This window comes from Nelumbo nucifera, chromosome 1 (assembly GCF_055504915.1).
Source record: "Nelumbo nucifera cultivar China Antique chromosome 1, China Antique-T2T, whole genome shotgun sequence".
NCBI classification, from domain to species: domain Eukaryota; kingdom Viridiplantae; phylum Streptophyta; class Magnoliopsida; order Proteales; family Nelumbonaceae; genus Nelumbo; species Nelumbo nucifera.
In genome coordinates, this window is record NC_142649.1 from 203,425,123 (window position 1) to 203,669,264 (window position 244,142).

Below are 244,142 nucleotides of genomic sequence, written 5' to 3' on the forward strand. Positions count from 1 at the left end.
CATGTGTCCTTCCACTCCAAGTAAGCCCTTTTAATCCCAAGTAGGTAAAGTTTTACCAAATTGGCATATAGGGTCCTTTGTTGGCAAATAACCATTTAGGAAGGGTAAGATTAGAATAATCGACAATATTGTGTCATTGTCTATGGGTTAATTCATATATGAAATAGATGATCTAATTGCAGATGGTATGCCCTCACCAATAAACTTAGCCAACACCTCAAACCTAATTTGGTAAATCCATACAAAGATAGAAATTTAGGCAATATATGCCCATTATGGGAGGGAAATCAAAGTGCAACTAGTTGTATTATATTTAATATATCTTTAATTCATTATTAAAGAAAATTAAACACTTGCATTGGTTACTATGTTCTTGCACTTCAAATAAGTCCCTTAATCCCAACCTAGTAATGTTTTACCAAGTTGATAAAGTTATGTCAAGATAGGTCTAAAGTGTGGGTGAAGTTCAATGAGGCGGATATAGCTATCCTCATTTGGATAATATGTTTTATATATCAATTAACAATGACATAATACTTTCAATTGTTCTCCTTAATAGTCATTTGGCAATAAGAGCCATATTATCCAACTTAGTGAGAATTTACTAGGATGGGCTTATGATATTTATTTTAAAATTAAATACACATGACAACCATCACAAATGTGTAATATTGTTCGATAATGAGTGAAATGTATATTAAGTATGGGGGTATTAGTTTTGTTTAGTTGTCATCCCATAGGGGTGTTGCTTGCCCTAATTGCCAACTTGGTAAAATATTATGAAGATGGATAAGAGGTGCTGGTTAATTTCATTGTGGAGGACGTGACAAACTTTATTTGGATAGCATGATTCATTGCCAATTAATCTTATGAAAAATTAATCAAAATGGTCTATTATTATGTCATCATGCTCTCCATAATGGCCATTTGGAAATATAAAGCAATATTAACCAATGTGATAAACATTTACCAAGATAGGATAAAGAACTAATTTGGAACTTGGAGGCATGTGGTAGGTATCACAAAATCTTAATATTGTTTGGTAATGAATGAAAGATATACTATGCATGGTTTGTAGAGATAATCTCGTGGAAAATTACTCAAAAGGGTCTAATAACAATCTCTTCATGGGCCCTATTATCCACCTGGTAAAAATTTACTAGGGTAGGACTAAATAGTTAATTTATAGTTTGGGGGTCATAAGTCATTTCAAATTAGCCCTTTAATCCCAACTAGATAATGTAGTACCAAGTTGGCAAATAGGGCCCTTTGTTTTCAAATGGTCATTTAGGAGAGGGTAAGCACAAAATAATCGACATTATTACATCATTTTTTATGAGTTAATTCGTATATGAAACAAATGATCTAATTATGGTCGATATGTCCTCCCCAATAAACTTAACCAACACCTTAAACCCATCTTGATAAATCTTTATAAAGGTAACATTTAAAGCATACATGGCCATTATGAGAGGAAAATCAAGTGTAACTAACACTATTATATTTAATATATCTTTTATTTATTATTAAAGAAAATTAAACATTTGCAATGGTTGCCTTGTGTCTTTGTACTTCAAATAAGCCCCTTAATCCCAACCTGGTAATGTCTTACCAAGTTGGCAAATAAGGCTCCTTATTTGATAAATGGCTATTTAGGAGAGGGTGGGCATGGTCTCGTCTTACTTTTGTATTCAATGCCTCACATCCATCTTGAAAGGTATATATATCAAGTTGGGCATTATAGCATGTCAATCCAATATGGAAGTGTTGGCACACAATAATCAACACTATAATGATATTGTCTAAATCATCATAAATGAGTGGTAATTATATCATCTAATAAATTTAACCAACCCCATGATATTCTTTATGGCATAATATTTTGGATAGGTAAAAGTTTAACTAATTACTTTACATAGGAATTTAGCAAAAAAAAAAAAAAAAAGAGCTCAAATCATCCCTAATAAATACAATATTCTTATATAAAAAAACAAAGAATAGAATTTTGTCCACCATTAAGAGAGTCCAAAATAATTGCTACAGCTGAAAGTATGATATTATTTTTCATCAACCTTCATCGGGGAGAAAACAAGTTTTGCAGCTAGGCTGAAGCTTTGTTTTCGAAAAACTTGAATCCTTCCCCAAAACATCACCTGTGACATATAAGAATTGATTAGCATAAGTAGAAGAGCAAATGACAAAAGTTCTCAATCTTCCTTTTATAACTCATATGTAGAAATAAATTAGTACATAATTCCATTGGAGCGAATTTCATTCGATAAGTCGTTATGAATTTTATGACTATTATAATTTTCATTGCTTATATTTCCAAGAATTCATTTCCACGGTATATTGTATTGAGGAATGAAAGTCGCCCTCAACAAAGATGGATATATAAACTTGGTCATCGTATGCATATATTCTGGGGTTATTGATCTAATAGACAATTGATACTAAGCAAGTTAAGGGCAATTGCATCTACATAACACAAAAGTGTGGTGCTAATTCTCTGCACTATACTAGGCTGAAGAAGCAAAAAGTTAAAAACCATTTTTGGGTTTTTACAATTTCTTTAGAATTTTGGATCACCTAAATAGTGTTTTCTTATGTAATTTTTCCCATTTATCTAGAAACTTTATTAGATTAGAACTACTTTTGATGCTTCAATGTATAAAGCTTCTGTTGGATTGTTTCATAAGCATAAGTGGTTCATGGATTCTCAAGCATCATACTGTTGAGTATCGAGATAAAAAATGATCTTACCTATATTCAACTAGGTGAATGGTTGAGAGAGAACTTTATTTGGGAGGTGGGAGGCCTGGTGCCCAACAATGACTGGGAGTAGACTTGTTCATGCGTTGGGCTTCATGCCCAACTTTACACTGTTTTGGGCTTGGGCTTTAGGTTGAACCCATTAGAAATTTGACAAAATCCACGCCCGAGCCTGGCCCATGAATAGGTCTAACTTGGAGAGAATTTTCTCTCTTCATATTCTTATATAATTTGGCTTAGATCACACAACATGGTGTATTTGTTCAAGTTTTCCCCTATCACACATTTAGTGATAGTAGGAAATTTGTTTGTTGAAAATAAATGAACTAGTAGCCATTGCTATTTATTTGTTTTAACGGTTTTGATCAGTTTGGCTTTCAAACTACAAATTAACCTTCCGAGTAATCAAATGTTTCTAACTTCTCAGATAAATCAAACAGTAACGAGAATGATAGAATGTGGTTTAATGGTTTAATGGAAGGTTTTAAAAACCAGATCGGACAAGGAACTGTTTTGGGGACTGGATCCTGGGTCAAACGGTCTGACTGTCTGGTTCAAATGGACGGCCTGTTCTGATTTAAAAAATAAAAATAAAAATAATTAAAGTAAAAAACAGTCAAAAGCCATTGTTCAGGTTGATGAGTCTACATTTCGATCTTTAGGTAGATGGCTGACCAAATCAACGATTTTTATCTCAGAAGCAGTTTTAGGGTGAAATAGAACCAATCACCTTACCGGTTTTAGGGTGAAACAGTCAATCCATGCGCATGGTGAATTTTTTTTGTTTGATATTATCAATATATAATATTAAACAGATCACATTATTTTTGAAAAAGATTTATATTTTTTATATTTTTGTTTAATACGAAACATCTATTTTAATATTGTTATTATATGACTCAAAAGTCTCATATTAATTGACCCATTTGACCCATAAAGCCATAGCCCATAACATTAAATTAATGACCCATTACTTTGATGAAAACTAATATAAAGTTTGCTGACTCCGACCGTTTTTCTAGTGAGGCTATACAATAGAGGTATTCCATCTCCCAACCCATGACTCCCTAACTGTGGAGTAGGCGAGTCTGGACCACCTACCAATACTTTTATGATAGGTTCCAGTTTCATGATGAGATGTATGGTGTCAAATCAAGTTGATAGAGGGTTAGAATATGTTTTATTGGCAGAAAATCTCAATTCGGATTTTCCTGGTCCCAAGTCAATCATACCCTCAATCTGGAAATAAGGCTATCTGTCAAAATCAATATCTCACAACTTGTGCTTTCTATAGGTTGTCTTTGCATCTATGGAACATGAATTAAAAAAAAAAAAAAAACAATCAACTTTCTTTATTGCTTTTTCATTGAAAGAAATAAAATGGAAAAAATCAATGCTCAAGGTGATATTTTATCATAAAGGTTATGCTCCTCACAACGACTTCACAGGCATTTTTCACCGTGCATTGAGAACATTTCCCGTATATAATAACACATAAATACGAGAGATGTTTCTATAGGTCGGTGTGAGGCACCATGTATGAGAGAAGATTCGGTCTCATCATAAACAGGAAAAGGACCCGCCACTACATAAAGGGAGAAATTTTGGCACAAAATATCATCTCGACTTTTAGAGGCCACCTTGATACGGTAACCCTTTTTTTTCTTAAAAGTAACTTTATATAAGCTTTTGAATTATAAAGTAGAAAGGATGCTTTTCTTTTCTGCTTTTCTCTTAAGAATAATTTAGTGTTACTACGTACAGAATTCGTCGGAAGTTCTCTCTTTTAAAACCTACATGATCTAAATGGCTTTTGCTTATTCTCGAGAGTTCTACTTCTACCCACAGGGGGTGTTTGGGCAACATGATTGATTTTGTTTTTTTCAAAACGAAAACAGCTGCCACATCAGCAAAATCAACATGTTTTTTGATGACATGGCAGCTGCTTTTGTTTAAAAAATAAAAATACGTTCATATTCAGCGCTAATAGGCCCAGTGGCGCGTGCCCAACTTGTTTATGGCCAGGCCCAGATTGTGTAATGCTGGCTCACCTAACGAGCCAAGACGAGCCCCAGCCTCATTTTCTGTACCTAATAGCTGTGGTTGGCCCAGCCCATACTCCACCCCTACTAATAAGCATCCCCCCAGTTACCTACAACTGGTTATCTTGGTTATAATCTTTAGATCCTTAATGGTCTCGCGTAATTCAAAGGAAATTGAACTATGCCAAAAAGCCAAAAAGCAAAAGGATTGTTGAATTCTATTGAAATGTGGCTTTTTTTGGGGCCATTTACTAAAACACTTCTATAGTTTTATGGATTTACTAAAATCCACCTTATAGTTTAGTTAATCATCATTCCATTAGATGACAGTGGAAAATGATAGTTTTGATCCTAATGTTCATTTGAATAAATTTAAGGGATAAGTAGACTGCACTCTTTCTCAAAATTCCGAATTCCACTGCAGATCTACAACAATTCAAAATTTTAAATACCTTCACCTAAATACCAATACTTGTCCGTGTATTGGCATCAATTTTGAGCTGACACCTACCCCAATCGTACAGTGAAGCTAAGACTTGTGGGGGTGGATTCGACAGTAAAATTCCCTAAATTTAATCAAAAGAAAATAAAAAAAATGAAAATACCATTTTCCCACTAATAAGATATGGACAACCACTCTATTTGGTTTTATTTGGTTGATTTTATTTTCTTTACAAAGTGTTAGGCATACCTTTAGAATAAACAATCATGGGCCCCATGTCCTTAAACACTTTCCACTCAGTTTAGGTGATCATGTTACTATTTTCATATGTCAAAATAAACACTTCTTAATGAAAAGTAGATCAAGTAAATAGGTTGCAAACTATAGGGAGTGTTTTAGTAAAATGAAAATAATAGGTAGGTTTTAGTAAATCCATGAAACTATAGGGGGTGTTCTAGTAAGTGGTGGCCTATATTTGGTTTAGTTTGGGTTGGTCTCTTTCAGATTATTGTTGTTTTCTTTTTAAACCATTCAAGCACACTCATTTTGAAAACAAAGGGGAAATGATAGGGGTGCAAGTTGGGCCGGGTTTATGATCAACCCGGGCCCGACCCTAAAATTTGGGCTTAAGGTCCGAGACCAAGGTCAAGCCCGATCTTTCCAACCCGAGCCCAGCCCGTACTATAATTTGATGCACTTGGGTTGGGTTCGGGCCTGGGCCAGGCTTGGGTTGGTCAATGAACAAACTCTAAAATTATATATATATAGGGAGACTATTCAGCCCACCCCATAATTCTTAGCCCCACCGTACAGGTGGGATGAAATTACAGCCCCCCATAGTCTACTAGTAGCCCCCTCCCCTATAAACTGCATCCTGCCCGAGGATTTGGAATCGATCCACAGTGGAGTGCAATGCATACATATGTATGCATGAATATGTATAGTTGGGTTGGGCTTGGGCCAGGTTCGGACTACTTAAGGGCTAGGCCTGTGCCCAGCCCAAATAATACAAAAGCCCAACTTCTTGGCCCAGGCCTGGCCTGAGAATTGAAAATCCAAGCCCAGCCTGTGTAAAATTTTGAGCTGGACTGGTTCGGGCTGTCTGGCCCGCCCAAATTGCACCCCTAGGAAATGAAGGCAAAGCTTGAGGACTGTTGAAACCACTGCTTGGTTGCAGAACCAATTTTCTGTTAAACATATTGAAACTTCTTGGGGGTTGGAAATTCCTTTCATGGCTTCTAATTAAGAGAATTGTTTTGCTTAAAATTTAAATCATTGATCAGCTTCCAAGCTAGTGGAATTTTTCTTATTGACTCATTACGTGCTATGAATTCAGCCAAGCCAAAAATTTGGGTAAACCTGGGATTGGTAGATCAAATGAAATTTATCTGGATCCTTTTCATTAAGGTTGATATATTTGGGTTGAAGTAGTGAGAAACAATGGACATAGCACTGAACAGAGCAAAATGGTGGAAGAGGGTTCATGTCTCTGACCCCAAGTATAATTCTTTAAGTTAAATTTTTACAGGGAATACATGTATTCATTCACGGTTAAACTGGTCCAACCAACTAAACTAAAAAACACTAAAAACAGTTCATTTCATTACAGCAACTGAAGACAATGGCCAAAGCCAAGAGCTTACACTTAGATTGATCATGAGGCATGTACAGAATTCGAGGCACTTAGATCAAGCTTTCAGCACAACAAACACAACCTTCTGGTCTGCAAAATATCCCAATTTTATCTATTCTTGTTTAAAACATATAAATGCCACTGGGCGAGTGGGCATCACATAGGATATGGAAATATAAACACTCTCTTGAGTTGAAAACATCAAAACATTTTCCTCCAAAAGTCATTTTTTACATAAAGTATGAAGTTTAGGTGTAATACAAAATGTTGTAATTAAATCCATTCAACTAAGCATCATTTCGGTTAGGTAAAATAAAAATTGCCTACATAACACTGGTAACATAACACGATTTCAAACATACCCTAAATTATGTTACCAATAAAAACCCCTAAATTGCAGCCAGATCAGAGATCACAGAATGAAACTCAGTTTAGTTTAGTAATTGATTTAAGTGGGTGCCTTGGATTGGATGTGTTGGGTATGAAAAAAAAATCTCGAAGGACAAGAACGCATGCATCCCATCCATGCACACAACCGGAATTTAGCCAGCACTGTATTAAAACTAGAACCCTTTTCTTTTCAGGCAGACATCCAACCTGATTACGTATCCATCAATAGACTGCATTTCGAGGAGCGAAAATGAACTCGTTGGGTATCAAAGGGTTGCTCGCCAATAACACAACAATTCACATTAGTGATACACTGATACCAAGGTTCAAAATATCGATAGAGGCTCGCTTCTCCATTTTTTTTGTAGTTTTTTTTTTCAATCTGATTCAGAAGAATCGGTTTAAAGCCCGTTTACTCCCAGAACAATGGTCTGACCCAAAACATCCACTGTAAGGGTGTATGAGAAAGCCCAATATGTACGGAAACTTTGAACCTTGGGTGATAACCCCTAGTTAGTTAGTTGGTGGTTAATGTATTGTAATCAGCATCTAACCCACCCAATTGCTAACCTTTGTTACGAGCATTTTGTCCATGTTGAAGGATGTCCTACGACCATGTTCTCCAAATAGAAAATCAGAGCCCGGATCAGCTGCTCGCCATGCGGTGCTTAAAAGACTACATGATTTATCACAAATGAACATGCCGGTGTGGATCCCATGTATACACGCCACCCACATCGTGTTATTGGTTACAGAACCTTTTACACAGCATGGCCGGCGGCAGATCCTGAGTGAGAAAAATGTGGAGAAGATCCGGATCAATTATCATTGCCTTCTTCAGGAAACTATCCATAACACATTGCTTCGGTACACAAAGTGTGGGGAAATAAGAAGAAGAATCTACAACGTGAACAAGAAAAACCCTTGCATCTTACTGGTTAACATGGACCGGTAGCAATCTCCAGATCCCTTTTTCTATAGCTTCCAGATTCTGGGTTCCAAAAAATGAGGCAGAATTTCTTGCCCAACTTAAAATATAGCAAACGATCAAATTAAAAAAAAAAAAGAAAAAAAAAGAAGTCCAAGTTTGATATTCTGATTATATAGCTTTGATCAGAGACTAATTCCTTATAGTCCAGGGATGGATTCAAGATTATACTTTTCAGAGGCTGAAGTTTCAGTTCCTCGGCTCTCTTGCAATTTTGGTTTCTTTATCACATCAAAAGTTTGTAGGTATGAATAGGATGCATTTCGGTTGGAGGATGGACCTGGATTGCTTATCCTACTAGCAAGGAAGCGACGTATCAAGCCCCTGAGGAATGGGGCCATTGTGTCTGGCTCATGTTCCAAATAATACATAATTCCTCCCATGCACATGCAGAAAAGAGCCACCTGTGACATTTGGTAAAATAGATTGGAGATTTCATCATACTTCAATCAAACTCTAAAAGGAAATATGCTGCTTCTGTTCAGTAAGAATTAAGTTGATTTTTGTAGCTAAAAACTCATTAATTAATTTGCACATGTGATCCACTTGAGCTGATGAAATTGCATAAACATCATAGGTAGATTTTTGTCTCGACAGCATGGCCACTCAATAAAGATTAATTTGCACATGGTAAATTTTCTACCTCAGACAGCATAATAGATTAATGGTCTAACAGTGATACCCATTCATCAATACAAAAATAGAGTACTAATGGTTCTATCATCTATTCTATTGATAATTTAAGCTTAAGACAATGCAACTTTTGATGCGAAGCAGAAACTCTAATCTATTTAATATACACAGAGAATGTTAATTGAGCTCAATCTACTTAATTTTCAGTATTTATGCTGAAATGATGTTGCAAGCCAATGCAATAAAAGAATTTGGAATGTTGCAAGTGATTTACCTCAGCATTCTTGATATCTGGAAGCAGATGACGATTCACTAATATATACCACAAAGAATCTCCAGCCCGTGGAAGAACATAAAGAGCCAGTTCTCCACGTCTGGCCTTCTTCTCCAATAGTACAGAAAGGGCAGAGAGTCCTCCAGCAACCCAATACACAAGCTTGTGATCCCTTGATGCTACCTTTCTGTGCAAACATATGACCGCCTTGCATCACCCAAAAATGCAACATTAGGAATATGGGATTGACAGATTGTCTAGAAATCAAGAATTCCAGATACAAGTAACTAGCTACCTGAAATATTCCAACAAAAGCAGACAAGAATGTTGTTGAGCGAACAGCACCTTTAACAGCATGCCAACAGGTGCGAGCAGGAGACTCCATGAACTAAGAGGACATCAAATTTTCAACTAATCAGCTTCCACAGAAAGCTAGTATTTGCATGAATGAACATAATGCATATTGTGCAAAGGTTGTTCAAAACATGTCTGTGGTTACATGGAAAAAATAATGCAAGCTCGCGTACACATCATAATTGTAGATGTTGCATAATAGATCTAACTGAAAATACTTGATGCATATATTCACAAACAACCAAATCAGTGACTTGAACATTTTAAGTAAACTCAAATTTTCTTTTCCCTGGCTAACGTAACTCCAACAAAATTCCAGACCAGACACTTCTAACAAATATATCATATACATGTTTCTAATGCCGTAGGAAAAGTCTGGCCAATCTGTGGCAGAAATGATGTACCTTTTGCAAGTGCAGGACAACAAACGGTACAAAAGTCAAAGAGAAGTAGAGTGGAAATGTTTTTCTGAATGTTGCTGATGCTGCATTTGCATTATGAACTAAACACGAATTTATGTCTGGATGAATTATTGAACACGGTATTATAGAGGGATGCTCCTCCAACTTTACAGTGCCAGGTTCTTTCCGGTTAGATAGGTAAGCAGAGAGAGCAGCAACATCTACTGAGCAACCTCTACAGCTATCCCTTACAGCCTTGTAGACAGGCTCTGCAACTGGTCCAGTCTTCTGAATGAAATCTTGATATGATTTAGGCAAGCTCTCTGGACGCATTACAAAGGAATACATAACCTGCCAAATAATCAGACAACAAGTAATAATGAATGGAGTTATAGAAGTAACTTACCCCCACAAAATCAGGTGCAAACTTATTAAACATCAAGATACGTGTGTGTGCATAGTTAGAATTTGAGCTTTCTTCACCTGGGCACATGCGAAAGCAAATAGTAACGAATCTCCATGACTCCAATGGCTACCCCAAAGATGAAATTTGTTCTTTGACTTTGCGGAATTATAAGCACACTAAATAAAATAACAGCAAGTATTAGAAAAATATTAGAAAATATGATTTAAACCATTTCTGAACTCCAGTTAAAATAGGCAATTCAAAACTTAATCATGTACCTGGGCAAGCCTAGCTAAAAGATACAAAGCAAGAGTGCGCCTCCGGCTGGAATCATCTAATGCTAAAATTGACAATCCTGCAACTGAACCTGCTAAAATTCTGCTCCATCACGCCCTTTAACAGTCATAAATATGGAATAGGAATGATCATGCATTAATGGTTATCAAAACCACTCAAAAATGTCAATCTTTAAAAACAAAACCTAAAACTAAGTAGAGATCAGTGATTCTGCACTCCATTATCTTAGCAAACATGGTGCTTCTCTTGAAAACATTAAAAACACTCCTAGGTCCCGTTCATTTTTCAGGAAGCCATTTACCTAGGTAAGTGCATTTACCTGTGTTCTTTTGATCAAAAAGTGTTTCCCAGGTAAATATTCTTTTGACCATTTTTTACCCAGAAAATGCAATTATTACAAGGGGCAATTTTGTCCCATGATGTTTTGGCAATTTTCCCCCCAGGTGGGAAAGTTACTTACCCACCTGGGAGATGGGTATCATTTACTCAGTGAAAAGCAACTACCCTGGGACCCACAGTTTACCGGAAAGTGAACATGGGATTGTTGGTCAACGGCAACCACTTCCCCATTGATCAACTCTCCCCCCCCCCTCCTTTACCGAAAAACAATGGGGCCCTAGTGTATGGCCTCAAATAATCCTATAAAATTATTCTAGTCAATAATGAGAGTAATTTTGTCCTTGCCCAACAAGATGACCCTTTCATCAAAATTAGAGATTCCAAATCACTGCCTAAAATAACAATTAAAAATGAAAGCTAAAGACAGAAGTCATGTCATAGCCAGAAACTTACACATTCAAAGGTGTCTCTTTCTTTCTAAGCTTTCTTAGTAGACACCTAAGGGCATGATAAGATCCAGTAAAACCGCCAAAAAGTAACCCAATGCGACAAGCTTCTTCTCTTACTATAAGGTCTTTCTCTGACACAAGTTGCTGCACATAGAAAGCAAATAATGTACGATATCAACGTGACAAAACATTGAATGTACAGTGCTTTAATTTTTTTTAAGTCTTATTTGAGTAATGATGGGACCTCTATCATATCCTCCAAACACCAGGCAAAAATCTAAATAGGAGACAGATGTAGAAATATTTACAAAGCCTTTAACACCATATAAGAAAATAACCAAGAGGATTTGGCTTCCTTATTTTTCTTGCAACAGCAGAACTAAATTAAAACAGCTAGTTGTGCAAGACTATGATTTCCATTAGATGAACTGATTTGTTGAACTTAGTATGTTGATTAGAAGTGATAATTATGTTATTTCTGTACTTAAGCTGCCGATAATCAGTCTCCATGCAATTATTTTTATCAAACAAGCATCCCATTCTATGTCAGAATTCCTTCTCTTTTTTCATCAATAAAATCAAAATTCCTCCTCCGTGATCAGATATTTGATTGTGAATCCTATGACATCACCTCAATCAATTTATGGTGATGAGTATGGCTAGAGGAGATCCTTTAATACATTTCTCATTTTAGTTTTTTTTTTTCGGTAAATCATTTTAGTTGAATAATACAGATAAAATAACAGAATTTTTTTCTTTCCTATTTTGCACCAATGGTCACAAGAAATGCAATAGAAGGTAAAGGAAAATGAGCACATCCTGCTTTCAAAATGGAACATAATTTAGAAGGTTTATCCAATAAAAAAAAAAGGTTTAGTCCTCAAGATAAGTCTAATAGTATCGTGAGACCGGAATGGATCATATTTTGGAAGATTTAGTCCTTGGGGCCCCGCATTTAGCTTGGGTGCCCAAGTGTGCAGTTGATTATGTCATGAACATAAGAATATGGTGTCAGCTTGGGTGTTCTTGCAGTTCCAATTTAAAGGGAGGATACAATAGAAATTAGTTCAATTTGTGGTCTGTTGGACTTGGACAATTCAGAAGGGAAGTGATTATATAAATTTTGAAGAAATACAGAGCACTGAAATATAAACCTATACTTAGCACCCAGACCCATCCATCCCTACAACTGATTCACATAGTGACATCTAAGTTTTCTCTTAATATACATCATTCCCAGTCTCTGTTCTCCCCTAACTCATATCATTACCCCTCAAAGGAGGGTACACCTCTGTCTCTTAGTAAATAGAAGTATTATAAAAGTGTAAACCAGTTGATTGAATAGTTAATTAAGGACTGCATTATTAATTAGTAGGTCAATGCTCATGATACATTCATCATCCATCTCGGGGGGAGTTCTAAACAGCTAAAATATTGGTGAGGGATCTTTTAGGTCTCTTGTACATCCCTCCCTTTTATGAATACAAGTTAACATTTCTCAAAAAAATAAATAAATAAATAAAATGTTGGTGAGGACTCAAGGGTTAGTTTTTGGAGGAACAAATTCTGTGATGACCATTAGACCCATACATGGGTTGGCAGAGCTCAAAGCAGTGTAAAAAGTTCAGTGGCCTAGCCCGAAGCATGGTCTGTGAACAGGTCTAAAGGCCATCTGCCGATGCAACTATACCCAGCCCTATTTATGGCTGAATATGAAAGGGATGTCCTAGTCAAAGAAGGTCATGCTAACTCAAACAGGGCAATTGTATGGAGCCTACGGTTTAGAAGAAATCTGAATTATTGGGAGGCTGATTCTCTGTTTGAGTTATTAAAAAATAAAATCCAAAGGGTTGTTCCTCAAATAGGAGCGGCAGATAGCAGGAGATAGGTGTGAAATAGGTTTGGTTCATTCTCAGATCAAAAAGCTCAACTCCAACGTTGCAGTGAATTTCCATGTTCCAGAATTTGCTAGACAGGTTCTCCATCCAAGATGGCCTTTTTTGTATGGACTGCAGCCTTGGAGAAACACTTGACAATGGAGTAATGGATAAGTTCATTTGTAGAGGAATGGTACTGGATAATGCCAACTTCATCTTTTGCCTGGATGAGATTGAAATGCTAATCATCTTTTGTTGCATTGCTAGGTCACTGCCAGAATTTGGTCAGTTGCTCTACATCTTTGGTTGGAAGAGATGCTTTCCACAGTTAGTTAAAAACTTTATTCTTGGCTGGAAGCTGGATGGGCTAAGTAAGAAATGAAAGGTGGGATTGGATTTTATGCCTCTAGCCATCTTTTGGTGCATTTGGATGGGGAAGAATAATCACATATTTGAGAATAAATCTATTCAGATAATATGCTGCTAGGAAGAGTCAAGGGAACTTGGTTTTCTTGGCTATCTACACAGACGAAATTCAGGGTTTTTTTCACAGGGATATTTTGCTTATAGACTGAAAGCATACCGAACCATGCTTATTACGCAACCCCATCGTACAGGTTGTCAGTGTACATGAGCTTTGAATGTAACCAGTCATTTACACAATACATTTCATTACTTTTTCAAAATAAATAAATGTTGCATCCCACAATTTAGTAATAATAGGAATGTAAATCATGATACACTTAGGATTGGAGACCAAGAGATAACTAATGTGACCATTTCCAGTATCTTGGTTCAATAATTCATAACAAGGGAGAGATTGTGGATGCCACCCAAAGAATTAGAGCAGGTTGTAAAGGTCAGCTATGTTGTATGGAGCAAAGTGTTGGGCAGGCAAGAAACAACATGTTTAGAAAATGAATGTGGCAGAAATGGGAATGCCAAGATGGATGAGTGGAAAGAAAAACTAAAAAGGATAGGATCAGGAATAAAGCCATCCGTAGAAACCTAGGAGTAGCTCCAATAAGTGATAAAATGAGAGAGTAAACTATAGACTATGATGGTTTGGTCACGTGCATAGAAGACCACCAACAACTCCAGTTAGAAGAAGTGATTTTTTACAAGTGGAAGGGGCTAGAAGAGCTAGGGGTAGACCAAAAAGGACATGGGAAGAAATATAATAAATGACTTAAACACTAATAATTTAACAGTGGCTATGACTTTAAATAGAACAGATTAGCAAAATAGGATTCATGTAGCCAACCCCATATAGTGGGGATAAAGCATGGATGATGATGATAATCCTTACTCATCCTCTGGTTAGACTATCTGCAATATATTAGCAAATCCTGATATCCATCTGAACAAGCTAATGCCAAGGCTCTGTCCTCCTTAATAAAATGATAAAGGGTTCATGGACCACCGAAAGAGGAATTGAGGAAATTATCCAGCCTAAGACCACTTAAGACTTACCTTCAATCTATTCTCACTTGAACCCTAGAGAAAAGCCTATCTTTGGACCTTATAAGCTACAAACAATACCAATATCTCAGCTCTTAATGAAATGCCTTACCAAGTAGATCCTGAGACTACCATTTACTGCACTCTCAGGTAACCCCCTTCCCTTTAATGACTCCAGAAGGCCCAAGATTGCCTGAGGAACACATACTAAATTTCCGCTACCTCATTTTGGTTGAAAGAGAAATGGTCAAAATTTAGCTCTACATTCTCCTGATTTGGAAGTTTTCATTCCTGTTGTATTTACTGTTTATATATCAACTAATAAACTAGTAACTGGGTGGCTGAAGGAGCCAGAGACTGTAGCCTGGTCCTTTAAGAGGGGTGATGAGAAGATTCAAGTGGTTAACCTCCAAGATAACAGTGAGAGTTCAGTGGGAGAGGAGATCAGCTAATGGGCTGGCAGGTTCTCTAGCTAAGAAAGGGGTGTTTAGGGACAACTTATTTTGGGCTCAATTGTAATTCTGTTTTCTCTTTGAGGCTGCAGCTTGAGCCTCTTGGAACTTCCATACTGTATCCACTGAGAGTCTCTCTTATTATTAATAAAATTTCACTTATCACTTATATCCCTCTCTACAAACTCTTCTAAAACCATTCATTCAGATGTAGACCTAGTTTAGGTGACCACTTGGAAAACACAAAGTCACATTACATCACTGGACTAGGGCCCTTCCATGTGTCCATTTTCCTGCTTGGAAAACCAGCAAAGACTTAACAATGCTGCTCACCTGATCGACATTCAGGTTCTGGGTGAAATTTGTCATTTGATATGGTTGTTGAATGTAGCTCTTCATGTCCATACTGATTTAACAAAAGAACCGTATAGGCATACAATCAGCTAAGCAAATATAACAGTCAAGTTTGTTTCTCTGTTAAGTCCTTGGCCTTCAAGCTACACAGTTCAGGTCAACCGGTTTTTCCTGCCAATCAGATTTGGAATCCAATTAGCCCCTCCAAGGCTAACTTTCTTGTTTGGACAATGGTTCTTGATAAATGTTTGACTAGAGCTAATCTGGAGAGACGTGGCATTCAGGTTCTGGACCCCTCTTGTGTGTTGTGTGGTTCTCTTTCAGAAACTACAGATCACTTGTGCATTCACTGCCCGACTTCCACAATGGGGACATTTCCTGAAGGCTCTGGGTATTAGTTGGGTTATGCGAAGATCAGTCAAGCAACTGTTGTACTGTTGAAGAGTGGACAGTCTCAACAAGAAAGGAAGATTAGTATGGAAGATCATTCCTGCAGCTGTTTTGTGGTCTATTTGGACTGAGAGAAATAATAGAATTTTCTGCAGTAGAGCTAAAAGTCCTGAAGAGTCAGTGCAGAGAACTGTGGGCAAAGTTGATCTCTTGGGTGTCGATTACTGAGGCGTTTAGGCATCAGAATTTGGCTCACTTGTTTCGTTCTCAGTCTTGGATGAGTCTGTAATCTGATCCGCACTCAGGCAGTTTTTTCCCTGGGTTTTGTTGTAATGTTCTCCTTTTCTGTTTGAATAAATTTACCTTACTTTTTTCCATATATATATATATATATAGCAGTCAAGTTTCCCTAAAACTGCTATTGGTATTTAACTGGATCCTATGATTCAAATTCAAGCAGACTCCCACGGAAAAATATCAAAACCAAGGAAACCCTAATCAAGAATTGAATAATAATATAGAAAATTTCGCTGAAAGAAAGTGATGCAGATTTCAACGCTACCATTGTTCACAACTAGTCAGCTGAGGAGAGATGGAATCAATGTTGTATATGGTTAATAATCATCGATTCCTATAGGCATGGAAACGTCTCTTCTGCGGATAACTAAAAGTTGATTATAAGAAGAAGTAAGTTGAAAATCCCAATACAAGTCAAGGGTAACAGTGGAATTAAGCCAAGAGAGGGATGACCCATTTTGGCTACTTGATGAAAGCAACAGAGTAAGAGTAAGTTGTCCAATATATAGGTCAAAATGGGAAAAAGGCTATTGTGCAAGCCATCCAATAACTACTATTCTTTCAGCTCTGATTTATCTCCAGACCGCGGTGACAGATATGATCCAATTACGCATTATTCAATTGTGCAATTACAATTCGAAATCCAGTAATGAACCAGAAGTTACGCATTATGAGCAATCAAGTGGCCAACCCTACCTTGAGATCAAGGAGGGAAGAGTAGGACTTCCGCCGAGCGAGCTTGAAAGCGCGAAGAAGGATTCCGATGCCAACTCGTACACCATAAGAAAGGAGAAAGCTCTGGCACAGATTACCAATGGCGTTGGCAACACAAGATTCGTCGGCATGTTCGCAAGGTGGGTGGAGCCCCCGGGCGCGGCGCTGCCGCCGTTGCAGCTCCTCTATGGCCTCCCGCAGCCGTTCCTCCGCCTCCTGAAGGCGGCGTTCGGCGGCTCCATCTGAGATATCGTGAGCCGGGTTTGGAGAAGGAGGGTCGGAGGAGAAAGGGAGGGAAGATTTGGAGGGGAATGTTGTCATGGTCTGGCCCTGGAGAAATAAAAAATGTTCCGCATCGGCAAAGGAAGGAAGCAGAGAAGACGAAAGCGTAAAAATAAAAAGAGAGTTTGCGGGAAACTGAGTACGTTATGCTAACGTAAGGTGCTGGTAGTCCCCCGTTATCTCTTATCGCCGTTGATCCTTGTTCTGATATTCCACCTACGACTTAGATTACAAAATTTTGCCAAAAATTGGACCAACACTTCATCACCTCGTGTTCTGTTGTTCGGGCCAGTTTTTTATGTTGGATTTTCTGTCTTTTTCGCCGGATTGTTTAAAAGACGGACCGGGTTTGGGTGATCATGGAACCATAAAACAAGTTCAAATTACTTACCAACAAAATACATTCCAACACCCTCCTAAATAAGGCTGCAACTTGGGCGGGGTTGGCCCGAACCCAATCCGAAAAAGTTGGGTTGCGTTAGATCAGGCTGATGTTCAGGTTAGGGTTAGGGTTAGCGTTGAAATTCATAAATCTGACTTTACTTCGGGTTGGGTTAGGGTTGACCCCTTAGCCAATTTGTCCCAACCCGAACCCGACTCTATAATACATGTCATATATAAATATATGTTATATGTAATATATAATATACATTGATTTGTTTAGATGTATGATATTTGTATAACCCCCACCACATAGTATTATGTATTTCTTTTAAGATAGTCACTTCACTTAATCCCAATCAGAAAGACTAAAACCTAAATAACATTATTTTATATCTTTTTTTAAATTTTATTCTTCATCTCCTCTATGTTGTTTGCTGCCCAAGAAAGATCTATCGTAAGTCAAAATCATAATAATCTATAGTAATTTCTAACACTAGTTTTTCTGAATTTTGTACTAAAAGAACCAAAAAATAACATCAACAAACAAATACTAATGAAACATAGGATTAATATATGTAGTGAAAGTTGAGTTAAGATCTAAAATCTATAAATTCTATGAGGTTTTAAAGCATGGGAAGAAGGTTGGGTTGGACCCAACCCAACTCGAAATTGACTTCGGGTTGGGTTGGGTTGGGTTAGGGTTGAAGGAATTTAGTTAGGGTTGGGTTAGGGTTAGGATTGGGGTTTCGAACTTAGGATTGGCCTCAACTCAACCTAACCCGGCCTGACTTGCATCCCTATTCCCAATATGATCTCACAGTCTTGATTTTTTTGTGGGCCCAGTCTTATTGTGAAACATGTGGTGTTAGATCATGTTGGAACATGTTTTGTTGGTAGGAGATCCCAATTCACCCTAAACATGGATACTAGCCTCAACCCATACAATGTCAAACCCTAAATCCACCAAACATAAGCCTAATGAATGACTTACCTTCTTGTTATCCAATCAATTCTGTCATTTCCTCTTAAGGCTGCGTTTGTTTGTGATGTAAGACCTTACCATCAGTTTAGTTTTGTTAGTGTTTATTTGCAATGTAGATCAAGATCAATGTAATACTCCACTCCCGATTCAGATTTATTGGCATTTGGATGGAGTGGAGTTTTACATTGTAAACCAATGTAAAATGTCACTTATAATAAGGTTTTACATTGATAATCACATGTTCCGAAAGTTCAACGGTTTGGTGTGAAACTCCATCATTGAGGTTTTACACCGCAACCTAAATCTCTATCAACCTCTTTTGGCTCTCTCTAATAAAATAGGAGTATAATTTAGATGGATTGGATCAGATTTTGGGGCCAATCTATGTTAAACCCTAAATTTACCAACCCTAACTTAACCAATTTTCTATTTAATTTTATGCATTGCATGTGTTTAATATGCATTCTTGTTTTATATAAAGCAAGGATGTGTGTGTGTATGTATATATTGTAAAATCAAAATCTGATTACATAAACATCTCATTTAAATATGTGATAATCGGATTGAATTGTGAAGTTTTAGGCATCATTGACAAGCCCACCTGCTTAGTAGGGATGCAAATGGATTTTATCGGATTCGAATCAAGGTATATCCGAATATGATCCAATACTATTAACAGCAAATCCAGTCGCATCTCATAAACATGGATTTGAATACGAATCTAATGAGGAAGTCAGATATTTGGATTTGATTTGTTCCAATTTAATTTAAAAATTAATAAAATATTAAAAGAGAATTAAAATATAACAATTTAAATAAAGAAAAACAAAAAATATAAGTATCTTTTCAACTATTTTCATCATATATACATTTTTTATAAAAAATAAATAATATAACAATTTTGCAAAAATGCAATATAAATAATATATTTATAAATAAATAAATAACATATATATGTATGTGTATGTATATATTGTATGTATGTATGTATGTATGTATGTATGTATGTATGTATGTATGTATGTATGTATGTATGTATGTATGTATGTATGTCAGATCAGATAGGGAGTGATCCAAATTGGATCCAGTTTCTAATTGGAGCATATTATCCAACCTAATCCGATCCGAAGATCCGGAGTGGGGATATCCAAATCCAACAAAAGGATCGGATTGGATCATGATCCAATCCATTTGCACCCCTACTGCTTGGTTAGATTATTCATTTTGCAAATTTTTTTGTGCATCTTTTTTTTGTTCATTTATAAAAAATGTAAGATCTAAATAGAGTGAATTGAATATGGTGAAAAGTAGTACTTCAGTTTACAATTTAAACCTCACAATTAAATAGGGAATAAATTAAAAAAATAAGTATTTTAGTCAAAAGAAATTTTCATGATCTTATTCATATTTTTAATAGTAGTGTAAATATAAAATCATAGATTTGTTCAATTTTTACTATAGTTTTTTTTTGTGTGTGTAAAACTAATTCTGATATTTTACACTTACTTTTTGTTTAATATGATAAATATATGATATTATACATGTGTCTGAATGTTTTTTTTTTTTTGCAAAATGTGTATATTTTTTATTTTTATATTTTATTACTTATTTATGACGCTAAAGTTTAATGCATTTAACCCAAAGTTGAACAATTTATTATTAATTTTTATATTTCATTTTTGGCAAGTTCTAAATTACGTATTTCATTTTCATTATCAATAAAAATAATTGGTGCTTATTGCACTTAATTTTTATTTTGATTACATAAATGTGTCTAATTTTTCTATATTTTTTTATAATTTTCTATATTTATTTCTATTTTAAAAATGTTATTACCTAAATATGACTTCGTAAACTGACCAATTTGATTCAGATGGTTGAATTGCTTAACCACTATTTGGATAAAGAATGGTTTTGTTTTTGAGTCAATTTTAAAATATATGGATTTATATTATTAAGAATATTGACATATATCTAATTAGTAGCATTTATTAGTGAGAAACAACTTAAAATATAGGATATAATAAGATAAAATGAGATTTAATACCTTAAGTATAAGACTTAATTAAAGGAGATTAAATGAGATATAAAATAATAATCGAACTTATATTTTTAATCCTTACAATTAGAAATAGATTAAACACACAAATTTCTTTTTTTTTTTCTTTTTTTTTAATTCACTAGAACCATCAGTTACTTTTTATTTCTTATTTATAGTGAGTGGGCATAAATACATTTGGAAAATCAATAAAACAATTATGAAAGAGACTGAACTCTAAAAAGTCATTTATTTAAATGCATCATTTATTAGCTTAAATGGTGGTTGCCAGTACCGTATGTTTTACGACACATGGAAAATCACTGGTCAGAACTTTTTCTCATGAAGGTCATTTTCATTTCATTTCATTTTATTTATTGTATATAATATCAAACTCAACTTTAATTTAATTTATTAATGATATATAATATTTTATACTTTTTGTTAAGTTTATTAATCATATTCAGTATCTGAATATGATTAATACTCAATTCGGATATTAAGAATTAAATTTGAATTTAGGTATCCTTTGCACTTTGCATTCCTATACAGGTCGGTTTTGGGTCAGAACCTGGTAGACCCGGTCCTGAACTGATAAGTGAAATCATGGATCCGGAACTGATTCAGACCCTATAGAATCTGTAATTTTGAACTCAGAACCGAATTGATCAGTTATTGGGACAATCGGGTCCTACCCAATGGACCCCATTATAATATGCTTATTAAGGAAGAAAAAACCCATGCTCCCTAGTATTCAGAACAATGCAAACAGAAGGGTAAAACTGCAGAATCGATCGGTTCTGTTAGAGATGGGTTGACCTGAAACTAACTTATAGACAAAATTCATAACAAAAAAAGATTGATTTTTCCAACTTAAAATGGATTGAAATTTCAAATCTTGTTTTTGCCTGAATTGTTTACATATATTCTTAAAAACAGATAAAAAAACTCAGAACAACGTTCCTAACTTCTTTGCAGGATCAACTGATAAATAACTTAGAACTGTGTAGAGATAAAAATCCTTACCTTTTTTTTGCAGATTCAACCGAAATCGATCTGGGTTTCTCGCTACTCAACTGAAATTTGAACTAAAAGTCTTCATTCAAACTAAACCGATTCGTTTTTTCAGTAATTGAATGGAAAGATAGAGGAATTAGGAACCAGAATAATTGATTCGGGATAGGGTGGACCTGGTACCGACCCGATAATAATCGAAACAAGAAATTATAAACTGGAATCGACCCATCGGTATAAATGTTGGAACCAGAACCGATCTAATCGGTTCCATCAGGTCCGTTGGATCGGACCCGACCCATTGACAGGCCTATTTTTATTTCAGTATTAAAGGAGTTCGGATCTGATGTCCACGTCCCACCTACAACACGCTACAGCCATATAGTCGTGGGGTTTGTGGCCAGCATCTTTTGGTATGTAGATCTGGACTCTGTTGATCAAATTCAAGAAAAGGCTATGCAGTCTCCCTTGAGTCCGAATTTGCTGTTAACAAGACTCTGTGTACATTGCTGCTAGTCATTTCAAGGGCTGTCAGTTTTTATTTCTTTGAATAACTTAGCTTGCGTTTGTCAATTATTTTTCAGGAAGATCTTCTCACAGTTTAGAAGGCCAAAAGTTGTAATTAGCTTTTTTTTTTCTTTAATCTAGACCGTTTGGTAAGTATTATAGTCTATCATGATGATGCTTGACATGTCAGATCCACATCAGTGTTATAGGAATTGCCATTGAAATTTTGGTGATTTTCAGGAGAATCGACTAAAAATCGATTATTGAAATCAACCATTATAAGGGATCAATTTTTTTGGTGCTTTCCTGATTTTTAGCTGATTCTGATTTTTTAAGGATGACATGGCATCGAACATGGAATTGAATAATAATTCTAATATAAAAGTAATTGGCCCTTGAGAATCAGTACCAAATAAACTAAAAGCCAATTTCTCAAAAATGATACCAAACAACAATTTTTGATGATTTTTCAATCACCAATTTCTGGATAATCGACAAGGAGGAATCGTCATAGATGCCAAACATCACCTTAAATGAAAGACTGTAGGTGCAGAAATATAGGAAGCTTCTAGATTATTTGCCATTTTGGAATTTCATGAGATTTTAGGGCATAGGCCTTTCTGGCTTCTTATCTTTTATTGTTAAATGGAGAAAGACCAAATTTTGGTCTTCCAAACTTTGAAAGGCCCAAAAGACGACACAAAAAGACTTGCCTAACACCCCTTATTTAGAGTGCATCAAAACAGATGAACCAGCTTAGCTGAGTCTTCAGCTCAACCCTCCCAAACAGGCCCTATTTGGTGCCACCGATGCACATTGATTTGATATATATCTGCAGAATGAAGTCATGGATTTAGCCCAAGAGTCCATGATCCACTGGCTGCCCATTACGAACGTCAAAGCTGGGCCCAGTCCGGACTCATAATCTCCGACAGCCCATCCAGGCCCAAGTTGCGTGAAAGGCTGGGCATGGGCTGTTTTGAACCTTTCTCCGCATGACACGTTATCATATTCGGTTCGCGCACATATGAATGATGGATGATGTGGCACATCACCAAAACGAAAAGGATATGGATTTCGTTTGACACGTGTCATAAATCTATTGAGTGGAAATTTGTCATACGAGAGCAGCATCCCTTTGAGATGGAGGCAGTAAAAAGTAAAAACTAAAAAGCGAAAATGCTTCATTTTATTATCGCCCTTGGAGCTGCTGTCAACACTAGATCTTTTATATTACTCGCGGATCTACTCACCCTCATCGCCCTTGACAAGACCATTGATCGTGGAACCCACATCAATTGAGAGACAGACCTACTCTAATACGGTGGATCGCCAAGCTTCAGATAGCTTACACAATAGTACTAGTACAGAGTACAGTACTCTTTTCTCTTCCTTGGTTATAGTTATCTCACTCTGAGCTGGAGCCTGGAGTTCCATTATTTCTTTACCAGTTTGGGATCGTAATTTCAGTTATAAATCAACCCTCATTTCTGAGGCTGAGGATAGCCCAAAGAAGAGTATGTTGTGATTACGCTGGAGAGGAAAATAGGAAATGTCCATGGCATTGTTTTCTCCTTCTCCTCCTTCTCATCTCCCTGGAGTCTCTTATAAACTTTCTTCAAGAACAACCCATTTTTCTCAGAAGTCTTGTCTTTCTCTGATATCCAAGAGAAATCCGTGTTTGTTATCTGCAAGGGCATTGGATAATGGAGCTGGACTAGTGGGTTCTGCTGCTACTGTAGAGGAGGAGAAAGTAGAAAAGGAGGAAGTTTCTCCCGCCAAACCTGAGAAGAAGTTGCAGATAGAAGAGGTCTCTGTTGGGTCTAATGGGGCGGCCTCGTCGGTGGCGAAGGCTGTGCCCAGGTTCCAAGACCCTAGATGGCTCGGAGGGACTTGGGATTTGAAGCAGTTTCAGAAAGATGGAAAGACCAACTGGGACGCCGTTATTGATGCAGGTGGGGTACTATTGTGAATTCTTCTTGTTTATTATTATTATTATTATTTTCCCATTGTGTCTGTTCTAATTTGTGATTTACTTCGTGTTATACCTTTCATGGGATTTTTTCCCTTTTTTACTTTTAATTTCCTGTAGTTATTTCTTGCAGCTTGTAAGATGTTTAATTTATGGTTTGCGTTATGGAGCTTTCTTTTAATTTCCTGTAGTTCTGGCAGTTTGTGGAGTTTTATTTCAAATGGATTTAATCACACCCAGAGATCTTTTATGTGATTTATTTTGTTTCAGAAGACCTCCCCCCAAAAAATACAGAACATTTAGTTATGGAGCTTTCTTAAGTGCTTCCTTGGAAACTAGAGGGAGCTTTGGTGTGTAAATTCTTTGGACTGTTCCATATAGAAGCTTACATATCCCTTCTGAGTTCATTCAAGTTTTCTTATTGTTTATCTTTTATTGTTCTGACAGGGGCATCTTTCCTATTATTCAAAATTAAATTTCAATGTCTGGACTGAACTGAAATAGCTTAAACTAGGAATGCTAGCTTATGAATGTTGATAAGTATATCTAGTTATTTAATGTTGTACCTCACCCTGGTAGATGGACTCAGACTTAGCATCCTCTTCCACCACTAATGGTGGGGCCTCACATCTCTGTGTATTTTAAATTCTTATTGTGGATGTTGCACATGCCAGCTGCCTAGTTACTACTGGATTTGTGAAACTTTGTTTTCACCAATGGGTATTTATGCTAATCTTTTAAGAGAAGATATGTTAAGATTGTTAATGCTATCCAGTCAGTACAAATTTTAGTCTTTGGTCCTTTAGAATGTCCATTTTTGTTTGTACCGATTTTTCGAAAGAAGCCAGTAGTTGTAAGTTCTACTTCAAGGAACAATGCATCTAAGAATTGTGTCATTAATACTCAAAAAAAGAATTGTTCCATTAATTCAACAGCTGAAAGAAATAGGAAGAACCATTTTTATGCCTTTTCCTTGGACTACATGCAGGGGGGTGTTGGTTTGCAACCATGATAGCACCAGCCAAAGTAGCCCCTTTACTTTTTGTTTATTTTGTGCTGAATGAGGTTAAACTAACCGGACCCATGCCATTTTGATTGTGCTGATTATGATTGGATAATTTATTTTTTAATGGCATGGTCAATATTCACTCACTAGAGGATGAATACAAGAAGCATGACTGCATTAACTTTATCTTATGCATATGAAAGTAGCGGACAATGCATTTTTGATTAAGGTAGGGAACTTTTGGTACTATCATATTTATTCTCTTTGATCAAAATCTAGCATATTTCGTCCAATCTTGTTTGGTTTCTCATATGCCATTTTGGCTAATTCTTTTCAGAGGTCAGGAGACGGAAATGGCTTGAAGAAAATCCAGAATCATCTAATAATGATGATCCTGTAGTCTTTGATACCTCCATTATTCCCTGGTGGGCATGGATGAAAAGATTCCATCTTCCTGAAGCTGAGCTACTCAATGGTTGGTTCTGGTCTTTGTTTATTCTGACCTGACATCTAATAGACCCTTTTATAAGCTGGTTTTGAATCAATTATTGACTTTCTGTTCTACATAGGTCGTGCTGCGATGATAGGGTTCTTCATGGCTTATTTTGTGGATAGCTTGACTGGGGTAGGTCTTGTCGATCAGATGGGGAACTTTTTCTGCAAAACTCTCTTATTTGTAGCTGTAGCTGGAGTTCTTCTAATCAGGAAGAATGAGGATTTAGAAACTTTGAAAAAACTTATAGAAGAAACAACATTCTATGATAAGCAGTGGCAAGCAACATGGCAGGATGAGAATGCCAGTGATTCCAAGAAAGACTAAGTGGGATTTCTGTGGCTCCATCCTCTCAACTTCTTATAGTTGTTTCCTTGTGGTATATTGTACAACTGCAATTTCTCTTAGGGTTTATGAAGAGAATTATGATCCGAATCTGAGATTAAGTTTTGGTTTCCTCCATTGAACTCTTAAGTATTCCTTCGACATTGTTATAGTTATCTTTTTATGAGAGATAAAGTTGGATGTTTCTTTTTTTTGTATGTAATTGAATGCAAGAGTTTCTTCGTAGGGATACCTAAGTAGTTGGTTGGAACTAAACAAAACAAAGTTGGTATTGTAAAATGATTCTTTTAAAGCTGTTATCTCATATTGATGAGGTTTACAGCAGGGACAATTTTTGATTGCAGTTGAATTAACTGTTAAAGCTGATTCATCATTTTGAAATGTTGCATGATTTACAAACTCAGGGAATTGTTAAGTGTTAAGATGTGCCGAATAGGGGTAGTTTAGTCTTCTTCTGTTTATTAAGTAACTTGCTTATGTGGCAGTGTTATTAGAGTTACTCTGCCACACACTTAAGTAAGGGCATTTCTGTCTTTGTAAACATTATTAGAATCTAATATAGATTAAGGGGGGTCGACTGGATGGGTTAACCATCAGATTTTCGACAGACCCTTCTTCTTCTTCTTCTTCTTCTTCCTGTTCGGACTACTGTAGCAACAGTCAAAACATGGTATTAGAGCCATGCTCCTGACCTACGTCAGTTGGTAAAGCACCTCAGCATTGTTCGTGACTCTTCACCTTTGTTTCCAGTCGATGGAGAGAGCTGGTTCGCCCTAGGTCAGAAACATTACAGCTTGTCTCTCTGCTGTGCATAACCTTCTTCAACAAGGAAAGTGACTTCAGCAGTGAATGGTTGATTGATATTCTAAGGTCGGTTCTCTCTTCTTCTAGTGTTACTTATATTTCTGGGTAGAAACCCTACAAGAAGCTGTTAGTATTGAGTAGAACCTAGAGAATTAGGTTCATTGTTGCCCTAGGAAGGGCAGTGTGTGCAGTAGCTGAATGGTGTAGGGCTGCTGTAAGTTGTTGAATGGTGTTAGGGCTGTTGTAAGTGGCCGAGTGGTGTAAGGTAGAATGCAATGACCTTGCCGAACTCCTTGTGGTTGTGTAATGCCCTCTTAAGTGTGTTAAACAAGTCTGAACTGGGTGCAACAGATTTGGCTGTGTTGTGGTGCTTGAGTGGTTGTAAGAGGGCCTCTACTTGTGATTAGTGAATGGTAAACTGATGCTTATGTGGGACGTAAGTATGTGAAGTCAGCAGTAGTGTGAATAAGAACAAGTGTGTGCTTCCACTGTGGTGTTTAGAGACTGCAATAGGTGCTGAAATATCAAACTGTGAACAACATCAATCAGCTTGTAGCTGAGAAGTAAAGTTAGAGACAACTGTGAAAGAGTACAATGGCAGCAATAGGAGATGGCTACAATGATCGGAAACCTAGTGTAGTAATTTCCTCTGACTACTTAGGGGTACAAATGACCTCAATTAAGCTAAATGGGGAGAACTATGTTCCATGGGCTAAATCAGTGGAAGTTTTTCTCAAGGCAAAGAAGAAAGTAAAGCATGTAAGAGATGAGAAGCCACCAGTTGACTCTTCAGGGTTTGATGATTGGGAACAAGAAGATGCTCAAATCATGACTTGGTTGTGGAATAGTATGGAACCCAAAATCAGTGCCAACTTCATGTTCCTTGATACGATTAAGGATATATGGGAGCATGCTAAGAAGCTATATTTTGGACAAGATAACACAACAAGAGTATATCAGTTGTATCAGGAGTACTTTGATTTACAACAAGGAACCAAAACGCTAGAAGAGTACTATGCCTACATGAAGAATATAAGGAATGAACTCAATGTCTATCATCCCCTTACTCCAGATATTCAAGTTCAGCAACAGCAAAGGGAGTAGTTAGATGTTACAAGATTTTTAGTGGGGCTGAAGTCGGAATATGAACTAGTTAGAGCTCAAATATTGGGGGGCTCTACTCTTCCTACACTTGAGGAAGTATTCTCAAGACTTCGTAGAATTTCTTTGGTCCAGAGAGAGAACCTCACACAGTATGATAGATCAGCACTTGTGACAACTAGAGGTGGTGGACATAGTACAAGAGGGGGAGGTCATTCCAGAGGGGGCCGTGGCAATTCCATGATTGGTCGGGGTGGTCGTGACTCGGGGGGAGGCCGTGGCAGAGGAAAAAATAACTTTACAAGGAAGTGTACTCATTGTGGTAGGGATGGACACACAGTGAATTTCTGTTATGACCTACATGGCCCTCCCTTTAAATGGGCTAATCGTGCTGTAGCAGGCGATGTTGCTATTATTGACAGTAAACTGGCAGACCGAACACCTCCCACATATACATCTACTTCTGGGAGGGAGATGGTGAGTGTTCCGCGTGATGAGTATGAACGGTTCCTTCAAACTACTTCACAGCATACCATTGCCACAACCACATATGCCCAATCAGGTATTTCTTGCATGTCATCTAAAACTCTTTCCTGGATTATTGACTCTAGAGCCTCAAATCATATGACCGGGACTGTAGGTGTGTTCTCTTCTCTTTCTAAAACCTCCACATCACAAACTGTTATACTTGCCAATGGGTTCTCATCTCCCATCTGTGGTGTTGGTAATGTTGACTTGACTTCTGTCCCCTTATCATCTGTTTTATATGTACCTAAGTTTCCATTCAATCTTATGTCTGTTAGTAAAATAACCAAAGCTCTTAATTGTTCTGTTACCTTCTTTCCTTTCACTTGTGTTTTTCAGGATCTCAAGACGGGGAAGAAGATTGGTGGGGGGCATGAAGGTGGTGGATTGTATTACCTTGACGGCGGTGGATCTTCAATTGCACTTCAGACTTCCCTTACTCCTCTACAATGGCATTTCCGACTGGGACATCCATCTCTCAAGGTTCTCAAGATGTTGGTTCCATCATTGAGTCAGTTTTACATTGTGAGTCATGTCAGTTTGGTAAACACCGTCGTGTGTCCTTCAGTCCAAGAGTTGAGAGTCGTATGTTGAGTTCTTTTTCTTTGGTTCATTCAGATGTTTGGGGTCCAATCAAAATAGAGTCTTATAATGGGTACAAGTATTTTGTCTCCTTTATTGATGATTGTTTAAGAATGACATGGATTTACTTAATGAAAGAAAGAAGTGAATTATTTTTCATTTTTCAAAAATTTCATGCTGAAATACGCACACAATTTGGTGTTCCAATCAAAGTTCTCTGTTCAGATAACGGTCGTGAATACTTTCTTATTGCATTTCAACAGTATTTAGAACAACATGGCATTATTCATCAGACCTCATGTGCTTTCACCCCTCAACAAAATGGGGTGGTTGAACGGAATCGTCATCTTCTTGAAATTGCTCGGTCTATGCTTCACCACATGAATGTTCCTAAACGGTTCTGGAGTGATGCTATACTAACTGCATGTTTTCTCATTAATCGGATGCCCTCTTTTATTCTTCATGGTCGGTCCCCCTTCTCCATCTTGTTTCCCACTTTATCTCCGTTTCCATTAACTCTTCGTGTCTTTGGTTGTGTGTGCTTTGTTCATAATCTGAGTCCTGGAATGGACAAGCTAGATGCACGCTCAATTAAATGTGTCTTCCTTGGCTATTCTCGGACTCAAAAAGGGTACAAGTGTTATAATCCCATTGCCCGAAAGTTCTATGACTGCCTTGATGTCACTTTTTTTGAGTCTGTCCCCTTCTTTTCCAGTCATGAAAAACCATTGTCCTCACCCTTACCTCTTCTTCCTCTTCCTGTCAGTGATTCAGTTCCGGAGGCTGTTGTTGGAGTAGACTCATCTCCTCATCCAGTGCAGGTCACCACTGAATGACCACCGATCCGACAAGTGTATACACGTCGAACAACACCGGCCCCTCTTCCTGCTTCTACCTCATCTACGGATCCTCTCATGGCTCCTATTGCTGAACCTTCAGATCTTGACCTACCTATTGCCTTACGGAAAGGTAAACGTAGTTCTACACTCCATCCCATTTCCAATTTTGTTTCATTATCTCGTCTTTCTACCTCACATCACCAATTTGTTTCACTTTTGTCTTTTATTTCCATACCTAACAATGTTCAAGAAGCTCTTAGTTCACCTGGATGGCGACGGGCAATGGAGGAGGAACTTTCTGCTCTTCAACATACTCAAACGTGGGAACTTACTACTCTCCCACCTAGTAAGCATGCTGTGGGCTGTAAATGGGTGTATACTGTGAAATACTTGCCAGATGGTAGTGTAGATCGTCTGAAGGCCAGACTTGTTGCTAAAGGTTACTCACAGTTGTATGGTGTGGACTACATGGAGACATTCTCTTCGGTGGCTAAAATTGGTTCCGTTCGTGCCCTAATTTCCTTGGTAGTTATGTATGATTGGCCTCTCCTTCAACTTGACATAAAGAATGCCTTCCTCCATGGTGATATAGTGGAGGAGGTATATATGGAGCAACCACCTGGGTTTGTTGCTCAGGGGGAGGGTGGTAAGGTGTGCAAGCTGAAGAAAGCAATTTATGGGTTGAAGCAATCTCCACGTGCTTGGTTTGGGAAGTTCAGCGAAGTGAAGAGTTTTGGAATGAAGCAATGCCAGGTTGATCACTCAGTGTTCAACTATGACTCAGAAGCTGGGAAGATTTTATTAGTGGTCTATGTGGATGATATTGTCATCACTAGTAGTGATAAATTGGGGATTGGCAAACTAAATATATTTCTACAAAATCATTTTCAAACAAAGGACCTTGGAACATTAAAGTATTTCTTGGGAATAGAGGTTGCTAGGTCAAAACAAGGTATGAATCTGTGCCAAAGGAAATATGTCATTGATCTATTGGAAGAAACATGACTGTTAGGTGCAAAACCGGCTGAGACCCCTATGGAACCAAATGTTAAGTTGAACAGTGATACAGGAGAAGTATTTGAAGATCCTGGAAGGTATAGACGACTAGTGGGAAAACTGAACTATCTGACTATCACGAGACCCGACATCTCCTTTGCAGTCAGTGTGGTGAGCCAATTCATGCAGAATCCTCATATACCTCACTGGGATGCAGTCCTTAGAATTGTGAGGTATCTGAAAGGAGCTCCAGGCTGTGGGCTATTGTATAAACCAGGAGGAAAACTTGAAGTAGTTGGGTATACAGATGCAGACTGGGCAGGCTCAGTAAGTGACAGAAGATCTACTACAGGCTATTGCACATTTCTAGGAGGAAATCTTGTGACATGGAAGAGTAAAAAGCAGACGGTTGTAGCCAGAAGCAGTGCTGAAGTCGAATATAGGGCCATGACTCACACTACCTGTGAATTAGTGTGGCTGAGGAATCTCCTACAAGAAATTGGGTTTCACATGGATAAACCTATGAAATTGTACCGTGACAACCAAACTGCACTCCATATCTCATCCAATCCTGTCTTTCATGAGAGAACAAAGCATATAGATGTTGATTGCCACTTTGTGAGAGAGAAGGTTCTTGCCGGAGAGATAAATACAGAACATGTGGGCTCCAATGACCAGTGGGTAGATTTGTTTATAAAAGCTCTAAGCTCAGGGAAAGTGAACTGTCTATGTAACAAGCTGGGATTATATGATATATATTCTCCAGCTTGAGGGGGAGTGTTAAGATGTGCCGAATAGGGGTAGTTTAGTATTCTTCTGTTTATTAAGTAACTTGCTTATGTGGCAGTGTTATTAGAGTTACTCTGCCCCACACTTAAGTAAGGGCATTTCTATCTTTGTAAACATTATTAGAATCTAATATAGATTAAGGGGGTTGACTGGATGGGTTAACCATCAGATTTTCGATAGACCCTTCTTCTTCTCTTCTTCTTCTTCTTCTTCTTCTTCTTCTTTCTGTTCGGACTACTGTAGCAGCAGTCAAAACATTAAGGATATCCACCCTTCTGTCCTTCATCATTATTAGCTTAAGCATAATGGTGAAATTTTACATGCACTGATGCACCTACATAAAGGAGAAAGAAACTTCTGCTATTTTGTGGTGCCACTAAATTCATTGAAATTCCCAGTTCTCACAGACACCAAATTCTCTTTCCCGTCCTTTCCATGACATCCTTTACATGCCTTCTGGTAATTGTAACAGTTGATAAACACACACACACAAACTGAGCTGTTGCGTACTTGACTAATGTGCTTGCTGCTTGCACATTCAGTTTTTGCTACAGAGGATTCCTAAAAGAAACTGAGATGTTGAAGGACAGATAAATTGCTTCCAACCCTTATACCCCCTATACCCAAAACAGGCACCAAGAATAACATGCCATTTGCTGCAATCTTCATATGAAACAGGCAATTTGCTTTAACTTTGATGCATCCAAAACAAAATGGTCCAGTCAAATCTGGATGAGCAGTTTGATTCTGATATCACGGCCTTTTGCAAATTTATCCTGTTACTTATAACTTATTAAAGGAAAAAGGTTCTCAGCCTCATTGTTATATGGTTAATGGGGCTGCTTTAATCAAGTCTTAGGAACCTTTCTTGGGTATCCAAATGAATGAGAAATATTCTTGAAAGTTCATTGTATTTCACGTAGATATCCACATGGGTCTCTGAGATGTGATTGACTATGAAATATGGAACCTAAGGCTGAGTTTGGAAGGAGTTAAATGCAAATATGTAGAGATGCAAAACCTTATATTTTGAATTATTTCGTATGTATTTACGTTGTACATATTTGCATTTGTACTCGTTCCAAACTGAGCCTAAAGAGAAATAGCTGTTCCCTTGCTTAGACTATGGAGTCAATTGCAATGTTGTCGGATTTGGCCAGACTGGATGGTTGAACCAGAGAATCAGTAAGTTGCTGAGTTCCAGATTTCCAGTTATTGATGGTTTGTTTATGAGCTGCATGATTGAACCATCAATTGAACTGATAACTACTTTGATCCAGTTAGCTTTCCAATTTTACATTCATTAGAAGGTACAAAGAAAAGATTAACTTTGCTTACATGTGGAAAAGCATGATAGTGTTTGGTAGCTCGTATTCTTGATTTTCTTTTGTACTAGTATGTGTATGTGTAACAAATTTTGTGATGATGATGATAGTATAAAATGTGTTTTTAAAATTTGTTACATTTTTTATATTTTTATGCCTATAAAAATTATATATGTGTGTTTATCTTTTTAAAATTTTATTATTTAATTATAACTTATTGAGTTGATACATTTAGCCTGAAATGCTAAATTGATCTACCACCCAATAGGAAAACAATTTCACTTTTGGGTTAGTTTTGAATTTTGTATTTTATTTATATCATCAATAAAATGATAAAAATAATTATTGTTTATCATGTCTAATTTTAAATATGATTAATATAAATTGATGAATCAATTTTTGGTCCCCTCTGACGCAGACGTGTCCTCTGGCTCCTGAGGACGAGTATCCTCCTCGCGGCCCTCGTCCACGACCACTTCGGGGCACACTGGTCGGGCCTCCTCCCTAGGGGGCTCAGTGGAGATCGACTCCACGGCCAGGACCTCAGTTGGTCCAGAGGTTGAAGGCCCGACTTCCCGGCGAGGTCTCTTCGTGGCCTTCCACTTCTTTCCCTTCTAGGAGCTTCTTAAGAGGCTCTCCGCGTCGACATCTGGCATTGTAACTGCAAAAAACGGGACAATTAGTCAAGAACTTAAAGGGCATTTTAAATAAATATCCGAAAGGAAACCTATCGGGAGGGTTCAAACCAGCTCGCACCAGCGCGTCCTCGACCAAGAAGTTTTTCATCTCGAGGCCGAGGTCCCTCCACGAGTTGATCACCGCCCTGATCTCTGCGCCCAAGCTCACCCCGGGGTCCTGAGTAGCCACCCTCCAGTGGGTTGGGAAAGACCACCCTTCCAGGTTACGGGCAATGAAATATCGCCTTTTCCAGGCCGTAATCTTGTTCGGGCAGCTGAGCAGAATTTTGAATCCGGACCTGGGAGAGATGTAGTAGCTCTGCCTGACGTCCCCACGCAGACAGGCTGAGTTTCGCTTGATCGCACAGGTCGAGCTGAAGGTATCCAAGGTTAGGGGTCGGCCGTAGGCGTGGAACAGGGAAATAGTGCCAACAATGTTCCAAATGGAATTCAGATGAAGCTGGTCAATGGTAATATTGTAAAACCTAACTATTTCTACTAGGAAAGGGTGAAGTGGGAAGCGCAGCCCTGCCGCGAGCTGCTCCTCAAAAATAGCGAGCCCATTGTGATCGTGAGCCCAAGGGTATTGACCTAAAGGTAGGCTAAAGACCAAGCTATCAGGGAGACGATAGCGGGACACTAAGTACAACAATCTGTTCGAAGATAGTGTGGAAGGACCGAAGTCATCGGGATCACGACCTCGGGAAGAAGATGGGGCCCTCGATCTGGAGGATAGACCCTCTTCCTGAGCTTCGGTTTGCCCGAGCCGAGATGGCTCGATTTCAGGGTTAGAAGTTCCCTCTAAAGGCCGGAGAGGGGAGGCACCCTGCCGCGGGGTGACTTCCCTCGCAGGAATAATAGCACCCTCCACCTCGCTAGCACTATCTAAGAGCCTATCTACACTAGGACTCGACATGGTTGAAAAGCAGGAAAAAACTAAGAAACGAGGACTCACCGAAAAGAAAGGACGAAGTGGAAAACAGAAAGAAGACTGAGCTGGAAGACTCCGATGCGACCTCGGGAGAGCTCAATCACAGAATTTGTGGCAAGAAAAATGAGTCATGGACCCCCTATTTATAGCCGCTATGTCCGAGAACTAACGGTCGAGATCGAAGCAATCCAACGGCTCCTAGGAAAACTGGCTGTGCGACCCCCGAGGATAAAACCGATTTAGCGCATTTTTTGACGTTCGTAGAGTTTACAAATCGTGTGACGTCCGCATGTAAGCCAGACGCGACCTGGGTTTTCCTGGTTGAGCCGGGTGGCCGAACAAGTCTGACTCGTGATTCATCTGACTAGATGCCTGGACCTCGGACCAAATCCACTTGGCTCGTCATGAACTCCTCACACCGGGTCAGGACCCCTGGCTCGGGGAGTGGGGGGCAATTGATGTAGTGTGATTTGGCCCGACCTAGTAATAGGGGGACATGTGGTTCCAAGGCACTTCGGAAGTCATACCAGGTCGGATCCAAAGGGCACTAGCTCGGGTAATATTGACCAACCTCTGCATGACAACCCCGAAGATCTCGCCACCAGATTCCACGCTTTACGGGATCACGCCTCGTAACAGCTAGCCTTATCTCTCCCATCCGATTCGAGCGGAAGCAATAAGCCTTATCGGCTAGCAATGTTATCTCCTGTTAATACGGAAACGGGCCTCATCATAGCGAGAATCCTGGAACCACTCCGAAAAACCCGCGAGGACTCCAATATATAAAGACCCCAACCCTCTAGGGGCGAAGGTACGCGTAATCTCTACTCACTAGCTCTCTTGCTTTCTAAGCTACCATCAGCTCGCAAGTTATTGACTTAAGCATCGGAGCGACCTCGCCGGGTAAGCACCCCCGGGTTCTTTGATTCCCCTTTGTGCAGATTAGTCAAGTCTGTCGTCTACTGGAAGCCAAGTCATCACCAGCTAGGAGCAGCCGGATTGCGTCACATCATAAAATATTAGAGATGTGCCTAAATGTTTTCTATAAAGTTTCTATCTTTTTCATTTTTGTATTTTTTAAACCTTTATATATATATGAGATGTGCCCAATTTTTCTATATTTGTTATTTATTTATATTTTAAAAGTTTTTTATATTGCTTACTCGTCACGACGATGGAAAAGTAGTAATATTTTTGGGTAAATTTTTAAAAAAGATATATATATATATATCTGTGTGTGTTTATCTTTTTAAAATTTTACTATTTAATTATAACTTCATGAGTTGACACATTTAGCTTGAAATGCTAAATTGATTTACCACCAAATAGGAAAACAATTTCACTTTTGGGTTAGTTTTGAATTTTGTATTTTATTTATATCATCAATAAAATGCTAAAAATAATTATTGTTTTCGTGTCTAATTTTAAATATGATTAATATAAAATATTAGAGATATGCCCAAATGTTTTCTATAAAGTTTCTATCTTTTTCATTTTTGTATTTTTTAACCTTTATATATATATGAGATGTGCCCAATTTTTCTATATTTGTTATTTATTTATATTTGAAAAGTTTTTTATTTAATTATGATATCAAGGATAACTCCATTTGACTCATATGGTTGAATTGCTTACTTGTCACGATGATGGAAAGGCATTTTTGGGTAAATTTTTAAAAAAGATGTATTTTATATCGTTAAAAAGTATTGGATGTAGATCTAATTGGTCAAATTTATTTGTTTTTTATTTTGTGAAAATAATATCTTAATATAGGATTTAATAAAATAATGGGAGTTAATACCCCAAGATAAGAGATAAGACTTAATGAAAGGGAATTGAATGAGGATAAATGTAATAGTTCAAATTATACTTTAGAGATGTGCCCAAATATTTTCTATAAAGTTTCTATCTTTTTCATTTTTGTGTTTTTATCTTTTTTTAACCTTTTATTATTTAATTACGAAATCAATGGTTGGAAAATATGACTCCAAAGGTTGAATTATTGACCCGCCACCAAGAAAATAATTTCATTTTTGGGTTGGTTTTAAATTTTATATTTTATTTCCAACATCAATAAAGTAACTATTATTTATTACACTTATTTTTCTTTAATATGAATATATATATATATATATATATATATATATATATATATATATATATATATATATATATGAGATATGCCCAATTTTTCCATATTTGTTATTTATTTATATTTTAAAAGTTTTTTTTATTTAATTATGATATCAAGGATAACTCCATTTGACTCATATAGTTGAATTGCTTACTCGTCATGATGATGGAAAGGCAGTTATATTTTTGGGTAAATTTAAAAAAAAAGATGTATTTTATATCGTTAAAAAGTATTGGATGTAGATCTAATTGATCAAATTTATTTGTTTTTATTTTGTGAAAATAATATCTTAATATAGGATTCAATAAAATAATGGGAGTTAATACCCCAAGATAAGAGATAAGACTGAATGAAAGGGAATTGAATGAGGATAAATGTAATAGTTCAAACTACATTTTAGAGATGTGCCCAAATGTTTTCTATAAAGTTTCTATCTTTTTCATTTTTGTGTTTTTATCTTTTTTTAACCTTTTATTATTTAATTACGAAATCAATGGTTGACACATATGACTCCAAATGTTGAATTATTGACCCGCCACCAAGAAAACAATTTCATTTTTGGGTTGGTTTTAAATTTTATATTTTATTTCCAACATCAATAAAGTAACTATTATTTATTACACTTATTTTTCTTTAAAATAATGGGAGTTAATACCCCAAGATAAGAGATAAGACTTAATGAAAGAGAATTGAATGAGGATAAATATAATACTTCAAATTACATTTTGAACCCTCATAATTATAGAGAGACCAAATTAAAAAAATAGGGGTATTATAGTCAAGAATAGGATTCGATGAATGCTAGTGGGAATTAATACTTTAAATATGAAACTTAATGAGAGGGATTTAAATGAAGAGAAAAGTGGTATTGCAAATTACATTTTTGTCCTTAAAATTAAACAAGGGTCAAAATTCAAAAATTGGGATAATTTAGCCAAACAAAAGTTCTACACCATTATATCCATTTTTAACAATAGTATAGATAAACATTAAATGAAAAATGTAAAATGACACTTTTCATATAGTTTGTTTTTCAGTTATTGAAAAAAAGAAGTACTTTTGTGTGTTCTTATCAAATAAGCAATAAATGAAGATGTTAAATAACAATCAATTTGCCTTTGCTTATTTTCCAATTCAAACTTTAGAGAGTGGGCATTTGGGGGGCATTTTTTTTTCGGATTTTTTTAGAGGGGGGGAAGTTGGTCAATGGGATTTTGGTTCCCATTGACCAAGAATCCCATGTTCTTTTTTTAGATTTATGTGGGGATTAGGGAAAGTTTATTTTCCTGGGTACCACTTATCCGGGTAAGTGATACCCATCTCCTAGGTGGGTAAATAACTTTCTCACCTAGGGGGAATGTTGCCAACACTTGAATGGGACAAAAATGCCTCTTTTAATAATAGATTTTTATGGTTGAAACGGTCATTGCCTTATTTACATGAGAAATTAAAAAACATAGGTAAATGCACTTACCCGGGTAAGTATTTCCCAGGAAAACTCACCCAGATAACTGAATTTACCTGGTTAAGTAACTTACCGAAAAGTGAAGGGGGCCTTGTTGTCATAAAAATTCTAAAAGCCAGAGACACCTATTCACACTTTTATAAATATGATAGATAGATATAGATATAGATCAGAAACGAGAAGCTACTCTATGATCTTAGGACTACTGCCATTTGATCCTAGAACTAGAGCTGTCAATGGACCGGGACCAATCTGAATCCAGTCCGATAAAATTGGATTTTGGTGTCCATTAAGTTTATCAAATCAGGTTGAACCAGTATTAGCTGGATCATTAGATTATAGGATGCCATTGGGCCTATTAGAGATCCGGTCCAATTTCAAATGTTAATCATTGGCGCTGTGGGACCGGTAATAATTAATCAGTTCGTTGATATATATGATGATGATGTGTGCGGTGTAGTTAAGTAGGAATGAAAGCCAATGAAGCTGTATTTGATGGACATAATTTTCTGTTTAATATTTTCCCATCTTGGCCTTTTGTGTAGGCTCAATTTGGAAAGAGTAGATATACAAATAGTGCAAATCCTTTTGTATTTGTATTATTCTGTATGTATTTGTATTTATATTCTTTCCAAAGGAGTATATATATATATATATATGTAAAGTGAAAAACCTTGTATAATATATGTATTTGTACTATACATATTTGTATTTGTATACCTTCCAAATCGAGCCTAATACTGTATTTGGTTGCAATGCAAATAAATTTGCACTGCTGCAAAATCATGGCAGTGCAAATGATTTAAATGTAAATTCTGACCTATTTTTGTTTCAAATTTTAGCTTAAGTAAATTACTTAATCTTTGGGTTGATTGCTTAAATATACCTTGTAGTTTCACTAAACTAGTTAAATATATTCTATAGCATGGTTTTCAAAACCAGATCGGACCAGACGTTAGACTGGAAAAACCGGGAACTGGTCAGGTGACCGGTTCTGTTTTACCCCAGAAATGTTATTTCACCAAAAACCGTTGATTTGGTCAGAAAACCGCTGACCCGGGCAGTCAAACTGTTCAAACCATCTAACAGTTTTGTCCATTTTTTATTTTTATTTTATTTTTTGTCAGAATGGGCTGTCCATTTGATTTGAACGGTTATACTGTTCGACCTGAGAACGGACCCCTGACCGGTTCGGTTTTAAAAACCTTGCTCTATAGATTCCAGAACAACTTAAATATACTCTCTTGGGTGGAAATAGGCCCTCCATTAGTGAAACATCTAGGACCGTTTACACTGCATCATACATTTTATCATAATCCTGGTTTAGTTACCCTGTGGTTGACAAGTTAACCAATCTGATGGGAAGGTTCAACTGCTAATTAAAAACATTGATATAAAACACATTGAAACTGAAGAACAGCTCAAGGACAAGTGAACGTTCAATTGTACACCCCATATGCTGATATGCTTAATGAGTAACTTTGTTGCCCAAATACTAAGTTTCTTAACCCACAGAAACTGAAAATAAACAAGACATTCTAAGGCAGAAAAAAGAAAATGAAGATTTCAATTTGTATCTAAGTGAAAAACAAAAGGCATGTCTTCTCATGTTCATGCCTCCCAACCCCTTAAGAGGGTTGCACGTGCAACCCGATTTACCCCTAATGTGAAGGCACCCATGCGGAGGTTGCAGTCATGAGTTTTACACATTGTCTTGATGTTGTGAAAAGCTTTTTCCATGTACCTCTGAAGTTCCTTGTTCACCTTCTCTTCATCCCACATGAAACCTTGTATGTTCTGTCCAAGCAAAGAACATATGCTTCATTCCAAAGTGAAAAATTCAACCTGTATTAATCACTACAAGCTATGAAGATAGCCAATTATACCTGAACCCACTCAAAATAGCTAACTGTAACACCTCCAGCGTTGGCATATATATCAGGGAGTATAACAACTCCTTTCTTGGATAAAATCTGTTACAAAATATGTGATGTTAAGAAGTTTCCATTATTACAAACTGCAATTTCCTTACTACTAATAGCACCACACAGATGTTACCTCATCTGCTTCAGGATCAGTAGGGTGATTTGCTGCTTCTATTATGAACTTGGCCTTCACATGTGCAGCATTTTCCCTATAAAGAAGAGAGCTTAATTTTTAAACACCAAAATTGAAGGTTGTGTCAAACTAAATCTTTACCCAATCAGCAGCATTGACAATTTCCTCATTATGTACCAATCTCTGTCAAGCAAACATCTGTTTAATCTGGCGAACACTTGTATGGCTGACAGACTTTCCCAACATTTCCAAAATATTACCATGTCATTACAGTAAAGTTATTATATAAAATATATGATTATTTAGATATTAGTTTGTATTAATTCTCAATATGGTAAAAAATATTATTGCATTAGATTACTAGATACAAATTGATCACACAGGTTAAGGGAAAGAAGGAAGATGGAGACAAACCTGTTGAGGACCCCTCCCAAGGCACATGGGATGAGAACGTCACAGTCATGCACAAGCAATTCATCCGCATCAATAGCATCAGCACCTTGGAAATTCTTCAAACTTCCAGTTTCGTTTTTGTGCTTAACCAACTCTCCTATATCAATCCCATTTTTGTTTTTAATGGCGCCGGTTATGTCACTCACTGCAACAACCTTACCACCTCTCTCTTGAATGAGCTTTGCTGCCCAAGAACCCACATTGCCAAAGCCCTAAAAAGATTTACAGTTTTCCTTAATAAGAGAACTTTTTCCTACTGAATGATTATCTTTCTTTGGTCAGTACCGAATGAATCAAATGCATAGAAAACATTATGAAGCACCTGGATGGCAAATGTCAAATCTGAAATGGATTTTCCATGTTCAGCAAGTAAAGCCTCTGTTGCATAAACAACACCCCGTCCAGTAGCAGCTTCCCTACCCAATGATCCACCAAGATCCTACAATGACAAACAAACCATATAACATAATGTTCTTCAGAATCCAAGGGTCATTATTTCACATTCAATGGCCAAAACTCATATACTTACTATGGGCTTCCCTGTTACAACAGCTGGTGAGTGACCATGAAACTTTGAGTACTCATCTAAAATCCATGCCATTGTCTGTCCAAATTCAAGATAAGGAATAATGGTATTAGCTCTATGAAAATAGACTGCTTCAAGAAGACCCCACTATACAGATCTATCAATAAGGCATAGGGTACCTGTGCATTAGTTCCCATATCAGGGGCAGGAACATCAGTGTGAATTCCAATGAGATCATGGATTTTCTGAGTGAAGACACGGGTAAGACGTTCCAACTCAGACACACTCAGATCCCTTGGGTTGCATCCTATCCCACCTTTTGCTCCACCATATGGAATGTCAGCTACTGCAGTCTTCCATGTCATCAATTGAGCCAGAGCATTTACCTCATCAGGGTCAACCTTGTAAATGAAATTAACACGTGTCAGTTCATGCATACAAAACAGGGACGGTTTATAAACCAGGTATCATCCTGCTGGTCTAAAAGATGAAGTTAGATCATCTCAAGAATTTGAACAAGAAATAATATCATATAAGTGGACACAAAATGGAGAGTGTGAATATGATCCATTAAATCCAATAGATCAAGCATGCATACAAGCAGTTCATGGTTTATCTGTGTGCCTATGCCCCCCAAGATAATTTCTAGAACAGCTTTAAACAAAATTATGAAGCACAGTAGCTTTAGGATAACCTTCTTGCCCTTTTCTCGTATCAGAATCAGGGTGAAAGAACAAAGTTTCAAACTTATAACATCTATATCAACAAATCAGTGTCTTCCCTTAGTTTAAAGGAAATGCATATGATACTGGTGAAATCAACAAAACTCTATCATGTAGCCTTCATGAGGAGATCCAAACAGTCCTATAGTGGTTGCCAAACTCTATGTATTAAATTCCTGCCTCACATTGAATTTTTTTTTATATCTCTGTTGTCTCGTGATCGTGCTCATGCATGTCAAGATAAGTCTCTACTACACATTTGAAGATCTTCTATAACACAACTTAGCTCAAACAGCTACAAAATCTATCAGAAAGTATTTCCTATGCAACTTTGAAACAAGCCTTCTTCAACATAGGGATGCATTTTCGAATTGATCAATGTTCTCAATCAAAATTCTGTAAGCGAGCAGACCAATCACGGTCCAAAAGAACTAGAACCCGGAACCCAAATCATTTGAGGCAACACTCTCATACAGATTGCCCCCTAAACATGGAAAACATCAACAGCAGCATGGAGATAAAAACAAATAAACAAATAGAAAAGATTAAATGTTAAACGAGAATCACCTCAGGATGGTAACGGATCCCTCCTTTCATCGGTCCACGAGAATTATCATGTTGAACCCTGAATCCGATGTATGAAACAAGAGTCCCGTCATCCTTGGGAATCGTACACTCAACCTGCAAGACGAACAACATAAGACCAAAACCAATGAAAAAAAAAGAGAAAAGACTCATTATTACTCAATTGTCGATTCATACTTTGATTTCTCTAAAAGGGATCAAAAGACTCTTCTCAAGCTTGGAATCCAAACCAAGAATACGGGCAGCATGGCGGAAATTACGATTAGTTGCAGCGAGGGCGTTCATTGTGGTAAAAAAGAAACCTCACCGAGAATCAAAGAAAACGAAAGAGAATTGCAACAGCTGCGGTGTTTGAGAAAATTGAATAAGAGGAATAGATAGAAAAGAAGGGAAGCTCAAAAGGGTATTTATAGGTAACCCGATACAGAAACAATTTAAGAATGGTGACTAAGGATTGAATAGAAAATTCGTAATTAGATAAACACTGAAGAAAGAAAGAGAGAAAAGTAAGAGAGATACAGTCAAGGTGCAGATAAGCTGCTGAAGCAATGGCAGCTCAGGTTGTGCAAAATCGTAATTAATGCTTAGGAATTTGTATCTATTTCTGTGAACCTTCCACAATTCTAAACGGTGGAAACTGAAAACTTCTCACAATCCAATTAAAAGATGGGAGACGCAGAAGAATATAAATACAAAAAACAAAAGCAAGCTCTCTCCCGCGTATTTCCCTGATCACCGTTTCTTGTTCCCCTAGGGGCATTTTGGTGAATTACAGTCACATCGTTAAGTCAAAACAGTAAACAGTAAAAATGCCGCCGGTTTTGACGTAGCTGTGACTACCGGCGGGATAATAGGAATTACTCAGAGACTTGAGAGTACAGCAGTTTGTTCACTTGTTCAGTATCCACCACTGGATTAGGATATAGCTTTTGGCAAGACTAATTCCAACGGTGACAAGCTCACAAATCAGATAATCAAAGTTAGGTAACACGTGGCGAGAAAAAAAGGTAAAGTGAGCTGGTAAAACAAAGTCTCAATGATGACGTGGGAAACGTTCTTTTTTTGTAGCTTCGCCGCGTCCCAATCTTGATGACGTGGTCTAGGTTGATTGTTTGCTAGAATTTTCATTCCAACTAACTATGCCAATGGTGAGGCCAGTGGCGGGTCGCCACGTATTACATCCTTATCCCCAAAACCCTAAAGTCTGGAATCAGGAAGCTAATCCATGTTTAGCAAACGTGAGCTGTCTACAGGAAATTCTACTAATCAATGGAACGGTCCACGTTTAGGGGAGTTAGGATGAATTCGGCTTCTATGGGGGCAGGTTGGTGTTCGCACCGTTCGAGCACTTCCTTGTAACCTTGCATTATGAAATAAAACACGTAAGTACGGATATATTCCCAACGTAAGGATGTAAAGGTTATTGGAACAGGCTTTGCTTTGATCGAAGCTGGATTCAATTGGGATCTTCTGCCGATAAAATACGTTTCAACCCTCTACTATTATGATATCATACCCCACATTTCATATATAGTAGGTCCCACTTTTAGGATGGGTTTCACTCTCATGGTGAGATGTGTGGTGTTAGATCAAGTTGGTAGAGGGTAGGAATTAATGTGTTTTGTTGGCAGATGATCTGATTTAAATCTGGAGGCACTATCCAACCCAACCTATATATCCAAATATTTCAATGTTATAATGTCATTTGGTTAGGTTTAGTATGAATCTGGATCTGCTCCTCACATCAACCTCACAGTATGTTTCAGCTGCACATCGGGAAGATTGGGTAAAACCATCACATAATTCAAAAGCATCCAAAACCCAGGACCCAAATCAGCCTTCTGTGTTCACAAGATCACTGCATTGTGCATCCCGTTCAAGTTTGGATCTGCTCCTCACATTGACCGCACAGCATGTGCCAGCTACACATCGAGAACACCTTTCATACTTGTATGTTCTTATTCATGAGAGATCGATGTTCCTAACTAATACATGGTGAGATATGACTTTAAGGTCGGTGTGAAGAGCGCTCTGTAAGTAGCAGATCCCAATTTATCCCCTCCCCACATGATGAGAACGTGTTTAAGTAGGAAATGGTTTTCTTAACTGAAAGTTAACGTAACGTAAGATATGACATTAATCCGTCAACACATTTTTCATGTTTTGAAACATGGTTAACATTTTAGAGGCTTTTAATGATGTTAGCCGCATATGTCATCAATTACAAATTAAAGCTGATTTAATTTCTTAAATTAAATTTCATAGGAAAGAGTTACAACTTACAACCATATATATATCAGGGGAATTCTGAATTAGTATTGATTAATATAGAAAATAATGATCAAATCCAACAATAGTAACAACCATAGCTAATGACCCGTATGGGGTAGTTATAATTACCGAAATATTTTTGTTTAGGTCCATTATCCGTGTGGTAAGCTTTGAAGTTTGAAGTACATTATATCTAGGCTGGTTTTTTCTATTTGATTTCTGTTCAATATTTCAAAATTTAATCAAGTTTTAATTGCTTTTCCTTTTAGATGATGGTTCGACCATTCAACTGTTGAACATAAAAGAATTTTGGGTTATATTTAAGCATCCATCATTAACAGAGATAATAGGAAGAAGAAACTATCCCACGTGATTTAAAAATTCATGATACTTTATACAATTAAATGTAATTTAAATGAAGAATTCTAATAAATAATGAGTTTATGCAACTAACTATCATGTAGACATGATGGTGCCTGTGAGAATACATTATAAGACACAGTTGGACATGTCTATTCATGGGCCATACAAAACCTTGTTTTGTATGGTAATGAAATCTTAGGAGTTGTATCATTATTGACTAGCTTGAGCCTATCCTCTTCTTAGCCCATCTATCTGATTTTTTCTCTTAGCCTTTTAAAGTTTTTTAGTAACATAAGAGGTATATGTAGGGGTAAATTATAGGAACCCCTTGTACTTTGGGGGGGTTTGGCAATTAAACACCTATGCATTTTTTCTCTAACATTTAGGCTTCATTCGCTTTTCGGTAAGTTATTTACCCGGGTAAGTGTTTCTCAATAAAGACTTATTTGGGTAAGTGCATTTACCCAATTATTAAAAGGGACATTTTGTCCCATTCAATTATTGGTAACATTCTCCAAGGTGGGAAAGTTATTTACCCACCTAGGATAAATAAACTTTCCCTCGTCCCCACGTAAATTTGAAAAAAGAACATGAGTTTTTTTGGTCAATGGGATCAAAATCCTATGGGCAAATTTCTTAAGCTGCCCCTACTGTTTAGTGAATCGACTAACTATACCCTTACTGTTTAACTATTGTCTTGCACCACCCCTATTGTTTTTAACAATTGCCACCACTTTTAAATTTTAATAGAAAGGATGAAATACCAATTTTACCCAAGGATCAAAATTTTGTCACATGGTAATATTGGGATTTTTTAAAAAAATTATACATCATGTGGTGTCATGTGTGTACGGATTTTGCTAAAACATTAATGGATGCTAACAGTAGGGGTAGAGCTAGTTGATTGTCAGAAAGAGTAGGTGTGGTGCAAGACAGTAGTTAAATAGTAAGGGTATAGTTAGTCAATTAGCTAAAGAGTAGGGGTAGTTTAAAAAATTTGCCCAAATCCCATTGACCAGTTTTCCCCCTCTCAAAATCCAAAAAAAGAACGCCCCCTTAGGGCAAAGGTTTAAAATTTCTATACAATACGCCCAATACGGTATCGAATCTTTGAAAAACATATATGGGATACACATGGAAATCAGACGTCTTGCCTTTTTTTCATGCTTATCGGACCCGTATTGGACCGTATTGGGGGTGTATCGAGGCATGTCAAGGGTGTATTGGGGGCGCATCAGGTCGTATCGGTAGCATATTGACAAAAAAGATACGACCAAAAATTGAAAAAAATAAAGGGGGAAAGTAAACTTATTTTCCTTGAAATAAGCCACTCTAAAACTCCAAATCTCATTCCTAGAATGCTAGATTTGCAAAAATTTGCAAGAAACAAGTGTGAATCGTTATTTTTTTGAAGATTTTTCAAATTTTGAAAAAGAATGGAAAAAATAGGTAAGTTTTTTTTTTTTAAAATTTTTTATAATATCTTGCGATTTCTTTATTTTCTTGAATGTTTAAATTTATGTTGATCTATATTTCTTTCATTCAAAATCACATTTTTTTTTGTGTTATCAGTAGATTTAAGGAAATTTTACGAAGATATTTGGGGAAAATATTAATTAACAAAAAATTTGAAAATGTAATTTTTTTCTCTACCTATAAAGACTAAATATTTTTTAGATCTATGGATTTATCTATCATATCCATAGAGCAATTGAATTTCTTCTTTAATATTTTTTGATTTTTTTATATTTTTAGAATTAAAAATAATAATAATTAATTATATTTTACCATTTGATCACAACAATTGAATATATTATAATTCTATAGATGATCTATCATATCCATAGACCAATTGAAATTTCTTCTTTAATAACTATTTTTTGAATATATTATATAATGTTAATTTATTTTTTATAATTTTTAGAAATAAATAATAAATAAAAAATTAATTAAATAATAAATCATTATTAATTATATTTTCACTTAGAAGTTGTGCCAATGCATGTTTTACGGTTGGATAGGGGAGTTGGGTTTTCCCATTCCATAAAATATTAAAACTTAAGAATTATAATTTATAAATTATAGTTAAGTATGAGATTTCTAATAAAATTATAATTAACTATAATATATTTCTTCATAAAACAATTAAAATATACTAATTTAATGTATATACACCGCATTAAGGTCTTATATTTAGTGTTGTTAATGCATTTTTATGATTTATAGTGTTTCCAAGCGTAACTATGCGTATATAGGGGTGGATTCGAGCCAAGCCGAGTCGAATAGTATCAGGCTCGAGCTCGAGCTCGAGCTCGGCTAGAGAATATACTACAAGGCTCAAGCTCGAGTCAAAAGTTCATAAGCTTGAGTTAGGCTCGACTCGAGCTTGATTTTGAGAAAAAAATATTTTATAAAAATAAAAATTATATATAACAAAATTTTTATTTTAAATTTTAAAAATTAAGAATTATAGTATTTTTATAATATATATATATATATATATATATATTATTTTCTATAATTTTATTATATATGATGAGGGCGGATTTGGCCCTCCAGTGAAATTGTGACACCTAGCACCTCATGCAAGCCAAGTGCAGCCTCTTGACAGCTGGGCAGCTTGGCATAGCTCGCCACAGGCAGCTTAGCATAGCTCACCACAGGCAGCTCGGTAGAGCTCGCCACAAGCAGCTCGGCATAGCTCAGGGAGCCCCCCAGGCAGCTCACCATAGGCAGCTCGCCACTTGCAGGGTAGCTCGGTACAGAAGAGCAGTTCGACATATTGCAGGAAGATCTCCTGCCTCGACCTAGCATTCTCAGGGGGGTAGAGGAGGTCGCTCCGTCGTTCAAGCAGAGCCGAGCTGGATTGATCCGCTCGCGAGCTTCCTGCTACACGGAACCCTCCCTGTAGATCGTAATGCCGCCAGGAGGGTAGAGCGTCAGGAATCCAAATACGTCATGATAGACGAATGGTTGTACCGAAGATCCTACACGCTCCCCTATCTGCGTTGCCTGCGACCCTCTGAAGCCGAGCTCGTCCTCCGCGATACTCATGAGGGCCTGTGCGGTGGACACTTGGGGGACAGGGCCCTCGCTCAGAAAGTACTACAACAGGGGTATTACTGGCCAACGATGAAGGCGGATGCGACCGAGCTCGTCAAAAAATGCGACAAGTGTCAGAAGCACGCCAACATCCACCATCGGCCTGCCGTCGACCTAAAATACCTCACTAGCCCGTGGCCATTTGCACAACGGGGGATCGACTTACTCGGGCCATTCCCACTAGCAACCGGGCAAAGAAGGGTCCTAGTGGTGGCAGTTGACTATTTCACGAAGTGGGTTGAGGTTGAACCCCTCGCAACAATCACAACCCGGAATGTGCAGAACTTCTTTTGGAAGAACATAGTGTGTCGTTTCGGACTACCTCGGGTTCTGATCTCCGACAATGGTAAGCAGTTCGAAGACATCAAATTCCAGAACTGGTGCCAAGACATGGGAATTCAGTAGAACTTCACCTCAGTGGCGCACTCTCAGGCAAACGTTCAGGCGGAAGTCACGAACAGAGCTATTCTCCGCGGACTAAAGGCATGCCTGGACCGAGCTAAGGGACTATGGGCAGACGAGCTGCCCAGCGTATTATGGGCTTATCGTACCACGGAAAAGACCGCTACAGGAGAAACCCCCTTTAACCTCACCTACGGCACCGAAGCAGTCATTCCAGCCAAGATCGAAGTTCCCTCGCTGAGACTAGAAGCGTATGATGACAAGGCAAATGAAGACAAGCTACGCACCAACCTCAACTTACTTGACGAAGTACGGGACCTCGCATACATCAGGACCGCGGCCTACTAGCAAAGAGTACTTCGGTACTATAACACCAGGGTAAAAAAGCGGACTCTCCGCGTTGGCGACCTGGTTCTCTATAAGGTTATGGTGCCTGAGCCCGGTGTTGGTAAGCTTGGTCCGAACTGGGAAGGACCCTACCGAGTAAAGCGAGTACTTGGGGAAGGAACATACGAGCTTGAAACCCTGGAAGGGAAACAAGTACCTCGGGCATGGAATATTGTCAACCTAAGGCAGTATTACCTATAAATAACTGAGTAGACCACGTGTCACTCTCAGAGCCTAAGGGCCAAAATGCCGAGCAAACAAAGACCTCGGTGCAATAAGACCCAGTCGCTTCTATGCTATGGGTGAACTCCAAGAGCAGACCACAAGTCACTCTCAGAGCCTAAGGGCCAAAATGCCGAGCTAACAAAGACCTCGGCGCAATAAGACCCAGTCGCTTCTATGCCATGGGCGAACTCCAAAATGCGGAACTAACAGACTCCAGCGTAATAACCTAGCTGCCTCTATGACACGAACAAACTCTGAGGGTGGCTGAAGCCACTCCTCCCCGGCCAAGGGGCTAAAACACCAAGCTGACCAAGGAGCTCGACACCATAGCACATAATGTGTCAAGGGTGCAAGGAGACCAGTAGATTCCGCGACGCTTAACTCACCTCGGCGAACAACCAGAAGACAGTTCGGGCATATGCCTTACTATGTCAATCACCTCAGTGTACGTCACAAGATCCACCCCCGCGAGGTACTAGGAGAGCTCGAGGCGGCAACGGTTGAGGAACCCTACTCCGTACACTTTACTACGATAGCTCGGACAAAATAGATGCTTTAGCAAGTAATAACACTTGGCAAAGAAAAAGTTGATTTCATTAACAAATAAGTTCTGTACAATGAGCTTGACAAAAAAAAGAAGGGGGGAAAAAGGAAAAAGAAACTAAAACTGAGCTCGCAAGCTCAGAGTACAAAAAACAATTACTTCGGGGACTCATCTCCGCGCGGGACCTCCTCAGAAGCTTCAGGCTGATCGGTAACATCTGCTTCTTCGTAACCGTCCTCCTCCTCGGAATCCGGATCTTCTGTGGCTTGACGGTCTATCTCATCCGTGATTCGTGAGGTGGTGATGGCGCTCGTGTCAAGCTCGGGGTATGTATGCCTTATTAGCCACCTGCTGAGCTTGAACCCCTTACAGTAGGCCTCCCCTAGAACGGCAACGAACTTGTCCGATTGGATGTACTCCGCGACAGCCTTGATCTTTGTCTCCTCTATGGCTTGAGTAAATATCTCGGTCTTCTCCTCGATGCCAGCCTTGAGGAACTCCACCTCTTGCAGAAGGGCCTTTTTGTTCTCCTTGAGGCCTTCTGCCTCTGCCCTGAGGGCGTCCAGCTCGCCCCTCAGCACGCCCTTCTCACGTGCCAGATTTTCCTTGAGGGCGTCCACCTCGCCCCTCAATGCGTCTTTCTCGCGTGCCAGCTCGTCCTTCTCCGTCATCAATGTCGTGATGACATTCTTCTGGAACGCGGCGTTGCTCTCCAGTTGGTGGATTTGGCCGCGAGCTGCCCTCAGATCGGCATGGGCTGCGTGGGATGACTCCTCGGCGTTCAGAGCCCGCTTGAGGTTCCTCTCGGACTGAAGAGTCAGGGCGTGCACAGTGGAGTTCGCCTGACGAAGAAAGTTGGTTAGCACCAAAGAGATGTATATATATATTGTAAAGAGAAGGGAGAACTTACTACCATGGTGTGGGTAGCAGCTCGGGCTCCGAGCTGAGAAGGGGTGAGCTCGGCCCAGGCCGAGACTTCCTCGGCATAAACAACCCCCTTGCTCTTCCAAAGGCTGCACTGGGGGACCAAGGTACTTCGGGCTCCATTTGGGCTTCCCAAACTGGAAATCGCCACCTTGGCTGTGCGGATAGGCTCGGCAGAGGCCTCAGCTGCTACGTTGGCAGACTTGGTGACGATCTTAAGCTCAGCTACTGCCTTCGTGGTAGGCTCAGCCGAGGTCTCGGGCTCCCGAGGTGGTACGAACTCCTCCAAGTCGATGATCAGAGGAGCGTCAGGGAGCTCGGGCTCAGAAGAGGGAGCCGGCAGAAGCTTGGACTCGGGAGTGGGGGCCGACGGTGACTCAACGCGAGCTCTCTTAGCAGCCCGCTTCTTCCTCCCCTTCATATGGTTGAAGAGCTTATCCCCCTTGAGTTTATCCGCTTCCATGGGACCTGCAACAGAGCTCAGCATTAGTACTCAAGTAAAAGAGAATGGAGAAGGTGCAAGCCAAGTGACTAAGGTACTAAGACTACCTACCCGGGCTCAAGCCGGCCTGAATGAGCTTGCTCTCTGTGATGTAATCCTTGTAACTAAACCCGACCTCAACCCACGACTGGAGCGTTTCCCTTGTCTTCTTGTCAAGGATGATGTTGGGGTCTTGGATAGCCGCTCTCCATTGAGTAGGGAAGGGCCACCCCGCGGGGCTCCGGACTACGAAGTAGTCCTACTTCCAAGCCGGGATCTTACTCGGAAGCTTGTGCAACAACTTGAAGCCCAGGCGAGGGGACAAGTTATAGGCCCTCCTGTGCTTGGGGAGAACGCATGAAGTGCTCTTCTTTATGGTGATAATGGAACAAAATATGTCCAGGTTCAGGAGGAGGACGTACTCGTAGCAAAGGGAGATGGTCCCGACCACGTTACGGACCGAGTTCGGGTGGAGCTGGTCTATTGTAACGTTGAAATGATTCAGGATCTCCACAATAAGTGGATGGAAGGGAAGACGGAGCCCGGCTATGAGCTGCTCTCAGAAGATCACAACCTCGTCAGGGCCGTGTTCCCATGGGAAGTTACCCGCAGGTAGACTGTAGGTGTACTCCCTGGGCAGGTTGTACTGCCGGATGAGGTAGCGGAGCCTCTCCAGGGTCATGGTGGAGGGTCCGAACCTGTCCGGCATTCGACGTCGGTGAGAGGTGGACGCCAAGTTACCCGAGGCTTCCTGCACCTCGGGAGATTGGACTCCAGTGGGGTCACCCTGAGCCGAGGTACCCACCTTGGGCTCATCTAATTGGCTATCAAAACTAGACATAATGAAATTGAAGGAAAAGAAGCTAGGGTGACTCACCAAAGGAAGATGACCGAACTGGGAAGAACTGACCCGAGCTGGAGGCTTTGGACGCGAGCTCAAGACTAAGGCTGAGGATTTGTGGCAAAGGAAAAATGGCCAGGACCCCCGCTATTTATAGCCGCTGTGCGCGGGCATCAACGGTTGAGATCGAAACAATCTGACTGTCCTCATGAAAACCGGTTGCGCAACCCCCGAGGCGAAATCGATTTAGCGTGTTTTTTGGCGTCTACGGAGTTCATAAGTCGCGTGACGTCCGCACGTAAACCGTACGTGACCCTGGCTGTGCCTGGTCGAGCCGAGCAGAGAACCGGTCCAACTAATGAGCTGGCGGACAAGAAGGCTTAAGCCCCGAGCCAAGTCCACCCGACAGACTGCGGACTCCCCGCGCTGGGTCAGAACCCCCAGCACGGGGAGTGGGGGGCAATTGATGTAGGGTGATTTGGCCCGACCTCGTAGCACGGGGACACGTGGACATGACCTGGCATAAGTGGCAACTCAGCATGACAGCTTAGCCACAACTCGGCGTAGCAAGCTCGCCGAAGCCCGGCCGAACGACTCGGCGGGTGTGACAACTCGCCGGGGAGCAAGGCCCAACTCACCCCAAGCCCTAAGGGTGGGGCGCCCCGAGCTCCTTCCGTGCAAAGGGACCTGAGCTACCCTTGAGACTCGAGCTCCTCCTAAGAGGTTCCGAGCTCTTCCTTCCTAAGAAGGGAGCACCCCGACTTTTGGCTAAGTGTCCTGAGGGAGAAACACCTCGGGATAGCACCGTCGACACTCATGTTCTTACTTGCTTAAAGTTCGCCTCCAGTGTGAGCACCTTGGGGTACCTCGGCACCTCGGTGCAAGGTAACTCAGCCCCAGGCGGTTCAGTGCAAAGTAGCTCGACAACCTGCAGGGAAGATCTGCCTGACATCCGTACCTGCCGGATCTGGTGGCAGCGCCTACGTCTCTCGCTAGGCGGCGTCGTGCCTGCCATCTCTGAAAAGCATGGCACGCCTGACGGATCCGTACCCTGCAGCAGCAGCTTGCACCCGCCATCTCAGCCCTGGCAGTAACGGCTAGGGCAGTGGCGGTTACGCCTGATGTGACTGAGCTCCAGTATAAGAGGACACCGACCCTCGCGAAGCAAAGGTATTGAAGCTAGAACTTTCAACACTCTTAACTCTCTGTGTGCTTTCCTTGAGTTTTCCTTAGAATTCTAACTTAGCCATCGGAGTGTTCCCGCCGGGAGAGCTCCCTGGGAATCCTTCACGTTCCTCTCCGTCTCAGGTGCTGTCTGCCACAGCTAGGAGCCAGGTTTCAGCCAACTAGGAGTGCCCAGATCGTGCAACATCAATATCTATCTATATATATATATATATATATATATATATATATATATATATATATATATATATATTAAAATTGGTCTGTCTATGTCAGCATCCTCTCCTTTGAGAGAAGCTATTTATCTATTTTCTCAATTTTTTGCATTTTTTCTTATTTTCTTTTGAATTTTTTTTAATTCCATGTCATTTTTGAAACAACCAATGAGATGCACTTTCCCAATAACGTAAATAATCTCTTCTCCTAAAATTTCTCCAAAACTACCTCCCCCACTATCCCCCACTTTCTACAAAATTATCTCTAATTCCTATTTATCCTCTCCCCAACTTTTTATCTATATCTATCTAAATAAAGTTTGGATTAAAATTTAAGAATTATTTAAATATTCTAATAAAATTATATAATAACTTTAAAATATTTATTAAAAAACACAAAATACAAATTTATATTTTTACAAAATATATCATGAAATTATGTACTAACAATTTAAATTTTGTTTTTCCGGATTATCAAATTAAATGTTTTTCAAATATTTAATTATATGTAATAGCTTTAAAATATAAAATTCAAATAACAAAAAATTTAAAATATTTTATAAATTATTTAAATATTTAAATAACTAAATATTTATCATAACAAGATTTTAAATAGTTAAAATAACGAAATAATGTAATAAATTTAAAAAATTTCTTCAAAGTAGAAATATAATTATAACATAATATTGAAATTAATAATAATTTAATATATTATAAAATTAATTATGAAATTATGTAATAATAGTATAAATTATGATTTCATGGATAATTAAATTCAATAAATATTTAATAATTAATAATTAAATATTTTACATATTATTTAAGTAGTTAAAAAACTAAATGTTTTAAATAACAAAATATTTGACATAACTAGATTTTAAATAGTTAAAATAAAGAAATTATGTAATAAATTTGAAAAATCTCTAAAAACTAGAAAATTAATTATAACATAATATTGAAATTAATAATAATTTAAATTTTTTACATAATATTGTGAATAATTAATTTCACTTGCATCAAGTAATAATTCAAGAAAATAACTTTCAAAAAAATTAATATTTATTAATAATAATTAAAAACTCTTAATCTGTATTTATTATATAATTTTATATACTAATAGTATTTATTGTATTTCAGTAATTATTTGTTGTTTTTTGTGATAAATGTATTTTCAATAATATGTATAAATTTATTTTGTTTTGTTATTTAACAAAAAATTTCAATAATTATTGGAGATTAAATTACTATTATTGGAAATTTTAAATTTAATTTATTATACTTATTATATTTATTGTATTTTTTTACAAGTTATTTTTTATTATTTATTAGAGATTAAACTATTATTTGAATTTATACTATTTATTGACTAAATTAATATATTTTTAGTACTTATATAATCATTGTATTTTTTTTATTGTCAATATATTTTCAATAATTGTGTGTTTTCGCTATAAATTTTTAATAATTATTGGAGATTAAATTATTGTTATTTATGAGTTCATGAGTTGGTTTGGTTCGGTCATAGGCTATTTGTCCAACAAAATTGACTTGGTCAGGTTAGGGAGTTGGTCAGCTGAAACTAACTAACCTTTTGTGAAAACTGACCAACTTAAGTTGTATCAGTTTGGGTCGATTTTTTGGTTTGGTCAGTCGGTTCAAAAGATTTAAACTTAAAAATTTAATTTAATTTTAAAAATTACAATGCAATTATTAAAAAAATAAATTTAAAAATTAGATTTATGATATAAAACATTTTAGACTAAGAAATATGAGAAATTTTCCACTTTTCCATATTAAAAATTATATATCCATGGTTAGGTCATTCGATTTTGGTTGATTTACAAATGGCCAAATGGAAACTGATCCAATTTGGTTGAATTGGTAAATTTTTGAACCAAAGCCAACCTAAATACTAGAAAACCGACCAACTCCGGTCGAGTTAATTGGGTTGGTCGGTTTCATCAGTTTGATGAATAAACTTAACTAAAATTAATTATTGTTATTTTTGTATTATAATTTTTTTAAAAGTAGTTTAAAAAATATGAATAATTATTAATTATTGAAAAAGTTGAACATATAAAACGATTGTATACTCTTATGTGTTTCTATTAGGGGCATTTACTAGAACACACTTTTAGGGATGGCAATTTTTCCCATCCTCGACGGGGACCTAACTTCCCCGACCCGATGGGGCCGAGGATGGGGATTGTCTTGGCGGGGCAGGGATGGGGACAGGGATTAATAGGAATCCCCGGTCGGGGTTGGGGATGGGATTGAGATCCCCACCTTGCCCTGACCCTAATTATATATATATATATATATATATACACATATTAAATGTTATTTATATTAAATATACTATTATATATATATATATATCAAAACATATTTAAAACATTACTTATAATTTAAAATTTTTATTTATTTTAAATCAAATTATTTATAAAAATATTATTTGAAAACACTTTGGGGATTCGGGTCCCCACGGGGAATCCATCCCCGTCGGGGATCGGGGATGGGGGTTAATTTAGAATCGGGGTCGGGGATGGGGAATATGATCCCTGCCCCGAACCCGCCTCGTTGCCATTCCTACACACCTTATAGTTTTACATATTTACTTAAACCAATCTTATAGTTTTCATTTTACTAAAACATCCCATATATTTTACAACTTATTTACTTAATCAACCTTTCATTAAGGAGTGTTTGTTTTGCCATTAGGCCCATGATTTTTTATTTCAAAATACCCTTAATACTTTGTTTGTATAGAAAACAAAATCGACCAAATATAGCCAATAGATTGGTTGTTCGTGTCTTATTAAGGGAAAAAATGCTTTTATTTTTATTTTCTTTTGATTAAATGTATTTAAATGAACATTAGGGTTAACATTGTCACTTTCCACTATCATCTAATGGAAGATTGATTAAACCCATTGCAAATTATAAGTGGTATTTTAGTAAAACACTAACTATAGGATAGCTTTTAATAAATCCATAAAACTATAAGGGGTGTTTTAGTAAATGACACTTTTCTATTATTTAGCTTTCCTTAATAAATCATGTGCATCACACGGATCCCCGCTAGTTATTAGGAAAAACAGTCAATTAGATGATGCTTGGCAGTTAATCATTGAAACGGGTTAGCAAAATTTGAGACCCACTTAAAAACGGGTTACCTTCTTGATGCACTTTGTAAATACCAAGGTCAGCACAGAGATCTTTAACAAAAGGGAATTTAAGTTTTAACTCAATGCTGAAACTTATACGGGTCTGATGTACGGTTTGTGTAAGCTGAACAAGCTCCAAATGGCTGAATTTTTTTTAGGGAAATGGTGGATCGTGGGTTCAATTTAATTTATAATGTTCTCTTGGATGGATTATGGAATCTATCAAAAATCATGTTTGCATCCTGAGGGTCGATTTGAGAGAACCATTCAGGCACTAAAGAACTTACTTGATGAAAAATGCCTATTAAATCACGGTTTTAAAAATTGATTCGAAAATGGAACCACTTTGGCTACCGGTTTTTGAGAAAGTGATTTAAACGTTTTAATAATTAGAAACTTAAAATTATGTATATCTTATCTTACCCATTGGATTGAAATATTAGATAAAGTAGATATAAATGTCATGAGAAGGGGGTTGAGAATGAGAGTGAGAAGAGGACTGCCGGCTGAGAAAACTTAGTAAAGAAAGAAGGCTGGGAGAAGAAGAAGAAGAAAGTGACCTGTAGCGGTGATGATGGTGGTGACCTATAGTGGCTATGACGACGGTGTTGGCGACAATGATAGTAGATCTGAGATTTCTTCATCTCTCTTTCTTGTAGATCTCAAATCTCTGAATGATTGAATCTGAGATCTCTCTTACAGATCTCAAATATCTCTATCTTTTACATATCTCTCAACTTGGATCTCTCTCTCTCTTTTTCTGATCTCATATCTAATATCGTTCCCTTTTCATTATTTTTTTTCTCTTTTGTTATTTTATTTTTTTTGAAAATTTTAAATAAGTTATATTAAACCACAAACTATTGTTCGGGTTAAACAGTTCATTCATCAATTCAATGGTTTTTGATAAAATAACGGTTCGATGTTAAAAACAAACCAGTACATTGGCCAGTTTTCGGTCCAAACAGTCCAACCGTCCAAGTCAACAACGATTTTAAAACCATGTACCAAAGCCATCTTGAATGGGAGCTTTATGGTTCTCATGAGGATTAGCTTTGTGGTTCCTTCATCTTGAATTGGGTACATTAGATTTGATATTTTTGTTTGATTGGGGCATATATTTTGAAAATTTGGAAACAATTAAAGATAAAAGTCTTTTTATCCAATTTAAAGGCAAGACATAATAAAAAGTGAATTTCCAAAAGTTCAATGGTACACTTAAAACTTTAGGGATACTTTAGGAAATTGTTAAATAATTTGGGAATACTTTAATTATTTAATTATGGGCACTTGCACATTTTATACAAAGAATTAAGTATCACAAAAAGTACCACAAATTACTAAGTGTGACATACTGTAATTTACATGCATTTGCATATATTTGTAGTAAGTTGCAGAGTTGGGGTGGGGGCTACGGTATTTGTTTTTTACATGAATAATGTGATATCAATTTAACACTATATTAAGAGTAGCAGTGATCCTATTGGGGTAATCATGGGATGGGTCGGGCCAGGCCTGGGCCCAGGTTAGGCTGGACCTACAACTACAAATGGCAATGTTCCAGCATTATAGAAATTGCCATTTTTATACATTTTTAAATCTCTAAATTATATTTTCCTTAATTTATGAAACCTTTTTGTCCTTTCTCCAACATTTTTGTTTCTTTCTTTCTTGCACTAAAGCTCAGTTTGGAAGGAGTATAAAATACAAATACAAATATGTAGAGTGTAAAACCTTGTATTTTGTATTATTTTGAATGTGGTTGCACTTACATATTTGTATTTGTAGTAATACTCCTTTCAAACTGAGCTTTAAGGCTGTATTTGGTTGTAATACAAATAAACTTGCACTGATGCAAAACTATGTCAGTGCAAATGATTTGAATGTAAATTCTCATTTATTTTTATTTCAAAATTTAACTTTTTTTTTTTGTTTGATTGCAATACAAATGAAGTAAATTATTGCACAAATCAAAATAAAGTAAAACCAAAAACAAAATTAAACGAGAATTTACATTTTTTTTTTCATTTGTACTCCCATATATTTGTACTAGTGCAAATAAAATTGCTCTGCAACCAAACACAACCTAAAGGATTTATTTGATTAGGGCTTAAAAGCAAAGTGGACGAGAAAGAGATAATGTATTTACCCTACCTGTTTTTTTTTTTTTAATATTTTGAAATATTGTCCTATCACATATATGAATATTTTAGTAAATGGACTTCCCTTAATCTATTGAAATCTGAAAATTCACAGAGAGAGGGATCTTTGTCACAAATGAAGGTTCGATTAAGGCCTTTTCTTTGGGAAAATAGGAGGGGGAAAGTTGATCAATACAATAGGAAATTCATTGATCAACTTTTCAGTGTTCTTTTTTCGGTAGGCTTTGGATTTCATGGCAAAGTTAGTTTCCTCGTCTATGAGGTGGATAATTAATTTTCCCACTCATAAAAATTTATAAATCATAATGGGACAAGTTTACCCATTCTAACATTGGATTTTTATGGGTAAAACAAATCATTATATAACTTATTTAGTAATTAAAAGAACGTGAATAAGTACAATTAACTCAAAGAGCATTCCTCACCAACCTCACAGTTACATCACCGTGTATTAGAAACATCTCCCATGAAGAATAATTTACAAGTACGGAAGATGTTCCCAATATACGACTGAAACATGGAGGTACATGTAAAGAGCGCTTTGTGAGGAGTAGATCCGACTCAGGCCTAAGTGTCAATATCCCAAAAATACGAGGTACTAATTTGCAATTTATCCTTAAAAACACATTCCAATATTCTAACATTCTACCAACATGATCTGAAACCGCACATCTCATATCCTCGTAACACTAAGAGTAGGAATGGCAATAGGGCAGGGCGGGGACGAGGAGATTCTCCCTATCCCCGTTCCCGTCCTTGTTAACGAGGACAAGGTTATTCCCATCTCCGTCCCCACAGGGATTCTCATTCCCCATGATTTTTTATAATGTTAATCATTTTTTTTGTTTTTTATTTTACTTAAAAAGAATAAAAAATAATTAAAATTTACAATCCTATTAAAAAAGATTTAAACATATTCAACCATATTTTTTAAAATATTAATATATATATATATTAGTGGAGATCCCACGGGATGGGGCCCCTAAGGGAATGAAAATACCCCGTGAAAAGGGAAATGGAAAAAATTGCCATCTCTAACTCAGATCCACCATATATGAGATGTGCGGTGTCGGATCATCATGTTGGTAGAGATCTGAAATATATTTTGTTGGCAGGAGATTGGGACTCGAGCAATCCGATTCATTTCAGTATCAATCATGGGGTTTATTACTTTATCTTACAAGGAATGAATCTCTCTCTCTCTCTCTCCTGTTTACCTTATCCACTCCGAAGTGAAGTTATAGGAATCGTCCGTGCTCACTCTCTCTCCTCAATCACGGCTTCAGTTTCGAGAAAATCAAAACTGCTTTGAGTCTGAGAAACATCTCTTCGCACAGTATCACAAATATATGCCAGAAGGATGAGCTTCATCGATATTCCAGGACGAAAAGAGTCGGTCTAGCAAGGTATGTCCTATCCTCTTCCTCGCCACGCCAAAACAGACCATTCAACAAGTTTCATTCGACTGAGTTATTGTAGTAATAACGCTTGGTTTGTTTTCATTTTTGGCTTAAAAGAAATAACTTCTTTTCTTGTACTGGGTTTGCTCGTCCCCCGTAATTCATTAGAGTTTCTTTTCTCGCCGTATAAGGCCGAGGAATTTGTTTTCGCCGGAAAAGGAGCCCAAATAAATGCAACGAAAATATTTTCTGTTCAGATCGGAAAAGTCTGCGCCCTCTTTGCATTGCCAAATGGAGATTTGCATCTCTATTTATAGAGATGTCAACGTAATGCAATTTCCATTTGAACCCTTTTGAATCTCCGAGTTCCAGGGCTAAGTAGTGCCTTTTAGCCATGAGAGTCGCTAGTCCTGCAGATAACTAATAATGTTAGGAAATCTCGAAAGCCATTGAGAAGGCAAGTATTCTTTCCCTGTTTTTTCTGTCCTTCATAATCATATATTTCTCCCACTATTGTTTGCGAAAACCAAATCTACATACCAGAAATATTAGAGATTTCTGAATTTTCATCCTCATTGATATCTGTTTCAACATTAAATCATTTGGGAGCTGGTTGTCCTCCCAAAATCAATGTTCTGTTCATGGAAACTCGTCCATATATGTCTGATGTTCCCAGAAGAAGGAAATTAGCCCTTCCATAATATGTATTTTATGGGTGGAGCAAGGTTCAAAATATCGATACTACGGCGTATCAGGCAGTATCAATAGCCTTTTTATTATGGAAATTAGCCCTTCCATAATAGGATCGTATCGGAAAGCTCCTGATACGATACATATCGGCCGATATAACCCAATACATGTCTATACTTTGAACGTTGGGGTGGAGAGGAAAGAGCCTTTTATCTGTAGGTGGAAAGAATTCATCAATCATTTGTCTTCTTCTATTTCTTTAACTTGGTTGATTTATATGGCCATCTCAAGTTGAAAAATCTTTATTTTTCTTTTTGGAAAGTTGGTTCAAGAGTCTGATATCTTGAACCAATTGGTAGATCTACTGAACTTTTATTCCTTTTCTGAACTGACACCATCAGATATGAACCCATTTTCTTATGCTTGTGAGCCTTAGATTTTGCCAATTAACCAAGCAAACTCCTAATGCCTAAATCATATAATTCTCTAGCAAATACCCAAGTGAGCAGTTGGGTCAGGAAGGCTGTATTGTGTTGGATGTCATCGATCTCAGGATGATTTTATTGCTTATAATTGTCCCCACCTCTCTCTTTCTCTCTTATCATTTGGTAGTTATGTGAATGAGTGAACAGCCCCTAAGTTTTTGTTGTTGCTTGTATATAACTATAGTCATGACCAAAGTTTTGAACTAGTTTGTACTGCTTCAAGGTGTTTGTTTTGCTTAGAATGCAATGTGCCACAGGGTTGTCTAATTGCATCAGTATACAAACTATGCCTTTCCTTTCCAATATGTACGTGTTACTATGTCTTAAAAATTAAAATGTGGCCTAACTTTATTATCTCTTTTCTCCTCCAATGTGCCACTGATAAACACTGTTTGTTTTATGTTGTGCTGTCTCTACCTTAATGTATCCAGTAATGATATGCATCTCAGTGGGTGATGATGACATTGCCTCTACACCTCTCAGAACGAGAACAAATTCCAAGCTATGGGATCTGTTCTTTGAATGGACTTGCAACTGTCTGAACCCCCATAATTGTTGATTCAATCTGTCAACTATAGAAAAAGGGAAATGAATGGTTCCAGAACTAACTTCATGCTTGCTCTGTCCTAACTCCTGATCCGCTAATCAATCTGCATGTATTCAAGACATAATCTGTTAATTTGGCTTTCTTGACCTAGGCTTTATGGGGTCTTTGGGTTTCTTGCTGTATGATTTGATGATACAGACTACAGAGGTGGTGTTTTGGACTTTTTGGGTCTTGTCCTCGTTTATGATTAATTTTTTTGGACATGTAACAATTGATCTTTCAACCTTTATTAGATTAGAAAAAAAAAAAAGAAAAGAAATACCCATTTCTTCAGATTTTATGGAAAGGATAAAGTTATATGGCATGCATCTAAGAAAGGGATTTTTTGGTGAAAGAAGCCTATTTGTTTATCTGGAATCATAGATCTTCTTTAGATGATCATATGTATAAAGTTGATACGGAATCTTGTATTCCTCCCAAGTATTAAGCTCTTTTTCTGAATTAATGAATCGAATTGAATTCTTTAGAATCTTGGTATTCCTCCTAAGGAGTTTGGTTGCATGTAAAATGGCTTTAGAGTTGAATCAATGAATTCTTTCAAACAGTGAGAACCCAGTAGTCTTCCTTGTGACAATCCACCTGTCTTCCCAATAGGGAACTACTGATTCCTACTTCATATAGGTTCATTCTTTAGTTCCCTGAAGAACTATATTAATTGCAGAAAACAGTGCTATTTGAGTGACCACAAAATTTTGATTTAATGATAGAGGTCGTTAATTGAAGAATATAAAAAGAAGAGGAAATTAAAACAAGGTCAAAATATGGAGGTTAAATGTCGAAGAAGTAGGGTTCATTCTTTGTGACAAAAACCCCCTGAACTTTTACTTTCTGGCAAATACTCTCCTTCGTTAGAGTAGATTGAAGTCTTATCGGTTGCTCTAATAGATCCTTGCACATTTCTGATTGGATTTAATATTCAAATGAAGTGGTAGAGGTTTCTTTATGATGGATATAAATTTAAGATTTGTTTGGTTTTTCTTGATTTATTTGAGAAAAGAGTGGATAAGTTTTATATTTTAAGATAAAGAGACATTTATGTCAGTGAATTGAAACAAGAGTTTAAAGAAATTTGTTTTTGTCAAGAAGAGAGCTCAATGAATCTGAGAATAGTTCAGGACCCTAAGGAACTGCTCACATAAACAGCTATAGGAACTCTAACTACATGATTCCTGCTTCCCTCCAGAACCATTTCTCCAAACGTGTATGAATTTGTTGCCTCCTTTGCTCCAAGCACAACCGTAAGTTGCCTGGATGCATTTGCACTTATCACAAAAACCTGTGGTGACACTTTCACTGACACCCCCATTGGCTCCTGTACCCTCACTTGGTACATCTCCTTCGTCCCTCCCACATTTGTCACCCGCCGGATGACCTTCCTCGACCCCACCAGATTCGAAACTGTCACACTTGCCATGTTCAAATCTGAGCACCATCTCTTCCTCCTGGTAGGGCACCCCACACCCACTGCTCGTCTAACAGACTCATCGTCCACTCCTGGCACAGCGCAAAGGAATTGTATGTAGTGCTTGAAACTGACGTTGAACACTAGGCCTGGGTCGAGTGCTTGAGCTGGGTTGATGACACCAGAGCCATAGTCGAATGGGGTTGCAGCAGCAAGCTGGTTAGACTGTTGGGCTAGAATTGCAGCACCAGAATGGTCTGTTACATTGGCAGTTGTCATCATTGCCGAGGTTATGGCAGCTGGGCTCCAGTTTGGGTATTTATGCTTGATCAGTGCTGCAACACCAGCTACATGAGGAGTGGCCATGCTTGTGCCGGATACAAGTGCAAAGCTCTGTCCTGGAGACCCAATTCGTTCAGAGAAAATACAGAAGGTTGAAGAGATAGAAACAGACAATTGGAGAAATGCTCAAACGATGGAAGAAGCCAAGTTACCTTTGATGTAGTGGTCTCCTTCACTGTTAGGACTCCATGCAGCCCAGATGGAGGAGCCTGGAGCCATGATATTGGGTTTGAGGACGTCGGCAGTCTGTAAGAGTGCGTTGTTCACATCGGGACCTCTAGATGAGTAGGATGCAACAATGGGTGCCTGCTCTGTGAAGACTGCTTGTCGTCCGTCGAGGATCCGTCCCGTCGCTGTGAAAGCCACTACGTCTCCGTTCCTGTTCCGGATAGCGTGGGAGTTGTAATACTCCCACAGAGCCTACAAAATTCATGCATGCACACAAACAGATTAGCTTGACAGGATGAATCCATGGTGGGAGCAAAATGATGACGATGAGACAGACGTACTGTTGAGGCTTGCATGTTGTTCAGTACAATGCCGGGGACTCGTAGGGTTATCGTGGTACCCTTCACTTGCTCTGAACCGAGATCTGGGTCCATTGTCATTATGAATCCAGCAGCCCCAACTTTCTCCATGGTTTCTGCAACAGAGGAAATGCTTGCTGCCTCGAACTCAAAGTCATATGTATATGTACAGATGATCAACCTTCCTCGAACCAGAGATGGGATGAAGGGCTCTGTGTGTTGACAGTTTTGAACCAGTACATAGCTTGTGTTCCTGCTGCAGACATCTGCTGCTGCGGCTATCGGAAAGTGCACTTCTCCGGCGGTTGCAGCTGCGCATACAATTACAATAAAAGGGCCGGGACTAATGAAGTATAAGCAGTACCAAGACAAATTAAACGAGAAAATGGGGATTAAGTAGTTGTACGTGCAAGGCCGGTGCCGGAGAAGCTTTGCCCATTGCCTAACTGGATGGTGTTATTATATTTGCGGTCGGTGGTCGAGGCAGCGACGCTTGTGATCCATGGGCTAAAAGAGAGAATGGAGCTGGCAGAAGGACCTCCATTGCCAGCTGCTTGAACTACCAAAACCCCAGCTTTTGTAGCAAACAACAACTCAATTTCTAGCATGTTGAGGAAAGCAGATGGACCAGGTGGTACAGAAGATGGTCCTATAGAGAGGCTCAGTATATCAACTCCATCTTCAACTGCCTAAACCAAGCAAACATTTGCTGTAATTAAGTATAAGGATTTTAGGTAAGGTGCTTGCTTCAAGTAATGAGTGTTTTTTCTAGTTAGTTTTGATAGCAGAATACCGGATTCAGCATCTCAGAAGGAAAGTTAGAGATTTTTGCATAAGAATCTCAAATTATATATATTCCTCATACCTGATCAACTGCTGCCACAACGTCAGACATATAGCCTCCAAACATATAGAGGGCTTTGTAAACCGCAATCCTATCAAAACAAGAAGTTAAAGCAGATCTCACTTTACCCATCACTGCATAATGGGGCACTGTAAGTATTAAACGATTTTAATCAACTTTCGATTTAGGTTTAGTTTAACTAGTTGCACTTGCACAGCAACCAATGCATTTTGGGTTCCAATAGATATCCCAAGCATAGAATACAAAGAACCAAAGATAACAACTTCAAAATTGTCCTGAGAAGGTGATTCGTTTACCTAGCTCCAGGAGCCATGCCGCTCGCGTATCCATAGTTGAACCCTTTAACCATCACCGGAATTTGGTGGTTTCCAGCAGCAGTTGAGGCCGTGTGGCTATCAATTGTTATTTGTAAACAATGAATATAAACAAGTTTAGAAAACAATATAATGAAGAAAAATTAATTAACAGTTTTCCTTTCTCTTTCTTTTATTTCTAACGGGTGATCTGATATTTGGCCACTGGTTTTTGGGTCAGCAGATACTCTGGTTCGAATGGATGTCCCATTTCAATTAAAAATAAAATAAAATAAAATCATAAAAATAAAAAACGGCCAAAAATGTTGTTCAAGTTGAACAAGTCGATGATTCTACTGTTTAGACCAGTGATCATTGATCAAGTCAACAGTTTTTAGCCAATATACAGGTTAAGGGTGAAATAGAACCAGTTGTCTAGATGGTTTTAGAGCCAAACGGTCCAACCGTCCAGGTCAATGATGGTTGGAAAACCATGAGGAATTACTTGCCTGCCATGGCCATCGGCATCATAAGGGGAAGTATAGTCACGGGTGGCATTAAAATCCCCAGCTGCAATTGCTCCCCGTGCGAAGTGTTGGGCTCCAACTATCTTCCCATTGCATGCTGTTTGGGGAAACCCTTTCCCGGTCGCACATTCTCCCTTGAATCTTGTCCTATTTGCACTTGTCTTAGTGCCTTCAGATGAGACCCTGGCGAAGCTAGGGTGGTTTGGATTGATCCCAGTGTCGATCATTCCTATCACCACTCCGTCACCGGAATTCTGGGCTCCACCTAGCTTTGGCCAAACACCAGTGGGGATCCCCAGAAACTCAGGCGTGTGGGTTGTCAGCTTCTCCATTTTGATGTCCTCCTCTATACGTTTAACTTCTCTTGCACCTTGAAGAGCATCGAGGGCCTGAAATCCAGCCTAATGTTCTTAGCTAGATAACCTCAGAGCTGCTAATTGCCTAATTCTAATGCAATGAAAATCATACCTCTTCAGATTTGACATGAATGGCGAACCCGTTGATCAAATGGGTATAGCTGTAGAGCTTGGTGTAGGAGCCTGTTTGGAGTAGAGACCCCAAGAAACTATCATGCTGTATAACTACATTCTCCTTGTACACCCTAGCATCTTCATCACTCCTATACATTAGACTGGCTCCATTACTTTTATCCAAGCTAAGAAAAGAAAGGAAAATGGACTTAAAAAGAAAAGGATTCCAACTAGAAGATCATGTATACAGTGATAGGACAATTACTTCTATAAGACCCAAATTGCATCTTAAAAGCAGGTCGTTGTAAATTTGTCTACATTGGTTGGAATTCAAAACAACATATCAAGATAGTTTGTTTATTCTTCAAGAGGAGAAAAACCAGAAAATTTAATTAGTGCTCAATGTTGCAAAGAATGAGACGCAAACCTCAGATGATGGTTCTGGCTGCTAGTTTTGTAGGAAAGAACAGGCTCTTCATTCATCAGAACCAGAAAGACTTTGGCTTCCCCTAAAAGGGAATCTGATGTATTGACGATAGAAATGAAAAGGATTAGGATGGAGATGGGGGGGGCCATTGACTAGTGATGTCAAAGAACTGGAAGAACCTGTGCTTTGAAATGGATTGGTTTCCTCCAGAATTTGCTAGAGAAAGTGAAATTTAGGTAAAGGGAAGAGGAGATATCTCCATTACATAAGCGTTGAAGTCCTTCTGTCTTTGTAAATTGGTACTTGATTAGGTGATAAACTAAAGGATGCAAGGCATTTCATGCATCAATCGCATCCATGCCTTTCTCATTTCCGAACCACTTCTGGAGTTTGGACCTTGTGGGTTGTATCCTCTTCCTTTCCATGAATAACTGGCACGTGTGTCATGGCCTATATGGGCAATGATAGTATCCAGCGCACAGTGTGTACACCATAGCAATTTAGGATCCATTGTCTCCTGCATTTGCATTCTGGATGAGTGTTTACTGGAATAGGAAGCCTCCACCATCTTATTCAGGCCTTTGAATTTTTAATGGCTGGCTGCAAATCACATACTGCATTTATCAACCCTAAGGCTCAGTTTGGAAGGAGTATAAATACAAATATGTACAGTGCAAATACATACAAAATAATACAATTTACAAAGTTTTGCACTCTAGAAATTTGTACTCCTTCCAAATTGAGCTTAAAGAAAAGATAACCATCAGATGGCCTTAAATGGTTTTCAAAACCGGATTGGATCGGACGGTCAAACCGGAAAACTGGGAACCGGTCACCTGGCCGGTTCCGTTTTTCCCCAAAACCGTTTTTCATTTTTTTTATTTTTTTAATTTGTTTTATTTTTTTTGTCAGAACGACCCGACCGAACCAGTAACTGGACCCCTGACCGGTTCGGTATTAAAAACCATGGTCTAAATTGCAACTCGTCCAGCTCCTATAGTTTTTGAAACTAGTTGAAACTGCACATACTTTCAGGAAATAGACTCGGACTGCCCCTATCATTTTATGTTTGATTAGGACAGACATCCTTCATCAGATACCCTAAGATAGACAAAATGCCATCACACCACACCAGAAATTTTCATAAAATCAGAAAACACTGTGCCATTGCAAATTTAAATTTTATTGAGATCAAAATTGTCCTCATCTTGTTTGGGGACAAAAAGTATTCCAAGGACTAATGGAGAGTCCATACAAGCTACAAAGAAGTCAATATCAATCTTGATGGAAAAAGGTAGCCCACAGCCAAACAGCTAAGATCGGAGATTAATTTCTATGGCAAAAGGCCAGTTTTTCTAAGAAAATTTGATTTTTAGAGTTTTGATTTAAATCATGTTTGAGAAGAGACGACAACTGGATAATCAAATCCTAGATGTAACACTTGGTAGTTTCAGAATCTATTACATAATAGTAATTTCAAAACTTAAAATTGAAAGCATTGTTTACAATTTAGTCTCCGTTCGCTTTTCGGTAAGTTACTTACCTAGGTAAATGTAATTTACTTGGGTAAATTTTTCATAGAAAACACTTACCCGAATAAGTACTTTTGCCCATGTGCTTTTATTTCCCAAGTAAATAAGGCAATGACCATTTTAGTCATAGAAATCTATTATTAAAAAGGGCATTTTTGTCCCATTCAAGTATTGGCAACTTTCCCCCCTCTCAAAATCCAAAAAATAGCCACCTTAAGGGTTTTCTTGTCATAACCTGTCCCTATTTGTATTTTAACCAAAATTCTACATACAGGATGTTAAACTTGGTTTTGAGGATTAAATTTATGATGTGGGAAAGGTAGAGAACTTTGGCCAATCAAAACCCCATGCAATTTTGATAAATATCATCTGATTGATTATACTGGTTGATTGATTACTGCTTTTATTATACTGGTTGATTGGTTATAAGTTTTTCTAGTGTTATGTTTATTTGATCCGATAGTTGAATAATTGCAACTCTTTCTGGGAAGAGTGCAAATAAGAACACTGGTTCATGAAAAATGCAAAGTTTAGTTTTACATTGATAAATTGTGTTCTTAGTTCTTACCAAATGGTTTTTAGTTGTGGGTACTAACACGAATTCAGCTCAAACGGTTCTAAACGGTTCTATTGCCGGTTAAAAATGTTACTATTTTCTTAGGGGTGTTGCTGATGTGGCAGTAGTTTTTGTTTTCAAAAAAACAAAACCAACTATGCTGTCGAACACCCCCTTAATCTCCCACTGAATTTGGTTGCTAAACGTTGTATCCAGGGATCTTGCTCCATCCTGCTTTCATTCGGTAATGCAATCTCCTCGCCTTCAGAGTCTTGAACACCTGCCAGCCATACGCCCCTAGCATGCGTTAAGTATAATACAAGTACCGTCACATCATGTATTTTTGAGAAAAAAGAAGGTTGAAAACATATAATTAAATAGTTTGACAAAAATATACATCTTTCCAATAAGAATTTATAATATGTAATTTCCAAAATTGTCCAATGAAAGAAAACCCAGAAAGTCATTAATTCAAAATCAATGAGCAGCCACAATTTGGAGGATGTCTCAAACTCTCAATCAAGATCTGTGTGAAACTTGGAACCCAATTTAGCATTGGGAGAAATAGAATCAATATCAAGAACATCAGGACTTTTGTGATCTTTGTTGTCGGGTATATTCCCAGAGAGCAATTGCACCACTGACGTGAACATTGAGCGATCTAACAACTCCTAACTGAGGAATCTCAACACAAGCATCTAGAACATGGATTATATCTACGGGTATGCCCTCCTTTTCACGACCAAGAACCAGAACCTGCAAAAGAACCAAACAGCGTTTCCACTCATTTTGACTAAACTTGAAAGTATAAGGATCCTCTTACGAAGTTGGGTTGCATTCTCTCAAAATACAAGTGAAAATTCTAAACATACAGTAGGTAATCCTCATGGTATACATTACATTGCCTTCATGCATGGTATACAATTTATATACTAAAAACTGTAATAACAACTCCATAGAAATGCCACGAGAATATAAACTATAAGAGTGTTGCAAGTATCACATTTCCTTTAATGTAGAATACTATATAGCCATTGTTAAGTATAAGAAAATTTTATGAAAGGCAACAGAGGCGAGTTTGAGAGTAAGTTGTCTGTGAAAGATCAATAAAACTTGTGTGCTTTACAGGATCTCCATTTACAAAAGGAGGAAAAGGAAATAAATATCTATGATGTCTTCCTGTTCGAATGCTTAGACACAAGTTGCATTGCATGTACATTTCTTACTTAAAAGGAGTGTTGGAATATTGGCCTGTCAAGGTAAGTCATAAGTCATAGCCTAGTTAATTGGTGTGGGAGGACAGGCTAAGCTGGTCTGTCTGTGCTTGAAGGCTGGAAAGGTGAGCAGGGAAAATCCCGATAATCTATCCTGTGATTCTGAAAAGCTCATGCTGTTTTGAAAGCAAACAGAGAGCAAAAGTGGTTATCTGTCACTTTCTTCTTCTGTCCTGTCCCTGCTATTTAAGTGGGGGGAACTTTCTGGAGATTTCCTCGTTGGTGTTACTTCATTGACTATTGTCTTTTGACTCTTTTCCTTAGTCTTAATGCTTATGGGATTGTGTGCTCCAAATTCCAAGCCAATTCCTCTTTTTCGAGTTATATCACGTGTCCTTTCTCTGTGGTAAACAGCTTTCCTTTCCTGCAGCTACACACATTCACAACTCACCTGTCTTATCGTATTTTAATTTTTGTAATCGTGTCAAATCATATTGTCAGATTAGCATCAGCCTATTTCTAAAATTCACAAAGTAGCTTACTGAATTTCAAGTGTCACTTCCGGGTTTACTGATCACTATGGCCATCCTTGAGACCCCTGTTCTTACAATTGGTAAACAAAATCATTGAGCTATTAAATCATGGATCCTAAATGACTTATGTTATATCTGTATTTGCACTAATAATCTCTCTCCTGCTCTTCCTTGGGAAAGAAAAGGGATCAGACTGTTGAATACCCTGTAAGAATAATTATTTCATTGATACCATATTATAAAACTCAATTCTATATGTAAAATATATAACTACTATACTTAATAATGGATTTTATGTCATATGTTTTGGCAGGATGGACTGTGTAAAAGATACTGGTCATAGAACCTAATGCAGTCAATAATAGTATGGTCTGAACTTGGGAAGTCAATAGGACAGGCACCATCTAGGTGATGCTTTGAATAGACACTTCCACATTTTGTACTAACAGTGAAATGAGTAAAGCCTAACAAATAAATAAACAAAAGAAACATATATATACATTTATTTATTGTGGCTTACCGTCTTTTTTGGAAAGGTGTATTGGTCAAGAGGTATACTATTTGCCGTCTGCTCTAAGCCCAGGATTGAGAAACCCTCTCGCTTCTTTCTCTCTAAGAATACTTTCACACTGCTTGGTGGGACCTCTATGATGGGGACCCACTTCTCAGCTGTCACACTAGCAAACGAAACAGCATCTTGTGAGTTTTTTTATCAGTAAAAGCAGGACATACTTATAAATGAAAATAAGATAAAAAGTTAAATGTGAGTTTTCATGATGTACTCATTTAGAAGGGGAGCTATATAAGCACACTTAAAAATGGAGCAGGTATTCGGTGCATTGTTATTAAGATTTGGTACTTCGACTCTTTTTTTTGATAATGGCACTCTGATTCATTTTTCTTTTTTTGATGGCGTACTTTGATTCTCAGCCATCAATAGATTCGATGAATCAGAATTTGAACAATATCCAATATTATAACTTTCATCTTTGATATAAACTGATGGGAAGGATAATTTGGCAGTAATTTGAATATTTTCTTTAAGAGGCAGGCAAGTGAAAACAATAATAACCATCAATTAAATAACAATTATAAGATAAATTAACCATTTAGACTAAAATGTTGCTGGCAAAATCAAAATGTATCCAATGAAAAGGTCCACCATAACAATTGTCAATTCTGGAACTACAATACCATTGATAGACATATCCCATAATATTGTATTTTTTTTGGAAATTTCTTATCAATAAATAATTAATTGATTGCAAGAATCACATTCAAATAAAATTTAATAAGAAAATCACCAGAGTGCAAGAGTACAAATAACACCGACTAACCTGATGAGTTGGAACTGCTTATCAGATATAATACTTGCGTCAGCAATGGCCAAACCTGCTGCTTTAAATACCTGCAAGGACATAATATTATATGGCATAAAGAAAAGGATGAAAAGAGACCATTCAGAGCATCAATCAATATGAACACAAGTGCTCTTGTAGGCTTTCAGTAACAGACCTCACATGTCCGTGCTAATCCAGCAAGGTTAGGTATGCGATCAAGTAGTGATGCTACAAGGATTAACTGTTGTCGACTTGATTTTATCCTTTCCATAGTTATAGTTCTTGACTGCAGTACCTGACTTAGCAGCTGATCTTCTTTCTCCATTTCTGCTGCACTCATTAGGGTCAAGATATACCAACGCCTTTAGACAACTTACAGAAATGGAATATCCAGTAGAATTTAAGTGCAATAAAATCTTTAGTTTTCTACATATTGTAAAGTATTATTTTATATTCTATGATATATTTAGTTTTATATGGAAGTGCAAATCCTCCATCAGTTGTGAATAGGAGATCTTGAGGGCCAAGTACCTAAGATTTAAAATGTTAGGCTGATGGAAATATCAATCACTTGAAAATAAGAAACATGTTTGGAATTTAAAAAAAATCATATAGATTTATTATAAAAATTTTAAAACAATGTAAATTATTGATATATGGAGATATTTGTTAATATCTTTTAAAATAATATGAAACTTTGGGAATAAATGAACAAAGGTTACAATAAATTTACAAGAATAGTTCTTTCCATATAAAATTGGTTGTTGGGCTCTTGGTTGTAAACTTTTTCTTTTTTGATAAAAGGTATAAATTCCATTACTAAACGGCCTCATCAATTAACTTACAAAAAGCAAAGGTCACCTATACAGTGACTCGGTGAGTGACTGTAAACTGAGTCTCTCCATGGACATATTAGAGTGATAATGATCAACTAACAAAAATTTGGGCAGTTAAGTAATCACAGCAAGTAACTACCTTAAAATCTGTTCGAACTGAAAGGCATCAACTGGTAAACTAGATAATAGTGCACAGAATTTCATCTTAAGATGTCTTTTTGTGGAAGATCCTAAGTTTATGTTGCTCCCACGTTGACCAAATGACTGCCATGGAAATGGAATAGCAACTAATTTACCCCTATGAATAAAATAGCTTTGCAAAGCTTCCTTAACTGTTTCTTGAAAACATCAACTTATATTGAGGTCATTTAGAAGGTAACCCAGATTCTCCTACTACTTGGGCAGTAAGAAATAGGAGCTCACCAGTTTCTAAACCATGGTGACAAGAGATGTACCTAAGCTCCTGGATTGTCATGCCTTAATGAGTTTATCCTTCATGAGACACTTTCTTCGTCTGTTCTACTATTTTTTCTCTCTAAAATGAAGCAAGAAAACAGAACTGATATCAAGCAGACTAAGGTAAGCATATTACCCAAAATTAAGAGCCTTAATTCATACCATCAAACTATATATAGAAATCCGAAAACATATTACTTCTGATTAGTTATTATTTCCCACTAATCTATATTTCTTATTATCCAAGACAAAAACCAAGGTACTTACCTAGAAGTGGTTGGCAATATTCATCACTGTCTTGACTCTCATGTTTAGGAGTAACTTTCTTTTGGAAATCCAAAGACAAATCTTTAGGAACTTGCGAAGGTAATGCTTCTTCATAACCCTTTAATAATATTTCCATGCCATTACAACTTCCTCCAATTGTCAAACTTTCATTCTTGATGGTCACAATATCCTTAGCCATATTACATCTAAGGTCTTCCCTGGCATCCTGCAGTTTCACAATGATAAGATTTGGACCACAGAACAAACAGGGCATAAGTATAGAAACATTCTTACATTTAAAAATGCAATCACTTGCTCCATGAGGGATAATGGGACGCATTCAAACTCCGATTCCTTCAACAGTATGCAGATAATGGTTTAGAAACCTTAAAAGTCAATAAAACCTTAAAAGTCAATAAATACAAGAGGAAATAGTTGAGTAGATATTACATTATTATGCTAATCTACACAATTCTAACCTCATCTCGAGCTGTAAAAATTCCAGCAGGTATAGTAGAGGCCTTGGGACTAAATACATCTAGAAATCCCTCCATTGATGCTCTTAACCTGAAAGAATGGTCAATTAATCAAATGTCAAGGGCAGTGGAGTAATGTCTAGTTGAGAAATAAACAAATGTTAGATCAAGGAAGGCTCTATCAAGGTTCATGCCTCAAAGTACAGGACAAATTCCTCACAGCTTGAGTTACCTTATGTTAAAGTTTCAGCCCCAAATGTCAGTAGAAGATATACTTGTTGAAAGATTGAATCAAGACATAGATATATTACTTTTCTAACTATTTAATTTGTCTTAGCTAACAATATCTGACACACTTGGAGATTTCTAAATTCTAAAACCCTTTTATTATTCGATTTCTCATTAAGAGTTATTCTAATATGCATTGAAGATCATATTTAGCTAATAAATTATCCATTATCGGTCAAAGAAAAAAAATGAAAGGAATACTTTATCTACTTATTCCGACACAAATAGAAAATTCTTCCTTACTAATCTAATTTTTTAATGCCTCTTCCCTTACTTTAAATCATTCTATTCAAAAGAGACAAATAAGAGATCCAAACATGCCCAAAGTCAACTCAGATACAATTGAATGATACCTCATGCAGTCAGAATTTTTCATTAAATATGATTTTAAACTCTGGAAGCACTTTTTCTCCAAAGGGACTTCAGAAACATCAGAATCCAACTCAGGTACCAACTTGCAAAGGACATGATACACTAGCAACTGCAAAAGAAAGCCATCTAGTAAATAAAAAAGAATCATGAGCATGTGCATGACATGATAAAGACAAAAATGATCATAACAAATTAAAACAAAATAAGAGCTAACCTGAGTAAACCCACGTAGACTGTGGTGGTGAGAGGTTAACAAAGGAATTATAGGAGGAAGTAAGTCATTCAAATGTCTAAACTGAAGAAGCATTTCACTCGTATGGAGGATAATATTAGTTGCTATAAAAACATACGAAGAGAGCGCCTGCATTTGAAACACAGTTTGTTATTAAAGTGGGAAAAGAATGAAGTCATTCAAACATGATATTTACCTGCGTCCTCATATTGTAGTCAAGGAAAATAGGAATTAATTGCTCCCGGACCTGTGAAAGGTGCAAAAATCAGATTTTACTGATATGCATGAATTAAAAATTTCTTTTGGAATCATAGGGCATTTTCTTCCAACAAATGCATCTTCATTTAAATAAATGTGGAATCATTTTTGATAATTTCTATGTGTTAAATTATGATTGCATGTAAAGATTATATTAGTATAAGGAGAAAGACAAAGGATACAAGGCCAGAGGTCAGAGCCCGGAAGATCTAAAAGAGACAAAACCAAGTCTGGGAATACTTTGAACCCAACAAAACAAGTGGTTCAGCTTTGTATGAAAAGGATATTACCAAATATTGATGCTGGCTATCCACAGTCTTGGGAGGAGTGGGCTGGATAAAGAACTAATCTTAAGCATTTTCCTACATGAAGTGGCTGTTCTTAGTCTTGAAGCAACGTTCTCACACTTGTCAACCTGAGATTTTACTATTGCACCAAGAAAGTGGTTTGACTTGTTGCATGAATCTTGTTTCACCATTCCGTTCTGTTCAATGCATGGTTTGCAATATTGGTGATATTTGGTAAAATTTCTCAGAAATTTCCTAATTATTGTCAATATATCAGCAACATTTCAGATTTCATTGATAGACTATACATTTAAGGTTTAAAATTTTAGAATATTATTAGAAACTTTCTGATATTTCATTTTTTTTTTATCAATAACAGATTCATTTCATTACTGAAAGATGAAAGAAAAGTACAATAGTAGGGGAGATAAACTCTCTTAACTCCCCCAAGGAGAAAGAAAGATTACAAGATAGCCCGGAACAACTGATTGGCACACCTCTTTACCCACTGCACTCTCACTGTCATATCCTGAGTCAACCTCTTGAAAGTTCTTTTTTATTCAAGTAGCTCCACATGCTCCTCTCCTTTTGTAGACAATCTATTGCTAGTTTCAAGTCTCCCTCAATTATTAACCTCTCTACATTAATCTCCTTAGCCTTTATGGCACCTTCCAAGACAGCCAAAACTTCAGCTCGAAGTGAATCTCCTTCCCCAACTGAGCCTGAAAACATAGCAATAATTTCACCCATCTCATTCCTAAAAACCCCTCCAATGCCTGAAGGGCCAGGGTTCCCTTCACTATTTCCATCAAAGTTCAGCTTTATAAAGCTGGGATCTGGAGGAGTCCATTGTGGTATACTGACCATTTTGTCAAGACCTGAACAGGCCACTTCCTTCCAGTTGTTCAACAATGCTGAAGTGGATATGTCTTCAAATAGCTTCAGAGACTTCACCCACTGTATTACCCTTGTCGTAATTACTTCAATTATTGCCTCTTTGGATCTTTCCTTATCAGCAAAAATTCTTTGATTTCTTTCTTCCCAAACTGGCCAGCAAACCGCAGCCCTTGTACACCTCCATAAAGTCTTCCCCCTTTTCTTTGTACAGCAACCCATAGCAGGACCAAAAAGGCTTTGAACTTCTGGTGGGGGAATCCATCTGCAACCAAACAAAGAGAGAAACCATACCCAAACAAAAGAGTCAAAAGGACAGGAAATTAATAAGTGAAAGCAAGACTCACCATCAGCTTTGCAAAGAACACACCAGTTAGGGGATAAGCACCGAAAATGCTTCTTTCTTTGAAGGAGATCACAAATGATAATACTTCCCAAGGAGGATTCCCAACAAAAAGCCCCAACTCTAGGTGGAATCGATTTACCCCAAACTTCTTTAAAAGGAAAGGATTGCCCAACAAAACCAGTAACTGTTAAAGCCCTAAAGAAGGAAGCACAGGAGAAAATATTGGAAGAAGAAGGGGTCCAAATACGTGAATCCTCCTTTGCAGGGTCCAAGCAGACACCTTGCATGATATGAAGAAGTGACAAAAGGTTGTTTAGATTTGAATCCATGGTTCCCCTTCTGAAACCTAGATCCCAATCAAACTCGAAACCTTCGGCAAGAGAAGAAAGGAAGTTGGAAACCTATTTGTTCTTATAATCAGACAAAGTATAGAAAGAGGGAAAACAATCTTTCAAGGGTGAGTCTGCTACCCACAAGTGCTACCAGAAATTCACCAAGTTGCCAGAGCAAAGGTCATATTATAAAGGGAAGGAAGGAAGTGTTGGACAGTTTTGTATGCCCTTAGCTTCAATCAGAATGATGTACTTTATGAGTTTATTGTAAATGAATAAAAGTGCATATTTGATTCATGTTCCCTTGGTATGTTTCTGTGTAATACCCTTAAACTGGACACTTAATGAAACTCGTGTTAGTTTAGAATGTTTGCAGCCAGTGGGTCGGTCTGGGGAGACCTATCCTGATAAGGCTGACACTGTTGTGCCACCAAGTCGGTTAGGGTGGCCTGTCTCAACTGCCAGGGTGAGACCCTAGGCACATACAGTGTAGGATTAATTGAATCTTTGAACTGGAACAGATTTCCAGTATTGCCCTGGACCTTGGAGATTAATGGGCAAAACTGGAAAGTTACACCCGACCCCTAGACTCGATTATGATACTGCACTAGGTGTTGGATTGGACTGTCTTTGATGTACCAATCAGTGAGATCCTTAGCGGGGGTCAAAACCTGGGTATGTTGGGACAGTCTGAGAATTCATCTGAGTGGGTGATCATAGTGATAGGATCAGCCCCTTTGTCGGACAAAGGTAATGATCGGGGATGCACTCTCACTGATGGAAACCAAGACTGCCGGTAGCCGATTTCAATCGTTGAGATTTGTTTTGCAAAATATATTTTATATGAGATATAAAAGTATATGTATATTATGGTTTCTAAAATGTTTGCAAAAGGTTTCAATTCCCGGGATCCATGTAAGCAGAGAGTGCAACACTGTTCCTTGCAGCCGAGGGAGAGGTCCTCTCTTGTCGGGCAGTGTTTGATCATTATGGGCTGAGAATTTAAGTGTAAGACCATTGAGGGTAATACCTGATGGGCTAATCTTGCATCTGCCCACAGTCCCTGGGTGTTGCAAGGTGGCTTGGCCCAAGGACCACTTAGTGTAAGTGTTGGGCCCATAGAGCCCATTTGATGGGTTTCAGGGGGTGCACTGTCCATGATAGTGTATTCGGTCAGGCCTTGTAACAAAGGCTGGGCCAAACCCATGTGGCTGATGTGTAGATCAATGCTTGGGTCCCACGCCATACAAGGAAGCCCAACAGGGCAGCAGTTAGGAAGGCTAAGTGAGCACATAAGCTTAATGGGCCTAAAACCCATTTCGAACTGGACTAATTTAATTAGTTAAATATGGGCGAATTCTGAGATGGATTAGCAGATAGGATAGGGTCTTAACCCCATCCACTCAGAGAGTCCAGATCTGAATATGATACAGATCTAGAAACTTCCTAATGAGATTAGGAGAAGGCTGATCTAATCTGCAGATAAGATAAGAGTTTATCCTTATCACCTAAAAGGATGTCTGATCCAAATATGATTTGGATCAGCAACTCCTAATTGGATTAGGAGCTGATCCTTTAAGGTTACAAAAGAAGGAGGGGGCGACAGCCTTTAGAAGACACATACTCACATCCTCTTTAGAGCTGAAATCACAGAAGGAAGAATTAAGCAACCCTGCAGAATTCTTTCTTGCTGCCTCTTTGTTCTTGCCGCCCAAGTTTGCCAGTTCGATCTCCAGTTGTGGGAGAAGTCAAGATTCGATCTTGACATCAGTTCTTTGTGAAAGGATTGATAAGAAGCTGTGCTCACGTGCCATCCTGCTGTTTCTTGCGAAGGATAGAGTTCTTGGAGAAGAACACTGCTGATTCTGCTCCATCCTACACTGCGCCATCTTCAGTGGGAGCAGTCTTTGGATCCTTCCTTGGGCGTGAACACATTCATTGAGAGATAATATTTCTCTGTATCAGGTATACCTCTCTCCTACTCCTTTTGGTTCAGATCTGGTTCATTTTATGGTTCAAGATTGATCCTTGAAAATATGATTTTCTAAATAGGGAATGCGATTCCCAGTTGAAGGGAGAAAAAAAAATTTTGAAATTCGCCCCTTTATTCCGCAAGATTTGGGCGTCCATAGATGGATCTCTCATTCCTTCAGGAAGGTAGGATAGCATGTATCGACTTCCAAGGAGAAGCATTGGTAGCTCAAGCCAACACTCCCGCATCCCAACCTTCAGCCATCAACCCATGAATACTCGAAATCACCTTGGCCCATAGTCTATCCTTCACTATTGGAAACCTCCACAACCACTTCCCTAGTAGGGCTGCATTTCTTTTCTGAAAGTTGCCAATTCCTAACCCTCCAAACTCCAAACCTTTGGTTACAGTTTCCCAATTGACCCTATGGTCCCTTTTTTCCTCCCTAGGTTCCCATAGGAAATCTCTAATTATCTTCTCTAGACTTTTGGAAACCCCCACTGGCATTTTCAATACCGATAGAAAATAAACAAGTTGGCCAAGGTTGTTTGACTAGGGTTTTTCTCCCACCCAAAGAAAGGTAATTCTTCTTCCAAGAAGCTAATCTCTTTGTGTCTCTCTCTCCAAAACTAGGTTCAGAAGTTGCTATTTCTCGGATTGTCCCATAGTGGAAGGCCCAAGTAATTTATAGGCCAAATTGATACTTCACAACCCAAGATAGTAACACAATCTGACATCTCCCTTGCATCCATATTCACACCTACTACACAACTTTTATCAAGATTAATCTTCAAATTTGACATTTGCTCAAAGAGTTGGACCGCTAGCTTTAGATTCCTTACCCATCTAAGGTCACCCCTTCACAAAAAAAGAATTGTGTCATTAGCAAACTGCAAATGTGTGATAGGCACACTATCCCTTCCCACTCTCCAACCTCTCACCAGGTCCCTAGAATCTGCTTTTTGTATTAACCTCCTCAACACATCAGCTACCAAAGTAAAGAGAAAAGGGGATAGAGGGCCGCCCTGTCTGATCCCTCTAATGGCGGGGAGGTGATCAACTACACTCCCATTCACCATAATTGAGTAGTGGCAAGTCCTCAAACAACAACGAATCCATTTACACCATTTCTCCCCAAAGCCAAAGTTCTTCATAACTTCCACCAGAAAGGAACAATCCACCAAATCATAGACCTTCTCCATATCTAGTTTGCAAACTACACCCATCTTTCCATTTCTTCTGAAATCCTCAACACTTTAATTTGCAATTAAGATCTGATCAATTGTCTGTTTTTCACAAAGGCTCCTTGGTTTGGGGAGATGATAGAGGGAAGCACGAATCCTATTCTTCGAGACAACACCTTTGCAATGATTTTATATATATAAACTATTCACCAAGCTAATGGGTCTAAACTCTTTTGGATGGTTTGCTTCTGCTTTTTTTGGGATCAAAGCAATAAAAGTTGAATTCAATCTAGTTAATCACTCCATTCCCAAAAACTCATTGAAAATCCTCAATAAATCCTCTTTTACAACATTCCAATAGTCTTGATTAGGGAAGTAAATGGATTAAATTCGAATCGGATTAGGCAATATCCGAATTCAAATCCGATTAGAAAATCCGATATCCGAATCCGATCCGATATCCGACAAGCAACAGATAGTGAAAATCAATATCCGAATTCGAATCCGATTAAATATTCAAATATTTGAATCGATTGGAATGTGATTAATTAATTATTTTAGATGATTAATAAATATATAACATAAATATTTTATTGATATAAAGTATATAATATATGAATTATTTATATAACTTAATTATTATATATAAATTATATAAAATATTTTATATATTATATAGAAAAATTAAATAATCGGTTGAATTCGAATATTTATCAAATTGACCAATTAGATTCGAATTATCCGAATTCGATTCGATTTGTCGAATATCGAATTCGAAATCGGATTTTCGAATACCGTTGACACCCCTAGTCTTGATAGAAAGCCATTGTAAATCCATCTAGTCCTAATGCTTTAGCTCTATCCATCGAGGAAACTGCCTCCTTTTTCTTCCAATTCAAAACTCCTTTCCAACCAAACCCTGTGCTCTTCTGTTATATCTCCTGTCCAACCAAAACTGCCTCCTTTATTTCTTCTTCTATTGCTTGCTGTCACATGGAAAAATTTTGTATTTCAATATCCTTCCTTTAACCACTTGTGTCTAGATTTTTGCCTCCAATTTATCTCTTCTTTAAACAAAATATCTTCCAAAAGTCTCCTCAGAGACCACCTCTGCTCTTTGTCACCAACCCCAAAGGTGCCCCCAGCTTCTTTGGCATCCAAGGCTACGATCCAGTTAATCAACTCTTGTTTCCTCTCCTCCAACCTCCCAAACTATTAACTGTTCCACTCCTTTATTTTCGTTTTTAGGTCCTTCAGCTTATGATGAAACTTCATTCCTTCCCAATCTACCCTTGGGTTGCTACCCTCCCACCCTCCTTGACTTTCTCAAAACGAAAAGGAGCTAGACCCCTCCCCCTCAAGTCCTCCTCAACTAGGGAAATAGGCCAATGATCGGAAGTAACCCTAGGTAGAGCTTTTAACCATTGTTTTAAAAGGCTTAAGCCTTGAGGCGTGAGGCGTACGCCTTGAGGTGAGGCACTCAGATTTTGCCTCAAGGCTTAAGCCTCACAACTTTGGTTTGAGGCTTAAGCCTTTGTCAGAATGAGACGTAAAAAAGCATAAGCCTCAAATATCAACGTTTATTTAGTGATTCCATGCAAAAAAATACATATTTTATGTATTTTTTATAGTTCAAAATGTATAGAAAAAGCACTTTAATAATTATGGGCCAAATAAAAAGAATAAAAAATGAGAAACTAATAGGGAAAATCAAGTTCTATTAGTTTATATTGGTATTTTATCTTAAGAGAGTTCAATCCAAAAAAAAGGGCCAAACAAGTTATTAGTTTCTCTTGGATAAATCAAGTAGATTTTTTTCCTTAATATTCTAATTTAACATCCCAAGTTTGTTGTTTTTATCATTTATTTTCCTAATGGATTTATTTTTTTATTGACTATAAATCTAATGCTCATTATATAGATGATGCTTCATATGAATAATTTCGTAAGATTGCATTTTGAAACATAAAATGTAAAACACTTCTATTTTACTTTGAAACATAAAATCTAACATAATTGTTAGATGATTAATTATTATTTTATTTAATGTTTAAAAGTTAAAGATTGTTGCTTATAAACTTCTACTTTATGAATATTTGTACCTTCCATTATTCTAACTTGATATGTTATATGTTAGTTTTATCATTTATAAATTTTAATTACTTTTTTAATTTTTGAGGCCTACGCCTCAACTACACCTTTAGCCTTTTAAAACATTGCTTTTGACACCAAATCCCCCCAATGATCCTCCCAATCCCCTGTGAATAGGAATCTATCAAGTTTAGAGCAAATTGGGTTAGCCTGTAAATTGGACCAGGTAAATTTGTTATGCAACAAAGGCAGCTCTTTAAATCCCATAACATTTATGAACTCATTGAAATTCCTCATACTACTAGTGACTCTCAGCCTATCTTTATTGGTATTCTCAACTAACCTGATCACATTAAAGTCCCCCCCGATACATCAAGGCCCCTCCCAAAGTCCCCTGATGTTTCATTTAATGAACATAGTCTTTTTTTTTTTCTAAATCTTTTCCTAAAAGAACAAATGAGGATTTGGTGATTGAATTATTGGTTTACCATTTTGATACGACTCACTAAGTCAGTATAATTCAAAAACAAGTAGGAGTACCACTACGAAAGAGGATTCTTAATCTAATGAAAACATATAGTGACAGAAAAGACAAAGTCAAAATGGAAAGTAAATAATATACATAATAAAGAGAAGATAGATAAAAGACTAAAAGGGAGAGAAATATTGAAGCCTCTTAATCTTTTCTATTTGATTCATATTGTTATTTGTCATGGTTTCTTAGCTTTAAATGTGCAATTATACTTCTAACATTTCCTTTAAGGTTTATTAGCAAAGTTCATTTTTCAGGAAATTTTCTTTGACTTTTTATATTTTCCAAATATCTATGAAGTTAGCAAAATGCCCCCAAAATTTCCCCACTATATGGCAAAAATGTCCATTAATATTGAAATTGCAAAAGATGCTTTAGTGCCATGTCTGTTATTAAATTATGACTCTTCATTTCTTTTTTTTTTTATCAGCAAGAAATTTTTTAAATAATAACAAAGGGTTACAATCAGTTGCTAGGGTGAGACCCGAAGCACATGTAGTGTGTCTTTCCTTGAAACACTGAACCCAGACCATTTTCCAGTTATGCCCTGGACCTTGGAGACTAGTGGACAAAACTGAAAAGTTACACCTAACCCCTAGACTCAATTATGGTACTGCACTAGGTGTCGGATTAGGCTGTCTTTGATATGCCAATCAGTGAGATCCTTCGGGGGTCAAGACTTAGGTATGTTGGGGCAATCTAAGAATTCACTCGAGTGGGTGATCATAGTGATAGGATCAGCCCCTTTGTCGGACAAAGTGAATGATCGGGCACTGTACACTCTCTGATGGAAACCAAAACTACCAGCAGTCGATTTCAACCGTGTTTGAGATTCGTTTTGCAAAATATATTTATATGAAATATATATATATATATATTATGTTTTAAGAAAAAATGTTTTAATTCTCGGGATCCATCCGAGCAGAGAGTGCAACACTATACCTTGCAGCCGAGGGAGAGGTCCTCTCTTGTCAGGCAATGTTTGATCATTAAGGACTGAGAGGTTAAGTGTAAGACCATTTAGGGTTTTTATACCTGATGGGCTAATCTCACTTAAGACCATTGTCCTTGGGCCTTCATAAGATGGCTGGACTCAAGGACCATTTAGTGTAAATGTTGGGCCCATTAAGAGTCCATATCGATGGACTCAGGGGTTCACTGTATTTTAGCAGTGAATTCGGCCAGGCTTTGTAACAGAGGTTAGGCTGAACCCATATGGCTTTTGTGAGGTCAATGTTAGGGTCCCACGCCATACAAAGAGAGCCAAGTTAGCTAGCAATTAATAAAGGGACGTGAGCTACCTGCTTAATGGGCCTAAAGCCCAAAGATTAATTGGATTAATCAGCATGGGCGAATTTGGGTATGGATATGGGTTTGGATCAGCAGATAAGGATAAGAGGATACGTCTTATCCACTTAAAGAGTCCAGATCCAAATAAAGATTTGGATTAGGAAACTCCTAATTAGATTAGGAGATCAACTCTTTAAGATCTATATAAATAGAGGTGGGCAAACTGCTCCAAGTTTACAGACTGCTCTCAGTTCTCCCTCTCTCCTGCTCTTGCCGCCCTAACCCTAATTCGACCTCCATTCTTGAACTGATAGAGATCAGTTCTGATTCTGATTTTTTGCAAGAAAATATCAGAATAAACTTGTGCTCATATCCCTTGCTTGATCCAAGCTGTTGGATTGTAGTTTTTGCTAAAGGACTGCATTACTGAACCTGCTTCATCTCAAGCTGCGCCATCTTCAGTGGAAGCGGGTTTTGGTACCCTCTTTGGGCATGAACACCTACTTTGGGAGCTACACGTGTGGATTCCATATCAGTTATTGCTCTCCCTTTCTTTTGGTTTCAGATCTGGTCCGTTTTGGTTCAAGAACGATCATTGAAAAATGCAGTTTTTCTAAAACAGGGAATACGATTCCCGAAAGGGATAAAAGAAATTTTTTGAAATTTCGCCCAGCCACCCTGCACGGTTCGGCTATCCATATGATGGATTTCCCCTTCCTTCACATACAACATAGCTTGCCTTACAATTGTTTTATAGAATTTTCATTTTAATCTAAGTGGTATTCACTTATCACACAAAAGTCTAGATGCACCCCTCCGTTTTGCCCAACCTGCTCTAATTCTTTGGGTGACATCCTCCCAATCTCTCCCTTGTTATGAATTATTGAACCAAGGTAGTGGAAATGGTCACACTGAGTTATCTCTTGGTCTCCAATCCTAAGTGTATTACACTCCTATTATTACTTAATTTTGCATTTAATCGTTCATTAGTTTCATCAATTAAAACAATGTCATCAACAAATAACATGCGCCATAAGACTTCTTCCTGAATATGCTTAATTGATTCATCTATGATCACTATAAATAGATAAGGGCTAAGTGTTGAACCTTGGTGAAGACCCATCATAATTGTAAAACCTTAAGTCTCTCCAATTGGTGTTCTAACACTAGTTGTTGCCCCCTAAAGATCCACTATATTATCTCTTTAAGAACTCTATCATAAACCTTTTCTAGATCAATGAACACCATATGAAGATCTTCTCTCTAAACTTTTCTATCATTCGTCACAAAAGAAATATAGCTTCTATGGATCTCCCTAGCATGAAGCCAAGTTGGTTCTCTAGTACACTTTTTTCAAGTTGTAATCTTTGCTCAATTATTCTCTCCCAAAGTTTCATAGTGTAGCTCATAAGTTTAATCCCCCAATAGTTATTACAACTTTGTATATCACATTTGTTCTTAAATATAGGCACCATACTGCCGGTTGACATCATTTGTTTCAATGACAATTCACATTATATTAATATTACAAGTTGGTACCAATGTGAACCCAATCTCTTCATCTATTCATGCTGATGCAAAGACAATAGTACCAGCTGATATTGACAGGCTGCAAGATGGAGTTAGCAGGTTTACAAAAGGCCTACAGTGAATAGAAAAAGGAACGCTAGAATCTAATAAATCGTAATTTTGGAGAGTTTTTCATTATAGACTCAATGGTATTAGATTCAATTTGAGATTCTTATAGTATTTACACTAAGACACAAAATACAAATCTAGATATTTTCAATGCCATGAATTCATGACAGTTCGTTCATGGATTCCCTTTGGTAGGATGAATTCTCTAAATGGAACCCAAACACCAACAACGTGCTTCCAACAAGTAATGCTGATTAGGTATAAAATAATTTCTTCAAACTTAAATGCAAAGGTTTCATACAAGCTACACCATGAAATGTCTTTTAATAAAATAACCATGAAGAAGGATGGACTAGAGTCTTCACAAAGCATAACAAAACCACTTACTAGAAAAGGAAACTTCAAGTAAATATTGATTGCAAATGTTTCCAAATATTGTCGAACAGCAGGCAAGTTGTTTCTCTGCAAGAAAAGAGAAGGCAATAGTTAAGCTTTATGAATTATTCAACTCAAATAACAAATACTAATATTATGGTCACACAACAAAAAGTACTATAAATATTTAAAGATTGCTTTCTTTCCAATTATGTCAAAGACCATAGGTAGAAATAGTAAATTCAAAATAATTTTGGTGTCAACCCTTTCATCTTCAGATAACATCATTCTAGGGCATAGCCAGAAAAGTTAAACAGAATGCAAACTCGGCAAACAATCCATGATCAAATTTGACTTTTCCAAACTCACATAAAGCATATGTTGTAGCTGTGACCAACATGAACAAAACTTGAGACCCAACAACCAATTAGTATGCGCAAGGTTTTAAACCTCAGCTATGGTATACTCCTCAGTTATCGTGGAAGAAAAATTGAATTCATGGATGGAAGAGTGCAACAACACTACATGAATTATGGAGACTGGTAACAGAATCTGACAATTTATAACAATAAATGTGAGGTCGACAACAGGTGATATGCTTCTACACATGTCCAAAACTAAAAGTTCAAAAAAAAAAAAAAATCAAACTCACAAGTTGATTATCAAAAGTAAATTTTAGGTTAACAACCCGTTAGATGTAGCATCATCACTGATCCAAAGCTCCTTCCTAATGGAGACTGTAAACAACTCTAAGGACATAATCTAGAAGGAGAATGTACCAATCACAAATGCTGACTTCCCAAGATCTGAGTCCGAATAGGTCCATATACTTGTCTCCAACCCAAGAAGAATCACATCACATCAAGATGTTTCCACTGCTACTGCTGAACCTTAATGTTAGAGGTCAAGTGTTGATACATATTAAACTCATTTTGAAGATTCCTCATGCTGGCATAATATTCTTCAAGGCTTTGACTACCTTGTTGTATGTTAAAATACTCTTGTAGTATTTATCCTATCAGAATAAACTTCTAACATGTTCACATGTCTCCATTGCAGTATCTAAGAAATAAGAATAATGCTTATCTTCAGCTCCATACTATTCCATAACCATGCTATAGTTTGAGCATTTTCTTGCTCCCACTCATTATACCCACTTGAATCAGCTTAAGTCTCATCCGTCAAATACTTTGATTTGCCTTTGGTAGGGGTGAGAAAACGGTTTATTCAGTTAAAAACTGAACCAAATAAACCAAAAAAATAAATGAAAAACCGAAATAATGAAATACTTCTATATTGTTATTCGTTTTGAGATTATAATTAAAAAATAGACATTATTAAATAAAAATATTCATTTTTTATGTTTATAAACTACTTTCTTTTTATTATTTTCTTATTTGTTAGGGTTTAATCAACAGAAAAATTGCTAACTTCTGTATTTAGGGGTGCTCACGATTTGGTTAACCGAACCGTGGGGCTTTTTTTTTAACAGAACTGGTACTACCGTCGGTTAACCGTTTTCCGGTTCGTCGGTTTTTCAGTTTTTTAATTTTTACAATATATATTATAAAATATATATAAATATATAATAAAAAATTATAAATATATATAAAATATTATATTTTGATTAATAAATAATATATCATATATTATAAATATATATTTATATATAATTCATATTTATTAATTTATAATATATAAAATATAAAATATATAATATACATAAATATATAGAAATATATGTGTATCGGTTGGTTCGGTTAACCGCCAGTTTTCTATATTGGTTAACCGATTTTTCGGTTTGGTTTTTTTTGCTCACCCCTAGCTGTATTGAACCCTCAATGACTTCAAAATCTGAACCAATAAGTAAGGGAAGAACTTAAAATTTTGTCTAATCAACACATTTCTTCTTTTCCTATAACAAAAATAATGGTTCAGCCCCTATATTTTTTGGATTTTCTTTCCTTTCTTCTTTTTCTTCTCATAAATTTGTTGATTTTCTAGACTTAAAACATCAAGTTCAGTTATTAAAGAAAGTTGGTTATGGAACCTAGGGAACTACCCTAGGATATGTGATTTTTACTTTAAAAAAAAAAAAAAACCATTGCCTAGGTGACTAGGCAACAAGGAGCCCCCCTGTCACCTAGCCTCGCCTTGGCGCCTTGAAATCTATGATTGCTGCCCTTCTTGCGTCCTTCTATATGATCCAATACCATGTTACCATAGCTGAAAGTTTGTAGACAGCAGCAATAAAGGGAAAAAACAAGAGAAAAGAGAGATGGGAGAAAAAAGAGGGAAAAGGAGAGAAATAAAGAAGGAACCGAATGGGATCAACTAGTCTTCTCCTGTCCCAGTTGACCTATGCTTAATTGCTTATAGATTGCTCAAAAAGAAGGAATGACCATTATGCCCTCAAAAGTATGGGACACTCAACTTAAGATAGGACATAATTGTCAAGTTACATAACATTATATAATATTAAAACAGACAGTAATGACTACAACTACTAACCATAGTTGTCAAGGCATCGCCTAGGTTCCCTTGGCTGGTCGCCTTGCCCAAATGCCTTGACTTATGGTAACTAGGTGCCCGCCTAGACAACAAAAATGACAAGGTGGATGCCTTATTATAATATCATTTATATTGATACATCTTATTAATATGTGTTTGAATACATTCTATTATATACTATATATCATTTATACTTTGTTTTGATGTTTTACTATTGAAATTTAAAAGATCAAAAGGTTTTGAGGAGAGAAAAAGAAAGAAAGAAATAATAGAAGTATAGAAGTTCCTTTTTTCTTTCTATTCTCCTTCTCTCTTCAATTAAATAAAACAGCAACTGCATTGTTTTTTTTTTCCTACTTTACCTTCCATCTTGAATTTTTATCATATAATGTTAAAAATCTTCTTTAGTTGCTAATTGATATGAAATTGATCTATCAAATACTCATTATATTATTTTTGAAATAACGAAATTCTTATTGCCAAGCCAAAAGTCATTTCTTTATATTATAGAATTACTAGGCAACTAGGCACCCCATGGTGCTACTCATGCTGGTATTTTACCCCTTTATACCAGAAGCCATTGCACGCATACCTCTTGTGCAAGCAAGAGAACCAAAACATAAAGAACTTAAAAAGATAAACAGAAAGATTAAGATAAGGCATCCTTACATATAAACATATGTGCAAACTAGAGGTTACTTCTTGAACTATATCTTCATCAACAAACCGTGACAATATGCATAGCATTTGCCATGCACGAACTTTACGCCTATGGATCTACAGAAAGAAAACATATATCATATATCTTGCAAACTAAACAAATAAAAATACAGTAGATGAACATAGAACTAATTTAGAGGTAACACTTACTGCACTATATTTTTTATATAGCTCCTTCGAAAGATCTTTGTCATTCACCTACATTGGAGAAATTATATCACATCAACGCAATGATGTCAAATATAAGACAATCCAGAAAAGAATTATAAATTGAAAAATAAAAATGCAGTCTAGGAGAAGAAATAAAATATGAAAGTACTTTGCAGTTTTTTTTCTAATTTTTTGAGAAAAGGCAACTATTATATTCAAAAGGAGGAGATAAATACTAAAAGGATATACAAGAAAAGGAGGGCTTTGATACAAAAAGCCAAGAGCCCACTCAAGACATATTTAAGCTGTTAGCACTATACAAAAAATTTATCTCCTGACCCGATTTAGGTAAGAAATCAACTATTTGGTTCAGATTTCTCGGAATCCATCTAAAGCAGAAGCCAAGGGATGAAAGATCATGAATTTCATGCAGGGAATGAGCCAGCCTCCATGGGCCTGTACCAAAACTGATTGCCCAACCGATCACAATCCTAGAATCCCTCTCCACAAGCAAGGAATCAGAGAGAAGATCTTTAGCAAACCTGAGACCCTAAATAAGAGATTGAACTTCAGCTTCAGAAGCATCCCTTGCAGTGACAAGACCACTAAAATCCCAAATCATAAATCCATCGGATATCAAGATAACACAACCCCTCCCCCCAAATTCCAGCCTCAACTTCCCCAGTATTTCTCAAACTTCCACCAAACTACAAGATGTAAGCAGTAGAATTTAAGGATTTCTGTAAGACTTCTATCTACATAGTTGATTACTGAGATAATTAAAGAAAGGATATTCCCTCCCAGGTTAGTCAAGGAAGTGCTTTTATTTTCAAAAATTCTTCTACTGTGTTCCCCACATCACTGCATGAATTATTACCTTCCAGTAGATCCTTCCCTTCTTTCCCATTTTACTTCCTATCCATTGGTGGATGAAATCACAGATGGTGTTAGGAAGGATCCAATGAAAGTTATCATCACACAATAAGTCTATGAAGTACTGCCATAATTCATGAGCCGCCATACAATTTATAAGGGGGTGGCCGATTGATTCACCATTCTTTAGGCAGAAAATGCAAACATGGGGTGAAAGGAAAGTCTTTCCTTTCCTTTTCCAATGGAGATTGTCCAAAGTATTGATCTGACTACAGGCAGCTTCCAACGAAAAGGAGACTCTGAGTGGTACCAAGGAGAGCCAAACTTTTCCGTCCAGAAATGAGAAGGGGGTGGGTCCAGCAACTAGGTTGCTGAAAAAAGATTTGGTTGTAAAGATGGCATTAGAGGTGAGGGACCAGATTAGCTTATTAGGAATAGAGGGAGAGATGAAGACATCTTTAAAGGGAGAAATTAAAAGAGAAACATCAGCAATATCCTGTTCATTTAGGTTCCTATGGGAATTTAAGTTAAAGGACAAGTTGTGATTTTCAAGGACTAGGACAGACGAAACCAAAGCTTGTTTATTGAGGGTGAGGCCGAACAAGTTAGGGAAGGTCTCACAGTGGGGAAGGAAGCCCCACCAAACATCAGTCCAAAAGTGGGCGAGATTGTCATTTCTCACACTAAAACGAATGGAACTAGAAAAAAAGAGGGAGGACTTGGGCAATACCCTTCCAAGGATTTGAAGCAGAAAATTTATTGAGTATTTGAGAGGAGCCCCCTCCAACATCATACCTTCTATATTTGCTGCAGATAACAGAGGCCCAAAGAGTGTTTTTATCAGTTTCCTTTCTCCAGACCACTTCCCAAGCAGCACAATGTTCCTTTCCTTAATGTGACCCAAACCCAAACTGCCTTCCTATGTTAGGGTTGCAAACAACTTTCCAACTAACCAAGTGATCTCTTTTATTTCCTTCTCCTCCATCCCACAAGAAATCACGCTGAAGCTTCTCAATGTGGTCTGTAACCTTGACAGGTACTTTGAAGATTGAGAAGAAGTAGATCGAAGATTAAAAGAGGCTTTTATTAGAGTTATTCTGCCACCTTTGAAAATGTAATTTTTCTTTCGACAAATCCAATCTCTTCTCACAGTTCTCTATTACAGACATTTAATCGGCCACTGTTCTATATTGCAGCCCATGACATCTCTAAGGCTAACCAAGGCATCCTGCAGAATATTGATTCCAGCAATGCTGTTCTTATCTAGGCCTTCAGTCCTGAGACTGCCTCAGTGTAACAAGTGTTCTCTTCGCAGCGCCATCAAGTGCCAACCACCGTGCCTACAGCCGCCACTCAAGCGTCCAAGTGTGTGTCATGGGTGGGCTATGCTTGTACTTTTGTATGGGGGATTGCCAATGGCATTATTGTAATACTGTAGTATGCTTTTTCACCTTTTTGATGTTTCTTATTGTCACTCCCCCAAAAGCTTAACGTACTCTTTGAGGGGAGGTAGGTAGTCGAGTGAGCTCATAAGCGTGTAAAGGTTAAGCACGAGATCCCCTCGACACTGTACTATGTGCTTGTGCTTACCACTGATTAATGCAATACAAACAGCCTTTTACTAATTCGTGTGCCATCTTGTTGCCTTTTGTGTGTGTTTGCTTTGTTTCGTAGGCTTACTCGCCCATTTCGAGTGCTGCACGGGGCCCCAACGATTACCCCCGTGACAGTTGGTATCAGAGCAGGTTGCTCCTCAACGCTCGTGACCCTTGCATAGCAACACTAGTGGTGGCGCAATGAAGCACAACAAGGAACTCACCGACGAGATTAGGCATGGCCTTGCCCATGCGAGGGAGACTGATGAGTCTCTAGGCGATGAAACCGCTGCAGAGAAGGCCCCAAGGGGTCGCACATCCAAGACAAGCAAGCTTGACAAGTCAGTTGACACGCTTGCTGCCTTCGACACACGCATCCTTCGCTGTGAAGTGACTGTTGGGGAGATGCGTGACCGAGTAGAAGAAATCCAATTGAATGTGGAAACAATTGAGAGCTCCATGGTGGAGCTAGAAGCCCGTTTAAATGGCATTATGAACGAGGTCCAAGACGTCCTGAATAGAACCCTCAAGGAAGTCCTTGGAACAAAATCCCAACAAGAAGGGAGCTCATCTCGATCCTTCATCCAAGACCAGGTGGATGAGATGAGAGCTGAATGGGTGGCCATGAAAGTAGCCATGGCCTCTCCCTCCGACCTCTAGACTCAACTGGATGATCTAAGAGGAGACATGACGCTCCTCAAGAGATTAGTGGCCAGCACTCCAAGCCCCTCCACAACACTGGCCCCTGATCGTGTGAAGATTCGGGAGCCCACACCTTATGCCGGCTCCCGAGATGCTAGAGAACTTGACAACTTCTTGTGGAAAATGGAACAATATTTCCATGCCGCTGGCATTGATGATGACCTAATGCAAATTCGTACAGTGATTATGTATTTGACTGACATTGCTATGCTATGGTGGCGTAGGCGATGCCAAGACATTGAACGGGGTACGTGCACCATCGAGACATGGGCTGATTTCAAGCGAGAACTAAAGCGGCAATCTACCCAGAGAACGTGGAGTACCTGGCGCGGAAGAAGTTGAAAGCACTCAAGCATGGGGACTCACTCCACGATTATGTTAAAGAGTTTTCAGCCCTTACCTTGGAGATCACGGACATGTCCGACAAGGATCTACTGTTCAACTTCATGGACGGACTGAAGCCATGGGCCGAACTAGAACTCCAATGCCGCAACGTACAGGACCTCGCCACGGCAATGGTAGTGGCGGAGCAACTCAATGAGACCAGTTTGTCAGATGAAGAAGCCCCTAAGCCAGAAAGCCCATGTTCCCCTAATTTGAGTGGGGGAGCAAGTCCCTCATGCCCTCCGTACGACAACTCCAGCTTCAACAAGCCAGCAAGACAAGATCAATGCCCTTGTCGCCAAGCTCAGTGATGACGAGCAAAGTGATGAGGAAAAGTCTGTGCAGGCGCCAAGAGTGGGCGCCCTTCAACTCTTCAACGCCATGGTGAAGAAAGAGGCCAATCATGGAAGGCCAAAGAAAGCCCAAAGGGGGCTGAAGTATGTAGACATCCTCCTCGGCGGGAAGCTGACTCAAGCCCTTGTTGATACAGGGGCCTCCCACAACTTCATTTCAGTTGCCGAGGCCAAGCGACTCAATCTGAACACTGTGAAAGAGATAGGGTGGATCAAGGCCGTGAACTCCAGGGCAAAGGCAATTGAAGGCATGGCTCGTGGGGTTGACCTCCAAGTTGGGCCGTGGACAAGCAAGATTAATCTTTCAGTGGTACCCCTGGATGACTTCCGAGTTGTCTTGGGAATGGACTTCATGAGACAAGCAGAAGCAGCACTCCTGCCTCACATCAACTCTCTGTGCATCTTGGACTAGCGCTCCCCTTGCATGGTACCAGTTACGACTTCTACTAAGGTTCATGGGAAGCAAGTTTCTGCACTACAACTTTTTCACGAAGAAGCCTTGTTCAACGCCAACATGAAAGAAGCAGAGAAGTTCCCCACTCCACTGGCGGAAGAAGCCGCCCCTCAAGCCAACAACTACAACAGCAGCAGGTCATCCAGCCACCTACACCTCTCTAGAAACAGAGTTCGTGCGTGTCGACAACCGTCAAGCAAAGCAGAAGACCCAAGGCCGTGTCCAAGTTCGCCCCCACCTGCTACCACAACCACAGGGGAAAGCGAGTGCCACCCAAGCCGCCTAGGGACCACTTTCGTACCATCCCTCAGACTGAATCACGTAGTAGCCTTGTGAGTCACTCTTGGGGAAAAGTCAATGGGAACCAACACCCTAACAATCCAAAATACCATTTTGACCCATCCTTGGCCACCAACTTTCCTACCACCATCAGGAACAAGTCAAAATCCTACCTTGAGGCAGCCAAGCAGGGACTTAACTTAGGGACAAGCCATAGGTTTTCCCACCATCAAGAACATCCACTAGCAATCTACCCAACCAACTATCTGAGGAAGAAACCCGGTTCGTGGAGCAGTCGAAGAACCTTCCTTCACCAACAACAAGTTCAAGCCTCAAGCAGAAGCTAGTCTTCGAGGACGAAGACTGAATTGAGTGGGGGAGACTGTAACAAGTGTTCTCTTCGCAGCGCCATCAAGTGCCAACCACCGTGCCTACAGCCGCCACTCTAGCGTCCAAGTGTGTGTCATGGGTGGGCTATGCTTGTACTTTTGTATGGGGGATTGCCAATGGCATTATTGTAATATTGTAGTATGCTTTTTCACCTTTTTGATGTTTCTTATTGTCACTCCCCCAAAAGCTTAACGTACTCTTTGAGGGGAGGTAGGTAGTCGAGTGAGCTCATAAGCGTGTAAAGGTTAAGCACGAGATCCCCTCGACACTGTATTGTGTGCTTGTGCTTACCACTGATTAATGCAATACAAATAGCCTTTTGCTAATTCGTGTGCCATCTTGTTGCCTTTTGTGTGTGTTTGCTTCGTTTCGTAGGCTTACTCGCCCATTTCGAGTGCCGCACGGGGCCCCAACGATTACCCCCGTGACATCAGAGCATTTTAGGATTTTTTTTAAGATTAAGTAGGTATTCAGTTTTCCCACCATCAAGAAAGAAAATAGTGTTGTCAGAATATTGCAGATGGGTAATGTCAATATTCTCACCTCCTGTCCATCTTTTCAAGAACCATTCGGCCCATCTTTTCAATGATTTGACTGGAATCCTCACCTCCTGTCCATCCACTTGACTTTTAGAAATATGATTCTTTATTCTTCTGGCATAATTATTGAACTCCCAATCTTTGCCTCCAATAGATTTCCTCCCACAAAGTCACTTTTTCCCATTCTGCCCGAGTCCTTTTCCTTTCTTCCATACCATCTCTATCCAGCTGCGCCAAAGCCTCCTTTTTATCCAGCTCCTTAAAGCTATTCCAAAATTTGCTCCTTTCTTTAGCTAAAACCTTAAATTTGACCCTTCTCCATCTTCTCAATTTTCCCTTTACATGCTATAACTTCTTAAAAAAAATTGATAGCCTGCCCAATCAACTACACAACATTCCTCCCACCAATCAGCAACTGGCCAATAGTCGGAAATACTACAAACCCGTCTCCTGAATAACTCTGGGATAATGGATAATGCTCTTCCCAATCAGGTGAAACCAAAAATCTGTCTAAACGGCATCTAATTGCTTCAGGTTTCAGATTAGACCAAGTGAAGCTGGCATTCATTCTAAAGAGGGTGATCTATCAAAGAATTCTCCCAGATAAAACAGGAGAAGTTTTTCATGCTTCTCATTAACCTACCACCATTAGACTTCTCATGAACCAACCTGGTCACATTATAATCTCCAACAACACACCAAGGTAGTTGACCATAAGTACCCATTGCCTATAACTCATTCCAAAACTGAGAATTGAGTTCTGGGATTATTAGGTCCATAGACACCCACAAGAATCCAAGTGAAGCCATCTTCTAATTCAGAGAACAGAATTGAAATGGAGAAATTGCTCCTATCCACCTCAATCCTTGACATGTCTCCCATCCTATAGATAATGAGAATGCCTCCAGAACCAGAAGCACCAATTGAAGGCAGAAAGGTCCATTTTTTGTGCCTGATTCCCAAAACAGATCTGATCACTCCCATAAAAAACTTCCTTTTTTGTTTCCTGCAGGACTACCACATTTGGATTTTCTCTTCAGGTTTTCTTTCACAAAATATCTTTTGCTTTGACCACCTAGTCTGCTCACATTCCATGAAAAAATCTTAATTGGGTACTAGTTTCTCCCTATACTATCCAACTTCTCTCCTCTCTAATTCACCTTACACTGCAACTTTTTTAATTCCCTAACAAACCAAGGATGTAACGAATCCCCTTCATGCAACAAAAAAGTTCCCGATACTCCAATTTTTACTTTCTTATCCACCCTGTCAATTCCCAAACTGCCTGCCATCTTATCAGTGTTATTTACAAAACAACTTCCCCCATTACCCCCAATCTCTATAACACTAGACCACTAATTCTGGAAAAGGTCAAACTGATAGGGATGCTCACAGTTCAGTTAACAGAACCATGGGCATATATTTGAAACCGAACCGATCTTTCGGTTTTTGAAAATACTGAACCAAATCAAGTGGTTAACCAGTTAACCAGTTTTTTCAGTTTTTTTATATTTATTATTTATATAACATATATATTATAAAAATGTGTACATGGTTCTTGAAATCTATCGGCCAGTTTCAATGCTTATGGTTTGGTTTTTGTAGAGAAAATGGGCTGAATGGCCCATAGGCTGTTTATCCTTTCTTATTTTTTATGTTCTTTACTGTAATGAGCCTTATTCTGGGCCTATTCTTTCTATGTTATGTTCTTTTAATTTCTTGCCCAACTAAGGGCCTCTTTGTAAATTATTAAAGTTTAACTTGATAAAATAGTGTTAGGGGGTAAGAGGAGAGATTAAGGTTCGAAACTCTCTTCCTCTGAACCCTTATTGCCGTCATCTTCTTATTCATCTTCACTTCCTTAGAAGAAGGATTTCTGCTGTTTTCTTTTGATTTCTGCATCTGTTCTAAACAGTCCTCTATTCTCAAGGACTATTTTTCTTCTTGGTATCAGAGCAGGCCTAAACTTGGCTTGGGCTCTCATGTAGGTGTTGCCCAGCCGACTACACGAGAGTTGTTCTAGGGCTGGAAGCTTCAGGTTGAGTCGCCTGGTTCTTGGAGGTCATTAGAGATTGAAGAAGGTGCCCAAGATTCAAATCTCTTGGAGAGCTGTCTGGTGACCAGGAAGAATTGGAGAAAACAGGTTGGTTCCTGATTTAGAGCTTAAATCAGAGATTGAGAGTGGTGCCCAATAATTTCTTGGTTGTTTTCTTTATATTTTTCTGGACTGTTAAAGTATCCAATACTTCTCTGAAATCAGTACTGCTATTCGGCTGTTCTTTTAGACTGCTTTAGCCCAGAAATTTTTGGGTTGTTTTCATATTGTTTGGACTTTCAAGTGGCTGAAATATCTCTGGAATCAGTACTGCTGGTTGGCCTTTTCTTTTGGACTGTTTAGGGCACCTGTACGGACTATTTTCTGGGCTGTATTTGTTAGGTTGAAGGGTTTTATGTATTGATGGTTCGGCTGATAAGGGTTCTTATTAGTCTGTATTTATGTTTTAAGTTGTTATGTACTGGGCCTGTGTTAATGGGCCTAAGTTTATTAGCTGTTTTAAGTAGTCTGGGTGTCCCATCACTAATCAGGGGCATTCCAGACATTTCCTATAACATTGTACTGTAATATAATATAAATAACAGTACTGTCGACTGGGTAATACAGTTCAACATTCTCAGCACCTCTTGGTCTCCTCTCTTCTATTACTTCGACTACAGCATTTCAGCTTTCATGGTATCAGAGCATTGAGCACTTTCCTGGTTGCAGCCGATGCCATCTCTTCTCTCTTGCTGTCTTTCTTTCTTTGTTTTATCTTGATTGCTGCGGTGAAACCCTAGGGTTGCAGGAGAACACACTACAAGGTTCGAACCTAGGGTTTCCCTTGGTTGTAGGGCGCAAGGGAAGTAAGACCCAGAAGTGGATGTCCTACTAGACTGTTTCTAGTAGTTAGTAGCCATTCGGCTGCTAAGAGAGGTCTGTATAGGACGGACCTAGTTTGAGGACTGATTTTAGCAGTCCTAGTATTGGCCGTAGGGGGAGGAATACTCTCTACAGTTGCAGTAATCGAAGCCCAAAGAGAAGTCAGCATAGTGCAGTGGTGTAAGCTCTCAGTTTCAGGTCGGTTTCCACCTCACAGTACACCCTATTTGCTGCTGTAACTAAGTCAGCACAGTGCAGTCTCGAGCAAATCTGAACTACTTCAGGGCTGTGTCAGTCTTGGCAAGTCTGAAGCAGTGTTGTGGGCTGTCAGAACCTTCTTCAATACTGCAACTAGTCTCTTTTCAGCACTGTTATCACTTCGGCTAGCCTCAAACAGTGTTATCTACACAGTGTCCGCAACCAAGATGTCTTCAATATCTGGAGAAGTCTATTCTAGAGATAACAGACCTGGTGGGAGGTCTTCAAATCTGGAAAATCTGAATCTGCACAGCTTGCAGATTACTTCCCGTGGTCAGTTTCTGCAATGCTTTTTATTACTTCCCGTGGTCAGTTTCTGCACAGCTTGCAGATTACTTCAGCCATGCTCTTCATCACATCCCGGGAACTCACTAGTTACTTAGACGGGCAGAAGAAGGAACCCGAAGTGGGGAGTGCTGAATATGCAACTTGGTGCAAGGAGAATGCTACAGTTATGTCTTGGCTACTTGCTTCAATGACTCCAAGAGTAGCTAGGACTGTTCATCATTTCTCCACGGTTGCCAAGATATGGGAAAAAGTGTCTAGAACCTATGGACAGAAGAAAAATAATGCTAGAATCTACAGATTGAATCAAGACATTGCTGCCTTAAGGCAAGGGGATATGACAGTTGCAACATACTTTGCAACTCTGGAAGGACTTTGGGAAGAACTTGACCAGCATTTGATTTTGGACTAGGAAAATGCCAGGGACAAGGAGAGACATGATAAGCAAGTTGAAGAGAGCAGAGCCTTTAAGTTATTGGCTGGCCTGGACCCAGTGTATGAAGGCATAAGGTCACAAATTCTAGGGAGAGATGAACTGCCCGAGTTACACCATGTTTATTATCTGGTAAGAAATGAAGAAGTGAGGCGAAAGGAGATGCAAGTTGACTCTCAGATTCAACCTGCTGAACAACTTGGAGATTATTCAGCCCTGATTTCTACTAAGGGCAACAGACATCTAGAAAAGAAGCATCTTAAGTGCACTCATTGTGGGGGTGAGTGACATGTAAAAGAAAAGTGTTGGGTCCTGTATCCACACCTGAAGCCAGCTGCATTGAGAAAGGACAAGAAGCAATAGAAGGGTCATGCGGCAAGTGGGAACCTTGTCACTAGTAACAATGGTGACAACTCACAGAGTATACCAACAATGGCTTCTTCTCCCATGGGGAAGGTTGCTGATTCCTCTGGAGCCAGTGCCTTGGGCTTCACTGCTAGTGAGTAGCCCGTCTAAGGAGTAATACTTTTGCTTCTTCTTCTCTTGCCAGATCAGGTACAGTCTCTGCCTTTAGTGCAACTAGTTCTATTGACTCTACTTCTTGGGTTATTGATTCCGGTGCAACTGACTACATGACACATATGTCCTCCTTATTCTCTTCATATCAATTGTTGTCTGGTCAGGATAAGATGAGAGTTGCTGATGGGTCTTTCTCCACCATCTCTGGAAAAGGGGTGGTTGACCTATGCAAGGACCTCTCTCTTAAATCAGTCCTACATGTTCCCAGTCTCACCTCAAATCTTTTGTTTGTTTCAAAACATACAAAAAATTTGAACTGTAGTATAACCTTTTTTCCTACTCATTGTGTCTTTCAGGACAGATTGACGAAGAGAACGATTGGGAGCGGTCATGAGTATGGAGGCCTCTACTATTTTGATGCAGACATCCGTTCAGCTTTACAAGCATCTACTGCTAGTAGTCCGGAGAGTGTGGAGTCAATAGCTAGGTTGCATTTGTGGCATGCTAGGCTAGGTCATTTACCTTTCTCTTCATTAGAAATGTTGTTTCCCAAATTGTTTAAGGGCATTTCAAGTCAGAGTTTAGTCTGTGAAGTATGTCAAATGTCAAAACAATGTAGAATTGTTTATCCAATTTCCAGTAATGAAATTCGAGCTCCTTTTGATTTGGTTCATTTTGATGTTTGGGGCCCTTCACCTATTGTTTCTATTGATGGATTTCGTTACTTTATCAGTTTTATTGACCACTACTCTCGATGCACATGGATCTACCTGTTAAAAGGCCAAGATGAAGTGCCACGGATAACTATGGCATTTTGCAAAATGATTGAAACACAATTTGATAAGAAGATTAAACAATTCCGGTCAAATAATGCTGCTGAATGTTTTGAAAAATCCTTGAACTCATTCATGGAAGATGTTGGCATGTTACATCAATCATCCTGTGCTAATACCCCTCAGCAGAATGGGGTTGCTGAGTGCAAGAATAGACATCTATTGGAGACAGCTCGAGCCCTACTATTCCAGCACAAGGTTCCCAAGCAATACTGGTCTCAAGCTGTACTTACTGCATCATATCTAATAAATCGGATGCCATCTAAGGTGTTGGGTATGAAAACCCCTTTCTCTGTTTTGTGTCCTACTCTTCCAGACTTCCCTCTTCCTCCACGGGTCTTTGGCTGTATATGTTTCATACATGTGAAGGATCCAAGGAAGACCAAGCTGGAACCTCGGGCTACAAAAGGAATATTTTTGGGGTATTCTCCTACACAAAAGGGTTACAAGTGTTATGATCCTGTATCCAGGAGAAAGTATGTCACCAAAGATGTGGTCTTCTTTGAGTCTCAACCCTATTTTCAGTCTTCTCAGAATCCTCTTCAGGGGGAGACTAGTGGGATGGAAGAGGATTCTCATTCTCCCTCCTTTTTTGTTCCCCTATCTGCCTCGGGCCTTCCATCCTCATCCTCTACTCCTAGTTGTGGCATCCCGGGTCAACCTAGTGAGGCTGAGGCTCCCACTGTGCCGATTACTTCTCCTAATACTACAGATGTCCCTAATGGCTCCAGTAGGCAACAGAAAGAGATACGAATCACCTACAACAGAAGGAAAAAGGGTCCTCAAACTCATGACAGCAACCAGTTGGATTCGGATCAATCTGTCTCTGCAATCCAAGGTAAATCCAACACTCATACTTCTGATTTGGATCTTCCTATTGCTCTCCGTAAACCTATCCGTTCTTGTACCACCCTGCATCCCATTGCTGATTTTGTTTCTTACTCACATTTATCTCCAGCCTATCACTCCTTTCTGTCTGCTCTTTCCTCTGTACATGTTCCTTCTAGGTACTCAGAGGCCGTGTCTAATCCAAGGTGGAAAGAAGCTATGAATGAAGAAATGAAATCCCTAATGAAAGCAAGAACTTGGGAATTAGTGGATCTGCCAGAGGGGAAGAGCATTGTTGGGTGCAAATGGGTGTTTACTGTAAAGCATAGGGAGGACGGGTCCATTGAAAGGTACAAGGCCAGGCTTGTGGCAAAGGGGTTTACTCAGAAAGAAGGAATTGACTACAAAGAAACCTTTGCCCCAGTAGCAAAGCTCAACACAATTCGGGTTCTATTGTCATTGGCAGTAGATTTTTCATGGGAACTTCATCAGCTGGATGTGAAGAATGCCTTCCTAAATGGTGACCTTCATGAAGAGGTATTTATGGAACCTCCACCAGGCTATGACTTTGATAGAAAGGTGTGTAAACTGAGGAAAGCATTATATGGTTTGAAGCAGTCTCCTCGTGCATGGTTTAAGAGGCTTTGTGGGGCCATGAAGAAAGTAGGGTACACTTAGAGTGGTGCAGACCATACCTTATTCATAAGGACACAGGATAGCAACCTTACAACACTCATTGTTTATGTGGATGATATGGTGATTACCGGGAATGACTTGGATGAGATCAAAAGACTGAAGGAGTTTTTAGTTTCTGAATTTGAGATCAAAGACTTGGGCCATTTAAGGTATTTTCTTGGGAATGAAGTTGCTAGGTCAAGAGAAGGGATCTACATATGTCAACGGAAGTATGCTCTTGACCTCCTTGAGGAGACAGGCATGATAGGGTGTAGACAAGCAGATACTCCGATAGAATAGAATCATGGCCTACAGGAATCAGTAGGGGAGGACTACTGTGACAGAGAGAGATACCAAAAGTTGGTAGGGAAGCTGATATATTTATCTCTCACTCGACCAGATATTGCTTATGCTGTGCATGTTGTCAGTCAGTTCATGCATTCTCCAAAGATCTCTCATATGAAAGCAGTTGAAAGGATTCTCAGGTACTTGAAGACTTGCCTAGGAAAGGGAATTCTATTCAAGAAAAACAATAAAATTGATATTGAAGCTTATACTGATGCAGATTGGGCTGGTTCTGTTGGGGACAGAAAATCAACCTCAGGGTATTGTACTTTTGTGGGAGGGAACCTGGTTACATGGCGCAGTAAGAAGTAGAGTGTTGTTGTTAGATCAAGTGCGGAAGCTGAATATCGAGCTATGGCTCACGGGGTTGCTGAACTCCTATGGCTCAGGACTCTTCTAAATGTGTTTGGCATTAAAACTAAGGGTCCTCTCAGACTGTATTGTGACAACAAGGCGGCCATCAACATTGCAAATAACCCTGTGCAACATGACAGGACAAAACATATTGAGATTGATCGACATTTTGTTAGGGAGAGAATAGTCTCGGGAGAACTCTGCATTCCTTATACTCCATCTGAGATGCAAATTGCAGATGCACTGACTAAAGGGCTGGCTGCAGCAAAATTCAAGGACCTTCTTGGCAAGCTAAACATGATGGACATCCATGCTTAGCTTGAGGGGGAGTGTTAGGTTGAAGGGTTTTATGTATTGATGGTTCGGCTGATAAGGGTTCTTATTAGTCTGTATTTATGTTTTAAGTTGTTATGTACTGGGCCTGTGTTAATGGGCCTAAGTTTATTTGCTGTTTTAAGTAGTCTGGGTGTCCCATCACTAATCAGGGGCATTCCAGACATTTCTTGTAACATTGTACTGTAATATAATATAAATAACAGTACTGTCGACTGGGTAGTACAGTTCGACATTCTCAGCACCTCTTGGTCTCCTTCTCTCTTCTACTACTTCGACTACAGCATTTCAACTTTCAGTACTAATCTTTCGATAGTGTGGTCTCCTCTACTGCCCACCTTGTGTTTGTGAAAAAGTCTCTAAAGTTTTTTTGCTTCCTTTGGATGTTGATTGGACAGTACCTAGAATTTCTGTTTAGAAAAGGAGTTTTTCTGATTTTCTTTCTTGAAGACCGAACCAAGTTGGTTGGTGTACCGTGTAGTCTACAAGGTGCAGCTTTTGTTTCTGTTTCTCATAGCTTTTTGGTGTGACTCTGATTTGTGGTTCTGCTACATTGAGTTAGGCTCAACACGGTCCTTGTTCCATCTTCATTCAGTGTCCTTTTTTTGAAGTTGGTTGAAATATTTTTGAAGTGGTTAAAGAGATGAACTCCTCAGAGATTGAAAACAAGAATGTTGCTGAATCCAGGCAGGTTCCGGGAGCCTCTGTTGACTCTTTACTGATTGTGACCACAGTCAAGCTGGATGGAACTAATTATCTGGCATGGTCACAATCGGTAAAGATCTATATCTGTAGTAGAGGAAAGTGGGGTTTTATCTCCGGGAGCAAGAAGGCTCCCTTAGAAGATGATCCATCTTATGAGAAGTGGATGCAAGAAAATTATACTGTTATTGGGTGGCTTGTGAACTCAATGCAGCCACAGATTAGCCAACACTATTTGTGGATGAATTCAGCAAAGGAAATCTGGGATAGTGTTGCTGAAACCTATTCCCAAAAATTAAATGTGGCTAGAGCTTACAAGTTGAGAAGTGATGTAAAGAATTTAAGACAGGGGGAGAAACCTTTAGTTGTATACTTCTCAACATTGAAGTTTTTGTGGCAAGAAATAGATTTGATAGAAGTTGTAACCTGGGACACCACTAATGATGCAGAGACCTATAGAAAACTGGTTGAGAGAAACAGGGTGTTTGAGTTCTGAACTGGACTAAACCCAGAGTATGATATTACAAAACATAATATTTTATCTAAGGATAGTGTCTCACTGTCACAAGCATATGCCTTGGTAAGTAGTGAAGAGAGCAGAAGGATTGTCCAGGTTCAAGGGGCTGGTCTAAATGATCACTTTGCTAATATGGGAGTGAAACCCAAAGGGGTTGCAGGGACTCCTAGTGGCTCAGGGAAGAAAGAGGTTGTCTGTGAGTACTGTAAAAGGCCAAAACACACTAAAGACAAGTGCTGGAAATTACATCCTGAGCTTCTAACTCTTCGGTTTCAGAAGAAGCATGATAATAAAAGGGCAGGGAGTGCTAATGCGGCTGCTGGTCCAGATAGTGACAAGTACCATACTGAAGAGATGATAGCTTGTGCGCAATTAGCAGCCATGAAAGCAGAATATGAGAAGTTTGGGAGGATGATCAGTCACCTAGAGGGTGTGACTTCTTCTTCCAACCCTTCAGAAAATTCAGCCTCTTCTGCATTTGCTCATTCAGGTATATGGGCTTCTGCCAATCATGCAACCATTTCAATTAATCTTAAGATACCTTGGATTATTGATTCAGGGGCTTCTGATCATATGACCAACCTTTCTACCTTGTTTGTTTCATATGATTTACTTCCTGGACGTGACAAAATCACCCTTGTCAATGGTTCTCTTGCCTCTATCTCCGACAAGGGAACCATCAAGGCTACAGATTCCTTGTTCCTACCTTCTACTCTTCATGTACCTAGACTAAATACAAACTTGTAGTCTAACTAAGTCATTAAACTATTGTGTAACCTTCTTCCCTTCCTACTGTTTTTTCAAGATCTGGAGTCTCGGAAGGTGATTGGGAGTGGCCATGAGGCGAATGGAATATACCTGCTTGATACTCCGGGACAGTGCCCTGAACAACCTGGAAAAGCTGTTTTTGGGTCTATATCTACAGAGTCTATCAGTTGAGTTATGTTATGTCATTTTCGTTTGGGTCATCTTTCTTTTTCTGCATTGAGTCATTTATTCCCTGAACTGTTTAAGGGAATTAGTTTGTCCAGTCTTCATTGTGAGTCTTGTGAGCTATCAAAGCATTGTAGAAACAATTATCCCTTAAGTAATAAAAGATCTTCTTCTCCTTTTAATATTGTGCACTCTGATGTGTGGGGGCCTTACCACTTACCCTCTATGGGTGGCTACAAATATTTTATCTTGTTCATTGATGACTTTTCTCGGTTTACTTGGATATTCCTGATGAAATCCCGTGATGAAGTTCACAGACTTGTGAGGCAATTCCATGAATTTGTCCTAACCCAGTTTGATACCAGGATTAAAATTTTCAGATCTGACAATGCAAAAGAATATTTTGAGAAGAACTTGTCCTGCTATCCCTCTGACTTGGGGGTTATTCATCAAAGCTCCTGTGTTAGGACCCCAGAACAGAATGGAGTTATTGAAAGAAAAAATAGACATATTGTTGAAGTTGCAAGAAGTATCTTGTTTGCCTCACATGTTCCTACAAAGTTTTGGGGTGATGTTGTTCTCACTGCTACCTACCTTATAAACCGTATGCCATCCAGGGTTTTGGGGTTTAAGTCTCCTTCATCCAGACAATGAGCTTTTTTCTATTCCTCTTCGTGTCTTTGGCTGCACTTGTTATGTACATATTCCTAATGTCCAAAGACATAAATTTGAACTAAAAGCCCACAAGTGTATCTTCCTTGGTTATTCCCGCACACAGAAGGGTTACTGTTGCTTTGATCCAAAGACTGGTACTCGATATGTCACAATGGATGTCACCTTTGATGAGCTTTCTTCCTTTTATGGTTCCTCTATGGAAGGACATTGTCCAAAGGGGGAGGATTTGTCACAGGTCTTTGCTCTTCCTCTTCTTGTGCCAGTTGAGTCTTTTACCGAGTCTTTTTCTTCTTGAAATGAATCAAGGGAGGATCAATCATTCAACTCTCCCTGTCCCAGTGTTCCTCCCCCTTTACCTCCTCGTCCTCTCTTTAATCCCATGATGTACCAAAGGCAAAGATCCAGAAATGAGCAGGTTGTTTCCCCTACAACACATGAGCCTCATGCACTTCCAGTTACAGATGAGACAACATGTACTGTTTCAGCCCCTTTGGAGCCATCCTTCACTGACCTTGATATTCCCATTGCTATTAGGAAAGGAAAAAGGAAGTGTACTGCACATTGCATTTCCAAACACCTTTCTTATAGTTTGCTTTCTCCTTCATATTTTGTCTACCTTTCTTATGTTGCCTCTAACCCTATTCCCAGGTCTGTGTCAAAAGCTCTTAATATTCCAGAATGGAGGGATGATATGAGATCCAAAATTGATGCCCTGTGTTAGAATGCTCGAGGCAGGGGTATTTTGGTCATTCTGGTGTATCTTATTGAAAGTGAAATGTCTATTGTACCTGAGTTTAAGTTATGTGTCCCATCTTCTATGAGGGACAAAATTGTCTTTCTTGTAACTCAAGTTTAGTTTGAGTATCAACCTACATCTCTTTTCTTCTCACCTCTTCATTCCTCACAAGGTAGTAGACATGATGTAAGTCTGGCATTTCATCCCTTCCCAGAATTTGGGACCTTATGCTCTCGTATATTGGATCTAGGCCAGCCAAAAATTTAAATGCTCTACCCTCTTCAACCTGTTTGTCATGCTTTTCCTTGTCTCTGGCATTCTCCCAATCAATAATAAGGTGATGATCTAGCTCTTCCCATAGTCCTTCTAGTGTAGCAAAATATGTTGCAACACTCATATCTCCTTGCCTCAAGGCAGCAATGTCTTGATTCAGTCTGTAAATTCTGGCATTATTTTTTTTCTGCCCATAGGTTTTAGACACTTTTTCCCATATCTTGGCAACCGTGGAGAAATGATGAACAGTCCTAGCTACTCTTGGAGTCATTGAAGCAAGTAGCCAAGACATAACTGTAGCATTCTCCTTGCACCAAGTTGCATATTCAGCACTCCCCACTTCGGGTTCCTTCTTCTGCCCGTCTAAGTAACTAGTGAGTTCCCGGGATGTGATGAAGAGCATGGCTGAAACAGACCATTCTCTGAAGTTGTACTCATCCAACAACACATTCGTGAACTGTAGGCTGTGCAGATTTGGATTCTCCAGATTAGAAGACCTCCCACAAGCCCTAACATCTCTAGAAGACACTTCCCCGGATATGGAAGACATCTTCTCCTACTTGTAAATGTCAAGACTCTAAACACAATATATAGAGAACTGTTTCAAACTTACAGAACTTGCTGCATTGTAAACTCAGTCCTGAGAACCCGTCACAGAGCTGAAACACCGAGTACTACACTGCGACACTGCCCTAATTACTGCTATCATAGACTATAATCTGTTGTGCTACCTTCTGCTGTGTTCTAATCACTGCTGCCGCAGCCTGCAACTTGCTGTGTTGGCTTCTACTGTGTGCTAATCACTGCTATCGCAGACTCTAACCTCACCCACGAACAGTTCTAGGACTGCTGAGATCAGTCCTCCCTCCTAGATCTGTTCTACACAGATCCCTCTTAGCCAAATGGCTACAGTCTATTGTACTATGTCTATTAGGGCATCACCTTCTGGGTCTAACTCCCCTTGGGCCCTACAACCAAGGGAAACCCTAGATGTAGGTTCTGCTGTGTTCTACGACCAACCCTAGGGTTTCTTTGCAGTAACCAAGATAGAAAAGAAGAAGAGAGAGAGTTAGATGCGAGTAGAAGAAGAAGCAGCTACTGTAACCAAGCGAAAGATTAGAGCTCTGATACCATGTTTGCTGGAATAAGGCTGCCGAATAAGAAGAGAAGAAGAAGAAGAAGGAGAAGATAAGAGAAGGGCGGCAATACCATCTCAGCCAGCTCTATTCTATTATATATAAGAGCATTACATAATGTTACATAAATAGACTAGAATGCCCCTGATTAGTGATGGGACACCTAGTCAAATAAAACACTAAATAAGATTAGGCCCAATAACTAATGACTTAAGACCCAACAAAGATAAACAAACAAATTAAGACAGTCGAACCAACATGAACAATGTTGATATGGCTTCTCCCTCCTAACCTAACTACGTGACTGGTGAACCTAAGAAAAGGAAGAACCAAAGGATGGGGGAGGTTGAGTCTTGGAGGCTTAGGAAATTCAACAAAAAGGAGGTTGAATAAAGCTTTCCACTCGAAACCATTTTTGCCTTCAACAATGCAAAATTCCTTTGGTTCTTCCATCCCCTTTCCAAGAAGCTAGTCTAACATATCTACTTCGGGCATTAACTCTTGATGAGGCAAAATAAAAAATAAAAATAAAAAAAGAAAAAGAAAAAAAAAGAAGAAAATTGAAAAACAAAATGTGAATGTATTCTGTTTTGCATGTTTTTGTAGTAGGATCCCAAATTGTTGTTTTTGGGTAGCTTTGTTGACAGTTTGGAACCGGGGTAATTTTGTCATTTTATAAGTCAGCTTCTAGTCAAGGGAAGTTGGGTGCATATCTATTGGGTTTTGGCCTCTTGGGCCTTTTTATAACAAAAGTTATCTTTTGGGGGTTCATTTGAAGTTAGTTTTGTTCTTAAGAAGTTGCTTGTGAGAAGGAAACATTCTAGGGGTTTATGTGTAAATATTTTAATTGGCTTCTCTAGCAAGCCATTGGGTCTTATAAAAGGGAAGGGGGGACTGTTTCTGGAGGGGTCTTTTTTGTTCCTTCTCTCTTGTTTGAGATGTAGCTCAGTCCCAGCTAGGGTTTTCAAGTATTGGGAGCTTGGGTTTTGAGGAGTCAACCCATTTTGGCACCTTCCAATCCCTCCATTGCTGCATGTCCGCACAGGAGGCCAGCTTGCTGCCATTGTTACTGTAGTGGAACTGTTCCAGGAGTTTTACTTCAGGTTTAGGTCTGAAACCCCTAAGAATCCAACTTTTTTGTTGTTTTCGTCTTGGTATTTCTTGTGCTTATTGCTGTATACTTGAAGTGTTTTTTTGTCTACATCAACTCTCAACTAAAAGAGTGTGTGATAGCCATTAAGGAAAAACTTCTTAGCTAGAGGTTGCTGGTTATTTGGGGCAGTTCAAAGGAAATGGGAATGTTCCAACTTCCAAAGTTTGTTGTTCACAAAGGAACAGTCTTGACCAAAACCCTTTTCCATGTTTGGTGATGCTGCAAAAATCATCACCTTCACTCAAGAGAAAGTCGATCTCAAAAGTTTTAGCCTCGATGGAAAGCAACTTAGGGAAGTAGTGGGATTGAGAGTTCCATGCAAGGGAACTCATTCCGACTAGGGTACCAAAGGGGGTCAAAAGAAACAATGAAAGGGCAACATGGGAAGATAGCAAAGAGGCATGATGTAAAAGGTAGGTCAGTGGTGGTAGAAGAACCTTATTTGGTCTAACTCAAGCAGGCACCAATCTAGGTGTGCTCAATGTTCCATAAGAAGTAGATAAACTGTCCTCAAAAGAAACTATTGTATCCTAAAATGCATAGAAATTACAATAAATTTTGTGGGAGGGTGGGTAATTGGTACTTGATAGATTTATTGAAGAAAAAATACACATACACAAAAAAAAGGAAAAGAAAAAAGTTGAATAGAAGAAAGAAGGGGAGAAAAGGAAGAGAAATAGAAGAGAGCAAGAAGAAGAGAAAAGTTCTTGTGTTTATAAACCCTTTACTTCTGTTTTGACCTAAAAGTGCTTATAAACCTTTCACATCTGTTTTGACTTATAAAGGCTCTCTTAACTTTACTATCCTATAGATGCAAGAGAAGTTCTTTGTATCAAAGATTCTGAAATTGATCATAAATGATGGTATATTAGATTGGAAGGTCTGAAGCTCGTCTTCTTCTATTTTCCTTCCCTAGCCCTTCCTACTTTGAATACCACTAGGTCAACTTTTTTTTCTTTATAAAAAATTTAAAAAAAAAAATATCTGCCATCTATCCAAAAGAAAGATGACCGCAAGGAACACCTACTTCAAGATTGTCAGGATATTGTAGTTGTGGAGAGATTGGGCCAAATGGGTCTTAGTTTTCTTTGGTCTAAACAGCTTTATTTGTGCTGTTAGTTCTGCTGTAGCGGGCCTGATTTTATTTTTTGTTTATGCTTTTAGTCAGCTGCCCAACTAAGAGCATTCTTGTAACATTACACATGCAAAAGCTCACTAAGATGTGATTGATGAAGTACTTAACTGTACTAATAATAGCATGCTACAATAAAGGTGAAAGCCTGAAAGCTGGAAAAGGAAGTCATGCATGCTTAAATTGACAAGATAAAAAGGGGCAAAAAAAGAAGTTATGCCATAAAAAGTTAAGCTATAAAATGTAATTGACATCATCAAGAACCCATACCACAGAATCAATGAGTTCTAATAGAAACAACTTTCCAGATTCAAGGGCAGCAGAACAATCTTCATTTCTCTTCATCAATCCCGACCCATCGGACAAGTCTGCTAGTTTTTCAAAGAGAACAGCAACACACACGCGTGCATATAATTCTGTGTTGATAAATGCCTTATAAGAAGAAAGAAAAAAGATTGTGTAGTTAGAGTCTCCGCTGGTACTAAGTCATATGAAAAATTCAAAAGAATGAAATAATATGTATATTACTAAATGGAAATATATTTATTTATGATCCTAGATGGAATTTCAATATCAAGTCACAATTTTGAGCAATCTGATTCATAACCAATAAATAAGAACAAGCAGAAGATAGATCACATAAAACAACATCAAGAAAACTATTACCAGAAAAACTAAAAAACAAACGAACACTGAGTCAAGAAACAAGAAGCAAGAAACTAGATTCACATAATTCAGCATAGAAGCCTACATCCAGAGGGGAGAGAGAGAGAGAGAGAGAGAGAGAGAGAGAGAGAAAGAGAGAGTAACATAAATCAACTATCAGAAAACGGATGATAAGTAGATCTTGGAAAAGAAAGTCACAATTCTATACACCCCATATCTCATGATTCTCCTCTCCCATCTTAACCACGGAATAACAATGGCCTAAATAAGCCCACATACCAGATGGACTCTTGGACAAGCCATACATCAGTTGGTTCACTGAACAAGGCACATGTTGGACATTCTATACACCAGTTGATTCACTGAACAATGCACGTATGCAAGTTGGCCTATTCAACGAGCCACGTAAAATGACAGAATTATGGATGGGGACCCAATGTAACCAGAAATAACACTGAGATATAAACCCGAAAAATACAAATATGTCCAATCTCTTTTTTTTTTTTGATGAATAAATATGTCCAATCTCTTCAAGCATCCAAAACTCACTAGACCTAGGAATCCACCCTAATGGTATTCCAAGGAACTTCATTGGCCACATTGTAACCTCACATCCTAGAATCAAAGTAAGGTGATCAACATCCTCTTCGTCCATATTTACACCTGCAATGTAATTTTTCTATCCATGCTTACTTTGTGTCTTGAAAACCACTCAAAAGTATCAATGAATGGTACTCTCCTTCCCTCCCTCCCTCAATTATACCAAGATTAGTTCCTCCTCCAACAAGGTGACAAGAGTATTGAAGATTACTATTTAAATCTTTAGAATCTCAGGAATGAGATGAATGTGTATCAGCTTCTCTATGGATTTGAGAGTTTAGAAGCAAAAACATGAATACTTAACTGTTGCAAGGTTCCTCTATAGATTCCAATCAGAATATGAACCAATTTATGCACAGATATTAGGGCATACTGATTTTTTGGCAATAAATAAAAAAAAAAGAAAATTTTTATTAAAGAAGAAAGGAAGAACAATGAGGTGATAAGACATCACTCAAACACAAATTAAAACCTGAGACCCAACACACCATTACCCTCCAACCCCTTTTAATACAAACTTTTCCTTCCCCACCCTTACAAACAAGAAAAGTAAACAAAGAAAACAATACTGCCAAAAACCAAAAAAAAAGAAAAAATCAAAGCCATCCATCCCCCCTAAGAACCCCAAACCAACAGTGACCCTACCAACTTTCACCAATCAGGTTTCCCCTTTAAAGCTTCCTTCATCCAAAGGATTTCTTTCTTCCAATTCCCCAAACAATCTTCTCAAAACTTCTTCCCCTCCTAAACAAGACAACTCTAGTATCTTGCTTACTTGGATTTCAGTTTCCACTATTTTTTCCAAATCCACATTTCCTTCTATTTTCCTTAATCAAAGATCATCTCATCTTTCTCTTCCCCTTCTGCAAGCTCTTCCTCTATTTCACCCTCATCCCCTTGTACCTCCCCTTCTCCTAACCAATTATCTTCTTTTTGAGCACCAGAAATTGTTTCCAAATTCCACTTAACCACTACACTTTCCAAAGAGTTCGATCTTCCTCTAGATTTGACTTTCAACCCCTTTCTCTTGTAGATCCTCTTGACCATTACTTTAGCCTTTGAATTTTTTCGAGTCCCCTACAGTGTTATCAACTTTTCTAGGTCCTTCCATTAAACATGTATTTCTCTCCCTTCCTAAGTCCACCCCAGCTTTCTAAGAAGACATACCATGGTTGCTTTTTTGCTTCCTTGCTTATTATTGGCTCAGTTTTATCAGGTTATATCAGACCTTAACAGATAAGAAACGATAAAAAGAAACTAGTATTTGAATTACAAAAATATTATAAACCAAAAAAATAAATAATTTAGTGTAAAAATAAATATTTTATTATTATAATATTTAAAAAAGTTATATATATATATATATATATATATATATATACAGCACATTTGAAGAAAAGAACACTAGGTGCTTGGGCAAGGTGGCCCTCCATGGGTGCTTTTTCACCTAGGCATCACTAGGGGTGCTCAGGGTTAGGTTAACCAAACCGTGGGCCTATTTTGCAAACTGAACCGGTAATACTGGTTTTGCAAAAACCGGTAACCGAAACTGAACCAAAGCCGACTGGTTAATCGATTGATTGGTTTAGCCAACAGCCAGTTCAGTTTGTCAGTTTTTTGGTTATTTGATTTTTATAATATATATTATAAATAAATATATAAATATATAAATATATACTAAAATATAGATAATATATATAAATATATGTATACCAGTCGGTTCGATTAATTGTCGGTTTTTTATATTGGTTAACCAAAACTGAACCGGTAATTTTGGTTTTTTGAAAATACCAAACCAAAACCAGACCGATTGGTTCAGTTAACTGGAAATTTTGATTCAGTCTCATCAGTTCGCTTCAGTTTTTTGGTTTTCGGTTTTTCATGATCACCCCTAGGCATCACCTTGACAACTATGCAATCAACTACTACTATGATCTCCATAGCCCACCTTCTAGTTGAGCCAACCATGCAGTGGTTAGTACCACAGGGAAATACATGGTCTTTATTAGTAAAGAAAATTACAAAACCTCATTTACTCTACCCCTTATCCAGTAACACAGATAGTAAGATACATTGGTTAAGAATTGCTTGTCTTGCTTCACAATTTAAGTCTTCCTCTTAGGTCATTGGTTTTGGGGCTTCAAATCATATTACTGAACCTCTAAGTGTGTTTAATTTCTAAACCCCTGTCTTCTTACCAATATGTTACACTTGTCAATGGAACTACATCCTTAGTTTCTAGTGGTTGTATTTCCTTCAATTCATCCTCATAATCATCTACGTTGTATGTTTGTAAACTTCCCTTCAGCTTGATATCAATTACTAAGAAAATTAAATCTCTTAGGCTCAGTTTGGTTATTATAATCTAACCTGCAGTTGAATTCCGTTAGAATAAGGATTGGAGAAGTAATAGAAAAGACTAGAAGAAGAAGTAGAAGAAGAAGAAGAAGAAGAAGAAGAAGAGAAGAGAATAGAGAAGAAGAAGAATTCTGGTTCGAACAAGAGAGATTAATCACCTCTCTAGTCGGTCAGGTTTAATTTATATGTTTCTATACAAAACAAAAAAAAACTCCTTTGCACCTACTTAAGTATGGGACACAACCACTAATAAAACATTACACATCAGCAGCTTTAAACATAAATATAAAGACCAAAATACCCCTACGCAGTCGACATTAACACTCCCCCTCAAGCTGGTGAGTATATATCATATAGTCCCAGCTTGTTACATATGTAGTCCACTCTCCCCTGACTCAACCCTTTGGTGAACAGGTCTGCCCATTGGTTTCTTGTGTTAACATGTGCAGTATATCACTCCACTCAGCACCTTCTCTCTCACAAAGTGACAGTCAACTTCTATATGCTTGGTTCTCTCATGAAACACTAGATTAAAAGAGATGTGGACTGCAGCCTGATTGTCACAACAGAGCTTCATTGGAGTGTCAATAGAATATCCCATCTCTTGTAGAAGGTTTCTCAGCCACACTAATTCACAAGTAGTATGTGCCATAGCTCTATATTCTGCCTCTGCACAGCTTCTTGCCACAATTGTCTGTTTCATACTTTTCCATGTCACCAGATTACCCCCAAGGAAAGTACAATAGCCTATAGTGGATCTCCTGTCAGATATAGAGTCAGCCCAATCAGCAACACTATATCCCTCTATTTCAAGTTTTCCTCCACTTCTATATATCAAGCCATGACCAGGAGCCCCCTTTAAATACCTTACAATCCTTAGAACTGCATCCCAATGTGAAACTTGAGGTTTCTGCATGAACTGACTCACCACACTAACTACAAATGAAATATCTAGTCGAGTAATGGTTAGGTAGTTTAGTTTACCCACCAACCACCTGTACCTTCCAGGATCTTCAAACACCTCACCCATATCATTGCTCAGCTTAGTATTTGATTCCATAGGTGTTTTAGCTGGTTTGGCGCCTAATAATCTTGTTTCTTCCAACAAATCAAGAACATATTTCCTCTGACACAAATTAATACCATGCTTAGACCTTGCTACTTCTATCCCCAAGAAGTACTTCAGTTTACCAAGGTCCTTTGTCTGAAAGTGTTCTTGCAGAAATATCTTCAACCTATCAATTCCTGATCTCACTCCCGATAATGACAATATCATCTACATATACCACCAATAAGATCTTTCCGGCCTAAGAGTCATGATTGAAGACTGAGTGATCAACCTGACACTATTTCATACCAAACTTCTTTACCACCTCAATAAACCTACCAAACCACGCATAGGGAGACTGTTTAAGTCCATAAATGGCCTTCTTTAGTCTACACACCTTACCATCATCCCCCTGAGCAACAAACCCCGGTGGTTGCTTCATATAGACTTCCTCAAGTAGATCACCATGTAAGAAAGCATTCTTGATGTCAAGCTGAAAGAGAGGCCAATCATACATAGCAGCTAGAGATATCACAACATGAGCTGAACCAATCTTAGCAATAGGAGAGAAGGTCTCTGTGTAGTCAATACCATATGTTTGGGAATACGCTTTGGCAACCAATCTAGCTTTTAACCGCTCTACACTACCATCAAGTAAATACTTAACAGTGTAAACACACTTACAACCGACAGCCTGCTTACCAGGATGAAGTGTGGTGAGGTCCCACGCATGATTATGAGTTAAGGCAGAGAGCTCTTCTTCCATTGTATGGCGCCAACCTGGAGAGGCAAGGGCTTCCTGGACATCCGTGGGAGCAACAATAGAAGATAACAAGGAGATAAACTGGCGATGGGAAGCAGAAAGGTTAGTGAGAGAAACATAATTAGAAATAGGATGGAGAGTGCAACTGCGTTTACCTTTCCGCAAGGCAATGGGAAGATCAAGTTCAGAAACCGGGGTTAGAGCTAGTGTTGGAACAACTGTCAGATCTATCGACGATGATGGAGCTGGAGGAGTCGGTACATGTTGGCGATGTGTATACACTTGACGAATAGGTGGTTGTTCAACAGGAGGTGGCACCGGAGGCAAAGACTTGGTCACAGTTGGAACAAGTGGAATGGGATCCGCAACTGGAACTGGAAGAGGAGGAGGTGATGAGGAAGAAGAAACATCACCTGACCCCGAGAAAAACGAAGTGGACTCAAAGAATGTAACATTAGCGCACACAAAGGACTAACGAGAGCTAGGATTATAACACTTATACCCTTTCTGGGTCCGGGAATAGCCAAGGAAGATACACTTAATGGATCGTGCATCTAACTTGTCCCTTCCCGGCCCTAGATTAGGAACAAAACAAACACACCCAAAAACCCGAGGTGAAAGGGGAAACAGAGACAATGTAGGAAACAAAGTGGTGAAAGGAGAGTGACCTTCAAGGATGGATGTGGGCATCCGATTAATCAAAAAACAAGATGTAAGTACATCATCACTCCAAAAGGGTTTGGGTACATTCAGATGATGCATAAGGGACCAAGCAGTTTCCAAAAGGTGATGGTTCTTTCTCTCAGCTACCCCATTTTGCTATGGGGTATAGGTACATTAAGTTTGATGGATAATGCCATGTTGTTCCAAATACTCCTGAAATGGTGTATAAAAGTATTCACAGCCATTATTGGAACAGAGAGTTTTAATGTGGACACCAAATTGCTTGCGAATTTCAACATAAAATTTTTGGAAAATGGTAAACAATTCACTCCTTTCTTTCATTAGGTAAAGCCACATCATCCTTGAATTATCATCAACAAAAATAACAAAGTATCTATAACCATTGTATGACATTACTTTATTTGGACCCCAAACATCTGAATGAACTAAAGAAAAAGGACTCAACATGTGATTATCAACCCTAGGACTAAAGGGAACACGATGATGCTTCCCCAACTGACATGACTCACAATCCAAAACAGAAAGATGACTCAACGACGGAACAAGAGACTTCAAAACTCTAAGTGATGGATGACCAAATCGACAGTGCCACTGGAGAGGAGAAAGAGATGTCTGAAGAGTTGTAGATGCACTTCCACCACCATCAAGGTAATACAGTCCACCAGCTTCATGCCCTCCACCAATCTTCATCCCCGTCTTGAGATCCTGAAAACACGAAGAAGGGTAAAAAGTGATAGAGCAATTAAGAGACTTGATCAACTTACTAACAGACATAAGGTTAAAAGGAAACTTGGGGACATACAAAACTGAGGATAAAGATAGAGGGTCTATGTTAACATTTCCAACACCACAAATGGAGGATGTGGAACCATTAGCAAGGGTAACAAAGTGTGATGTTGGGCACTGAGAGAGGGAGGAAAACACACCTGGAGTTTCAGTCATGTGATCGGAGGCTCCAGAGTTAATTATCCAGGGATTAGGTTTGGATGCCAGACAAGCCATACCTGAGTGTGCAAGAGTGGTTGTATTCTGTTAAGATGTGACCTGAACAAACCTCTCATACTCATCACGTGGAACACTCATCATCTCCTTCCCAAGAACATTTGTGGATATAGAGAGCATCTGATCAGCTGGATAACTCTCCTGTCTGGAACTACTATCACTGGTCACCACATGATTTGCCCAAATTGAAGGTGGACCATGCAAATCATAACAATAATTGATGGTATGTTCGTCCATAACACAATGTGTACATCTTCATGGACCAGAACTGCATCCTCTACCACAAACTCCCCCTGAATCTCGACCTCTAGTACGGCCACCACCACGACTATACATAGGTCCACCACCACCACTACGACCATATACCGGTCCACTACTACCACTATGGCCAGATTGAGCTCCCCAAGCTCCACCTCTAACACCATGGCCTCTTGATACTGCAAAGGCTGACCTATCAGAGATACTAGAATTCTCGGTAGATCCAATCGAAATCCTCCAAAGCTGAGCAAACACCTCTTCTAAGGAAGGAAGAGCTGATACTCCTAGTATCTGTGCCCGTACTGGTTTATATTCAGATTTCAGCCCTACCAAAAATCTGGTCACATGTAGTTGTTCCCTCTACTGTTGTTGAATCTTAACATCAAAGGTGAGGGGGTGACACACATTCAGCTCATTGCGAAGGTTTCTCATGCTAGCATACTACTCCTCACGACTCTAATTACCTTGTTGCAGATTAAAGTATTCCTGATAAAGCTAGTATACTCTAGTTGTGTTGTCTTGTCCCGAATACAACTTCTTAGCATGGTCCCAAACTTCCTTGGCTGTATCAAGAAACATGAAATTCAGACTAATCTTGGGTTCCATACTATTCCATAACCAAGTTATAATCTGTGCATCTTCTTGTTCCCCAATCACCATACTCATGAGAATCAGTAGAGGGTTTTTCTTCCCTTATATGCTTCACTTTCTTCTTTGCTTTAAGAAAGACTTCTACAGATTTCGCCCAAGGCACATAGTTTTCTCCATTCAACTTGAGAGAAGTCATCTAAACATTCAGGTAGTCGGTGGGAACCATCACACTAGTTTTACTTTAATTGTTGTCCCCCATGGCTGTAAAAAAAAAAAAATCCTTATTTCACCTCCCACCACACTGCACTCAGCACCACTTGTTGCTGAATTCTTCACTCTCCACAACACAACCCTACTACACGACTACCTAAAAACTTATCACACTACTCGCAACTCACTCATCCTTTGAATCACACTAAAATCTTCACAAACCCTAACACACGACAATCTGAATTTTCATCACACGACTTGGAACACATCAACCATTTGTTTCACACTGAACAACTGCACAAAATCACTTACCTAATCACCAGAAAATCAACCTGCACTCGACACTCCACTGCATCACTCGAATCAGCCCTCTTCTCTCCATCGGTTAGGGGGGGGGGGCTTCCTACAAACCACTGCAAACACCCACGAACCTGCTGACCGGAGGCATAGAAACCTCCAAGGGAAGAGGGCGATCACTCCTTTTTAGCCCTTTTCCTTATCTCCAACTAATGACGAAGAAAAAAATTAAAAAACCCTAGGCTGGATATGTGAAAATCAGAATTCTGGGCAGATTCGATTTTGTCAACCTAGCTCTGATACCATATTATAATCTAATCTGCAGTTGAATTCTGTTAGAATAAGGATTGGAGAAGTAATAGAAAGACTAAAAGAAGAAGTAGAAGAAGAAGAGAAGAGAATAGAGAAGAAGAAGAAGAATTCTGGTTCAAACAAGAGAGATTAATCACCTCTCTAGTCGGCCAGGTTTAATTTATATGTTTCTATACAAAACAAAAAAAGATTCCTTTGCCCCTACTTAAGTGTGGGACACAACCACTAATAAACCATTACATATCAGCAGCTTTAAACATAAATATAAAGACCAAAATACCCCTACACAGTTGACATTAACAGGTTCCTTTACCTACATGGCTACACCACTGGATTTAATAGCTACTCTGGGTGCACATTACCCCTTGCCACACAAGCAACCACCGAACTGTGGTACACTGGTATTACACTTGTTGCATGGAGATCCATTGAAATGGCACTCCAATATCAAGTTGCATTAAATTTTGTATTTTAGAGTGATATTGCCCACTTCTTGAGGGTATAAAGTGTAACAATGGAGCCATTGTTCTGAACCTGTCTGATCTGATTATGTCTGGAGATGAGATGACTTCCATGAGCAGCATGTCTGCACCCATGAGATAAGTAATCCTAATTCAGCTCTGGTGCATTAGAAAATATAGCTAGGCTAGGAACTAATGGCATAGAAGGGACAGATCTACTGCTTATAGTTGTCAGTCCATGATGAAATAAAAGAAAAACTTTGTAAATAAAGTGGACCAGCTTACTTCAGTGAGCTCAGGATCTGGGCTTTTAGCTAGTAATAAGACCTCTGTCCTTGCATCTTGTTCAGCCAATTCAGCTTCAAAATCCTCATCAAAAGCCACTGGTTGCAAAAGATGCAAATTAAAAACAAAATGTCAAAGTAGTTGTATACATATTAAAGAAGGAAAGACAATGAACACAAAAGAAAAACAAATAAAAGAATGAATGGATGAATGGAAGAGAGTAAATACCAGAACCATAGAGTGCAAGCAACTTAAGCTCTTTAATGTAGTACTTTATGATTCTTGGATATAAGAGCCATAAGCCTGTCAGGTGTAATGCAGCAAGACGAATGGTACGGGGACTTTTTCCACCTTCATCAAGAATTTTCTTAACAAACTGCAGCAAATTATATTTGAGGCATAAAAAAAACTAACAAAAATTATTGGATAAGCATCTATGCTAAACTGATGAAAAGAAAAGGAGAAAAGGAAAAAAAAAAAAGATAATCATGGAAAGTTAGAGAAGGAAAAAGGAAGGATACTGAAGGATTGACATTGAAAAGTTCATACTGATGTTTTTCCAACAACAATCTGAGAGGTTGCAACAAGGCAGGAAGGCCTGCAGAGGTCATGGTATGGACAGGAAGTAAGAGATGTTTGCAGGTATGGTGCTTGCTTTGGGGTTTCTTCAATGTAGTTCTGAGGCCATTTAGTTTGGTGTTACCATGGTGGGCTAGTCCTAGTTCATCTTGAGAAGCCTGCTTCTTTTGCTTATTATTGGAGCAAAGGACAGTGTATCGATTTGTTCATAGTTGTCAAAGCGTCGCCTAGGCGACTAGGTGCCCTTGGCTGGGCGCCTCGCCCAAACGCCTTAACTTTTAGCAACTAGGTGCCCTTCTAGGCAACTAGGCGCCCGCCTAGGCGACAAAAATGACAAGGCGGGCGCCATTTATAATATCATTTATATTGTTGTCTTATTAATGTATGTGTTAGTACATTTTATTATATGCTATATATATATATATATATATATATATATATATATATATATCAATTATATTTTGTTTTAATGTTTTACTATTGAAATTTAAAAGATCAAAGGGTTTTGAGAAGAGAAAAAAAAAGAAAGAAAGAAAGAAAAGAAAAGAAAAGAGAAGAAAAGAAAAGAGAAGAAAAGAAAGGGGAAAGTAACAATAGAATAATAAAGTTCTTTTTTTTCTATTCTCTCTCTAATTAAATAAAACAGAAACTCAATCCTTGTTTTTTTTTTCTATTTTACTTTCCATCTTGAATATTTATCATATAAAGTTAATAACCTTCTTTAGCTGCTAATTAATATGAAATTGCTCTGTTAAATACTTATTATAGTAGTATTATTTTTGAAAATAATGTTTTAGAGGAAATTTAATGTTCTTAATAAAGAGAAATGCTATTTTTCAATTAACATACATGCTGAATGGTATATAAAACTAGGAAGCTTGCAAAAAGTCAATTTTTCATATTATAAAATTTTTATCGCCTAGGCAACTAGCGACTAGGTGCCCCAGTGTCACCCAGAATCGCCTAGACGCCTTGAAAACTATGGATTTGTTTATAGTCGTGTTATGCTATAATCAACATGGCCTTCATAAGCCAATCATAACAACTCAGACTATTTGCAATCTTGAATAAGGTTAACCTAATTCAATGCAATTAACAAGATTTAGTCAAAGAAACATAACTGAAAGAAGGTGGCTGCTTGACTGGATTTCAATAATAGTCAATTCTAAATTTGAAGTCTATTCTGTAGCTTGAATCTCATCATCAAACCATTGGAGTTATCTGAATGTTGAAAATGGGGTGGTTCTGTGTCTCCTACCTATGTTCAAATTTCATATCAATCAGAGAATTGGAAGGGTGTTGTCATCTGGCAATCACATAGAACAGAGTTTCTACGGACAGCTTATAACATGTATTCGGGTCAAAAGTCAAAGGTTGGCCTTGTCATTTGAGCAAAGGCTCACTAGGGATTCTTGCACAATTAGAGGAGTCTATTGGTAGCATTTTCTTTAATCCAAATTGAGTTAGTATGGCAAACAAGGTCCAAGAGATGTTCTCTTGATATTATGATTAGTTTAAGAATTTCATACAAAAAAAAAATTCTAGGTTTATTTTTGATAATCAAACATTATGTCCAATCGGGTTTAGGCTATCTAATCATCCAGTTGGAGTGTTACATGTATCTTTTGTGTCTATAAAGTTCTTAAGGGTTTTATAGCCCCATCAGTAGTGAAAGGAATAATGACTCTTTCAGTAGTGATTGATTTATCATGCCTGCTACTACAACCATGTCTTTGGCTTGTCTGTGTTTTACTTTTAATGCATCTTTTGTGTCTATAGAGTTCTTAAGGGTTTTCCTTTGAAAACCATGTCTTTGGTTTTAAAGCCATGTTTGCTGAAAACCATGGAGAACCCAAAATGAATGTCTGAAAGCCAAAAACATGGCTTTCTACTGAAGCTTAGAGCCCGTTTGGGAGGACTTCTGCATTGACTTGAGTGGCTTCCAAGGAGTTACCCAAATTAGCTTCACCAGAAAGTCAACTTCTCAGTTCAACGACAGTGTTTTTCAGCTTTCCAGGGTTCTCACCAAACACAGGTTCCTGGCTTTCCATGTGGGGCGTACCTTGCAACGCCTGAAGCCACTGCAAGGAAGTCCTCCCAAGCAGTCACTTATTTTAGTACAGAAGCAAACAATAAAGCCTAACCCCATATAGTTGGGATAAGGCTTGGCTGATGATAATGATGAGATAATAAATGCTAACAATGGCAGCATTGGTATCCTAAACTATAATTCCCAGATGAAATTAAGCATACATAACCACTCACCCACTTCAGAGGACCTTGAGCATTATCAGCTGTTTCATGCATGCTCTCATCACAGAACACAGAAATATGCAAAACAGATGATAGAAGTGCAGCAATAGGTGCAACTTTACGCTTGTTGCAGCTGACATGTAGTAACCAAGAAGAATGTACTAACTGCCACATTATCTGCAGAAAAAAAAAAAAAACACAGAATAAATAACAATTGCCCACAGACTTAGCATCTGTCAATCTGAAGACACTCTTAGCTGGAAGCTGCTTGGTGCTTGCAAGTTGCAAGTTACAACCAAACTGCATGATAAATAGCAAATTTTCATAAAAGTGGGATTAGTAAATAAAAACATGATCATGAGGACCTTCTAAAATACAATTTGAAATCAAAGATTGAACTGAACTAATGACATTTTCTTCTTTATTCTATTATACTAAAAACGCTTTACAAATTGAACTTGAAAATTCAGGAAACTTGTGGTTGAAACCCTTGACCAAGATAAAGACATCTTCCTTGGATCTTCCAGGAAAAATGACTCCGTCCCATCCTCAAAAATGTCAAAAAAAATCTTTTATTATTTACTGAAAATTGTATTAAATGTAATTGGTACGATAAGTACAAAGGCCTTAACAGAAGAAAATGCCATGTGACATTTCCTCACATGTGCATTCTAATCTAATATCCTGTTAGTAATTGGTATCTGTACGTATTTCCTTACTTTGCTTGATACTAAGTTGATGCATCAGCGTATGGTCTCCCCAAGGAAAAGGGGAAGCTCTTTTAATAGTACACAAGAGCTTCCACTATTGTCAGTTTGGGAGGAGAGGAACACCAAAATTTTCCCCGACAAGGTGTGAACCCCTGAAGCATTGACTGAACTGATAACAGTTAGGTCAAAACACTAGGTTCAGACAAGGGAAGAATTCAAAGCTTTCACCACAAATGACATCATTGGATAGCAATATGGGGCTTCATTTCCAACTATAAGACTCTAAACTCCACAGGACCCATTTCAATTTCTTACCTACATTAAGCTAAAATTTAATGCCTGTAGTTTCAGCAATCCTGGGAGGTCTAGAAGTGATTGAGCATTTAGGAGCAATCAAGGCATCTTGGGGATGTACTGAAGACCAATTAGACTTGGAGACACTATAAAGGATGAACTCCTTTCCCTTTTAGAGGCCTTCATTCAAGCTCCTCTAGAAGATGCACCAATATAGAAGGGAAATGTAACTCCCAAGTGATTGTACACTAGAAGCAGGAAAGTACACAACTGCCATACCAACAACACCTTGTCTAGGAGGTGAATCTTTGATTTTTTTATATGACCAGCTCCTCCAGATGGGTAAACTCATTTACAGATTCACATTCTAGAGAAAGGGCCAATAGACAAGAATTCTATTGGGGTGCCTAACCCTCTGGAGTAGGGGTCTAGTTATATTCTGATTCAATGCCTATGTTGAATGGGGAGACTAGCATGTTGGCACTAGCTCTCTTTTTTCTTTTTGGAGAGAGTCAAGCTCTCTTTCTTTCTTTCTTTCTTTCTTTCTTTTCTTGCATCTAATCTTCTTCATTTAATAGAAGTTTTTACCAGTTATCAATCAGAGCGAGAGAGAGAGAGAGAGAGGGGGAGGGAGGGAGAGAGACAGACAGACAGAAGCAAGGAAGTTCACTTGCCCTTCCCAACCCTGTGAGAAGAATTCTTCAATACAATCCATTCCTCTCTAGACCCTCTATGGAAAGTGTATCAGCCATTGAGTTAGCTGTACCTGGATTCATCTGAACCAGGTGCAATTTTAACTTTTCTCTTCCCAACGTTTACAGAATAGGAGATGGATGTATGTATGATATGGTGTGTCAATGAGATGTATTTGGAGAGACTTTCTCAATACTATTCACTCCTCTCTAGACCCTCTATGACAGGCTTATCAGTAGGAATGTCAACGGGTTGGGTTCGATAAGGGTTTGCCTCAACCCTAACCCAACACCTCCAGTATCCCAACCCAACACAATTTAACAATATATAATTTCCGAACCTGACCCGACCTATAGGGTTCAACCCAATACCAACCCAACCTGACATGCATCCTTTAAATTGTACTTTTTCTAACACATTTTGAGAACCTAAAAGCCACTAATTTAAGTTGGAAATTTATTTACAGGTTCTAAGATGTCACCTTCTCCATCATTGAAAGAAAAGAAATAAACATGAAAAGGAATTTTGAACTTTGAGGCTATGAAGTTAAATTCAACAAATTACAAGAATACCTGTAGGGGTATCATGACCTGACGGGGCAGGTCAGCGGTTAGCCAAAACCTGAACCCAACACGAAACTGACTCAGGTCAAAGAATCAAAACCCTAACCCAACCTATACCTAAAAAGACCTGACCCTAACCCAACGGGTCAAGCCAGGTTTACCACTTAACCCAACCCATTGACATCCCTGCTTGTCATCCATTCAGTTAGCCACACTCAGATCCATCTGAACCAGGTTTTATTTTAATATTTTTCTTCCTAAGGTTTCTGGGATAGAAGATGGATCTATATGTGCTGTGGTGCTGGTGTCTCAATGAGCAACTTTTGCTTCCCATTGTTCACTGCATCCTCTTTGTATATTCTTCTTATATTCATAATAGTACTTTTTTATTAATAATCAAAAATTTATTAACTATAAAGTAATAAAGTACATATATACAAAATTACAGACATCCACTTCAGAGATAAAACCTCTTCCTTATTTTGTTAAGTATATATTTTCATGATTACGAAATGCACAATGAGATGAACATTTCTTGCATAAAATACACCTGAAGAGAACTGTACGCTCACATGAGTAAGCTCATAAACCATAAAAGTATCTCTTGACAATAAATCCGATTGAAATATGAGGAAGTAGAGAAGAGAAGGAAACAAGAGAGAAAGGAAAAGGAAGAAAGGAAGAAGAAAAAGTTTGGAGCAATAGAACAGTGCTGGCAGCACCAGCTTTTATTATATTATATAGGGCGGCAGAAATAAGAAGGGAAAAGACCCTTGTGCCCCTGCTGTAAGTGAGTACAATAACAGAAATAACAGAAATTAAAAAAAAAACGCTTTAACTAGCCAAACAGACCCTAACACAAATAACTAAAATATTTCAACAGTCCCCCTCAAGTTGGAGCATAGATGTCAATCATGCCCAACTTGTCACACAAATCATTGTGCCGCACATGATGAAGACCTTTGGTAAAGATATCTACAAGTTGTTCTTCTGAGCTGACATATGGAGCACACTTCTCCATTTTCAAGTTTCTCTCTAATAAAATGCTTGTTCACTTCAATGTGTTTCGTCCTATCATGCAGGACTGGATTAGCAACAATATTGATGGTAGCTTTATTGTCACAGTAGAGTGACATAGGATTGCTCACTACAAAACCCAGTTCACCTAACAGATTTCTTATCCACATGATTTTAGCAACCCCATGAGACATCGCTCTATATTCTACTTCAGCACCAGATCTAGCCACCACACTTTGTTTTTTACTTCTCCATGTGACCAGGTTTCCTCCTACAAAGGCACAATACCCACTGGTAGACTTTCGGTCATCGACTGCTCCTGCCCAATCAGCATCAGTATATACTTCCACCTTTAAGTGACCATGTTTCTGGAACAACAAACCTGCTCCGGGAAACTTCTTGAGGTATCTAAGGATCCTCTCTGCAGCTTCAAAGTGAGTTGTCCTAGGATTGTGCATGAACTAAGGACACCCACTGCATAAGCAATATCAGGCCTGGTCATAGACAAATACAAGAGTCTCCCTACGAGTCTCTGAAACTTCTTCACATCTTTCAAAAACTCTCCCTGACTGTCTCCCATCTGATGATTAGATTCAATTGGTGAGTCAATTGGTTTTACCCCCAACTTGCCTGTATCTTCTAGTAGATCTAGTGCATATTTCCGTTGAGAAATAAAGATGCCCTTGTGAGAGCAGGCAACTTCAATTCCAAGGAAATAACGTAAGGGGCCTAGATCTTTCACCTCAAATTGAGTGGCTAAGAATTTTTTTAGTCTCTGCATTTCAGCCTCCCAATCTCCTGTGATCACTATGTCATCCACATACACAATAAGAGTTGTAGTTTTCCCTTCACCTCTTTTCACAAATAGAGTGTGATCTGGTTGGCATTGTTTGAACCCCATCTGTTGAACTGCTAAATGGAACTTACTAAACCAAGTCCGAGATGATTGTTTCAACCCATATAAAGATTTTTTTAACCTGCACACCTTTTGTTCACTGCCTTTGGCACAGAAACCTAGAGGTTGGCTCATGTATACTTCCTCTTCAAAGTCACCACTCAAGAAAGCATTTTTTATGTCCAATTTGTGAAGTTCCCAATCAAGATTTAATGCCAATGAAAGAAGGATCCTGATAGAGTTCATCTTGGTTACTGGAGCAAAAGTCTCTGCATAGTCCACTCCATATACCTGTGTAAAACCTCTTGCTACCAGTCTAGCCTTGTACCTTCCAACAGTTCCATCAACCTTGTGCTTCACTATGAACACCCACTTGCAACCCACTGGTTCCTTCCCTTCAGGAAGGTCCACCAACTCCCAAGTGCCATTTTTGTGTAATGCATCAATTTCTTCCTGCATTGCATCTGTCCATTCAGGTTTAGATAAAGCTTCTGCCACATTCTTAGGAACGGGGACACGGTCCACAAAAGAGAGGAATGCATGGAATGAAGGTGAAACGTGATCATAGGACACAAAATTAGAGATAGGATGATTAGTGGTACAAGATCTAACACCCTTTCTCTTAGCAATAGGAATATCAAGATCATTGATGGCAGGTGAATCAACATTGAGAGGAACAGGCATATCAATAGAAGCAAGTGTACCTGGCTGATGAGACGGATCTGCCTCTAGTGAATCCGATGATGTTGGTTGCATAGTGTCAAGTACCATGGCTCTTGAACTCTAGTGGCTTTTATGGCGACGATGAAAAACCCGAAATGGAGGAGGATCAGGTAAAGGAGGTTGTTGAGTTTGAGCCGCCTGTTTCTCCTCAACCCTACTCTCCCCCTGAGGAGAAACCGAGAAGAAATGTTGATTCTCAAAGAAGGATACATCAATGGAGACATAGTACTTGCGAGAGGTAGGATCATAGCAGCGATACCCCTTTTGAGATAAAGGGTAACCAAGGAAAACACAAGGAATAGCCCAAGGATCAAGCTTACCTCGAGTAGGGGACAAGTTATGGACAAAGTAACGACACCCAAAAACACGCATCGGAATGGTGGACAACAGAGCTGTAGGAAACAGAAGCTGATGCGGGGCCTTATACTCTAGTAACCAAGATGGCATACGGTTAATGATGTATGTAGCACACAAAACTGCATCCATCCAAAAATGTTTTGGCACATTCATATGAATTAACCGGTCATGTGGTTTGAGGCTCTGGAGTCAATAACCCAAGGAGAATCAGTGGTATGAGATGACACATGGAAGGCAGTGGCAGCGTTACCTGATGTAGACGCGAAAGAGGTAGAAGGAGTAGGACCAGAATCCATCTGGCGGAGAGTCCTACCGTACAATTCCAAATGGTCACGAAAGGAGTTGATAATTTCTTCCTTAGGGTCAGAACTGGGATGCCTCTCCTGAGTTACCAATGGACTAGTCTCTATCGACGCCATATTAGCTGAGTTATACTTTTTTTGATTCTGCTGGCTTGGTTTCTTGCCCTGATCAGGTGTTGACTTCTTACCCAAATCCTGTGCCCATTTAGGTTTTCCATGGAGATCCCAACATGTATCTCTCGTGTGTCGTGTTTTCTGGCAGTGAGTGCACCAAAGTTTACTCTTATCATCTGTTCTCTTCTGAGAGTCACCTTTCTTAAAAGCACCTCCGACATTTGTATCTGAATTTCCCCGGACAGCTAGGGCAACTGACTCCCCCTCTACACAATTCATCACACTTCTTCTACTCTCTTCTGACTGCACTAAGGCATACACCTCCTGAACTGATGGCAAGTCTTTACTACCCAAGATCTGCACCCTGATGGACTCATATGAAGGATTCAGCCCTAGGAGGAAGGCAAAGACCCGTTGCTGAGATACAAATGACTTATACGCCTTTGCATCTTCATCACACTTCCAATTCACATTCTGGTAGTGATCAAGTTCCTTCCATATCGATGTCAAATCAGAATAGTACATCGAGAGACTCCTCTCCCCATGCTTGCAAGTAGAGGATTCAGCTTGTAGTTGATATATCTTGGCATAGTGTCTCAGCTTTGAATAATAGGTGGACTTTGCTTGTTCCCATATCTCACGAGCAGTTTCAGCCCACATAAAAGTCTTCCCTACCTGTGGCAGTATGGAAAGCAAGAGCCATGACATCACCATACTATTCTCTTGGTTCCACCTATCATATTCAGCACTTCAGTACTTCGGTTCCTTCACTCTCCCATTAATGTAACCTATTTTCCCCCTAGCAGTGATGTAGAGTTTTATTCCCCTAGACCACTCAAGGTAGTTCAGACCATCAAAGGGAATAACAGCCATGGGGAAACTCATATCCATTCCCCCACTCACTCCATTGTGGCTCCCTGAAATCTCTGAAGTAGCAGAATTCTCAGACGACATGGTAAGCACAAGATTTTTTTTATCTAAACTCTCAACTTAGGATCCCTCCTTATATCGACAAAAGCTCCACACACAACAATTCAGTTCTGGACTTAATCTGAGCACAAAAACAAATAGCACCAACTTCCAAAGAAGAACTATGACGAGACTGATTTTCACCACAGCACTAATCAATAATGTGTAAGTTCCACCACAGCATTAATCAATAAGAGAGATCCTAACACATGAAATCAGACTAAGAGAAAACAGGTCATCTACGACCTACAGTCACCTTTTCATAGGTATAGGATCACACGATCCAACAAATAAAAGATATAACCCTCACAAGAGTCTGTCGACATTTACAGGATCACACGATCCAACAAATAGAAGATATAACCCTCACAAAAGTCTGCCGACATTCAGTGGTTTGGATTCATTTGCTCTCCACTTGGTACACGAAAAACTTTAGGGTTGTACCAGTTGCAGATCTGATTTGATCAGCCCAGATCCAGTCCTCTGTTCCGCCCAGACTCAGCAACTTGAAGAGAAAAAACTTGGTCGCCCAGATTCAACAGCCTTGCTCTAATACCATCTTGACAATAAATCCGATTGAAATATGAGGAAGTAGAGAAGGAAAGAAGAGAGAAAGGAGAAGAAAGGAAGAAGAAAAAGTTTGGAGCAATAGAACAGTGCTGGCGGCGCTAGCTTTTATTATATTATATAGGGTGGCAGAAATAAGAAGGGAAAAGACCCTTGTGCCCCTGCTGTAAGTGAGTACAATAACAGAAATAACAGAAATAAAAAAAAAAAAAAAACGCTTTAACTAGCCAAACAGACCCTAACACAAATAACTAAAATATTTCAACAGTATCCTTGAGCACAACCAGTCAAACGAAATCTTACTCCTTGAACATTTGAACCTTTTCAATATCAACATGCCATCCATGATGCACGAACAAAGTTTTTTTATCATTTTTGGAGGTAGATTCCACAGTCTTCCAAAGATAATCCAATTAATTCCCTTCACATCCCCCAAAAAGACTGCAAAGGAGGTGATCCTCCACTGGATCAGGCCTCAATCCTCAGAGATGTTGGAATTGCTAATAACTTTGAAGATACAGATAAAGAAGTTTTTCTTGGCCATCTAGAAGTCTATAAAAACATTAGGTTACTAATAACTATCCAAGTCCAAGTAAAGGCCTCTGAAGAAATTGGAAAGAAGAAATGATTCCATTGTGACATCATGGCTGCAATCAAGTGTTCATCCTCAAGAAAACCCTACTAGAAACCTCATGTCTAAACTAAGGCAGAGAACAGGCCTATTGACAAAAGGCAGCATAAATAACTAGAATATCTTGAATCAAGAATGAATGCAGAAAATTACAGAGATACACATAAATAGTATAAATCATGTTGACAAGTAGATGAATTAAACCTGGATATCCAAACCATCACATGAGGAAACAAGCGAAGAGATCCTTTCTGATGCAGAAATTCCCAAAACAAATCTAACAGATCGAAGCATGGGAAGCACAGAATTTTCACCAGCATTCTCAAGGCTTCAAAATAATAAAGGAATAAGCTGTATGAGTAAATAAACTCAAAACCCAATTGCAGCATAGCCTTCAAAATAAATATTGTTCTGGCTTGAGAGAAATTTGCCAACAAAATGAGCAACTACAATGGAAACATTAACATGCAGAACATCATGTAACTACAAAGAGCTTGAGGCTGAAAATTCATGAATAAATTAAGTGGTTTATGGTTGCAAAAGTATATATTTGTAAATTTTTCTACATTTTTCTTTTCAAAATTAAAATGATAAAAGACCATAATGATAAGGAATAGGCCCTAATTTTTTTTCCTTTTATCAGTAATGGAAGTTATTGAAGATCATAAGAGGGTAACTGTACACGTATAAAGAGCCTCAAAGAAGGAACAAGAAGAACCCGAAAAAAAAAGAACCACCCATATATATATATATATATATATATATATATATATCAATACTCAAAATACATATACAGATAAAAATATAAAGTTTATTCTGGCATGGATGAGCCCTGATACAATTTGTATCTTCCCAGTCTGCTCTTGGCCAAGCTACCTGCTCATGAACTAACCAACCTTGGTATCCAACTGAACAAGATGCACATCCTAGAAGCTAAGACACAAGCTTGTTGATGCAACAGCATGCACTTGGTCAGATCAGTTTGAGCCTCTTTGGAAGCTAACAGAACTGAAGAGAAGGAAGCAATGGTCTGGAAAAGACTTTTGCCCTCATTCAAATCTTGAAGGAAATTTACATAAGAATTAGCAAAAACTAAAAGCGGGGTCTACTTATGATATATTTTTTATTGAACATGTAGGAGTACTTTGAAATATAATCAGATTAGATTTTTAACCAAAAAAGAAAATATGATGAAATATTAGATGAGAAACAAAAGTAGAGAGAGAGAGAGAGAAGAGAAGAGGAGGAAGAGTGACAAAAGAGTGAGGGAAAAATCTTCTTTAGGGATGCGTGTGCAGCCCCAATCTTCATTATTTATGTGATGAATACATGGCAAAAATACCCTGCTGCCTACTAATGAGTGTACAACTTGTAAGATAAAACATGTAAGAACATAGGATGACAAGGATGACACACCAGCATTCATAAAACAAAATTAAACTTCTCAACAGGAGTCTCATGAATAAACTTTTTAGAATTTTAATGTTGTCTCAAAATTGCTATTTGTTGTAACTTTTGGACTTACCAGTTATAGTAATCTTCATAATTACTATTTTGGTAAACACACATTTACTATTTTTAGTAATTTCTGGTGCTTTTAAAATCTTAGTGGGATCAGTAAAGAGTTATTAGAGTTGTTTCAACAATTAGTGTCCTCATTGGAGTGTCCTTACGGGTCATCCATGGATTTGTCTTAGTTTTAAAACAAGTATAAGTAGCTTTGAGTCAATTTCTTAGTCCAAGTTGGAGCCTGTAATGGGACATCCAAAGTTCATAATAGGAGTGTAAGTGAGTCAAGCCAACTCGCAAGCTACACGGGCTCGGCTCGCCAAATACTCAAACTCAACTAAAAGATTAGTTAGTCGAGCCAAGTTCGAGCTTCGTAATACTCAGCTCGAGTAGCTCGGCAGCCTAATTGAACTTAATATATTTTTATTTATAATATAAATAAACAATTTTATAATCAAGTTTGCTAATATATTTTTATTTGTAACATTTTATAATATTGATTTATTTATAATTTTTAATATCTAATCGATTTTTCTAATATATTTTTTATTTATAATATTTTAAATATTAATTTATTTATAATTTTAATAGAAATTTATTTATAATTAGCTCGAGCCGAGTCAAGTTCGAGTATGAAACTCAAAACTCGATCGAACTCAAGTCAAGTCTCGAGCTCCAAGTTTTTGAGTCAAGCTCAAGTTCAAGCCACGCAAAACTTGACTCGACTCAACTCGGCTTGATTACACCCCTAGTTCATAAGTTGAGACTATGAGAGACTTCTTGTGAGAACTAGGTGATGAGAAGAAAGACCACTCGGTAAAATGAGAACAAGTGTGTAAATCTAAGGAACAGAGTGGACTAGGCAATGGTAATTTGATTAAGAGGAATGCAACTCTACTAGGAAAGTGGATTTGGAGATTTCCCCTAGATGGTGAAAGGCTATGGCACAAGGTCCTTGGAAGCATTCATTATTTGTCAGAAAATGGCAGGGATGCAAAATTAGTGCCTCACACTTCATCAAGCTCCCTTTGGAATGCAAGAGTTGAGGTACTACCAACTTTTATTAATTTCACTCGTTTTGATGTGGGGTGTGGGAATAGAGTATTGTTTTGGGAGGACCTTTGGATTGGTGACTTTCCCCTTGAAATACAATTCCCTATTCTATATCCAACCATAAGTCTGAAGACTCTGAACTAGTTTATAAATTTGGTATAACCTTTGCATATGGGTTAAACAAGGATTTTGGTTTCAAGGAATTTGAGGGATAACGAGTGTGACTTCACCCTTGTTCTCTTACTGTCAAAGTTTGAAAATGTCTTTTTAGATCAAAGTTCATCTAATGGTAGAATTTGGCCTCCATCTCCTGAAGGTCTCTTCTCTTCTGCCTCCTTTTCCAACCAGAGTCCATTTGAACTCCTTGGGGGTGAACTTCAGTAGACAAATCCGGACTGTTATCAGTCCAATTCTTGATGCAGATTAAGAAGAAAAAAAAAGACTGGAGAAGAGAAGAAGAAGAAAAAGGGAGAAAGAAGAGAGAAGAGAAAGATGAGAGAAAGGAGTGATAGGCTATAGCTGCCGCCCCACTCATCTATTTATAATAACATTAAAAATAAGATGGCAATTACATTAAAGCCCCTACTGCTTACATAAGCAAATAACTAAAAAACAACTAATAAACTAGCATTGCTAACAGCAGCCTAACAACAAATATAAAAAAACTAACAGCAATAGTGGGGACCACAATAAATAAAATAACAGCACTAATTATTGCTCTACATCTCTACACTCCCCCCTCAAGATGGGAATAGATATTTATCATTCCCAACTTACGTAAATATGTTTCCAACTTAGCTTTTGAAACTGTCTTGGTGAAGAGATTAGCAAGCTGCATATCGGAGGCAATAAAGTGTCGATCCACCTCAATATGTTTAGTTTTGTCATGCTGTACCAGATTGTGGGCAATGTTAATAGCAGCCTGTTTATCATAGTATAGCATCAAGGGTTTCTCAGAAGCAATTCCCAGTTCCTCAAACAAGGACCTCAACCATAATACTTCAGCAACACCATGTGCCATAGATCTGTATTCTGCTTCAGCACTGGGACGTGCTACAACATTTTGTTTCTTACTTTTCCAAGAGACAAGGTTGCCCCCTACAAAGGCACAATACCCAAAAGTAGACCTCCTATCATCAAAACACCCTGCCCAATCAGCATCTGTGTAGACTTCTATCTTCATGTGACCATTATTTTTGAAAAGTATGCCTTTGCCTGGACATCTCTTCAGGTAAGCAAGGATCCTCTTAACTACAAGAAGATGAGTGGTTGTGGGAGAATGCATGTACTGGCTAACTACACTGACTACATAAGAAATGTCTAGTCGGGTGAGGCACATATAAAGCAGTTTCCCTACAAACCTTTGAAACATAGCCTTGTCTTCAAGGGGCTCCCCACCTTTAGTTCTAATCTTGTGGTTTTGTTCAATGGGTGTGTCAGCTGGTTTAACACCTAGTTTTCCAATTTCCTCCAGAAGATCAATAACATACTTCCTTTGAGAGACAAAAATTCCATGTTTGGACCAAACTACTTCAATACCCAAGAAATAACATAGTTCTCCGAAGTCTTTGACTTCAAATTCTTTGTGAAGCAGTTGTTTAAGAAAGTCAATCTCATGGGTATCACTCCTTGTCACCACAATATCATCCACATAAACAGCAAGTAGAGTCAAGGAGGAGTCTATCTTCTTAATGAAAAGAGTGATTGGACTTGGGCATAGTCGAATTTTCCAAGAGCTAGTCTAAATCTGTCAAACCATGCTCTTGGTGATTGCTTCAGTCCATATAAGGCTTTATTCAACCGACAGACCTTCTTCCCTACTTCTATACTATAGAATCTAGGAGGTAACTCCATGCATACCTCCCCTTGCAGATCACCATTGAGGAAGGCATTTTTAGCATCCATTTGGAACAATGGCCATGGGAAATTTGTTACAATGGACAATAACACTCTGATAGTGTTCATCTTGGCTACCGGTGCAAAGGTCTCCAAGAAGTCTATGCCATAAGTTTGTCTAAACACTTTTGCAACTAATTTGGCCTTATACCTCTCAACAGAGCCATCAGCATTATGTTTTACTGTAAACACCCATCTACACCCAACCGGTTTCTTCCCTTTCGGCTGATCAACCAATTCCCATGTATTATTTTTGAGAAGAGCATTCATTTCTACCTTCATGGCATCCTTCCACTGTGGTATTGAGAAGGCCTCTTGCACTATCCTAGGAATGGGAGTGGCAGAGATAGATGCCAAAAAGGACTTTTAGGATGGAGGCAAATGGTCATAAGTCAGATATTGAGAAATACAATGTGTTGTAGATGAAGTGCAATGGCGTTTCCCTTTACGGATAGCAATTGGAAGATCAAGATCATCCAAAGGAGGTGAAGGCTCAGTAATAGGAGGCATCTCATTAGGTTCAGTAATGGGAGATATCTCATCTAGAGTAGGATGTGAGGAAGCTGTAGTACCTAGATCCGGAGCCGCAGAGGAAACTGGAGCTAGCCTGGACTACTGAGGACCGATATCAACTTGTCTCCACCGCCTATGAAACACCCTCAACTCCCTACACTTTTGACAACCCTCCTCATTACACTCCCCTTCAGTAATTGGGACAGGTAAAGGAATTTCTGAGTGGGTAAACCCATCTCACTACTCTCCCTTTGAGAAGAAACTCTGTGATAGTAGGGAACATCCTTAAAGAAAGTCACATCCATAGAAACAAACCGTTTACCAGAAGTAGGTTCATAGCAACAATATCCCTTTTGATTTTGTGCATACCCAAGAAATATGCATTTGGAAGCTTTAGGGTCAAACCTAGAATGATGAGGTCCAAGAATCTGAACAAAACAAGTACATCCAAAGGAGGGGAATAGTGAACAAGTCTTTATCGGGACATAAGAGGATGAGTGAAATTTTCATGTCTAAGACCCGAGAATGAACCTTATTGATGAGTTACACGGCTGTATGGATAGCATCCCCTCAGAAACGTATAGGAACATTGGAGTTTAGCATAATGCTCCTAGCTACCTCCAATATATGCCTATTCTTTCTCTCAGCAACTCCATTTTGTTGAGGTGTGTGGGGACAAGTGATCTAATGAATAACCCCATGGTCAAGGAAATACGAGGTCAAGAGTTTTGCAAAATACTCTTTGGCATTATCTAATCTGAAAGTTCCGAGTCAGAGTAGGGACCATTTGATGGAAGTTCCGAGTCAGAGTAGGGACCTCATCTCGAGAGTGCAAAAGATAAACCCATGAAAATGAGTGTAGTCATCAACAAATAGTAGAAAGTCCGGTACCCCCCCCCCCCCATAGCAGTGACATGGTATGGTCCCCAAACATCAGTATGCACAACTTCAAAAGGAATAGTACTTCTTTTATTGCTCAAAGAATAGGTTGTTCTACAATGCTTTGTAAGTTCACAACTTTCACATTTTAAACTACACATCTAGACTGACTCAAATAAACTGGGAAACAAACTCCTTAAAGACTTAAAAAACAAATGACCCAATCAATTATGCCAAAGCATAATCTGACTTATAGACTGAGAAACAAAAGACCTTCTAACTTCTTGATCTTCCCATGTAGACACCCTCCAATCAAGTAGATTCCATTCGTCTCACGGCCAGTCCCAATCACCTTTTCTCCAGATCCTAAAAAATACATCGATCAGGAAAAAAAGTCACTGAACAGTTTTGATTTTTAGTGATGCTACTAACTGACAATAGGTTAGTACTAAGTTTAGGAACATGCAAAACTGAGGACAAGGAAATGGCATCTGATAATCTAATGTCTCCCTTCCCAGAGATGAGAACAGGAGATCCATCAGCAATGGATACTCTATCTCTACCAAAGGATAAGCAAAATGTAGTAAACAGAGAAGATAAGCATGTCATGTGGTCAGATGCACCTGAATCTATGACCCAACAAGGTCCATTATTACCTGGGCTTGAAACATGATATGCTGATGCCCGTGTACCTGAATGAGCAAATGTCAAAGTAGGAGTAGTAGAAGTAATCAGTGGCTGAGATGACGGAGCTGAAGTACCAACTTCACTTTCTAACTAAGCCAGAGCAGCCCAGACAACAGCTAAAGTGTCTAGGGATGTGGCTCTTGTGCTAGAAGAGGAAGCACCATCAGTAGTGACAGCCACATTGGCATTCCCTCTTTTATTTCTGATCTTTGCTGGCATTAAATGAGGATATAACTTCCAACAAGTGTCCCCGGTGTGCTTCAGCTTCTTACAGTGGTCACAAACTATGTCCTTCTTATCCTCCTCTTTGTGTCCTTTTCCTTGTCACCCCCAAATTTCGGTTTTACGGCTGTCAAGGTTGATTCCATAGGTTGAAACAGTGAAATTGCAACATAACCTTCTTCCTACTTTCCTCACTATGCACTAAAGAATAGGCCTAAGATAAGGTCACACTCTCCCTTGTTAGTAATTGTTGTCTCACAATATCATAATCTGAATTCAGACCAGCTAGGAATTCAAAAACCCTATTGGTTTCAACTTGTTTTCTATAGGTTTGTGCATCCTTGTACCTTTCCCACTCAATAGTTTCTAGATGATCAATTTCATGCCATAAGGATTTCAAAGTGGAAAAGTAAACTGAAACCGGCTTCTCCCCTTGTTTGAGATTATTTACTTCACATTTCAGTTCATAGGCCCTAGCAACATTGAGAGGCTGAGTAAGTTTCCTTCATCACTTCCCAAATCTCCTTAGTTGTTATTGCCCACAAATAATTGCGGCTAATATGAGGCTGCTTAGAGTTACACAGCCAAGTCATGACCAAATAGTTCTCTTGAACATATTTGGCATATGAAGGGTCTTCCTTGGCTGGGGTTTTTACATCTCCATTCACATAACCTAACTTCCCTCTGCCCCCAATTGCCATCATGGCTGACTGAGCCCATTCCAAGTAGTTAGAACCATCAAATTTAACATTAGTGATCTGAAAATTGTTTTCTCCCACGTTTCTAGGCCCCAAAACCCCTTCCCCTTGAGTCTTAAACTCAACTCCTGCCATTTTTGTAAAAGGTTTATCACGAGAAACCAGTTCTCAGCAAAGGAATTCCCCAAAAAAACAGGTTTGGAAGCTGAAACAGGTCTAGAATTCACTTAGAGAAGAGAGATGGAAATAAGATGAAAACCCTAGGCAACCAACCTAGGGGTGATGGCAATTAGGGGTGGCAACGAGCCGAGCTTTTTACGAGTTGCTCGAGCTCGGCTCGGCTCGGTTTCAGCTGAGCTCGAGCTCGAGCCCAATTCAGTGGCTTGATTGTTAAACTAGCCAAGCTCGAGCCTAGTAGAGCTCGACTCGTGAGGCTCGCGAGCCGGCTCGAATATATATATATATATACATATATATATATAGAGAAATAATATATATAATAAAAATATTATAATTATTAATTGTTATAATTCTTAATTTTTTAAATATAAAAAAATAAAAATTATATATAATTTTTATTTTTATAAAATACTTTTTCTAAATATTTTTATAATAAAATATTTATAAAATATAAAATGAGCCGAGCCGAGTCGAGCTCGAGCTTATGAACTCTTGATTTGAGCCGAGCTTGAGCTCAAGGTTCTAGCTCGAACCGAGATCGAGCTCGAGCTCGAGCCTTGTACAATAGTCTCGAGCCTGGTACTATTTGGCTCGGCTCGGCTCGAATCAACCCCTAATGGCAATCACACCTTGAACTTGGCAACCAAACCAAATTCTGTAGAGAAACTTTCTTGTTCATTAGCAAAAACTGTTTTCAAATGAGCCATACAAGCTTAATAAAAAGAAGCTTTCAAAGGAAGAAACTTGCCCCCCAAGTTAGCTTGCCCAACAAGCCACTTACAAAAAAGCTAGATTAGACTAAACCTGCCCCAAACAATTACAAACATAAATCCAAACAAATGGGAATTACTAGACTAAGAATTATTAACAAACATAACCCCCCCCCATGCAAAATTACAAAAGTACCCTTATTGTCTAGAAATGTAAGAAAGCCATATAAGTCCTATCCAGCAGCAAACTCAACCACACCAAAGAGCATCTTAAGGTGGATTGTCATTATCTCTCAAGATCCCTCTTATACCAAATGGACCAAGGTTACCTTGGCTACTTCCACCAAAATTCAGTTAAACAAAATCTGCATATCTACAATAATACCCTTCTTACACAAAAAGCTTCTAACCACTGCTGTGCTGACCAACTTCTCCAAAAGTCATTGAAGGTGAAAGACTAGAACATATAAGTCATTCTCAACCAATGTATTACCCTTGTCATTTATTAATCTCTTGTTCTTTTGTGTCTTGCATTTGGGAATTTTTCTGTCTTCTCTTTGCTTGCAAATGGATTAGAAACCACCAAGAAGTGGTGGTAGCTTTGTCTTCAGGACCAATTAGCTATGGAAATTCAATTAAGGCTGAAATAATGACTCTATTACAAGGGTTGAGACTAGCAATACAGCTTGGTGTTAAGGATTTGGAAATTGAAGGAGATTCAGAATTAGTCATATCCTAGACCAAGCAAGTCAATTTGGCACCTTGGAACTATAGACATGCTTTCGGGGAAATTGACCTCCTAGCAAAAAAATTAATTCTAAGTTCAGATGGGCAAGAACTGCAAATGGGATGGAAAATGTATTAGCAAAACAGGAAGTTGACAGACCTCTTTTATTCTGGGTAAAAATGTAATTTGATGTGACTATGGCCGGTTGGAATATTCCAACCAGAGTTTCTAGAAAGATTATATGGTGCATTTCAGAAAAGTAATTAGCACCAAATAGGTATTTGGGCCAGATTAAGGGCATGTATGAGAATCCAATGACAATATAAGAACATATGTGAGAGGAACATTAGAAATTTTAGTAATTATGAGACTCACCAAGGCTCGACACTTGGCCCTTACTTGTTTGCACTAATCATAGATGAATTGACTAACATATTCAATAATCCGCGACAAAGGAACAATTGAGGATGTCATGTCTGTCACCTACAGAGTTAGAGCAGAATGAGCAGAATGGAAGGGTGCACCAAAAGTCCCATGTGATAGGAGAATACCAGTTAGGCTAGCCAAAGTAGGCAATCAAGAAACATGTCAAAAAAATCAAGTATGGCAGAAATACAAATGTTTAGATGGATGAGGGGAAAACTAGAAAGGATGGGATCAGAAATGGACTTATTTGAAGGAACCTAGGAGCTGCTCTTGTGACGACAGTAGTTGATAAAAAAACATAAAATAAGGGAAAGTAGACTAAGATGGTATAGTTTGCTCACATGCAAAGAAGACCATCTACAGAACCACTGAGAAGAAGTGATCTGTTACACATTAAGGGTCCAGAAGAGCCAGAGTGGGAAACCAAAAATGCACAGGCTGTAGTGAGAAACAATTTGATGGCCCATAATTTATCAATGGTATGGCATGATGGCATGGAACAGTGTGCAAAGTTGGAACAGGACTCATGTAGTGAACCCCATGTAGTTGGCAACTTGGTACAAAGGCTTAGTTGAGTTGAATAAGTCCTCTCAAGGGTAGAATTTTTAGAATGGATAACAGAAGTGGGGACTGGGGAAATGTTAAAATAGTCAACAGCCTCCATAGGAGACATCACGTGCTCAGCTTAACCAGAGACAACTAACCATCCATTATTGCCTGGCTACCGAAGGCATCTTCCATGGAAGGTGCATGAAATGTTTGAAAAGAATAGACAGTAATATGGAATATGATGCCTTTGATATATTTTGGCCAATGTGGCAAGAAAGAAAACATTTATTTCGTTACTGATCAAAAAAAGAAAGAAAATGCTCATACGTTTTTAAGGAAATGCATTATAACTCTTATTTGTTTTTTTCTTTTTTATTTCGAGTTCTGACAGCTTGTTTACGAACTCAATTCCTGATACATAGTTTTATTTCATGCATTCCCATTGCACAACGCCTTGTTTTATTTCATGCATTCCCATTCCACCTGCACCCCAAGTTCCAGAAGTTCTCAAATTATTCACAAAGCAATTTTTTTGTCCTCTATACAATATGTGCTGAAAAAACAACCAATGCTCAAACCTTCATGCTAAGTTTCATAAAGAAGTTCAAGTTCTAGATCAGTTTATTTTAAACCTTTATCTTTACAACCTCAGGTCAACTGTGCAGTTCTTTGTAGTTTAACCCAATAACCACTCCTAATCAAATTGTTCCAATCTGTTAGCCAAACTTTTCTATATATATTTTCTCTGTATCAATACAATTATACTTCACCTCTTGAAAAAATCATCTCCTAATAGTAGATTTAGAAGCAACCTGCCACCCTCTAACAAATGATCCACCACAAAATTTATGAATCCACTCCTACTCAAAAACCTAATAAGCAAAGCTGATGGTTACCATATCAGTAATAATTGCCATGGAATTAAGGTTTATCAAAGGAAAAACATGGAATTTCTCTCCTCCAAAATGCTACACAAAGCAGTTGCTATACTCCACTTATACAAAACCATTCTCTTTCTGGATCAAAGAGGATGAAAAAAAAACTGAACTCAAAAAAAATATGTATTGGAAACTTGGAAAACATTACAAGATGGAGCTTCTCAATTCTCAACTAATCATTACAAATATTTGATGAGGAAAACACTACCTAGATGAACCGCATCCAATTAATGTGGCATGCTAATAGATACAATGGTGACAATAGTTGAGCGTATATGGTTCCTTACCTCTCAATAATATCAGAAAAAATGCATCTAAGAGCTGCATCTGAGAAAAAAGTAGCATTATTGCACAGATGAACCCCATTCTTGATGGCATGGTATGGGATTGACAATAAAGAGTCAAGACAGTGCCACTGAAACAACAGCATTATAGTTATAAGTCATCTTTTAACACCAATTATATCAGGGGCTTATTAATACTCATAAGTTGCACACCATCTTTAATTTAATGCTTAATAAAGACTTGAATGTTACCAATCAACAAAAAAAAAACAGCTGCAAGACTGGTAATGTAGATAATAGCAAGAAAAAAGAAAAATGTAAAGCAATAATTGTGACATCAGATATGCCAGTAATTATGATAGAGAAGTGAATAATTTGTTAATAAAATTTTCCTTCTATATTGATGATGCACATTTTGGCAGCTCCCAGTTGGCAGGTGACTCGGATGCCTGGCTGAATAATCCCTACCTGGAATGTGGCTTGGATGCCTAGCTTAATGGTTCCTACCAAAAAGGTGGCTTGGACGCCTAGCTGAATGGTGACGAGCTGGTGAGGTGGCTCTGATGCCTAGCTGAATGGTGACAAGCTGGAGAGGTAGCTCTGATGCCTAACTGAATGGTGATGAGCTGGAGAAGTGGCCCTGATGCCTAGCTGAATGGTGACGAGCTGGAGAAGTGGCTCTGATGCCTAACTGAGTGGTGACGAGCTGGAGAGGTGGCTCTGATGCCTAGCTGAATAGTGACGAGCTGGAGAAGTGGCTCTGATGCCTAACTGAGTGGTGTCGAGCTAGAGATGTGGCTCCGATGCCTAACTGAGTGGTGACAAGCTGGAGAGGTGGCTCTGATGCCTAGCTGAATGGTAACGAGCTGGAGAGGTGGCTCTGATGCGACTTGCAAGGAAACAGTGTCAGAGTGGCCAGGTTGCTTTACCCGGGGTGGGCACTCTGATGCTTAAGTCAGCGAATCAGAGATTTTTAAGATAGCTAAATGTGAGAGAGCTAGAAAGCTGCGAGAACTAAATCGCGCATCTCCCTGGGTCTCAGGGGTTGATGCCCTTATATAGCTGGGCTGCTGTGGGTCTCGCGAAACGCTCCCAGAATCCTCGGCCCACAACGTAGGGGTCTGTTCCACTTTAGAAGGAGGATAACGTGCCAGTTAATAAGGTTTACCATTTCCCTCCGATTAGGGTGGGATGAGGATAAGGCCTACAATTACGCGACGTGATCCCGAAAAGTTCGGAGACAACTGGCAAGCTTCTAGAGATGTAGGTCGCCAAGTTGCTAGGTCAGCAGAAGAGGTAGGCCGCTAGGTTGGCGGTAGAAGTAGGTCGCCAGGTCGGCGGCAAATGCAGGTCGCCAGGTCGGCGGCAAATGCAGGTCGCCAGGTCGGCGGCAAATGCAGGTCGCCAGGTCGGCAGCAGAAGTAGGTCACCAGGTCAGCAGCAGAAGTAGGTCGCCAGGTCGGCGGTAGAGGTAGGTCGCCAGGTCGGCAGCAAAAGTAGGTCGCCAGGTCGGCGGTAGAGGCAGGTCGCTAGCTGGACCCCATTTTGGCTAAGGCAAGTTGTCGCCTAGGTGATGCTGGGATGCAATCCAACTGTACTGATATGCCATGTGTCATGATGTCAGTGGAGGGCCAAATCTGCCCTCATCATATATCTTTAGAAATTGCAGAACTTCATAATACAGAAGTGAGCATAATAACATACCTCTAAGGATATGGCCCCTGATAGAGTGAAATGAAGACGATTCATGTACCCCCATTCATTTGAAACCATTTGAAATAAGGCTTTTACTGAGAAGAGTTAAGTTCAGAATTGTATGAACAACTTACCTTCCAGTTCATCAAAACTGCCCTTCGACTTCGTGCCAAAATTCCAACCGCAAGGAGATCATTGATGTTATTAAGAAAATTTGAAACCCAAGAATCCAGCAACGGCTTGCCCTCTAATTTAGGCAGCAAAGATTCATCATTGGTCATTATTGAATTAAAATCCCACAAAGGAAAAGCAGAACCTAGTGCTTTCAAAACAGGAACCAATGCTTCATATGATGCAAGACGAATTTCTGCTCCCATCTGCTCTGGGACATTTCAAGAAAACCAATACATGGAAGAAACGAAGAATCATGGAGTAATCAATAAGAAATTTCTGCACATTGAAAGTTCATATAAAAATTCCACCATAAAGCATACCTCTGAATCAAATGTTGGACAAGAAATAATTCTTGCAAATGAACGCCATAAGAAAGTAAAAGCATAACCAAGAAAACTGTCATTTTGGAAACGAGCACACCAAGATGAGATGGATGCAATAGTTCGAATGGACTCTATCTGTCAAAAGAAACAAGCGTCAATAAAGAATAATTACATTGAAGTTATAGACATTAAGTGGATCAGTTGTAGACTGAGAAACCATGTACTGATTAAAAGATGTAGAAAATAAATTAAGGCATATCCAACATCCAAAACTGATGAACCAGCAACGGTCAAATCACGTGGCATTACACTCAGCAGTCCACCCAAGAAGAGGCACAAGGAATTCAAGCATTCACCCTAAAGACAGAAAATATACAAATAGAAAAGTACAAGAACTTTTTTTTATCAGCAATAGAAAAGATTGTATTAAATTAGAGAAAAGCAAAGGAAAATACAACTTTGGGTAGCCTCGGCTACCCCATTACAACTTAACAATGTGCCCTATTGACCCCTTGTTTTGCTAATTGATCTGCCAGGCTGTTATCCGACCTTGGCACCCACCAAATATTCAACTGCATGTTCCTTGACAGTCTTCTAAACTTCTTGATCTCATTTTTTGAAGTACCATGGAACCTTTTCAGGCTGTTTCAGCCAACATATGACTACTTTTGAGTCTCCTTACAATTATTAGCTTGCTAGCTCCTATCTCAAAAGCTTTTTGCACCTCAAACAGCATTGCATTCCATTCAGCTGTTATGGAATCCCCAGGATTAAGTGAACCTGAGTAAAGTCCCAACATTATTCCACTTTCATTTCTTATCACCCCTCCTATTCTCAAGGGACCTGGATTACCCAAGCAACTTCCATCAAAATTCAGTTTAAAGAAGTCTCAAGTGGTGAATATTTGCCCTGATATTCCAATATAATAAAACTGACTGAACTGTTCGACCCGGACGGTTGAACCACTAACCCAGAAACTGGTGGCCACAGCAGTTCCATTTCCGGGTTGGTTTTTAGAACCTTGGTAAAAAGCCATGGCGAAACCATTAGGGCCAGGAGATTTAAATCTATCCAACAAGTACAAGAACTTTTGTTGATAAATGAATAATAACATAAGGGGGGAGCTAAACTCTGTAATAAGTTGTGTGCATATGATGAGGTCAAAAAGAATACCACGATTTAAAGAATTTTCTAGCAAAAAGCTCTGAACTTCGATATCCCGAGGAGTTCATGGCTGCATTGAATTTTCAATCAATTATGACATGGAGGTTGACAAACTGGCAAATGCAACTTTTCCTCATTTAATAGTTGATCCTCAATGTGTTTTCCTTGGGTCTACCTCAAGGCAAAGCGCAAGGCATAAACATCACATGTCTTTTAAATACTAGATGCAACTATATACTTCTTTATCCTTTCAAAAATAAATAAATAAATAAGCTAAAATCAACAGAAGTTTGGTCAGGTGTAGCCCTAGTTTGAAACAATCCTCCTAATCCTGGTCTAGACAAGCTATCAGCTAGCAAGTTTGACTGGAAATCCATCTAAACTAGTTCTTCACTCTAGACATCAAAGCCCTAGACTCTCCAATATGATGTCACAATTGAAAGGTGTTGAGTGGGCAGACTTGTGTTTAGTTTATTTCCTTTTAAATTAAGATGTTGTTGGGCCTTGGGCCCATTAGTTTTTATTTTTTAAAGAGCTGTAATTACTTAGGTTGAGTTGCCGCCCTACTAAGGGCATCTTTGTAATATCTCATACTTAAGTTAATTATAAATAGAATGAGGGGCTGGCGGCTAGGGTTAAGTCAATCTATCCTAGTCGACCATCTTCTCTTTTCTTCCCTTTCTTCTGTCTCTTGCTGAAATCCCCAACTTTCTACTCTTCCTTCACAAGAAGCTTGGCCGAAATCAGCACATAAGGTTTTCTACTTGGTATCAGAGCGGGTTGAAGGTTCTTGAAGAGATTCATTCCTGCAGCCCTAGATCGGCCGACTGCATGGAGATTTAAGAGGCTGATCGAAGCTTTCAGGTAAGCCCAGTTTTTGGATTTTCTTGGTGGATCTGTATGCCCTGTAGCTGGTCTAGGGTTTCTCATCAGAATCAGGAAAAACTGGAGAAAGGGGAAGAGTCTTGATTTTGTTGGACTCTTCAATTTTGACCTAGGTAGTGGCGCCCTATTTTTTTAGGGTTCCTCTGGGTTTTTGTAAGGGGCGATTCAAGTTCCATGTGGTTTGGAGGCCTCTAGAGAGGGTGGTTGCTTCTTCTCTCTCTTCTCCCCATCCCACCGAAAAGGAATCTTTCGTGAGAAGAAAGTCTAGGACACCAAAGGAGTGTCGTTGGTTCCAAAAGGTATTCTGTTTATTCTTGTTGCATTTTTTAGTTGTTTTTTGTACCTCTTTGAGACACATGGAGGGACACAGAGTTGAATATAAGCTTGGGAATGAAATGGGACCAGTGGGAGGAGGTGCTGGAGACCCCTTCGGAGCCGGAACCATTACTACAGTTAGGTTGGATGGTACAAATTACTTGGAATGGTCCCAATCTGCAAAGATGGCCATTGGGGCTCGGGGAAAATTGGGGTATATTACTGGTGAAGAGGTAAAACCCGAAACTGGCAACTCCCGGTGGGTGCAAGAAAATTATATGGTAATGACATGGTTGTGTAATTCTATATTGCCACATATAAGTAAAAACCTTTTATGGGCAAACACTGCTAAGGAGATATGGGATGGGATGGCAGAGACCTATTCACAGAAGGAGAATGTTGCTAGGGCTTATCAACTAAGAAATCAGATTATTGCTACTAGGCAGGGAGATAGATCTGTTGCAGCTTATTTTTCAGTCCTTAAGACCCTGTGGCAGAAGATTGATCATCTAGAGACCTTTGCTTGGGAAACCACCAAGGATGCAGCTACCTATCAAAGACACTTAGAGAAGTATAGGGTGTTTGAATTCCTTGCTAGCCTTAACCCTAAGTATGACATTGCACGACAGCATCTTCTTTCCAGGGACAGTGTCACTCTCTCCCAAGCATATGCATTCGTGTCAGGAGAGGAGTGCAGGAGGGATGTAATGATGAAGAATCTCATGACTGATCAGTCTGCTATGGTAAGTGTTGTGAAACCTAAACAGAATGGCAATGAGAACAAGAAGGAAGACAAAAGGGACTTAGTCTGTGACTACTGTAAGAAACCGAAGCATACAAGAGATACTTGCTGGAAGCTTCACCCACAACTTGTGCCGACCAGATTGAAGAATAAGAAAGGAAATGCACATATGGCAGTTACTGGTGACACTCTGGCCCCCCCTACTACAGCTGCCTTGGAGTCTGTTGCAGCTATTGCAGTAAGGGCCGAGCTTGAGAGATTTGGGTTACTTCTGAATCAGAGGGATACAGCTAGTTCCAATTCAGCCGCAACCGGACAACAAGGTACAGGTAGCACAGGTGGAACTCACTCTACCTCCCTTGCCCACACAGGTAGTCCACATGTCACTGCAAACTATGTTTCTGCTTCAGGTAAGGAGAGATCTCCTTGGATTATAGACTTTGGAGCCTCAGAGCACATGACCCATTGCTCCACCATTTTCTCCTCTTACCAGCTCAGTTCTGGCAGAGATAGGGTCTCCACAGCTGATGGATCCCATATTCCTATTGCTGGGAAGAGATTTGTCAAGATTAATGATTCCATTTGTTTACCCTCTGTCCTCCATGTTCCTAGATTGAGCACCAACTTGTTATCTGTTAGTAGTTTGACTAAGAATCTGAACTGCTCAGTAATTTTTTCTCCTGGACATTGTATTTTGCAGGATCTGGATTCAAAGAGGACGATTGGGAGTGGTCGTGAAGTGAATGGAATCTACCTCCTGGATACTCTTCCAATTCACCAAAGTCATCATGTTTGCAAGGACAGTGAGTCAAAACTTGTGGATCAGATTATACTTTGGCATAATCGTCTGGGCCATTTGTCTTTTTCTTCTTTAAGTTCTTTGTTTCCAAAACTGTTTGAGTCTGTGAATCTGTCAAGGTTGAAGTGTGAAGGTTGTGAACTTGGAAAGCATTGTAGACACTCTTTTAAACCGAGTAATAAAAGATGTTCTTCTCTTTTTGATGTTATTCATTCGGATGTGTGGGGCCCTTATCGTGTTCCCTCTATGGGCGGCTATCGTTATTTTCTCCTGTTTGTGGATGATTTCTCTCGATATTCCTGGATTTACCTGATGAAATCACGTGATGAGGTACCATCCTTGGTGAGACAATTCCAACAAATGGTATTAACACAGTTTGGAACTAGAATCAAGATGTTCAGATCTGACAATGCTAGGGAATATTTTGAGAGACATCTTGCCTCATATCTGTTGGAGTATGGTGTTGTCCATCAGAGTAGCTGCTCCTATAGTCCACAGCAGAATGGTGTTGCAGAGAGAAATAACAGACACATTGTTGAGACGGCAAGAAGCATGATGATCACAGCGACAGTTCCGGTTCGTTTTTGGGGTGATGTTCTCACGGCAGTATATCTGATTAACAGGATGCCTTCTCGTATACTTGGATTCAGCACTCCATTCAGCCTTCTTTTTCCTCAGGGGGAGATGTTTCATATTCCTCTAAGGGTGTTTGGGTGTGTCTGCTTTGCGCATATTCTTGGTCCTTACCGTTCGAAGCTTGATCCCAAGGCAAAGAAATGTGTCTTCCTTGGATATGCAGAGAATCAGAAAGGGTACCGCTGCTATGATCCAGTCTCTAGGAATCGGTTTGTTACTATGGACATCACCTTTTTCGAATCTACATACTTCTTCTCAAGGAATCCTTCTCAGGGGGAGTGTTTTGGGGAAGTAAGTCAGTAGTCTATCCCTCTCCCAGTTCCAGTTCCTGTGCCTACTACTGTGCTTGACAACCATCCGATGTCACCTACCTTGCCCCCCCCCTTTGCGTTCCGTCTCACAGTATTACTCACGGCAGAGACTTCATAAGGAGGTTGATTCCACTACAGCAGAACTCACACCACTTCCTGTCGATCCCTTGGAGACTCCAGATTCGGCTGATACAGATCCAGGTATTCCTCTTGATCCCTCTACTATTTCAGTTCCCATTGGTCCCACTAACACTGTTACAGATAACCTTGATCTCCCTATTGCTCTTAGAAAAGGGAAGAAGAAGTGCACTGCTCATTGCATATCACAATACTTATCCTACAGTGGACTTTCTCCTTCCTACCGTGCTTTTCTCTCTTCTCTTGATTCCGTGTCTATACCCAAGGGTGTTAGTGAGGCTCTCTCCAAACCTGAGTAGAAGGCAGCTATGCAAGAAGAGATGGAGGCTTTGATTAAGAATCAGACATGGAAGATTGTGGACCTACCAGAAGGCAAGGAGACGGTTGGATGCAGATGGGTTTACACAGTAAAGTATAAGGCAGATAGAAGCATAGAGAGGTACAAGGCAAGACTTGTTGCAAAAGGATACACACAGACCTATGGCATTGATTATCTAGAGACCTTTGCACCAGTTGCAAAGATGACCTCTGTTCGGATACTCCTTTCTCTTGTTGCCTCATACTCTTGGCCCTTGTTTCAACTGGATGTGAAGAATGCTTTCCTAAATGGGGATCTGCAAGAAGAGGTGTATATGGATCTTCCAGCTAGTTTTTATGACAATGCTAAAGAGGGAAAGGTATGCAAGCTGAAGAAGTCACTATATGGCTTGAAACAATCCCCTAGAGCATGCTTCGACAGATTCAGAAAGGCCCTGATTGTTTTTGGCTACACTCAAACTCAATCTGATCATACCTTGTTTGTGAAGCGCAAGGGATCCTTGGTGTCAATCCTAATTGTTTATGTGGATGATATTGTTGTCACTGGGAATGATCTGAGTGAGATTGATAGTCTGAAGAGGAACCTGCATAAGGAATTTGAGATTAAGGACCTTGGAGAACTGAGATACTTCTTAGGCATTGAAGTTGCAAGATCGAAACATGGAATTTTTATCTCTCAAAGGAAGTATGTCTTGGACCTTCTCCAAGAAACAGAGAAACTTGGAACAAAGGCAGCCAGCACCCCCATTGATCAGAACCATAGAATCAGTGCATCAGAAGGTGAACCAGTAAAGGACCTTGGGAGGTACCAAAGACTTGTGGGTCGGCTACTATACTTGTGCATGACAAGACCGGACATCTCCTATGCAGTAAGTGTAGTGAGCCAATACATGCATGCTCCACGAGACCAACACTGGAAGGCAGTTGACAGGATCCTTGCTTATCTGAAGGGACATCCAGGCAGAGGCATATTGTTTACTGATCATGGACAGCTCAAGCTAGAGACCTATACAGATGCGGACTGGGCAGGATGCCTCGATGACAGAAGATCAACTTCAGGAGTGTGCACCCTAGTTGGGGGCAACCTAGTCTCATGGAAGAGTAAAAAACAAACAGTTGTGGCAAGATCAAGTGCAGAAGCCGAATATAGGGCCATGGCACATGAAGTTTCAGAACTTCTCTGGATCCGTTCTCTATTGGAAGAAACCAGTGTTCAGGCAGAAGAACCTATGATGCTATACTGCGATAACCAGGCAGCAATTAATATTGCTCATAATCCAGTCCAGCATGACCGAACTAAGCACATTGAAGTAGATAGACATTTTATCAGAGAAAGGGTAACTTCTGGAGAAGTTTGTCTTCCATACATTTCTTCTGATCTGCAGCTTGCTGATGTCCTCACAAAAGGCGTTGCAAAGAATAAGCTGGAGCATGATCTACACAAGTTGGGGATGTATGACATCTACTCCCAACTTGAGGGAGAGTGTTGAGTGGGCAGACTTGTGTTTAGTTTATTTCCTTTTAAATTAAGATGTTGTTGGGCCTTGGGCCCATTAGTTTTTATTTTTTAAAGAGCTGTAATTACTTAGGTTGAGTTGCCGCCCTACTAAGGGCATCTTTGTAATATCTCATACTTAAGTTAATTATAAATAGAATGAGGGGCTGGCGGCTAGGGTTAAGTCAATCTATCCTAGTCGACCTTCTTCTCTTTTCTTCCCTTTCCTCTGTCTCTTGCTGAAATCCCCAACTTTCTACTCTTCCTTCACAAGAAGCTTGGCCGAAATCAGCACATAAGGTTTTCTACTAGAGGCACAATAATAGGATCCAGACATGCATCCAATTACTACCTGAGAATCCTCCTGTGTAGCTAGTGATTAGGGGTGTCAATGGACCAGTTTTGGATTGGACCCCATCCAAACCAAAATCAATTTGGGCAGATTGAATGGACCAACAAGACATATTGAATTGGACTAGTCCAAACTTAATGGTCCAAAGTATTTATTGGATTGGATTCGACCTGGTCCATCCGCAATGAATTTATATTGGATTGGGTTGGATTGAGCCAATACCATTGATAGAAGATAAGAGTATAGGTGTCAATGGACCAGGTTTGTTAGAATTAATCTAAATTTGAACAGATTGGACAGTCCAGACATTGAATAGACTGGTCCAAAGTATTCAGGATTGGATTGGACCTGTGTAATGGACTCACATTGGACAATTGAATTGGACCTGATCCATTTGTAATGGACTCACATTGGACTGGACCAGATTGAACCAAATCCAGTCCAATTGACACCCCTACCAGTGATGTAGGACTGCTTGCTCTGATACCAAATGGTGTAAGATCACCTGATATGATACCAACTTGATGTAGGGTCAGCTTCTTTAATACCAATTAATGTAGGACTTGAATGACCAAAGGATGCTATGAGGGTAAGATGGATTGAGGGGTGATTTTATAACTAAGATGAGGATTGGCTAGGTTAGAAAAGGTCTTGAGCCCTAATTATTCCTGTAGATTTGTTCCAAACTTGTGAAAAGTTTTGAATTGAGGAAATTAGGTCTAGGGTTTGAATTTTTTGCATGTAGATTCGTCCAAGATAGATGCAAGGGATAAACAAGTTCGATTAGGTTTGGATTATATCTTCTACAACAGGAAGAAAATTCCAAAGTAGGCAAAAATTAAAAAGAAAATCTATGGAATCTAGAGTTCAACAATGGAATTTTGAGTGATAATTAGCAAGATCAAAGCAATTGACCAAAGGTTTCGTACAAAAGGACAAAAACTACCACAATGGGAAATTTTTGGACCATGATGTAAACATTGAAGAAAATGCACTTGGATCAGGTTTAGACCTTTAGAGATGTTGATGATTGTAATGGTTATTTGCAGAAATAGAGACGAGAGAGAGAGAGAGAGAGACCAGAATTCATCAATAGTCACACAAGAAGAAAATAAGCTCCAAAATTAATTACCCACATATTGCAACTTTACACATATAAACACTATAGGGGTTGCCAGTCCTACTAGAACTAACGATTCCAAAGTAGAATTTTTTCCACCAAATATCCTCGCATGTTTCCATGAAGATCTTTGGGGATGGACCCCCAAATATGTCAAATACCAATATAGAATAAATCCTATAAATTAAAGTTTTTTTCTTCAAGTTATAAATAATAAAAAATAAATAAATAAATCCATGTCACTGAAAAAAAATCCACAAGATGAGTGTATCTTGCAGCATTGGTATGCAAAGAAATACTAAAAAAACGAATCTGTCACTGAAAAAATCCAGGTTACTAAACTAGGAACAAAGAAGGAAGAAGACATACAGCTTGCAACACAGCCATTGTTGTAGAAGAAGCCAAGCGTCGTTGACTAGGTCCTCCAAGCTTGCCTCTGACAGAACAAGGTAAAAGCAAATCCTCAATTATAGGACTTGACCAGAATATGGAACAAGCTGATTTGGCAAATGACACAAAATCCTCCTGCATGCCAGGCAGATACAAATCCTTTCATTCCAATAGCAAAATGAATTAATTTAAGAAGCAACAAATATGGTAGGGAAGTCTTATAAGACTGTAATATGCTCAGAGCTCCATACCAATATAAAAAGAAAAGGTGTTCTAACTTTTTCAGAAACAATGAAAGTTTCTTCTGTACTTAATTCATCATAGCTTTGGGGCATGTCAACTGCCATGTGACTTCGAACTTTCATTGTAAAATCAGTGTACTTATCCTGTACCATCTGTAACTCTTGAACTAAGCTAAAGGCAAGGATGAGAAACTTCACAGGAATCCATTCCAAATTATCTTTTTGATTGCATATATTAATGCCACAGTTCTGAAGAAACTGCAAAAAAAAAAAGAAAAGGTTAAAACCACCTTCATACTAAATGACACGCCAAGATGATACCATAAGAAGTTCAATCTTCTGCTATGTGTTGCATATAGAGTGTGAAGTGCAGTATACAATAAAATGTAAATTGACTTTGGTCCTTTCTTTTTACATATATTCATACATTGTAGAATCACTAATTTGTATTCTTGAATTAGATGAGCAGGTGATAGCACCTGGCCTCGTTTTAATGCTCCATCTTTTGTACTTTCTTTTGCCACTGTACAATATCCTTGGTATATTAACGATCCAAAAATGGATGTGGAGCATTTTGAGGCTCTCTGTTTTCTTACACCCCCCCCCCCTTTTCTTGAAGGATTTAGACTACAGTACTCCCCTTCTAATTATTAACAAAGTTTCCATTTAAATGCAAGGAAAAGGATGCAATACAAAGCATTATAAACAATTTTTCAAGCTAAGAAAACAAACCATGAATATAGGTTCGAAATGTTGTTCCTCTGTGAATACTAGAAAAAGCAACCTTGTCCATCTTTGTGCCTCCAATGCCCAAGCTTTCAAATCTTCATCATCGTAAGTATCATGGGAATAATGATGATTTATGAATCTTTTAGGGAAGTCATGAAGACTCTTCAAAACCTGCATTTTGGCACTGAAGGTACTTGAACCATTATCCTTCTTATTGCACCCAGAAAACCATTTTTGTACTTTTCCTCTAAAGGAACCTGGACTCCAGAATATCAACAGAAAAATTAAAACACCTGAATGGAAATTGTATATTTACGTGAAGGCAAAATAATTCATGTTCAATTATATGTCATTGTTAAGAATGAGTAAATAAACCAAATGAAAATAGGAGTGAGACAAAGCTTAAACACAAAATTTGTATTGTCATTCAAAATGTACATAGTTGGGATAAGGCATGGATGACAATGATGATTCAAAAGGTACATACAAGTCACTAAATAAAGAAACATCTAGTACTGGCGGTTCAGAGTGACCATCATCACAGAGACACTACCCTCCTCCAAAGCCTCAGATTGTTATTTTCTATGGGCATAAAGAAAGTAAAGACTTAAGGTAACAAACAGGTCATAATTGGTTAGATGCTCAACAGCGCTCTTGGCTAATGTTCTTTGTGCCCTCATATCAAAGAAGCTAAGGGCTTTGGTATCCAAGGGACAGTAAAAGTGTTTCCGAATAGCCCCTTGTAGTTTTCCGAATAGAAAATCACATGACCGGGACTCCAGGTGTGTTCTCATCCCTCTCTGAAACTTCCACATCTCAAGCTGTTACCCTTGCCAACGGTTCCTCTTCTCCCATCTGTGGTGTTGGTAATGTTGACACGGCTTCTCTTTCTTTATTATCTGTTCTATATGTCCCTAAGTTTCCATTCAATCTTATGTCTGTTAGTAAATTAACCAAGACTCTTAATTGCTCTATTACATTTTTCCCTTTTGTGTTTTTCAGGATCTCAAGACGGGGAAGAAGATTGGTGGGGGGCATGAGGCTGGTGGATTGTATTACCTTGACGGTGGTGGATCATCAGTTGCACTTCAGACTTCACTCACTCCTCTACAGTGGCATTGTCGACTAGGACATCCATCTCTCAAGGCACTCAAGATACTGGTTTCGTCTTTGAGCCATTTGTTGTCTTTACAATGTGAGTCGTGTCAGTATGGGAAACATCGTCGTGTTCCCTTCAGTCCTAGAGTTGAAAGTCGTATGTTGAGTCTTTTTGCTTTGGTTCATTCAGATGTTTGGGGCCCGACTAAAATAGTCTTATAATGGTTACAAGTATTTTGTCACTTTTATTGATGATTGTTCAAGGATGACATGGATTTATTTAATGAAAGAAAGGAGTGAATTATTTTCCATTTTTCAAAAATTCCATGCTGAAATACGTACACAATTTGGTGTTCCAATCAAAGTTCTTCGTTCAGATAACGGTCGTGAATACTTTCTTACTTCCTTTCAACAGTATTTAGAACAGCATGGCATCATTCATCAAACTTCATGTGCATCCACTCCTCAACAAAATGGGGTGGCTGAACGAAAGAACCGTCATCTCCTTGAAACTGCTCGGTCTATTCAGCCACTTTTTCCATGTACATCTAACTTCCATGTCCTTACTCAGCCACTTAAATTTCCTCTTTTCATTGTTGTAGTTCCAGAGCTTGGAGTTGTCCTCTTTTAACCAGTTCACTACAATTTCAGAATCACCTTCTATGATCAATTTCTTGAAATGCATGTCTTTGACCCTTTGTACTCCTTCACAGAGCTCCTAATATCTCAGCCCTCAAGGAGTCTCCCACCCCAATTGGGCCAGAATACATAGCTAACGTATTCCCTTTTTCATCTCTTACCACTCCCCCTATTCCATAGGGCCCTGGATTGCCCAAACTACTACCATCAAAGTTCAGTTTGATAAACCCGCTTGGTGGAAGGGTCCAACAAGAATTTGACGCTTTCTTACTTGAAGTTGATTCTGCAATTTCCTTCCAATTCCTTGGCATCACATCAACTGAGAACTCAGCAAACAGCTCCAAAGTTTTTAACCAATGTATCACCCTTATGTGAATAATCTCCAATATTACTTCCAAGCTTCTTTCTTTGTCTAGAAAAATCTGCGAATTTCTCTCCTCCCAAACAGTCCAACAAACTGCAGCCCTTACACATCTCCACATAACCTTTGCCCTTTTTGAATAAGCTTTGCACATAACCTTAGCCCTTTTTGTTTGAAAATTTTCCTCAACAGTAACTCTGTTTGAAACTTCTCAGCCTCACCCTGCATTTACTCCTATGAACTCAAAGATCCCCCTTGTGATACACCATTATCAAGGCACCTCTTCCTACACCTTTAGATGCCCTTTCTTTCTTTTCTCAGCCAAGCCTACAACCAACTGACCAAAACAAGTCCCTTCAACCTTTTTTTATCAGTAGAAAAATGATTTTATTAAAATTTGGAATGAAGAAATGATTAGTACAGATTTTTAATCAAAGTGTTGACCCACTTTGCCAATCCAAATCACATGGATGCCCAAAACAGTCATTGCCTCATAGCCCCTTGTTTAGCTAGAGAGCTAGCTAAACCATTTGCACATCTAATTTGACTACTATTTCTTTTGCAATTGTTTCCACTTCCCTTGGTACATATTGAAGGGAACAAGGAATATGTGCCTATTGGATTTAGTCTAGGTTAATGACTACTTATGAGTCTCCTTCCACCTCAATCATCCTAAATCCCAACTGCTTAGCTAACCTGAGACCTTGCAATAAAGCCAACAGTTCAGTCTTCAAGGAATTTCCAAACCCAACTGGTCCTGAGAAGATAGTCAATATCCTCCTCTCTAAGTTTATAATAATCCCTCCTATTCCAAACACACCCAGGTTACCAAGAGAGCTCCCATCAAATTTCAATTTCACTTTGTTGCCTTTTGGGCATTTCCAATCCATCTTGATTTTGTCCTTTACTCTTGATGAATGTGCTACTTCAGTCCATGCCCTGAAAAACTCAGTTGCTGAGAATATTTTGAAAATATCCAAAGTCTTTACCAACAATGCAATCTTTATTTTTATACCGTCTAATAACTCTTCTAGATTCCAGCTCTTTCCCAAGAAGATTCTGCTAGTCCTCTCTTCCCACACTACCCAGTAAATTTCTGCCTTTCCAAAGCATTTTCCCCCTTTCTTTGGTTGCCTCAAGAAGTTAGGGTTGGAGAGACCCTCCACATCTTGGGATGGGACACACCTGCAATCAAAATGAGAACAAAAAAATTCCCAAATTCTAAGCACAAAAGGACAGGAGAATAGTAAATGAGATAATGTCCCCTTCAACCTTGTCCATTTTATTTCGAAGTTTCTTTCTTCTAACCCTTTGAATGCCTTGTTAGCAAATTCCACCCCCCCCCCCACACCCACACAAAGTTTTGCTAACCTCAACTTCTTTAGCCACTATAACATCCAAATTGATTGACCTGTTTAATGTATGGGTATTGTCCAATATCATATGGACCTCCTGTTCTTCATCAATTTCAGGTTCTAGCAGTATGCCTGATTCTTTTTCCCCTCACCATTCAGTCCCGTTTTATGCTTCTTTTTCCTTTTGTTAAATTGCGCAAATGTTCCTTTTGGCAACCCATTATTTATCCTTTCCTCTCCCCCTTTTCAATCTCTATTACTCCATCCAACTCAACCCCACCTTGTACAGCACAGCCCCAAGAATTCTTCTGCCATGTCATTCTTTCCTTCCTCCCCAATCACTAGTTTCTCAAGAATCTCACCACACTCATCCTTCTGTAACTCTTCTTGAAACTTCCCCGTTTGATTTACCTCCCTTGATTGCCTCCTCTATATCTCTTCCTAAAACTGATCTTCACTAAAATCTCGCCCTAAAGACATATTGGTAGAAATCCATCATGAATCCCACCTTCTCTGATCAAACCACAAAACCTGGATCTTTTTCCCTTGATGCTATTGCCTCCCTGAACTCCTCTTCTTCATTGGACTTTTCCTCGAGCACCTCAGCTTCATCAGCTTGGACCAACTACTATTATTCTTCCCACCATTGCAATCTATGTACACATGTACAGTGATGCAGTCTTGCTTCAAATTTCCTTTTTTTAAACAAAGCCTTCACTCCCATCTATACGTCATTAAATGTATGGTTGGCTAAACCCAGACCTCCACCGGTAATTTCACCACGTCCACCACATCCCAAGTTCTGCTCCTACCATCAAATTTCAAGAAATTTCCACATCAATTTTCAATCTCCCTAAATATGAGCAAACAGCATGAATGAACTGGGATGCCCACTGCTCCAATCCAAACTGAGGGGTGTATTGCACAATTTTACTTGCATATCATTCTTTACACAATAGTCAATAAATCTTTGATTGTTACTAATCAAAGAGAAAAGTTACAACAAGCAAAGTCCAGATACACATCCAACCACATAAGCTGCAATAGGATCTTAGAAACATGTAAATTCACTGAATAGATAGTATGAATTACAAAGTTAAAGAAAAGAAAAGAAGAATGAAGAGAAAATGGAATTCATGGAAAGTCAAAAACATAAACATAGATTGAATTGCCCAGTTCTCACTTACCACCAAAATCCGTGAACTCTCGTGGCAGTGAAGATAAAAAATGCATGAGTATCTCAAGAGGCACATCAGAGGGACACATCATGGAACAAGCAACCTCTAGTACTTTCTCACAAACTGAGCACCATGACAAATACCAGAATTCAAGTCAATTTTACTCTAAGCAATAAACTACTGCAATACAACAGTTCAATTAAAAAGAAAACAAAATCTAACCAGCTCATATATCAGAGACCTCGAAGACGATAATTAGGATTAAAATGTTGTTTGCCGCCTTCAATAATAAGCCTCAGAGCATCTAATAAGTCTGCCTTGCAATTGCTGAGCACACATTCTTCAGAAGAATCTGAATCCACTTGCACTGTATTAAAGGAATCATTTTCACACAACTGTGCTTCCCTTTCACAAGGTGCCTCAGCTCCGCAAGCAGCTGAAGCAATGCAAACAGAAAGAGCCATTAATCCAGCCCTCCCAAAGGACTCCACTTTAGCAACAGATGCTAGATTGAACAGAAATGCAACCAATTCCCTGTAACAAAACAAAACAATTCCCATGTGTCAACTATTAGACAGTGTATGCCCTTAGCATGATGTACATTATGACATTATGACATTTATTGTAAATGAATAAAGTACATATTTGATTCATGTTATTATAGTGTGTTTCTGTGTAATACCCTTAAACTGGACATATATGAGACTCGTGTTAGTTTAGAACCTTCACAGCCATTGGATAGATCTAGGGAGATTTATCCTGCCAAGGCTAACACTAGTGTACTGCCAAGTTGGTTGGGGTGGCTTGTCTCAGCTGCCAAGGTGAGACTTGAGGTACATGCAATGTGGGTTTTCTTGAAACCCTGAACCGGACCAAAATTCCAGTATTGCCCTGGACCTTGGAGATAGATGGGCAAAACTGGAATGTTACACCTGACCCCTAGACTCGATTATGATACTGCACTAGGTGTCGGATTGGGCTGTCTTTGATGTGCCAATCAGTGAGATCCTTAGAGGGGGTCAAAACCTGGGTATGTTGGGACAGTCCGAGAATTCATCTAAGTGGGTGATCATAGTGACAGGATCAGCCCCTTTGTCGGACAAAGTGAACGATTGGGGATGCACTCTCTCTGATGGAAACCTAAACTGTCGGCAGTTGATTTCAACCGTTGAAATTTGTTTTTGCAAAATATATTTATATAGAGATATACATATATATTATGATTTCAAAATGTTTGCAAAAGGTTTTAATTCACGGGATCCATGTGAGTGGAGAGTGCAGCACTGTACCTTGTAGCCGAGGGAGAGGCCCTCTCTTGTCGGGCAGTGTTTGATCATTAAGGGCTGAGAGGTTAAGTGTAAGACCATTGAGGGTTATACCTAATGGGCTAATCTTGCATCTGCCCACAGTCCTTGGGCCTTCATAAGATGGCTGGACCCAAGGACCATTTAGTGTAAATGTTGGGCCCATTAAGAGCCCATGGTGATGGACTCAGAGGTTCACTGTATCCAACAGTGAATTTGGCCAGGCCTTGTAACAGAGGTTGGGCTGAACCCATGTGGCTGATGTGTAGATCAATGTTAGGGTCCCACGCCATACAAAGAGAGTCAAGCTAGCAAGCATTAAAAGGAAGTAAGCCTGAAAGTTTAAATGGGCCTAAAAGCCCATTTCGAACTGGATTAATTGGATTAATTAAATAGGGGCAGATCTAGGTTTGGATCAGGAAACTCCTAATTTGATTAGGAATAGTTGATTTTGAACTACATATAAGATAAGGGATTATCCTTATCACTTAAAGAGTCCAGATCCAAATAAAGATTTGGATCAGGAAACTCCTAATCAGATTAGGAGGTTGTCTCTTTAAGGTTATAAATAGAGAGCAGGGCGGACCTGAAAAAGACACCAAACACAACACAGAGAGAAGACAACTTAGTTAGACTGATCTTGCCTTTAGTTCTTTTTCTTCCTGCTCTTGCTGCCCTACCCTATTCGATCTCCAGTTCTTGGATATGATCAAGATTTGATCTTGATATTGTTTCTTGCTGGAAGAAACAATTTTAAAGTTGTGCTCACTACCCCATTCAATTCTTGTGGAAGAATCACAAGTTCTTGGTGAAGAACTACTTGCTAATCCTGCCTCATCCTAAGCTATGTCATCTTCAGTGGAGGGAGGATTTGGTAAACTCTTAGGGCGTGAACACCTACGTTGGGAGGAGCTTTTGCGTGGGTTCCGTATCAAGTATATCCCTCCCTAATCTTGGTTTCAGATTTGGTCCGGTTTGGTTACAAGAACGAACCTTGAAAATGCAATTTTCTAAATTGGGAATAGGATTCCCGGAAGGGAGTAAAGAAATTTTTGAAATTTCGCCCAACCTTCCTGCAGGGTTCGGCCATCCAAATGATGGATCTCCCATCCCTATCATCAACTACTTCTCTGTTTTCTCCATCATTATATACATGCTCTAGCAATTGAGTGGAGAAAAGTGCAAGCAGAAAACCACTTAGTGGCCCAAAAAGATATAGTAGCTAAATTAGTGTAAAAAAAAGATACCCATCCCCTATTCCAAAAGCTAGTATCTTTTATGATTAAAGAAGAAGTGTATGAGAAAAGAGGATTGCACAAGAAGAATATAAGAGCAGAGGAAGAGGAAGAGGAAGATAAGAAATCACCTGAGAGAAAACAGACTCAAACCGAAGACCACCAAGCTAACAACAAGACCAAATACTCCAAAACCTTACAACATAAAGCTTAGAGTGACCACACCATGAAGCAAACACTCAACTCAATTCAGAACCAAAGACAAGACTTAATAGAAGAAGAAGCATAAAGACCCCCAAAAGATCACCCTAATCCTCCTCTTCAAAGAGTCCCTCCTGTCTTGTATCATCCCCGTTCCAAATTTCTCCTCCTTAACCTACTATTACCTTCTTAGACCTCTCTTCCCTCCTTTTCCCAAACTCCTTAAAGGCTTCTCTGGCAAACTCCTCTCCTCCCCAAAAAAACAGCCCAAGACCCTTGCCCACTTCCTCAACCCCTCATCTCCAAAGGACAACTCCTGAAGTTCAAACTCAAGATTCAGACCCTCCCCCGTCCTTTCCCCTTCCAAAATGAGAGTCCCAAACTTGGGATTGGCTTCAATAGAAACATGAGCCTCCTCACAGTTTCACTCAGACTTCAGCACCTTTGGCTTCCTCCCTCTTATCTTAAAAATCCTCTTGTATCTATTCGTAGGCCCTGCCCCCACTAAACCATCCTTCAACCACAAGAACATGTGAAGAGACTGGGCTGAATGGGCCCTAGTATATTTTCTTGTAGTATGTTTTGTTTATTTGTTAGCTAATGGGCCTGTTATTTCTTTTGCTAGTTCTCTTTATGTTACTGCCTAGCTGGCCGCCCACTTAAGGGTATACTTGTAATTATGTTAAGATTGAAGTTTAGTAAAAGGATTAGAGAAGGGAGGGAAGAGACATTCGAACTCTTCTTCTTCTTCCTCCTCTTTTCTCCATCTTCCTTCTGTTGTACTGCTGTTCTCTTCTTTTCTTCCTCTTTTTTCTCTAATTTTTCCCAAGTTTACATCAGATTTAGAGGACTGATTTACAACTTGGTATCAGAGCAACTTTCTTTCTTCCTTCTTTTCTTCTTTCTCTTTTCCCATACACCCTTCAATTAAGAGTGTATGGAGAGATTGGTTCTCTGTAGTCTAGAGGATCTTTGGCCTAGTTGGTAGAGGGTTTGGAGAGTGTAAATCTGGTCGGATATTGCCAAGAAGTGGTGTTGTACTGTTTCTGCCCAAAACCCTAGCCGATTAGAGATTTTCGAAGTTACAAGTAAAAGTGAAGCTTTGGGTGTGGCGCTCTATGCTTGGGAAGTGTCTTTTGACTTCTAAAAGAGGGTGGTTCAGGTTTGGAAGAGATTGGGAAGCTCTGGTAGGAGCGGCTGCATCTTCTCTCTTTCTCCCCAACAGCCGGACGCAGTGAAACCCTAGTTTTCAAGCATCTGGGTATTGGTTTAACTTCAAGTAAGTTTATAAGGACCAAATTTCTGGTTTTTTTATTTTCGTTTGATTAATGGAGCAATACGGAAGTGAGTTCAAGCAGGTGTCGGTTTCTAGGCTTGGCTCGGTAGATTCCGTTTTGACTGGTGTGACCACAATCAAGCTAGATGGGACAAATTATCTTGCTTGGGCACAGTCTATAAGGATTTATGCCTGTGGTAGAGGAAAATTAGGGTACCTCACAAGCAGTAAAGTGAAACCCGAAGAGACAGACCCTGAATATGAGAAATGGATGCAGGAGAACTATATTGTCATAGGATGGTTAGTCAACTCTATGCAGCCTCATATAAGTCAGCATTATCTCTGAATGTCCTCTGCCAAGGAGATCTGGGACAGTGTTACTGAAACTTATTCACAGAAGTTGAATGTGGCTAGAGTTTACAAGCTGAAAAGTGATGTGAAGAATCTAAGACAAGGGGAGAAGAGTGTGGCAATCTACTATTCTATACTAAAATCCTTATGGCAGGAAATTGATGTTATGGAGACAGTTGCATGGGAGACTAAGAATGATTCAGAAATGTTTAGGAAGTTGGTGGAAAGAAACAGGGTGTTTGAATTTCTTACTGGACTCAACCCTAAGTTTGACATCATTAGGCAAAATATTCTGGCCAAAGATGATGTTACTCTTGCCCAGGCATATGCTATGGTGAGCAGTGAGGAGAGTAGGCGGCAAGTTCAATTATAGAGTCCACCTATAGAACACTTTGCACATGCGGGAATAAAGCCAAAGGGTCCAACTGAGAAGGAGCAGGTATGTGAATATTGCAAGAAACCGAGGCATATGAAGAACACTTGTTGGAAGCTTCATCCTGATCTTCTTCTTAACCGGTTTAAGAATAACAACAATTTTAAGAAAGGCAGTCAGACAGGAAAGCCAAAGACAGCTAATGTTGCCACAGTACCGGAAGGAGGAAGTAAGGAGAGTGAAGAGAAGTCCACCATTGAATAGTTGGCAGCAATGAAGGAGAACTTTGAAAAGTATGGTAGGCTGTTAAGTCACTTAGAGGCTACTGTTTCTACATCTCACTCTTCAGGCAACACATCATCATCATCAGCATTTGCTCACTCAGGTATTCGTGCTTCTGCAAACCATGCTTCAGTTTCAAATAATCATAGAATCCCTTGGATCATTGATTCTGGTGCATCAGACCATATGACCAGCTTGTCTAACCTTTTCTGTTCATACCACCTTCTCTCTGGTAAAGAGAAAACATCCCTTGCTGATGGGTCCCTTGCTCCCATTTCTGGCAAAGGGGATATAAAAACCTCCGACACCCTTTATTTATCCTTTGTCCTTCATGTCCCTAAACTTAATACAAGTCTTTTATCTATTAGTAGCCTGACTAAATCCATGAACTGTAGCATAACCTTCTTTCCCACTCATTGTGTTTTTCAGGACCTACAGTCTCAAAGGATGATTGGGAGTGGCCATGAGGCGAACGGAATATACTTGCTGGACACACTTGATATGCTCCTGAACCACCTCATGGAGTTGCCTTGCAGTCAGTCTTGTAAGAGTCTATTGACAAAATCATGTTATGTCACTTTCGGTTTAGTCATTTGTCTTTTTCTGCTTTGAGTCATTTATTTCCAGATGTGTTTAAGGGAGTGTCTTTATCAAGTCTTCATTGTGAATCGTGTGAACTGGCAAAGCATTGTAGACAATCTTATTCAATAAGCAATAAAAGATCTATTTCTCCTTTTCATATTGTTCACTCTGATGTGTGGGGGCCATATCATTTGCCTACTATGGGGGGTTACAGGTACTTTATCCTTTTTATTGATGATTACTCTCGTTACACTTGGATTTATCTCATGAAATCCAGGGATGAAGTACTAACTATTGTGCAAAAATTTCATGAACTCATTCTTACCCAGTTTAACACCCAGATCAAAATATTCTGTTCTGATAATACTAAAGAGTATTTTGAGAAAACCCTCTCAGCCTATTTTGAAACTTTTGGGGTTATTCATCAAAGTTCTTGTACCTACACTCCACAACAGAATGGAGTGGCGGAAAGGAAGAACCGACATGTGGTTAAAGTTGCCAGATCCCTCCTTTTTGCATCCCATGTTCCTATAAAATTTTGGGGAGATGTTGTCCTTACTGCTACCTTTTTTATTAACTGTATGCCTTCCTGAGTTCTTGGCTTCAAAACCCCCTTTAGCCTTCTCTTTTCGGATGAGGATCTCTTCTCTCTTCCTCTCCGTGTTTTTGGGTGCACTTGCTATGTGCATCTTCACAGCCATCAAAGGCACAAATTTGAACCTAAGGCTCGTAAATGTGTTTTTCTGGGATATGCCCCCACACAGAAGGGATATTGCTGTTTTAATCCAGTTAATAGCACTCATTTTGTATCTCGGGATGTCACATTTGCTGAGTCTACTCCTTTCTTTAGTATTCCTCCTGGGGGGAGAAATATGAGGAACCCTTTGCTATTCCTATTCCACCTCTCCCACTAGGCCTACCTCTAATATTCCTATTCCTCCTCCTCCACCTCATCCTCCTGTAATTCTTCCTCATCCTGTTCTTCAAAGGTGGTACCAAAGGCACAAATTCAAACATGGGCAAGTTGTTTCCCCTCCTACAGAAGAGCCTCTTGCTCCTCCCACCATTACTGAGGCAACAGGCCAGCCTTCCTCTGACGCAGCTACATCCTTCCTAGACTTTGATCTTCCTTTTGCTCTCCGCAAGGGCAAGCGGAAGTGTACAGCACATTGTATCTCCAAACACCTATCTTATAGCCTTCTATCTTCTACCTACTACTCTTTTCTTGCTTCTGTTTCTTCCCATGTGATACCCAGGTCTGTACCAGAAGCCTTATCTAAACCTGAATGGAGGGATGCTAGGATGGCTGAACTGGATGCATTGCATAAGAACCATACCTGGGATATTGTTGACTTGCCTGAAGGGAAGGAACCAGTGGGTTGTAAATGGGTATTTGCCATTAAATATCACTCTGATGGCTCTGTTGAGAGGTTAAAGGCCAGGTTGGTTGCTAAAGGCTACACTCAGATGTATGGTATTGACTATCTTGAGACATTTGCTCCTATGGCTAAGATGACCTCAGTCCGGGTTTTGTTATCTCTGGCTGCTACTTTTGATTGGCCTCTCCACCAGTTTGATGTTAAAAATGTCTTCTTGAATGGCGATCTACATGAAGAGGTCTATATGTCTTTGCCTCCGGGGGTGTATGGAAAGGAAATGTAGGGGAAGGTGTGTAAACTGCAAAAATCTCTTTACAGTCTCCTCGGGCTTGGTTTGAGAGGTTCAGGGCTGCTCTTGTCTCATTTGGTTACACACAAACTCAATCGGATCATACCTTGTTCTTGAAAAGAAGTGGCTCTCTGGTGACCTTTTTGATAGTCTATGTTGATGATATTGTGGTCACGGGTAATGACACCCAAGAGGTCAGTAAACTCAAAAGATTTCTTAACTCTGAATTTGAGATCAAGGATTTAGGAGATCTCTGATATTTTTTGGGCATTGAAGTTGCTAGATCTAAAGATGGTATCTTCATTTCTCAACGCAAATATGTCCTTGACCTCCTTGCTGAGACTGGCAAACTTGGTGTTAAACCAGCCTCCACTCTTATTGATCCTAATCACAAGCTTTCTACTACAGATGGTGAACTTTTATCTGATAAGGGAGTGTTTCAGAGACTGCTTGGGAAGTTGTTATATATTTGTAGGACTCGGCCGGACATTTCCTATTGAGTGAGTGTTATTAGTCAATTTATGCATTCTCCTAGAGATACTCATTTATCTGCTACAGAAAGAGTTCTGTGTTACTTGAAAGGTACTCCAGGGAAAGGTATTCTATTTGCCAAACATGGACACATGAAGCTGGAAGCATACACTGATGCTGATTGGGCAGGATGTATTGATGATAGGAGATCCACCTCAGGTTATTGTGCTTTAGTGGCAGGGAATATTGTTTCATGGAGGAGTAAGAAACAACCTGTAGTTGCCAGATCCTCTGTTGAAGCTGAATATAGGGCTATGGCACATGGTGTGTTAACCAAGCAGCTATCAATATTGACTATGAGAAGCCAATGATGCTCTACTGTGACAACCAAGCAGCTATCAATATTGCACATAATCCTGTTCAACATGATAGAACTAAGCATATTGAGATTGACAGACATTTTATACGGGAAAGAGTTTCCTCAGGAGAAGTTTGTTTGCCATTCATCACCTCAGAAGAGCAACTAGCTGATATTTTGACTAAGGGAGTTCCGAGAGGGAAGCTGACACACTATATAAGCAAGTTGGGCATGATTGACATCTATGCTCAGCTTGAGGGGAAGTGTAAAGAGACTGGGCTGAATGGGTCCAAGTATCTTTTCTTGTAGTATGTTTTATTTATTTGTTAGCTAATGGGCCTGTTATTTCTTCTGCTAGTTCTCTTTATGTTACTGCCTAGCTGGCCGCCCACTTAAGGGTATACTTGTAATTATGTTAAGATTGAAGTTTAGTAAAAGGATTAGAGAAGGGAGGGAAGAGACATTCGAACTCTTCTTCTTCTTCCTCCTCTTTTCTCCATCTTCCTTCTCTTGTACTGTTGTTCTCTTCTTTTCTTCCTCTTTTTTCTCTAATTTTTCCCAAGTTTACATCAGATTTAGAGGACTGATTTACAACTGAACACTTTATTTACATGCACTACATGAGAAATATTTGAATCCCAGGACTTCTTAGCTTTTGGGATAACACTATCACTGTCAGCAAGTCTCTCTCCCCTATCTCCCTCCTTCAACTCAGGTCAACTCCTACCCTACCAATCAGATTTCTCCAGAAAATTAGGGTTTCGAGCAACACACTTGAATATGTCAGGAGGATGACAAAATCAGTCCCCTTCTCTCCAAAAACCATTAACAACTGGGCGAAAACAGGTTTCTTTAACTATTCATCCGATTCAGTTCTCCATACACACTGTGTATGGGAAAAAAGAGGTGAAAAGAGAAGAAGACGAGCCTTCTCTGATACCAAGAAGAAAAACAGCCTTTTGAAATGAAAGGACTGTTTAAAATGTTGCAGAGAATCAATAGAAAGTAGCAGAAATCAGGTTTCAAGAAGAGAGAAGAGGAAGAAGAAGGTAGCGACAACTAGGGTTCAGAGAGAGATTTTCGAACATAATCTCCTCTTACACCCCTAATCCCATTTCATTAAGTTAAACTTTAGTAATTTACAGAGAGGCTCCTGGTTGGGCATAAAATTAAAAACATAACATAAGAAAAAATAAGGGCCCAGATTAAGGCCCATTACAGCAAAGAACATAAAAAGATAAAGAAGGATAAACGGCCTATGGGCCATTCGGCCCATCTTCTCTACAAACATGCAAGGTCATGTTGGGTTGTGTCACTGGCCAAGATGGGCCAAGACGAACCCACACGAACCGTGGGTTGGCATGGCCCATGGGCCAAAAACAATCAACCCAGGCTGGCCAGGGTCATGTTGTGCCTAGCACAGCCTGGCACTATAGCTAGCAAGTTGTTCCAACCTACAAGTGGTCTGACCCATTTTACACATCTATGTCGAGGGCTTAGGCAAGGCACATACTAGGCATGCCTTTCAATCACCAATCCCCATTATCCCCCATCAACTCCAAAACCTCCCTCACCTTTCTAATAGCCACCTTACAAGTTATAAGAAGGGAAAACTTCTTAAACTACCCCTAAGGTTTAGGAAATTGACTTACTATACCCCTACTATTTTGAACAATTATCGCACAACTCCCTTCCCATTAACTCCATCACAAACCGTGTACACGTACTTCACGTGTTTGATTTAATGTTACATTATACCCAAAATACCCTTTAATGGTCGAAAATTCCCTTTTCACTTACGCACAAAGAGATGAAGACCAACACCTGTTATGCTGGTTCTATCATTGGTAGTCATCAGCAAGAACACTGGGTCTGGTGTAGATAAAGACGAACCTCAGCATGCACATCAACAAGCCGTGTGAATAGATCATTCATCAATCATTGTCGTCGTCTCTCCAAATTAGAATTTAGAAATCCTTGAGAATCTTTCAGACCTGTTCTAGGGTCACAAACAACACCATCGTGAGCGGCCCTTGCCTTGATATTCTAGGGATGATCTTGTACAAGCATACAGCACCATCGGCCCCTCCGCCCTCACTATCTTCAATGCGCAATCTAACGCGTCAGAGTAAGGCGGTGGCGCCCCTACCTCCACCTTCATGTTCATCACCCTCGTCTTGATCATATCCACTGACTTCAACGCCACTGCAGCCACAAACCCCGCTGCAAAACTCGCCGTCACGTGGGTCCCAAGCCCATCCCTCATCAGACAATACCCCAAGATCAACTCCTTGATCTAATCGTATGATTCCAGTTGCAATGCAGTCACGATCATTGTGCGGTTCACTGTGAGAGACGATCCGCGCCATAAACTTGTGAGTCCCTCCTATTTTGACATTCTCGTGATGGCATCAACTACGCTCTTGTAGTTGCATCGTTGGGCAGGGGAAGGCGGCCATCGGCCTACATTCGAACCATGGCAACGTCGACTGGGTTGCTGACGGCCGCACCAATTCCGTTGGTTATCAAGCCAGCCACTATCTTGTGTACGAAGGGCATATTTGCCCGAATTAGGGTCGGATCATTTTTGCTTCATGACATTGTAGAGATCCATACGCATGGTGTAGTATAGTGTTTGTCGCAAGATGGTAGCCAAAACGCCAAAGAAGAGGGCAGCAACGCCTTTTATTTGAACAATCCGAATCCCAACAGAGATAGGGCCGTGTGAACAGACCATTCAAAGCTGGCAATATTGACGGTAGGATTTCTAAATTCTAATTTGGAGAGACGACAGTAATGACTCACCGTCGCACCGCTGGACGGATGTTGTAGCAGTTATCGTTGCAGGTGACGATATTCTTCACTCCAGCAGTGGCATATGTTCTTCTCTACTCGGGAACATCTCTATGCCTGTTGTGTTAAATATAAGGTCAAATAGTAATTTACTATTTGGCACCCTTTCTTAATGTAAGGGTACAAACGACTTTTCGTATGTCTCCTTTACGATTTAACGATGGCGAAAATTGTCAGAAATAGTAGGGGTGCTTTAAGACAATACTAAAACAGTAGGGGTATAGTTAGTCAATTTCCTGAACCTTGGGGGTAGTTTAAGAAATTTGCCCTTATAATAATTCCTCTTGGATTGGATTTTGAGCAAGTATGAAACAAGATTCACCTCCTCAACCATATTGCCACCTTTTATCACAAGAAACGGCCTTTGTTAACCAACAAGTAACCTTCTGCTTCTGCATCTAAAAAGGGATTAGACCATGTTCAATCTGAATTATCCACCATGGCTCTCATAATTGGGAGAGCCCTATTGCAATCTCTCCAACCATAGAGGGCCCAACCATAATCCGCTCCCAATTGAAATCAAAAGGTCAAGGTAACCCATGAACAACAGCAAGTCACCACACCCCATTTCAGCAAAAAATAAGGCCTTCAAGAAGCCCTCTTTAGAGGATACTGACCTCTACAATGTCAAAGCCCAGTCACACTACAAGAGGGTAACATCCAAGGACTCCACATCAATCTCTGTCATCCATTACTGTTCTGGTTCTAGCTTTTGGTTTTTCTATTGTCAAATGTCAACAAATAAAATTTATTAACGAGCAAGATAATGGGATAAAGTACATTTAAAAAGCTAGAAGGGAACTAAACCATACAACCAAGTTATCAGGCAAGACACTCAACAACCCAAGAAGAGGCATTGGTCCCATGCCTCATTAATAATAGGCCACTACTAGTATAGAAACAGCAATAAAAGGTAATTTAGAAGTGATAAACAATTATAGAAGTGTAAAATATATAAGAATCTAGAAAAAAAAAAAACATATCCAAAAACGGCCCGAGCCTAGGTCGGGGCGCAAGATGCAAGCCAATGTGCCTAAGCATGACTGAAGTGTACCTTTCAAGTTTGAAAACACTTGAGCCCCAACTAGGGTGATCATGGACCAGGCCGGGCTTCCAGGCCTATACCCTTTTTATTGGAGACAACAACTTATTACTTTCTATGAATTTATATATTACAACGTTAAGTGCCATGCACCCCTCTTTAGTAGATTAACCTTGGCTACCCCCCCCCCAAGTAATATAAGCTTCCAAGCATATGAATATATTGTCTTAAATACATATATAATATTTTACATTATATGACATATATCATACATATATGTTATACTTTATATGATAAAATATTGTATATAAAATATATTATCTGTTTCATAATATATGTATGATAAAAAAAGGGCAGCCATGTTCACGAGGCTCCCGCCAATGCAGGGTCTAGGGAGGGTCAGATGAATGCAGCCTTACCTACAAATACACAAAGACACAAAGGATGTGTCCTAATATTTATTATCTAATATAATATAAAATAACACATGTATGCATATATGAATATAGGGTACATATAATACATAAATATACTGCAAATCGGCCAGGCCCAAGTTGGATCACCAGAACAATACTAAATTGCCAAAGCATAACATGTAATTTTACATTTTCACTAGAAATCTAGGGCATTATCCAGAAATGGCAAAAAAAAGCAAATCAGAATACACAATGGCAGTATACCTCCCACAAAGATAACTGGAGAACTGACAGAAAAAACTGGCTGCACCTTCAATTGTTGTTGAAGAATAAATTCCTTTTACACCTAAAAAATAAGATGCAATATGTATATTAATGTTAAGGTAATTTCAATGTGGTTGCATGTGAATTGAATTCTTAAATAAGAATAAAAGGCAAAATAGATGATCCAAAAGCCAAGAAAAAGTCTGAAGTTCTGCACACGGCACAAGATATTCCATCAGCTTTGGAGCTGCAACATTTAGCTGCCTTCAAAAGGATTTTAGTCAATAGGAGTGGAAACACCACAGGCCAGGCTACCTTGTCACCACCAATCAGTAACTTCCTTTTTTTATAGGTTACCACAGCCACACTATGTTTATGCTAGTAGAAGTGCAAATAAAAAATCAATGTAGCAGTACAAATATTTATTTTCTAGTTGAAGATTGCAGGACAAAGAATGAACGGTTCAGTTAAGAACAAACCAAAATCCTTGTGGTGCACAGTGTCATTCAGTCCTTGTATAAAAGGACCGAGTACAAAACTTTTAGGCACTAGTTTAGCCCATTCCCCATGATTCTTCCAATCAATGCCCAAAAATGACTGCATGATCAAGCACCTAACTGCAGTGAAAAAAAATTAGAAGGAAAAAAAAAATGTCAGAAAGAAAAGGTGGAAGAAATATAATAAAATAATAATAAAGGAAAATCCTAATTTGACACCATTATGATCCCAACACCAAATGACAGTCATACCTTGAGGATTTTCATGGCAAAAGCCTCGCTCCCATAAAACTGCTAACCAGCTAAAGATTCCCTCTAAAGTTTCCATCTGGAATTGGTAAGATCCTTCAATTTTGGAGTTCAGTGAATAATCATGTGGACAAGAAAAATGAAGCAGCAATGTTATCTGGAAGAAATAATTAGATCAGTTATCAACATTTTGCAGACAACAAAAAGATAATAAAAATTAATTTAGTTATGCAATTTTAAATGGAAAAATGATACACTGGTAGTTAATTAAAGCATTATATGTCAAATCCCATCGAAATACTGCCATAAGAATGATAATAAAGAACTAAGATCTTAAACAAATGAAAGGTGCTTTTGACTGTGAAGAAGCTGGAAATTTTGCAAAATTTCTACCTCCTTTTTTTATTGGTATCAATCAATGAGATTTTATTAATTTTTGTAAGCAGGTGTACACATTTACAAGTAAATAGAACAAAGTAGACTAGCAATTTACTATATACCCCAAAACAACTGATAAATTATGACCCCCTTGGTATCACCCCCAAAACATTTCTGATTTACTAACCCCTTGCCTATCTAGTGAATCATCCATGCTGTTTGCACAACTAGGAATCCACTAGAAAGTGGCCAACAGTTCTTCAGCCAATACTCTAACTTCTCTTAATAAGCATCAATATGTCCATGTTCCCAGAGTGTTACACCTTAACCAGCCCACACAATTGAAAATTACACCTACAGTAATTCAGATAATGCAAGAAAAGAAGAAAAGAGAGAAAGAGAAAGAAGAAGAAAAGAAGTTTCAACAATAGGTTGTGGAAGAAGAAAAGAAGGGAAAAGAGAAAAGAAGAATTCGAACCTCTCTCTCTAGCCCCCTTTCATCACTTTTATAAATAGTTCTAAGTCTGAGTACAATTACTTGGATGCCCTTAATGAGGCGGCCAGCACTAAAGAGATAATTAAAGAAAATAAAAAGAGGCCCATAACTAAGAAACATAACTTTCAAACACTACTTAAAAGAAATAAAGAACACTAGGGCCGATTCGGCCCATTCTCACTACTCTCCCCCTCAAGTTGAGCATAAATGTAAATCATGACCAGCTTGCTCACATAATGTTGAAGCTTTGCCTTTGGGACTCCCTTAGTTAAAAAATCTGCTAGCTGCTCTTCTTATGCAATGAAAGGTAGGCACACCTCTCCTGGAGCCACTCTCTTCCGTATAAAGTGTCTATATGCCTCAATGTACTTAGTTCTATCATGCTGAACTGGGTTGTGAGCAATGTTTTTTTTTTTTTTTATAATTGGGTTGTAAGCAATGTTAATAACAGCTTGGTTATCACAATACAACATCAGTGGCTTGTCACATGAAACACCCATCTCGTTAAGGAGAGATATAAGTCATGACAACTCAGAAACACCATGGGCCATAGCTCTATACTTTGCTTTAGAAACACCATGGTAAATCATATTTTATGTATATCATTTATGCTTTTTTCAAGGATTTTACCATTAAAACATAAAAAGATACAAGGGTTTTATGAAGAGAAAAAGAAAGAGTTTTCTTCTTATTTCTATAACCTCAAAATGGGATTTGGCCCTTGTTCTTTTTCCCTTTTATTACTCTCTTTAAAAAGTTTTATTAGTATAAGATTGGCCGTCTTCAGTTGCTAATAATTTTTTGACATGCAATTTCTCTATTGAATTCATATTATGTTATAGTGTTGTGTTTGAAAAATATTAAAATTAATTCATTTAAAATATTAATGTCTTTTAGATATGATGATTTGGGCGGTGTTTGGTATAGCTTCCATTTATTTGATAAACGGCACCATGTCATCGCCAAATCAGCACTTGTCCCATCATGTCGATTTGTACGCATAGGTATTGATAAAAGTTGGTCTTGGTTTATGTGCGCACCAACTGCTGGGGGAAGCTTCATTTTAACGCTTCCCCCAACGGTTAAGTGTTTATTCACCGTTCCGCTGATATGGCATCTAGTTGTCAACCAATCCCAAAAATTGTTTACCAACCACTTTTTTCTCGGTTTTGAAGACAAATCAAGTACAAACATTTATTTAATAAACGGAAGCCATGCCAAACATATACTTGGTATGTTTTGGGAAGAAATTTGTTGCTACTAGTAAAGAATATTGCCATTTTTCAATTTAAATGCATGTTGATTGATATGTAAAATTATGGGAGCTACCCAAGAATTTGGTTTTTTCCTTTGCAGATTCCTATCACCTAGTTTCTTCTTCTTTTTTTCTTTCTTTCTTTCTTTCTTTCTTTCTTTTCAGATGTGTGCCTTATGTTAGAATCATATTTTTCGTTTTATTATCCCGTGTATTGCATTGAGCCATTTGTGCTTCCTCTCCATCGCTAGCAGCAATACCACCTCTGACTTATTAATCTTTTGTCGTTATGTCACTGGCATTTGAGAGTATTTTATTGATTCAGTTTGATGCTAAGTTGGTGTACCTTGCTGTTAATTAGAGCCTACTCAACTTTCTTTCTTTTCCCTGAGATCAAGAAGAAGAAAATTCATACAGATATAATAACTTTGAGCTATAATATGTGGAGAAAGGAATTATAGTCTTTTAGACAAATTACAACCCAAGAAGCATTTTACTAGCATTTGTCTCATCACCAGTTGGGAGGCAAATTAGCTTCACAATAGAAAAAAATATAAGAACATTGGCATGGATGATATGGTAATTGGTAAGGAATTGTAACATGATAGCCCCTCTTCATCCCGTACAGAGATAGTCAATAAGCAATGTTACCCCCCAAGCCCATCAGAGACAAGGATGCATTTAAAGATCATGAAGGGGCTATAGTCTTGGTATATTCAAAGCCTATTGGAGCATAGACTCAATGAGGGCTGGAATAATTCACTTCTTTGGGAGATGGAAATACCAAATTTTCATTCCATAGCAAATGGGAGACAGAGGAACTAGAAGAGCTTAATCTATGTTTTAGAGATAGATGGTAGTGAAGTTACAGATCAAAGGTAGACTACTAAGGCCTTTGCTGATCATTCTAAATCAATTATTCAATTTATAGAAGGCCACTTAATGAGAGATGGTTAGGTGATGGGCTGGATTGGGATAAGTTAGATGATCAGCAAGCTCAATTCTTGGAAAGAATGTTTGAGGAGGAAATTAAGGATGCAGTGTTTACCATGGATAGATCTAAGGCTCAAGGTCCATATGGATTCACAATGGCTTTCTAGCAGGATTGTTGGGAAATCAGTAGGGAGGATTTGGTCGAAGTGTTTGAGGAATTTCGTAGGAGAAGCAAAATACATGCAGGAATGAACTCCGCCTTCATTACTTTGGTGCCAAAGAAGTCTAATGCCAGTCAACTGAAAGACTTAAGACCAATCAGTCGGTTACTAGCATTTATAAAATCGTAGCTAAGGTATTGTGGTTGAGGATAAAAAAGGTACTACCTTCAGTTATCTCTCAATTTCGGGGAGCTTTTGTTCAGGATAGGCAAATTGTGAAGCAGATTCTTATTGCTAACAAATGTGTTAAGGCCCATAAAAGATCAAGAAAAAAGGGGAGTGGTTTTAAACAATCAACTTTTCCGATCCGATCCAATTTGTTAGGATCAAGGGAGGTATCTGAATCCAGCTCTTACCAGATCAAATTCAGATTTGAGTTGGATCCTATCTAACTTATTTGCAGCCCTAACTATTCACAGCACCCTCATCAATCTCTTGCTCATGTCAGGAAGGCCTGCCATCTACTAATAGAATCAGATTTTGGGAAGACATCTAGGTTGGGGAGTCCCCTTTGAAAGATGTGTTTACTTCTATGTTGGCTCTTTCAAACCTCCAAGGAAGGCCTGCCTTAGATTTCATTGTATACCCCTTTGGTTGGGTTAAATTGGAACTTAGGTCTAGTAATCGATCAAGACTACAATCAGTCTTGAATTCAAAAGAAAAGAAAGAAGAAATTTCATAAGAGAAGAAGAAGAGAGGGAGAAAAGAAGAAGCACACGAAGAGATTTTGAAAAGAGAGAGAGGGTTGATCAGTTGATCTGCCGACCCACTCTTAATATTTATATATGTTGACTAATTGCCCTTATTGCTTACATGGCAAATAAACTAATAATAAAGCTGAAATAACAAGCTGTAAAAACAAATTGAAATAACTACCAACTAACACTAACATAACTAACAAAAATAAACTAACAAAAAATATGCTGCCATACGAACACAGTGGGGAACACAGCAGTGGAGTCCACATCAGTGTTCTCTACATTCCCCCTCAAGTTGGGAATAGATATTTGTCATTCCCAACTTGCATAGGTCTGCCTCTAACTTCTTCCTTGGAACAGCCTTGATGAGAAGATCTGTGAGTTGCATGTTGGAGGTGATATACGGGAGACACACTTCTTGAGACGAAACCCTTTCTCTGACAAAATGTCGGTCGACTTCGATATGCTTAGTTCTGTCATGCTGTACCGGATTATGAAATATATTAATAGCAGCCTGATTATCACAATACAACATTAAGGGCTTCTCATAAGCAATACCCAACTCCTCAAATAATGACTTCAGCCATAGGATTTTAGCCACACCATTAGCCATAGATCTATATTCAGCTTTAGCACTAGAACGAGAAACAACACTTTGTTTCTTACTCCTCCAGGAGACAAGGTTACCTCCTACAAAGGCACAATATCCAGAGGTAGACCTTTTGTCATCAACACTCCTAGCCCAATCAACATCTGTATAAACCTCTATCTTCATGTGATCATTATTCTTGAATAATATACCTCTACCTGGACATCTCTTCAAGTATGCTAATATCCTCTCAACTGCAAGGAGGTGAGTAGTTCTAGGAGAGTGCATATATTGACTGACAACACTAACTGCATAACTGATGTCCGGTCGTGTGAGACAAAGATAGAGGAGTTTTCCAACTAACCGTTGGAACATAGCTTTGTCTTCAAGTGGCTCTCCACCCTCTGCACCGATCTTGTGATTTTGTTCAATAGGTGTATCTGCAGGCTTAACACCCAACTTTCCAGTTTCTTCCAATAGATCTAGAACATACTTCCTTCGAGAAATAAAAATCCCGTGTTTAGATCTAGCAACCTCAATACCCAAGAAGTATCGTAGCTCTCCCAGATCTTTCACCTTAAACTCTTGATGAAGGAGTTGTTTAAGAGACACAATCTCACTGTTATCATTCCCTGTCACTACAATATCATCCACATATACAACAAGCAAAGTCAAGGAAGAGTCCACTCTTTTAATGAACAATGTATGGTCTGACTGGGCCTGTAGATAGCCGAATTTTTCAAGGGTTTGTCTGAATCTATCAAACCAAGCTTTGGGGGACTGCTTTAGTCCATACAAGGCTTTTTTCAACCGACAAACCTTCTTTCTTGTCTCTACATCATAAAATCCAAGAAGTAACTGCATGTAGACTTCTTCTTGTAAGTCTCCATTGAGGAAGGCATTTTTAACATCCATCTGGAACAAGGGCCAAGAGTAACTGGCTGCAAGGGATAACAAAACTCTAATAGTGGTCATCTTTGCTACTGGAGCAAAAGTCTCCAAGTAATCTATACCATAAGTCTGAGTAAATCCCTTTGCAACTAACCGGGCCTTATACCTTTCAATGGAACCATCAACATTATGTTTCACAGTAAATACCCATCTACATCCAACCGGTTTCTTTCCTTTAGGCTGGTCAACTAGCTCCCAAGTATCATTCCTCAGAAGAGCATCCATTTCAACCTTCATTGCATCTTTCCACTCAGGAACTGACAAGGCTTCCTGCACTGTTTTGGGAATAGGAATATCAGCAATGGATGTGAGAAAGGACCTGTAAGAGGGGGACAGGCGATCAAAGGACAGAAATTGGGAAATGCAGTGAGTTGTGGATGTGGTGCAACGTCGTTTGCCTTTACGGACTGCAATGGGGAGGTTAAGGTCATCCAAAGGAGGTAAAGTAGCAACAGTGAAAGGTATCTCAGTGGGACCTGGATCTGATAAAGGGACTGTGGTACCTGGATCTGGATCCGCAGAAGGAACTGGGGCTAGCCTGGACTGCTGATGACCGAAATCAACCAGCCGCCACCGCCTGTGATACTCTCAAATCCTGACACCTCTGACAACCCTCCCCATTACATCCCTCATCACTCAATGGAACAGGTAAAAGAACTTCTGATGAGTTAACCCCACTCTCACTCCCACTCTCACTACTCTCCCCTTGAGGAGAAACCCTAGGGTAATAGGGTACCTCCTCAAAGAAAGTAACACCCGTCGAGACAAATCTCCTCCCAAAAGTAGGTTCATAGTAGCAATAACCCTTTTGAGTTTGGGCATAACCGAGAAAAATACATTTGGAGGCCTTAGGATCAAATTTGGGACGATGAGGTTCAAGAATCTGAACAAAGCAAGTGCAACCAAAGGTTTTAAGGGGAACAGTAAACAATTCTTTATCAGGGTATAGAAGGGTAAATGGAGGCTTCATGTCAAGAACCCGTGAAGGAACTCGATTAATGAGATACACTGCTATAAGAATAGCATCTCCCCAAAAACAAATAGGCACATTGGAGTTAAACATAATGCTTCTAGCCACCTCCAATATGTGCCTATTCTTCCTCTCAGCAACCTCATTCTGCTATGGTGTATAAGGACAAGTACTCTGGTGAATAATCCCATGATCAAGCAAATAAGAGGCTAATGGGTTGGTAAAGTATTCTTTCGCATTATCGGATCTGAAGATTTTGACTTTGACCCCAAACTGGGTTAAAATCATCCAATGAAAGATCTGGGTTAAAGCAGGAACCTCATCTCGAGAACGCATAAGGTAAACCTAAGAAAAATGGGTATAGTCATCAACAAACAACAAGAAATATCTGTATCCCCCCATAGAAGTGATGTGATACGGGCCCCAAACATTGGTATGCACAATATCAAAAGAATTACTACTTCTTTTATTACTCAAGGAATAAGATGTTCTACAATGCTTTGCAAGCTCACAACTCTCACATCCCAAATTTGACATCTGAACAGACTCAAACAAATTTGGAAACAAACTCTTCAAAGACCGAAAGGATAAATGACCCAACCGATTATGCCAAAGCATAACCTGACTAACAGACTGAGAAACAAAAGACTTCCTATCTTCACGATCTTCCTAATGAGAACTCTCTCCAAGCAGATAGATCTCATTCGTCTCACGGCCAGTCCCAATCACCTTCCTTGTCTCCAAGTCCTGAAAAACACATCGGTCAGGGAAAAAAATTACTGAACAATTCTGATGTTTTGTAATACTACTGACTAAAAGCAAGTTAGTATCAAGCTTAGGAACATGCAGAATTGAAGATAAGGAAATGGTATTAGACAACTTGAAGTCTCCCTTGCCATAAATGGGAACAAGGGAACCATCAGCAATGGACACTTTATCTCTACCAGAAGATAAGTGATAGGTAGTGAACAGTGATGGCAAGCTAGTTGTATGGTCAGATGCACCTGAGTCTATTACCCAACAATGTTCAGTGTTACCTGGAGTTGAAGCATGGTAAGCTGAGGCCCGAGTACCTAAATGAGCAAAGGCTGATGTGGGAGGAGCTGATGGTGGCTGAGATGATTGAACTGAATTCCCAACTTCCTTTTCCAACTGAGTTAGGGCAGCCCGGACAGCAGCTAGGGTGTCTAGAGGCATGCCTTTTGTGCCCGATGAGGATGCAGAATCGGTATTAACAGCCATATGAGCATTACCCCTTTTGTTCCTCAGTTTTGTTGGAACTAGATGAGGGTGCAGCTTCCAACATGTGTCTTTAGTATGCTTAGGTTTCTTGCAATGTTCACACACTAGATCCTGCTTATCTTCCTTCTTTATACCCTCTCCGTATCACCCCTAGACTTAGGTTTAACTGCTGCCAAGGCTGGTGGGAAGGGCTGATGCTGCATCATAACCTTTCTCCTAGTCTCCTCATTATGCACCAAGGAGTAGGCTTGAGATAAGGTCACACTGTCCCTTGTTAGTATTTGTTATCTCACAATATCGTAGTCAAGATTTAGACCAACTAGGAATTCAAAAACCCTATTAGTTTCAACTTGCTTTCTATGAGTTTGTGCATCCTTCTGACTTTCCCACTAAAGTGTTTCTAGGTGGTCAATTTCATGCCACAAAGATTTCAAGGTAGAAAAGTAAACCGAGGCTGGTTTCTCTCCTTGCTTAAGGTTGTAAACCTCACACTTCAATTCATAAGCCCTAGCAACATTAAGGGGTTGGGAGTAAGTCTCTTTCATGACATCCCAGATTTCCTTGGCTGTTTTTGCCCACAAATAGTTTTGCCTGATATGTGGCTGCATAGAGTTGCACAGCCATGTCATAACCAAATAGTTCTCATGAACCCATTTGGTATAAGTTTGGTACTCCTTAGTTGGTTCTTTCACATCTCCCAACAAGTAGTTGAGTTTTCCTCTACCCCCAATGGCCATCATGGCCGATTGAGCCAATTCTAAGTAGTTTGATCTATCAAACTTCACAATTGTAATCTGAAAGGCATTCTCAGACATGTTACCAGAATTGCTAGTCCCAAAAACACCTTCCCCCTGATTCTTGAACTCCATTCTTGGTCAAGAATTAATAATAAAAAACCTTTTAAACTACTATAATAGAAAACAGCACCCAAACAACTGATAACAGCCGGCCTAGGTCTTCCAAAGAACAAAGAGAACAGAATTCTGTATGAAACCAATTCAAAATCTGATCTGAAACCAACAGCAATTCTGAATTTTAGGGTTTTCTCTCAAAACCCTAAAGGAAAAAAACAGATTTTCCAGCCGCACCTCTTAGAATATACCAAGATGATTTTTTCCAAGGTTATTCTCAAGAAAAACTTACTTTATGAAAGAAAATCTCTGGCCGCCACCTTCTGTCTGATGCAAAACCCTAATCTTGAGGATCCAAAGCCTTTTCTAATTCTTCCTGACTACTGAAACTCTCCCAGCCTTCTACAATCTTCTTAGTAGTAGCCGCACACTACCAGTAACCTCCAAGAATCAACCGATCCTCCTTCTTTGTTGAAAAACTTCTAAACCTAGGAAATTCTCATGTAGTCAATCTAATTAGACTAACATAAGAGCTCCTAGGTCGGCTCTGATACCAAGTAGTCGATCAAGACTACAATCAGTCTTGAATTCAAAAGAAAAGAAAGAAGAAATTTCAAAAGAGAAGAAGAAGAGAGGGAGAAAAGGAGCACACGAAGAGATTTTGAAAAGAGAGAGGGTTGATCAGTTGATCTGCCAACCCACTCTTAATATTTATATATGTTGACTAATTGAAAAATGGCTGAATTGCCGTTATTGACTACATGGAAAATAAACTAATAATAAAGCTATAATAACAAACTGAAATAACTACCAACTGACACTGACATAACTAACAAAAAGAAAACTAACAAAAAAAATGCTGCCATACGAATGAAGGGATGAGAGATCCATCATATGGATGGCCAAACCCTACAGGAAGGTAGGGTGAAATTTCAAAAATTTCTCTCTCTCCCATCTGGGAATCGCATTCCCTGTTTTATAAAATCTGCATTTTCAAGGATCAATCTTGAACCAAGAACCGAACCAGATCTGAAACAAAAGGTAGGAGAGGGAGATACCTGATACGAAGAAACGGTATCTTCCAAAGAAGGTGTTCACACCCAAAGAAATCTCCAAAGACTGCTCCCACTGAAGATGACACGGTGTAGGGTGGAGCAGAATCAGCAGTGTTCTTCCCAAGAACCGAATCCTTCAGCAAGAATTCGATGGAGGCTGTGAGCACGACTTCAAATCAGCCTTTCTCCAAAGACTGATATCAAGAACGCTTCTTGATCACTCCTACAAGAATAGAGATCAAACTGGCAATGGCGGTGACTGGAGGAGAACGCAGAGAGAAGATGGCGCAGTCTCATTGTTGTTGTCTTCTCTCTCTGTGATCTGAGATCTGATCTCTGGGGTTGAGTGTTGTGAAGAATGGTTCGCCCCCTCCTCCTTTTATAGCCTTAAAGAGAACTCCTAATCTCATTAGGAGTTTCCTAATCCAAATCTGTATTTGGATCAAGAGTTCTCTTTAAGAGATAAGGATAAGTCATTTATCTTATCTGCAGATTAGATCAGCCCTCCTAATCTCATTAGAAGCTTTTCAGATCCAAATCTCTATTTGGATCTAGACTCTCTGAGTGGATAGGGATAACTCCCTATCCAATCTGCTGATCCAATCCCAAACCCGCCCCTTCTTTAACTAATCAAATTAAACCAATTCGAATTGGGCTTTAGGCCCATTAAGTCCATGTGCTCATTAACCTTCCAAACTACTGCCCAGTTGGGTTTTTCTGTATGGCGTGGAACCCAAACATTGATCTACACATCAGCCACATGGGTTCAACCTAGCCTCTGTTACAAGGCCTGGCCGAATTCACTGTTATGGGCAGTGAACCCCTGAGCCCATCACCATGGGCTCTTAATGGGTCCAACATTTACACTAAGTGGTCCCTAGGCCAAGCCACCTTATAAAAACCCAGGGACTGTGGGTAGATGCAAGATTAGCCCATCAGGTATTACCCTCAATAGTCTTACACTTAACCTCTCAACCCATAATGATCAAACACTGCCCAACAAGAGAGGACCTCTCCCTCGGCTGCAAGGAACAGTGTTGCACTCTCCACTCACATGGATCCCGAGAATTAAAACCTTTTGCAAACATTTTGAAACCATAATATATATATATATAAATATATTTTGCAAAACAAATTTCAACAATTGAAATCGGCTGCCGGCAGCTTTGGTTTCCATCAGAGAGAGTGCATCCCCGATCATTACCTTTTGTCCGACAAAGGGGCTGATCCTGTTACTATGATCACCCACTTAGATGAATTCTCGGACTGCCCCAACATACCCAGGTTTTGACCCCCTCTAAGGATCTCACTGATTGGCATATCAAAGACAGCCCAATCCGACACCTAGTGAAGTATCATAATCGATTCTAGGGGTCAGGTGTAACATTCCAGTTTTGCCCACTAATCACCAAGGTCAAGGGCAAAAATGGAATTCTGGTCTGGTTCAAAGTTTCAAGTTAAACCTACACTGCAATGTACCTCGGGTCTCACCCTGGCAGCTGAGACAGGCTACCCCAACCAACTTGGCGGCACATCAGTGTCGGCCTTAGCAGGATAAATCTCCCCAGACTTATCCAATGGCTGTGAACATTCTAAACTAACACGAGTCTCATATGTGTCCAGTTTAAGGGTATTACACAGAAACACACCATAATAACATGAATCAAATATGTACTTTATTCATTTACAATAAATGTCATAATGTACATCATTCTGATTGGAGCTAAGGGCATGCACTGTCTAACAACGAACACAATGGGGACTACAGCAGTGGGGTCCACATCAGTGTTCTCTATAGGTCTATCAAGGAGCTTTAGAGAGTTTGAGATTTCTTCAGTGTCTAACCTGCTTGGCCTCTTGTTTTTGAGTAAATCTTTCTTCTCCTCTCTTGTTTCCACTTCTTCTTCTCCTTCCCTTCCCATGAAAGAAGTTTGGCGGGTTCCTAACCCCCCAAAGGTTAGTGCTTTTTGCTGGGAAGTTTTCCATACATCAATACCGGTGTATTCTATATAAGTTGAAAGGTGAGACTACTTTTCATCTCTTAATATCATGTCCTTTTGTTTGTTGTATTTGGGAATGGTTTTGCTCTCTTTTTGGTTGTAGGTGAAATCCCCATGATAGCTTGGATAGACTGTTCAGACTGTCCTTTTTGAGGAACACAAGAAGGGATAGAATTCTGTGGAGATGTACAGGAGCAGCAGTGATTTGGCCTATTTAGGAGGAAAGGAATTCAAGAACTTTTGGCAACAAAGAAAAGAGTATAGGGGCGACTATTGATTTAGTAACTTTAAAGAGTGGCTCATTGGGTGAAGACTATCTTTTCTGACTTTACAATGGAGGAGTTTTTGAGGAATTAGGGGACAATGGCTGGTTCCTCCTTAGCGAAACAAAAATCTCTCAAGGTATGAACACCCCTAACTGGTGGCTGGATAAATTTGAACTTTGATGATAATAGCTTGGGTAATCTTGGTTCGTCAGGAATTGGGTGTGTGCTAAGGGATGAGGCCAGTAACATATGTGGTTTATATTTAGGTCTGATTGAACAAGGACACTCGGCGCAGAACTCTTGGCTGCAGTATTTGGGGTACAAAAAGCTAAAGAAATGGGGCTTTCAGGGTTGGCGATTGAAGGGGATTCAAAGGTCTGATTGAACAAGGAGACTCAACGCAGAGCTCTTGGCTGCAGTATTTGGGGTACAAAAGCTAAAGAAATGGGGCTTTCAAGGTTGGCGATTTTGAAGGGGACTCAAAGGTAGTAGTAATTGGGCGGATGAAGAAAGGAGAGGGGATGGTTTGACAATATAGGAATGAATTCAGGTGATTCAAAAGGCTGCCAAGGAATCTAAACAGTATAGTAAGGTGGGTAAGAAGATCAGCTAATTGATTGGCGGATGGCTTAGCTAAGCAAAGAGTCCATAAACAATAAATGTATTGGGTCCAATTGTAATAGAGTGGGGTCTTTCTATTGTAATGGGCTGTCTATCGCAGCTGATCAAAAAAAAGGGTTGTCCATCGCACAACTTCTTGTTGTATTCTTTCTTCCTTATTAATAAAATATTGTGTGTTGCTGATCCAAAAATATGTCACTTCCTTGAGGAAATGTAGCATCCTCATATAGAGGCTTGGCTTTAATGATGGCAGAAGACTCTCAAATGCAAATAGTATTCAGATGAATGCAAGAAGGTCGACAGGGTCCTTGGGCCCTCATACATTAATTACATTTTTTTATCAATAACTGTGGATTGTATTAATATTAAAAATATGAGAAAGTTACAGGCATGGGGGCTAAACAATCTTAGCTCCCAAGAACAACCATAAAACATCAAAAACAAAAGTTACAAGACAGCCCAAAATATAGAATGTCTGTTCACCCCTTGTCTAGCCTCATACATTAATTACATTGTGAAAATGTCTTTTGACTTGGTCTGAATACCCTTTTCAAACAGTTCCAAAGATGAGCAAAACTCATGCAGATGAATTAGCTAGGGAAGGAGTAATCAGAAAAAATATGTACTGGGAGTCAACCAATCAAGGCTAGCTGTGTGTATTTCTATCTATTCTAGATTTGGAGCGATCAAGACAAAGGTTTTCCTCATTTGTTCTTTTTAATATGTGTTCTTTTTTTATAAGTCTTTTAGTATGTAGTCTTTCTTGATGTATTATTTCTTAATTAAAAGAATATCTTTGATCCCAAAAAAAAATAGCTATAGGAATTGAATGTATATCATGAAATAAGGAAATCATGTAATGTTTGCTTCCTACAGAGTTAAGAGACAATGATAACTGACCTGGTGAGTCCAAGCTGCTTCAACTAAGTGTGTCCCATATTCTTCAAGCATTTCATATAGAAGTAGGAATGCGTCCCATCTCTGTTGGCTATTCAAGCAGGGACTGGCTGAATTGTATATTTTCCCCACGCCCAATGACTTGGCTTCCTTTTCAGCCCACTGTGCTCTCTTTGTCATACCACAAGAAGTTGAACTTTTTTCAAATGAAGTTGCTTCTGAAACACCACTGCAGCATTGGCTTCCACCACTTCTGCTTAATGCTGTTTTAAGTATGTGAAATGACTGCTTCCTCACAAAACCTTCCTTATCAACCTAAGCAAGACAAAAAGGAATAAACACATTACAAGATTCCAAATCCCTTGTACACGTCAAAAATAGATTAAGAATCCCTTATTATGCTCTGGAACTACCAACTGTATTAGTAAACCAATGTGGATCTGTAAAAGAAAACTAAACAGTGAATTCTTACCAGGCCTCTTTTTATTTCATCCCAAAACTCCTTTTCAGATTTTAAATCCAAATTATCTTCCCCATTACACACAGAAACTTCACACCCATCCATATGAAGTGAGGAAGACAAATATAGAGACAAAACATTATATGCATCCCTTCGCTCTAAAGGTCCAAGAGACAAGAGTGTTTTGCAGCACTTCCATATTTTTGTAAATAAGTACTCCCTGAAAAATCAAAATTAAAGAACTTAAATAATACTGGCACTTGATTCATTGTCAGTTTTCATTTGCAATCTGGTGCCATCTTTTAAAGCTCTTTCAGGCATAATGGGTTGTACCCCTGACTTGCCTTTCCTCCTAGCTGCTTGGAGACATTGAGGCTTTTCTGTCAGAAGATACTAAGGAAATCTGTGCCTTCTACTATTTGTTGGACAGTCTGGAAGGAAAGAAACAGCTGAATTTTTTAGGCTAAGGCTGCACCTGTGCAGGCTGTAATTGGCAAAGCTGAAAAGCCCCTTATGCTGTGGACTCAGGTCCTGAAGCAGTTTTATGAGACCACAGCAGCCAGTTTAAAGATTATTGGGACAACATTATTGTTGATGCTTCTTACTTAGCTTTTGTTTTATATGTTTTTATGAGGGAATCTCACCCTCATAATAGTTTGGTGGTACAATATACCATTTATCAAAAAAATTAAAAAAAAAGGCTTAAATAGTACCCAACAATGTAGAAAGAGAATGTTAAGGCATGTGTATCATTAAAACAATATTTACTGATTTGTAGTTAGATCAAGTTGCATACTTCTACCTGGAAAGGACATGCTTCTTCCCATGTACTGCAATTTCAAAATGACTGTGAGAAACAAATGCCCTGAAAACAAATGGAAGGAGAAGGTGGATCGCACAGAAGCGGTGTTCAGAAGATTGTAAAAGTATTTGGATTGACATATCACATAGATGCCAAAGCAATTTTCCAGCAAAATTTCCTGCACAACACCCATTAGCCACCACTGGTTCTGATGTGTTGTGTACTGCTTGATGACTTCTTAGAGCAGAAAATAATAGTGAAGTTAAAATATGGCATGATACAGGCAATGGCAACGATCCAAAGTGAGAGAGCAGCAACTCTTTCTCTATATTCAAATAACTGAGCTTATCAGTTGACTCCAGAATAATTGATTGCATATCCCATTGAAAGATGGTTGAGTCTTCGTTTTGTAACATGCCCAGAGAATGGCCAATAGACATCAAGCAAATGGGCACCAAGGTTGCTTCCAAGACCCCCCAGGTATTTGTTTCAACCACAATAGCGAAGAGTAATTCTGCAATCTAGAATGAGATGTAAATAAAATTACAAAAGTATACAAAGCAACAATTGATCAGCAAAAAAAAAAAAAAACTAAATTTCAATATGCATCACAGCATGGATCTACCTGGTTAAGTAACTCATAATCATTAGAATATATTTTAATTACTGGAAAGAAACCTTTCCATATAAAAGATCGCAGAGAATCAGGATTAGTCCCTGCATATCAGAAAATAAATATCAGACAATGAAAGAACATTCTGAATAATCCTACTTGTTTCTGCAAAGATTAAGACAGAGACAACATTGGAGAAAGTTGACTTTACCTGTTGTCTAAGTCTTAACATTTAGGAGTAAAAAGAAGTTTGATAACAGATGAAATAGCTGAACCGAAAGATTTATTGCTTTGTCTTGTAGTGAATAAGTTATTAAATAATAATTCTTATTATTTAATTACTTTACCTACTAAAATAAAAGGATAACGCGATAAGTCATTTTCAGCCACTTCAACCAGGAAACAGCCCCTAAATAAAGGGATGGGTAATTGGGCATTACAAAGTAAACTGAGGTTGTTTAGCAGATGACCAGCGGTACAAAAAACTGAGGTGGGAGCCATCCAAATGCAATACCACTGGTGCACATTAAGAGAACGTGTTAACCGTGTTTCGTGAAGCATCCAAATAGGAACATGAGTATGGTTGAAACTCAATTGGGGGAGGGACTGAGGGAGACGGAGACAAACATATGACACGAGTGGGGGAGGAATGAAGTAGGAAACTAAAAAATGTAAATCAAAAATAGATGAAATATAATAAACAAGGAAGATAATTCATAATAGGTGGGCTGTCTTCTTAAGTGGCAGACTCATTTTACTGCACGTTCTCCCCGTGGAACATCTAGAAGTTACCGTCAGAACTTCATAATCAGAGTACGAAACATCGGAACACTCAGTTCCCAAAATGGACCAAGAACCACAACTTACCGGATTTCTTCAGAAGGTGACAGAGTGCACTCGCAAAGGACACTATGCGGCTTGAGTAAGCAGAATCCAGTTTCTCGTGCTCCTCCTTGGAATCGTCCTTTCAAACAAACCCAGATTCAATTCCCATCAATTCATTTCCAATTGAGCAACAAAAATTGGCCAAAAATATCGAAAATGGGTCGAACACTTCATATGCATGAACTTAACTTCAGTACACATTCAAAATCTTCTACGCAAAAATAATTCCTGGAACTTAAGTATTGGGAAATAACTATCAACGAGTACCTTTATAACATTCGAAAAAGCATCCAGGAGTGAGGAGAAAAGCAAGGACGGAGATAATCTAGTAGAACTTAAAATGCAATCGAGGATTGCAGGAACAGCTGTTGGAGGAACTAAGCCGAAGCTCATTGTTAGTGAATCGACAGGGGAAGACATGGAATCACCTATCGGCGTAGACATTCTTCTTATGAGATGCCGACACCGAGGCGATCAATAGTGCTGCTGATAAGTGGATGGTAGCTTTGAACGGTTTGCTCGAAATTGGTCAGGAGTCAGACATTTAGAAGCTTCAGACGCAGAGACCAGCGTAGAAAATTTGGAACAGTCGAAGGCAAACGGGCAAAGCAAGACAGAAAAAAGGAGCCCGCCAAGGTGGGCAAGTGTGGTCGTTCGTGGAGGTCGTTAGAATTTATAAACCCTAGGATACGAGTTGGGGTCGTCTCTTTTCCCTCCATAAACCGTTAGACCGTTAGGGTTGTATACGGGTTCGACCAAATCTTGTCGGATCTTTTTCAACGGATTTAAATCGAATTCGGATTGCGACCTAAAAAGAAAAGGGAAAATTCCACTGAACTTTGGGTGGTGTGAAGTTAGCATCCACACTTTCAAATGTATCACATCAAAAAGTGTCAAATTGGTCTCTATCATTAACTACCCTTCAAAATAAGGCATTGTTGTTAAATTTTCAAAAAGTGTCAAATTGTTCTCTGTTGTTAACCAACAGTTATCTATTAAAAATGTCAAAACCACCCTTCAAAAAAAGGCATTGTTCATTGTCTTCTATATTGAGATTGAACTGGTTATCTTCAAAGAAAAAGAGAGAAAAAAACATGAAATATGGTAGAGTGAAACAATAACTGAAAGCAAAGAAATAACTAGACAATAATGTGTTTCTGATCTAAAGGTAGAAGACAATGACTTCATTAGTATAGAATCTCAAACACCTCAACTGATTCAGTCTCAAGGTAAAAGATAATGAATAGTGTCTTCTTTTGAAGGGCAATTTTGACATTCTCAACAGATAACTGACATTCTGTTAATGACAATGACATGTTTGAAAGTTCGGGTACTAACTTGACACTATCCCCAAAATTCAGGATACTAAAGTATAATTTTCCCAAAAGAAAACAACAACATTAAAAATTCAGATTTAGTCCTCACTTCCCTTGGAAAAAAAAAAAACACAAAGTACCAAGATATTTTTATGTACAGTTGTACTATGTGAATGATGTGAGCACTAAAGCCGATCTCCAACATTATAATGTTCTTCTCCCTCACCCCCAAGATATTGTTTTTCCCCTTAATCACACTTTTTTTGAAATCAGATTTGGTGTTTACAAATTTGTGTGCTCATATTGTTTTCACAACCCTTTTCAGCCATGCATGGGAACATCTTCATTGTGAATCCACCTACTTTTTTATATCCACCAATCTAATACATAGAACACCATTAATCTATATGACTATATTTATACTATTACTAGTCATGATGTGCGATGCATAGGCATTGTTGTAAGGAATCAAGCTAGAGTCATATGTCATTTCTTAATTAAGACTAAATCTATCACAAGTATTATTTTTTGGTAAGTATTGTTTGATAAATTTGTTCTGAATTTTGTTAAAATTTTATTTTTAATAATATTTTATTGAGGTTGATTCAAGGTTCAAAGTATCGAAAACGTGAAGTGTATCTAAAAGGCAATTTTAAGAGGTGTATTGGGATACACCTTGGATACACGTATATCGAAGAAAAGTTAAGATACACATAGAAACATTATAAATACTGCAATAAAACATAGAAATACATCAGTATCACTAAATATATGGCTTCAATGAGGTGTTCATATATTAAATTAATATATTTTAATGGTTTATGAATAAATACATCGTAGTCAATTATAATTTCATTAAAAAAATACTAAGTATAACTTATAAATTATACTTCCTAAGTTTTAATTAAAAAACCCTACATCCATGCATTGGCATAAATTCTAAGTGAAAATATAATTAATAAATATTTCTTATATAAATAATTACTATTTATTTTTATTTTCAAAAATTGTAAAAAATAAACATTGTATAGTATATTCAAAAAATAATTATTGAAGAAGAAATTTCAATTTCTCTATGGATATGATAGATCATCCATATATCTACAATATTTTCAATTTTGTTGTGTTTGTATTGTAAAATATAATTAATTATTAATTGTTTTTATTTCTAAAATATAAAAAATATAAAAAAATGATGAAGATATTTCAGTTGCTCTATGGATGTGATAGATAATTCATAGACCTAAAACATATTAAGTATATGAAGATTAAAAAAATATGTTTTCAGTTTTTTTTATTTTATGTTTTTTTCAAATCTCTTCATGAGATTTCCATAGATCTATCCATAACACAAAAATAAAAAAAATAAAAAAATAAGTGATTTTGAACATAAGAAATGTAGACCAACATAGATTTAAACATTTTCAAGCACTTAAGCAAAAAAATCACAAGATTTTATATATGAAAAATTTGAAATAACTTACCTATTTTTGCAATATTTTTTATGAAGGAGAATTTGGCCCGACCTCCTGGTAAGGAGACACGTGGACGTAACTCTGCGTAAGCGACAACTCGACATGACCAGATCGGCACGTGGACGTGACACGTGGACGTGACTCAACACAGGTGACAACTCAGCATAAGTCAGCTCGCTACAAAGCGAGCTCGAGTATGCTAGTACCACGAACTGAAGTCACTTCGGGACGAATATACCTCAGCACAAGATCGCAATGGGATCACTTCGGCCCGAGGGCACTTTGGCATTCATGTCAGGGGCAGACCTAAGCGAGAGCTCGAGAAGCTCGCTATCAATTAGCTCGCTATCAAGCAACCCGATATCCTACAGGTAGCTCGCCTACCATTCAGATCTCCGCATGGCAACCTCGGGGAATACACCCCCGTCCCTGTACCCTTCAGGACCGTACTTTATAACGGTAACATTAGTTCACCAACTCCACGTTCTGACGAGAAGTGACAGTGTTACCGTTTGGCGGCGTTTCAACCACCTAACACACGACAGGTCCCATCATAGCAGGGATTCAGTGACCGTTCCACCTACCCACCTGAGCCACAGTGTATAAAGACCGCGCCCTCCCCAGGGCGAAGGTACGTTCTATTATCATTCTTGTGTGTGTAATCTTCACTCTCTAAGCTCTCTCACTATTATCATCTTCAAGCTCTCTACTGTCACTGTGTTCTAACTTAGCCATCGGAATATCCACGTCGGGTGAATCACCCCGGGATCTCTGGCTCGCCTCTTTCAGGAGCCCGTTCTCATCGTTGCTGATAGCCAAGTCATACCCAGCAGGGAGTAGCCGGATTACACCACATCAATTGGCGCCGTCTGTGGGAACTCTTACAAAAAGCCTTTCTATCCCCTTTCCAAGAACCTAACGAACTCAAAAAACCAGACCTATGGCTTCCTCCAGCAACGCCGGACAGTGCAGAGAAGCAAACACCTCTGGGGGCAACCTCAGCTCCCAACTGTCTGTATAGGCTAGTTCACCATACCGCTTCCCACGGGTGGGATTCCAGCACCTGCTGTGCCTTAACCATTTGAGCCTGTGAACGCCCCACTTCCCCCTGTAGTGGGTGCAACCTCCGTTGAACCGTCCGTAGTTCCCCCGGGAGTAGGACAAAGCCAACTAAGTGACCTGGTATACTGCGTACGGGCTATTCAAGCCCAAATGCAGCAGGTCCAGCATTTCTAGCAGTACCAACAACAAGTCCTGCATCACATGTACCAGCAGTAGTTCCCACCGCTACAGCAGAACCAGCAACCTACCCCGCCTCAGTGTCCAATCACTCCGAGCAAGCCTCGCCGCCAAAGCGGCCGCCCTGATCGGGAGGAGACCTCCTAGGCCTCTTCTTGCGGCAGGAGAGAAAGACAAGTCCCTCCCATTTCTCAACAAGTAAGCAAGTCGAGAGATACTCGGCTCACTAGAACCAGTCCACCACGACCTTTACGACCTGAAGGCACTCTTGCAGGAAACCGGTTTGAAGTCCTAGCTAAGGACTCCAACCAGGGCGTTTCAGTCCGTAGTAGCTGGCAGTCCAAGTCACTCCCAACCAAAGCACCATCCGACAGTGCGGAGGTTAGAAGCACCGCCGTGGAACCAGTCGAGCAACGGCGAAGGAGGCATACTAGAGCACCCATCCGACCTGAGCAGCCTAAAGGTAAAGTGGAGGTAAGCTCGGGAGTCACAAAAACTGCTCACCTCCTTTCCGTACCCTCTCCACTATCCCCTGATCTCCTGGCCTCCCCGATGCCAACGAACTTCAGGGTTCCCCCCTTGGACAAGTATGACGGGTCTTTTGACCCAAATGACCATGTAGATTCCTTTCAGTCCCAGATGCATCTCGTCGGGGCTGACGAAGCCTGCATGTGTGTCACCTTCTCCGCAACCTTCAAAGGAGTAGCCCACACTTGGTATAGAAACATTGCGCCCGGGATAGTTAAAAGCTGGGCGCAGCTCGTACAGTTGTTCACCTCGCACTTCATCACCAGTAAGAAGTGTCTGAGGTCGCAAGAGAGCTTTCTCAGTATAGTCAAGAGGGAAGGGGAGTCAATCAGAAGCTACATCAAACGCTTCAACAACACTTGTCTACTGATCCCGGACTTAGACCCAACCATGAGACTTGCAGCATCCAAAAAGGGGATCACTCACAGAGAATTTAAGTGGCATGTGGTGGCAAACAAACCCAAGGACATCACGGAGTTCCTTAAGCTCGTTGATCAGTTCATCGGGACTGAGGAAGAGATGAACCAGCGAACTGAATCCCCAGTAGAGAAAAGAAAGAGGGAGGACCACAGCTCGAACAATGGTGACGGCAAGAGAAAGAAAAGCAAGTCCCCCACTAGGGGAGGGAACATGTCATATTTCCATCCCCGAGCTCCCCCGGTTGAAAGAACGAGCTTCACACCCCTCAATGCGAAGCGAGGGAAAATCCTCATGGCAATAAAGGACGCTTCCTTTGTGAAGTGGCCACCCCGGCTGAGAAGCGACCCGACCCATAGAAATAAAAATGTATATTGTCATTTTCACAAAGACCACGGTCATAGCACCGAAAAACTGTAAAAACCTCCGCGACGAGATTGAAGAGCTCATCCGTCGCGGGTACCTGAGAAACTTTGTACAAAGAAATAATAAAGGCCAGCAACAGGTCGAGTGAACAGAGACAATTGCCTGAAGAGAGACTAGTTCGCGGGATAATCAATACGATCACTGGCGGGTCGGTTGTTGCAGGCTGTTCCATAACAGTAGGAAAGACTCTAGCCCGCGATCTAGAACATGACGAGTAGAACCCTCCAAAGCGGCCGCGAACTGAGGATCCTATATTCTTTACCGAGGATGATGCGCACGGGATTCAGTACCCCCACGACGACGCGCTGGTCATAAGAATGAAGATCAATGACTTCAAAGTCAGGCGCATCCTGGTAGATTCGGGTTGTTCGGTTGATATCCTGTTCAAAAGCACCTTCGACAAGCTACAGCTCCGGGAAAGTGACCTCCAGCCCGTAAGTACTCCTCTAGTGAGCTTCAGTGGAGAAGAAGTCAAGCCCCTCGGGTGGATTTCTTTACCCGTGGAGGTCGGCACGTGGCCCAACATCATGAGGTTTGAGCATACCTTCCTCGTAGTCGCAACACCCTCCCCGTACAATGCCATTGTGGGGTGGCCCGTCACTCACGCGCTTCGCGCGGTGGTATCTACTTACTACCTGGCCATGAAATTCCCCATGGACTTCGGGGTAGGGGTAGCTCAAGGCGACCAGCTCGAGTCGCGGAGGTGTTACGTTGCCGCTCTCAAAGGGAAAGCCAAGCTGGAGGACGACCTCGAGTTGGAACGACCTTTGGAGTACTTCAAGGAACGAGCTACGCCTACCGAAGGGATGACCCACATCCCAACCTCAGCCGAAGATCCAGCTAGAACCCTCCAAATCGGAGCCGCGATCAAAGAGCCTCTCCGCTCTCAGCTGGTAAGTTTTTTACTTAAGAATTTAGATGTGTTTGCCTGGTCCGTGGCAGAAATGCCCGGTATAGATGCTAAGGTTATAACTCACAGGTTGAACACCGATCCTTTAGTCAGGGCAGTTAGACAGAAAAAACGTAACCTAGCCTCGGAGCGCTGGAAGATAGTTGATGAGGAAGTCGGGAAACTCTTCGCAACCGATTTCATCAGGGAGGTCCACTACCCGAGCTAGGTGGCTAACCCCGTTCTGGTAAAAAAGGCCAACGGTAAATGGTGCATGTGCGTTGATTACACCAACCTAAATCGAGCTTGCCCAAAGGATTGTTTCCCTCTCCCCAAGATCAATCGTCTAGTGGACGCGACCTCAGGGCACGAGTTGCTAAGTTTCCTGGACGCATACTTGGGCTATAACCAGATCAAGATGGACCCCGTCGACGAGGAAAAAACAACATTCATAACCGAGCTAGGACTGTACTGTTACAAGGTTATGCCCTACGGACTAAAAAATGTCGGGGCAACCTTTCAAAGACTTGTCAACAAACTTTTTGAGTCGTTGATCGGCGATAAGGTTGAATGCTATGTAGATGACATGGTCGTCAAAACCAATTATCATATTGTTTAATAAGTGACTTGCAATGTGTTTTTGAAATTCTGCGCAAGTATAGTATGAAGTTGAACCCTAGTAAGTGCATCTTCGGTGTCACCTTGGATAAATTCCTGGGTTACATTGTTAACCGGCATGGAATCGAGGCAAACCCCGAAAAAAATCAAGGCTATCCTAGAAATGAAGCCACCTCGCAAGTTGAAAGAGGTTCAAAGGCTGAATGGCCGCATGGCTGCCTCAAGCCGCTTCATGTCCAAGTCAACAGATCGTTGCCTGCCCTTCTTTAAGGCAATCAAGAAAAGTAAATACTTCGAGTGGACTAAAGAGTGCCAGCTCGCCTTCGACGAGCTAAAGAAGTACCTAGTTAATATCCCGATTCTCACCCGACCCGAGGAGGGCGATATTTTAAAGTTGTACCTCTTCGCGAGTGACGAGGTAGTCAGCTCAATACTAATAAAAGAAGTAGATCGGGTCCAATGACCTATCTACTATGTGAGTAAAGTTTTGCAGGATGCGGAAACCAGGTACCCAGAGATCGAAAAGCTGGCGTACGCACTGGTCACGGCAGCTTGGAAGCTTCGCCCTTATTTCCAAGCCACACTATCGTAGTCCTCATGAAAAAACCTCTTAGATAGGTCTTACTCAAGCCCGAGGTATCTAGCAGACTGATGAAGTGGGCCATCGAACTCAGCGAATACGACCTCCAGTACGAGCCTCGGACGGCGATTAAGGCCCAAGCCTTGGCCGACTTCGTAGCAGAATGTACCTTCAGCACCGTAGCCCCCGAGCTGATAGAAATCAGATACGGAGAAGAGGCTTCAAACAGTACGGCACCGATCCTGGTTAAAGCAAAGCCAACTTGGGATGAAGAACCCTGGATCCTTCATGTGGACGGCTCGTCCAATCAACAAGGAAGCGGAGCCGGCATCGTACTACACGGACCAAGCGGGGTGAAACTGGAGTATGCACTTCAGTTTGAGTTTGCGGCATCCAACAACGAAGTAGAGTACGAAGCACTACTAGCCAGGCTCACATTGGCGAAAGAAAATACGAGTAAAGCACATCGCCATCTACAGTGACTCCCAGCTCGTGGTGAACCAGGTCACCGGAGATTACGAAGCCCGCGACCCCGCCATGGTCGCTTATTTGACCAAAGTCAGGGAAGTTCTACAAAGCTTCCACTCATACTTTATCAGGCAGATTCCAAGGTCTGAGAACGCTGAAGAGGTCCGTGCCGGTTAGCCAGCACAAGCAGCAATACCTTGAGGACCGTGCACATAAAGAACCTGCCTCGGCCCAACATTCTCAGGGGAGCAGAAGAGGTCGCTCCTGTTGCACAAACAAAACCAAGATAGATCGACCCACTCGCGAACTACCTACTTCATGGAACCCGACCTACAGATCGCAACGCAGCCAGAAGGGTAGAACGACAGACAGCCAAGTACGTCATGATAGACGGACGATTGTACCGAAGATCCTACATGCTCCCCTACTTGCGTTGTTTGCGACCTTCAGAGGCTGAGCTCGTCCTCCATGACACCCATGAAGGTCTATGTGACGGACACTTGGGGGGTAGGGCTCTCTCCCAGAAAGCGCTACGGCAAGGATACTACTAGCCCACGATGAAGAAAGACGCACTCGAGCTCGTCAAGTGTCAGAGGCACGCCAACATCCATCACCAACCTGCTGGTGACCTGAAGTACCTCACCCGCCCATGGCCCTTCGAACAGTGGGGGATCGACATCCTTGGACCATTCCCGCCAGCGACAGGGCAGAGGAAATTCTTAGTAGTAGCAGTGGATTACTTCACAAAGTGGGTAGAAGCGGAACCCCTTGCAATAATCACAGCTCGAACTGTGTAGAACTTCTTTTGGAAGAACGTAGTATGCCGCTTCAGACTGCCTCGAGTGCTCATTTTCTGACAATGGTAAGCAGTTCGAAGATATCAAGTTCCAGAACTGGTGTACGGAAATGGGGATACAACAAAACTTCACTTTGGTAGCACACCCCTAGGTGAACGGGCAGACAGAAGTCACGAATAGAGCCATACTCCACAGACTGAAAGCTCGTTTATCCCGAGCTAAGGGGTTATGTATAGAAGAGCTACCCAGCGTACTGTGGGCTTACCGAACTACCGTCAAGACCGCCACAAGAGAAACCCCCTTCAACCTCACCTATGGCACGAAAGCGGTAATCCCAGCTGAGATTGAGGTACCTACACTATGCCTGGAAGCCTATGACGAAGAAGGAAACGGTGACGAGCTCCGCACCAACCTCGACCTAGTAGAAGAAGTACAGGATCTCGCATACATCCAAACCGCAACCTACCAGCAAAAAGTAGCCCGGTATTATAACGCCCGAGTCAAGAAGTGACACTTCCGTGTTGGAGACCTGGTCCTCCGGAAAGTTATGGTACCCAAGCCCGGTATAGGTAAGCTCGGACCAAACTGGGAAGGTCCCTACTGAGTAAAGCGGATACTCGGGGAAGGTACGTACGAGCTCGTACGAGCTCGAAACCCTAGAAGAGAAGCAAGTACCTCGGGCATGGAACATCAGCAACCTAAGGCGATACTACCTTTGATTACGAATAGAAAAGGCACCAGCCTCATAAACAAGTAAGCAAGTTCTAACTCTAAGATTGTGATTTCTAAGCTCGCAATCTACTATGAGAGTACTAACTTAGCCATCGGAGCGACCTCACCAGGTTAACCACCCCGAGTCCTCTGACATTTAGTTCCTTACAGGTCTCCAAGGAGCAACTAAATGCAGGAGTGGACTACGGGTCCCTCCCAAAGCCTAAGGGCCATAAGAAGACCCTAGTTGCCACTTCGGCATGGGTGAAATCCAGGAGCAGACTATGGGTCCCTTCCAAAGCCTAAGGGCCATAAGAAGACCCCAATTGCCACTTCGGCATGGGTGAAATCCAAGAGCAGACCACGGATCCCTCCCAAAGCCTAAGGGCCACAAAATGCCGAACTGGCAAGAACCTAGGCACTGCGTAAGACCTGGTTACCTCTAACCCCTAAGGGAAAGACAGCTCGGGTATAAACCCTACGATGTCTACTCCACCCCTGTTACCCTTACTCGTTACCAAGCTCGGTAACTCAATAGTCCGGGGTAACCCGCATAACCCAAAGTAACACAATTTATACTTTCGGTTATCCTTACTCGGTAGCTCGACAGTTCGGCTAACCTATACATTAAATTGCCCAGCTCGGAGCTCACTCACACTTAGAAGTATTTTTGCACTAAGGAGTACTCAAAAAACTATATATTTCATTAAGTAGAAAAAGCTCGGATAAAAGAATGTTACTAAAACCCGAGCTCAAAGGCCCGGGAGAGTACATTCACAGTTCAAAAAGAAAAAGAAAAAGCAAGAAGCCATCACACAGAAGGGTATGCCACTTCGACCTCAGTATCACCCTCCTCCCCTGAAGAGTCGGGCTTTGCATCCGCTGCCTTGGCCACCTCGGGGTCCAGACCCATCATCATGATGCCACCAAGATCAAGATCGGGAAACTTCTGACGAACCAAGTACCGACGAAGCTTGAACCCAGAGCGATAGGAGTCCGATCCGTATTCGACCTGTAGGGCCTTGAACTCTGGGGACTCTTTAAAGCTCTCAATGGCCTTGATTCTCTCTTCCACGATGGAGGCCTCGAGGTCCGTGATCTCCCATTCAAGCCGCACCTTCTCCTCGATCAACAAGGAGATCTGCCCCTCTTGGGTCAGGATCAGCTCCTTTTGGGCCTCAACCCCCTTCTTAGCCCTGAGTACCTCGCCCCGAACAAGGTCTAGATCGCGGTGGAGCTTCTGCATCTTCTTCTGAGCATCAATGGCTTCCTTCGTACGAATCGCCGCTTGGCAGGCCAACGCGTGACCAGCAGAGTTAGCCTACCAACAAGAAAGCCGAGATCAGTCAGCAAAAAAAAAAAAAAACAGAGAGAGAAAGGAAGAAGAGAAGAGAAAGGCAGAATGCTTACCACCATACTGTGGCTGGAAACCATTCCTAGAAGGTGTTCACACAGTATCCCCCAACGATACTTGAACCATAAACTGAACTAGATCTGAACCAAAAGGAGTAGGAGAGGATTATACCTGATATGGAGAAATAGTATCCCCCAACGAAGGTGTTCACGCCCAAGGAAGGATCCAAAAACTGCTCCCACTAAAGATGGCGCAGGGCAGGATGGAGCAGAATCAGCAGTGTTCTTCTCCAAAAACTCTGTCCTTCGAAAGAAACAACAGGATGGCACGTGAGCACAGCTTCCTATCAATTCTTTCTCAAAGAACTGATGTCAAGATCGAATCTTGACTTCTCCCACAACTGGAGATCGAACTGGCAAACATGGCGGCAAGAACAAGGAGGCGGCAAGAAAGAATTCTGCAGGGTTGCTTAATTCTTTCTTCTGTGATTTCAGCTCTGAAGAGGACCTGATTATGTGTCTCCTGAAGGCTGCCGCCCCCTCCTTCTTTTGTTAACCTAAAAGATCAACTCCTAATCCAATTAGGAGCTACTTATCCAAATCATATTTGGATCAACCCTCTCTTTAGGTGATAAGAATAAACCCTTATCTTATCTACAGATTAGATTAGCTTTCTCCTAATCTCATTAGGAGGTTTCTAGATCTAAATCACATTCAGATGTAGACTCTCTGAGTGAATAGGATCAAGACCCTATCCTATTTGCTAATCCATCTCAGAATTTGCCCCATAATTGACTAATTAAATAGCCCAGTTCGAAATGGGCTTTAGGCCCACTAAGCTTACGTGCTCACTTAACCTTCCTAACTGCTGACCAGTTGGGCTTCCTTGTATGGTGTGGGACCCAAGAATTGATCTACACATCAGCCACATGGGTTCGGCCCAGCCTTTGTTATAAGGCCTGGCCGAATACACTGTTATGGATAGTGCACCCCCTGAAACCCATCAAATGGGCTCTATGGGCCCAACACATACCCTAAGTGGTGCCTGGGCCAAGCCATCTTGTAACACCCAGGGACTGTGGACAGATGAAAGATTAGCCCATCAGATATTACCCTCAATGGTCTTACACATAACCTCTCAGCCCATAATGATCATACACTGCCCGATAGAGAGGACCTCTCCCTCGGCTGCAAGGAACAGTGTTGCACTCTCTACTTCTATGGATCCCAGGAATTAAAACCTTCTTGCAAACATTTTAGAAACCATAATATACATACTTTTATATCTCATATAAAATATACTTTGCAAAACAAATCTCAATGGTTGAAATCGGCTGCCGGAAGTCTTGGTTTCCATCAGTGAGAGTGCATCCCCGATCATTACCTTTGTCCGACAAAGGGGCTGATCGTGTCACTATGATCACCCACTCAGATGAATTCTCAAACTGTCCCAACATACCTAGGTTTTGACCCCCACTAAGGATCTCACTGATTGGTACATCAAAGACAGCGCAATCCGACACCTAGTGTAGTATCTTAATCGAGTCTAGGGGTCGGGTGTAACTTTCCAGTTTTGCCCATCAATCTCCGAGGTCCAGGGCAATACTAGAAATCTGGTCCAGTTCAAAGATTCGATTAATCCTACACTGTATGTGCCTAGGGTCTCACCATGGCAGCTGAGACAGGCCACCCAACCGACTTGGTGGCACCACAGTGTCAACCTTATCAGGATAGGTCTCCCCAGACCGACCCACTGGCTTTGAACATTGTAAACTAACACGAGTTTCATTAAGTGTCCAGTTTAAGGGTATTACATAGAAACATACCAAGGGAACATGAATCAAATATGCACTTTTATTCATTTACAATAAACTCATAAAGTACGTCATTTTGATTGAAGCTAAGGGCATACAAAACTGTCTAACAGAGGAAGCCAAGCTCCGCCCCAGACTTGAGCGTCCCTCTCGCCTTCAGGCCCAGTCTAACATCGGGAACCTGGATTGTCGGCCTCCAATGGGTTGGGAAAGGCCACCCCTCAGGGTTACAGACCACGAAATAACCCCATTTCTAGGCTGGGATCCTGTTGGGGAGTGCGTGCAATAGCTTGTACCCCGGGCGAGGGGACAGGTAGTAGGTTCTCTTATGCTCGGGGAGAGCACAGGAAGAGTTTTTCTTGATAGACAAAATAGTGGAAAAAGTGTCAAGGTCAAGGGGAAGATAGTACTCGTAAAAAAGCGAAATGGTCCTTACCACGTTACGGATGAAGTTCGGGTGTAACTGGTCTATGGTAATGTCAAAAGACTTAAGGACCTCTACGATTAAGGGGTGCAAAGGAAGGCGAAGACCAGCCACGAGCTGCTCTTCGAAAATCACGATCTCGTTATGATCGTGTTCCTAAGGGATGTTACCTGAAGGGAGACTGTAGGAGAATTCTCTCGGAAGGTTGTACTGGCAAACTAAGGTCTGAACCAGTCCAAAGTCATTGTTGAAGGACCGAAGTTGTCTGGAACCCGACCTTGGTGAGAAGTGGATGCTTGGCTACCCGAGGCCTCTCTAGCCTCCCAGGGTGCTTGTACCTCGGGGAGGCCACGGACTGCCTCTAAACCCACAATAGCCCTGTCTCGGCTATCGACCTGGGCCGAGGTACCCACCTCGGCCTCATCAAAAGACTATCGAAACTTGAAGAAGACATGGAACTAAATGGAACTGAAATGAAAAGCGAAGGGAGACTCACCAAAGAGAGACGACCTGATTAGGAAGAAGTGACGAACTGAAAAACCCGAGCTAAAGAAGCAAGCACGACCTCAGATCGAAGACTAATAAGCTTGTGGCGAAGGAAATGAGTCTCGGGACTCACTATTTATAGCCACTGTGCTAGAGAAGCAATAGTTAAGATTAAAGCAATCCGATGGCTCCTGAGAAAACCGGTTGCACGACCCTCGAGATCCGAGATGGATGAATGGCATATGTTTATAGGGTTTAATGCTGTGCACGAGGGATGTTTCCCTTTCCTTATATGATTGGTCATTGTTAATGGTGGTACTCCACCTTGTCTGACAGACATACATTTGTCTTCATAGACAAAAAGTAAATGTACTACATATGTAAAGTTTTAGCTGTGCACTTTGTTGACTTGTTCTTAGCTGCCCAATCCCTGACAAGTGAGACACCCAAGCTCTGACATGTGGTTCAAACCTATGGTGCAAACCATGGTTCAGCCATATGGTTCAAAAACATCGGGTAGAACTATGGTTGAGACAATGGTTCAGACATGTGTTTTAAACCAATGGTTCAGAACCATGGTCTGACCATGTATGTTATATTGGATTTTATAGTGTATTATATAATTTATTGTATTTATTTGCATATGTATACTATTTTCATCCACCACGGTGGCACATTCATTGATTTACCACCACAAATCTACTGCGGGGGTGATGTTACTGTGTGCAACAATGTTGGTGGTGATTTACTTTCATACATTGAGATAGTTGACATGTTGAAGGACTTGGGATACACCGGTCATTGTCAAGTATGTTACAAAAAGCCAAGATACAACATTAATGATGGACTGGTCATGGTTAACAATGACAAGAATGTGTTGTACATGAAGCACACAATAGTCATGAGGGTAATGAGATGCACAACATTTAGGAGGGTAATGAGGCCAACTCTTCAAGGCCTAGGACATATGAGTATGATGACATTAACATCCCTTTCGATGGAGCAGATATTGGTGATGATGGAGAATACAATAATGATCATGATGATCAGTCCACACCACTAGAGGATGATGTTAGTGGTCTTAATGAAGCACAAAATGATCAGATTAACGAACCACGTCATCGTTTTTTGAAGAAACAAATGTTCTTGGGCCAAAGTTAAATGATTATCATCAGCTGGAAGAGTTGCTTAGTCCACATGCCTCAGATGGTGAGAGAGGTGCATTGTACGAGTCATTTATACCAGAGAGGTAGATAGATTCAGCCAACTTGTTGGTGGGGATGAGATTTGCTAATCCAACTACATTTAGGCTATGTTTGGTTTGAAGGAAAATGTAGGGAAAGGTAGGAAAACCTTTACAAACCTTGTATTGGTTTCCCTGTCTTTCCCTTCCTTTCCTTGCCTTTTCCTTCAAACCAAACATAGCCTTAGGGAAGCCCTCGTTAACTTTGCCATCAAATATGGCATACAGTTTTATTATGTGAAGAATAATAAAGAGAAGGTCACGAAAGTTTGGAAGCAGAAGTGTGGCTAGAGGATTCATGCATCTTGGATGCAAGATCGGGAGTCTTTCCAAATCAAAACTTTCAGTGACAAGTGTGAGTGTACACGAGCACTAAGGAATGACAAAATGTCATTGACATGGCTAGCCAATAAATATAAGAACACGTTTATTGATGATCCTGGCTAGAAAGCCCTTGCTTTATGTAATGAGGCTCTAAGGGATTTTCGAGTTGATATTAGTAAGCGGTTGACTTATAGAGGTAAGAGAAAGGCAATTTTCCAGATTGAGGGGATACATAGTGAATAGTACAAGAGGTTGGCTAGTTACTGCCATGCCTTGTTGAATTCAAATCCGAGTAGCATTGTGAAGATTGGTATCAAGGAGGGGGTCCCTAGATAATTTGATAGGATGTTTATTTATTTTAATGCAATGAAAGCTGGCTTTTTGGAAGGTTGTCGTCCATCCATAGGGCTTGATGGCTGCCACATCAAGCCACCTAACTTTGGCCATATCTTCTCGACCGTTGCTTTAGATGGGAATAACTGCATATTCCCAATTGCATTTGTTGTAATTGAATATGAGGGCAGGGAGTCGTGGACTTGGTTTTTGACTTTGTTGTTTGATGCAATTGGAGGACCAGGGGAGCATGGTTGAACCTTTATTTTTGATAGGTATAAGGTATTATATTAGTACATTTATGTATTTTACATTTTATATGTGCATTATATAATAATATTCTTAGTTGGGTTTATGTGTTATGCTGCAGGGACTTGTGGAAACTTTTGAGAGCTTGTTGTCGAGTACTGAGTATCACTTTTGTATAAGGCATATGTGTGCCAACTTTAAACTTCTTTTCAAGGGGAAGGATTTAAGGGACTATTTATGGGGTGCTGCTAGTTCATACACATATGCCGAGTTTGACTAGTACATGGATAAAATGAAAGAATTGAACAAATATGCTCATGATTGGTTAAAAAGTGTGTCCCCAACATTGTGGTCCAGATCAGCCTTTGGACCAAGAGCCCACAGTGATGACATTTGTAATAACTTCTCGGAGTCATTCAACAAATGGATATTAGATGCTCGTGACAAGCTTATTATTACATTGGTGGGGACTATCAGGAGGCAGTTGATGACTTTAGTCCAGACAAGACATCAACAACTCACAAATGACAATGGACCTATTTGCCCCAATGTTAGGAAGAAGATACAGTGGCTTGAAGAACATGCCCGTGACTATTTTCCTATATATGTTGGGATGTCCACATTTGAAGTGACCTATTTCGATAGGAAAGCAGTTGTAAATCTTGAGAGGAGAACTTGTTCATGCCGGCGGTGGGCACTCACAGGGATACCATGTGCACATGCAGTTTCTAGCATAAAGATGCTGAAAGAGTGTGTAGACAATTATGTTGATCCCATTTACACCACTCAAAGATGTATCCATGCCTATAACAACATAATTGTCCCAATCCCGAATGAGTCTTAGTGGCCCATTGTACATCAACCAGCACCTATCACCCCACCTTCCATTAGGCCACAACCAGGAAGGCCAAGGAAATTAAGGAGGAAGGGCCCGATGAATTGATAAGTGTATACAGTGTGACACAGAGGGGTAGATTTATGACATGTTCTAGATGTGCGTAGATAGGACCTAACATTAGAGGTTACAAGGGCTGACATCAGAGAAATTCTGAGATTAGGGCTGATGATATTATGGGTGGGGGTCAGGCATCAAATATAGGCTCATCACAAACATTATCATCATTGAGGGCACAAAGACAACCTCGGGGCAGAACCACTAGTACGAGGGGTAGATGATCGACATGCAGAGGTGGGTCATCAAACTAGAGGGGTGGACCATCATCTTATAGTGGTCTATCAATTGTTGAAATTCCTCACCAAATTAGTTCTCTGCAACTACCATGACCCTAAGTGCCAAATATAGTTGTTGATTTTTATTCCTAGGTTGTATGGTCTCTACTTTACTCTCATTACAATTGTATGCCAATTATGAGCCAAGAGTTTGGAGACAAACATTAACTAACCTTGGTGTATAATTGTAGGAGAGCTTTAACATGGATGGTGGTCCTCTTACGCAGTAATGTGGTTTTGCTTGTAAGGAGTGAATGATACAAAGGTGGGAGAGAGGTGGAGAGAGAGGGGAGAGTGGAGAGAGAGAGTAGAGGGAGGGGGAATGGAGAAAGGTGGAGGGGAGAAATTTGATCAGATACAAAGGTGGGAGAGAGGGGAGAGAGAGGGAGAGAGAGAGAGAGATGAGAGATAGAGTAGAGGGAGGTGAAGAGAGAGAGGGGGAGGGGAAATCTGGTATGATCAGATTTCTGATAAAGTAATCAAAAATTTGATCAAACATAGAGGTGGGAGAAAGGGGGAGAGAGAGAGGGAGAGAGAAATGGGGAGCGATAGAGAGAGAGGAGAGAGGAGAGAGGGATGAGAGAGAGAGTTGGGAAGGGAGAGGGGGAGGGGAAATTTGGTTTGATCAGATTTATGATCAACTGATAAGACATAGAGGTGGGAGAGAGAGGAGAGAGGGGGAAGGGAGAGAGAGAGATGAGAGGAGGGAAATCTGTCTCTTTCTCTCCTCTCTCTCTCTCCCACCTCTATGCCTGATCAGATTTCCCTTCCCCCTCCCCCTCTCTCTCTCCCCTCTCCCCCACCTTTGTGTCAGGAGAGATAGGGGAGAGAGAGAAGAGAGGAGAGAGAGGAGGAAGGGAGACAAGGGAGGGGAAATATGGTCTGATCAGATTTCTGATCAAGGCGTAGAGGTGGAAGGGAGAGGGGGAGGGGAAATCTGAAGGGAAATCTGTCTCTCTCTCTCCTCTCTCTCTCTCTCTCCCACCTCTATGCCTGATCAGATTTCCCTTCCCCCTCCCTCTCTCTCTCTCCCCTCTCCCCCACCTTTGTGTCAGGAGAGATAGGGGAGAGAGAGAAGAGAGGAGAGAGAGGAAGGGAGACAAGGGAGGGGAAATCTGGTCTGATCAGATTTCTGATCAAGGCGTAGAGGTGGAAGGGAGAGGGGGAGGGGAAATCTGATCAGATTTCCCTCTCTCTCCTCTCTCTCTCCCACCTCTATGCCTGATCAAGTTTCCCCTCCCCCTCTCTCCCTTTCCCCTCCCTCTCTCTCCCCCCTCTATATCTGATCAAACTTATGATCAATTGATAAAAAATCTGATTAGATCAGATTTCCCCTCTCCCCTCTTTCCCTTCCCCCTCCCTTTCCTCTCCCTCACTATCTCCCCCCTCTCTCCCCCCTTTGTATCTGATCGGACTAGATTTCCCCCCCTCTCTCTTTATCTCCTCTCTATCTTCCCCCTCTCTCCCACCTCTGTATCTAATCATATTTCTGATCAGAGAGATAGGGAGGTGAGAGAGAGAGGGAGAGGGAGTGCTTTGTGCTATGATAAGTTTTTTAGAAAAATGATCAGATATGGGGAGAGAGAGAGGGTAAATGCATGTATTATCAATGCTGATATCTTGAGAAATAGTCGTTAATGTGAATCCTATTCTTGCAATAGGTCTGCTTGTTTGAGTTTATTGAACTTAATGCTTGTATGATTTTGTTGAAATGCATATGGTCAAATAATGACTTGTTCTATTAATGATGAAGGGGACTATTGGCTGGACATTGATGTACATGGGCTTCTAACCATAAAGCTACCACAGAAAGGAGAATTAAACCCCATTTGCAATTGTAGTTTATGGTTTTTTTCGTTCTTTTGTTTTTTGAATGGTGGATGTGGGAGTAATGTTTTATAGGTTTTGTGATATGAAGTTGGGATGTCTGTGTTAATATGATAACCACAATATTTAGACGGATGGTGGAAGAACTATTGTTTATTTTTTCTTCCACTTTTTTGTAAATGGTGATGTGATGACTTTACAAGAATGCTAATGTTGAATGGGTTTGGTCCCCTTGTTTGTATATAGTGCAAGAATGCTAATGTTGATCACTTTACAATATTTTTCATATTAATGAAGGGTTATTTGTATAAGGTAACTTGTTGTAGGGTCCCTACTATTGATAGGCAATCCTTCATCACTTTATTAGGGACCAACAATTGGATCTCACGTGCAAGGTTGGTCATCCCATTCTAATGGAGATCGTGCAAAAAATTGGAATATGGTCATAAGCCTTCTTGATTCCCTTGGTCCAAGAGCAAAACCTTGGAATGAAGTGCATGAGTTCTAACCTCCTATTCATGTCCCCTGTGTTTTTAGACAAAAAAAACTCTTTGACAATGAATGAGAACCAATGGAACTAGTGTCATCCTCAGGAGTCCCAACATAAACCATTAGGTCCTCAGTATATTTATATATTAATATGTTCACTATTATTGGACACTAACCATTGATGCCTCAGTTCTGTCGCCATTGGAACATCACTAATTAGTTGATTAACTTGAATACAATGGCAAAAAGAACAACAATTGTAATAGAGTTACTAAATTCTATTAACCCTTTTCCATCCACAAAGGGATCAAGTTCCAAACTACAATTTCATTGGGATACAGTTCATTAACTACTATTTATACATATAACTCTAATTCTTGTACAAATACATGCCAAAAAATACAGCAATTAACACAATGAGTAAGATCATCATGGCCTTTAACCATTCAGTAACTATTTCTTGGGAGGACTCCATAGCCTTAATACGGCAGTCAAAACCAGCTACCAGTTCATGAAGCTCTACAATGCAGTTCTCCAGATGATTTGTTGTTGAATTGCCTTCATTAGAAAAATGGGAACTGTCCATTGAAAGAAATTGCATGGCGGAGGTACACTTCCCTAAATACAATAAAATGAAAAAAGTCAGCATCTCATCACAGTAATTAATCTGAATACAAACAAATGCCCTTAATTGCTTACAAGATTAATTGGGCAGCTATAAAATATCCTATTCAGATTATAACTTGTACCCGAATGACAACCCTCCTTCCACATTTACAATCTTTTGGCTTGTATTTAAGGTACTTAACATGTTGACTATGATTTGTGGACTGAGAAGATGGCATCCCTGCAAACCAAAACATAAAAACCACCAAAATATTCTATGAAACATGCAATTATAATCAAAAAATTCGAAATGATACAAACTAGACAAAATATTCTTTAACTTTTCTTGAGAAAACAAACTTTCACTAACTAATGTACCATATTAATTAGTTCTGGTATGATAAAGATTTTGGTACGGGAATTTTTCTTGTTCTTTTATCTCTCAAATTCCATGGGAATTTCTAGCTGGACAATGTACCAATGGCCAACACTCAATCATTAGAAAACTGAACCATTTCATGTTCATTCATCTCTCAAACACCACAAAACCATTTCATGTTCATTCATCTCTCAAACACCAAAAGTTGCAAAATCAAACATTTTGATCAATAATTACAAAACCGAACCAAAATTAATGGAATTTTCCCTGAATCATAACACATGCTTTTGGGTTATTTTGCGACAAAGAAACAATAGAACATTTTTAGATCAGAATTGTGCGCGGTTCTGGAGTGGAGTCTGTATGAAAACTCAATCGGAGCTGTGCGTAGTTATAGGTGAACAGATTTTGGGGGAGACAAATGTTAGGGGTAAATCTTACCACCTTTCTTCGCCGTTCCTTAAGGGGCTGCACGTGAACAACCGAGTTCAACTGAGTTTGAAGAGAAAGGGATGGAATGGGCATGCACGAAATGAAGAGAAAGGGGATGGAACGATCGGAGTTGAGTGAAGCGTGCTTGGAATGAAGAGTGGGAGTTAATGTTGGGTAAAATGGTCGGAGTTGAGTGAAGTCTCCTTTCCTCTCTTGTTCGCTCAACCCAGATTGAAGAGAAAGGGGATTGGGGAAATAGGAAAGGGAAAGGATAAAACGGTCCAATTTTTTTCATGAAGGTTAGTTTTGGTATTACAAAAATATTTAACTCGCACCTGATATCACGTGATGGTTCTGACTGACGGTGAGCTAACGTCGGGTACTAAATTGTCACAAAATGAAAGTTCGAGTACTAGATTGTCGTGTTTTAAAGTTTGGGTACCAAATTGGCACTCGACCTAAAGTACATGGTACCTATCGGGAATTTTCCCAATCCTATATTTAAGTTATTTTGCACTAATAAATGTTATTCGTTAGATTTATTTTTAATACTTGTAACAATATAAACCCATGTATTTTGAAACTTACTCATAAACAAAACCATTATCTCATCGAAGTGGTGACTAAGCAACTCAATTCAACTCAACCATCCGAATTAAATTGATTAACCCATGAACTCATAGCTAGATAATAAAAGTTTTAAAATATGAATAAATATAGAAAATTAAAAAAAAAAAGAAAAAATTGGACATATTTATGACATTTTTATTAATAAAATTAAAAAATAAGGGTAATAAACATAAATTATTTTTATTGATGACAAAAATGAAATACATAATATAGATCCAACTAAAAATGAAATTATTTTCATGTTTGGTGGAGATTAATAGTTATACTTTAGGTCAAATGCGTTGACTTTTAATGTCATAATCAAATAATAAAAGATAAAAACACAAAAATGCATAAATTTTGCAAAAAAAGGGCACATGTATAATATCATATATTTGTCGTATTAAACAAAAAGTGCGACATATTAGAATATTTTTATCCACATCGAAAGATAAAAAATTATAGAAAAAATGAACACATCTATAATTCATATTTTGTAATTAAAATGTGAATCTGATTATAATATTGTAACATTTATTGGTTTTAATATAAAATTTATATACTTATATTTAAAATTATAAAAAATATATATTTATAAATTATATCATATATGAGTTTATATATAATAAATTCAATATGTTATACTTATATTATTTTATTATATATAAAAAGTTGAAACGTAATTAACTTTTTATTTTTTATTTTATAAATGAATGCGAAGTCAAATTAAAACCAAATCCAATTGGATTCAAATGCATAGTTTTCAAAAGTCAGATTAGATTTGGATGCTAGTTTTCAATATTTAGTTTGGATTTGGATTTTGCTCCACCCAATCTGAATCCGATTCATTTATATCCTTACAAGCAGGGGGCTCTCTCATATACAACATACATTCAAAAGTCTAACCTTATGGGGTATGATATGAGCAAGTTTAAATCTTGTTATCTCTGTATTTAAGGTATGTTTTTCTCACAAATAAATTCCATTAATTAAATATATATCCAATACTTTTAATAATATAAACTCATTCAAATAATGACCCAAAAACAAAGACTTCTTCTGTACATGTGGCACGTAAGCAATTCAACTATACAAGTCAAATGGGTCAACCCATGATGCCATAATTAAATAATATATATATAAACAAAAAAATACATAAATTTTGTACAAAATTTTGATACATTATTATTGTTGAGAGATATATTGTATTTGGGGACTTGTATGTATTTATGGAAGAAAAAGGGGCTAATGTGTAATTTTGACATATTTTGGTCTTTTGTTTATTTAAGCTAGTGGTTGTATGAGGTTAGGGTTTGGGAAAGAGTGAGAATGAGTGTGTATGTGTTTGTGTGTGTGTGTGAGAGAGAGATAGAGAGAGAGAGAGAGAGAGAGAGAGAGAGAGTTGTATTCCTTGTTCTCATGGATATTTTTTTCTCTCATACCGTGGATGTAGGCTACCAAGCCGAACCACGCTAAATATTGGTTTTTCTCTATTTTTTCTTCTTGATTTGCTAGTTTATATGTTAGTTGGCAATTACCATTATCATCATCTAAAATTGTCACGTGCGAAGCACACACATTTACTAGTATAAATAAAGGGATTGAATGGATGTTGTCTCCTTATTCATTTTTTTTTTCTAGATTTCCATCTCAACAAATTTGCATATCCACGATTATAATTCAAGGAGATTTGCCCAACTTTAGTCTATTGTTGGGATTTACTAAATAATTATTTATTAGTTTCTTAATAATATTTCATCGAACTTGAAGCTTGTGGAAAAAATATTTTTTAATAATATTTCTTCCAAGAATATTTTTTGATAATTATTTATATAAACCCTAAAGGTATATAAAATGTAAAAGACAAATATGTCATTGTTGTTCATTAAATTTTCAAAACTTACCATTTGGATAATATAACCAAGGTTTTAAAAATTGACCCGAAAATGAGACCGCTTTGACCACTAGTTTCTAAGTCAACGATTTAGTCACCCAGGTTAAATGGGAAGAAAAAAAGGAAAGAAAAGAAAAAATAAGAGGAAAATAAAGAAAGAACAAAGGAAGGAAGGAAGAAGGTGGTTCAACGATGATGATGACAAAGGCGGTAACACAGCAACGACAACCGTATATCTGATCCCATATCTCAGATATCGCGCAGATCTCTTAGTTTCCCTCCAACTCGCTCTCTCCCTCTCAACTATTTAATCGTAGTGATATGAGATGTGAGATATCATTTCAATCGCTTCCCCATCTGTCAATCTCCTCTCTATTATGCTCCCTTAAAAAAATTAAATAACATTTTATTAAAACATGAGCCACTGTCTGGGTCGAACAATCTAACGGTTTGACGGCTCAGGTTCGTGGTTTTCTTGACTAATTCAATGTTTTTTTTTCAAAATGAAAAAATAGCAATTCACTTTAAAATTGGACTCAGAGATATGACTGTTTCCAAGTCAAACGGTTCGATTGTCCACTCAAGTCTAGGCCGGTCTGATTTTCAAAACAATGATAATAACGAGTTGTCTAACCATGGCAAAAGCTGAGGTACATGGAGAAGTGGTCAAGGCTGTTGAGTGATGGCGAGAAGGGCAAAGATTTAAGCTACGTTTGGTTTGAAGGAAAAAGTAGCGAAAGAAAAAGAAAGGAAAGGAAACCTTTACAAACTTTGTATATGTTTCCCTACCATTCCCTTCCTCTCCCTACCTTTTCCTTCAAACCAAACATAGCCTTAGGGTATCCAAGGGACTAATATTGATGTTCAAGGAAATGAATGTTCTTTTGGCTCTCCTGATTCCTTTTTCTCGGATTTCTTGACAATTTCGCATATTCACGATTATAGTCCTTGGAGACGTGTCCTTCTCTAGTCTCTTTTTGAGATTAGAAACCTCATAGTAGAGATTGAGATTAGACAAATTATTATTGTCATTTTTATTTTTTAATAACATTTCATTAAACTTGAAGCTTGCGGAGTGGGGGAGGGGCACAACATTGATATTAAAGTAGTGTATTTGGGAAGAGGTTAAGACTTAAATTGAACGAATAATGAATTAGAAACCTCATAGTAAAGGTTGATACTTGAATTAAATACCTCTTTGAATTTATTGACAATCATATAAACCTCACTTTTATTTTGAGTGTAACAAAAACCTTCATTGTGCCAAAAAGTGTGGAAGATATGACACTACCCAAATTTGGTCTAATCCGATCTGATCCAATATGAGCCCATTACAGATGGACTAGGTCCAATATAATCCGATGAATACTCTAGACTATTTTTGGAGTAGTAGTCCAATTCAATGTATGGACTGCCCAATCTGTTCAAATTGGTTTTAATTTATATTGGTTCAAATCCAAATCTGGTCCATTGACACATGTATTCTTATCTTCCATTAATGGACCAAATATTGATTCAGTCAGACCTAATCCGATATAATTCCTTTATAGATGGACCAGGTCAAATCCAATCCAATAGCTACTTTAAACCATTAAATCTGAGCTGGCCCAATTCAATATATCTTATTGTTCTGTCCAAAATGATTTTGATTTGGATGGCGTACAACACAAAACCTGTCCATTGACACCCATAAGGGAAAGTATTCTTCAACATCAACTATGCTGTCGTTCCACTTGCCAACTCGGCTAACCATGAGCTTCATAAATTTGGTGGGAGGATGAGAAGAATTGGGATCGGCTATCACAGAGTGCGCCTCACACCAACCTCACAACCACATCCCACATTGTATTGGGAACATCTCCCCATGAATAATAAATATAAATACAGAAGATGTTCCTGATGTGCTGCTAAGACATACTGTGAGTTTGGTGTGAGGCACACTGTGTGAGAAGCAGATCCAGACTTGGATGAGAAGAAGAGAAGAGTAGGCAGAGGAAAATTTTAGTATTTCATTCAATGAAATATACTTCTAAATTCTAATAACAACGATTGCATCAAAACTGTCAAAATCTATAAAAGAACAAAATTTCACTCTTATAGTCTAAAATGAATTCCACCTATTCTCAAGTGGCTGGCCTCATTGCCCCTCCTCTCTCGTTTTTGGTGTTTCCTTGTTTGATCCTTTTCTCCGGTACATCAGCCTTCAAGTTCCAGTTCCTCTCGAGGAAACCGAAAAAATGAAGAGAAAGGAGGTGAGGAACCACCCTAACGAACTCGACTTAGGCCCTGCTTGATTTCACTTTTAAAAAGTACTTCTTTTAAGACATGGGACCACACATTAAGTGGTTTTTAAGTACTTATAGGTGTTTGGTAAAAATGTGGGGAAGAAGTACTTCTTAAAAAAGTGACCTGGATGTGTTTTTTTTCAACACTAAGTGCTTCTTCATTCGAATGGGACGAACCTGTCCATATTTTTTAATGACAAAAATACCCCCACATGAGCTTATCATCCTCCTCCTCCATTTTAAACCCTACAGCATACCAGGCAGTGACGGCATCGGTTGCAGGTCCACCTGTGACATTCGACGGTGAGCAAAAAACTGCCAACGGGCCTACCATTTAGCCCTTATCTTTGTTTTTCTATAGTATTCCATCGATTTGAGGCTATTTTTTGCTTTTTTCTGAAGTCTGAAACTCCCATTTTCTTTTTGGTCGCAGATCTGTGTTTGGGCGACTTCAACGGCAATATCCCATCGTCCAACTGCCGGTGACTAGAAGGTGAGTTTGCCCAAACTCCTCCCCTCCATGTTTGGTTTTTTGGATGATTATTTCTTTGATTTGATTCGATTTTATTTTTTTGTTTCATATGAGAAATCCAAAATTCTTTGGGGCATTTTTTTAGAAATCATGCAAAAAAATTGCTTAAGTTGGATGAATATTTGTATGAAAATTTTCTGAAGTTGGATGAATATTTGTGTGAATATATTCTTCAATTGTGATTGAATTTTTTTCTTTATTTGATATGAATATTTGTGAATGTTTGTGTGAATATATTCTTTAAGTGTGAATATTTGTGAATTTTTTCATGAATTTTTTTTGGTGATATTTTTAATATTTTTTGATAACCTAAATTTTCATTTTTTTGAATAATTTGAATTCAGTCATCCTATTTTTTTTTTTTAATTTGATAGTGGTGGTGTTTTTTTTTGTTAATCTGAAATTTATTTATTTTTGAATAATTTGAATTTAGTTATCCTATTTTATTTTTTTAATTTGATATTGGTGGCATTTTTTATTTTCTTGAATAATCTGAATTTCCAATTATTGATTTATATGTATAGTTTAAATTATCATGTTTTTTATTTTTTGTTGATTTATTTACTTTTTGAATAATCTGAATATTAATATGTATAATGAATTGGTGGTATTTTTTTATTTTCTTGAATAATATGAATTTCCAATTATTGATTTATATGTATAGTTACAATTATCCTATTTTAATTTTTTTGTTGATTTATATGTATAGTTAATATTATCCTATTTTTTTTTGAATAATCGAAATTTAGTCATCCTAATTTCTGGAAGTAATTTGTGAAAACTACACTATAAAAGCACTTTCTGAAAGTATCTTGTGAAAATTGCGCCTTGAAAGTTCTTTCTGGAAGTAGTTTGTAAAAACTGTTCATCAAAAGCACTTTCTAGAAGTACTTTGTGAAAAATAATCTTTGAAAATGTTTTTTGGATGTATTTATTATTATTATTATTATTATTATTATTATTATTATTATTCATGTGGTACTCCATGTGTGAGACTATTAATTTAGATGAAATTAGGAGTGTTTAAAGATATCGGTGGAACGAGATGGAGGAGCCACCTGGGGATTCTTGAGGTGCTTCTTCCTTTGCTTTAGTGGTCGTATCCTCTGCAAATCCTTTCCCAGCTATTCTTGATCCACTAGCGGTGGAAATTCCTTTGAAGACTCCTTCAATCAAGTGGGGTGAACCAGCAGTTCTTTTCTCAGAGGAAGAAATCGAAAAATCTCTCTCCCCTCTTTAGTTCGCCTTAGTTGGAAAATGCTCTTTTGGGCGTCCTTCTCTTGCTGAAATCAGGGAATTTCTGATAGGTATGTTCAGGCTTCAAGGAGCTCTTGTCGTCACTGCCCTGGATCCTAGACATGTGCTTCTCAGGTTTGAAAGTGAAGAGGAATACCTTAGAGTTTGGCTACGAGAGGTGGTTTTTGTCAAAGACTACCTACTCAGATTTTTGAAATGGATGCTAGGATTGGAGTTAGGGTGGGAACCTTTAGTTGTGCCGCTTTGGATCTCTTTGCCAAAGTTGGCAATCAATCTGTACAATGATAGGTATCTGTGCTCAATTACGCAGGTAGCAAGAAGAATTCTGAAGGTGGATCCAGCTACTACACAATTGACAAGAACTACAGTGGCTAGGGTTTGTGTGGAGGTGGATTTGCTTAAAGAGAACTCTAGTCATGTTTGGGTGGGGCTCGGGAAAGAGGGGTTCTAGTAGAAAATAATTTATGAGAACCTACCTAAGTCTTGCATGTTTTGCTTTAAACATGGCCATGGTGAATGGGAGTGTAAATTGAAAACTAAAAGAATTTCAAAAGCAGAGGGAGAAGGTACTAAGACTAATGCTACCTCAGTTTCAAAGCCAGTGGAACAAGCACCAATTCCCACAAGGAAACAGACTATGAAGCAGGTCTACCAGGAAGTGCAAAGAGAACCTGCAGTTACCACAGAGAGGGTTTTGACAGAAAATCAAAATTTGGAGGAGGTACAGGTTCCACAACCTGCGGTTATTGAGACGGTGGAGATCCCTGTTGATGGGGTGCGAAAATCTTTTATTTCCAAAGATGATATTGGTGTGAAGCCTGTTCGGCCATACCTGCTCGAGACTATTAGTCCTCTCTCTTCTAGGAAGCCAGAAAGGCTTTGGAGTTTGGAGGATCTGAGGATTTCCAAAGTGGAATTGGATGAAAGATTTAACCGGTGGGGTCACAACATGCCAAAAATTTTGATGCTGAGTTGCTCGACAAAATGACTGAACGAATGAAAGGTCCTTCTTGTGCTCATTCGGAGGACGAAGCTGGCATGAATGTGAACTGGACGTAGGTGGTCAAAAAGAAAAGGCCTAGAAAAAATATGTGCAGAGTGAGAACAGGCCAATAACTAGATCGCAGACATGCCAAGGTATACTTCTAGTTGTTCCCAATGAATGGTATTTTTTGGAATATTCGAGGGGTTGCTAATGATCCCTCCATTAGTCACTTAAAAAAACTCTACAAATTACATAAATTGAGAGTGGTGGTTGTGGCTGAACACATGATTGGGGGTGATAGACTCTCCTTGATTACCAAGAGACTTAATATGACTGGTTACATTGTTAATATTAGTAGCAAAAATTGTTTTGTTTTGGAATAGTTTTTTCTCTGTACAACTGATAGAAGATTGTGATCAGATTTTAACAGTGAGAATTACTACTTATGCCGATAGGGCTTTTATTCTCTCTCTGGTTTATGCCAAATGTGACCGGTTGGGAAGAACATTTTTGTGGGAATGAATCCATAACTTAGCTTCTTGGGTTTCGGAACCTTGGTTGATTGTTGGGGATTTTAATGTGGTTACATGTAGAGTGGAAAAGATTGGAGAGAGAAGTCTTGATGTTTCCGCTATGGAAGATTTTGTAGATTTGATTAATGCAGCGGGTTTGGTGGACATGGGTTTCTCTGGAAGCAAATTCACATGATGCAATAATAGGGAAAGATTAGACTGTGTCTGGGCTCGACTTGATTGGGTTCTGGTAAATTCCATCTTGGCTCAATCTTTTCCTTTGAAACCGGTAAGCCATCTAAATTGAACTTTTTCAGATCATTGTCCTTTGGTTTTCTCAATTGAGGAGGAAAGGCAGATGGGTCCTAAACCATTCAGATTTCAGCAAATGTGGTTATCTCAACAATCCTTTCATAATGTAGTTAGGGATTGTTGGAGTGGAAATGTTTATGCAGATCCATTGATGAGTTTATTTCTCAAATTACATAAATTAAGGGGTAAATTCAAACAATGGAATTGGGAGGTTTTTGGGGACATTCATCAAGTTGTGAAAGAGGCAGAGCATAGAGTGTAAGGTGCATAAATGAATCATTTACAGGTGAATTCAGTAGATAGTCTCACTGAACTTAGGGGAGAATGGAAGAAACTTCATGAGATCCATAAATTGGAGGAAAATTTTTGGCGACAAAAATCTAGAATCAAATGGTTGAAAGAAGGGGATAAAATTGGTGCTGAAACATGGCGAAAGCCTATGATCGGATGAACTGGTCCTTTCTCTTTGTTGTTTTGAGAAGGTTCGGCTTCAATGAAAACTAGATTGGTTTGGTAAAAAAATGGTAAACAACTGTTGATTTTCAGTTCTATGGAATGAAGGAGTCGCAAGATACTTTTAGTCCACAAGAGGGTTGCATCAATGAGACCCTCTGTCTCCATACCTGTTTATTATTGCAGAGGAAGTCCTAAGCATAAATTTGTCTAAATTGGGTGAGGATTATCCTACAGGTATTTATGATACTCACAGGGGTTATCCGGTAATCACTCATAGTCTTTATGCCGATGATACCATTATTTTCACTTGGGGCTCCAAGCAAGTGCTAGAGAAAGTCATGGAAGTCATCTGAAGGTATGAGAAGTGTTCGGGTCAATTGGTGAATAAGGCGAAGAGTTACTTCTTCACTTCAGCAAAAGCATCTCATAACAGGATCTATATTATCCTCTCAGTCACAAGTTATATGCATAAGAAATTACCTTTCATTTATCTTGGTATTCTAATCGATAAGGGTAGGGTGAAAGTAGAAGCCTTTGAAGGTGTAGTGCAAAAAGTGGTTACCGGAATTTTAAACAGTATTCCTATCTATTTGATGTCAGGAGTGGCAACGTTGAAAAATATTATTAGGTGCTTGGAATAGTTGATGAAAAGTTTTATGAGTCAAATCCGACTCAACCAATCATCATCATTGGGTCACTTGGGAAAAAATTGTGAGACCTTTCTTTAAAGGGGGCCTCCAAATTAAGAGTCTATATGATGTTCAAAAGGCTCTTCGATTGAAGGCTTTGTGGCAGGTACTTTTCCACAACTCTTTATGGATTGAATTCTTTAGAGACACGGTCTGGAAACGTGATCTTTTTATACAACTATCCCTTTTTGCTATACTTCTCGTACTTGGAAGGTAAACATGAAAGTAAGAGGTGATATAGTCCATCTTTCGAGGTGGATGGTGGGTAGGGGAGAAATAAGTTTTTAGTTTGATAAGTGGACTATGAATGGCCCCTTGATTGATAAAGTCCTTCAACATGAATGGCTGAATTTGTAACTCAAGGTTTGTGATGTCCTAGATGAAGAAGGGACTTGGCACCTAGATCAGGTTCATGGTTTTCTAGAGGAGGAGGTCTTGAATAGCATCCAGGGGTCTGGTGTGAGGCTCTCTAACTGTTATGACAAAATTGTTTGGTTAGCTGAGGCGAAGGGATAATTCACTATTAACTTGGCCTGGTCTTTTTATTGGTCTGCTCATCCTTCTGTGACATGGTCCAAGGTGGTGTGGAATGCTTTAGTGCCAACCAAGATAAGTTTCTTTCTCTGGAAACTTATGGTTGGGAAGGTTGGTGTGGATGTTGATATTAAAGAGCTGGGAATTCCACTAGCTTCCAGATGTGTGTGTTGTCGTGACCCTTCGGAAGAAGACATTAATCATGTGTTGGTGCATGGCTGTTTAGCTCGAAAAGTGTGGCTCTTTTTTAGCCGAATGTTAGGGTTTCTGTTTAGGGGAAATGAGAGTATTAAGGAGCTTCTCTCTAGTTGGTTTTTAGCGGCATCGATTATAAATCGATGGGCTGTTGTGGTGGGGCTGATTGCTTGCTTTGCTGTTTGGGAGATTTGGAAGGAAAGGAATAGGCACAAGATGGGAAATAAATTCAGATGTTCAAAGCTGGTAATTTGGGTGGTAGTGTGGTGGCTTCATGAGGTGTCTTCTTCATTATCTCTGACTCATAAGATGAACTACAACCAACAGCTCTCTTTGCAAGGTTTGGGGTTGCGGATCCATTCGATCAAAGGAAAGACCATTAAAGTAGCAAACTTGATGGTGGTTCCGAAGGGTTTTCTGAAACTCAATGTTGATGGTGCTTCCAGAGGAAATATGGGCCCCTGTAGTGGAGGGGGTATCATCAGAAGTGGACGAAATGGGTATGTCTACGTTTTCTCCAACAACTATGGCACTAAAACTAACTTAGTTACAGAGGCTATGGCCTTGCTGGACGGATTAAACCTTGCCGTTGCTTTAGGTTTACATAAGATTATGGTTGAGTTGGATTCCAAAATCTTGATTAATATTCTTAACGGAGTTTGTACAGCCCCTTGGAAGCTTTGGTTTTGGTTGTCTCAAGTACAGGAGCTCAAGAGTAGACTGGAATTCTTTTGTGTACATATTTATAGAGAGGCTAACTAACCGGTGGATGCTCTCGCAAAGCTTGGTTGCTTAACTTCTCAGAAAAATGTTTATGACTACATAGAACTTCTTCATTCCCACGTACAAAATTTGGTGACTGCAAATGGGCTAGGTCTTCCTTTTTTGTGAATTCACTGATCTTAGGTTTCCTGGACACCTAATGTTTTTATGAGTCGGGTTCCCTTTGTATAGTTTTGAGGGGTAAGGCCTCACGTCCCCCCTCCGAGGCTATTATTTCATATGAATAAATTTGTGGTGGCCACCCCTCCGATGTGAGTAAAACTTTAGGGTTAAAAAAAATGTGGCACTCCATGTATGGGCCCACGTGGGCTTTCATGTGTCATGATATAATGATATTGGCAATTTTTCATTGAAATGTATATTATAATGATATGGAAAGCACTGTTTGGCATCGATGTCGTTGTTCCAAAAAAGGGTGACACATCAACGTCATGTCGGAAAAAATAGTGCTCCAGGAAATGCTTGTTTGTTTGAAACCGTTCTTCCATAAAAAACGGTGCTCTAAGCCATGCTTTGGAAATCGAGAAGGCGTGGTTTGAAGCAACGCTGAATTTGGCGTTCTTAGATTGCAACTCGTTGTTGCCAACGAGGACGTGATGTGGTAGTGACGTGAACTACCTATAATGGGTACCCGTGCTGAAAATAGATATGGAGCACTGGTACCAAACAAAAAGTGTTGCTGTTGCTCTAAAAAATGTCCTATCTGGTAGCAACGTTTCCAAACAGAAAATGTCCTATCTGTATTAATAGCATAGATGCCAATCATATACTATAAGTATATCTGGAGTGAAGGCTAAAAATGTCATTTAAGCTAATATAAGCACTCATGGGAAAGTAAGTCACCAAATATTCCCACCCTATTAACCAAGTGTTTAAAAAACCCAATAAGCAGTTGACAAATGGATAACCAAACAACCTTCACTTGTAAAATATAATCATGCAATAAATTTCGCTCTTATTCACCAAACATAGCTTACAAGTATTTGTTGGAATGCACAAGTTTGTAAATTTTGTGTCTTCACGTCTTGCTTACAAGTTACAACACTTGGCAATCAATGCATTTTATGAGTTTTCTCCAGGTATGCGCTGAACTTGGCATTGACAGACAAGGGTTTTTTCTCTGTACTTCTCCCCACTCACAGCTTGAAAGATGAAGCCGCTCAGTTGGAAAGTTACTAATTTTATACGTGCCCCTTCTCATCTTGAAGGTGAATTCTCATTCAATATGGTACAATTCCCGCTTCTCCTTCTTATTTCACATCGAGAACTGTGTTTTTGTTCATAACGGTGATACAAACGTTAATCATCTTGAATATAATCAATTTACTGAAGGAAATATTTACTGATTGAGCATACTTACCGGACTTCGCTCGTGGTGTGGACAGTGAAACGCATTTAACTTGTCTTCGGTTCTCCATCAAGATAGATTTCATCCTCTCTCTCTCTCTCTCTCTCCGTTAAAATTTTCAATTAGGTGACCTTTCATGTTTCTTAAATGTTCTATTAAGGTGTATCTACTGATCTGTGTGTTATGGACGATAAGATCAAATGTGGGTGAGTAAACTTGTTGTCGGATGAAAAGGAGAAAAGTCTTACTTGGTGGATGTGGTGGGTAAAACATGAACTAATGATCTGAATTATGAGAAGAGATTTATATTTGAAACAGAGAAGAAGATTAGAAAAATTGCATCTTTGGAAGAAAAGGAGAGAGAAACGAAGGTAATTTCACACAATATTTTCATTCCATTAATATAACTCTTACATTCCAATTACGGTAACTACTTATAGACTCAATATAAGGGCTTGGATTTCCTTCTACAGGCTCCAATTTAGATGAAAAACTGGTTCAAAATAACTTCTAGTTGCTTCAAAACAGGCAGCCCTATAAGTAACCTAGTGAAAAACTCCAAGTCTTAAAACAACTCTAATAACACTTTCAAATTCTTTTACAACTAAACAAACTAAAACTATTTTAAGATTCACCCAAAGAAATAGCAAGACCCAAATCCCTTAACTGACTTACATCTTATCACTAAAATGACCATAACTCCCTCAAAACATGTCAGTTTTACAAGATCTTGTTATTACTGGATAGATAGCTTGATCACCTATTTGATGAGACCAGAATCATGTACAATGGACAAATTTTGAACCCTGGATACTAACAAACTATTACCATTTGATACTAAAATGTAAAATGGACATACCACGAAACTTATTCCCAAGATAATAACAAACTATAAAAATTAATTTGAAATATAAAAGAAAAATACTAAAATCCAAAACATTCAAAAATTACAAAATTACCATTTGATAAGGAATCAGGAAAAAACTGATTTCTCTCTCCATGGTTTCTTTCCCTGCTTCCATGCCTGCATCAAAACTGCTTAGGGTCTTATCAAGGCTATCCTCCAAAGACACACTAGACCAATGCGGTGTTCCTAGCTGTCTGGCCAACCTACTCTTACTGTCCAAATGTAGACTCCAATGCTAGGCTGCACAAATATTTTGAACGTTAAATGATTCACAGTATCCTTTTATATCTTTCTTCTGCATCACTGGTTCAAGAAACTGACAGGAATAGTATACAATTCCTTTAATGGATTGCAATAGATGTATCTGGTATAACTGATAAAAAGATGTTTCTGGTATAGCAGCAACTAAGAAGCCAATGCTATCTGGTTACTTACCTTCTTGTTTATGAGTTTAGTTTATGTTTTTGACTGTTCACTGAATTTATGGTCAGTAGTAACTCCAAAAGATGTTGAGAGGTATAGCTTTTTACCTTGCTTTGTTTGTCTTTTTGTGCATGAATTGTTATAACATAAACTACACCTATTGCACAGTAATCCTCCCTTGCTTTCACATGAAGATCTCAAGCAGTCATTTTCTTATGCTTTTGTCCTACTTTGTTATCATGTATACATATGCCCATTTATAGAGAATACATGGGCCATTGCACAGTGCCTTGTGCAGATTGGTATATTTTGTTTGAGTAATATACTTTAAAAAGGAAGTAATATTATGCCTTCCCTTCAGGGTCTTATTTGCAGTTCATGGTGCTATGACACTAGGATATGTCTCTGGACTCTTGAGCTAGCCACAGACTGCAGGTAACATCTCTTGTTCTGATATCTGTTTTTTTTTTTTTTTTAATGGACATAAAATCAAAATATGTGGTCCTACATTTGTCATTGTTAGGTTGCAGATTTCTTGTTTTTAGAGTTTTCTATTTTCACACTGATGTTATACCTAGAGAAGTCAAGCAATTAGACTCTGGGGCTCAAATTGCCAATACAAGATTAGAAGTGATAAAATATATTTGTGGAATTTTAGGCTCTATCCAACCAACAATAAGTTTTTTTTTGCTTGATGGTGTACATGAAATTGATAAATATTAGATGCTATAGCAGAGACATGGAACCTCTGTTTCTTTAGATGTGCATCTTATGCAGCTAGGATCCAACACCACCTTAAGCCTTTTTTTTTGACACTCATTGGATGCAATCTGATTTAGAGGATATGGGAGGAAAATTTAGAGATCTTTCTCAAATAGCCTATAGCCTCTTTGGATGCTAGTGGATTTGATTGCCAATTAGAGTTGCTAAGTTGGATCCTTATCAGACACAAGTTTGGTGGTATGAATATGGATTTGGTGATTAGAGTGTGGTGGGTTATTGTGAGATCATTGGATCTCAGACATCCTGTTTTGCAGGATTGATCTCCTGTCTTAGGGAACTATCAAGATGAATTTTGTTGGTTGCTCTATTGCCAACCTTGGGCTCTTTGATGTTGGTAGGTCATGCCAACCTTGGGCTCCAGAGCCTTTGGCTGATATTCTCTTTGAGAATTGACATAGTGGAGATAGAGGTAGACTACTACATTGTTATTGTATGGATGCAATATGGTTCTGGTAGAATATGCATTATTTCCTTGAAAATTAATCACTAATTAAGCAATAAGTTTTTTTAGAAGGATATCGATGACTTGTACTTGAAATTTCTAGGAGGTTTAGAGGAAAGCTGGTAAAGAAAGGGCCCGTTTGGGAGGGCTTTGGTGTTGAGTGAGCTGTGTTGACTAAGTGGCTTCAAAGAAGCTGCCAAAACTAGCTTCACCGAAAAGTCAATTTCTCAGCTCAATGTAAGCATTTTTGGGGCTTTCTGGGTTTTTCACCAAACATAGCTTCATGGCTTTGTTATGGGCCTGGGAATAGGATCTCGTCACGGGTCGGTCCACGGGAAAACCCTCTTGTTTTCCCTTGTCCCTTCCTTTTCTTGAGGTGCCTATCTTGGTGCCTAGGGGGTGATTTGTTCAAGAGATCACCAACTCTCCTTACTCTCTTCTTGACTGAATATTCGATGATCTTATTCAATATTCTCAGCTCCTTAAATAGGAGATTACAAGAGATAAGAGTCCTACTTTTAGGAAGACTCCTTGCTAATTAGGAAGACTCCCTTCTAATCTATCCTACTGAACTGATAAGATAAGATAAGATAAGACTCCCTGATGGTGAACTGCCTGGGGGAGAGCTATGTCGAGCTCCCTGATGGCGAACTGCCTGGGGGAGAGCTATGCCGAGCTCCCTGATGGCGAACTGCCTGGGGGAGAGCTATGCCGAGCTCCCTGATGGCGAACTGCCTGGGGGAGAGCTATGCCGAGCTCCCTGATGGCGAACTGCCTTGGTGGACTTGTCATTTGACCTGCTCCTAGGTGGCCTGCGACTCAGAGGATGGTGGAGCTCCCTGGTGTAGCGCAACCCGTCTGCCCTCTGCATGAGGTGATCTTCCCTCCTTTGTAGGCGGCGGGAGCTGAGGGACCTGCGAGAACTTCATCTCTTCCTCCTCTTTGCAGGCGGAGGGAGCTGAGGGACCTGCGAGAACTCCATCTCTTCCTCCTCTTTGCAGGCGGTGGGAGCTGAGGGACCTGTGAGAACTGAATCAGGGGACCCGGGGGTATTTGCCTGGCGGGGACTCTCCGATGCTTAAGTTAGCACTCTGATTGTAGAGAGCTTGAAGATGATATTAGAGAAATGAGAGAGCTAGAGAGCAGGGATTACCTCCATTTTTCCCCCCGTTGTCTTTGGGGGTCGGAGTCCTTATATAGTGGTGTCCTATCAAATCAGGCGTAACAGTCTCTGTCAAGCCTGGCATAACCGCCTCTGTCTCTCTGCCGCAGCCGTTACTGCCAGAGCTGAGGTGGCGGGTGCAGGCAGCTGTTGTAGAGTACGGCTCTGCCAGGCAAGGGACAACTCTCAGGGCAGGCAGGCACGGCGCCGCCTGACAAGAGACGTGGGCGCAGGTCTCCAGATCTGTTAGGTACGGTTGTCAGGCAGGAGATCTTCCTGCGATATGCCGAACTGCTCTTCTGTACCGAGCTACCCTACAAGTGGCGAGCTGCCTGGGGGGAGCTATGCTGAGCTGCTTGTGGCGCCGAGATGCCTGTGGCGAGCTCTGCCGAGCTGCTTGTGGTGAGCTATGCCGAGCTGCCTGTGGCGAGCTATGGCAGACTCTGCCGAACTGCTTGTGGCGAGCTATGCCGAGCTGCCCGAGTTGCCCAGTTATCAAGAGGCTGTACTTGGTTTGCATGAGGTGCTAGGTGTCACAATTTCATTGGAGGGCCAAATCCACCCTCATCAGGGGAACTTTGTCAAAGCAAATAAAAGAAAAGAAAAATGAAGTTCAAAAAAAAAAAGAAGAAAACATGAATTTAAGCAAATAACAGGGAAGGTAGTTATAGTTTTGAAGAAAGAAGTATGCTTGTACACATTCTTTTTTTTTTTTTTAATTGGAAACACAGAAAAAAGATTTCATTAATTAAAAAAGATCAGGTTACAACAAGAAGTTGTGAAAAGAAAACCAGCTTTAGAAGCTGACGCAATCCTAGTTTACATTTGAGCCCAAAACATATGTGTTCTATGTACCCCTTGCTTTGCTAAGCTATCTTCCATGCTTGTACTCATTAAGGAACCATATGATTAAGAAGGTTATCTCTCTATTGAGAGAATATCTCAAAACTCCTGTGTTTATGTTTTTGTATTCCCAAATGATCCAAAACACATGAAATACCTACAAAAACATAGACAGACAAGTCACCTCTATTGATGTTCTAATTAAAATTATGAAACAAGCAGTAGTGCATTCAGCACCAAATCTAGTAAGAAATTTCAATTGTCCTTTACTAAAATATGAAAAAAAATCTTGTTTTAATTTAACCAAATAAAATAAGAAATTGTATAAGGCATAAATGAAAATTGTGAAGCCGATGTATTGTGGCCAAAGGGATTCTCATTTGTTGGAAAAAACCAATAAGAAACTACAAAAGTTTAGCTTGATCACTTGGTCACTCCTTGGGTTGGAGGGAACCGTATATAGCCAACTCCATCCTCCCAATGGGCGATTATTTAATTAACCAAGACAAAATGTTTTCCTGGAAAAAACAACATCCTCCTCTTCACGGACAATTACTTGCTTAGCTTGTGGCACTTCTTTTTAGGCTTGGTTGGCCTACAGCAATGGGTGGTTCTTGGTCGTTTGAAGATATGCTCTGTTATTGGATAGAGTGGGGCTTAGGTGTAAGAGGAAAGATTTAATGATAATCTATCTTGTGATGTGAGGTATATGGGAAGAGAGAAGAAGATAGATGTTTGAAGACAAAAGGCATCTTTTAAAGCACTAAGAAGTTGCACTCTTGCCCTCCTTAGTTCTTCGACACTGTAATTTGAAGAACTTAGAGGTAAGGGTCACTTATGATGAGTTTATGAGGAATTTACCAAAAATTCTCCATACACTGTAGAGCAATCCCATTTCTATATCCTAATAGAACTACAAAAGTATGATTTAGATAAGGGTTTACTTTTGTCTCTTCAGAATAGTATCTTTTTTGGTAGAGATAATGCTATTGTAGTTTAGCATGTCATGTCCCAAATCACCAGCCCTCACCCTACTTTAATTGTATCGGAACTACTTTATTGCTCAGGGTGAAGGAATCCACTTGATTTTGGTTTCCATGGCAATGGCTGCCCGAAACATGTGGGCTTTATTTAATTTTTAATATGGGTGTCAAAGATACACAATGCCGCAGTTTGAACATAAGGAAGACATAACTTTCATGGGGGATTCCTAGGAAATGCATCCTTTTGGATCTCTTCCTTATTGTGGTCGGGAAACTCACAAGGTTGAGCCAAAAGTTAGACAAGTTAGCTCTCCGTAATATCGTGGAAAATTTCAAGTCCCTTTTGTGGGGTTAGATCTTAGATTGACTGACTTATTCTAACTCCAATGTTTTAGTCCAAAGCCTCATTCAAAGTGATATTGAGAACTGAAACTGGTAATAACTTAGCTTAACTCCTATGAATTGGTCTATTCCAATAAAATTTAACCTTTTTGGGTTACAGTTTTGAGCACATAGGTTTTCTATGCTATCGTCTTTCCATTTGTCATATGCATATCTCCAAGAATGCCATTTTTTTCAAGCATGTTTCTTATTTAAGAGTCATAGCTATATTTTTTGGTTGCTTTATGGCTGTTTTGCTCGAATTTGATCTTTTAGGTGTGTAGGAGTGATTTGACATTGTGAAGGACTATTCTCCGAAAGTTCAAGGAATGGTGAGCTGAACAGAGGGGACGGAAGGAGTTCGCCGAACCCCCAGAGGGGCTGCCTACATACCCTCCGACAAGGGGTCAAATCACTGTAGTTTGTTGGTTCTAGAATTCTGACAGGAGGGAGATGACATTGTAAAAGGGAGGTCGAGGAGGTTGAGAGAGGTTACAAAATGGGTTTCAGATCTCGGATCTAAGTTTTGAGAGAGAGTCTCTCTCAAGCAGGAAAGGAAGCTCACATGGTTTGGGGGTATGAACACGTTGTGGATCCTCTTGGGGAACCTCTATTTATAGATTTCCTTGGAGGTTTCCCTTTTTGGAAAGTTCTTTTTGAATTTGTTAAGAAGTTGTTTGATTTGTGTCACTTGGATTAGTTGGAATCTTGTCATGTGTCCATGTGGTTACCTCAGTACTTGGGATCCCGTCCTTTCCTGACGTATGTAGGTGAGAACGTAGTGCGTTCGGGCTCTGGCTGGTCTCATGATTGAGGAGACGTGTGATCTTGTTGTCAAGGCTTTGACCAGGTTTTGGAATGTGGTGAGATAGCAGAGTTGGTTCTGAGGGATCTCATGGCGTTTGCGATTCAAGTAAGTGAGCGAGACTATGATAAGGTGATTGGCGATCTTGCAACTGAGCTTGCAATCTCAGGGGTTGCATAGGATGTGAGTTGCTATGGCCCTTCCAGAGTCTTTAAAGGAGAATGCAATGAGAATGGAGTTAAGTGTTAATTTATATATATGTGATTATGTGATGGGTGTGGTGGAAGAGTGCTTTGTCAAAAGGCTAGCTCAGTAATGCGATGAGACAAGTGGTTCTCATTGCATCCTGACCTATGAACTGTGATGGATTGTGTTCATGTTATGCACTATTGTCCCGTTGCATTGCTATCGATGCAATGGTTATCACATGGTCTTACAAGGTTTTTTCATGATCAATGAAGAGAAGTCCTCTCATGCTCCAGAAAAACCTTTGAAGGTTTATCAGCTATGAGCAAAGCATTACTTTCTTGGGGTTCCTTCCCCTTCCCTTCTAGTGGATGGTCTTACCATGTCTCCTGAATTACTAGTAAGTGACCTACCACCTCCTAAATCTAATACTTCTTATGTCTTCATTGTTCTTCTCAAGAAACCATTACCCTTGGTTGACTCTCATTATTATAATAATAAAACCCTGAAAAGAAAAGATGAAGGTAGGAAACAATTGTGAAGTCCACTTAAAAAAAAGAAGAAACCCTAATCCTCGGTTGACTTTCTCATTCTTGTAATAATAAGAGGGATAATTACTTAAACTACCCTTGGGGTTTCTGACAAATACTTAAGGGTCATTTACTGAAACACCCCCTATAGTTTCATGGATTTACTAAAGCCCACCTTATAGTTTGTGTTTTACTAAAATACTCCCTATAGCTGACAGTGGAAAATGACAGCTTTAATCCTAATGTCCATTTGAATAAATTCAATTAAAAAGTAAATAAAAATGAAAATACCATTTTTGCCCCTAGTAAGATACGAGCAACCACACTATTTGGCTCTATTTGGTCAATTTTATTTTTTGTATGAAAAAGTATTAGGGGGTACTTTTGGAATAAACAGCCATGGGACCATGCCCTTGAACATTTTTCACTCAATTTAGGTTATAATGTTACTATTTTCAGATGGAAAAACAAACACTTCTTAGTGAAAGGTTGATTAAGTAAATAGGTTGCAAACTATAGGGGGTGTTTTAGTAAAATGAAAACTATAGGGTAAGTTTAAGTACATCCATGAAACTATAGGGGGTGTTGTAGTAAATGACCCAATACTTAAAGTACCCCTAAGGTGTTTAATAAATGACTTAAAGTACCCTTAGGCTCAGTTTGGAAAGAGTACAAATACAAATATGCACAGTACAAAAATTATTCAAAATACAAGGTTTTGCACTTTATATATCTGCATTTGTACTCGTTCCAAACAGAGCCTTATGGTTTCTGACAATAGGGCAAATACCTCCCATTTCTAAGTTCTCTGTCACATTCCATTTGCATGTGACATCATGTGACTGTTATAATATTTTTAAATCCAGTTTTGCCCTTCTATTTAAATACATCTTTATTTTTTTACCCTAAAATAGAAGTCTTTTTTTTTTTTTTAATTTCTTTTGCAACTTCCACCATGAAACTGCTCTGAAGAGATTGGTTATTGATAAAAAAAAAGCTCTGAAGGGATCAGTAATTAGAAGTTTCAACCACCGTGCCAATATATCATCAGAAACATAAGATGCTTCATACAAGAACACATCAAACATATATTGAATAAAAATAGAGGATAGCCTAAAATGTCTGTCCATGATTTCAGCACTCTGAAGCAAGGGTTTGCAAATTTTGAGTAAAAGCTGGATACCAAAGATTGTGGTACAGAAGTACAACAATTAGTTACCAGGTATGATAGTTTTCTATAATTGCCCATATAAGTAAAGGATATGCATCAAACTCATTGTACAAGTACAAATTTATAGTCCAGTCATCTTGAAAAGGCCGCAACAAGCTGATGACTTGTTTGAACATCATTACAGTCCTATCACCTTGAAAGCTTCTTCAAATGTCGAACCACTTTGGGTCCAAATAGAAAATATATGGAGAACCGATTCATGTCTGTTGGAAACTTACGAATCCTGGACTGTAACTCGAGTTTCTCTAAATGCTATTATGACTCCAGAAATTGGGTGAGCATCTGGTGGACATCTAACATGTACAACTGTATCCTTGTGCCTTGTTTGAACATCAATCTCCAGGACAAGTGATTGATTTTGGTTACCACTCACCATCTCCCCTTGAGTTTCAACGACTCTGATTTTCATTTGGAGATCAGTAATGGCATCTTTTTGTGGGTTTGTTAACAAAATGGGGCAGGATAAGTCCCTTGAAAAAGGAGTATTCTTGTTGCAGGAGAAATGGAGGTTGCACGGAGCATCCTGGAGAGGCTGAGACCAGTTGTGTGTTTTAAAGGCTGGGATTACTTTGTTCTTTAGAAATCAAGTGAAGAGCAAAGGTTGGTGTAGTGATGAGAATATTCAAAATTAACTCTCCCTTTCTCTTTCTCTCCATCTGTATTTATCGTTTGATGTAATTCTCTCAGGTTCATTAAGTGGATGGGTATTCTGAGTGGGGGACGGAGACAGAATCAGTGAAGATGCACTTCAATGTGTTGGTGTATTTTGAAAAGTTGAAGAATAGTTAAGGGCAAAAAAGTACTTTTGTCTATTTTAACAGCATGGTGTTATGAGAAGCATATTTCAGAAACCCCAGGGGTACTTTGAGTAATTTTCCCTTAATAAAACCCTGAAAAGGAAAAAGGTAATCAACTACTGTGAATTTCCAAAACAAAAAGCTGACTCTGAAGGGGTAAGGATATTTTGAAAATATGATAATATGTATCTTAAAATTATTCTATGTAATACATTAATATGAAAGCTGTCTAAGCTATTTGACTAAGTGTCCTCCTTATGACACCAGGTAGGTACCATATGTAAAATATTCATAGCATTCAGACAAGTCCACCCAAAAACTGCTTAGTTGCCTAGGCATCACCTAGATGATGCCTTGACAACTATGCACATGGCGCCTATCCTTTATAGTTAATCATCTTTTCCAGCTGAGAATTCTATTGAAGGTTTCATATTCATAGGGTGATACTCTCAACCTTTGGTAATGCACAAACAAAGAGGATTGCGCATTTGCACTATGTGCTGATTCATGTAATTTTCTCTCTGTTCTTTGTGAAAACTCAAAACAAACAAGGAGATCTTCTTTTCTTTCTCTCACTTTCTATTCAACCAAAAACTTGAACTAGAGAAAAAGGCCTTTATGGTTGGGTATCTGCATTCTAGAATAAGTTCCGATAGGGTTAATGAAGGCATCTTTTATGCCAACAAGAGTTATAGCATTCCAACTTTCATGACCTCATAAACTTGTTCCAAAGCCTAATGCCAAGATAATCTAAATTTGGACATTGCAGGAAACATGAATAATTTTAAGATGAGTAGAGAATGCAGTCTAAGGAATCTTACTCGTTTCTGAAACTACATATATAATACCTGATAAAAGTTGGGAATGCGGAGAGATGGATTTCCAAGGACACATTGGGGTGATCCTGTTGCCTGGTTTATCATCCTAACTGTTGTTGTGAAGCCTAAAATTGCTGCTGATGACTAGATGCTAATGGTAATTTAGATGGGATCTTTTCTTTTAACTATTGAATATATTCTACCCTGAAACAGGACTTGTGTAAGCGTGTAGCTGATCCCAAAAGGTTGGGGTAAGGCTTTGAGTACATGTATCTGTTTCTTGAATAACTCTTCATTGAAGGTCTTTGGTTATCCTTGTGTTGGCAGTCTGTGCTTGGCTTCATTCTCTTCCCCCTTATTAGCAATTTTCTTTCCCACCTTTTTGAATTAGCATTTTTCTTTTATTTACTGACATGGTATTTCTTGTTTTATGATTAGACACATCACACATTATACAATTTGCAGAGAGACAGAGATTTGGCTTCTTAAAAAAAGGAATATTTACACTAGCCTTGTTATGTGCTTGCCTGTTTTAATGTTTGTTTCCTTCTCTATATATTGTCTTTCTCACTTTGTCTTTTTTTTTTTTTTTTTTTGCGTGTGTGGAAATAGGTAGCTAGGTACCCTATTCAAGCTGGTGATGCCTAGAGGTGTAAAGTGGGCCACGGGCCATGCTGCCCTCTCTGGTGAAAAATTTGGGGGTTGGCTCGGTCTGGCCCACAGCCCAGGCCCTGTGGGCCCGTGCCGTGCTGGCTTGTGGGCTGAGCTTTGGGCCAGGTCGGGCTGTGCATCGGGCCAAAGCTATTTATTTAAAAAAATTGACAAAAAACTTAAAATTTTAATTTTATATGAATTTTGTGTATAAAATTGCTTATATATGCAATAATTAAATAAATTAGTATACTAAAATTAAAAATATATTTATTTTATTAATATATTATATACTATATATTATTATATAATATTATATAACTATATAAATATATATAAAATATATATGGGCCGTGCTGGGCTGGGCTGTGGGCTGGGCCGTGCCGTGGACCTAAAACCCCAGGCCCAATACAGCCCGCATGGTCGTGCCAGGCCTGGTACAGCCCGCGGACCATTGTACCGGGCCATTCCAAGTTCGTGCCAGGCCGTGGGCAGCATGGCCCGATGTACACCTCTAGTGATGCCATATGGATAGCACCATTTGTGCCTCAATGGTATGAATTCTCTTGAGTCCATTCATATCTAAATCATCTTTTTATCCATGTGTTCTCTCAATCCTTCCATCACATATTTGTCAACATTTTTAGGTATGCTGCACTTGGGAAAATCAGAACAAGTTATTTACTATAGAAGGATGTGACAGGAATGCACTGTAACTATCTGTGGATAACACTGTTAGAAATCATAATTCTTGGAAGAGCAACTGCTCTGGCAAACCATGTAGGGGCAAATGGCAATGAGTTGCACCTTTAAACCAACCACAATATTAATATGTCTGGGAAAATATGAAATAGGTAAACTGAAATATATGAAGATAATTGTTATAGGACAACAATTTCTATTTACTCATTCAATGACCAAAAAAAGCTTATATTACTCTGGTTTATCCAAGCTATAACCTTGGACGAAGTGTCAATAATAGGTTATTTAAAGTGTGACCTAATTGTGAAGTTTCAACAGCCTTTTGCTTATCAAGGCTTTAAGAGGAGAGGATAACGTTTTTGATTTCTAGCACATCATCGTATGATTTTGTGAGCTGTTATAAATCTTAGGTCTAGAACATCATATTAGATAGAAAGTACAAAGCAGAAATGGTTTTTCTGATCAGTAGTAAAGAGAACTTCGATGCAACCAATGATTTTCGCAATGAAACTCATACAAAGGAAAGAGGAGGATGGGTGTATCTTATCTTTGACTTTCCTCTAATATCTCAGTTTCCCATTTTAAATCTGAAGTGGTAAAGAAAGAGACGTGTACGGTGTATCCAGAAGTCTGAAATGGAATTTGGAGTGCTGATGCTTCAAGCTCTATGTCAAACTAAATATTTATGAACACACAAGAAAAACGGTTGTCCATATTAACTAAACCACCACCTGCGCAAATTGGATGATCATAACCACTCAATCAGTCATCTTTCACAATCCTTCTTGCTTGGTTTCATGACACATCTTTACAAATCTTTTGGGAACCCACTGGGGAATGGAGATGGTAAGAGCTGTTTATAAAGAATGGACATGGTCTAGCTAAAAGAGTGGGTCATATGTTGCTTTATACAAATTTGTTGGGTGATGACTGATGAGCTCAGCGATTAAAAAAAAAACATGTTGATTAAGGAGAATAGAAGACGACCTTGGGAATCTTAAACAGGGCTTCTGAAGTGGTTGAAGCCTGTGCTTTTTTGGAGGGTTTGAAATTCGCTTGTGAGTTGGGGTTATCTTCCATTTGACTTGAAGGAGATGCATAGAAGGTTGTCTCTCTCTTGTTGGATCATTCCATTTTGGTCCCTTGGGCCAAGCTCTCCTGTTTAATCACCTTGTTTTCTCCCTCACCCCTTATACGGGTTATAGGGTGGCTCATGGCCTCCTGCTATTGCAAAATTTGCTTGTAATCTCACTAGACATCAAAGTATCAAACCTGGTCTAGTATTCCTCCTTTTCTATCACCTGAACTGATGGAGGATTTTTTTTCTTTGGTTCATAGCAATGTTTTAAAAACTGGACTAGACCAGACGATCAGACTACCGGTTCCGTTTCACCCCAGAACCGTCTTTTGACAAAAAATCGTTGATTTGGTCAGTGAACTGCTGACCTTGATGGTCAAACCATTTGAACAGTTGATCCAAACAATGGTTTTTAGCTGTTTTTTTTTTTTTTTAATTCTTTTTGTCAGATTGGGCCATTCATTTGGTTCGAATGGTGGGACTGTTTGACCTGGAAACCGGACCCCTGAATGGTGTGGTTTTAAAAACCTTGATTCATAACGTTACCAGGGGGAGGGGTAGCCCATCTCCCACACCCTTATCCCCCTTGGTGGCAGTCGGATTTGATCCTAAGTCTCTATTACAACCAGCTGGGGATCCCACCAACTGAGCCATCATCAAGACTTTGGAACTGCTGGCCACAACACATTCCCAATGTGCAATGTGCAACTGGGTGAACGTGGCAGCAATTTGTCGTGGTCAGCAGATCCGGACTCCACCATCAATGGTACTGATGGAAGGATTTGATGCAATGAAATGAAACTGCTTATAGAAACCACTAAATTAAAGTTGTAGTAAATGAAACGCCTGAACAGGGTAAAATTCTAGATGACCTAACGTCCTAACCTACATGGATAGATGGGATAGCGACCATCTGTGGTTCTGGATGAGATCGGCTTCGGTCAGTGCAAGGCCCATCGAACACCGTTTGAACAGTCTTAACACCGTTTGAACAGTCTTTACAGCTTTGCATTGTGAATATCTCTGTACCTATGTATTTTATTTTATGGGGAGATATTCCCAATGCAAGGCCATAAAAGTTCTTCGAATGGGCCTTGAAATGACTGAAGCGGAGTTTGTTCTGGATTGCCCATTTATTTATTCTTATTGTTTAACTCGAAATTGGATTTGGTTCTCATAAGACCGTGCTCACATCGTTTACAGTCCCTTACAGCTTCTTTGCATTGGGAATATCTCTCCATGAAAAAAGTATACAAATATTGAGATATTTCCAATGCATGGGTGTAAAAGGCTGTGCAAACGGTATTGGACCAATCCATTTATTAGAACATTTCTAAAGCGGTACTAGCTAGTAACTACTGAGCTTTGCTTTCACTGGGCTTTGCTCGGGCCCAAATATTGGCTGGACCAAAAGAGATCGCTGGGCTGAGGCCCAAATGCCTATCTCCAGAACCTGACCCGCGCTAAACTTAGTCCCTGTTTTCAACTCATCACCAACTATAGACATTTCTTTAGTGGTGTTTGGTCTCTAAGGCATTTCTGCCATTATGTAGGCATTTTGTTTTCTTCCTCACTTTTTCTTGTTTGATTGGACATTTTCAAGTCGTTTCAAGTAACATCAAATTTCTTGAATTCTATGAAAATAATTTTTGGAATAAATATCCTTTTGACATTTGCCTTGAAAATATTTTTAAATAACAATATAAAATATTAATAAAATTGAGAATTACTTTATCAAATTCTAAGACATGACAGTTGTGTGAGAAAATACAATGATACCAAACATCACCTCTATTAATTTGATGGAATGAATTAAAATTGTGAATAATTCCGGATCATAAGCTTTTTTAATATTTTACCTTACTTACCCATATAATATACATTTTTTTTTTCTCGAGAAAGAGAAAGGTGGCGTGTAAAGAAAATGCTCATGGTGTCAAACAAATTGATAGCCTATCAAATCCGATGAGAATCCTTCCGCTGAGCCACTTTGGTTCTTAGGTACACGTGGCATAAGAAAGAAACAAAGTAGGCCCCACAAACGAAGGATTGGCAGTTTGCCACTACCGACCTTTTCGACCTTCTCGACCTTCTCGACCATTGATCCTTATCTCCTGTTTTATGGGGGATCTTCTTTTGAGCCTTTCTATAATGAGGACGTAGTGATAAACATTATCCCCTTCCTACAATATAACATCATCATCAATGGCAGTGAGATGGGTATGAGGTCCACTCTTAAGAATCTCCTTTAATCACGTCCTTACGCTCCAACCCAACCCAAAAAGAAATCAGTGGGATATTTTGTTTTTCCTTCTCTCATTTTCCAACTCAGCCCAAATTAGTTCAATCCGACCTCTGTTTTTTTGCTGAAGCACCCAGCTAATTCAGCTAATCTGTTTGTCCAAACTCAAATTTGAATCCCATTGAATTAAGGCAACCCAAATTCAAATTCGATGTTTGTATATGATGGTATCCAAATACATATGACTTATCTATTATAAAGTGAAGTGGTCTTGGTTCACATCAGCTTATTCTCTATCATCCTCTTTTTAAGTGTCCGTTTGTTTCACAGTTGGAATTGGAATTGGAATCAAAATCGAAATCTTTTAAAATCAAAATTGGAATGGCCTAATATCCATAGTCTGTTTGGTTTAAATAGGAATGGGAATGAGAATTAGAATAGGCAGGAATGTGATTTCATTCCCAAAAAAGGGACAAGAAATGCCATTCCAACAGGAATGAGAATGAAATTCTGATTTCGCACAACCAAACAGTTGTGCGAACCAAAAGGGGCTTAATTCACAGAATTAAAAAAATATATATTATCTGAATTCAACCACAACCAATTCAGTTTCCTTTTTAGCAGGAAAACGACTCCGATCACTCCCTTACATTTATGGGTATCTTTGTAGCATCAAACAGTGCATTACATTTGTTTTTTTGCTATTTATCTAAACTCAAAATGTGGCTACTACTAAAATTGGTTGGAATGTAGCATATTTCCTAAAGAATTATATGTTCAGGTCTTATGTGAGTTGTTTTATTCATGATTTATAATATTCCCAAAGTTACTTGATTCAGATTTGAATAGTATATCAAATTTCAATCTAGACATTGAATCCAATCCATTTGTGGTCCTAGTTGAATAGCTGGCTTATATATATGTCCTGAATCAGTACTATAAGTAGTTATTATTCCTTGAAATGAATAAGAGATGTTTTTTTTTTCACCTGTGATTGGATCCTATAACTGATACCCTAGCTAGGGCTATTAATAGGGGTGGGTGATCGTTTCTAGCCTGGCCCACCCTACACCAGTTTGCATCAAGCCTGGAAATGTTGGGCTGGGCCCAATGTGTTAGGCCCAACCCGACAATACCACATATAATTTTTATATTATATAAGGTATAAGATTTATTTTATACATAAATTATATATCATATAGTATAAAATCTTATAAACCTACTTTGTTACTACGTAATGCCGGCACTTGCTTTGGCTTCAATTATTCTAGGACAAATTATTAATATTTGAATAACATCATATAATAATGTTGATTTTTGCAAATGGTGTGGTTGCCAAAATATTTTAATCTTTAAATCTAATCACTGAGTTAAAATATTTACAAAAAAAGTATAAAAAATTCAAAATTTAAATGTCTTTTCATCTTTTTTTTTTTTTTTTGCAAAGTACAATGAAAAATTGGCAAATGCAAATTTGTGCAAAAAAAAAAAAAAATCATATCATATGAAAATAACTGTGATCTAGACACCTCCACCCAATGAATTAGCATGTTTTCCACTTTATGACCTCACTCTCATGAGGTGAGAGGTTGAGGTTTCCCTCACCATTGTATCTTCACATCATAGCAAAACTGTAAAGACTAAAGAGTTTTCAAACTTTAAATGTCTTTTAATCTTTTTTTTTTCTTTTTTTTTTTGGAAAATGGTGGTTATTCAAATATTTTAATTTTAAAACTCTAATCATTGTCAAGACATTTAAAGGACAATACAAAAAAAAAAAAAAGATGTCTTTTCATCTTTATACCCTTTTATCTTTACTTTTAATTTAATGTATTTAAAGTCTTAACCCTTGAACCAGGCACAAGCCTAAACCTGAGACCTTAGCACATGGGTGATCATGGCCTAGGCCAAGCCAGCCTTAGCACCCTATGACATGGGCTATAGCCTGGGCCGGTCTGGGTTTTGAGCCTAAAACATAAGCTCAGGCACGGGCTAAGCCGGGGCTGATTAAGTACTAAATCTGGTCCATGATCACCCCTAACTCTACTTATTTTGATTTCAGATGATCTATTTATAATCATTGATAGCAAAAGAGTACACATGCTAGCGGCTAGCGCATATATCTGAGTTGGGATCACCTGCCAACAAAATACATTCCAACACCTTACCAACTTGATCTGACACTGTACATCTCACTATGAAATTGGATTCCACCATAAAAGTTGGACCCATCATATATGAGATGTGCAGTGTCAGATGATGTTGATAGAGTGTTGGAACATGTTTTGTTAACAGGTAATCTACATTCCACACATCTGTTTTGAATCATGCTGTTACCACAATTTGAATCTTTCATCCTTCTAATAATCAGAGCAGATGCAGATTCTGACCCTATCCAATCAGATCGGATTCAGATGTGACCAGATCCAACTCAAGTCTGACCCGATTACAGCCTTAACCCTAACTGTGCACTAATATTTTTACATATGCATGTCCAAGAAGAAATGATAAGCATCTCTTGTGCTCTCCTTGAAAGCTCTATGAAATCCTGAATTTCCCATTTAGCAGAGGACATCTAAGATAACATCAATCAGTTGAGCTAATGGCTGAGGTCCAATCAAAACATGCCCAATTAGATGATTTATCCCCTTGGTGCATCCAATTCATCATTATCATCATGGGATTGCTACATGAATTCTGTTTGGTCATTCTGTTCAATGCCATATTCATTATTAGATTATGAGTGTTTAAATCATTTTTTATTATTTTTATTAGGTTTCAATTCTGTTTGGTTATTCCATGTCTAAATATCACTGTTTGTAGTAAAAAAGTAAAAGAGTTTCAATTTTGAATTTGGAAATCTTGAACTAAAAGTACCCAAAAAAGAAAAGATATTAACAGTTATTTATATACAAGAAAAGAGGTAATACTCACTTAATTGACTCCAAACAAAATGGGGGTCAGAAAATTAAAAAAAAAAAAAAAAAAAAAGATCACCTTAGATTAGAACCACGTATTTTTGGACTCAAAAAAGAGTATTCCATTCTGTACACAGCCATCCATATTCATTCAACAGACATGAAACATGCATGAAATAGTACAAGCTCTACTTTGTGTATGGATCAGGGAATGGAATCAATCCAGATGACTCGGGTGTCGGTTCACTGAATTCTCTCTAAGTATGTGGTTGGATGGCCGGAGTGGAAACTGAATTCTCTCTAAACTCTAATTAACCAATTCCCCTTCCCACCCCACCCCAATTCCATGGATTTAGAATCACATGATGCTTTCCCTACCAATAGAGTAGGACAGCTTGGCCTACTGTTCATACCCGTTTTAGGCAACTATTGCTGACCTAATGTAATCCATTTCTGGTAGACAATGTTCACCAAGTGCTCGTGTGGCTGTCTCAAATCCTCCCATTTTTAATGCAATACCACCAAACCCATGAGTGGGCACAGCTTCTTCGATGGACTCGTAGACATGACAGTCGATTCCTGTCCTTAGCCACCACTGCCCAATCTTGCTGTTTGAGCTTGAAATGACCGAAAGGATATTGGGCCAATCACAATATGCCACGTCATCCCGATGTTTGGGGCCCACTTATACAAAACCCAACATGGTTTATCCTGATTGGCCCAGTACTAACTCTGATTCTCCCTTCTGTTGTTAGGGGTGCAAAGTGCAAGTTGGGTACTTGGATTCCAAGAATTTGTATTCCATTGGGCCCGGGCCTGGGCCTTCAAACTTTAGCAAATTCTCAATCCAAGCCCGTTCAAATTTCACCTCTATCCATAGTCCATTTGCCTTAATTAAAAAAAAAAGAAAAAGAAAAAGCATGGCTGCGGCCGACCATTGTACACATGGGTCGGGTATTGAGGTTGATTGGGAGGCGTTTTCTTTTCTTTTTCTTTTTTTTTTCTTTCTTTACAATAATTTGCACAGAGGGAATAATATATCTTTCTACATTGACTGTAAAGAGGCCAGCCGTGCGGCTCACAACCTCAGTTGATTTGATTGATTGTAGTTTTGCCGCTTAGGAAATATTCACTCTAGAATCTGCATTAACCCACAAATTTCCCATGAATAAGACTCCATAGGAAAACCATAGATTACTATTAGTTGCTTGTAGGTGTGTCAATTGGACTGGATTTGGTCCAATCCGGTCCAGTCCAATGTGAATTCATTATGAATGGACCAGATCCAATTTAATCCAATAAATGTTTTGGATCAATTTGGAATGGGCCAATTCAATGTCTGAACTGTCCAATCTGTTCAAATTCATTTTGATTTAGATTGGTTTCAACCCAAACTCGATCCATTGGCACATATATTCTTATCTTATAACAATGGATCAGATATTGACTTAATCCAACCCAACCCAATATAAATTTGTTATAGATGGACCTGGTCTAATCCAATCTAATAAATACTTTGTACCGGATTAGTCAAATCCAATATATCTTGTTGATCCGTCTAATCCGTCCAAATTGATTTTGGACTGAATGAGGTCTAATCCAAAATTGGTCCATTGACACCCTTAGTTGCTTTTATATATATTCTTTTCTTTCTCCCCTTTTGGCATAAAGGATTCCCTGAATGGGACTCAACATGGTTCTTAGGTGAAAATGTAAACTAGGTCTAGTGTGGGGTTGTGGTCCATTAGGGTCTATTGTGTGGGTTCTTCTCATCTCTTCAGTTCTACTGTTTCGTCAGAAAAAAGCTCTCTAGTTTCATTCCAATCCATTAGTTTAAATAAATGGTCTTTTGCTGTTCTTATACACATACCTTGAGAGAAAGTTATGATAAAGAAATATTGTCAATTTTTTTTTTTTTTTTTTTTTTTTGTCAAGGATGGTCTTTAAAATGGGTCCATTTTTTTTTTATAAATGATGGGAAGAGCTCAAGATATTGTATTTTGCTAGGTGAGCATAGTAAGCATTGATTTTCAATTAACTCTTTGGCTACAGTAAGATTATTCTAAAATTTAGTGAGGAAATCTTTCAAAGCATATTCTCCAACAAGTGAAATCTTGACTTGATCATGTTGGAGCTGAACCCAGGCCACCAATCATTTTATTGATTCATGCAGATACTTTAGTCCATTTTCCCACCCCAATTATCTCTACTCGCTCCAGAAATCTCTCCAGGTGAAATGGGTTCTTATTGAAAAAAGAAAAAAAAAATGTACCTGATAACAGCCTTTCACCAGTCCACGTGTGTTAATGGAGAGGTATGTAGATCTAGTTAGTTATGTTCTGAAACCATATGATCATGCCAGATCAGGGTTTGAAATTTTGACACGATATATTCGATATAAGGTGTATCTTATCATATCTTTTATAGAACTTTATTTGAAGGGGGTTTTAAGATTTTTTTAATAATTAATTAATATAAAAATGCCTCCTCTGAGATTTTCTAAAAAACTCAAAAAATAAAAAGTGCCTATTCAAAGTATTAATACAACCCTTTTGACATATTGGGGTATTTGATATTGGTACAAATCAATGGTAGGGATTGCAATTTTTACCCTACCCGGTGGGTGGGATTTTTTAGCTTGAACGATGGGTTTTGGGGTGGGGACAGGTTTTGGGATTCTACAACTATGGATAGGGTATGGTATTGGCTAAACTCGATCCTTTCCAACCCTAATATTGTTGAAAAATATATAAATTTTATGTATTAGGTGTTGAATTTAATAATATTTTTAATTTTATGTAAAGGATAATTGATAATTTGTGTTTTTTTGCATGTCTTAATCAAATAGTTGAAAATTTTGTTATATATTTGTGTTATTTTACTTATATATGACAAGAAATAATAGAAAATCAGGTGCGGGTTCTAAACCCAACCCGCCCCTACCCTTGAATGCAGGGAGAGTAGGGTCAGGAAGGGTTTTGCATTTTTATGTGTGGGGAGGGTTTGGATTCTCAAAATCCAACCCACTAAGGGTCTTGGGGCGGGTATGGATTAGGAGGTTTAGAAAGGCGATTAAGATCTAGAATTTACAAAACCCTCCTAGAACCCGTCCCGTTGCCATTCCTTGGGTTATCATTAGTGTCAACATATTTTCATCATCTTAATGGGGCTATATACACAAAAAGATGCATTATGATTTATGAATACCTTAGGAACATTTAATTAATTTGTAAGCTAATTGAGTGTGAATGCTGTTAAAGTTGCAATCTTATTTACAGTGGCTGGATGTTGATCCAAGGTTTTAATTTAACTACTTGATGGTGAAACACCTTTCCTCTAAGGAAGACAATTTCAAAGATTAGTATTTCATAAAATGCTGGTCTTCTTGGTTTCATTTGCCTAGTACTTTCTTCTGAACTTTAAAATGAACTATAAGGTTAATGATTAAAAAGGAGTACTTTCAAAGCTCTGAACCTTCTTTTTTTCCTTGTGAAGTACAGTACTAATAACTTAGTTTTGGATATAGCTCCCTAATTCTTGCACCTAGAACAAAATCAATATAAAATTTCCCTTTTGGATAGATTAAATGATACCAATATGGATGAGATCAGGACAGAAATCTTTATGAAGATGTATTGATGTATATATGTTAATTGAAGCTTACAATAATCATAGTCTTTCTTGCTTTAAAATAAGGATCGAATATTCATCCAAACTGCAAATAGATTGATTTTCATTGGCATGGGAGAAGAGATTGAGATTTAGTAGTGTATGAATCATTACTACTTTGTCCATGTGGGTAGGTATTTGTTTGTAGCAATAACAACAAACTTCTTTTCTGTGATGGCAGACCACCTTTCTTAAATTAGAATTGGTTTCTTGAAACACCTTTTTATGAATCAATAAGCTATTCATTAAGGACAAAAGCCTAAAAGCTTAGTATTCTAGTTGGTTAATTGTACATTTTTGTCTTGTGTGCTGTAGGCATTCAAATTCCTTTTACAATCACTTTTCTTGAATTTCATATGTTAATAGACTTGCCCTTGTATTATCAACTTAGTGCATTTTTATTTTGTAGTGGGTGCACTTAATCTTGGATCTCATATGTTAGTAGCTTCTTCTTGTTCTCTTTTTCCTTCTGCATTTTCACTCAAAAGTAAACTAATTAATCAACCCCATGATCTTCATATACTTGCTTGAACCATTCATCTAAAGTTTTTATAAAGAAAGGTTGAAGTTTTAAAGTAAGGTTGTGAGAAGTCTTTGGCTTTGAAACCCATCAATTCCTCCCCTGGATCACGGCTTTTGCTTAAAATAAATGAATGGGCTATGAAGATATAATTATTTCCTAAGTCCTAACACATGGAGTCACTGTCCTCCATCATTTTATATAGGGCCATGAGTGTCATCCAAAGAGTGTTTTATTATCCCAAGCACACTTGGGTCTGAACCCACAATGGGAGATCCTTTTTTTCTCCAAATGGGAGGTCTAGTCTAAAGAAAAAACCTACTACTCTTATAAATGCTTTTGTTTGTCAGGCTATATGTGAAGTAGTGGGAGGCTTTGCATGGATTATTGTGAAATTAACTTGTACCTAATATCAAAGGTATGGCTAGGTTATGGGCACAAGATTTTATTATCTCTCTCTCTATCTCTCTCTTTCTTTCTCTTTTTCTCTGCAGACGACAGGCGCAATTGGATACACATGCAGACATCAATGTAAACACACACAACGAGGAGAAATCTTTATATCTGTCTAGCTAGCCTATTGGATCAATCAATCCATCTCTTCATCAAGTTCACAGCTAGCTTGTTTAATCTCTCAGACTATCTATCAATCTAGCTAGATGTGTGAATGCATGCAACATTTGTTGTTTCACTAAAAATAATGCTATGAAGTACAATATTGTCACGACATATGCGTCATGAAGCTGGGGTTCACAGTTAAGACTGTTTGTCAATGTGGGGGTTAACAGATCCATGCATGTGGATGATCAACATCCATGGGTTAAAGAACTGAGAATCCAAAGAAGAGTCTACTGTCAATTTAGGGAATTGCAGGGGTATTATAGCCAGTCCGAGAAAGTTAAGCCTTAAAAGGCAACTTACAAGGACTACTTTTGATAATTCCACTCCAATAGAAAGGCCATTTGTAATTTGTTCCTTCACAGTGACTCTTCCCATATGCTTTTGTTTCTCGTCTCTTCACCTTTTGATTAATATATTGTCTCTTCTGACCAATAAAAGAAGCACTTTTAGCTCATGAGTGCAAATATATCCATCAAATGCTTTTTGACAAGGTTTTTAAAATTGAATCGAACAAAGAATCGTTCTGGGTCTGGTTCTTAGGTTAAATGGTTTGAATGTTCGAATTGAATGGATGGTATGTTCTGACAAAAAAAAATAAAAAAATAAGAAAATGGCCAAAAACTATTGTTCGGATTGACGGTTCAACGACCCAGATCAGCGATTTACTGACCAAATCAACAATTTTTGACCAAAAAACAGTTCTGAGCTGAAACGGAACCAATCAGGTGACTTATTACCGATTTTTCTGGTCCAACCATCCGATCTGGTCCTATTTTG

General features: G+C 39.0%; 5 protein-coding genes, 1 long non-coding RNA gene and 1 pseudogene across 22 annotated transcripts; 2 read left to right on the plus strand and 5 right to left on the minus strand.

Annotated features, from left to right (window-relative positions):
* Window positions 1-8,357: 8,357 nt before the first annotated feature.
* LOC104609811 (Mitochondrial import inner membrane translocase subunit Tim17/Tim22/Tim23 family protein) lies at window positions 8,358-17,356 on the minus strand. Its single transcript, XM_010276193.3, has 8 exons — window positions 16,948-17,356; window positions 11,425-11,564; window positions 10,614-10,713; window positions 10,413-10,511; window positions 9,933-10,280; window positions 9,470-9,562; window positions 9,175-9,381; window positions 8,358-8,671 (listed from the first exon to the last, which is right to left on the minus strand). Exons 1-8 carry the CDS (start codon window positions 17,284-17,286, stop codon window positions 8,408-8,410), a joined length of 1,590 nt encoding a protein of 529 aa, XP_010274495.1. The 5' UTR covers window positions 17,287-17,356; the 3' UTR covers window positions 8,358-8,407.
* A 6,290-nt stretch (window positions 17,357-23,646) lies between these two features.
* Window positions 23,647-26,217, plus strand: LIL3:1 (Chlorophyll A-B binding family protein). Its single transcript, XM_010276194.3, has 3 exons — window positions 23,647-24,127; window positions 25,488-25,625; window positions 25,720-26,217. Exons 1-3 carry the CDS (start codon window positions 23,725-23,727, stop codon window positions 25,968-25,970), a joined length of 792 nt encoding a protein of 263 aa, XP_010274496.1. The 5' UTR covers window positions 23,647-23,724; the 3' UTR covers window positions 25,971-26,217.
* Window positions 26,218-39,517: 13,300 nt separating this feature from the next.
* LOC104609813 (glutamate dehydrogenase 2) lies at window positions 39,518-43,161 on the minus strand. Of its 2 annotated transcripts, XM_088895887.1 has the most exons (10): window positions 43,020-43,153; window positions 42,678-42,842; window positions 42,483-42,596; window positions 41,373-41,594; window positions 41,197-41,271; window positions 40,990-41,106; window positions 40,629-40,879; window positions 40,215-40,290; window positions 40,043-40,129; window positions 39,518-39,953 (listed from the first exon to the last, which is right to left on the minus strand). In XM_088895887.1, the coding sequence occupies exons 2-10, from the start codon at window positions 42,783-42,785 to the stop codon at window positions 39,768-39,770; spliced, it is 1,236 nt and encodes a 411-aa protein (XP_088752013.1). In that variant the 5' UTR covers window positions 42,786-42,842; window positions 43,020-43,153; the 3' UTR covers window positions 39,518-39,767. The 2 variants fall into 2 exon arrangements, with proteins under 2 accessions (XP_088752013.1, XP_010274497.1); XM_010276195.3 differs by having other exon boundaries at window positions 42,678-43,161.
* Window positions 43,162-59,900: 16,739 nt separating this feature from the next.
* Window positions 59,901-67,115, minus strand: LOC104609814 (subtilisin-like protease SBT2.5). Its single transcript, XM_088895888.1, has 9 exons — window positions 66,805-67,115; window positions 66,376-66,526; window positions 65,890-66,296; window positions 65,384-65,479; window positions 65,088-65,157; window positions 64,629-64,911; window positions 64,205-64,533; window positions 63,848-64,115; window positions 59,901-63,751 (listed from the first exon to the last, which is right to left on the minus strand). Exons 1-9 carry the CDS (start codon window positions 66,951-66,953, stop codon window positions 63,063-63,065), a joined length of 2,442 nt encoding a protein of 813 aa, XP_088752014.1. The 5' UTR covers window positions 66,954-67,115; the 3' UTR covers window positions 59,901-63,062.
* Window positions 67,116-69,253: 2,138 nt separating this feature from the next.
* LOC104609816 (tRNA/rRNA methyltransferase (SpoU) family protein) lies at window positions 69,254-188,293 on the minus strand. 9 transcript variants are annotated; one of them, XM_010276197.3, is made up of 35 exons: window positions 187,897-188,288; window positions 187,612-187,708; window positions 186,757-186,848; window positions 186,132-186,652; window positions 185,342-185,549; window positions 184,873-185,184; window positions 171,450-171,603; window positions 171,180-171,317; window positions 170,701-170,782; window positions 158,266-158,558; window positions 158,034-158,147; window positions 153,397-153,686; window positions 152,674-152,922; window positions 152,402-152,557; window positions 143,755-143,892; window positions 143,395-143,637; window positions 141,569-141,696; window positions 130,499-130,622; window positions 122,472-122,636; window positions 119,856-120,003; window positions 119,628-119,725; window positions 110,363-110,524; window positions 89,487-89,534; window positions 89,286-89,393; window positions 86,118-86,192; window positions 75,103-75,153; window positions 74,889-75,035; window positions 74,656-74,783; window positions 74,018-74,105; window positions 73,833-73,892; window positions 73,539-73,764; window positions 72,155-72,306; window positions 71,977-72,047; window positions 71,160-71,316; window positions 69,254-69,648 (listed from the first exon to the last, which is right to left on the minus strand). In XM_010276197.3, exons 1-35 carry the CDS (start codon window positions 188,071-188,073, stop codon window positions 69,478-69,480), a joined length of 5,571 nt encoding a protein of 1,856 aa, XP_010274499.1. In that variant the 5' UTR covers window positions 188,074-188,288; the 3' UTR covers window positions 69,254-69,477. The 9 variants fall into 9 exon arrangements, 7 of the variants coding, with proteins under 7 accessions (XP_010274499.1, XP_019055385.1, XP_010274500.1 ...); XM_019199840.2 differs by having other exon boundaries at window positions 72,155-72,309; XM_010276198.3 differs by having other exon boundaries at window positions 72,155-72,309; window positions 153,397-153,650; window positions 187,897-188,287.
* Window positions 168,093-168,862, minus strand: LOC104609892 (mitochondrial uncoupling protein 4 pseudogene; annotated as a pseudogene).
* Window positions 188,294-220,269: 31,976 nt separating the features above from the next.
* LOC104609817 (uncharacterized) lies at window positions 220,270-231,473 on the plus strand. Of its 8 annotated transcripts, none has more exons than XR_016080930.1 (6): window positions 220,270-220,533; window positions 222,365-222,438; window positions 226,874-227,988; window positions 229,257-229,340; window positions 229,474-229,949; window positions 230,037-231,473. It is a non-coding gene; the product is annotated as an uncharacterized LOC104609817 (long non-coding RNA). The 8 variants fall into 8 exon arrangements; XR_016080932.1 differs by having other exon boundaries at window positions 229,847-229,949; XR_737329.2 differs by having other exon boundaries at window positions 229,257-229,949.
* The last annotated feature ends 12,669 nt before the right edge of the window (window positions 231,474-244,142 follow it).

Excerpts from the sequence above, each read along its gene's own strand:
- LOC104609811 (XM_010276193.3), bottom strand. The coding sequence starts at position 17,286 with ATGACAACATTCCCCTCCAAATCTTCCCTCCCTTTCTCCTCCGACCCT. Across the intron at positions 10,512-10,613 it reads TTTTAGCTAGGCTTGCCCAG|TGTGCTTATAATTCCGCAAA; the intron begins GTACATGATTAA and ends TATTTTATTTAG. Across the intron at positions 9,382-9,469 it reads CTTTTGTTGGAATATTTCAG|GCGGTCATATGTTTGCACAG; the intron begins GTAGCTAGTTAC and ends GGGTGATGCAAG.
- LIL3:1 (XM_010276194.3), top strand. The coding sequence starts at position 23,725 with ATGTCCATGGCATTGTTTTCTCCTTCTCCTCCTTCTCATCTCCCTGGA. Across the intron at positions 24,128-25,487 it reads GGACGCCGTTATTGATGCAG|AGGTCAGGAGACGGAAATGG; the intron begins GTGGGGTACTAT and ends AATTCTTTTCAG. Across the intron at positions 25,626-25,719 it reads TGAAGCTGAGCTACTCAATG|GTCGTGCTGCGATGATAGGG; the intron begins GTTGGTTCTGGT and ends TGTTCTACATAG.
- LOC104609813 (XM_010276195.3), bottom strand. The coding sequence starts at position 42,785 with ATGAACGCCCTCGCTGCAACTAATCGTAATTTCCGCCATGCTGCCCGT. Across the intron at positions 41,595-42,482 it reads GGATCCGTTACCATCCTGAG|GTTGACCCTGATGAGGTAAA; the intron begins GTGATTCTCGTT and ends TTCATTTACAAG. Across the intron at positions 41,272-41,372 it reads ATATGGGAACTAATGCACAG|ACAATGGCATGGATTTTAGA; the intron begins GTACCCTATGCC and ends GAATTTGGACAG.
- LOC104609814 (XM_088895888.1), bottom strand. The coding sequence starts at position 66,953 with ATGGCCCCCCCCATCTCCATCCTAATCCTTTTCATTTCTATCGTCAAT. Across the intron at positions 65,158-65,383 it reads GGCATGGCTCCTGGAGCTAG|GATTGCGGTTTACAAAGCCC; the intron begins GTAAACGAATCA and ends TTGTTTTGATAG. Across the intron at positions 64,534-64,628 it reads CTCCGGCACCGGCCTTGCAC|CTGCAACCGCCGGAGAAGTG; the intron begins GTACAACTACTT and ends TTGTATGCGCAG.
- LOC104609816 (XM_019199840.2), bottom strand. The coding sequence starts at position 188,073 with ATGTCTACGCCGATAGGTGATTCCATGTCTTCCCCTGTCGATTCACTA. Across the intron at positions 187,709-187,896 it reads CTTTTTCGAATGTTATAAAG|GACGATTCCAAGGAGGAGCA; the intron begins GTACTCGTTGAT and ends TTTGTTTGAAAG. Across the intron at positions 186,849-187,611 it reads TCACCTTCTGAAGAAATCCG|GGACTAATCCTGATTCTCTG; the intron begins GTAAGTTGTGGT and ends TCTGATATGCAG.